The following is a 286951-nucleotide window of genomic DNA, read 5'->3' as shown; positions in this document are numbered from 1 at the left end:
TAATCTATGGTTTTAGAAGTCAGGATACAAAAGTGTCATGAAACAATACTTTTACTGTGTGTGATGTATTCTATTGTTTTCTGTTCTTTCTTTTTTTTTTTTCTTAAGTAGCGGTCACCACCCATTGAATTGACCCAATGAAGGATCAAAACCCACAGTTTGAAAAACATCCTGCTCTAATACCTCCATTAGAAAACGCAAACTAAGTAGCACTCCTTCAACACCACTTTTTCCTCGAGCTACTGCCTCATGGCACACTTCCCCTTCACAAAAGAGCTTCTGCACACACTGCTGTCCCTCCTTCCTCCTTTTTTCTTCAACCCTCACTGGATAATCGTGACGTATCCACTGCACTGAATCCACTCTAATCACCCACAACCTCCATGTTGCCAATCCAGACATCACTTCTCAGCCAGCTTTGACTTTGCTTCTCAGGGGCATTAACCTCCTCCCTTGGCACCTGTGATGGTTAATTTTATGTGTCAACTTCACTGGGCCATAGTGCCCCGATATTTGGCCAGACATTACTCTGGATGTCTCTGAGTTTCTGTATGAAATTTATATCAGTGGGCTTCAAGTAAAGCAGACTGCCTTCTAGAGTGCAGGTGGGCCTCATCCAATCAGTTGAAGTCCTGAATAGAACAAATAGCTGTCCTCTCTGAGCAAGAGGGGATTCTGCCAGCAGGCTGCCTTTGGACCTGCTCTGCAACACTGGCTCTTCCTGGTTTACCAGCCATTGCTTTTGGACTTGGACTACAATTCTTTCCTGAATCTCCAGCTAACTGGCCTTCCCATCAGATTCTGGATTCACCACGGCTCCACAATTGTGTAGGCCAATTCCTTAAAATAAATCTTTCTAGGGCTGGCTGGGTGGCTCAGGAGGTTAGAGCTCCATGCTCCTAACTCGAAAGGCTGCCAGTTCGATTCCCACAAGGGCCAGTGGGCTCTCAACCACAAGGCTGCCAGTTCAATTCCTCGAGTCCCACAAGGGATGGTGGGCTCCGCCCCCTGAAACTAAGATTGAACACAGCACCTTCAACTGAGCTGCCTCCTGGATGGCTCAGTTGGTTGGAGCGCGGGCTCTCAACCAAAAGGTTGCTGGTTCAACTCCTCGAGTCCCTCAAGGGATGGTGGGCTGCACCCCCTGCAACTAGCAACAGCAACTGGACCTGGAGCTGAGCTGCACCCTCCACAACTAAGACTGACAGGACAACTTGACTTGGAAAAAAGTCCTGGGAAGTACGTGCTGTTCCCCAATAAAGTCCTGTGCCCCTTCCCCAATAAAATCTAAAAAAAAAAAAAAAGATAAATCTTTCTATAAATATTCTGTAAATGTTCACAATGTTCTGTTTCTCTAGTGAACCCCAATACAGCATCTAACTGCACCTCCTGGTCTCCTGATTCACTGGCTTCTGAGGAGATTCTTATTTATTTAATAAATATAAATAAGGTTTAATAAATAAACCAATATTTATAAAGTGAATTATTATTATCCTATTTAAAGAACCCATTTCCCCAAAGTACTACCTTCTGACTGCTCAGTAGGGAAGTGCCCCCATCATCAGGCTACTGAATGCCCCCCTTCTGCCCGCAGTGGGTTTACAGGGTAGCTTTCTGAACTCCATTTCCTGCTTCCCACATGTTGACTTGTTAATTAGCTGAATGTCTGTCATTTACTAGCTGTGAGATCCTGAGCAAATTATTTACCACTCTGCCTCAGTTGTCTCATCTGTAGAATGGGGACAACAGAAGTACCTACCTCATAAAGTTGCTGTGAGGATTAAATTAAAATGCTCAGCACACAGTAAGCATTAAAGTGTTCTTTCCTCTAGAACATGGGGGTCATCCCAACAGCTGCTCACCTTGTACCCTCTTTAAAGGCTGTATTAGTTAGCTATTACTGAATAATAAACTTTCCAAAAACTCAGTGGCTTGAAAGAATTGCTCATGAGTCTGTGGGCCAGCTTAGTGGCCAGCTGATCTGAGTAGGCTTGGCTAATCTCTATAGGCCTCCTTCATGTATCTAGTCAGCCAGCAAGTCAACAGGTGCTCGCAGGTCTAGGATGGCCTCAGTCACATGTGTGGCAGTTGGCTGGCTTTGGGTGACTGGGCCATCATGCTCCAGCAGGATAGCCTGGGCTTGTTTTCATGGCAGAGGCGGTGTGCTGAGAGAAAGAGCAGAACATACAAAGCTTCTCGGGGCCTTTGTATGGTAGGCACACCATTATTTCTGCTGCATTTGATTGGCCAAAGCAAGGATGGTCCAGATTGAGGGGTCGGGGAAACAGACGTTTTAGATGGAGAAGCTGCAAAGTCATATTATAAAGGGTGAGGATACAGGGAGGGAATGAGGACATCAGCTTTGATATCAAACTACCACCACAGGACTAGTGGGTAGTTCAGAATATACTTGTCAGTTGAGGAAGTGGGAGTATCACATCTCAGTTTTGAGACCAGATCAAACTGGATTCAAATGCCAGCTCCACCCACTACCTGTGAGGACTCTGGGTAACTTACTCTACTTCTCCAAGCTTCAGTTTCCTCACAAGGTTGTCGCGAGGCTCAATCAAGGTAACGCAGGGAAGGGGCTGAGCACATATAGTATGCCTGGTACACACAGAGGGAATATTCAACAGATAGAGGTCATATTCTTAGAGCACGAGGCCCATTCTAAGCTCTGCTGAATCCTGCCTCTGCTTCCCAAGGCTGAGAAGGAGATGGAAATCAGGCCAAGCAGTGCAGTGATTTCAGATGGGGAATCATGAAATGGCAATTACAGAGTAAGGGCTTAATTATAGTTCTTTGGGAAAAGAAGTGAGGAATGCAATCCGGTGGGTAGAGGGGAGGAGACTGGGGGTGAGAGGGAGGGGGAAAGGGAGAGACAGAAGGAGGCCCAAGAAGGAAAAGTTGAGCCATTGGAAGGGAGTCTCTCCCCTCGTCCCCTAAAAAAACATTAATGACATTTTTATTTGACATTTTTTTGTAGCTCTGGTTACAAAATTACCTTGTGTTCATTTTATGGAGTTTAAGAAATACATAGGCTGAGGGCATTATGCTAAGTGAAGTCAGACAAAGATAATTATATGATTTCACTTATATATGTGTGAATTAAAACAAAAAAACACAACCAAAGTCATAGATACAGAGAATGTAACTAACTCGCCCAGGTTGTCACATCTAGTAAAGAGCAGCGTCTGGATTCAAATTCAAGCTATCTAGTGCCAGAGGCCTCGTATGTCACCAGCGGGTCACAACACCACCTGGGCACAGCTGACACTTGGTATATTTCCATCCATTTTCTTTCACTTAAAGAAAAGTGTACCACTACTTTTTTGCTTTTTTAAAAAGGCTATTTGAAAAATTAGTACTTGTCTTTCTCCAGTTTTATTTTTTACTGCTACTCCCAGAAGAGTGCAAGTGTATGTGTCTGCCTTCCCCTACCTGCCTTTTTTGGTAATTTGCCATTTTGGCATAATTTTAAACTTATGGAAAAGTTGCAAGAATAGTACCAGAAACTCCCAGGTACACTTTACTTATATTAACAAGTTGTTTACCATTGTTTTATCATTTTCTCTCTCCATATAAATATTTAGATGTATTTTTCAGAACAATTTGAGATTAAATTGGAGAAATCATAACCTTTAATCACTAAATACTTCGGTATGTATTTCCTAAAAATAAAGACATTACCCTCCATAACCACAGCACAATTAGCAAATTCAGGGCATTTAATATTGTATCAATGCTATCATCTAACCTATACTCCCTATTTAATCAATCAGTCGTGTGTGTGTGTGTGTGTGTGTGTGTGTGTTTATTTTTGTGTGTACAGAGGGTGCCAAAAAATGTATACACATTTTAAGAAAGGAAAATTGTATTAAAATTGTAATACTCAATATATACCAATAACAAAAGATGAATACAAGTCATGTTTGACTTCTCCAATTATAAGAGGTGCTCAAAGTGTTACCATCAGCGTAATCAGGCAGCTCTGATTACGGCGAATGACTGCCTGAGCAACGTGGCCCAAAGCGTCCGCTTATGTACAGTTTTGGTTCCCCTGGTGTATGTAATTCCCCCAGTCCAGGATCCAAACCAGGATCCTGCATTGCATAGAGTTTTCATATCATTTTCGCCTCCTTTAAACTGGAATAGTGTCTCAGTCTTTCTTTGTCTTTCTTGATCTTGACATTTTTATGATACAATTTTATAAAATGTCCCTCAATTTAGGTTCCTTCCATTTGTCTTTCTATGAAAATGTAGGCATACCTATTTTTTAAATTAGGATCACATAGTAGTGCTGTTTTTAAACTTTTCATTGACGCATAACACAAATATAGAAAAGCAAACAGATCATAAGTACCCACAGCTAAAATAAGGGACAAACATGACCTGGCCCAGAAGCACCCTTGTGCCTCTGCTAGTCCCTAGTCCCCCCACAAGGGTAACCGCTATCTTGACTTTTCAAAGAGAGATTTGCCTAATTTTGTGTTTTACATAAATGGACTTGTACATTGAGTAATACCATTTTTGAACCTGTATTTTTCACTTACAAGGTGAACACTTTTCTGTTATTAAACGTTCCTCCCTAGCCTCATATTTAATGGCTTCAGAGTACTTTATCCAAAAAGTACACCATAATTTATCTGATCAGTGTCCTATTGTTGGGCATGTAGCTTGCATTCGTTTTTCCTTATTACAACCCACAATGTATAACATCCTCCCAAGAAAGAAGCAGCACAAGGTAGAGGTGAAAGCACAGCCTCAAAGCTCACTTGCCTGGATCTGAATCCTGGACCTAACACTTGCTAGCTATGTGACCTCAGGCAAACTGCTTCATGGCTCAGTGCCTCCATTTCCCCATCTGCAAAATGGGGATGATGATGATGATGATAATGGTACCCTGTGGTTGAAGGTCTAAATGTGCTAATCCAAACACAGCACTTAAATCAACGCGTGGCATGAAGAAAATGCTCAATAAATGTTAACCACTATTATCACTCACTCAGAACATTTTCTAGAAGTAAAAAAGAACATATTAAGTTGACTGTAAAAGGTGTTCAATTTTTTCTTTTTATATGGTATTTGTTGATAAAGTCACTGAGTGGGATTTATGTCACAATATGATGAGCTGAGAAAGCCCAGGACTGGAGGGCACAAAAACCAGCCTTGGCTTGTTAGTTAAGGAGTTGCTGTGTAATCTCTGAAGAGTCCCTTGATGTCACTGAGCACCTATTTCCTCATACGAAGAACTGGGATAACTACTGAATATTATACCATGTACCGTTAACTAGGCTGGCTCTGGGGTTGTGCAAAACTGAGTTTCAATTCTGACTCTGTCACTTATTCTCCTAAAACCCTTGGGTAAGTTATTTCAGTTATTTAAACGCACTCACAAGGCTGCTGTGAGAACATAAAGGAGATGGTGCCCGGGAAACCCTGCAGAGGACCAAGTACATGTAGATTCACTACTGCTGTCATCCCTGCTGTCAATCCTCACTCTGAATTACAGCATGAAAATTATAAACTCACGTGCTGGTTGTTATTACTGAAGCTAAGAGCATGAGCTCCTAGATACAGGGAGCTTTGGCAAAGAGTGGTAAGTCAGGATAAAATAGTAAACAACGGAAATTTAAGGGTGTTTTGAGAGGGTATAAATAAGAAGCAAAGTGACTCCAAATTGGACCAGGCCCATTTTCCAAACTTGCCTGATTATAGGAATCAACTGGAGAGTTTTAAAAAATATAGATTCTGGGGCCGGCCGGGTGGCTCAGGCGGTTGGAGCTCCGTGCTCCTAACTCCGAAGGCTGCCGGTTCGATTCCCACATGGGCCAGTGGGCTCTCAACCACAAGGTTGCCAGTTCAATTCCTCGAGTCCCGCAAGGGATGGTGGGCTGCGCCCCCTGCAACTAGCAATGGCAACTGGACCTGGAGCTGAGCTGCACCCTCCACAACTAAGACTGAAAGGACAACAACTTGAAGCTGAATGGCACCCTCCACAACTAAGATCGAAAGGACAACAACTTGACTTGGAAAAAAGGCCTGGAAGTACACACTGTTCCCCAATAAAGTCCTGTTCCCCTTCCCCAATAAAAAAAAAATCTTTAAAAAAAAAATGTAGATTCTGATCAGTGGGTCTGAAATGGGGCCCTGGAATCTGTATTTTTAACAGATGCTCCAGGTCATTGTTATGATCAGGCAAGTTTTAGAAACAGTAGATTCTGAGGAGAGTGGAACAGCACTGGACTTATTCCCTGGGGTGGCGGGGGGGTGTCAGGTAACCCCACATAGAAATAGTCATTATCATTTACTAAGCACATACCAGTCAAGTACCAACTTCAGCATGTTCCTACAATATTCATTTAATTGTCATAACAATCCTAAGAGACAGAGATTATTGCCCCAATTTTACAAATGGGCAAACTGAGGCTCGGAGAGTTAAATGACTTGCCCGAGGCCATATATTGCAAGAAGTCATATATTGTGTCTGTAATTTCGAAAGTCTTAGGAACTTACTATAAACTGACTGATCAGAACATTCTGCTCCTTCCCTGTGAATGTCACTGTGCTCAGCACTACAGTTTTCAGAGCACTTTTATAAAACAGCTTTATTGAGATATAATTTATATCACATAAAATTGATCCATTTAAACATGCAATTCAATGGTTTTTAATATATTCACAGAGTTGTGTAACCATCACCACAATCAATTGTAGAATATTTCCTTTCCCCTGAAAAGAAACCTGTGTCCATTCATAGTCATTCTCTATACCCTCCCAGACCCTGGCAACCACTAACCTGTTTTCTGTCTCTATGGATTTCCCTATTCTGGACACTTCATATAAATGCAATCATAGAATATGTGGCCTTTGATGTCTGGCTTCTCTCACATAACATGTTTTCAGGTTCATGCATATTGTAGCATGTAGCAGTACTTTACTACTTTTTATGACTGAATAATATTCCACTGTATAGACATGCCGCATTTTATTTGTCCATTAGTTGACGGACATTGGGGTTGTTTCTACTCTTTGGCTATTTTGAATAATGTTCCTATGAACATTTGTGTACAAGATTTGGTACAGACACATGTTTTCAGTTCTCTTGAGTATATATACCTACGAGTGGGATCACTGGGTCATATTGTAACTCTACATTTAATCATTTGAGGAACTGCCAGTGTTTTCCAAAGCAGCTGTGCCATTTTGCCTTCCCACCAGCAGTGTTATGAGGGTCCTTTCAGAATCCTTTTACAAACAATCCCCACAACCACCCCGGAGATCAGAGAGGGGACATAACTTCTCAGAAGATACCAACTATGAGGGCTGGGGCTCCAATCCCAATAGCGCCTTCCTTCCTTTAGGAAGCCAGATTTTGGCCAAAACAATAGGTTTTAGGTCTTCAAGAAGTGACGGGGTAATAGGCAGAGAGAAGGAATCTATGGGTACAAAGCCTTAGAATGGAGATGGAAGCTTCCAGTTTTAGGGGCAAAGACATCAAAGCCACTTCTGTTTTTGTTTTATTAGGGGACAGCAGGAGCCAGGTTCTGACTAATTAATGATGATCAAAGTACTTTGACAAGATGGAGTACTCTGCAAACGCTAGCCATGAATTATTCATAGACATTCTTAGCTGGGGTTGAGGGGAGGCCACTCAGGAGTAGAAGAAAGCTAGGCCTTCACTTCACCCTCAGCTTGCATGAGACTGAGTCCTCCTGCAGGACTCAGTCTCTCCATTCAGCAAAACAGGACTAGATATGAGCTCTCATTCCTTTACACTGCCACGTCAGAACCTGGTAGAGAAGGCTGGTGACCTGAGTTCTGTTCCCATCACACCCAGGCTGCTGCCACCAAACAATAATTAATAATAATAATACCAACACATAGTTCAGAGGGCAGGGAACATTTTCTATAAAAGGCCAGATAAGGGGCCGGCCCCATGGCTCAGGTGGTTGGAGCTCCGTGCTCCTAACTCCAAAGGCTGCCAGTTCAATTCCCACACGGGCCAGTGGGCTCTCAACCACAAGGTTGCCAGTTCGATTCCTCCACTCCCGCAAGGGATGGTGGGCTCCAACCCCTGCAACTAGCAATGGCAACTGGACATGGAGCTGAGCTGCACCCTCCACAACTAAGACTGAAAGGACAACTTGAAGCTAAACGGCACCCTCCACAACTAAGATTGAAAAGACAACAACTTGACTTGGAAAAAAAGTCCTGGAAGTACACACTGTTCCCCAATAAAGTCCTGTTCCCCTTCCCCAATAAAATCTTTAAAAAAAAAAAAAAAAAAAAGGCCAGATAGTAAATGTTTTGAGCTTTGCAAAGCCAATTTGGTCTCTGTCCCAAATACTGAACTCATTCATTGTAGTGCAAAAGCACAATAGACAATACATAAAAGAATGAATGCAACCGTCCAGTAAAACTTGACTTGTGGACACTGAAATTTGATTTCTATGTAATTTTCACATGTTACAAAATATTATTCTTCTTTTGATTTTTTTCCCGTAACCACTTAAAAACATAAAACCCATTCTTTGTTCCTGGACTGTATAAAAGCAGGCGTTGCCTCAAAATGTTAAACATATGACCCAGCAATTCTATTCTATATACCCAAAAGAAATGATAATATGTATATCCACACAAAATGTGGACATCAAAGTTTACAGTTACACTATTCATAATAGCCAAAAAATAGAAGAAAAACATAAATGTCCATCAATTGAAGAATGAATAAACAAAATGTGGTATAACCATACAATGGAATATTATTCAGCTATAAATTGGAAGGAAAGTTTTGATACATATGCTACAACTTAGATAAGCCTTAAAAACACTATGCTAATTAAAGGAAGCCAGACAAAAGATGGCATATTATATGATTCCATTGATACAAAGTGCCCAGAATACAACAGTATATAGAGACAGAAAGTAGAGGAGTTGTTGCCTAGGGTTGAGGAGCTGAGGGAACTGGGTCGGGGAGGTTATATAGCTAAAGGGTTTGGGGTTTCTTTGGGGCATGATGAAAACGTTCTAAAATTGTGGTGATGGTTGCACAACTCTGTGACTATATTAAAACCTGCTGAAGTGTACACTTTAAATGGGTGAATTGTGTGGTATGTGAATTATATTCCAATAAAGTTGTTAAAAAGAAACAATAGGAGGTGTACTATAGTTTGCTGACCCTGACATAGCACATAGTTGTTTAGCTATTCAGCAACTTTCCTCATGCTGTCACAACTATTCAGGCATTAACTCTTTAACAGCTGAGAAAACCAAGGCCAGAGAAGGGACTGACTTACTCTAAAACACGGGTAACCAATGGTGAGGTATGAGTGGTATTCAGCTTTCTGGACTCCCTGTCCAGTGCTCACTGCTGCACAGACCTTCCCAGAGTTAGATCTGGAACCTGGGTAGTCACTCCTCAAAGCCTGAGGAGAGAGAGATGACAGGAAGGAACTCCTCCCTGGACCTGTTCCTTCCTGGGGCTCCTTTGCCACTCCCCTCAGCCTTTCCCAATCCCAGCTTCCTCCTCCACTGGTGCTACTTCCTGTCCTCTCTCCTTCCCTTCCCAGCACCATTGAGAAAGGCTATTATTCCTCTCTATGCTTCGCTCAGGGTGCTGGGAAGGGAGGGAGGTTTATCCAGAAATTCAGTCCATGTGACATATCTGGAAAAGGATTCACAAAGGGTGAGGAACTGGTCCAAGGTCATAGAGCTGATATCTGACCTTTGATTTCCTTGATATTTTTGAGAAGGAAGAGAGAGAACGTTTGGGGGCTGGGGTAGTGTTTAGGTAAGCAGAGCTCTATCCCATTCCTAATTCTTTTCCCCATAGCACCGCCCTCCACAGCTTCCTCCCACTTTTATATTTCCAAAGGCACCAACTATTCAAATGAGGATGGGCTGGAGGGTGCTCTTTAAAAGTAATTAATTGTAGAAAAATCAGAAAATATAAATAAAGGAAATAAGGATCACCCTTACTTTTTAGGTACAAACATGGAGGTGACCATGTGAAATATTTTGCAGTGGCTCTGGGCTGAGCCAACTGGGTTCAAATCCTGTTCCATCACTTACCATCTGTGACCAGGGACAGCTCATTTCACCTCTCTGACCTCAGTTTCTTCACCTGTAAAATGAGAATTATAATAGCACCTACTCATAGAGTTGTGTGAGAATTAAAAGGAGACTATGAAGTACTAAAAACAGTGCACATAGTAACCACTCAATACATTTTCCCACTGTTTTTTATCCATATATATTTTTTCCTTTACAAAAATTAGATCATTCTCTATCTACTATTTTATAACATGGATCTCATGTTAAATGAATTATAAGCATCTTTCGAAAGTATTAGAAAGCCTTCTATAGAACATCTTTCTTAAGACAAATACATAGTATTCCATCCCTGCAGTGGGATATTTCAGTGTCATTTTTTTCTCCCACCACCTAACACTTTTCTCCTTATCTGTGACCAATTACCTCTTCAAGACAAATTCCTAGGGAACTTGCTGAGTCAATAGATACACAGGTGCTTAACGTGTTTGGCACGTCATTGTCAAACTGCCCTTCCAAACAGGTTAGAACTAGTTTCACTTCCACTAGCTAGGAAGACAGGGCCCATTCTCTTCAGTGCCTTGCTTGTCTTCTCATTTCCAATTGGACCTATTGCTTTCTGTCTTATCCTGATGTGCAGCCCAAATTCTCCCTAATGGAACCAGTTTCAAGAGCTGCTTAATCCCATGATCCCCCACGGTGGCCCTGGACTGGTAATCAACCTCCTGAACTGGAAGGCTCAGTTACAATCCCCAAGTGAAGCCAGGAGTTCTAAAATGAGCTAAAAACCCCACCCCAAGCCAACTTCTCAGTACTTGAAACACAGCTGTAGGCATTTCAGAAACAGGGGTGGCATCTCAGGAGAGCCCTGTAGGTTACTGTGGTGCACATGGGTAAACTGAGGCCCAAGAAGAGGCAGCCTCCCCAACAAGAAGTCAAAACATCTAGTAGAAAACTGGCTGAAGAACATGAATAGGGAATTTGGAGAGGAAACCTAAATGTGTGCTCATACGCAAGAAATGTTCAAATGCGTGAGTTTTTAGGGAAACACAAGCCAAAACAAAGAGGAGACACCAACTCGCAGATTGGCAAAATTAGGAAGCTGGATAATTGCAAATGTTGGTAGGGTGTGGGGGAAATGGGGCTCTCATGAACCACTGGTGAGTGCAGACTCCTCCTGAGACCCAGCAATTCCACTTCTGGGTAAATGTCCCAGGGACCTTCCTACACCACTGAGGGTATTCACTGCAACTAACGGTAGCTGGGAGTAGGAAATAAACTGGATGTTCTTCATTGGGGGAATAGCTTTGTAAAATATGGTGAAAGCACATTATGGAATAATGCAGCAGTTCAAAACAATGAAATAGACCAGAGGTCAATACACCAAGGCCCATGGGTCAAATTTGACTTGTTGCCGGCTTTTTGCTTTCGTACAGCTTGGCTCATGATCTGAGAATGATTTGTACATTTTTAAATGGTTGGGGGAAAAAATCAAAAGAATATTTTGTGATACATGAAAATTATATGGCATTCAAATTTCAGTGCCCACGAAGTTTTGTGTTTTTAAAAAACTTTTATTATAAGTGTGTTTTTCCATGACCCTTCAGCTCCAAGTCAAGTATCGTGTTTCCCTGAAAATAAGACCTAGCTGGACCATCAGCTCTAATGTGTCTTTTGGAGCAAAAATTAATATAAGATCCAGTCTTTTTTTTTTTTCCAAAGTAATTCTTTTTATTGTTAAAAAAAAGTGTTAAAAAAGTTTTTCCCTCATTAAACCCATTTTAATGCTAACAAATAAATTTGATGTTGTAATAACTTAAAAAGAAAACACCTATGTTGTTTTATCCCAGAGGAAGATCCAGTCTTATTTTACTATAATATAAGACCAGGTCTTATGTAATATAAGACATAATATAATATAATATAATACAATACAATACAATATAATATAACCGGGTCTTATATTAATTTTTGCTCCAAAAGATGCATTACAGCTGATTGTCTGGCTAGGTCTTATTTTTGGGGAAACACAGTAGTTGTTTCAATCTAGTTGTGGACGGTGCAGTTCACACTGGCCCATGTGGGGACTGAACCAGCAACCCTGGTGTTACTAGCAGAGCGCTCTAACCAACGGAGCTAACCGGCCACCCCCACAAAGTTTTATTAGAACACAATCACACTCACTTATTTGTGTATTATCTATGGCTGCTTTTGTGCTACAACAGCAGAGTAGAGTTGTTGCCACAGAGATCATATGGCAAAACCTAAAATATTTACTATCTAGCTCTTTACAGTGAAATTTTCCTGACTCCTGAACTAGACAAACACAAAGAAACTTTAATAGATTTACAAACTCTACAGCTAAATGAAAAAGTATCGGTTATCTGTTGCTGTGTAACAAATTACCCCAAAACATAATGACTTAACACAAAAATAAACATTCACCATCTCACATACTAGTTCCTGTGGACCAGGGATTCAGGAATGGCTTGACTGCGTGGTTCTGGCTTAGGATCTGTCATGAGGTTGTAGTTAAGATGTCACTGGAGGTGCAGTCATCTGAAGGTTTGAGTGGGGCAGGAGAATCATTCAAGGTGATTCACTCACATGGCTGGCGAGTTGGTGCTAATGTTGACAGAACGCCTCAGTTCCTCTTAGACCTCTCCACAGGGCTGGCTTCCCCCTAGGGTGGGGGATCCAAGAGAGAGCAAGGAGTTTGCAATGTCTTTTATCGCCTTGCCTTGGAAATTGCACACTATCATCCTTGCAAAATCCTGTTTGTTGGTTAGGGTCAACTCTATTCAGTGCCAGAGGGGACTGCTCAAAGATGTGAATACCAGGAGACCCACTGCAGCGACACCTTGGAGGCTGGCTACCACAGTAAGAAACAGAACGCAATCTCTAACAGGATAACTTTTCTTTTCTTTTTTTAAGGAGGGTACAGTTCACAGTGGCCCATGCGGGGCAACCTTGGTGTTATTAGCACCACACTCTAACCAACTGAGCTAGTTAGCCACCCCAACAGGATAACTTTTAATTAAAAAATTAAATTACACTCACATGAAACAACACTACATATCTGACAAAACTACATACAAATCCGAAGGTATTTATTAAACAGAGTGGGGGAGAAGAGTAATGGGAGTGGAGGTAGGGATACAAAGAAATGAGTGAGTGAATTAAAAAAAACACAGAGAAACCTTGCATAAACCAACTATTAGAGTGGGCTGGGAATTGAGATGATTAATTCAACTCTCTGCACTCAACTTTCTCCCCTCCCACCCAAAAAAGAGGGCAAGAGACTGAGAAAACAGGTTCCTTGTCCAAGATCACAGGGCTCCCTAACCCGATCCTGCTCTCTCTGCCTGATACACCCTCATTCAATTCATGGTTGACCGGCCTTCAGAGAGCTGTGGTTCCTGGCTAACTATGTACAAAAGGTTTTTGCCTGCAGGAAAGGGTGTGGGGACCAGCAGAACCAGCCTGGGAAGAAAAGACTTAAGTTATTATTGAAATGGAGGTGCTGGTGGATTGCTCACCCCTCCTGCCCAGCGTTTTTCCTTCTCTGGAGACAAAGTGCTCTCAGAGTGCAGAGCCCTGTGAACAGCCCCAGGCCCAGGCTGGCAGTGGTGGGAGAATCGAAACTCATTTCTTTAAAAACATATATCCTGTGACTCTAAGCCTTGTGACTTCTTTTCTTTCTTTTAATCTTCATAAACTCTGTCAGGTAAGAACTATTATTTCAAGATGCCAAGAGAAGTGAGTTGAAGAGATTGTTTTCAACTATTTTACCTCCCTGTGACTTCATTCACTCACAGACTCACTCCCACATTCGCTCATTCAGCAAATACTTAGTGAGCGCCTACTATGTGCCAATAGTGGTGATATAGAAATGAACAAAGCAGGCAAAGCCCCTGTCCTCATGAGTGAGGGGTGGGAGCAGCGGAAACAGATGTTGGACAGTAAACAACAAATAAAATATAAATACTAAAATGAGATAAAGAGATAAAAGTCATTGTGTTATCAGGGAATACTTGCATTTGAACTAAGACCTGAAGGGTGAGAAAGAGCGAGCCTGGAGAAGAGCAACTGGAGTGGTGGAAATGCCCTGAGGTGGGGATAAGCTTGTTTCAGATTAGGGAGGGAGGCAGGCCCCAAATCAGATAAGTCCTTGTAGCCATTAGTCAAGAGAATTTGGAATTTATCCTGAGTGTGGATGGGACTGATTCCGCCATTATTCGCTATATGACCTCAGGCAAGGTACTTTACTCCTGAGCCTCAGTTTACCTGAGCCTCAGTTTACCTACCTACAAAGTGGGGTTACTAATAATTCATTCATTCTGGCAGGCAGCATCTACAGTGCATCCTGGTATTCACACCCTGTGAACGTGGGTTGAATCACTACTTACCACTACAATATGGCAGAAGGGATGGTGTAATCATTTCCTATTCCGGTTGTAACAAATCACCACAAATTTAGTGGTTTAAAACAGCAGAAATTTATTATCTTGCAGTTTTGGAGGTTAGACATTTAAATGGGTCTTACTGGACCAAAATCAAGGTGTTAATAGGGCTGTGTTCCTTCTGGGGACTCCAGGAGAGAATCTGTTTCCTTGTCTTTTCCAAGCTTGTAGAGGCCGCCTGCATTCCTCAGCTTGAGGCCCCTTGTCCACCTTCAAAATGCATTATTGCAACCTCTGCTTCCACTGTCACTTTTTATTTTTATTTATTTACTTTTTTGTTACTGACTGTCCTGACTCCCTCTTTCCCTTATAAGGACTGTTGTGATTACATTGGCCCCTTGTGGACAATCCAAAACAATCTCCTTCATCTCAAAATCTTTAATCATGTCTCCAAAGTCCCTTTGCTGTGTCAGATAATGTATTCGCACGGACATCTTTGGGGGGCGATTATTCTATCTACCACAGATGGTATGTAACTTTTGTGACTAGGTAAGAAAGGGTTGTGGGTTTTGTCTTGAGTTATTTTGTTGTCTCTCTCTCTCTCTCTCATCACTTTGGGGGAAGCCAGCTGCCATGACATGAGGCAGCCCTGTGGAGAGAGGCCCATGTGGCTAGGAAGTGAAGCTCCTGGCCAACAGCCAGGGAGGAACTTAGGTCTACAAAACAACCATGTTTGCGAGGCTGGAAGTGGGTTCTGCAGTCCCAGTCCAGCTGTGAGTTGGCTACAGCTCAGGTCAACAGCTTGACTTCAACTTTATGGGGAGCCTGAGTTGAACCACTGAGCTAAGGATCTCCTAGATTCATGACCCTCAGAAACCATGTGAGAAAATAAATGTTTATGGTTTATGCTAAGTTTTAGGGTAGTTTGTAATGCAGTAATAGAGAACATATTCATTCATTCATTCATTCATTCAACAAATATGTATTAAGTGCCTATACTATGTGCCACGTTGTTTGAGATGTTGGGAACACAGCAGTTAATAAAGCAGAGAAAAAGTCCTGGTCTTACAGAGTTTACATACTACTGACGGAGACAGACAGCAAACATAAGAGTAAGTCAGTAAATTATACGATATGTCAGAAGGTGACAATTGCTACGGTGAAAAAGTAGAGCAGGGTAAGGGAGATAAGCCACACAAGGAAGTCTTTGCTGAAAACGTGGTAGCTGAGCAGACTTGAAGGAGATCAGGGCGGGAACCATGCTTTTCAGGGGAAGAATATTCCAGGTGAAAGGAATAGCAAGTGCAAAGGTCCCGTGGTAGGACTGTGCCCACCTTTTTAAAAAGGCAGCAGGGAGGCTAGTGTGACTGGAATGGAGTATAAAAAGGGCAAAGTGTTGGCAGGTGATTAAAAAAGTGAGGCGAGGATTAAAGTAGAAAACGTATGTTAAGCTTTTGGAATCTAGTAGTTGCTCAATAAATTAAAGCTTTTTTCCTTTAAAAAATTATATTTTAAAATTTTTTGTGAAATAATCTCAAGTATGCACAAAAAAGGAAACTTAACAACATAATGAACACCCGTTTAAGCACAAGCTACCCTAATAAAACTCTAACGGCTATTTGAATCCTATATTTGGCTTTATATTCGGTCCATATTTGTGTATCAATAAACAATCTCTAGCACAGTTTCTCAGAGTTTAAACATACAGAGGGTGTCAAAAAAGTATACACATTTTAAGAAAGGAAAAAACTGTATTAAAATTATATTGATGGTAACCACTTTGAGCACTTCTTGTAACTGCAGAAGTCAAACATGACTTGTATTCATTTTTTTGTTATCAGTATATATTAAGTATTACAATTTTAATATAGTTTTTTCCTTTCTTAAAATGTGCATACATTTTTGGCACCCTCTGTATATATGCAAAAAGCAATCTGTTATGTCATAATATATATTATGTATATCATACCAATAAACATATTGATATACCATATATACCATGGTATATCAATATGTTGGTATATCATATATTGATATACCATGATATACCATATATATCATGGTATCATTGGTATAGCAATCATCTCATTCAATAATTTGCTTTTTTTCACTCAACTGTTAATTTCTGAGGTTTACCCAGTGTAATCTATGAGGCTTTACTTCATTCTTTTTCACTGCTGTGTAATACTCCACTGCATGAACATATTACAATATACTAAAATGTTTAAAAATAATCATGCCATTATTACACCCACCACAGTTATCAGTAATTTCTTAATATCATCTAATACCCAACCCATATTAAAATTTCCCCAATTGTCTCAAAGATGTCTTTTTACAATTAGCTTATTCAAACAAGGATTTAAACAAGGCCCATCCAAAGTATTTGGCTATTACGTCTCTTAAATCTCTCTTAATCTAAAACAGTCTTTTATTTTTACCCTCATACCATAGAATTGTTGGAGAAACTAGGCTATTTGTCTCACATCCTGGATTTAGTTGGTTGCTTCTTGTGGTATCTTGATTGGATTCAGTTTTTGATGGGAAAAGAAAGGAGAGGATAGGAAACTGTCAAATGTAACCCAGTGATCAAACTCAGTGTCACCAATATGGTACAAACCTATACAACAGGCCTCCTGCTATGATGTAATGGGAAATAGATAACATAGCCTATGTAATGTAATATTTTACCCAAAGTGACTTATCTGAATCTAATCATGAAGAATAAATAGGAAATTTCAGGTTGTGGGATCTTCTACAAGATAACTTGCCTGGAATCTTCAAAAAATGTCATGAAAGAAAAAAATAAACAAAATACATTTTTTAAAAATAGAAGAAAAAAGACAAAAAGAAAATATATATGTAAAACAAAATGTCACACAAGAAAAAGTGAGGTGAACTGATCAGATGCTGGATCACAAAACTACAGCTATATAGAATGTAACTGGGAAAAGTGGAGAAATCCAAATATGAAACTGTATGAGATAATATATCATGCTGAGTGACTGTCTCAGGTGTGATAAGGGCACTGTGGTTGTGTGGGGAAATGTCCTTGTCCTTAGGAGATGCAGGCTGAAGTAAATATTTAGGAGTAAAGTATCAGGATGTCTCCAAGTGGTTCAGCCAAAAGATAAAAATATTTAAATGTATCTGTGTATAAATAATCTGGCAAAGTGTATTGACAATTGGTGAATCAAGAAGAAAGGTATAAGGGTGTCTGTTGATTATACAGTTTTTAAAACACTTGGATTAGGGGTCGCGGGTTAGCTCAGTTGGTTAGCGCATGGTGCTGACAACGCCAAGGCTGCCGGTTCGATCACCACATGGGCCACTGTGAGCTGAGCCCCCCCTTAAGAGTTAACTATGCCATTATAGCATGAAGGCAATATGTGACCAATGACCATGGATGTTTCCCAGTAAAACATTAAAAAGGTAAAATAAAGCGTTTCAGTTGATTTAATTTTTTTAAAAATAAAAAGTCACGAAAGGAAAGAATGCTTTGCTCGCGCAGCTGCTGGGGCCCTCCTGCATTACACGGGGCACCTCCATTGCTGACTCCAATCTCCCCTACTGCCGTGTGCTCCACATTTTTTCCCCTGGGGTGCAGGAGCCGTGGATGGAGGCCACTAGAGCCTGGACCTCATCATTTTGATGCTGAGAAATTCCAGCATCATTGAAAGGAGGGAAGGGAAAGAAGGTAAAGGAGGAACGCAGGCAACAGGCTCGCCTTGTGTAGGCTCTGTGGTCAGGCACCGCCCCCTGGTGGCCACCTGCATGCAGGTGGCGTCCTCCCCAGGAGGCGGACGTGGCCCTAGGGCCTTCACGCCAACCAGGGCGCGCCGGGGGGAAAGTCCCTCCCACCCATCGCAGGCCAGCGCTCCCACTATTCCAGCCTGTTCACCATTTTAAAGAACACCACTAGAGCCCAGCACGGTGCAACGTGCTTTACAGATACTAACTCACTTAATCCTCACATCAGCCGTGTAACAGGTGGAACTGTGCATGATAGCCTCCATTTCAAAGACACAAACTGAAACTCAGAGGGGGAGATGAAGTGTCACAGATCGCACAGCTAATGTTACATCCAGTTCCAGTGCTGTGACCACAACAGCCCAGCTCCTTCCAATTTTGATGATGTGATGATAATTAAAAAGAAAAATGTCAAGAAACATTTATTACGTTAAGGGCCATGCACTGTGCAACATATGTTAACAACTCATTCAATCCACAACAGCCCCTACGGGTGTTCTATTAATGTGCCCATTTTACAGTTGAGGAAACTGAGGTACAGAAAGACATCTGCCCCACATTACTCAAAGAGTACTGACTGGGAGAAAGCACTAAGGATCATTGGAATGGTCCGTTTGTTCAGTTCATGTTTATCGAGCACCTTGTAGGTGCAGAACCCTGAACTAAGACATAAATGTGCAGCAAGAAGACAAAAAAGTGTAATTAAGTTGAAAAATGAAAAAATGCAAAGAGCAAATCTAATCTATTTACAAACATGCGTTCCTGAAAATAAGATCCTGGACAAGGAGAACGTAATGGTTTTGAGATCAGTGGGAAATAAAAGTAAATGTGAACTACTGATCTCTTCTGCATAAGAGGCGGAGAGAGAACTTAAGTGAATATAAACATTTTCACTGCAACCTGTCAACAGAAGTACCACACTGGCAAGTCCTAATTTAAAACTTGGTTGAATATTTACTTCCAAGTAAGGGAGGGCACTGCCATTCTCCTGAGAAATTCAGAAAAAGAGTACCATGTTTCCCCGAAAATGAGACCGGGTCTTATATTAACTTTTGCTCCAAAAGACGCATTAGAGCTGATTGTCCAGCTAGGTCTTATTTTCGGGGAAACACAGTATATATTTTGGGGTTTTTTTTTTTTTTTTACCATTCTTCCAGTGTTTAGTCTTTGAAGGTAAAATGTCTGTTTTCTTTAGCTACGTTTAATGCCTTTTAGTACTTTGTTTTTCAATCATTTTACAATGATGTCCCTAGGTATGGTGAACTATTCCTATGGGAGGGACACACAAAATGTTGGGCTTACCTCAGTGAGCTTCCCTTCTCGCCGGTATCTTAGATCCTCAATTCCTGGCTGTCTTGGCAGCTCTCCAATGCCTTTAAATAAACATATTTATATTTTATCCAGCTTTTACAGCTATTTCTAGTAGGAGTATTAGTTTACTAGAAGCAACTTTGTTATAGCTAAAAATGAAAGTATCTCTGCCTCGGGTTTTAATTCCATGTTTAAAGACTTATAACATTGTTTTATACAGTTAATAATTTAATTTACCCACATTTTACCATTTTCTTTGGGCTTTACTCTTTGTGTCTCTAACCCTCCATCTGGGATCGTTTTGTATAATCACTATGTTGTACAGCCTTTAGAATTTCCTTTAGTTAGGGTCTGCTTATGATGAAATTCCTGTCGTTTTAGTTGAATAAAAGGGACTTGTGTCCCCATTCATAAAAGATTTTTGCTATATACAGTTTCATGTTGGCACACATTTTCTTGAAGTACAATGAAGATTTCATTATTCATTCACTTGGCTTCCATTGATGCTACTGGGAAGTCAGATGTTACTTCTTTGAAGTTAGTTGATTTTTTACCCCCTAACTACTTTTAAGACTAACCTTTTATATTCTACTGTTCCATCATGATATATCTAGCTATGGACTTATTATTATTTACCCTCTTTGAGTTTGGGCTTCTTGAATCTGTAGCTTGTTATGTCTTTCATCAGTTCTGGAAAACTCTTAGCCATTAACTCTTCAAATATTTCTTATAGCTTTTCCTTTATTTTTCTTCTGGGTATCTCATTACATTTACATTGGGCTCTTAGCCAGTAGTTTAACGTGTTTTATTTTGACTTCTGTACTTTCCACCTCATTGTTTCTGCTCACTAGTTTCTGAACAATTTATTCTCACGTACAGGCCAGTTCCTTAATTCTCTTATGTTTAATTTGCTTTATTTTATTTATTTATTTAATTAAAGTTTATTGGGGTGACAACTGTTAGGAAAGTTACATAGATTTCAGGTGTACAATTCTGTAATACATTATCTATATCTCACATTGTGTGTTCACCACCCAGAGCCAGTTCTCTTTCCATCAACATATATAGACCCCGTTTGCCCTCTTCTAGAGTTCCGCTCCCCCCCTTTAATTTGCTTTAAACAGTTTTTTAAATTGGTTATTATATATTTATTTATTTATATTATTAGTTTCAAGTGTATTAATTGGCTATTTGAAGAAATTGTTCTATTAGGTTACTTTTTAAAATCTGCTGTTAATTTTTAGCTTTCTTGGTTTTGCAGATATTTTCAAACTTGTCTTTTATCTAGTTAAAAATACAAGAAATGGGGCCGGCCTGGTGGCTCAGGTGGTTAGAGCTCCATGCTCCTAACTCTGAAGGCTGCCACTTCGATTCACACATGGGCCAGTGGGCTCTTAACCACAAGGTTGCCAGTTCGATTCCTCAACTCCCGCAAAGGATAGTGGGCAGCGCCCCCTGCAACTAAAATTGAACAGGGCACCTTGATCTGAGCTGCAGCTGAGCTCCCAGATGGCTCAGCTGATTGGAACTCGTCCTCTCAACCACAACGTTGCGGGTTCAAATCCTGCAAGGGACGGTGGGCTGTGCCCCTGCAACTAGTAACGGCAACTGGATCTGGAGCTGAGCTGTGCCCTCCACAACTAAGACTGACAGGACAACTTGACTTGGGAAAAAGTCCTGGAAGTACACACTGTTCCCCAATAAAGTCCTGTTCCCCTTCCTCCATAAAATCTAAAAAAAAAAAAAAAAAATACTAAGAATTGATATTTTATACTTTTTAATAATATTCAAGTGTATTGGGGTGACAATTGTTAGCAAAGTTACATAGGTTTTAGGTGTACAATTCTGGATATTTTATACTCTTTCTCTGATAATTCCAATATCTGAAGTATTTGTGTCTATATTTGTTGTCTGTTATTTCTGTATGTTCTCTTTCATGTCTCCTTGTATATCTGGTTATCTTTGAGGAATTTACTAAAAAAGAATGTGTGTGTGTGTATGTGTGTGTGTGTGTGTGTGTGTGTGTGTGAATACCTTGATGTCTGAGATACCTTTCTCTGCGGATCATTTTCATTTGCTCCTGTCAGGCACCTGGGCACACTACCAGTCTGGCCAATGTTGTAGATTTTGAAGGCTAAGGTTCCCTGCACCTCCAAGACAACCTGAATTGGGGAGACATGTCTATGCCAGGGTTTGTTCATCTTCAGTTCAACATTTTCTTGAGGGTGTCTTCATTTGAGGTCCCAGTTCAAATGTGGGGTGACTACTCAGACTCCCAGCTTTCAGCACTTTTACACGTGTATCCCTTATACTGCAAGCCCACCAACTTTACAGCTGGGTTTCACCGGTGTCTCCGTCAGTAAATGCCTTTAGGCAAAGGCAGCTTTGAGTGCAAGGATTCTGAACTCAATCTCCTGCTTCTCCAAGAGTTTGATCTCTAATTCTTCCTTCTCTTGTTAGCAATTTGGAATGCTTCTCTTTTTTCAACATTTCATCCAGATTAAGTTATTGTCTATGGAAGAGCTGGCGCTAACTACCTAGAGCACCATTACTGGGAGTGCAACCTTTCATTCAAGACTTCATTATCCTCCCTGCAGCCGGCCTGCCTTCACAGGTCCTCCCGTCCCGAACAAGGGAGCATAAGGAATGGGAGAAGGAGACATGATGTCCCTGTTTTTAGGACCTTGTTTCGGGGGAGTAGAAATTTACACTTCCTCAGGAAAAGCCACAGTTTGTCAAAGAGAGGAGATATGATTACCTGGAGCTTCTCCACCTTCCCTAGATAATTCCATATGGTTTAATTTATCCCCATTATGTCCAGCAGGTCACTTGATAGGAGACAGCGGTATCCAGCCACTGGGCAAAGCACGAGACGGGAGGAGCCCGCCTGAGGTGTTCGGGCCACGGGTCACCAGTGGCTGGTGGAGCCTGGCGCCGACGGCTGGATGCCCGGCCGAGAACGCGCCCTCTCAGGGGGTAGTGAACACACAGTGAGGTGCAGACACCCATGCAGAGCGGAACAAGGCCTGCAAGGCGCCAGAACCTGGCTCCTCACCCACCAGCACCCGCCTTGACGGCGGAAAACGCCAGGCCGGAAGCGGAAGTGCGTCCTGCCGAGGCCTTCCGGCAACATAGTCTCCAGCTGCGCCTCATTCCGGGCACGAGGAAGCCGCTCCTTTAGTGCGTGTGTGTACCGCACCCCGTGGAGCTTGCTGGTAAAATGTCGGGGGAAGAAAGTGGGCTTCCTCTGATACCTCTTTAGAGGTCACACCCAGATCGTCCTGTTATTAATTCTAAATTTGGTGATACGAACCTTTCTAACCGATGTGGTGCCACTATTAAGAGGCCTCACCCCCGCCACGTTGTCCAATCTCCCTTTAGGATCCCATAATCTAAGGAAAAGCAATTTTGTCTTCACTTACGGTTATTTAAAATTTAGTCTAGCCCACTTTAAAACTCCAAACTCATACCTTATTCTTAGAGGCCCATCCCTGGCCTGCTTCTCCGAGTGTCTGTCGGGCCAGGGCGAAGGCGGAAGGTGCCCGTCCGCTGGCTTCGTCCTGTCCCGCCTGGGGCCGGTGGCTGCCCCCACCCGGCGTCCCTCACAGGGAGATGTGCCGCGGTCTAGGGGCTGCGTGCAGCGTCACTCCAGTCCCGTGTGTTCATTCACAGCGGGGTGGCCTCGTTTCCTCTTTGGCCCTATGCAGTCCTCGTCTCAAACCCCTCTCCTGGTGGGTCATCCCCTAGTTTGGCTGAGCATCCATCGGGACACAGCCCTAGGGCCCCTGCCACGTGTCTTCCTTTCTCACTCGCGGGAGCCCCAAGCACAGAGTAAACGTATGTCTCGGTTTTCGAGCACAGTGCCAGCTTCCCGTCTGGTTAGCTCCCTCTTCATTCTTAAGGGTCCAGGTTTACATGATCAATTATGTGGTCGCTCTATCCATGATCCACTGAAATCCTGTCTTGTGATCTCTTAACAGCAAAGAAAGCAGATGGAGTTGTCCTATCCTTTTCTTCCCAGGCACAACACAAATGGGGAGGCTCGGAGGGCTTCCACGCTCTGCTGCTAGGGGCTACTCCAGCACCTCCCTCCTTTCGGAAATCTCCCGTCAGCTCTCGGCATCTGCCTACGTTGCATTCCTCCTCACGCCCTCACCACCGCACACGCAGGCTTCAGGGGGAGAGGGCAAGCGCTCCCAAGAACTCCGGGTGGCAAACCCGTAAGTGGGCCTGTGGTTTCGCTGGGGTAGATACGCCGTCCAGTGATTTCAGATGTGTACAATATCTCGTTATTCTCTTGGTGCCTGAGTCCCCTAGCCCCGTGGAGAGGGGCAGAAGTCTCACCCCAGGACCATAAGGCCCTTCTCCTCTGGATGTGACCCTTGTTGTGGTTACATGTCAATGGGGGCCCAGGATTGAGAGACTGTGCAAGTCTCAGACCGCCCAGTGAGCCCTGTGGGACAGTGTGCCCAGTCCTTGTGTCATCGTTTAGAACATAGGGTACATGTCATTTTGTTTTCACCTTTGGGGCTTTATCAAGAACTCCAAGCCAAAATCCTGTGACATCTCTTAACTTCCGAAAATGAGCATTAAAATTCAAGAACAATTGGTAATCACTAGTTTTTTAAAATAAAATCAGTTATTTGTTTCCCCCCCTTTTTCCACCTCCCCGCACCCACTCTGGTTCAAGCCATTGTTTTTCAGTCTAGTTGTGTTGGTCACCAATTGTCAGTTGTTCACAGCAGCTGCTGGCTGCTCACGGTGGCTGTCAGCCACTCACGCCAACCACTGGCTGCTCAGGGCAGCCCAGCTCCAGGGAAAGCTGTTGTTCACAATCTTAGCTGCAGAGGGCACAGCTCACTGGCCCATGTGGGAATCCACCTCGCGACATCCGCATTAGGAGCACAGCGCTGGAATTACCTAAGCCACCAGGCCTGCCCAATTGCTAGTTTTTTATGCACATAGTAAAACAAAAACCCCATTGGTTATTACAACTAATACTTATCTGGCCATAGCACAATAAAATATCTGTATTTCAGGTCGAAATTTCTTTGTTGCTTTATCCATTAAAGTGTTTGTCCAAAAAAAAAGGTGTTTTTCCACAATTACAGGGTTTTCACTGAAATTTATTAGCAAAAACTAGTTCTCTCCTTCAACCAACTCCTGCAAATAATCACCTATATTCTTATCTACAGGAAGCCCTTTGCTTCCCTGCACTCCCCTTCTTTGTAATTGGTCTCTCAAATGGCCTTCCTAGAGAGTGGGAATGACTTTGCTTGATCTTGACAGTGCCAAGACCTTTCTCTTCTTTCTTGGGCTTGGATCAGCTTCTCACACTTGGGAGCAGGAATGTCTATTTTTCCTTCTCCTAAATCCTCAGGCAGGCTGGATGTATAGGCCAGATGAGCTCATACCCTGAAGGGAACAGAGCAGGTGGCTTTGTGGGTGGAGGGACCAAGTAAGAGCAAGGAGATGGACTTAAAAGACTTTCAGATACCTGTGTATCACACTCTTTTAACACATGTTAATATCTTGCCATGTTTTTTAAGAAATAAAATATGACAGTTTAAGCCTTCTTTTTATTCCTTCCTATCCCTCTTCCCTCTAGCTCCAGAGGAAACCACCACTCTGAAGCCAAAATTTTAATACTTTCCTACTTGTACTTCATGAGTTGATAAAAAATAGATATTATGGATTTTTTAATGTTATATCACACTGTACATAGTCCTCCGTAATTTTATTTTCAATTGTTTGCAATACGTTATGCATGTTAATACATATGCATCCAGTTCAACCACTCATTAAATATTTAAGTATCTTCTGTGCTGGGGACAGGGCACTGAACGAGATACAGAAGTTGCTGCCCTTAATCAAGCTGTTCACTTGCTATTTTGTACTTTTCTGTACACGTTACGCTGCAATAAAATTTACCCCACACACCAAATCCCTAATCTCATGGAGCTTGCCTTCTAGAGTAGGACATAAACAAGTAAAATGTTTAGGATGTCAGGTGGTGGTAGATATTATGGGGGAAAAAATGAAGCTGGGGAGATGGAATGTGCCATGGAGGGGGACTGCTATTGCTGTTTTGATAGGGTGGTCAAGGAAGGGCTTATTGGTTAAGAAAATCTAAACCAAAGATCTGAAGGAGGTGAGGGACCAAGCCATGTGATATCTAGGGGAAGAGGATTCCCAGAAGAGAGAACAGCATATATAAAGGCTCTGGAGTGGAGGTTTGCCATGTGTTACAGGCAGGCCAGTGGGCCCAGAGCAGAGTGATCAAGAAGGAAGAGCAGCGAGCGAGACATAATACAGGGTGGCAGGTGGTAGAAATACTATGTAGGGCTTTTATTTTAGCTTTTACCCAGTGAAATGGAGAGTTATCAGAGGGCTTTGAGCAGATGAGTGGCATGATCTTTGATTTTTACAGTGTCACTCTGGCTGCTGAACTGCGAATATAAAGAGAAGGGTGAAAAGCAGGGAAACCAATTAGGAGGCTATTGCAAATATCTGGGCCACAGATGATGATGGTGACTTGGGTTAGGGTGGGGGAGGCAATAAGAAATGGTCACCCTCATATATTTTGCAAGTTAGCAGATACTGAAGCTTGGAGGTGAGGTGTGAAAAAAAGGACTCAAAAATGGTTCCCCAGTTTGGGGCCTGAGCAACTGGAAGGATGGGGTTGCCTTTTCCCAGATGGGAAGACTGAGGACTGGGAGGGGGAGAACATGAGTTAGTTTATCTTTAGACACATTAGAGATTATCTTATAGACATCAAAGTGGAGATGTCACATAGGAAGTTGGTTATGAGTATGAAATCCTGGACTGGAGATATAAATTTTGAAGTTGACAACAAGTAGGTAGATTTAAAGCAATGAGACAGGATGAGAGCCCAAATGGAGGCTGTAGAAAAGAGATCCAAAGATGGAGCCCTAGAAGAATTCTCATGTTTAGAACAAGGACAAATATGAACCTAGGAGAAGTAGCTGTCAATAAAGTATATGGAAATCTAGGTAATCTAGGATAACCTGGAAGCCAAGTGAAAAAAACGTGTCAAGGGTGAGGAAGTTATCAATGGTACCAAATAATGCTAAAAGGTCAAGTAAGAGGATTGCGAAGGAAAATAAAAAGTTAAATTTAGACACATTGATCAGTGACCTCTGACAAAAGCAGAAACAAAAACCTGACTGGAGTGGGTGCAAGAGAGAATGGAAGGAGAAGAATTGGAGACAATGAGTATTAAGAACTCTACTGTGGAATATTCCTATTAAGTGAAGCAAGAAATGGAGTGGTAGGTGGAGAGGAGTGCAGTCTATATATATTTACATATATTTATAAATATGAGAAAAATTATGTTATGCTGATGGGATTCAATAGACAAGAGAAAAAGAGATGCAGGAAAGAGGACAATTGCAGAAACACTGTTCTCATTTAAGGATGGGATCTAACTCACCAGAGAAGTTGATCTTAGATAAGAGAACAGTATCCATATCAACAGGAAAGGAAGAGCATGGACAAAATCACATGCATGTAGGTGAATAGTTGTCTTCTGATTGCTTTTACTTTTGAACTAGGAAGCCAGGTCCCCAGCTGAGTAAGGACTGGGGTGAAGTGCTGGAGGTTAAGAAGAGAGAAGCTATAAAATAGTACTGGGATAAATGCTTGAGGTCAGGAGTCAGGAATTTAAAGTTGGACTAGTCACCATGGCTGTTTTCCTCCAGCCACACTTAGCCACATGGACAGAGTTGCACAGGCAGAGCTAGAATGCTCTGGTTCCTTCATTTCAGTGCTGTATTGTATTAAATGAGAATATTGTGTTGTGTGCATATTTGCACTATTTCAAACACTGCTGCAATGAGCATCCTGTGCATGTCACAGTGCTCACGTGGGAAAACTTCTTGTGTAAATACATACCGTGTTTCCCCGAAAATAAGACCTCGCCAGACAACCAGTTCCAATGCGTCTTTTGGAGCAAAAATTAATGTAAGACCCGATCTTATATTACATTATATTATATAAGACCCAGTCTTATTTTACTACAAGTAAAATAAGACTGGGTCTTATGTTAATTTTTGCTCCAAAAGACACATTAGAGCTGATTGTCTGGCTAGGTCTTATTTTTGGGGAAACAGGGTATTTAGTCTAGAGTATATATGCTGGATCACAAGGTATGCTTAGTTTAAATTTTACTGGATATTGCCAAATTACTCCCAAAATGATTATACCAATTTACCCTCACCAACACTGTATATAAAAGTTCTCATTTTCCTCCTGCCAGACTTCTAAATTTTTGCCAGCCTAATGGGTACGAAATAGTATCTTTCTTTTGAAATATTCTGATTTCAAGATTGAGCATCTTTTCATTTATACGCCAGTCTTCTCAGTGTTATCAACAAATCTCCATTCCACTGCTCATTTAACAAGATTATATTAAGTAATTACTATATGCCTAGCACTGAGATAAGCAGGGGAACAAAAGTTATAGTAAAATAGATGTGGACCCAGCTGTCCTAGTACTCACAGTGTAGTGTGGGGTGGGGGGAGAACACCAAATAACCACAAATACAAAAGTGATAATGTGAAGCACATTAACAGTAATCTGTGAAAATGTAAGAGGGAGACCTGTTTAGTTGAAGTAGGGCAGTGGCAATAGTGACATGTGCAGTTTTAACAGATGAGTAAGAATGAACTAGTGTAGCAGCTATAAAGAACTGAGCATGGCCATCGTCAACATGCCTACCAACTGCGGAAGTGTTTGCTTACCTTCCCATGCGGGCACACAGGTGGGCTACATGTGCTGGGGAACATCATGCCTGCTGTCTTGGGAAGCTTTTCTCCTGGCTCTGTTTGGCAATTTTGGGACAACTATTCCTGTGCTAAAATCATCTGGTTACATGCTGACCTAGTAATCCCATTTTGGATATTTTATATCCTTCTGGGTATTTCAAGACAAAAAGAAAAATCTCTATAACTGGGCAAAGACATTAGCTACCACAATACCTAGAATGGGGAGTTGTAAGGATTAACTGAAATGATGGCTATAAAATACTTAGCACAATGTCTCACAAGTAGTAAGCATTCAATAAATGGTAGCTATTAACTCATGTGGCTGATGAGTTTAGCAGTTAATCCCTCCTCCTTGATACCCACTCTTTAATTTTAGCCAGTTCTGAAAACTGAAAATGACAAACTGACTCTTATTCAACTAAGGCTATTTATTGAAATAATACAATATTACAAGGCATCTCATGTGGCCTAGAAAGCTGGGTGTTCATAAACGCATGGTGCATGGTTACTGGGACTACAGAATCCTCTGCTCAATCGGGTACACATATACTGGGCTCCCTCCCTGTCAATGGAGATGTGAGATTCAGTGATTGACCGAATCTAGGCCAGGCTCCACACAAATAAGTGGTCTCCTTTGGGTCTTCAGGAACTAAGTCTTTATAAACTTCCATAACAGTAGGGTAGTGCTCAGTTGGTTACAACTCATGCCATTCTTACAAATAGTCCACTATGGGGATTCTCCACACAATCAGCAGCAAAACAAGTTCCTGACAGACATCCTAGCCCATCAGTAGAAGACGGTCTGAGTAGAATTATCCATTGTCACACTATGTATCAGACAACACAAGCATGGCCTTAGCATTGTGTGTATGCTAAGCATGGGACATCATAAACAAAGTATTTTTTGGAATGTTAATGTCTTGGAAAGGCAGATCTTCTAGGGAGTAGCTCATCCTGCTCTACATGTGATAGACTCATTGGGCTAGACATCCCTTTATTTCAGCCCCCAGGCACATTTTTCCTGCAAAGAATTACAAAGAATGTTTGGGAGCGGCCTCATTTTGTCCAGGATGAGACAGGACGATGGATCCTTCTACCTAGCACGGAAGAAAGCCAGTAGGAAAGGTTTATCATCAGCACCACCCATATCACTCCTCCCTGTGATTCATCATTATGGTGGGGCATTTGCTTATCTCAGGAGGAGATGCTCTTGCACGAAAGGAGTCAATTGCAACAAATTTATCTGCACTCCTGGTGCCAATGAACCAACGAAGGTTCTTGAAATTCCTTTAGGACAGCCTCTCAGAGGCATGAGGGGATCTTAAGGATTAGAGTGGGTTACTGAAGCTTAAGCTCAGGCTTTACTGATGGAAAAGCACCACAGAGATTTAAAAAAAAAAGTTAATTTTTTTTATGGTGAAATATCTCCTCAGCACATATACTGATTCTCTAAACTGATGTAAAGACAAATTTTATGGCAATAGGTAATTGGGTTTATACTTCTCTACAGTAAAATTAATCTGGGGAAAAATACTTCTTAGTTTTGTTTTCCCATTGATCCAAGCTTGGGGAAGTGCTTTTTAATGGAAGTGTCATAAAACGCTCAGTAAGAGGACTTAATAGTTCTATGAAATCAACATACGTGATCTGAAAGTATAATTGGGAAAAGGAAAAAAAAATCACCAGTAGTAATTCAACCACTTACTGTTTCTGTTTAACATTATGGTTTGTAAACTTCCAAGAAGTTGCTTCAAATAAGTTTGTGACAAACTTGCATGTCTTGCTGCCTTCATGCTTTTATGTCCCAACATATCCAACTCATGAGTGCTCATTAAATGTTTGTGCATCTGATTTAAAATTTATTTTAAAGCCCTATGAATTTCAAAATACCTTTTCAGTGGCAAGACCCTGGGGCCAAAGACCCAGGAGACCTGCATCCTCCACCCAGCTTTGCCATTATAAGCTGTATCACCCTGTGCAAACCACTTCACATCTTTGGTTTTCAGTTTCTTCATCTGCACAACGAAGTGGTTGGACCAGTTGATATAATTCTTTGAATGGTGAACTCCTGCAGGTGGAATTGGTTTCCACAGTGAATTCAATTGTCAAGCAATTTTAAAAAATGAGTTTTGGTCATTACTGCAGGAATTTTATTTATAAAAAAAGGCTGTAAACAATGAGAGTTACAAGTCAAACTGTTGAAAGTTGATGATCTCCTGCATATATGTTAAAAAGCTTTATAAAGTCCAATATACAGGCATATCATTTCCAACAGGTTATATATATTTGTATTGTTTTCACAAAAGTCTGCATTCAGATCTGAGAATGTAGCTTTTATTTTAAAAAGTGTCTATTAGCAGTTTTCTCTGCACATAACATACAAAGACACACAATTCATTACATTCTCAAGCTTTCTCTCCAGTAAGAATCCTCTGATATTGAGTAAGAATAATATTTTAGCTAAAGCTTTTGTACATTCTTTAATTTCAGGGTTCCTAGAGTTTATTTCGCATGTGAATTCTCTGGTGTTTAGTGAGAGCTGAGCTTCGACTGAAGTTTTTCCCACATTCCTTACAAGTATAGGGTTTTTCTCCAGTATGAATTCTCTGATGATCATGCAGATTGGTTTTCTTTCGGAAGGCTCGCCCACATTCATTACATTCATAGGGTTTTTCTCCAGTATGAGTTCTCTCATGCTGAATGAGGGATGAACTCTGACTGAAGGCTTTCCCACAGTCGATACATTCATAGGGTTTCTCTCCCGTGTGGGTTCTTTCATGTTGAGTAAGTGATGAACGTCGACTGAAGGCTTCTCCACATTCATTACATTCATAGGGTTTTTCTCCAGTATGAATTCTGTGATGCTCTATGAAACTTGTACTCCTTTTGAAAGCTTTTCCACATACATTACATTGATAGGGTTTCTCTCCAGGATGAGAAATAGGTTGTTGACTGAAGGCCTGCTCACAATCATAGGGGTTCTCTCCAGTATGGATCCTCTGATGGTCAGAAAAGTCTGTAATGTGATTGAAGTCTTCCCCACAGTCATTACAATGATAGGATTTCACTTCAGTCAGAGTGTTTTCATCTTGAGTAAGAGATGAGCTGTGCTTGAAATCTATGCTGTAGTTATTGCTTTGGTAAGGTTTGCCTCTCTTATGAATCCTCATATGTTTATAAAGGGATGGGCTCTGACCAAAAGCCCTTCCACATATGCTACATTCAAAAGGTTTTTCTCCCGTATGAGTCCTCTCATGCTGGACAAGGGAAGAACATCGACTGAAGGCTTTCCCACATTCCTTACATTGGAAGGGTTTCTCTCCACTATGTGTGACCTCATGTTGAGTAAGGGATGTACCATGCCTGAAAGACCTTCCACATAAGTTACATCGGTAGGGTTTCTCTCCAGTATGAATTCTCTGATGCTGGACAAGGGAGGAGCTGCGCTGGAAGGCTTTCCCACAGAGACTACACTGATAGGGTTTCTCTCCGGTATGAGCATTCTCATGCTGACCAAGGGATGAGCTATGCCTGAAGGCCTTCCCACACACATTACATTCAAAGGGTTTCTCCCCTGTGTGAATTCTCTGATGCTCAGTAAGTTGTGTCTTCCAGAGGAAGGTTTTTCCACAGTCAGTACATTCGTGATGTTTCTTTCCAGGATAAATTCCCTGATCTGTACCGTTGGGGCAAGCTCCCTCTCCTTTATGAGTTTTCTCATGTTTAGTAAGTGATGATCTATGAATAAAAGCTTTTCTACATTTATTACATTTATAAGGTTTCTTTTTTGCAAGGATATTATTCTGATTAAGTAAATCTGAATTATGTCCCAAATTGATTCCAAGTGTATCACATTCATTAGACCTTGAAGGAATGTTCAGTTGTGTAACCAGGTCTGTGTTCAATCTAGAGTTTTCACCAAATTTATTTTGCTCAAGACTTTCCTCTGGTGTGATTATTTTCTTCTGGGTGGATACATCAGGCCCCAGATATCTCTTCCAGTTTTCCTGGTGCCTCTCTAACCGACTACTCGTATCCCAAGCATCTTCTGATGTGGCATGTGAGAGATCATCTGTGCTAAGGGATACTTCAGATATGTTCTGCTGCAGATTTGATGATTTGGCTTCAGGCCTAGTCTTCCAATCTGAAAGAAATCCAAAGTGCAAAAGACCCCTATTCATTCCCTCTTGTTGAAACAAACTGCTATAGTAGTAATGAGGAAATGGAAGAGATACAAATTATACATGACTCTGTATTAAAATTAGTCCTGTAGCTGGGGGAGAATACCCAAAATAGAGGAAAGGAAGGGTGAAGAGAAGTGATAGTGTGGATTGCAGCTCCAAAGAGAATAGTAAGTGCAGAATGAGGAAGCCCACCTAGGAGGGCTGTTTAGGGAGTAAGGGAATAAGTGAGCATGACAGTGTTAGGCACAGACACAAGTGGAATAGGATTACAGTCCACCTTGCAGGACTATCTGCTCTCCATGAATCCAGTCCATTTTACAAACCATCACAGAATTTATCTTCCTAATACATCCATTTTATAATTTCATTAAAGTCACCTCTGAGGCTCCAGATCTTCAAACCTGGCAGAGAAAATCTGCAGCCAATGATATAATAGAAATGATTCTTTGATATACTTGGAAATCAAGAGCTATACTTTACAAGAGAAAAAGTAGGCAAATCACCCTGCCCTTACAACTGGGGCTGTGGTTTTAGTCTATTTGAGTTCTGGTTCTATATTAATCACCTCTCTTAACCAAAAAGTATTAATTGATCTCTAAAATTTTGTTTGACCTCAGAATACTAAGGGCACAGAATTACTAATTTCTAGGTTCTAAGAATGGTAACCTTTAAAAACTGAGAGGACGATTTCTGGAGTGATGGAAATGTTCCATATTGATAGGAGTTTGGGTTAGATGAGTAAATGCACTTGTCAAAATCAACTGGATGGTACATATAAGACTTATATATTTCCTTTTATGTAATTCTTTCTTAAAAAACAAACAAATATTGAGCTTAGTTAATGATATACACCTGGAAGAAAGTAGAGGTGAAATATACTCCTTCTGCAACTTACTTGGAAATATATCAAAAAGATAAATTGAGTGATGGATAGATGAAGAAATGTGTGATAAAGCAAATATAATAAAATGTTAACAACTATAGAATTTTGGGTGGTAGGTATATGGTGCTCACTGTATAATTTTTTCAACTTATATTTGAAAATTTTTATAATAAAATGTTAGGAAGGAATAAAACAGCAACTATGGGGCTTTAAATCCCAAAATTCCTTATCCTGGAACAAGACTCAATTCTAAATTCCTGAGAACAGAGAATGCTTTGTATTTCTTTTAGACTACTTCTCCAGCCGGCCCGGTGGCTCAGGTGGTTGGAGCGCTGTGCTCCCAAGGTTGCCAGTTGGATTTCCACATGGGCCAGTGAGCTGAACCCTCTAAAGCTAAGACTGTGAACAACAGCTCTCCCTGGAGCTGGGCTGCCATGAGCAGCTGGAGTTTGGCGTAAGCTACCGTGAACTGCCAAGTGCTGCCGCGGGCTGCTGTGTGCTGCCATGAGCGGCTGGCGGTCAGCATGAGTGGCCGGCAACCATCGTGGGCTGCTGTGGTCTACAGAGTACTGCCATGAGCGACCGTGAGCAGCCGAGCAGCGACTGGTGACTGCCTGCCTCAGCTGGGGGAGCGCAAGGCTCCTAATACCAGTAAGGGCCAGGGAGCTGTGTCCTACACAACTAGACTGAGAAACAACGCCTTGAACCGGAGTGGGGTGGGGGAGGAGGCGGAAGAAAGGGGGGGAAAAAAAGAATACTTCTCAGTGGGAAATTCAAAAAATGTTTGTTGAAATAAATGAATGATAAAGTGCTCTCCCCAGCCAGACTCCATAACCATCAATCAAGTTATTTCTGACTGCCTTTTACATGCTTTGCAACACCAATAGAATATATAGAAATAAAATATTCTCCAGGCACTTGAAATCTAAAAATAGAAACAAGACTCAATCTTTTGACAACTTAAAAAAAAAAAAGCTCATCAGATGGTTATCAATTCACATTGTTAAATATGAATTTGTGTGGTAGAGATGATATAAATGGTATTTGTAATCAGGGAAGCAATTAGTAAATATATTAGTATATACTAGGTTTCATGAATTAGACAGAAAGTATTATCTAATTAGGGAAAGTATATGCTACTTACAGAAAACATTAAAAAGAAGTTCAGCCTCAATCGTGATTGCTTTAGAAAGATAATACTGGAAGGTATGATGGCGACTTAAATTAAGGGAGTTTCTGTTTCCTATGATGAGATACAGGTAGTAATGGCAAGGTTTTGTCATGGGTGGGTGGTTTATGAACATAAAGTGTTAAATCCAATATGGTCCATTACGTGATGAATAGATAAACAAAATGTGGTACATGCATGTAATGGAGTATTACTCAGAAATACAAAGGAATGAAGTAATATATGCTACAACATAAATGAACCTAGAAAACATTACGCTAAGTGAAAGACGCCAGTCACAAAGGGCTACATATTATATGATTCCATTTATAGAAAATATCCAAAATAGGCAAATCCATAGAGATAAAAGTAGATTAATGGTTGCCAGAACAGGGGGTAATGGGGAATAAAAAGTGACTGTTAATGGATATGGGGTTTTTTTTTGGGGGGGGGTACTTATGCAATTAGACAGTGGTGATGGTTGTATGTATATATACATATATATATATATATATACATATATATATATATATATATATATATGTACACACACACGTATATATACTCTCTATATATCTGAAAAATCACTGAATTTTACATTTTAAAAGGATGAATTTTATATTTTGTGAATTATATCTCAGTAAAGCTATGATTTAAAAAAATCCAATATGAATTATAAAAAGAAAAGGTAGAGTGAGCAGTTTCAACTAGGAATTATAGTAAATTAAGCCTACGGCTTGGTTTAAGATATCACCAGTGGAAGATAAAAGGCGGAAAAATCTAAGATACTTCTCAAATGAGGAAAGTAACCTGGGTTGAAAGAAAAAGATTAAACTACCTATGGTGTCTGGCTTGAGAGATTAGAAATCCAGTGGTTTATAATAGACAAGGGGAGAAATGGGTAATGGACAAGGTAGCAAAATGTGCTGGCTGGGAATGAAAACTGGTTAATTTAGATTTTACATCTTTAATAAGATCTGCATGGGTCTTCCAAGTGGAGGTGTCCTATGAAAACAAAAAAAGTGACCAGGGTTCAAGTAAGGATGACTTCTGAGTCTACAGCATAAACAAAGAGCTGCAACTACCAGAATGGAGGCACCCTTTAAGGGAGGTAATAGAGAAAGAATGGGGAGGAGGCTGGAGGGCAGACTCCTTGGCAGATCTGCTTAGGAGGAAAGCAAGAAAAGCCAAAGACCTCAAGCCAAAAAGCACTTAATAAGCAGAAAGACCAGGAGAGGATGATACTCTAAGAACTGCGGAGGGAGGCAATGAATCAAATAAGCACGAACACAGGATGAAAGGAAGATCATGTGCTCCCCAGACAGGTGTTAGAGGAGTGTAGTCCGGGAACGAAGTCTGAAAACAAGTTACGAAGGGAAGGACAATCAAAGCTGTGGGTATTTCCTACAAGACTGGGGCATCTGACAGTGAAAGCAGCAAGACAAAAAGGAGGAGAAATGGAAGTTCAATTACATCAGAATGAGTAAGAAAAAGGATCTCTATAAATAATGGTGGGAGACTGAGGACACCAGAGGAGAAAATAATCCAGCAATCAGGGATACAGGATAGGGAGAGATGGGATTTTGAGTCTAGTACAAAGAGGCATCTTCTCCTTTGAGACCTACCCTACAGGAGAGGGGAGACATCCAGAAGTGTCATCCAGAAGATGGTGCAGCCTCCTCTGCCAGTCTAGCTGCTGCCAGAACAGAATTTGAAGGTGCTTCCCCCTCCCTCACCTGTGCCATTGTCTCGACTGATGCCTACATGCTTGATTCTCACTCATTTATTTACCTGGACAAAAAGGTCTTTGGATTTCTCCCTCTGAGAGCCACGGCTCTTGTCCTTGTTCCAATTTGAAGATCACCTCTGGCTTGGAAACTTGATATCCTGCTCATAGGTAAAAACACAAGATTTGATTGTTTGTACAAGTGGACAAAAGAATCCTTGTACAAGTCCATACTAGTCCTTGAACCTCAGGACCTCTGAAGGGAAAAAAAATGGTGCAACTTGAGGAGTCAGGCAATCAAATGGCTTATTTCCAGGTCTGCAAAAGAAAAGAACTTTTACTTAAAGAGCAGGCTCAGAAACCTGTATGGCTGGGTCCCCAAAAGATGAACAATCTCTGCCCCTGAATGCACTGCTCAGTCACCCAAGATATAGTCAGAGCCCCATAACCTTAGCAACTTAGAAAACAAAGACAGTGAGACGTAGTCCTTACCAAGAGAAACCAGGTTGCTGTAGTTCTCCAGCATCACTTCCCTGTACAAGCGCCTCTGAGCAGGGTCCACATGGCGCCACTCTTCCTGCGTGAAGTCCACAGCCACATCCTTGAACGTCACTGATTCCTGTAGGAGCACATTCCTGCTCAAGTAGGACCACCCCACAAATGTTCCCAAGGCAATACTGGGGATACAGTGGAGGGCCTATGAGAAGTAACGATCACACATTTGATAAGCTGAGGGAGCAATGCTGGGTTAAACATACTAGTTGTTCACAGAATTTTATAATCTCATATCCAGGCAGAGAAGTAATGAGGGGCAATATGTCCCTATGTAGCTCTCATCGTTTCCCTTCAAAGCCAAGCCATTTATACAAACACCCAATGCCTCCCTGCCCTTGCACTTCCTTTGTTCCCAAATCCAAACACAGTGGGAAGTAAAAAGTGGCAGCCCTCCTTCACCCCCAGCACCAATGCCGCTTTACTCCCTAGAAATAACCATTGTTTGGTGCATACACTTAAGAGTTCCTTTTCCATGTTTCCAACACACACACAGTGTCTTCTTTTGTGAAATATTGTTTTACAACTCATTATATTTTTACACTTAACTATGTGTCTTAGAGATCTTCCCATAGCAGTCTATATTATTTCACCTTATTCCTTGGAATTGCTTCATAGCACTCCATAGTATAGCTGTTATCATTACATACCCATTACCTAAAACCAATAGTACTCACTGTACTAAGAATAAGATTCCAGGTGGTGGCCAGATGGCTCAGTTGGTTAGAGCGCGAGTTCTGAACACCAGGGTTGCTGGTTTGATTCCCACATGGGCCAGTGAGCTGCGCCCTCCACGACTAGATTGAAGACAAGGAGCTGCCACTGAGCTGCAAGAGGGGCAGCCGGATGGCTCAGTTGGTTAGAGCACGAGCTCTTAACAAGATTGCCAGTTCAATTCCTGTATGGGATGGTGGGCATCGCGCCCTGCAACTAAGATTGAACACGGCACCTTGAGATGAGCTGCCCCCGATGGCTCAGTTGGTTAGAGCACCGGCTCTCAACCACAAGGTGGCCGGTTCAACTCCCGCAAGGGATGGTGGGAAGCGCCCCCTGCAACTAGAAACGGCAACTGGACCTGGAGCTGAGCTGCGCCCTCCACAACTAAGACTGAAAGGACAACTTAACTTGGAAAAAAGGCCTGGAAGTACACACTGTTCCCCAATAAAGTCCTGTACCCCTTCCCCAATAAAATTTAAAAAAAAAAAAAAAGTCTAAAAAAAACTGAAAAAAAAAAAAGATTCCAACTCCCCACCACTCACTGGGCTCTAGCAGTGCTGACCTTGCTGATCCCTGAACACATCACACTATTCCCAGCCTGGGTTTTTAAGCTTGCTACTCCCTCTCCCCCTAGGATCTCCATATGGTTGACAACTAGTTATTCATTATTTAGGGTTCATCTCCAGCATTGCTTCCTCAGAAGAACTGTCTTAGCACCTTCTTCTAATTCACTCTCCTTCATACAGTGTTTCCCTGAAAATAAGACCTAGCCAGACAATCAGCTCTAATGTGTCTTTTGGAGCAAAAATATAAGACCCGGTCTTATTTTATTTATAATCTAAGATGGGGTCTTATATTAATTTTTGCTCCAAAAGACGCATTAGAGCTGATTGTCTGGCTAGGTCTTATTTTCAAGGAAACACTGTATTACTGTTTTCCCTCCTAGCACAGGTATCTCTCACTGTCCAAATTCCTACCACCTGAACTCAGGAACCAAATAGATTCAGATGAAAAGAACACTTGTACTTATAACCAATACCTGAGATTGCTTACTTGTGAGCTTGTCTGTTTCCCCTACCTGGAGCTCTGTGAGAATGGGGACTTTATCTATCTTCATCATAACTATTAATATATGCCTAGTGATGCCCAGCACAAATACCCAGGAGCGAATAAATAGAGCAGGCTCCATTAATAGACATTTGGATTATTTCCAATATTTTGCTACTACAAACATTATGGCCACAAATATTGTTTGTGCAATTATGAATAATTTCTCAAGAATAGCTAGTTAGAATTGTTAGGTCAAAGGTCTTTTCACGTTTTTTACCCCACTCCAATCACTTCTTCCTCATCACCCCACTGAAAGCAGTCTGGCTGAGGCCCCAGTGTTTCTCCTGAGTTCTGATGCTCGTGGGTTTTTTTTTCTTGCCTCACTAGGCCCTGTTAAGCCATGAAACACCTGTCACCATGCCCTATTTGAAGAATCTTCTTTGATCCTGGTTAGATTTCTACCTCAAGAAGGATATAATAAAGTATGGTAAAGACAATTAGTATAAAAAGACATTGAAAGCAGAGCCGTGAGTTTGCTGGAGCAGTGAGGGAAGATTACTTGGGGGCTTCTGTCTTATTTCATGCCCTTCTCCCAAAGTGCTTGGCTAGAGCTAAACTGGACTTCTTTTAGTTTCCTGGTAAGTATCCTCTCCCCACCCTCCCACCTGCCTTTCCCTTGCTAATTCCATTTCATACTTCGGTGTTGGTTAGCAGATTTTCTGTGAAGTCTTCTGATCCCCCACTGGGGGGTCAATCCTCGTATTATACGCGTCCAGCCACCTGGCACACCCACAATTATTCAAATAGACCTAATACCTTATTTAATGCTTGTTTTCCTAGTTAGATGTGAGCATTATGAAGGCAGTGACTATACCTTTTTTTAACTTGGAAACACCAGTGCTCAACAAGTGCCTGACCCACACTAAATATCTGTTTCCTGACTGAGTTGAGACTTAAGATGACTGAGATCTGAATTTTAGAGAAGACAGGTGGGGCCCAACCTGCTGAGTGAGGCGCATGACTGCATTCATACACAACACTGATTCCTCCACATCACACCCCTGCTCAGACCCCACAGGAACAGGGAAGGGTTGAAAGGTGGTAGATTTTTCTGATCGAGGTCAGGGGTCTGTGCCAAGTAAGATGACACTAGATATTTACTAGATGCCTGGCTTTATCATATGCACTGTGGCAGAATAAAAATGCCAGTGAAAAATCACTGCAGTCCTTGAATAGGTTTCAGTTTATTTTAAAATGAAAATTTTATTAGAGCACAATATGAGACAATGCATAAAGTAAGGTGCTATAAGTGTGTAGAGAAGACCGGGAGACAGAGCAGCCTCAGAGTAGGCTATGCACTAGGCCTCTGGATGGGAGAAGAAAAAGTGGGAATACAATCCCGGGACTGAGAAGTTTGAGAAGCAAAGCTAGACTTGGGATGCACATGGCCAGCAGGGCAAAGGGGTTTGGACCAAGGCCGACATTTTAAGTTAGGCTGTGAGAAATGACACCCTCTCCCCATTGCCTCCTCTGTCCTTCAAGCATACAGCCCTTTGGTTTAGTACCAGACAGCGGGTGAGCAACCTGGATTCCTTCCTTCACTGGTTCCGCATACTTAACGCAAGGTCTCCCAACTTTATTCTGCTTCCCCAAATAGGCTGCACTAATGGTAAAGAATGTGCTGACCAGTAAACACATGTCAACTCCAAGCCACTCACCATTTCTTGCTTTGGCGGGGCAACAACTAGCTTCTGTTCTTCTACTCTTGGTCCCACCAACTCTTTCTTATGCACAATCAGTGTCACTTCTCTAAAACACAAATTTTGATCAGGCTGATAAACCTTTTTCTTCCCACTTTCCCCATTCCTACCATCCTCACCCTACTCCATGCCACCATCATTCTTACCTGGACCACTGTTACAACCTCCTAATTTTCTCTCCTTTTCCACTGATGTCCCTCCACCCCCAGTCTGCTTTCCATATAACTAGAGTGACCTTGTTAAAACATGTCCGAGCAAGTCACTTCTTTGCTTTAAATCCTCTGATGGCATCCCAATTCATCCCAAGGAAAATCCCAAGTCTTTATCGTGGCCCACATGGCCCTTCACAATCTGGCCCCTACTATCTCCCTGACTTCACCTTGAACCTCATCCCCAACCTACTGCTCTCTCCCCTTCACTCACCACGCCCTCCCTATGATTCCTAGAATAAGTTACGCCTGCTTCTGTCCTGGAGTCTCTGCTCTGCCTCTTCCTTGACTTGGAAGCCTCTTTCTGCAGATACAGAGGCTCTCCACTCACTGCCTTTAGCTCTTTGCTCAAAAGTCACTTTAGCAGCCTTCCCTGACAAGCCTACATAAAATAGCACCCCCACCCTGCACTGTCACTGTTTTTTCTTTTCCTTTTTCATAGTCCTTACCATCTGACATATATTTTTGTTTACAGTCTGTCTCCCACAGCAGAATGTCAACTCCAACAGAACAGGAATATTATCTATTTTCTTTTTGGTTGAATCTCCATTGTCTAGAACAGGCCTGGCACATAGTGGATGATCCATAAATGTTTAATAGATATGTTTCTTAAGATAAAAATTAGATTCCTTAGTGTGAGCTTCAGAGCCCATCACAACCTAGCCCACCTCACGTCCACAGCCTCAGCTCTCACTTCTCCTCCTCCTACACCATAATTCAACATGCAGAAGAGTTGAGCTCCTTGAAACCAAACGACCTCTTTTGTCTCTGCAAGTCTTGCTTCAAAATGCTCGGGCTTCCCTCCTCTGCCTAGCTAACGCTGATTCTCTCACTAAGACTCGATCACGTTCTCTCTTTAGGGGCTCCTGTCCTATCCCCAGGTCTGGGCTAAGTGCCGCCCCACACCCCCCACGGCTCCCCTCTCTGGGCCTCTCTCCAGCAAAGCTCACAATACACTGCGCTATGGTGTCTGTTACCTATTGTTCACTGTGTTCTAGAGGGTCAAGACCTTGTAGCAGGCACCTTCAGCTCTCCAGAGGGCATAACCATTTTGGTACTTAGACAATCAAGAGTGCGCAAGATTAAGTAAGTAAAATGTACTCGAGATCCTTGCTGTGAGTTAGCCACTCTGAATCAGAGCAACTTCAGGGCATCCCTCGTGCTGCAGGTCACACCTTGGACTGTAGTAAAATGATCCAGTAACATCTTGTAGACACTGCTTACCCTTCTTCCAGATACAACTGGACCTCAACATAAACTCTCTTTAAAAATTAACAAGTATCAATGTTCCCCTTTATCATGCTGACATAAAAGAACTTTGCCCAAATACTGGAGCCCAAATCAAAGAACTGGAAATAGCATATACTAAGTTCAGAAGACTCAATTTCATGGGTCCCTAAAAAGCCCCATAACTAGTAAATGTGTAATATCCTTGATAAATGGCAGACTTCCTAGAGATCCAATGTTCTCATCTATAACATGGGTTCCCTGAACTAAAGAAGAGTTTTAAGAGCAGAAGGGCGGAAAAGGCAGTTCCAGAAAGGACGTGTGCAAATATAAAGAGACACAGTCCTCCAACTCTAATATATACCAATTCTGGAGGAGACATCTGCTCAAATTATAACTCAGTTAATTTCGAAACTTTGCAAAGCTAAAAACCACAGACTGGCAGCTAATGTGTAAAAATAATCCAATTTATAAAAACTACCCCCCATCAAGACCAACTTAGTTTGCCCAATTAGAACCCATTAAATTTCCTGGCATACAATATGGTGTTTTCGCTCAAATACTCGGTGCTCTCTGATACCAGACCAATAATAGTTTGGCAAGCTGAGAGTCAATAGCATACCTAACAACAGAAGAACCATTATGACTGGTAGCCTTTATACATATACACAAATGCCCTACTTAGGCTAATGACATCACCATCTATAGTATCCCAATGGGAAACCTGGACCTCATCCACGACTCTTCAATTTTCCTTTATGCCCTGGAATCACCAAGAGCCTCAAAAATGTCTCCTATATTCAGTCTCTCCCCTTCACCTGTCAAATCCAGCTCAAATCCTCCCTAGCCAAAAAATGGCATTAAGCCAGGCACGAATATTCTAGATCTACACTGTCTGATATGGTAAACCACTAGCCACACATGGTTACTGAGCACTTGCAATGCGATGCAAATCGGATGTGTGATAAGTGTAACACACACACTGGATTTCAGAGACTTAGTACCCCCGCCGCCCAAAAAAGTAAAATATAATACCTCATTAATAATTTTAAAATATTGATTTATGTAGATAGAAATTGATAATATTTTGGCTGTATTGGGCTAAGTAATATTACAAAAATTAATTTTACCTGTTTCTTTCCATTGTGACTACTAGAAAGGATTTTCAGGGTATTTATTCCCCTTTCACCCATCTCTGCTCCCATTTGCCTCCTGCTGCGGGCCACTTCTGGGTATTTGTCTCACCCACCAAGACACCTCAGAGCCCCGACTTTGAAACTTTTTCCTCCCAGGAAAATAAAAGTGATTTATTCCCAACTTTGAAACTCTTGCTCCTATACTTCGTTATTCACAGCAATCTTTAAAACTAAGAAGAAACTATACTAGTTCCCTGCTCAAAATCACTGGCTCAAGCTGTACTGGGCTCCTTGCTGCTCCTTGAACACACCAAACACATATCCTGCTGTTTCCAAAGAATTCTTTCCCAGACCTCCTTCAAATCTCTCAGATGTCACCACTTTGCGGAAGGCTTACCCTGGCCACTCTATTTAAAACTGCACTCCCACCACAAGCCCCTAACTCCCCCACTCAATCCCCTTTACCTTTCTCTAAATTTTTTTTTGAGGTACTGTCACCTTCTGGGATATCATATACTTTGCTTATTTACTAAATTTTTCTGTCTTCTCTTTCTAGGATGTAAGCTCCACAAAAGCAGAGACCTTTATAAGTTTTGTTCATAATGTATCCCTACCATCTAGAAAAGTGTCTTAACACCTCATAGGGGTTTAGTGGCTCTGCTGAATGAATACATGAATCAAAGAACAGGTTACCAAGACCAAAAGAAAGAAGTCCAAACTCCCTCCTATTTTCATCTACCCAATGTCTTCAGCCTACACTCACTGTCACACAGGACAACAGTTTCAGGAAAATGTTCCTCATCTTCTTGCCTCCGAACTCCCCTGTACTCCCATCCCCTTCAAGTTTACCTGCTTAGACTCTGACTTTCCCACAGGCAGAATTTCCTCTCCCCTCTCTGTACTCACAGCAGCCTCACAATCTCTGCAACAACACACCTTTTTTGGGCTATACTTCTGCATGAGACTGTCTTCCCTCCACTAAACCAACTTCCTGGATGAGCAGTCACATGACTCAATTAACTCTTTTGCATCCCCCTGCGGGCCATGTTCAGAGAAAGGGAACCACTGAAAAAAGGAAATTTCTGCCTAAAATAATCCCCATTAGGATGGCTGGTGTGCTTAATGTTTAGAGCGCAGTGCTCATAACACCAAGGTCACCGGTTTGATTCCCACATGGGCCAGTGGGCTGCACCCCCCACAACTAGATTGAAAAAAATGACTTTTCCAGGTCCTGATGGGTCCTGGAAAAACACAGTTCCCCAATATACCCCCCTCAAAAAAAAATAAATAAAAAATAAAAAAGCCCCCATTGTAGGGCCACTATTCTATTTTGCCCTTCAGCCCGTTAGGTAATTCAAGTGGACTACCAGTCTGTTCCATAACAGCATAATTGAACCAGAATGCTTGGGGGACATAACTTTAAAAGTGAAGCTTAAAGCTGTCCATAAAATTCACTGTTCAAAACACTAATCCACTTTCACCATTAAAAAGGCAACCCACCACCCCTGTGGAAAGGATCACCACCCCCCATGAGGTGTTAAGACATCCTAATTCTCACACCCTATTGAAGCTACACTTCGTATAGAAAAGTGCTGATGACAGTGGTTTGCTGTCTCTCCTCAAACCAAATAACTGTCTTGTTCTAGTATTGTTACTTGTCTTACTCCTTAAGGCTCACCCCTGTAAAAAAAACAAAAAACACACACAAGAAATAAAAGATAAAGGCATATCATGTTATATTGTGTTTAATTTACTCTAAACTGCTTTTAAAGAGCATTACTAGTCGGTATCTTTATCTTGGTTGATCTTGTCCCACACACATAGCAACTAAAATCTGTGATTTTTCCTGAATTCTAAAGAGAGTGTGAATTAAAATACCATCTGGATCGTGTTGTACTTTCACCAATACACTTTATGCAAAACCAGTGGATAACTTGAGTTGTGATGCTTCTAGAAAACGCCTCCTCCCTCATGAGAATAAATGGGTTCATAAATCAGCTTCATATTAATTACATTGAAGGATGTACATCTGGGGATGTGCACTGTTATAACTTTGCTAAAGCAGAAAAAGATTAAAAGCTACACCACAAGTCCTCCTTGGTTTTTTTTTTTTTTTTTTTCCCTCCTTGCCCAAGAAAGCCCATCTCCAGCCTCTTCCCAGGCAAATCCAAACCCGACTTCTTAGGTCCCTTAAAGTCCCTCCATGGCCCCTGGATCAGAAGCTTGGCTCCTCTCTCCTTCACTTACTGACAATCACTTCCTCTTGTAGTTTTCTATCCTGTCACACCCCCTCTGCATTCCTTATTTACAGAATTCAAGGAATTGACTTGGCACTCAGGATTCTCAACACTGACACTTCAACACACCCACTCTTAATTCCTCCCAGAAGACCACAAAACCCCATCCCCTCCTCCCACCAGTGCGGCCCCCATTTGGGGAAGCCTGCTCCCCCAGCTCTGGACACCTTGGGTTGCACACGGCCAGGAGGCTGAGGGGGCGACTGAGCCTGGAAAGGGAGTCGCCAGCAAGAGAACAATGACTGCTCCAAACACGCCCCGTAGTAAGGACCACGCTGCTCACCTGGGGCGCGACCGTCGGAGGCCTCGGGGCCATTCCTGCCTCGCCGGGGCCCGGATCCCAGATAGGGACTGGGGAAAGAAGAGAGGGCCCACTCACCCGGTTGCAACCGCCGACCCCACCCCGTCTCGCCGGGCCCGCCTCCGCCCCTCAGACACTTCTCCTGGGGAAAGGAGTGGAGAGGTGCCTGAGCCCTGCGTGGGTCTGCCGCTCCTCATTCCCCATATTAAAGGTTCACCGCGTCCAGGACACAGTCCTCTGGCCACGCCTAGTCCCACCCGCAGGATGATGGGCGCGGCCCCACGGACACCAGCCAAACCCGTGGGAGGTGCTGCCCGGACCCGCGCACTCGGAATCACCGCCTCCTGGGGTCTCCGGATTTTGCGACCTCAGGCCCACCCAGGGCTCTGGCCTGCTCCTCCCGCCCCTGCTGCAGGCTCACTCCTCTCCAATTCTGAGGAACAGAGGGGCGGCCCAAGCGGCCTTAGACGCACCGGGGCCGGACAATGGCCGCAGCGGCGGGGGAGAGCCGGAAGTGCGCCTGCGCACGTGGAGCCCGGCGCCCGCAACCCTGGGGTCGCGGCGAGCGTGCGGACTACACTTCCCAGAGGCCCCCGCGCGTGGGCCCTCAGAGCAGGCCTGGGAGGACGCAGCCCATCCTTCACCGCGCAGCCGTAGGGTGCGCTGTGAAAGCCTAGAGAGTCCGAGAGCCTGGCTTGATTACTCTTACGTCCACTTATTCCAATAATAGTCACGGAGCGTCTCCTCTTGTGCCTGAGGCGTGTTGCTAGGGGCAGGATACAGCAGATCAGACCGGAAAAGACTCAGTTTGGGGGGAGCGAGCTTACACTCCTGTGGAGGAGGGCAACAATAAAAATGTAAACAGATCAACAAAATAATTTCAAGTACTGACTTCAGCTATAGGAATAAGAAGGTGAAGAGAGTTGGGACGACATTGCATCTTCATCGCAAAATGCTATGTCCTTCGCCTCTTCTATGTCACCTTCCCCCATGTTATGCCATCTTACCGAAAGTTTGGACACTGACTCCTCAAATCACACCTGCTACAACTAAGACACTTGATAAAATGTTTAATGGTAATACAGGAGAGAAAAAAAATAAACTTCAGATAAATCCCTGGCCTCTTGAACAGTGTGCAGAAACAAATCATTCTACCATGTTATTTCATTTCTTGGTATCTATCCCATTGCTCAGAATTTTGTGCTTGGGACAAGCTATAAATGATGGAAAATTTCAACACCTAAATAGGTGAAAGCCTCTCTAGGGTACACCGATTAGATTTATATAATTATGTTTTATATATAATAAATAATTAGTCTACATTTCCTAGACTTAGACTTAATTTCTTAACAGAGTATCACATATTCAGTTGGCAGAAAATGATTGCAAGTAAATGTTCCTTTTGTTACACTGCTTTATCAAGAGGATGGATGTTTAAAAAAAATTAATGCTTTCTAACACTGCCACATAAATGTAATGCTCTGGAACAAGCAGAATGTGTAAATCAGAAATATGAATGAGTGGCTTAAGGAGGCCTCTTTGAGGCAGTGACTTAGTAGCTGAGATTTAAAGAGGCAACTGCAGGAACACGAGGGAGAAAAGAATTCCAGGCTGAAGGAACTGAGGGTGCAAAAGCCCTGAGGTGGAAATAAATTTGATGTGTTTTAGGAACAGATGCCTAATGCAGCTGTAGGGAGAGGAGAGTGAGTGGAGTAGAGGCAGGACAGGCTGGGGTGGTTAGAATGCAAAGTTCTGGAGGCTGTGATAAGTAGTGTGGGCTTTACTTTGAGTGTGATGGGAGCCACTGGATTAGGAGCAGCAACAGGGTCACATATTACTATAAGGGGATAAGAGAAACATTTTCTATTGTCACTAAATTGGCAACCAGGACCAAGAACGGATATTAAATTATTCTGCATTCTAAAGACAGACAAAACATTTGGGGCTAGATCCCCTCAGATCTTACAAAGAGGGGCTGGGTGCTGAATTTGCCCTGCTACTATTAATCATTGCCTTATTCCCACCCTTTCCCCCAGGCTATATAGAGATTAGGATGGGAAAGAAAAGGAAGAATTCCTCAGAATAGCAAGACCTCCACCTGGTGGGGAATGTGATTTCCACAGCTCACCCCCAAGATGAATGTGAGAAAGAAAAGCACTCAAACATTGACAGCACCCAGCAGAACGGGAAGATTTATAACTATCCCAATGCCTCCCCAGGCAAGGGTAAGGGGAATTAGAGAACAGGATGAGTGTAAGGAGAGAAACCTCAGTTTTCACTGCTTGTGTAGTTAAGTGGATGCACTGGAAAACAATTGGGCTTCAGCGTTCCCCCCACCCTTGACCCCACCCCTGCCCTCCAGAGTGGGATAGCTGCAACTAAGAACAGTAAGAGGTTGTAAAATTAGCTGGTGGTGAGATGGAGCTGAGGAGGTTGGAAGAGGTTGAAGGCAAGCCAGATCTCCCAAGTCAGGTTTCCGTGGATTTCCTCTATGGAACCCCAAAACGCACTTCTGTTTCTGCCAGTGTGGCTAAACAACTTTCATGGTAGATGAAATATTTTTAAAATATTTAAAAATGCATCGGTGAGCTGGAAAAATTATAAAGAATGCACAGAGGCAAAAAATAAAGCAAAATTGATAACAGAGTGATAGATAAAACACTGAAAGCTAGCTTTCACTTGTAAGTCATTTGCCAAAGAGCTTTGTTTTTCATGGCCCTATAAGCATAGGGGACAGCTAATGAAACTCAAGTGCCATCTTAGACTCAAGACACACACACACACACACACACACCAATGCAAATTGGGATTCCCTCTTGGTGGAGACTGCAAAGTAAATTGCCTGTTTCAAACCTTGGCAATGAGAGGAAGAGGGAGAAAATATCTCCCCCCGAGAATTGATAACCACAAGCTTGTCCCTATATGGATTTGAAGCCAGAATTCACAGTCCGTAGATCCTCTAAAAAACTGCAAGCTGAGAATTTAGTTTATATATCGGTCCCAGGCTAACAGTGCTTCCAGGAATCTGGCAGAAGCAAACACAAATCCTGCCTGGAGGAAATGGCCTTCAGCCCAGGCTTCCCCAAATATGATCCCAAGAAATACGAGTTCAGTCTTGAATTACAAAACACACAGAAAACAAGGACCCATGAATGACAGACAGTAAGAAAAAATAGCATAATCAGATTCATAACAACCTCAAGTATAGGGAGTTCTCAGATCCAGAATTTACAATATTTATGTCTAATGTTTCAAAAGTTATTTTAATAAACTCAAGTAAGGGTTGAGTATATGAGTAGAAAGCAAGAGTATAAAAACATTATCAAACAGAATTGACTAAGAACCAAGTAGAACCTTAACAAATGAAAAATTATAGTAAGTTAACTTCACACACAGCTAACAGCAGATTAGACACAGCTGGAGAGAAAATCAGTGAACAAAAGGTAGACCTGAGGAATTTATGCATAAAAGGACAAAGAGATGGAAATGAAAAAAAAGCAGAGAGCTATAATGTATCTAACTGGGTTCCAGAAATAGAGAAGAAGTGGACTGAGGTAATATTTGAAAAGATAAAAGCTGAGAATTTTCAGAACTGAAAAAAGATACAAACTTAACCGAACCTGGAGTACCAACATACCAAGCCAGAAAAATAAAAAGAAATTTACACTGAAACACATCATAATGAAAGTGATAAACACCAAAGATCTTAAAAGTAGTCAGGGAAAAAAAGACAATACCATTGAAAGAAAGAGGTGTGTATGGAGATGTCACTCATCATAAGGCCCAGGATTCAGAGGGCTATGGAGAGACGGGAGGGAGACTAAAATTGGGCTCTAGAGCTAAATGTGCACAAAGCTTTAGAACCCAAGAGCAATAGACTAGCAAAATGGTGCATAGATACTTTCATTTATTTTTAACATAAGATTTAAAAAGTTTCAATCGTCCATTTCAAGGAATAGTTATAAAACCTGGGGTTGCAATGGGAGAGAGGGCCAATTGGAGTTTGGAAGGCGAAGCCCCTCCATTCACAGTGCTCTAGCGGTTTGCTCGGATTTCTGCAAAGAAAGTCTTTGGTCAGGCGTCCGTGTCTGCCGTTGTGGTCCAGCAGCATGGCGCAGACAGCAGAGCCACCAGCTTCCTCCAGGCGGGTTCACACTTTTGTGTTTACGAACTGGTGGTGCGGGGCGGGGCACAAACAAGCCTCCCAGCTAATCAACAGCCACATTCTTCTCCACACCTTCCTGTCTCCATAACAACTGCCTCAGCATCTGCTCGGGATTCAGAGTTCTGCGTTTGAAAAGACGGCTTCCAGGTCCAGTTGAGGCTCCGGGCGCCAGGAAGATTGGCGAGGCGTGGGGGTGGGGGGTGAGGCCCACTGCCTAAGTGGTTCCCTAAAGCCTCTTCACACACCGGGACCTGGTGGGCAGGAGGCTGACCTGCTAGAAGAGCAAATAATGTGGGACTCAGTGGGACCTTAAACTAGCCACGGCAGAGGCAAAGGGACTATCGTTAACGCTAAATGCCTTCCATGTCTCCTGCTTTATCTTTAACATCCACGTGGACTTGACCTCACTTGGCCTGCCATGGGTTAGGCTGGGGCCTCCCCTATAATACAAGAATATCCAAGTTCCAGTCACTTAAAATGTTCATTAAAAATGTTCCACCCTCCAGTTTCCACAAACACTTGTTAGAGGAGATGGGACCCGGCGAAGGAAGCTCGCCCAGATCCAACAGTTAAGCCAGAGAACCAGTAATTCCAGGAGCAACAAGGAAATAGGTCACCTGTCTTCAGTGCACCCTCTGGCCGGGAGAACATGACTGGGGTGCTGAGTGCGGGCTGCGTAGCTTCAGCCCTCCACTTCGTAGCTCTGAGGCCGAGCTTCGAGTCGGACAGGACCCGGGAGAAGCGAGTCTCAGCGCCATGGTCCTCGTGCTCAAATAAAACTAAGCACATGCTTCAGTTTGGAACTTCCCGGGTGTCAATCCACAAAGCCCTGGGATCGAGCGCCATCTGGCGATCACTACGATTTTCTACCGCTGTAGAATCGTCCGCATAACAATAAAGCAAACTTTTGTCAGTTTCTTTCTTCTACCTGCCAGGACCAGCCTAGGCACTTTACATACATGCTTTATTTTACAAACATACATTATATCAACTGAATTTAAAAATCTATGAGGTAAATATTCTTATCCCAATTTTACATGTGAGTAAACAGGTTCAGAGAATGGAAACTTGCTCAAGTCATTCAGCTACCATGTGTCAGATCTTGGATTCAAGTCTCAGGCGTGCTCTTGACCCCTGTGCACACTGCTCTTGCAAGTTATAGTTGAGTCCCTGGTGATCCTGTCACAGAGAGTCCTGTAGTGGGCCCTCACACCCTGTCTCTGACCTTGTAGGCTTAGCACAGTTTTTCCCCACAGCCCTTGTGCCTGCTGTGGTTCACCCACCCCACTGGGCTTCAGGCCAGAGCCTGGACGGCACTGAGACCAACATTGTGCACACAGGCCACCACACCAGCACCTGAAAGGGTACCACCAACTTGTTTCCTTATTTCCCATAGATTCAGGGGTTAATTTTTCCATTAATTAATATATATGTTTACCCATTTTACATGTTGTAATGGGCACTATTATCCCCCCCCACCCAACATCCTATTCCTTATCTCTCAGTAACAGTACCCACTTTCTTTGGGAGAAGGCCTTCTCCCTCCTCTATGAAGTTCTGGTGAAGCGAACAATCACAACTCCCTATGTGACCCAAATCAGGATAAATACAGAGGGTGTCAAAAAAAATGTATAGACATTTAGCAAAGGAAAACTGTATTAAAATTGTAATACTCAATATATACTGATAACAAAAGATGAATACAAGTCATGTTTGACTTCTGCAATTACAAGAGGTGTTCAAAGTGGTTACAATCGGCATCTAGATACTTCTGATTATGGCTATTTCTTGAGTAACGCTGACCAAAGTGTCCACTTGTATACATTTTTTTGGAACCTCTGGTATATTCCCCTGGGTGTTTCCTGCAGCTGCTGGGAGAAGAAAGCCTTTCCCCTGGATTGTAGAACAGCTGTGAGAGTTTGAGGCCAACACACAGACAGGAGCTCAGACTGGGGGAATGGGACAGGAGGAGGAAATAAGGACTGGGAGAAGGGATAGGAGATGGGGGATTGGAGGACATGGAAAAGAGGGATGAGAGAGGAAAAAGAGAGAGAGGCTTGTCTGTGTCAGACCTGGGTTAGTTGGCCCTGTGTGTAGCTCTAGCCCTGCTGTTCCATAGTTTGATTACATGCACCAATAATTTCCCCCTTTTAGTTTTATGCCAGTTTAAAATGGCTTCTCTGACTCTTTCAACCAGAGTCCTAGATAATACATTACACTAACCACCACCAAACTCAAAAAATATTCAAAACAGGGCGGCCGGTTGGGTCAGTGGTTGGAGCACAGTGCTCGTAACACCAGGATTGCTGGTTCGATTCCCACATGGGCCAGTGAGCTGCACCCGCCACAGCTAGATTGAAAACAATGACTTAACTTGGAGCTGATGGGTCCTGGAAAAACACACTGTTCCCCAATAATCCCCAATATAAAGAAAGAAAGAAAGGAAAGAAGGAAGGAAGGAAGGAAGGAGGGAAGGAAGGAAGGAAGGAAGAAAGATTAAAAAAAAACCAAACCACATAAATATGGACAGATAATTTTTGACAAAGAAGCTAAAAGCATACAGTGGAGGAAAGACAGCCTCTTCAATAAATGGTGCTGGCAGAATTGGATAGCCACGTGCAGAAGAATGAAACTGGACTGCTATCTGTCACCATGTACCAAAATTAATTCAAAATGGATCAAAGACTTAAGCATAAGACCTGACACAATAAACTGCATTGAAGAAAATATAGGTACTAAACTTATGGACCTTGGGTTCAAAGAGCATTTTATGAATTTGACTCCAAAGGCAATGGTAGTAAAAACTAAAATAAACGAATGGGATTATATGAAACTGAAAAGCTTCTGCACAGCAAAAGAAACTATTGACAAAATAATGAGGCAACCAACTGAATGGGAGAAGATTTTTGCAAACAGTGCCTCTGATAAGGGTCTAATATCCAAAATATACAAGGAACTCATGAAACTCAACAACAAAAAAACAAACAACCCAATTGAAAAATGGACAGAGGACCTGAAGAGACATTTCTCCAAAGAGGATATACAAATGGCAAATAGACATATGAAAAAATGCTCAACATCGCTAATCATCAGAGAAATGCAAATGAAAACCACAATGAGATATCACCTCACCCCAGTCAGATTGGCTTTCATCAACAAGACAAATAGTAACAAGTGTTGGAGAGGCTGTGGAGAAAAAGGAACCCTCATACACTGTTGGTGGGAATGCAGACTGGTGCAACCGCTATGAAAGGCAGTGTGGAGGTTCCTCAAGAAATTACGAATAGAATTACCATATGACCCAGCAATCGCTCTCCTGGGTATCTACCCAAAAAATCTGAAAACATTTCTCTATAAAGACACGTGTACTCCAATGTTCATTGCAGCTTTGTTTACGGTGGCCAAGACATGGAAACAACCAAAATGTCCTTCGATAGATGAATGGATAAAGAAGTTGTGGTATATATACACAATGGAATACTATTCGGCGTTAAGGAAAGATGATATAGGAGCATTTGTGACAACATGGATGGATCTTGAGAGTATAATGCTAAGTGAAATAAGTCAGACAGAAAAAGCAGAGAACCCTATGATTTCACTGATATGTGGTATATAAACCAAAAACAACAAAGGAACAAGACAAACAAATGAGAAAGAAAAACTCATAGACACAGACAATAATTTAGTGGTTACCAGAGGGTAAGGGGGTAGGGAGATGAGGGTAAGGGGGATCAAATATATGGTGATGGAAGGAGAACTGACTCTGGGTGGTGAACACACAATGCGATTTATAGATGATGTAATACAGAATTGTACACCTGAAATCTATGTAATTTTACTAACAATTGTCACCCCAATAAATTTAATTTAAAAAAAAAGATATAATCAGTATTTCCAAATGCAAAAAAAAAAAAAATCAAAACAGAACAAAGCCGGCTCACTAGTACGGTTTAAGTTAAAATAGTACAGAAAGATCCTATGTACCCATGACACAGCTTCCATAACTATGATACATCATAAAAACCAGGAAATTGATATTGGTACAATACAGTTAACTAGTCTATGGACCTTATTTGGATTTTCCCTATTTTGCATATACTTAAAAAAATTTCCTTGTGTACAAATCTATGGCACTTTATCACATGTATAGATATATATGACCATCACCACATTCAAGACACAAAACTTCTATGTTCGGACTGGGTCCGAGCTGTTCCAAGATTTGTGCCTGAGAAGCTGCAAGCCCAAAGAACACCCCAGGTGGCTGAGTGAGAGACATAGGTTTATTGAGACTTACTGACTAGAGAGAGTCGCCAGTGGTGCCTGGCCAGAGGGGTAGTGATCTATACCCGGGCAGAGAAGAGCATTCCGGAGGAGACATCATCTGGCAGGCCGGCTCTCATGCACACAGCATCCCGTGGAACCAGGAGACCTTGACTGCCACTAGCTTATCGGCCTGTGGGCCAGGTCCCTATATCCCTCCCGTGTCATAGTGATACCCTTCTGCCCCTTCTCTTATCCATGACAACCACTGGTCTGTTCTCCACTTCTATACTTTTGCCATTTCTATACTGTTATATAAATGGAATCATAGAGTATATGACCTTTTGAGATTGGCTTTCTTTAAAAAAACTCAGAATAATGCCCTTGAAGTCCATCTAAGTCATTGTGTGCATTAATAGTTGATTCCTTTTTATTGCTGAGTACTATTTTATTGTATGGATATACCAGTTTGTCATAGTTCAGTCTAATGAAAGTTCTTTAGTCAGATATTCAGGTGACCCACACATTGAACGGTGAGCATCTGGGACCTTATCACAGACATCCTGTGGTGACATTTGATAAGGTTTGACCTTGGTCAGTTTTCTGATCACTACTGGCCCCACCAGCCCATCCTCAAGCCAAGCACCTGAAGCCTCCACAAACCCCTCAAAATGTTTCTCAATTAAGTAAAAGTTCACTGAGCATCTATGTAGCCCAAGCTTTCTGAGCCCCTGCTCTGGGTTTCATCACAAAACCTCCCTAGTGGTGGTCTGCCACCCTGGGCCGAGCTGAAGGGACTCACAGACTCCCGCTCCATCCCAGCTGTGGTGACTCAGGCCAGAGCCAAGTGGTATCACTTTCGGGGCAATGTAATCTGTACAGGTAACTAGGGCTAGGCGTGAGGAGACCTCACTTTGGCTCTGGTTCAGCCTCCTGTCTCTCCCAAACAGGCCCTCCCCAGGCCAGTCACTTGCCCCGTTGTTTATCAAGTCTCCTCGTTTGTCAGATGATGGGATGGGCCCAGGAGCATCCCATCTTTGCCCTGACCCAGGCTCTCCTCATGCAGCCACAGAAAATGTCTACTCAAAAAAGGCTTTTCCCAGACACCTCTGTGCCCCGAGACAAGGGTGTTCAATGATCCTGGGACATGGTGGGTTGTATAGGGAGAGTCATCCCACCAGCCCCTCCAAGATGCAAGTGCATCTGAGGGCTTTTACAGCCAAACAAGGAACTCTGCTTGGAGACCAAAAGTGGACAAAATGAGCCAAGGACAGGATAGGGAAAGAGGACAGAGAAAGGGTGAGGGACTAGAAACTAAACAAGATCATTCTCACATTATATTTATTGAATTAACTATGTTTGTAGTTGAGGGTTTTCCCCCCCATCATTGTTTTAATGATGAATGTCTAGAGGCTATTTCTTAATGTATTTGAGTTTTTTAATAAACTTCCAAGTTAACTAACTTGCAAATATTCTCATCACACTGGTTTTCGTTCCTGGCTAGTGTTCTCCAACATTGCAACCAGATACATGAACCCAAGGGATCAGGACTAGGTTGCCTTTATTGGCCCAGTTATAGAGCTCTCTGACTGCCAAGCAGGCTCTAGCCCCAAGGGGACCTTACCCACTTGTATACCCACTAAATGTGTGTCCAGTTAACTGGACTGAGTTTATTAAATGAAGGCTATGCTTTATTATAGAGAATAATGGGCTTTGAGATCATCTAGGCCAGCTTCTTCATTTTATTAATGAAATAGAAGCCCAGGAGAGGTAAAGACACTAATTGGATAAGGAAGAAAATGGTATGGGAAGAAAAAGATGAATTCGTGATCAACTGAAGGAGACTCTTAAGTTACATTGTAGCATTATATTTTCTTTTTTTAAAAACTCATCAGGTGAAAACTGGGGTTTATAACAATTTAAATAAAAAAACAGAACACATTGCAAGATTGGTCTTTGGTCATTTGCATGGTTTTCTTCCTTTCTTTTCCATTTTCAGCTCTGTTTCCAGGACTGCTGTTGTGTGGTTTTCAGCAAGTTTGTCTTTCTCTCTCTGGGTTTCTATTTCATCTGTGAAATGAAGGATCTGGTTTGGCTGATCCAAAACCCCATTTTATTTTTCTCTACATCTGCTATGCCTGGCTTAACCTGCGAAGGGATGATCTGAGGGGAGGTGAGAAAACATGAAGGTGAAAGTCAGCTGGCTCCTTAGTCCCTGCCTGGGCCTTTGCCTGGAGCTAATGGCCACACACCCACCAGCACCCACGACGCCGCGCTTGGGGCGTCCTCCGCACCTACATGCCTGCTGTGGACTAAGGATAACGCGGCTTCAGGCTCCACGGTTACCGTGGCGATCTGCCCTCTGGCTTAGCCTCTGTTGTCCCCTAGCGGACATCCAGGATACCTGCAGCCTATCATTTCCTCTTGCCAGCTCTATCCAGGGAGGTGGCTCGTCAACTGGCCCCTCTACTGGGAGACCTTGTCCTGAGCCTTAGCTTTACCTGCCGGTGCCCCGCCCCACCTCTCCAACCATTCCGGCTTCTCTGCCCTGGGGCCAGGTTTCTCTGGCTTTGCTGCCCAGACCCTAACCACCCACCCCTTCTAGCCAGGCTCCTACCCAGGGCATTTCCACAGTCCCTGTAGAGACCGCAAAAGTTCAATGTGATGTGAACTAAAACACACTTCCCTTGGCCACCCCCATGCCCGGCCCCCATCACCCCTTGATTCAGACCTCAGCTCCTGGCTCCGCTTCTCCAGATAGACCGTGTCGACCGTCAGGATGGGAGCTCATAGACAGGATAGCTTGGCCAGGATCATGGGAGGCACGAGGGTGGTGGGGGTGGGGGTGGGGGGGCATCACTGGAGCTGGGCATGGCAGCCTCAGGAGGGAGATGAGCAAGCATCCGGACAAACTAATTCTTGGGGGTGGGGATGGGCAGTGACAAGGCTGGTGACACAGGGTGTCTGGGAGTATGCATGGGGAAGGGGGACCCACCGCAGCCTGAGCCAGAAAGAAAGGCTCCTTGAGGGAAGTGATGCTGCATTGAGGCTCCAAGGATGAATGGGCATCTGGGCTGGAGCCGAGATGTCAGTGATCGTAAGATTTAGGTGCGCTGAGAGCTCTTGTCTTCAGAGTCTGCCTTCCTGAGGCTGTCGTTCCTCATCAGGGGTCCACTGAGCCCGTGTCTTTTCCTTGCCCTTTTCCTCTTCTCATCTTGTCCCCTTTTCCTGTGGAATCTCCTCTCGTCCCATGATTGTAACCAGCACCCCTTTGCTACATGTGATCCACTCTACCATGTCACATGCAGTTCCTTCTACCTGGACTGCTCTTGACTTACTTGCCACATCTACCATGAATTCTTATTCATCCTTCAAAACCCAGCTTGATGTTCATTAACTCCTTTCTGGTGCCTTCCCAGAACCACCCTTTCAATCATGCATTTTCATTCCACAGATTTCTATTGAGCACCAAATGTTAGTCCAGAATGTGGTCCTACCTTGTGACTTCTGTTCACGTGATTATCTCCCCCAGGACTAGGATCTCCAAGGGGTAGAAGCAGGCAGGGCAGTGTCTTTTCTTAATCCTTAGCCTTTAACATTCACTTCCTGAATGAATGGATGGATGCATGGATGGATGAATGAATGAATGAATGAATATAAATACAGCTTCTCCTTGTAAAACAACAAACAAGTAACATCCAAGCTAAAAGGGCTGGCACTCTCTGACTCCCATTTCTGCCCCCTAACACTGTCCCAAAAGAATTTGGCCATATGTTATTAAATTAAAGGGAATTAAAATTTGCTTGAAATAACACTCCCCCGCTTTCTTGCCTGTAATGACCAGATTACATCTCCTCCAGCACAGAAGTTTGACATTTCATTGTGAAGTCATTTTCTTCTCATTTCCTTATGTTGCTAAAATATTCTATTTCTCTTCACTTCCCCTTTGTGTTCCCATTACTCACATTTAGTTAAATTAATCTGCTGCCATTTAGTCATCTGAAATAGGCATGCCAGTGTGGACATTCCTAGGGCACTGCCTGGCCTTCCAGGCCATCTGTCTCTTCCTGGGCCACTCTGAGAACAAGACCTGACCCTTCCCCAGGGCTACTGGGCTGACCCTCAGACCCCAGCTTTCTTCCCAAGGCAACTCTGATTAGGGCCCTCCCTCCCTCATACCCATTACCTTCCTCTCTTTAGCCTTCTCTTCTGCCTCCTGGGGTATGGTTTTCATTCTGCCTCCAGGCCTGGCACTTCTGAAACCCCCTTTGGTCATGCTGAGCAAGGGGCCTCATAATTCTTCTCTCAGTGGGTTCCTTGAGTAAGTCCTTAACAGGACAAAATATCCAGCAGAGTAACTTATGTGGGGGTTGTTTGGCACTTGCTTGGGACATTGCCACCTCTACCACATTTCTGTGGCTTGCTGGAACACCTTTCTACATTTTATCTGCTCACCTTCCTTATAATGCAGGGTGGACATATTCTTCTCCCTGGAGACAGTTGGCAAAGACCAGACAGGCACATTTTGACTTGGAGTGGAACCCCAGTTTGGCTCTCAATAACTGTCACTTAGGGATTGCCTTGGGACTTAGGGGCCTACTCAGGACAGGGGCAGTCAAAGCCCGGTGGTCCCAGTGAGAAGGAGGATCAGAGCCTAGGATGGCGGCCACGTATTGGGCATTTGTAGCATGGTGGGCTCGTGGGCATATTTGGAGAGTTGGGGCTGTGACTCTCCTATTGCCAGGGTGATAGTGAAGGACGCTTGCTCCTCACCTCAAGCTTGGGGAAAAGGGCTTCTGTAAGACACTTAGAAAGCGCAATGTATGCCCTTTGGAGCTTTAGGAGCGCAGAGAACTGGGACGATTCAAGCTGGAGAAATCTCAAGGGCAGGAGAGAGGCTGACTAGATGGCTTCACCAGGCAGCTAGGAGAATAGCCATGTTGAGACTAACCTACATGCCCAGAGTTCATGAGGTCGAAGGCTGAGTGAATGTTTCCAGTGGATGAGAGGTGGCTGCCAATATGAGAGAGCCAGAGTGGGTCCTCTGATCAAGAAAGTCTCCTAGAGGAAGAAAGAGCCAAAAGTTACTGCCAGGCCAAGGGGTGAAGAAAGGGTCATATGGGTATTTAGCTTAAATTTCATCCTGGAGCAAGAAAGAAATTAGTTCTGTAGTATACATTTAAAGGACAAAGGGAGACAAAAAGAAATTGTTTTATAGTTCTATTTTATGAGTCATATTTGTAGGACTAGTGCTCGCTTCGGCAGCACATATACTAAAATATTTTTAGGACTATACATAAATTATCTTATTTTCTTTTCTTCAATGAAATGTATTTCATTCTTGTATTAATTCAAAACATTTATATTTCTAGAACAAGATCATATCTCCATCCCATACTCATCTACATTTTCGATGATCTCCAGTGGCACTGAGGTCAAATAAATTTATTTTTTATTATTTCCCAAATAGTTTATGGTCTCAGACTCATGTTATTTAATTTTCACAACAACCCTGGAAAGGAAGGAAGGACTCTTGTCATCCCTGTTCCACTTCTGAGGATGAGAAATTGAGAAAGGGGCTTGAGAGTACACAGGAGTAAGTGGCAGAGTCAGGCTTAATTGAAAAAGCCAGGCCTGGAGTTGGGGTCGGGGTGCAAGCAATGGTGGTGCCAGTGGTGGGGGGATGACGGGTTTCAGCAGCCTTCTCCAAATCTTCATCCCCACCCCCATTCTTTAGTATTGGCAGCTGTTGTTTAGACAGGTTCCAGATGGGTTCTCTGGACAAATGCCTATAGGACAGTGACCCTGAAGCTTCCCAGGACTTTGACAGGGGTGCATGAGTCACTCTATACCCTGGAGACCTTCATGAAGGGGCCACAGGGGAATCTCGTTGGTTGATGGTGGCTCTTGAACTACTGGGTACAGTGTCATGACCAGATGAACCCAAAGCCATACTTGTATGAGTTTAAGTTTTGTGGGGAGTAGGAACCAAGGGCCAATTTGCAGGGAGGGTGGTGCCCAGAGCCAGGAGACAGGTGAGGACAGGTGAAGAGGCCAGGCCCAGTACCAGGGAGGTGCTGCCTGATACTGGACAGTTTCCAGGAGGACTGGGGCTCTCACATTTAGCTCTGTCTCAGTATTTCCTGAGTCCCGCAGGGACATGTGCCCCCTTAGAACCTTTGCTGTGGATGGTTCTGTTCTCACATCCCTCCCTGATTATGATAGAAACTAAATAACTGGATTTCATGAAAAATTTACAATTCCCTGCATTCACTGGCTCACACCAGATTCTTCCTGTCTTAAAGCCACTTACCTGTTGGTACTATACCTCCAAGAAGGCAACATGCCCCCTACCTTGGGCCCTACCTTGGGCCCTACCCAAGACCATGGGCCCTACCTTGTCCCATAGGCCTCCTTCCTGCCATTTTGTTTCCTTGGAATAGATGGAGAAAACGTGCAGACTGGCCTAAAAGCAACTCCTCATGCAGACATATAGCTGTCACTTGCAATAGGGATAGAATGAAGCGCCAGGGTTTTTCTCATCGTAGCAGCATCTGCCCTACGGTCAGAGAACAGGTCTGCCAACGGCTCAGACACAGCTGATGGCAGACTGGTTCTGAAGAGTGGTGACATTGCCTTTTACTGCGATCTCACAGGTGATTTAATGTGACTCTGGAAGAGGCCACATCAGGAGTGTCCAGTAGGTGTTATTTTGAATCAGAAGCTCCTCTATTATTTTTTCCAGTGAGGGGTTTCCAGCAGGTTTTGAAAAATCTAAGGCAGCAGAGGGTTAGCCGCAATAAGCAGTGTGTGTTTGGCATCTAATTGAATCTGACTTATTTTCCTGGCCATGAGAATTTGGAGCCAGGAATAAAAAGCACAGACTGGAGGACGACAGCTCCCTGCCTCACATCCCTGACTCCCTCCAACCCAAGGGTTCACTCTACAGTCAGAAAGTCAGGTAAAGGGAGATTGCCCAAGGATTCATGTCAGACACACAGAGTGTGGGAGATTATTTCCGATTATGTTTGAAAAGCCCCAGCAAAATCTCTTCCCCAAACTTTCTACAATCAGGCAAGAGGGTGATTTATTAAGCATAACTCCAACTGGGCCAGCTCTCCTAGTTGACTAAAATTGGCTTGAAAAATAAAGTAATTTGTGGTTGTCAGATCTAAATTAAATGATTCAAACACTACTGCGGCTGATTAAAGGACTTTACTCAATTTCCTCTTGACCACATGTTCTGTAAAGGCAGGAGAGATACTGTTTCAGGAAGAAAAGCAATATTCAGAGACCATTGATCTAATCTAATGGATGGTGTTTATTAAATATGGTCGCCCCTCCCTTTTCTGATGAAAGAAAGGTGAGACTAAAGAGGGAAAAGGAAATGACTGTTTGTTTAACTGTGAATGGCACCCCCTCTGCCAGGCATCTGGGTAGGAGCCTCCACGGTGAACCAGGTTGGACGCCTGAGGAATATTTATGGACCCTTAAAAGACCTCTTGGCAACAATAATAAAGGTCAACAAATGAAACTCAAGATGAGTAAACAGAATAAAACATTAATCTGGGAGTGTAGCAGATAGCCTAGTAGTAGTACCCACATGACTCAGGCACTCAGGGAAGGGGCAACCTTGCACAGGCCACTGCCTTAGTGCCCTTCCTTCTTTGCCCTGCTGATTGGACCACGAGGGGACCATGACCCAGAACAGCCAATCCAGAGATATAAGATGTGCCCTGATGTAAAACAGATGAGCTGGCTTGGGAACATGAATAAAGAGCTGCAGTGATGAGAAGGTTAGCTGGTGGTGCAGACACTGAAAGGAGAAAAGGGAGAGATCAGAAGATGTTCCGATCGGCAGTAGCTTCAGATGTGAGAAAGCAGAAATTGTCAGGAAACAGAATGTAGGAGACAGGGAAAGGAAACTCAAGAGTGAAGGGGAAACAAAGGGGCGGCTGATCAGGAGAGAGATGAGAGCAAGCTCAGAGAGTGACCCTGTGACCCTGGGAGAGAGAGCGAGAAACAGCTGGCACGCAGAATGGCCCTTACTCTCAGGTGCCTTCTGTTCCAGGTGCTGTCCCAGTTTTTGCTCATCTTGAAAACAAGTTCACCTCTTCTTAATGGGGTCTAAGCAGACTCAAATGATCCCAGGTGGATGCAAGAATCAACAGAAGTTTTTCAGCACTGAACAACAGCGCAATTCACCATATGAAACATGAGCAGTTTTTAGGAAGTGATTCATCTAACTTCAAAGAGATGTGATGAGGTCAAAACAGAAGAGAAGGGAATGGCTTTTTGGCCACAGCAAGGAGGTGGTAGGCACTGGAAAGGAATGGGGTTCACCTCCTCCATGATTACCCGATATCCCTCTGACCCTACTCTGGGCTTCTGTCTCTGGAGGACAGGAGGCCATGCAGACTACAGTCATGGCCTGGCCCTCCTTCCCCAGGCCAGCAGATAGGGAGCTCCCTGAGGAAGTTCACTGTGAATTTTTGGTGCCTCGAAGATCCAGTGATGCAGAGAGACCACAAAGCCTCAGGCACCCAGGGGCCCGCTGGACCCATCGGTAGGTGCAGATGCACTCATCTGGAATTCCCATGGGCCCCTGTGCAGTCTGGGGCCTGGGGCATGGGTTCGATGCCCCCTCCCATAATCAAAGCTCTCTCGATGCATTTAACAGGCCTGAATTTTGCTGCTGTCCCAGCCCAGAGGCCTGGCATCTGGATCAGTTATCCTAATCCAAATCTTAGTGGGGGCTTTCCCTGCCACTTCCCCAGATCATCCTTTCCTGAGACTCACAGGGGCAGTTGTCACATGGGGCCAGTTGCAGAGAAGTGAGCGAATCCCCAGGGCAAAGGTAGGTGTTATCCCCATTTAATGGTTAGCAGGCAAGTCTGTCCTCCCTGAACATCTGGCATGGCCCTGGGCACAGGCAAAGGACCACCACATCCTGTACTGGTCTCAAGAACTTTGCCCTTTGCCTGGAATGCTCTTCTCACAGGTCACCAAAAGGCTCCATCCCTCTTCCTTTAGGTCCCTCCTTAAACGTCCCCTTCTCAAAGCACTTATCTCACCTGCCATCGAACATGGCTACGTGTTTATCGTCTTGCCTCTCCCCACTGAAATGTAAGTTTCCCGCTTTGTGTGTTCTGGTATCCATTCCCCACACCTTGAATAGGAAGGGCCTGGCTCATAGTAGGCATCTGATAAATACTTGTGGAATAAATTATTGAATGAAATGTTTTAATTTACATTTTGGTTTTTAGCCAAAAGTGTCCATTTTGCATAAGAATCAGCCTAGTGTAGTGAGTCAGGCTATTGCCCTGACACTTACTGGGTGTGCTTGAGCAAGCCACTTAGGCTCCTGTTTACTCATATGTAGAATGGGAATACTCGGCCCCTCCCTAGTAGTGTGGTCAAGAGATTTAAAGTTTATGGGCTTGCAACAGATCCTGCCTATACAACATCAGCGTAACGTTTTATTGGGCATTTGTGTTTCTTTTCGAATGTCTGTTCCTGTCCTTTGTCCATTTTTATAGGGGTTATTTTTCTAGTTATGGGCAGGAAGTTGTTCACGGGAGCCCTGCGCGGCGCGACCTCAGCCCGCAGAGCCGCCAGGGGGCGCCCCCGGCCTGCGCTGCCGACGAGGCGGCCGGCGGGCGTGGAGACCGAGAACTCCTGCCCTCGCCCACCTGGGTCTGTCCGCCTGGTCTCAGATGGCTCCCCACCCCCCCATCCAAGGATGATGAGCGGGAGAGGGGTCCGGCGCGGGAGACTGGACGCGTCATCTGGGGAGCGCAGCCACCTCATCGGTCTCCTCTTTGTCCCTCCCACCCTTGGGTGAGACCTCGAGCTTCCTAATAGATGTGAGATGGTGTCACTGCCTGCCGCGCCCAAGGCGACCCTGTGGAAGCAAGTGGGGCAGTTCGCTGGAGGGTCTCCGAGGACGCCCCGAGCTGGCTGCCCGCAACTCGGGGGGGGGGGGCGGAAGGGGGAATGAAGTCCCGGTTATTTTACTCGGAAGAACTTTGCATATTAACACATCTTCACCAGCATTTGGCTGTGACCCCGGGAACTGGGGACAGTTCAGTTTGGGTGGGAGGAGAGGGAGGCTGTAGGGTCGGCATTCCTGCCGGGACTGGCTAATAGGGTCACCAGGCAGCAGCTCCCCGCCCAGGGAGAGACCTTTGATGGCAGCATGGGGAGGTGAGGGATGGAGATGATGGGGTTCAGGGCCCCTAGAGGGAGGGAGGCAGAGGGATGGCCACGGGGTCCCAGATGGAAATGAGGGGAGCACAAAATCCTTGGGTCTTTGGACCTGAGGCCACCATGGGGGAGAGGATGAGGGAGATACAGAGTGCTCAGGTTTGGGCTGAGGTGTCACTGTACAGGGTCAGGTCTGGACATGGCAGGATGTGGAAGGAGCATCAAGAAAGCTGGTGACCTGGACAGTGGGATGGGTTGTTCACGCCCCGGTAAAGTTACCCCAGATAAAGGGAGGTCTTTGAGGTGAGAAAGGGTGAGCCAGAGCCCAGAGCAAGGGCTGGAAACGGGGGGACAGCACGTAGACGCCTCAAAGGCTGGGGGAGGATGTTCAGGGCACAGGAACTGTGGTGGGGAGTCTGTGAGGAAGTTGCGGTAGGAGGGGACAGGCTCATAGCAGGAGAGGGAAGGAGAGGCCTAGCGTGTGTATCTACAGATGTAGGAGGGCTGCAGAAGGCGGCAGGGCTATGCGACTTCAACGACTTCAAGGGATAGAAGGACAAGCTGGGATGACCAGGGCTATGAGGGGGGGAGGCTGCACAGGCCCCAAGGCCTCTTGGATAGAGCCAGGGCAGCAGGGAGCTCACTATGCCCCAGACCTTTGCTGTTGCTTTGAAAGACCCAGCTCGTATTAAGGACCCCCTGCACCAGGACAGGTCCTCACAGGGGGCCAGTTGGGGCTCTAGTGCATGCGGAGAAGCCCCACACAGCAGAACACTTCCAGAAGCATTAAGTGCTTTCAAAGGCCCACTGCTTGGCATGTCAGCCCCATTAGAGGGAACATTTTATCACAACGGAGGCACAAGTAGGTTGTTTGATGGTAATTGCTTTCCTAACCCATAGAGAAAATGCATCACAAACCCACCACAATTAAGTAAAATGGTCACATTCCTCTTTTGATTTAGAGCTATTTAGAAATATTAGCAACTGACTTTGCTTCCAGGGTTTGTTTTTTTTTTTTTTTCTCAACTGAAACTTCTTTTCTTTTGAATCCCATAAAATATTCTAAGTGCTCCAGGAGGGAGGAATGAAAAGATGTTTGCCTTTCCAAGATCTGCAGCCAACCATTGCTCAAATAATACCCTCAGTGCGTAACCTGGGAGTTTAATATCCTCAAATATTTATAATTACGCAGAGAAAGCCCTAAGAAATGTTCGGCTTACTCACAGCTGGATAATCATCGGCATCCAGCCTTCACAACCTCAGGGCTGCTTCTCAAAGTTCAGTGGCGTCCCTCTGCCACTCAAGGCATGCCGGGTACATGGAATCTGTGGGCAGATCCCTAATGGGCCAGAGATGGACCGTAGAGCTCTCAGCTCTCTTTAGCACACTGCAGCCCCCTCCCCTGCTAGGCGAGACTTCCCTTCGCCTTCCCTAGAGCATGAAAAGTCCAGACGTGAAACGCACATGGTGCCCAGCCCCACTGGTCATGAGGAAGAGCCAGTGTGTTGTACAATCACACTCACACACGCACACACCCACACGGAGGACTCAATCATTCCCAACAAATCCTTTAGTCACCCATGGATGAAGTCTCAAGTCCAGGGGGGTCCCATGGAGTCTTAGACGCTCCCTGAAAAAGGGTGCTGTGGTCCAATAAGTATGCAAAGCACTGCGCACTATCTCCACGCCTCTTTGGACAGGTACAATGCACACCCTCTATTAACACATTTTCCCTCTCCTGTTGTCTCTCCTGCTGCTCCCTCTGCTCCATGAACATTTCCAGAAAAATATCAAGAAAACTACTTTCCCTGCATAATTACCCGCCTCCTCCCCACCTACCTACGCACATCTTTCCTACTTTGAAATGGCAGCTGCTCTGATTTCTTTAAGTGGACCTCTCTCTGCATTTACCAGTCAGGTGGAATAAAATTAAGGGAGCTACGTACCAACTTTCCTAAAAGATGAGGAATCTTGCAAAATTTGGCTTGTGGGAATGTGTATTTGGGTGATTTTTTTTTTCCCCTGGAAAAAAGAGTCCAAAGTCACTCACCAGATTTTTTAAAGGGCCCAGGACCCCATAGAGACTGAAGAGACGGTTTCGTGGTGGCACCACAAAATCTCCCAGTCTGAGCTCACTTCCCTTTACTCTGAAGCTAGAAACATGCTCAAGTGTCAGGTCAGGACTGGGGCCCAATCCCAGGAACACATACCGAAGGTGAGCACTGTGCAGTGCTAGACCGGGTTCTGAGGGGTTGTGAAATCGCCATCCCTGAAAGTGTTTGCAAAGGGGAGCGTCCCTCAAGTAGCTGCCATGATTCAAGCTTGACCTCCACGAGGTTCTGGGGATGTGACCCCTTGAGGACCCCAATTTGGGGAGGCGAGAAGCAGCTTCGGAGCTTTGCCGGCTCAGCAAGACCATTTCCTCTCCTGTCTGCTTTGGTCAGCAACTATCAGGGAGCTTTGGGGTTCCAGTGGGATGGGCTTTTCTAAAATAAGCTAATATTGACTGTGTGCATGTTTACAGTTTGAAGTACTGTGTGATGTGCTTTACCTGAAAGAACTCATTTCATTTCTCACCATAGTCTTATGAGGTAGATACTATTATCAGCCCTGTGTTACAGGATAAACTGAAGCTTAAAGCTGCTAATGGACTTGCCGAGGTCACCCAGCTGGTACGAACAGCCCCTGGGCTTTTTGAAGCCAGGCAGTCTGATGCCAACAACCCCTCTGTCAAACACTTGTCTGCTTGCTTCTTCAGCCATTATGGTCTCCGTGGCTTGGTTGACTATTCCTGCTCCTCCCCTGTCAGGTGGCAAGGTCCCTCCCCCTGCTTGGTGGTACCCTGGCTTCGAGGCTGCTCTGGGACCACTATAACCACCGGCATGGTGACAGGGGTTAACATACCCATGGTAAAAATGGCAAGTGAGAGAAGAGAGAAAGAGAAAAGGCCTCCTCACTCTTTACCCGTGTGCCACTCCCCAGGACAGACCTAGAGAAGACAAGCCTGAGGGGTCCACAGCTACTCAGCCCTGCAGAGAAGCAGGAGGGCTTTGCCTATGGGCAGAGAAGGAAAGCTCTGGCCCTGGAAAGGAAGGGCTCTCAGCCCACCTAGGTCACCTCTGGCCCTCCCTCCTAACTTTGGCTGGGGGAGTTGCCATCCCACACAGCATCCAAATGTAAGCTAGTGGCTTTTCCCCAGCCCCCAGTGTTCCCCTGAGCTCCAGACTTGCACATCCAGGGCTACCATGCAGTTACACACAATAGTTTGTTTACTGCACAAGGGTCATGGCCAAAGGGACTCATGGGGTTGAAGTACAGCTGTGCTCCGTCCAAGCCATGTACCCTGGTAGGCGGCTACATTTGCCTGAAGGAAAGGAAGCCCTTCTCTTTCATTTGCACAAGGCTCCATATGGGCCAATGGAAGCCTTGGATTTATCTATCTGCTTCCTGGAATGTTCTGCTTGGTATCTGACAGGCATCTCAAACACTGCATGACTGAGACGGAGCCTTGCTTCCTGCCCTACAACCGCTCTAGCCCGGACACCCCGCTCAGTGATTGGCACCTCCATTGACCTAGTTACTCGAGCCCAAAACACTGGACTCCTTCTTTCATTGCCCTTCACATCCAAAGCAGCAGCAAGTCCATCAGCTCACCTGGAGCTGGGCCAGCTTCCCTATCCTCCATAGCTCCCATCCGAGGAAAAAACCACCATAATCTTTTGCCCGGACTAGTGCAGTAGACAGCTACACGTCACTCCCCTGCTTCTAACCCTCCAGGGGGTTCCCACACTCTTATAATGCGAACATCCAAACTTCTCTTAGTGGCTTACAGATGCCTACAGACGGTGGTCTTCACACTTACCCCAAACCCCAACAGAAGGGAGCTGGCCTGAGGCCATCATAAAGGGATCCTGCCTAAGAGAACTTCCTCCCAGGTGAGGGAGCAGTGACAGAAGCCTGGGGTGGGTCACAAGCAGCCACTTGAGGAGGTAAACCCCATGCTAGAGAACTGCATTTGGAGGTTCCTAGTGGGGAGAGGATGAGGAGGATCTCTGAGGAACCCATGAAAGTACCCAGTTTAGAAAGATCCAGAAGTTATACTTCTGCCCTGGAGAAGGCCAGGATGTCAGGTCCCAGCTCCACTGTCAAGAAAGCCCTTCTTGGGCCTCATGCTTCTCTCTCCATCTTGCTCCCCAACCCTAGTCCACCCCCAAAGAGATGGACAATATAGTGGCTAGCAAAATGGAGGATGAGCTGGAGCAAGAAAAAGAAAAACCAAACAGGCAACCCACAACGTCCTGTCCCCACTACAGGCTTCCACGTGGAGGTAGGGCATGGTTTAAATAGGGTGGGTATTTGATTAACGTGATGGTGGCTGAAAAAGATTTGGCGCCTGCCTGAGAGTTTTTCCAATAGGTGGAGGTGGGAGTAGGAAGGAGAGGAGGTTTGCAGAGTCCAAATCCAGCTCATTCCATAAAGTGCATAAAGTTGGAGATAGAAAGGGCAGGGTATGTCCAGGGAACAACCACTCTGTGCAGCTCTGGCATAGAATATGCTGGGGCAGTTGTGGGAGCGGTGATAAGTAGCAGGCACGGGCAGATAACATTGGTTTAATGTGATGGGTCAAGTCAAGTAACCTGAACTTTACCCTGAGGACAGCGGGGAGCCATAGGTTGTTGTAAGCAGGAAGCGCCATGCTCTGATTCCTGTGTTCTAAAGTTCATTCTGAGTGTGGGAAATGGACAGGAAGGGTCAGAAAAGAAGTCTAGAAAGGTCTGAACAAGGACAAAGAATGTGGGATAGGCAAGGAGGGGGTGGACTGGTAAGAAACTAAGGACATGAAACTGGCAGGCCACGCTCTATTTGTCCTAGGGTCCCTGCTACCCCAGTGAGTCACTGAGGCCTTGTGGGAGTTGCTGAGCATCTAGGTCACACCACGTCCCCGACAGGGTCTCCCCATTTGTTCTCCCACCCACTCCTCAAATGACCCTTGAGGTGGGAATCATCTCCACTCAGCCAGTGAGGAGACTGGCACAGAGGAGCCCCGGGACTTGCTGGAGGTCACACGTCTGGGTGGTTAAGCAGCTGGAACTGGAATCCAAGTCTGTCCTGGGGCCAGGGCACTGGGCTGCTCAGTCTGCCGCCAGACATACCTGCTGGCAGCTGGGGCAGCACCTCATATGGAGGAGACCATGTGTGTCTCCACTGGCAGCCAGGTACGTCTTCACCAGGGCCATGGAGGGGAAAAGCCAAAGTGCCAGAGGGTCACGGAGAGTCCTGACTGACATGGGAGGGTGGCAGACAGGGTGCCACACACACACTAACACGGACCCGGAGGCCAGGGGTCACGGGAGAGAGCTGAGGACTTGGTTGAGGCCCCTTCCTGAGCAAAGGAAAGTGGGCAGAGAAATCGGGAGAGAGGGGGTCTTGAATCCGCCACGTACCCACCACCCTAACCAAGAGGCTCTGACGCAGCTGGCAGCCAGCCCTGGCCTCACTGCCAGACCTGAGACGGGGATCCTTTCTTTCTTGCCCCTTATGTTGGGGGCGGGGAAGGCACATCACAGGTGACTGAATGTCCTGTCATCTACTCGGAGGGACAGGGCAGGGCTGGACAACAAGGAAACTATAAATTATCAGGCACAGTTCTAATTGTTTCACGCATAACTCCCTTAACCTTCTCAATTCTCCTTGGTATAAGTCACTATTATTATCCCCATTTTACAGATGAGTAAATGGAAGAACAGAGAGGTTCTGTAACTTGACCAAGGTCACACAATACCTGGTAACTGGCCAAGCTGGGGCTTGAACGCAGGTAGTCTGGTTCAAGTCTACCAGCTGTGCACCTACACCCACCCATTCCTCCCGTGTGTTCCTCCTCAGTCCTCCCCGGCCCATGACCCCTTCCCAGCTGTACCACCTCACAAGACGCTCCCACACCCTCTGCCTGAGAACCTGGGTACTGGCCAGGGGAGAGTGACCTTGACCCCGCCACAGCATCTGGACATGATCTTGGCTGCCCTGCTGACCCCTAGCGTCTGCTCTGCCCTGGCCAGGTGCCTCGGGCCTGCCCTGTCCACTTGGCCTGATGGGAGTCAAGCCAGACCTCTGGTGTAGAGACTGGGCACCCCTGTAGGCAAGCTCACCCAGAGGCGTTCGGACGAGGCCTGAGAGCTGAGCCCACCCACACAGCCTCAGCACGTGCACAGACCACAGACCACAGAGACATGCAGCCCTTTGACTGCCCAGCTTAAAATAACTCAGGCCTTGCTCCACAGGAGAATTTCCAGGCCACCCTCCTGAAATGGACTCATGCATAAGGAGACCACTGTGGGTCACAGTGCCCCACGTGACCATGCTAATTCCTGTCTCTCCACGGGGGCTTCAGGGCAGTCCCCATTTCAGAAAAGATTGCTCTTCTTATCTTGGCCTGGTCACGCTAGGTTCCCCCACCTCCCAGGGGAGTGGTCACTGTAAAAGGGGGGAAAGGAGCAGTGGTTCCCTGGGCTCCACAGGCATGGGGTTAGAGGGCTCCTAGGGCAGGCCAGAGCCGGGCCTCAGCCTCTTCTGCTCTAGCTGCTAAGCTAGCGTTCGTCATCTCCAAGGGGACTGTGCATTCCAGCTGACCAGGAAGCTGAGCTGGCCTATTAATCCTCTTTAAAGGTAAGGCAGATGAGGCAGGAGAGGTAGGACCCACCCAAGGACAGGCAGGGAGTGAATGGTAAAGTCAGGATTCAAGTTCCAATCTGTTCCTACAGCCGGAACAGGGCACCCTGCCCCATGAACACCCATAACCACGCCTGGGAAAGGCCATGTCTTGTTCTGATGGCCCAGGACAGCCAGACATGCCACTAAGACAGTGAACACGAAGCCTGCCATTCCCCCGGGCAGTTTTCCCTAACCACAACACTGTGATTTTCCCTTTCATTTATTTTTCCACTCATCCACATGAAGAGAACATAAAGAAAACATAATAAAAGAGCTCCCAAATTAGAGCTGGGCCATAATGGCAGAGCAGTTGAACTATAAATAGAAGAAAGCCAGCCCTTCCAAACTGCCCGAGGGATGGTCTGATTAGGCAGAGGCCTGCACCCTCTTATTAAGCAGCCTAACCATCCCACCTTGGGCCCTGGGAGGCCAGTGGGAGGGGTGTGGGGTGGTCAGCGGGGCTTGGGGGGGTGCTTACTGGGCATGCTACACAAACTTTTGTGGAGGAAGTTTTGGCATCCATCTCTTGTGTGCAGCATTTCCCCTGCTGGGGCGGGAGGCTGGGAGCAGGCCTGGGGGTAGGCTGTACACGGGGGTCTCCTTGGCTGGGACAAGATGCCTGTCCACCCTCTCAGGACACATTCTTAGACATGGACAATGGATGTTCAAGGAGATTTCAGAAACAGCTGGTTCAGTGCCATTGACAGCTGACGCTCCTAAGGTATTTACTGTATACCAGGCCCAGCACCTCCCACAAATGATCTCATTTAATCCTCACAACAACCCTGTGCAGTAATATTATGATTGCCTTTATTTTACAGATGATGCACAGAGAAGTTAAGCAATTTGCCCAGGGTCACACAGCAGGCAAGAGGTGGATACAGGTTTTGAATCCAGGAAATTGTCTCCAATGGCTATAGGTCTAACCATGATACTACACTGCTTCCCTGAGAAGTCTGTGGAAGAGACTTACATCAGCCCTGATGGGGTCTCTGGCAGGGGGCCATTGGGCTCTGGCCTCAGCCCCATCTGGTTTGATAGTCCCTGGATAAACAAAGAGATAAATAATATGCTGGCAGTTTGGGGATGCTGGGAAGCCAAGAGGGAGAGAGGCTGTAGAGAATGATGTTTGGGAGCCTCAGAGCTACTTGGCAGGAGTGACACGTTGTTCGCATTACAAGGTAACATATCGAAGGGAAATGTGGGGAGCTGGGATTAGCTGCCAGAAGCAGGATCCAATGTGGGGGGAAGGCTGTACCTTGTCTTAACAGATACCCATCGAAGTTGTTGGTTACAGGTCCACATACCAGAAGCTGGCCGAGGGTCACAGGCCCCAGGGTCAGCAGGCACTGGAGGCTACGGGTGCCCTGGGTGGAGGACACCTAGGGCCACCCAGCTTAAAATAAGTTCCCTGGGTTGCAGACCCTCAAGTCCCTAAGTTCAAGAGTCACCAGCCCCAGAACTGAGGGCACATAGGCCGCAGATCCCGGCTCCTGGCGGGTACCTCCCTCTGCCTCCCAACGCCCTGGCCAGAGAACCATCCCAGCGGTTAGAAAAGGGTGGGTGTGTGGCCACAGTGACCAAGAGCAAGAAGGCTCTGCCACGTGGGGATGGTTCTGCATGCTATCAAGACACCTGGCATTAACAGGGGCTCCTGAGACTGGTGCGAGGTGCTCTTGGGCGGGTGACCCAAAGAATGATGTGGTCTGAGGCATTATCCCCAAGGACAGTGCCAGAACAAAGGAGGAGAGAGGCTGTGCCACTTGGTCTTGCAGAACCCAGGGTCCTGCTAGGAGGTGCTGGGGGGGGCAGGAAGGAGCTATCATGCAGGAAAGACCCAAGCTAAGGCAAAATGGATGGTTCCATGCCCCCAGGCTGCCCTGGGCAGAAGGCAGAGTCAGTTCTCCGCTTGGGGCTCAAACCTAGGAGGTGCATCAAACACAGAAAGGATGGCCACCTGGGAAAGCAGCGGGTGCTGTCATTGGAGTGCTGAGGTTTGTAGAAAAGGAAATACTCCACCTTCTTTAGGCCTGGAGGGACAATCACCAAGACTGCTGGGGTGTGAGGGATCTGTCTGTTGCTCCCCATGGACCCCCAAAATGAAGGTCTCTGACTGTCTATCAGGAGTCTGGCCACGATGCTCAGGGCGGCTTCCCTGGATTCCCACACTGATCCGGACCACTCAGACCCTAGGAGTGGCCAGGAAAGACAAGGGGACACAAGGGACAGCTTCAGCCTGGCCTGGACTCCCTGGGACCCGCCTCTCTGGGCGCTAAGTCAATGATCAGAAGGCAGGCTTCTTTCTCCTGCGTAATGCGCTGGTACTAATAAGGCCACTGCTGTGCAGATTTACAGAACCTCTGATTTCACAATCACCGAGGGCCTTGCAAGTATTAATTAAGGCTCAAAACCCCTGGAGCCTGGAGCAGATTCTCGTTAACCTCATTCTACAGAGGCTACGATTCTGCTTCCCTCCCAGACTGTGGATGTGGCAATGGCTCCAGCCCTGGGAGCCAGGCTGGCAGGGCTGCCTCCCATGTCACAGGGTGGCAGGGTGGGGAAGTTTTGGGGCTCCTGATGACTCTGTGACTCTTAAGACAGAGCTGGGTTCAGACCAGACAGACCACGGCTTCCACTAGAGTAGCCGACATGGAAAGGATTTCCTGCCGTGTAGCATTTTTTAAAAAAACTAGCCTTATTGAGATATAAGTCACATAACATACACTTCACTGCAAGCATTCAATTCAATGGCTTCTAGTATATTCACAGAGTTGTGCGTCCATGACCACAATCAACTTTAGAACATTTTCATCACCACATTTCTGTTGCCACAAAAAGAAACCCTGCACCCTTCGGCCCTGACCCCCCAATTTTCCTGGCGTCTTCCTCAGTCATAGGCAACCACTGATCTATTTTCTGTCTCTATAGATTTGCCTATTCGGGGTCATTTCTACTTATTTTTATTGTGGTTGACATAACATAAAATTTACCATTTTAACAATCCAGTTCAGTGGCATTACGTATAATTGCATTGCGGTACAACCATCACTGCCATCCAACTCCAGAACTTTTTCATCTTCCCAAACTGAATCTCTACTCATTAGACAACAACTCCTCATCCTCCTTCCCCCAGCCCCTGGCAACCACTGTGCTACTCTTTGTCTCTGAATTTCTACTCTACGGACCTCATATAAGTGGAACCACACAATATTGTCCTTTTCTATCTGGCTTATTTCACTTAGTGTGATGTTTTCAGGTTCATTCTGTCTTGTTTTTAATTACGAAATATTTCAACCGAAAGTACAGGAAACAATATGCAACACAACCCCTTGATGTAGCCTGTACATCTCAGATTTGTTCAATCTGTTTGTTAGCCTTTTGCTATGTTTGCTTTGTTTTGCTCTTTTTGCTTATGTCCTCCCCAGAGCTAATTCAGTTCTGAAGTTAGAATGCATCTTTCTTGTTCATGTTTTAGTATTTTTAAATTTATAACTGTAACGATGTATGGTACTATTTTGTGTCGTTAGAACATTTAGTGTACAACATGATGACTATAATTAACATAGCTGTACGGTTGGTATATGTGAAACTTGTTAAGAGAATAGATCCTAAAAGTTCTCATCACAAGGAAAAAAACATTTCTTTCTCTCTCTCTCTCTCTCTCTCTCTCTCTCTCTCTCTCTCTCTCTCCCTCCGTCCCTCCCTCTCTCCCTCCGTCTCGCCCTCCCTGCTCTCTCTCTCTCTCTCTCTCCCTCTCTTTCCTTCTTTCTTTCTTTCTGTATCTGTACCAGATGATGTTAACTAAACTTATTGTGGTAATTATTTCACAATATATAAGTCATTATGCTGAACACCTTAAACTTATATAATGCTGTGTCAATTATATCTCAATTAAAAAAGAAAAACTGGGCCGGCCCGGTGGCTCAGGCGGTTGGAGCTCCATGCTCCTAACTCCAAAGGCTGCCAGTTCGATTCCCACATGGGCCAGTAGGCTCTCAACCACAAGGTTGCCAGTTCGACTCCTCGACTCCCACAGGGGATGGTGGGCTCCGCCCCCTGCAACTACCTGCAACTAAGATTGAACATGGCACCTTGAGCTGAGCTGCCTTCTGGATGGCTCAGTTAGTTGGAGCACGTCCTCTCAACCATAAGGTTGCTAGTTCGACTCCCGCAAGGGATGGTGGGCAGTGCCCCCTGCAACCAGCAATGGCAACTGGACCTGGAGCTGAGCTGCGCCCTCCATAACTAAGATTGAAAGGATGACAATTTGACTTGGAAAAAGTCCCGGAAGTACACACTGTTCCCCAATAAAGTCCTGTTCCCCTTCCCCAATAAAATCTTAAAAAAAACCACACTAAAGTGTTTTTAAATGTAATTTGATTTTTTTAGATTTTATTATTATTATTAATTAATTTTTTTTTAAAGGAGGGTGCAGCTCACAGTGGCTCGTGTGGGGATCAAACTGGCAACCTTGGTGCTACTAGCATGTAGTGCAGGGGACCATGCTCGCTGCGCCATTTGTCGTGCAAGGTGTCCGGCGGGGTCTCAGCTCCCGCTCCCCACATAAGAACGCAGGACATGGTAAGGCCAAAAAGGAACACCCACGGAGCCATAGATAGGGGAGTCAAACCAATATATTCTTGCTGGTGGCTGGGCTGGAGACACAGGAAGCAGGATCTACATAATCTGCAACCCGCCGTCCTAACAGCAGACCGCGCTTGTCAGCCACCATTTTCTTGCTAGCCCCCATTTTCCTGCTAGCGTAGCCACAGCAGTTATATTAGTGGCCAATGGCTCACTGGTTACAGCTGACGGCCAACTAGCCACAGCTGATGGCCATCTGATTACAGTTGATGGCCATTTACTACCCGAGCCAGCACCTTTCTATGTGAGGCCGAGAGCCTGGAAACTGCTTTTTGGGGCTTTGTCCCCACACAGCACCAGGCTCTAACCAACTGAGCTAACTGGCCACCCCTAATTTGATCTTTTTTGTTGAATCTACGCATATGAATACTATGTGTACTATAACTACGCATAGTATAAAAAATATTTAAATGGAGTCAGGTATTATCCACCTGTCATTTGTTCTCCGCTCCACGTTGTATGTTTGAGATTCATGTTGGTACATGGAGCTCTGGTTTGCTCAGTTTTCCTGTACATGTGTACCCCACTGGGTTTATCCAGAGGGTTCCCACATTTGGATTCTCACCAGAGAAGCCAGGGCCACTCCTGTCTGAGCTGGGCAGACACACACACGTTCCCAAGCAGAGGACCAGCCACGCAGCAAGAAAACTGAACAAAATGGGCCCAGAGCCTCAACCCTCCACCCCAGCCCTGGCTCGGTGCTCAGAGCTGTGAGGGCATGGCCTGTCCCCCGGTCCAGGGCCAGCACCTTAGAGAGGAAGCAAGGGTATCATTCCTTGTTCCATCACCATGGTCTCTTTTTCTGGATTGCAGACTCCCTTGACAGGCTGACAAAGCTAGAAATTCCTTTCCCCACAGACATGCAGCCACAGAGACCCTTCAAGCTCACCTTCAGGCTCCCACGGGTGGGCTCTGGCTACACCTTCCTGTAGGTTTCTCTATACAACTCAGGGAGCCATGTGGCTTGGAGATATTAGGGGGATTAACTGGACATGGTGCTGCAGCTGGTGGAAGCCTCAGTGAATGGTTCTGAGTGAGCGATCAAATGAGTAGATGGAGGAGAAAACACACAGGGCCCCTGGCACAGTGCCTTAGCAGGTGCTCAGAAACAGTGTCTGTGGTTAATGTGTGTTTTTATAAAGTCAGGTTTAAGGAAGTATTTACTTGTACATACAGTAAATCCACCCTTTGTTCTATAAAGTTCTATGAGTTTTAATAAATGCATAGTCATGCGATTGTGCCACAATCAATATATAAAAAAAAGTTCCCTTGTGCCCCTTTGTAGTCAATTCTCCCACCTCCAAGCCCCACCCGTAGGCCCTGGAAACCGCTCATCTATTTTCTGTCCCTATAGCTTTGCTTTTTCCAAAATGTAAATGGAATCAACAGTATAGAGGCTTTTGAGTCTGTTTCTTTCGCTTAGTGTAATACATTTGAGATTGATCCCTGTCGTTGCTCATACCGGTAGCCGATTCCTTATCATTGCTGAGTGGTTCCCCACCGTATGGATGTACCAGTTTGTTTATCCATTTGCCAGTTGAAGATCATTTGGATTGTATCCATTTGGGGACGATTATGAATAAAAGGCCACTATAAATAGTGGCACGCAAGTTTTTGTGTGAACCTTAGTTCATTTCTCTTGAGTAAATATCTAGGAATGGAATTTCTGGGTTGTAAAGTAAGATGCCAAAGTGTTTACTAAGGCGGCTGTGCCATTTTGCATTCCCTCCAGCCATGTCTAAGAGTCCCAGCTGCTTTAAATCCTGACCAACACTTGGTATTGTCAATGTTTTTCTTTCGACCATTTTAATAGCTGTGTGGTGGTATCTCCTTGTGGCTTTTAATCTGCATATCCCCAATGACTGATGATGCTGAACTGATATATTTTATCACCAGTCAATCCTGTGGTGTGCGGTGTGTGGCTGGCTAGGCCTCCAGGTCCAAACACCACTCGCCTGGAGCGTGGGAGCACCCAGCCACCATGAGGCCTGTGCATGGACAGGAGGCAGCTCAGAGCTGTGGCAGGAGTCCCACTTTGCTCAAAATGAATGGGCGCCTGCTGTCTCATGATGTCTGGCTGGCTGGGGTGACGGGCTAAGCTGTGACAGTTGGTGCTGAGCATACCTCCATCCACCCACGGTGGCCCCACTTGGGGCACAAATGTGCTTGTGGGACCAGAAGATGGAGTGGAGCTGCCTACGTCAAAAGCCCATGTCAAGGCCCCACAGTTGCCTACCAGGAGCGCCACTGCAAACTTGTCAGGAAAGAGGTGCTGCCCTACCTAATGGGTTGAGTTCCACAAATGTAGGTGTCTGCTCCTGCACCCAAAATACGCTCGGCAGTGACTCCTGATCAGGTCCTGTCGCCTGCCCCCCCCACCCCCTTGCTCCTGCTGCCTACCGTCCCAAGGGAGGCTGCAGCAGGTAGGGCCACAACCTTTGCCTCACCATCCAGACACCCAGACCCAGGTCTCTGGCCCTTCCCCCATTTTCCTGTCTCTTCCACTGACCCCAGCCCTAACCGGTACCCCCGTGAAGCACCCACCTGTCCCCAGCAGGGCTCCCATTGTTCACCCATCCCTGTGTCTGGCCCCTGCTGGTGCAGGTTCCAGACAGGTGACCATGCCCTCAGTCCTCCATGCTTGGGAGTCCTGGCGGCCTCCAGCCTCCATTCCAGGCTCCTGCTCAGATTGCTGGCCAGGGCCTCAGGCTCCTCCTACCTTCCTTTTCTGGGGTCTCCTACCCCAGCTCCCTAGCCTGCCTGAGACTGGTATAGAGATAGGAGCAGATAAAGATAGAAGATGTGCAGGGGCTGGAGCAGCAGGGAAGGATTCCTGCAGGAGGTGAAAAAAATGAGCTGTGCTGAGCTTTGGCAGAGGAAGGAAATGACATTCAAGGGGCAGGAGCAGGAGTGCTCAGGCACGAGAGGGGAAGGTGGGAGCAGTGTCTGCCCACATCTGAAGAACTCGATGTTTGACTCTGGAAGTGCTTGGTGACCATCAAGAAGGCCAAGGTCAGTGGCTTGATTTCCCCTATCCTCCCCCCACCCAGACATACTGGAGCCCCAGGCCACCCTCCTTCCCATGCTGGGAAACCAGGGGGCTGAGGTGCCATCTGTCTGGCCATTTGCTCCTCCCCGTCCATCATTCATTCAGCAAGCAGCCAGGGACATCTCTGAGCAGGCAGGGCATGGAGGACAAAGAGAAAAGCCCAGGGCTATGCCACCCTGGACTGTGCACTTCATATCTGCAGCTACCAGGTGGCATCAGGAGGCCTAGGGGAGTGTTTGCTGCACAAATGCAGCACAAAGGTCACAGCCTCCCTCCCCAGGGGCATGCCCCACCCAGTTCTTCCGCATTCCTCTTCACTCACCTGAGACAGGTTGGCAGCCACCCCAGGTAGGCCTCCTGGCAGAGTTGCCCAGATTCATAGGGCACCCTTTTGCTCCAAAGTTCCTGAGTCGCAGGCAGAAATTCATGCCCTGGGTCCAGGGATGTCCAACTGTACCACCTGGTCTGGGACCAAACACCTCATTGCCAGGCCTCCTTCCCAGGGTTTCTCAGGCTGGTACCACCATCCAGGACCTGGCTCTGTTCTTTACCCTCAAACCCAGGGCAATGCTCTGGACTGAGAATAAAATGCCAGGCTCCTGCTTCATGTGCCAGGCACCACCCAGCTCATCACAAGCCTTGTCTCCTGGCCCTGGGCCTCTCCCACCCCCACCCTGCCCTTGGGTTCCTCACCCAAAGGTGAGACAATAAATTGTCTGTACCTGCACCGCTCTCCCCACTCTTGCTGCTGCTACCGCTGTGACAGCCTGGTGGACAAGAAAGCCACATTCGCCTACTAGGTCTGACAAGGCAGGCTGTCTTCTCTCAGTTGTTCAATAGACAAGGGCAGCAGGGCCCTGCTGGTGGTGGCCCAGGGCAGGGAACAGGGCCAAGGTGGTTCTGACTCCGTGGACCCTGAGTGCCCCCATACTGCATCCCAGATGCCACACACTGATGCCACACACTGGGAGCCCTTGAAGCCCATGTGGACAAGCTCGGTCATTTCTGGCCAGAGCCTCAGCTGCCCTTCCTCCTTCTCTGGGCCTCAGTTTTATCTCACATCAAACGAAGGGGTGAGTGGATCTCTGTGTGTCCTCCCAACTCTGAAACACTAAAATTTACTCACTATAAATTCGGAATCAACTGGTTGACGAGTTGCAGCCTGAGCAGAAGCAGGAGTGAACACCTTTTTTCTGCCTTCTCAGACCCAGTTCCGAGGGTCTGTGCTCAGCCCTTCCCACTCACAGGGCCCAAACTGGGTAGAAGGGACACATGCGCAAACACCAACGTGTAGCCACTGTGATCAGAGAAGTGAAGTGATTCTCTCCTGTGGTCACCCGTGGAGGTGGCATAGGGGATGGGGACCCAGGACTCCAGTTTTCTTCTGCCTGGCACCACTGCTTTTTCCTCCACACACACACATTCAGCAGCCTCTGCCCACAGCCCTCCTCATCTCTTCTCCCTTGCGCCCTGCCCCACATATTATTTTGAAGGTGAACTCTGGTTATGCTGGATGCCATTCTGAGGTCACCTGTGGATGGAGAGCTCAGTAGGTCAGTCTAAACGACAGAAACGTGCCTGTACCGTGATGTTCTCACCGTGTGTAACCAGAAAACAGTCACATGACGTCAGTGCTCAGTGATCACAGCTGAGACCCAGCTCCTTGGCAGGCATCAAGCTGAGACCTTTGACTTCCCCACCAGATTCTGGAGTCTCCTTCCCTCCCCTCTGGCCCCTGAGGATGGGGTCTCCATGGGAAACTGAGGCCTTCCTACAAGTTCAAAGTTATGGCCGCAGGGAGTCCTTCGCTGCCTTGGGCCTCTGGACAAGAACGGACCGCAGTGCTGTCGTTTTACAGGCGACTAACCTAGCCTCCAGGAGCCAGTCCACGCGGAGAGATGCCACATGTGAGTCAGGGATATCCTGCTGCACCTGCAGTGCCCCCTTCACCTCAGTGAAGGATGGCGGCTCACGCAGGAGGTGATGGATGGGAATGGGGAGATGCGTCGCTTGGCTCACTCCTGAGCCAAACAGCCATCCCTCTATCCCTCCAACCATCCCTGCACTTATTTCTTATTTATGCATTCAGCGTTTGGTGGGAGCCAGGAGACAGCAGTGTCACTGAAGCCGGCAGCTGTGGGTGGTACTAACGCCTTCCTCCCTCACCCTGACATCCCACCCTCCCTGGTCCTCCCACTGCCACCACCTGCTCAGATCCTCCCTTGCTTCTTCCTGCCCGTGATCTGTCCATTCTTGAATCCATCCTCCATGTTGGCTGCCAGAATCCCTTCTAAAACACAAACCTGATCTAATCACCATTTGTGCCCTTCCCATAAATACCATCCAAATCCTGGGACAGGGACTGGAGGGTTTCACAACCTGACTCCAACCTGTCTGAATCCTCTCTGGTTCCAAAGAGGCGCTGATGAATGTTGATGAATGAATGAATCAACGAACGGCATACTTCCCACTCTGGTGGGCTCACACTCCACAGACACCAGGACCCAGAGAGGCCAGGCCCTAGCAGTGGCCAGAGGGACATGGACATTGGCCTTGTCCTCTAGTCCTGGACGCTCTCCAGAGCCCCTGCGTGCGGGGAACGGGCCTGAAGCAGCAGCCTTCACTTAGGATGTCCCAAGGGCTTTGGAGACCTCTGTACTGTGGCTCTTCCAGGGGCAGTCTGGCCACAGGGCCACCTCCCTAGAACGGAACTCTGAGCCAGGGAACAGGGCCAGTCCCTTAACTGGTTGGGGCCCCAACACCAGCTGAAATCATTTATTTACGCAAAAATAAGTTTCTGTGGAAATTGGGCTATCATCTCTTGGACTGTGGCCTCTTTAGGTCCAGCAGGATTTTCTCAAGGGCTGAGCTAGAGAAGCCTTTATTTTATTATCCTCGGGTCCTGTTCAGTTTCTCCAGCCTTGGGGCCCTATCAATGACAAATAAGTCTCCCCAGATGATACCAAGTCTGACACAATCTTCAGAAAGCACTTCCAGGGTCCCCCGCCCTCCCTGTACTGGACCAAAGGAAGGATTCAGCTGCAGTCACCAGCTGGGCAAATCCAATGGAGACTCAGTTCTGAAGATTCACCCTACAGTGTAGCCAGTCAAGAAAGGGCATATGGAAAATTCATACATTGTTGATGGAATGGAAAATGAACCACTTGGAAAACAGTTTGGCAATTCCTTTAAAAGTTAAACATATATCTATCATATGACCCAGCCACTCCATTCCTAGATATTTAACCAAGAAAAATAAAAGCGTATATTCACACAAACAATTGCAAGAGGCTATTCATAGCACCTTATTTGTAGTAGCCCCAAACTAGACACAATCCAAATGTCTATCAACAGGCAGAGAGATAAACAAATTGCGGTATAATCCATACAATGGAATACTACTTAGCAATGAAAAGGAATGAACTATTAATAAAACAGTGACATGGGTGAATCTCAAAACATTTATGCTGAGTGATAAGAACAACAAACAAAAAAATAAGTACTAGATGATTTCACTTAAATAAAATTCAGAAAATACAATCTAATCTGTAGTGACAGAGAGCGGCAGACAGCCTGGAGACAGTGGGGAAGGATCTTTTGGGGGAGATGGATGTGCTCATCATCTGGATTGTAGCGATGGTTTCACAGGTGTATACATATGTTAAAACTCATCAGATTGTACATTTAAGTATGTTCGGTTGGTATATGTCAATTGTACCGTAATAAAGCTCTGGGTTTTTGTTTTTAGTATACGTGCTGCTGAAGTGAGCAATTAATAAAGCTCTTTTTTACAAAAGAAGAAAGGACAAAGTCTTCTTGGACCCTCACTGCAGTCTTCTTCCTTCACCTTCAGGATACAGTTACCACTCAGCTTAGTCTGCAAGATGTTTCTAGCAGCCTGGCCACCCTCTCCAGCCTCTTATCTCATTTCTCTCTTGCATGGCAATCAATCAGTTGTGGCTTCCTGAATGTGCCATACTATTTTATACCTTCATGACTTGTGCACGCTATGCCCTCCCGCCAGGGCTGTCTCCTGCCTCATCCACCCAGAGAACTCCTACTCCATCATCAAGGCCCTGCTAAGTTGTGCCTCCAGAGGGAAGCCTTCCTCATCCTGGCAGGTCTCTGTGAACAGCTCCCTCCTTCTGGTCCACCATTTGCAGTTAGTGCCTGTCTGTCCCCTCAGACTGTGGACCACCTTGAGGCCAGGGATAAATTATGTCCACCCTTGTCTTGCCAGTGCTGGGAACATGGAAATCCATGAAGCTTTACTTAGTGGATTCCATGTGCCCAAGAAATTGGGGTGGGTCAGCATGGGGTGGGGTACAAAAGGTTCAGAAGAACAGGAGCTAAGAGGTAGGAAGAGCTGGGAAGAGCAGAAGGCACAGCCTCCAAGCAGAGGCAGGCTGCTTCCCTGGGAGAAGGAAGACCGCACCGATCAGGGTTAGCCAGGGCCTCAGGTGGGTAGGGGTTGTGTAGGGTGCGCCCCCTTCCTTCCAATTACAGGGGGAACACAAGGAGCCTCGGTAGAGGAGAAGGACTGGCTCTGCCTCCCCTCCAGAGAGGGTGGGAGCCAAGGCGTTGGCCCAGGGTTCACCGAGAGGTTCTAATGTTTGTTCCTCTGCATTCCGCAGGTCTGGTAGAAAACAGCAGGAGAGACTCCATCTGCAGCTAGCAGCTCCAAGGGGTAGAATGGGTGGCAGGCTCTGCGGTGGTACTGAACGCCTCCGGGAAGACAGCTGAATACCTTCCCAGAGGGAGGCTGGAGACACACTGACACTCACTGAACGTGGTTGGGGTCCCAACAACCTTCAAAGCCAGGTCCAGCGAGGGTCCCGGGACTTGGAGAGTGGGAGTGATGGGGGGGTATTCAGCCCTGTTCTCAAGGGGCTCACAACTCAGTGGGGGCACCGAGAGGCCAACACAATTTAGAGTCCTCTGTGAACAGATCAAAGAATGTTCCAGCACAGGTATACCAGGAGGAAGGTGAAAACAGCACCTGTTTTATGTCATTCTCATTCATACCTCACTCTCCAGCAGAATTGGATGAACTGGGGTTTCTATTGGGAGTGTCAGGGTCAGGGCCGGCTTTGTGGGGAAGGGCTGCTTGAATACTCTCTGAGTAATAAACAGAAGTTTGCCAAGCAAATAAAGGGTGGAAGGGCAGTCCAGGCCAAGGAAACAACATGAGCAAACCTCAGAAAAACATCATATGATGTGAGATAAGAAGTGCCTTGAAAGAAGTACAAAGTTTGCTATGGGAGTTTAAAGAATTCCTGAGAAATTCCCAAATTAAAAAAATAAAATTTAAAAAAACGCAGTGATGTTTGCCTCTTGATACAAGAATGTGTGCTTGACTCTGGCACTGGCTTTCTTCTCCTCCCTCCGCCTCTGTGGGGATTTCTTGGAGACGGCTCTTGCTAAAAGCCCTTGGTAATGTTTTCCTCAGAAGACACACCAATTCCCCCCTGGATAATTAGGATGTAGCTGAACCTTCTGAGAATGGCTGCTTTCTCTAAAGGGGATAAACTGCAGAAGCCCAGGGACTAGGGCTCTTTAATTGATATATTTTATCCACATTTGAATCTCATTTTCCATTCTGTAATGGAGTCCACCATTTTTTTTTTAAAAGCTGGATGAGCTTATTTAAAAAAATGTCTATTTTTATATCTGTGTGCAGGTATACAGGTAAAATGGCAAAAAGTGCTGCATTTGATAAGAAATTGGCTTCCTTCTATAATGTATTCTATAATGATTTAGGATCATAGGACTTTTCCTTCTTCCAGACCTGGGCTGCTTTATAGCTAGTGCAATGATTTCCAACCTGCTCCCCATCCCACCTGCCTGAAATCTAGGTCTCTTTGGGCTGGGATCCTGCAATGCATACTGTCAGAATGACATGCCCAGCCTCCCTGGCCAGACCTAACCTCCCAGGGAGCTGACATAAGCGCCATGGGGACAGAAATGACTGAAGTTAAGCTCAGAGAAGGACAGGAGGTTCCCCAACCAACACCAAGTGAGGCTTAGGGAACAGGATACTGCAGTGTCACCTGACCCTGAGTTTTGGGAACCCTCCTTAGGGAGAAAATGCTATCCACAGAAAGCAGTGTTTATGAAAAGTCTGGTGTCAGGGAGAGTTGTGGGGCCTCGGGCTGGCAGGGGTAGCCATGTGGGAGGACTGTCATGGAAGGCAGAGGAGGGGTCAGAATGGACTCTGGGAAGAGCCTGCACTGCCCCTTGTTCCAGCTCCCCAGGGTGGAGAGGGGCACTCCCAGACTCCTGGCCCCAGGAAGCAGTTCCTCTGAGAACGGACACTTCCCAGTGGCCTTCTAAACCCAGGGGGAGAGTTTCTCCCAGAGGCTTAGCTCACAAGCCAAACTGCCTGCAGTCAAACACCTTTGCAGGCCTGACGGTGCCACTTCTGGGAACGCTGCTGAGGCCATGGGTCCAGACTCCCCCAGGGGTCCTTTATGCTCCCCAGCCCTGGAGATGGTGGTCAGGTGCCTCTCCTGTCACTGGCATTCAGCCCAGCTTCGTTGGGTTACAGACTTCAGTCTGTGGAGTCAAACTTTACTTAGCTGGTACCTCAGGAACTGAGGAGGGTGGGGAACTCTGGGCATCAGCCCCTAGGGCCTTCGTGTGCCAAGCACAATGCTATGTACAAAGCGCTGAGCTAGGCCCTTTACCTTCATTTCCTCATTTAATCCTTCCAGTTACCCTAAGAAGTCGGTGAGGCTGAGGCCCAGGGAGGGAAAGGGACTTATTCACATTTACACAGCATGAGATCTGCCAACTTCTGTCTTAGGGAATATAGTTGCTGAGAACAACTAAAAGTGCTGAAAGAAATATGAAAAACACTTTCTTAAAAGCATCAAAGACCTGGCAAGACAGAAAGGAATAAGGTCAATATAGAAGGAAAGGGCAGAACCTAGAGCAGTAGGGAGTACTGAAGTCCTCTTGGCTCTGGGGGTGTTTGTTGATACAAGTATATCTGAACCTCAGTTTTAATGGCCTTGAGGGGTAATGTGAACAAGTGTCAAAACTCAGGGCCTGTCCCAAGTGGGGAATCTACCAGAAGACCCTTCTAGATTAAGCTGGTACCCTAAAAGGCCTCATCCTCAGGAGAATGCAAAAGAAGGGGGGTGGGGCTGTCCCTGAGAAGTAACCACAAGCCAACCTTCACACAGAGGAGCAGCTCAAGTTCCCATGATTTGGGTGGTTCAAAAACTCTCAAGTCATGAATTTAGTTCATAGTATGCCTAGACTGCTAATACCCTGGGGCACACAGCAGAAGGATGTGAAAATCCTCACTGGGGAAGGACATCTTCATTCTAGGCCCCAACAAATACCCATCAATAAATATGCAAGTATGTTGGGCAGGTACACAAGCCCAGAATAACCAAGCACACAAGGAAACAATGAACAAGAACCAGCAGAGACAACAGACAATAGACACAGACCTACAACTTCAGATAATAGGATGATCGATACAGATTATAAAACAATCATGCTTACTCTATTTAATGAAATAAAAGATAAGTTTGAGAATATGTGCAGGAAATAGAAAACTATAAAGATCGACCTGACAGATTTGAGAAAGAAGTGAACAGAACTTCCAGAAATGAAAAATACCATAACTGAAATTTTAAAATGCAGTGGAAGATTAGACTTAGCTAAAGAGACAATTTGTGAATTGGCAGATGGACCAGGAAAAACAGCAACAGAAAACAGCACAGAGAGACCCAAAGATAGGAACTATGGAACAAAGGTTAAGAGACATGGAAAAGAGTAGCCTGTGACTATTAGTAGGAGTTCTAGGAGAGAGAGAATGGAGAGAGGCAATACTTGAAGAGATACTGGCTGAGAATCTTCCAGAACTGATAAAAAAACACTATTCATAGGAATCCCAAGGAATTCCAAGCAGGATTTTTAAAAAGAGGAGAAAAGAGAGAACTGCATGCTTAAACATGTATAGAAATTGCAGAACACACACACACACACACACACACACACACGTGTGCAAAAGAAACCAAAGAAAAAGTCAGGGTACCTTACACTAACAGCCAATTTATCAATGGCAACAATAGAAACTGGGAGAGGAAGGGACCTGACAACCCAGAATTCTTTATCACGTAAAAATATCTTCTATGACTGAGCACAAAACAAACACATTTTCAGACAAACGAAAATAGAGAATGTGTAACCAGAGAACTCTCATTAAAAGGCTACTATAGAGGATAGATGTTAGGCAGAAAGAAAATGATCCCAGATGGAAGATCTGTGAGGCAAGAAGGCATGAAAACCAAAAAAAAAAAAAAAAAAGCAAAAAAAAAAAAGACAAGTATGTGTGGGTAAAGATGTATAATATAGTAATCACCATAAGGTCCTGTGAGGTTACAACAGAACAAGATAGAAGTAAAGTACATAACAATAATGTACTTGTCAGGAGGGGTAAACAGCTTAGATGTTCTAAGATTTTGCATTACTGAAGAGGAAGGTAAAGTAATTGACTAACTGTAGACCTTGATAAGTATGCATGTGGCAATTTCTAGGGTAACCACGAAAATGAAAAAAAAAAAGAAACAAAGTGTGTAACTTCCAATTAGTAGAGGAGAAAAACGACAATAATAAAAAATAATCAAGCCAGAAGAGGAAAAAAAACATGAAAAAGAGGAGGAAAATAGAAAGCATAAAATAGGATAGTGGATTCAAGGTCACCTAGTGTGTGTGTGATAGAGCTGGGTCTCATCCTGGCTCCAAGCAGCTCTGGAAAGTCACCTTCCACCCCCAGAGCACCCCCACTGCGTCCTGACACAGTTCCTGGCACCACTGTCTACTGCACGTGTCTGAGCACTCCCAGGCTTCACACCCCACCCCCTCATCAATGCTGGGCTCCCTGAGGTGAGAGACTCCACATATGGCCTCAGCACTGGTCACCTCTTGAAGCTTAAGGTGTGCCGGCACACCTATGCATACCGCAGCCAGACCTCCCTTTACTCCTCACAGCTACTGCACAAGTTGGTTTTAACATCACCCCAGTTTTACTGCTGAGGAAACTGAGGCTTTGAGAAATGAACTCACTTGCCCAAAGTTGCCCAACTATGAAGCAACAAACCCGGGTCTGCTTATCTGATTCAGAAGTCCTGCTCTTAATCATTAAGCTGCCTTTCAAGGATTTTTTAAAATGGTACACATAATATAAAATTTACCGTCTGAACCAGTGTTAAGTGTCCAATTCAGTGGTATTAAGAACAATAACATTCCTGTGGAATCACCACCACGACAGCCACCTCCAAAACTCTTTTCATCTTACAAAGCTGAAACTCTGGACCCATTAAACAACTCCCTGTCTCCCTCCCTCAGGTTCCTGGCAACCACCATTCTACTTTGTCTCTTGGCTTTCAAGGCTTTGTATAGCTGGGTCCAAGCTCTGGGCTCAGCCTACACTCCAGCCATGCTCACTGTTCTGCCCTCTGAGCACGCCTGCAGGAGGCTAGCTCCTCGCCCTTGCTTACACAGATCTCTCCTCCTGAAATCTCCTCCTTCAGCCCCTACTCTTCTGGAAGTCTCCTCCACCACGTCTCCTCTCCAGGAAAGAGCTCCTGCCCGTAGTGATTGTCAGGGGCTTGCATCACGCTCGAGAGTGCTAATGCGTCACCTGCCCTGCTCGGCAGCGAGTTTCCTGAGAGCACTGGCTCGGCCTGCTTCATCCTTCAGCTCCCTCCCGAGAGGTACACTGTGGTGCACGGCATGCATGTTTTCTGATTTCTTTAAATGCAGTTCAAGCAGATGGGTAGAAGATAATAAAGCAGGTCTTTCCCAGGCAGCACAGCTTGGAGGACAGGGCATGTGCTCCTGGAGCTTGGCACATGGAGCATTCGTTCACGTGCTGTGTAATTATCACAGCCTCATGCCCTCCCTGTGTGTGAAGCAATGGAGAAGTTTCTATGGGCAAGGGCACTCCTGGGTATATGGGCTCATTCTGAACTCAGGACTTACTTCTTTTCCATGGATCCTCATTTCTTTCACTTTCAGATGTGAATACCAGCTTCTATTAACCCCAGGCCTCCAGCCCAGATAGCAGTATGCACCTCTGTGCCACCATTGCCTGTTTTCTTTCCAGAATTCATAGGAAAACTATAAACTGCAGCTGAGAAAACTCAAACTTTCCTGCACAGACCCAGACCCAGGCAAATCCAATCGAAGCGATCCATATAGATTCGGTACTGCATGGACAATGAGGAGAGAAGATGGAATGAGGAAGGATCACACCTATCTGCGCCCACAAGGAGCTTACAGTCTAGGTGTGGAGATAAGACACATGGGAAAGCTATGCACAGAGGGAAATGGGATGAGGCCTAATTACTAGTTTCAAGCCATAGAGGAAGAGGTTTTGCAAGACTGAGCCTCAGAGACAGGCTTAGTAGTGTGAGGGTAGCCAGGATTGAGGGTGCCAGGGCAGGGGCAGGCCTGTCCCGCTGAGAGAAACTGGGCCCCCTTGTGGGGGACCGAGTGTAGGGGCACTTACGCACGCAAAGCTGAGGACAGGGAGAAGGGTATCTATCGGGTACAGGGTGTCCCTGAGGTGACCAGCCTGGCTGGGTGGACAGAGGGTGGATGGAAGGGCCAGGGAGAAGAGGCTGAGGCTGGAAACGGGCCGGACTGAAGACACCAGGCTGAGAAAGCTGGGTCTTGATGGGGTCAGTGAGGCATGGTGGAGGGTCTTCTGCACGCAGGACTGAGGAAGGTACATCAGACCACCCCTGCCTTTTTTCCTCTACAGAGTCAGTGCTGTGAGCTGACCCCTGAACCCTACAGGAGCACTCCCTTTCTGGACCCAGTAAAAGGCAAAAGAAAAAAATAAAGCCTAGATCCATTTGAAAAGGGGAAAACCAGCCTCTCCCAAATCTAGTTCTATGACTTGCACGCAAGACCTTATATATATCCTTTGAAACCTTTCATCCATTGAAGTTGCTTTTTTTTTTTTTAACCATAAAAGAATGTGGGGCTGCAGTTTGTCTTATTGGCAGGAAAATTCCACATGCAACTTGCAGCGTTTACAGGGTGGGAACCACTGGCTTGGGAGTAGGAGGTCCCAGCCTGGGTCCTTTCTGGACCCAGGGGTTAAGGCTTTCTGTGATGAGCCAGTTGGGTGACCCTGGCCGGGTCATCGAATCTTATAAAACCTCAGTTTGCTCACTCCTGATATGAAGACAATAACACCTGGCCTCTCTCAGGAAGGCAGCCTACCTTCCACACACATGGGTTTCTGCAAGTGCCAATAAGAATGTCAGGCTAGTTGAGGCTCCAGTTGGTTTTCAGAACTCTAAAAGTCTGGTTCTCTCTCCCAATGGGGAATTCCAGACCCTTTGGCTGTCACCGCAGGAGATGAATGTCTTGAAAGGCAAACTGTCACCAGAACTAAATAGTCAGGAAGAGTAGAATAACCTCAGAGGGATGCTGTCTGGTCTTTCCCTCCACGACCAATGCCAGATGGTGCTCCAGAGCACCCAGAGAAAGGTCTGGGGAGTGCTTTGTTCCCACCAACTGCTTCAGTGTGCAGCAGTGTCAGAGGCTGAATAGCTTAGAAGACATCAGAGACCGGAACAGGACAGAGGCTCCATGAAGAGGTGGAGACGGAGGTATAGTGGGGAGAAGACAGAATACAGACCCAGAGCACCAATTAAAAAAAAAAGGCTGAACCTAGACCCTTACCTCACACCATATTCAAAAATTAAAATGGATCATTGACCTAAATGTAAGAACTAGAACTATAAAATGACTAGAAGAAAATATAGGAGAAATTCTTTGTGGCCTTGGATTTGGCAAAGATTTCCTAAATGGTACACAAAAACTACAAGCTCTAAAAGATAAAAATCAATGTATTGACCAAATATCTTCAAGATTTAAAACTTTTGTGCTTTAAAATACACTGCTACAAAAATGAAAAGGTAAGTTACAACTAGGAGAAAATATTTGCAAGCTATATATGCACCAAAAGGTCCATGCATGCACGCATACACACACACACACACACACACACACACACACTTATAATCATGTGCTGCACACTAATATAAGGTGTGGAAAAAAATACGTTGAATGTTTTACATAAAAAAAAATTTATTATAGTATATGACACATTGCCATTAATCCCCCTCAGAATACCCTCCCTCGCTTCCAACACACTTATCCCATCATTCTTGCCACTTTCTGAAGCAGTTCTGGAAGTCCTCTTTCATGAGTGTCTTTAGTTGTGCTGTCGTGGCTGCCTTGATGTCCTGAATCGATTCAAAATGTTTTCCTTCCATGGTCATTTTGACTTTGGGGAAGAGCCAGAAGTCACATGGTGCCAGATCCGGTGAATAAGGTGGATGAGGACACACCATAATGTTTTTGACAGAAAATGCCATATACCAGAAGCGATGTGTGACATGGAACATTGTCATGATGGAGGATGAAGTAAAGACACTCATGAAAGAAGACTTCCAGAAATGCTTCTGAAAGTAGTAAGAACGATGGTATAAGTGTGTTTAAAGCGAGGGGGAGTATTTTGAGGGGGATTAATGGCAATGTGTCTTTTACTGTAATAATTTTTTTAAATTAAATTTTAATGGGGTGACAATTGTTAGTAAAGTTACTTAAATTTCAGGTATACAATTCTGTATTACATCCTCTATAAATCACATTGTGTATTCACCACCCAGAGTCAGTTCTCCTTCCATCACATATATTTGATCCCCTTTACCCTCATCTACCACCCTCTCCCCCTTAATAATTTTTTTATGTAAACATTCACCATATCTTTTGATCACACCTCGTATTTTGGTCAATGACGAACCACATCAATGACAGTGACCCCAAAGATGATAATGGAGCTGAAAAATTCCTATTGCCTAGTGACATCATAGCTGTCATAATAATGTCAGAGTGCAGCACTTTACTCATTGTTCATGGTGATGCAGGTGTAAACAAACCTACCCGCTGCCAGTCGTATAAAAGTAGAGCACATACCATTATGTACAGTACATAGTACTTGATAATGATAAACTATGTTACTGGCTTATGTATTTACTATACATGTACTTTACTTTTTATCATTTTAGAGTGTACTCTTTCTACTTATAAAAACAGTTTGGGTAAAACAGTATGTCAAGTTATGTAGCAGCCCTCACACACCGTGTGTTTACTGCAGCTCTGATTGCATCATTTCTCGTAGGATGAATTTAATCTGGTGTTGTTTCATACAGTAACATGCTGCACAGGCTTGTAGCCTAGGAGTAACAGGCTCTACCATATAGCCTAAATGTGTAGCAGGCTATACCATCTATGTTTACGTAAATATACTCTATGATATTTGCGTGATGAAATGGGCTAATAATGCATTTCTCAGAATGTATCCCTATTGTTAAGCTATGCATGACTGTGTGTGTGTGTGTGTGTGTGTGTGTGTGTGTATATATATATATGAACTTTAGTCTCCTTAGTATTTCAACATAGGTGTTACCTTGTGCCAATTCACAAAAGAAATTGTTGTCAATAAATTCCAAGGGGGAATATATTTGAATATATATTTGAAATAAAAACCTTTTGTTGGACATGTATAGTTTACAAATATTTATATATATTATATATGATTTAATATACACAACTCAACTTAAATCTTTTCATGTGTTTACTTGTCAGCCACATATTTTCTTTGGTGAAGTGTCTCTTCAAATCCTTTGCCCATTTTCTAAGTGGGGCTGGTCACTCACTGGGACCAGTGGTGGTCACACCAAAATCCTGAAGGAGTTCCACTCACCGCGGGGCACGTGGACCACTGTCATTCCTGCCTTATTTGTGGAATGTGCAGCAACTCCCTCCGGGAATATTCCCCATATTGCTGCTGAACTGGGTAAGTCAGACGTGAGATGCCGAGCCTCGCTTGGCTCCTGAAGGAACTGAACCACCAGGGCTTACCCTTCAGGTCGGGGCTGTCAGACAAGATGGTCATTACGTAACCTACAGGGAGTCGTGAAATTCTGGAGCCAGGAAGCCAATGCTATGTGCAAGATGCTTCTCCAGCAATTGGCTGAACCCAAATTCCAACCTTTACCACACTGACCTGATTGAAGTCTCTATGGTCCTGTGGTCAAACTGTCATTCTGGCTGAGGCACCCAGAGGCTCATGACCTTGCTAAGCCAAATTCGTAGTGCCCTCCCTTCTAAAGCCAGGCCAGCAATCCTTCATGTCAGCAGGTCTTGACTTTCTGGGGGCCAGACACTCTACATGAAGGAGTTGATTTCCATTGCATTCATGTACCACACGAGCCTTCAGTGGTGAAGGTTCCCATAGATTGGTGTAAACCAAAGTACGGACTTGGCTGAGGACGCAATTCTCCACCCATTGGCAGCCCTGCCAACCTCTATGAGCCACCCTCACCCACTAGGGATTTTCCTTAATAGGATTAACCTCACTAAAGGAAAGCTTGCTTCGAAAATCCAACCTCAAAATGGACATATGTGTTCGGGTTACTACTCACATGACTAAAAGAAAAACGATTTCCTCTACTCACAACACTTCTGACACCAATGTGGGCTTTTCCCTCACATTAAGCAATTCTGATATTAACTACCTGGAATTAAGGTAGTTAACCTACTCAAAGGTTAGGGGCTAAGTCTCACAAGACTGCCCACCTTCAGACACCAAATGCAAGTAGTGGGTCCCTAGGTTACCTACACTTCTGTCTGACTTGGCTACACACTGGGGTTCCCAAGACCCCCTCTTCAGGTTCCATAATTTTCTATATGGCTCACAGAACTCAGGGAAATACTTTACTTACCATTACTGTTTCATTATAAAGGCTACAACTCGGGAACAGTCAAATGGAAGAGACGCATAGAGCAAGGCATGGGGAAGTGGCACAGAGAATCCCATGCCCTCTCCGGGCGTACCACCCTCCCAGCACCTCAGTGTGTTCACCAACTGGAAGCTCTCTGAACCCCTTCATTTAGGTTTTATATGGAAGTTCCCTTACACTGATTAAAGCGTTGACCATGGATGGTCAGCTCAATGCCCAGCCCCTTTCCTCTGCCTGGAGTTGGGTGGGAGGGACTGAAAGTTCCAACCATCTGATCACACAGGAACGTTTCCTCTGGCAACCACCCCCCGTCCACCAAAAGTCATCTCATCAGCACAAACTCATGTATGGTTGGAAGGGGGTTATACGAGTAACCAAAGATGCTCCTCTCACTCAGGAATGCTATCAATCGGGAAGATACAAGAGTTTCAGAAGCTCTGTGACAAAAACTTGGGACAAAGACCAAATACATATTTCTCATTGTATCACAACATCACAATGACAAGGAAATTAGGCAGTCACCTGATGGATAAGTATCCTGGGTGTTCCTTAAAATCACAAACTCTCTCATGGGCATCCACAAAATAATGTGGTTCACAGAAAACTGCCTCTGGGTGGATTTTTAGGTGTGCCTGAGAAGCAGGGTGACTGTTCTAGTAAGAGCTGTCCTCTTCTCTGGGTTCTTTTGTGGCTCCATTTCCTCAGGAAGTTCACCTTGATTTTGAGAAAGGCCAGGCTGCAGTGAAAGGTAGGGGCTGCATCACAGAGTCTGAGCTTCCTCTCTTGGCCACTACGAATGCCCCACAGACCTCTGTGGACACCACAGACCTTTCTCTGCTCTCTGGCCAGCACCTATATTCTCCGCATGGCCCAGTCTCTTTAGGCTCAGAGCATGGGAGCACTCCCCATCCTCCCAGACACTCCTAACTGAGCTCAGTCCCCCAAATGGTGGGAAAGGCCTGCTTTCTAGATCTCTCATCCAGAAGACACCAGGTGACAACTCACTACCTGGCCATGTAGCCCAGCAAACCCTCCTGATGAATTTGAATTGAAATCATGTTCCCAGAATGGCCACCACAGCAAGGCAAAACTGAGTGACCTCTCTCCTGACACAACACCTACACAAGGCTCACATTGGCACAACCCATATTTCCCAAAAGCTCTTGTGTTTTAACAGTCTTTCCTGGAGAGCCCTTGTCCCTGCTGGCATATGGGGAAACGAGGGCACGAACAAGCAGAGCACTGAAGCCAGCTGCCGAGTCTGATGGAGAAGGACGCAGGGTTCTGTAATCCAAGACCTAGCTCAGTGCCCCAGAAACACCGGGTGTTTAATAAGTGCCACTCACACATGGACATCTAAGCAGCACGGGGTAGGAGGCATCAGGGCCCTGACCCTGAGACCACCCACCTCCTACTAAAAACTCAGGCCCCTGCTCACATTATTTCTTGGGTACCTACTATGCACTGGCACTGAGGATTCAGTGGTAAACAAAATGGATAAGGCCCCTGGCCCCACAGTTTTCATAGTCTCAGCCCCGCAACATTAGCCCTGAGAGGTCATGAGGCAAGAACAGGGCTGGCTAGAGTGGGTGCCAAAAGCAGCCCAGCTAGAACTCCATAAAGCAGTCGATACCCCGGCCAAAAGCAAACAGGGGTGTGTGGTGTGTGGTGTGTGGTGTGGTGTGGGGTGTGTGTGTGTGTGTGTGTGTGTGTGTGTGTGTATGTGTGTGCGTACATCCTGGCCAGGTTCAGTAAAAGGAGCAGTTAACCTTCTCTGTTCATCATCCAAAATCTGGAGTGGAGCTGGGATGAGACACGAGGCACATATAACAATCCAAGATCCCGGGATCTCAAACATCAAAGAGTTTATTCAGTTTCAGAAACATATAATCATCTCCTGAGAAGAATGTGGCTCCAAGTCTCCTAATAAACGGGAATGACGCTGAGATGCCAAAACCCAGCAGTCCTACGTCTACAACCACCTGCAGCTGAGTGGCCCATACTGACCAGGGCAAAAGCAGCAAGAAGCTCAGCACTGAGCCAGGTTCTGACTCAGTTTGCTGTAGGATCCTGGGCAGATCACTTCTCTCCTGGCCTCAGGTTCCTGATCTGTAAAACACTCCCTGCCCTGTGTCAGGCTGCATGGGGAGCCTCACCTGCTGAGCACAGCTGACTCTACCTAGACCTACCTCTGCGTAAAGACTTGTCTGGGCCATTTATTTTCCCCTGTCAGAGAAACTGAACTTCCTCTAAACCTCTGTAGCTCGTGGACCACTCAGCCAGCACAAAGCACCTAAGGGCCTGCCTCTGAAAGCAACCGATTCTCTCCGTGTGGCCTTGAGTGACAAAGGAAGCGGAAAGGAGAACAGAGAAAGCAGAACCAGACCAGAGGCATGCATGTCCTCAGAGGGCACTCAGCTTCCTCCCCCAGACCACAGGGCTCAGCACCACCGGCCTCACTGCTGTCCTTGAGAGGGGCAGAGTGATTCGAGCTGGACAGCTTCTGTGGCTTCTCCACTTTGCGGCCTTGGCTAAGTGACTGTCCTGTGCCTCAGTTTCCCCAACTGTCAAGTGGCTCCGGTGAGGGTTAAATAAGGATATGTTAACTAAATAAGTATCACATAATAAACACCTCAGAAATGTAACTTCCCTCCTTACTTTCCTTCTAACCATGCCATCACCTCAACTCCAAGAAGCTGCTCAGTTGTTCTCAGTTTATCGTAAGACAATTTGGAGTCTGACCCCCAGGCTTTGGATAAAATGATTAATGACCAACTGTAAAAATGTATAGCTACATTATGAGTAAACAAAAATGTGGATATTCACTATTGCTTCCTTTACAATCTGTTATTTTTTTCTAGCAAATCCTACCACTAACAGAACCCAGTATTTTGGAACGTTTCAGTGGATAGGAATATCAAAAAATTATGTCAGCCCAAATAATTTTAAAGAAGAAGAAGGAAAAACAAAACTGAAACCAAGCTTATTTTTGGAAATGACTTTTGGGGCGGGGGGCAGATATTTATTTTAAAACACAAGAATATTAACATAAAAACAGGATTTCCCCTACAAAATCTTTAGCTACTAATTCTTGGGAAATTCCAGAACTCTTCAAATTTTCCATTCTGATCCAAATCCAATTTCAGTTCACTTTGAGAGTGCTTTCTACTCACATTGAACAGAGTATGAAATTAATTTTTCTATTCTCAGTATTTGTTGAGAAAATATTCTTATAATTCTTAAAACAAATTCAAACTTGTTCAGATGATTTCTTATCATGCCTTATCAATATTTTGGTTGGAGTATAGTTGTGTTAGTCAAATCACCACTTTTAGTGGTGATTATCACATTGATTTTGTATTTCACTAGATTAGACTAAAAAAAAACACACGTTGGGTTTGCCTAAAAGAGCTACAGCTGGCTTAGTCTCCACAGGGAGTTTCTATACTTTTCCACTGAACAGTTTTAAACATTATCTGGTACCTGAAGCTTTAGTGACATGACTATAACTGTAGCGAACAAAAAATACTGGTACACTACAAAAACAGAGAAACAAGAATTAGATTAAGTGGCTGAAGCCATTGAGGGACAAAAGGAGGAGCGCAAACTCCAAACAGACACAGATTTGACAATCCAGGGATCTTTTCGCAGAAACCATGACATCTGTGCCAATAACACTCCACACACTCACACTGGGTCCTCCGCTAACCCAGAGTGTGGCAGGCGACGGGCTCATGGGCCCCTGGGTCTGAGGGCTGTGGCATGCAGGCTGGCTTCATGGTGAGGGCCCTGCACAGCTGCACTGGGCCCTGCACTCTGGATTTAATGCTCTATGGTCGCCATCTCAAAATCCTTAATAATTCTCCCTTTGACTTTGTGTTTTGTGAGTCTGATGGGACAACAGAGCATGCACCAAAAGTTGGGCGCCTCGATTCACTAGTGGTCATGCCTCCCTGGGACAGGCTCTCTGCTGCCTACCTACCACCTCTACCCAGTAGTTGTACCTGCCTTAGCAAGGGTCTGGGCACAGGCGCAGTGAAGGTCAAGGTTGGGTGGGTGTGCCATGTTGTGACCCCAGGGCCCCCGGCACTGTGAGGGGCTGCATCTGAGCTGTGAGTAACCCTTGGACAGGAAGAAGTATATTATAGATATTAAATAACAAATTTAAAATATTGTTATAGGTTGAGAGAGAAACTTCTGAAAAAAGGAAAAAGTTTGTCCCTGCTTTTTGCACAAGGGGCCCCACTTCCCACAATGATGTAGCTGGCCCCGGCAGCAGTCACTCAGAGAAGAAAGTTCCAATCCTGGAAAAGGGGAAAATAGCCTCACTATGGAGATGGAGACTTCCCCCAGCAGGGCTTAAGCAAGAGGACTGCCAAACAGCATGAGGGCCCACGTGAGGCTGGGACAGACCCTGGGGTCTCCTACAGTAGCCTCACAGCCACGTGGAGTGTTCCAGCAGCAGGGAACCGCCTGGGAGCAAAGCAAAGGATGTGGCTGGTTGGATTGAGACAGGTGGGGCTTTCGTCTTTACCTATGGTTTAAAATGCTGAGATCGGTGATGCATGCTGATGGGAGTGTACCTGGGTACAACTTTTCACATTCACTAGTAAAGGTCAAACTGCACACACAACCTAGAGAAATTCTGCATGAATTCACAAGGAGACAAGTATGAGAGCGTCACAGCAGCATTGTGGGAAATATCAAAAAACTGGGAACAATCTTAATGTTCATCAAGAGAGTGGACATGGTAGTATATCTATGCAGTAGAATACTATACAGCAACGAAGACAAATGAATTAGAATTACATGGGTCAGCATGGAAGACTCTGGAATGTAACATGGAGCAGCCCTGTGGCCACATGGCCTTCCTAACCCACAGTTCTATGTCCCGCAAGTTGGCTGAGTCCTTGAACAAGGAAGGGGATGGCCTCCTGTGGGAGAACATGAGTTACATTCAAGACTTACATGCATCCAATCCACCAAAGGCCCAATGCCCACATTTCCATCATTAGAATTTTACTCCTCTGGGTCAAGGATATGTGCTGTGTTGAAAATGAAAGAGATCCAATGCTTTCCAGGTCTACAGCTCTCCTCTGCTCAGCTACTGGTCACGGTCCAAAGCCCTTCTCACTGAAAAGCGCACAGAAGGAAGCCAAGGCAGGAAGGCTGAGCAGCAGAGTCCAGGACAAAATCTGGGGGCATACCAGTATTTAAGAACTGGTCAGACAAAAAGAGGTCAGAGGAGGCAGCTGAAAAGCATCAGGAGACAAGAAATGCCAACAAAATCACAAGAGTTTCAAGGAGGAGTTACAGAAACTGTTACAGAAACTGATCATATATCACAAAGATAGGTGAGTTCAGGTGAAAAGATGTCACTTAATAGTTTGACAATTAAAAAGCCACTAGTGACGTTAGCAAGGGCAGTTTATGTGGAATGATAGGGGTGGAATTCAGACTTGGTGGGGATTAAAAGAAGCTGAGGAAATGGAGACACAAAATGTGGGCTAATTTCAAGAAGTTTGTTTAGAAAGGGCAGAATGGGAGCTGCCAGGGAAGAGAAAATGAAGGCAAGGTTTTCTAGAATAGGAAAGCACCATACTTGCAGGGTGTAGGAACCAGACACAGGGAAGGATTAGAGGATCAAAGAAAGAGGGTGATTTATTGAACTGGGTCCTGGAAGAGGTGAGAGAAGGTAGGAGGGAGATCCTAGGAGGAAGGCTGGTCTTAGAAATGCCACGTGGATCCTGTTAGAAGCAAGGAAGAGAGGAGCTGAGAACCTGACATGCTTCAGTCTCCTAGGGCGGCAGAAGCTAAGGTCATTGCCGACAGAGATAGTGGAAGATGGATAATTTGAGGAGAGTTGGACAAGCAGGAAACAGCCACCTGGGGAATGGGAGCAGTGTCTGGCCAGGTGGGAATGAAAGGACTGCCAAATTGCTGGCTGAGCTGGAAACTACAGCTCTGTGGTGGTGCTAATTTTCTTTTGTCCCAGTGGATCTTAACAGCTCTGAAGCCCCACAGACCAGAGGAAAGGCTAGATTATTCCAGGCTGGGGTAGACAGAGAGGGTACAGCTGGATATGGGGCTTCAGGCTACAAAGCAGGCTGCTGGTTAGACGGCAGCAGCTCTGGGAACAAAAGAGACTTCTTCCACTACTCTTTTTTTTATAAGAGATAATAGTCTGTTGTAACTTAAAAGATATTAAATTAAAAAGCCACTTGAACGACTGGAGTTGATATTTTCAACATTGAAGTAGCAATCCGCACCTCTACCTTGCTTCTGGGTCACTGACCAAGGTCAAGTACCTTCTGTGGGCACATGACCTTGCCAGCCTAGGTCCCTCAGCCTCATGTCCCCCCCACAAACTCAAAGGTAACAACAGGATAATATTCTTGTTTTTACTTCTCTCTCCCAGGCATATGACTGGTGCCACAGGTGCTTAAAAATAGCAGTTGACAAGTTTCCAAAATGCAGTATCGTGGTCAGTCTGATGACTATTATTGAAAAGATGGCTGGGTTGAAAACTCTTTGGTCCAGTCGTTGCTTTTTGGAAAGAGACCATGCTGCCCAACCCTGCAGCCGTTTATAGCCCTCTTACACATCGTTAGGAAGTGGTCAGTTTCTCAGAATTTAGACGTGGGGTCTACATTTTTTGTGTGTGTGGGGTCTACATTTTTGTGCTTTATAATTTTTAACTAATTTCCAGCCAATGATAGCTGCCATTCACTGTTTATATTCGTAATAAGTCAGAATTACCTAAACACCCAACCATAGGATTTCTTGATAGTTCTCTTTTTTTCTTATTAGAAAAACAATGCATGTTCATGACAGAAAAACTAAAACTGCAGATAGGTCAAAGGAGAACTGACGATGTGTGTACTCCCTGACAGCCACCACTGCTAGGTAACGCCCACGACCATGTCTTCTAGCTCCTTCTCTAAGCCTACATACGGTGGATTCACACCATATCTACTTTTACCAACTACTTACAATGTCCTTAAGGAATTCAGCTTTATCCCTTATCTACTTCATACACACCCGCCAGCCCTGTGCCCCAGGGAAGGAGTTTTGGAAGCAAGACTTGCCGGTGCTGTGAGGCTAACCTATGGAGGACGAGAAAGACCAGGCGCTCCCCTCAGAAGGCGAAATGGCCACATCTGCTTCAGGGACTATAATGCTGTCACTGAATAATTATGTTAACAACCACGCCCAGACATCTGTGAATAATGTGGAACCTCGTACTATGTCCTTTTGAAGAGCGCCGCAAAGCCATGGTGGGTCCCTCCACTGGGGACACTCAGCTCATAGCTGAATAGAGCCAGTAAAGCTTGAGCCATAACAGACTAGGAACAAAGTCCAAAAGATTAAATAAGCCTAAAATGCCAAAAAAAACATCCTGAATGGTTGTGACCCTGAAAAAACACAGCAAGCGGGACCTTTTCCTCACGGAACATCCCTGTGCGTGAGGGACGGGCCACGGAACACTTGGGCCGTTCAGGAACGAGGGCATGTGCTCCAGACCACCAGAGGTGCTGCCTTTCTCTGCCACAGTCAAGTCCTGTGACCCTGCAATTTCAGCCTTCAGTACAGGGAGAAAAAACATGAGGAGTTTCTTTCATGCCCCCCAAGACACAGCAGTGAGCTGCATTCCCCATGTAGTCTCCAAGAAACTGATGGGTAAACTGGCCTCAGGAGGCCCCAGGTGTATGGAGAAAACAGAAGCCCATGCAGATCAGGATTTCCATCTTGGTTCTGCCCCATTCCAGACCTTGAGAAAGTTACCTAATTTCTGTAATTCTCCAATTACTGGCCTATAAAATCGGGATCTTTGTAGGGTTATGAGGATTAAACTGAGGCTACGTAGGTAAAACACCTGGCACCTTACCTGGAATATAGGTGGTGCCCAGAGAGCATTAATTTCTTTACCTCCCAGCCCAGTGGTCCCATCGTGCCCTTTCAGACCTTCCACAAGCTGAACAAGAGCATCCTGAAGACTGGGGCAAACAACATTCATTCATCCAACGAACATTTGCAAACAGTTCCTATACACCTAGCACCCTGGAACGTCAACCTAAAGGTTTTTAGAGACATTATTTTAATAGTAAGACAAATATTATGGAGAAGAATACAAAATTTGCATGAACTTTAAAGAAAACTATGAGTCTTTTGCCCATGACCCAGACTTCCCAGGGATCCCATACAGGGCAGCTTGAAGATGCTAAGCTGCCCAAGGACATGACCTCAAGTCCAATTCGCACCTTTTCCTGCAGAGAGTCAAGAACCAGAAGTGACATGGTCCCTCCCTAGGAAATCAGGGTGGAAGAGGACTGGTCCAGGACAAACCAGCCAATTACACAGTGAGCACGAGGGCTGTCCCCAGAGCACCGCTTGCACATTCTGTCCTGCTGACTTGTTAGTCATCCTGGGAGAGACCCTTCCAAGATGATCTCACCTTCATTTCTCAGGAAAAGACACTCCTATTTCTAGGAAATTTTTTGCAAGTCAAATCTAGGATGGTTAGCCAGGTCAAAGTTGTTTTCCTTACTCACTGCCCATTCTAGCCTCCTGCCATTTCTGGAGTCATTCTCCAAGGTCAGATTCTGAGATGTGAACTGGAGGTGACCACACCCATTTACCTTTGCTTCCTGTGCCTTACCGGACTCAGACCTGTGGGCTCCTCTTAGCACAGGCTGACCTGGGCTGGAAACGAGATCTCCCATATTCACTTTATCATCAGAAAAAAATGTAGCTCCTTCCCTGAAATGACCACGTTAGCTAATTTCAGCATTTGATATAAACAGAACAATGGTAGTGGTGACCATCTCTGAGTGGTGGGAATATAAGTGGTTTCTGCTTTCATCATTGTGCTTATCCGTATTTTCAACAATAAGCATGTATTGCGTATAGAACATGAAAAAAAGTGTAAAGACTAACATTCCTCTCATTTAGCTGTTTCCTGACGATTTTACATTTTGAACTAAAGCTCAGAATTCAAAGCAGAAAGTCACAGAATGTTTTTCCATAGAAGACTAGAAATCCAATAATTCCTTTATCAAGCTGAACCAAATCCCAGTTTATACTTAGGTTTACAAGATCAAATGAAATTGCTTTTGAGGCATAGTTACTTGTCCAATGTACTTGGCATATGGTAAGGTTATCTTTTAATAAATCAAGATCACAATAAAACTAGAAAAACTGGTGGTGGGGTAATAGAAAACAAAGTTCAAAGCCATGACTTTGGAAGATCACATTATTCTCCAAAACACCTTAGTAACCCGAGGAAGTGACACCAGATGTGAAACTGTACTAGTAATTCATTCAACAGATATTTGAATATTTACTGTTCCAGGCACCATTCTAAGCACTGGAATACAACAGTAAATGAAACTAGCAGAAGTTCCTGCCCTCATGAAGCCTGTATTCCAGTTGGGGAGACAGAATATTCCCATGCAGCAATATAATCCTTAGCATAATATTAATACTGTTTCCACTGTTTTGACTGCTTCCCTGTCATTTTTCTTAGAGAAGGAGAACTTTCTACCAAATCCCTTCTAAAGCTAATGACCAGGTCGACTATTTCTTATCATAACCCTACCAGGAGTGGGACAGCCTGGAAGCCAGTCACTTTGGAGAAGGTACTTAGAGAACTGGAGGGCTGACCCGCGGTGACCTTCCTAAGGTGATGATCCTACGGACGTAGCTGGTGCCAAACAGTTCAGATGTTGCGTGGGGAAGAAGCTGAAGAAGCATGAATGGAGTAGAGAACTGAGCTGGAAGACTGGGAGATCAGGAACTGCCACGGTGGGCCGTGGGGATAAGCAGAAACAGCAATGCGACTGACTTAGGGAGGCAGAGATTTTAGCTCCACGTGAGGGAAAACGTTTCAACAGCCAGTGCTGCTCCACAGTGGAATGGGCTGAGGGAAAAACAGTTCTCAGGCTCTGGGTGTGGACGCCATTTACTGGCTGTGTGACCTTGGCTAGTCCCGTAACCTCTATGAGCCTCAGTTCCCCTGCCTGTAAAATGGGAATTATAATGGCACCTAGTTCATGGGATTGTGGTGAATATTAAATAAGAGAAAGCATATGAAGTGTCAAGGTACTACCTGACACAGAGTAACTTAGCCATTGAAAGGCTACTTAGATCAGATGATAAAGTTTAAGAACTTATAATCTATGCTTTTTTTATAGTGGATTTGATTTCATATCAAAACAGTTACATTTGGCAAGAGGATTAAAACTGGTAGCTGTGATCTTACCATCCCCCAAACCCACGGCTATGACAAGGCAAGGACCTGTAGTTCCGTGTGAAGAACCGTCTGAACGATGTTACCACAGTTCTGACAGGACCGTGGTCCAGGCCCCATACATGCCCCTGGTGATGTGCACATATTGCGGTCCTGGTCCTCCGGGAGGTGCACAAGGACACTGGGCAAAGGCAGGGAGCAGGCCCGCACCAGTGTTCAGTGTACACTTGGATCAGGGGATCTCTAAGGCAGGAGCACCCTTCCCCCATACACACACACAGCAGGGCTACTCTGAGGGCGATCTGGGGTTCAAGATAGGAGGTCCCCCGAGAGGCTGTGCTCAATGTCACTACGCTCTCAAGGGCCCATTACTGACCAGGCAGCAACGCCAGTCTCAGCCCTACTCCGGCACAGCCAGGGCTCATAGGCTCGGAGGGCAGCCTGTGAGACAGGATTCTGGAAAAACAGCCAGGCTGGGCTAGAGAGCCAAGCCATAGCTCAGTGGGACGAAGGGCAGCCTGAAGGTAGCACAGGATGGAATCCCAACCTACTCATAATCCCTCTGGTGGTTCCGGAGGCGGGAGGTGGGGGGCAGTGCATATCCAGACAGGTTTCCTCTTCCACCCCAGTGAGGACACCCCAGGGGCAGCTGCAAAGCCCCAGGTGAACTGCTGTACAGCTTAGCCTCACCTCCTGGCCCTGGCTGTTGGTAATGGTCAAAGGGGAGGGAGGGCAAGTGGCCAATCCATTTGTGTGCCCAGGAGGTCCTCTGGCAGCTGCCATTCCCACACCAACTGCCTAGGGTCAGTGGTCAGCCTTTAACTGTCGAGCCAATGGCCAGTGCACAAGTTCCTGCCATCATACTCTCCCACCAGCCAGCTTTCCAGGCCTGCCTCGATCTGATCTGTCTGAACTCTTAGCATGTACAGAGATCAGGCCTATCTGCCCCTACTCCTCTCACGCCCACGTCTTAAGAATCAAAATCCCAAACAATAATATACGTGTGTTAGCACTTTTCGATTCACTTTTTTATCTTGCATGTATTCCTTAGAATTTTCAGTTGTAAGCAAAAGTAACTAACTGTGGCTGATGTGCACAGCAGAGGACATAAATTGAAAGATAGTGAGTAGCTCATAAAACCTCCAGAAAGGTAGAAAATCAGGCTTTGAAGCACACAGTCAACAACTGTGCCCCAAACCCCAACTCAGCGATGGTCTAAGAAGATATCACTGTGACCACTGAGCCTGGCATGCCATCCCTGCCACCTACACCATGGACACACTCATGGGGGACACTGCCCATAAAACTGCTGTCACTGCAAGCTAAGACTGGCCCTATCAAAGCACTAAAAGGGTTGCAAAGCAGACTCTGCTCCTTTGCTGTCACTGGCTTCCAACTGAAAAATGGTGAGGAGTGGGGTGGCCGATTTGTTAGATTGGTGAGCTCTCACCAACAAGGTTGCCAGTTCAATTCCCACATGGGATGGTGGGCTATGCCCCCTGCAACTAAAAACTGAAATCGGCGACTGGACTTGGAGCTGAGCTGAGCCCTCCACAGCTAAATTAAAGGACAACAACTTGGAGCTGATGGGCCCTGGAGAAACACACTATTCCCCAATATCCCCAATAAAATAAAATAAAAAATGGTGAAGAGTGGCTTGTCTGATTGGAGGAGCCTGAGCCTCAGGCCCATGCCCACACCCCTAGTTGCAAAGGAAGATGGTTCCATCTCATGAGGCATGGAATTCCTCAAGCACAGGAAGGAGGCTCAGCTGGCAGGCAACCAAAATGAGTGACAAATGTCCAACTCTTCATCTCATTTGATCATCATACCAACATGTAAAGTTGTCAGGATGACTCTTTTTATCCCCATCTTAGATAGCAAGAGTGGGACCAGGGCAGTTTCTCCACTAACACATTCAAATAAAATAGAGACAAAAGCAAAGTCTTGCTTTCAGGTTTAAAAATATCAACTGCAGGAATGCGGGATGAGAGGAACTAGGTTTGGCTGCAGGTCCACAGAAAGGTCTTAGAATTTCAGCTGACCTTAAGCTTCATACGATCCCAGCTGAAGAGCCTGCTGACGTGGCCACTGCAGAGACTTGTGTGTGGAATAGTGTCTTCCCAGACTTACCTGGGGTTGGCCATTTCTAGTCCGGCCACATATTTGCAGAGATGGGCAGCCAAAGTGGTGAGGTTCCATAACATCTGGTACGTGGACTCTGCTGCTTCAGAGGGCAGAACTGGGGCCACACGGGAGCCACAGGAACCAGAAGCTAGTTCAACACCTATAGAGCAGAGCAAAACCAAGACAAGCTTCCATGAGGTGGTGAGGTCCCCATTGCCAGAGGTACGCAAGCAGAGGCTAGAAAGCCATCTATCAGAAATCTTCATTGAACTAGATGATGAATGCAGTCCCTTTGAACTCTAAGATGCTCTAAGCCTCCAGTGTGTGCTCAACATGGGGCACGATGTACAAAGTAGGATAATGGCCCTTCAAAAGCCTCTTGGGACCTAGTGAACTAACCGGTGACAAAAGAAGAAAACCAAAAATGTGCACTCCTACTAGACATAAACTATATGTAAAAATAAAAGGAAGGATCATTTTATACTTTACATTAGCCAAAACTGAGAGTAATATCCAATGCTGGAAAGGCTGGGATATTCACGCTGGCAATTGGGTAAAATGGATACCATCCTTTTTGAAATCAATGTAGCAGATGGTATAAAAGAAAACCAGAATCACATTTAATCCTTCAACCCGATACACTGTTCATTTGGGAATTTACCTTAACGAATAATTCGTAAAGAATGATTGCTATAAACTTCGGAGTGTTCATTACATCAATTTTAATAATAAACAGAAAGTCTGAAATAGGGGAGAGGCTACGTATAGTATGGTATCTGACGGGATATTAGGCAATCATTACAGATGCTGTTTATAAAGAATGTCTATTCCCTGAGGGCAAGTCCTGTATCCTGTTTACCACTATAGACCCAGCACTGTCTGAACATAGAAATGCCCCATTAAATATTCATTGAATGAATGAGTGAATGAACAACTGAACAGATAAATTCAATTTCAGCAAAGAAAAATGCTCATTACACGTTAGGGGGGAAAAAAGCAGAACTCAAAATGATATCTAAACTATGATTTCCAGAATGCAAAAGATTATATACACGTGTCCTACATGAGGACTGTAACGTGAACAAATAAAAGATAGATGTCAGCGTCACAGACTAGGGACAATAGTTATTCATATTCATTCAACACGTTTTACTGAGTATTCATTATGTATCAGGTGCTATACCATGCTCTGTGAGTACAGCAGTAAACAAAATAGACAAAGTCCCTACCCTAATGGAGAGTTTATTTTAGTGGGTTACTGGAGGAGTGCAAGTGGGGAGAGACAGACTAAACAGATACATAAGAGAGTGGATAATATGTCAGGTGGTAATAAGTGTTATAGAAAAAAGAAAGTAGGATGGGGGCTAGAGAGGGCAGGAGAGGAAAGGCTGCCATTTTGTATGGAATGTCCATGAGGATACCTAGGGAAAGAGCTTCCAAGCAGAGGGAACAGCAAGAGCAAAGGCCCTGAGGCCAGAGTGTCCTTGCTGCAATCAAGGAACAGCATGGAGGTCAACGTGCTGAAGCAGAGGGGACCTAGGGGATGAGGCAGAGAGGCTACAGGAGAGAGTGTATATGACCCTATAAGCCATCGTAAAGACTTCAGGCTTTGCTCTCAATGAGACAAAGAAGCCACCGGAGAGGTCTGAGCAGAGGTATAAAATAATCTGACGTATGAAAAAGAACCACTCCTTTTATAAGAGTATCTTATGAAAGTTTAAGATGAAAGGAAGAATTTTAAACACGGATAGATTATCATCACATTCATGAATTGATTCACAAAATATTTTCTGAGCAGCCACTGTTTCAAGGGGCTGGAAGAGCAGGGCTATTTCGAGATTACAAAGACTTATCAACTACACAAAAATATTTTTAAATAACAGTGGCCTTTTTCTTAAGACAGGGATTGCTCAAAGCAATTAACTGATTTGACCCGTTTTTGTTTAGAAATTATGGGGATCATTTTCCTCAATTAACATTTAGAGGCACATTTCATATCCTACATCAAGTCCCATCATTATAAACTGAGCTGCAGTTTGGGAAATACTAAAGTTGGCTGTTGATTTGACGTGTCTTAAATATCTCACGTACAACACTTCTGCAGCATCACCCACAAGCCAACATTAATGATAGGAGACGCTTGTGGGAAGTCTATACGTGCTGGCAAGATTACCTGAAAAAATAATGAAATCCTTGTCATCTTTTCCAAGGATGCAGAAAGGAAAATGGCTGCATTTCAAATTCATGGCATTTCAAAGGCATGAATTAAGCTCTAAGCTCTACACTGGAAAAAAAATCAACACAATTTCCTAATTTATGTCCTAAACTGAGAAAACAAATCGTTGCTAAGAAATGAAATTTGCAAAATTCTTAAACACATTTTCTTGTTGATGTGCACATTCTTCAATCTATAAACGATACCAAAATATAAATTGCAAAAATCACTACCCTTGAACTTGGTTGATACAACTGTACCATGAAAGCTGAAATTGTTGTGTTTCTGTTCATTTTATTTCTAGATATTCTGCCTTTTAGGCGTGTATAAAACTAACCATGTGTAGATGATGTTGAGACAATACTTCTGTGAAAATGTATGAGAAAGCTCCTTGGTTCTCTTTCTCCTTAACCTTCATGCCTTGGGTCAGAGGGCTTCTTCTCAACTCCCCTACACCTTGATTTTTGTGACACTCATGTGTCAGAGGGCTCTGCACCCAATCCTTCTTCCTTACCATCATCTGTTAACTTCCTACTCACTGTGCAGTTTGGCACAGGGCTCCTAGGGTTCCTTCTCTCCTTTAAAGCAGCCATCTTTCTGGGAGACTTGCCAATGACCCATCCAACAAATGTGCCTTTTAATCCCATGACCTCCTCTGTCCGCTGCAGCACCCTGCCCGTGCCCCTGACCAGAGCTCCTACACCTCTGACCAGCTCTGCCTGCCCTCCCATCTCTCCTCTCCCACCCGTCACATCTACGCTATCGCTCCACTGAGAACCCCACCCCGCCATCTGTGCGCTCCGCCCTAGCGTCACCTCCTTCCTCTCCTGTACCACACTTCCACCTCTTGTCTGCATCAGCACCTTCCTAGCTTTCTTGTCTCCCTTGCCCAACACAGCCCAGCCTTGGATCCGCCTCACCAGGAGCCTTCTCCATGCCTATCTCAGGTCTGATGAGATACTGAAAAATGCCCACAACCACACAGATTCCCTTGGGAGAATGCCTTAATATATGTGCCCCCACAAATCCATGGCCTCCAACCTCCGCAGGCTCTCACCACTGCCCTTCAGTCTTTGTGGTGTCGCTATTAGCTTTCCCTCCTTTTTTTCCAGCAGCTATCTTGAACATATTCCTCTCTCTCCAAGCTTCCCACCGACCTACCGACCTACTGACCTACCTGCATCTCCAACTCCTCCTTCCTTTCCCCCTCCCCATCTTAGAGGAAAAATGGGCCCTCCTCTTGCCTGAGGCTCACTCTGAACCCCACCACCCCCTCATCCTCTTGCTGGTCTCACTCCATCCTTCAATCCCTCCCTTTCCTGTATCCTCAACTGGCCCTCTACTAACTTTTCCCCATCAGCATTTTTAAATGTCCTTACCTCTCCCAACTTAAAACAAAATTTTCTCTCAACTCTACTACATCCTTTCTGGTTTCTCCCTCCTCCCCTTCAAAACCACTCCCAAGAGTTATCTACATGCACGTCCCATGCACTGAGACTTCTGCCCTTGCTACTCCACCGAACCTACTCTCCAACGTTGTCAATAAAGTCTTTGTGGCAAAATTTGGTGTTCACTTGTTCAGACGTTGGCTTACTTGACCATTCTGCACCATGTCACCTCACTTCCTCCATTTGGCTTCTGTGGCATACCACTCTATGGTTTTCCTCCTATCTCTGACTGTTTTTCTCACCTTTCCTTCGGGCTGGTCTTTCTCTACTTGTCCCATAAATGCTGGTATTTTCCAGGGGAGTTTGGTCTTTTCTCTGACCCTCTCTACTGAAGGATTTCATCCACTCCTATGGCTTCAATTACGATGTATATTTTGAAAACGTGATAACTTAAGACTTTCTCCACATCAGATCGATCAAGGATGACAGGCTCCCAGGCCTGGCCTTTTTTATTTCAATTAGGTTCAGGGTAATAATTCCCCTAGTTACTTCTTCTTTGGCCATGAATCAATTATTCCCATATATTAAGGCATTCTCCCAAGATAAGCTCCAAATCACCTAGTGGACCTCTCAGCTGGCTCTCTCCCACTCACCTCATACTCACCTCTTCATTCTCTCCCTGCCTAAAGCTGCTCCTTTACTATTCCACACCTCAGAGGAAAGCACCACCATCCATCCACCGAGTTTCCTAAAGAGGACACCTGGGCATCATCCTTGACTCAGCACTCCTCCACCCCCTCAGCTCATCACTCACAAAGTCCTCTGAATATTTACCTCCTTAATGCATCTCAGATCCACCCCCTCTTTTCCATCTTCATAGATGTTGTGCTAGATCACTGTAGCAGCTTCTGACCTACATCCCAGCCTCATCTGCTCCTTGTCATTCTCCACACAGGCCCTAGACCTTTTCAAAATGCACATCTCCTTAGAAAACTTCGTAATCTTTAGCATAACATTATATTCCTCAGCCTGGTATACTAGGCTTTTTGGGACCCAGCCTTGGTTAATCACTGTAACCCCATGTACAAGATTCAGCATTCTGGTTAATCCCTTCATTACTTAATCAGAAGACCTATGGAATTTCAGAGACCTCTTCCCTGCTCTAGCAAGATAGGAGGCTACCTCAATGTTCCCCTGGAATCCTTCCCAACTCTAGCTTCTAAGCATCTAGAATTCCATTCTCTTAGGGTTCTCTGCTGTAAAGCACCCCTAAAAGATGAAAACACAAATATATTGACCTCATCATAGGACTTACAAGAGAATGGTAATTTGAACCCAGATTACCAGGACATTACCACCTGCCTGTTTTTTCAGAAAGCAATTTCTGATAAACCAAGATGAAAAATGTGGAAACAGAGTAATATCTGTTAAGTGCTTGATATTTATGAAGTGTTTTACATAAGGCATCGCATTTATCCATTATATTTTCAAATAAACTGCAGATCCAAGAAGGTTGTTTGTGCAAGGCAACTCAAATGGCTTTAAATTCCCCTACCTCTACCTTATTAGCTGCTCCCTAATACCAGCAAATAGCATTGTACATCGGAAGAAACAGGACCAGTCCAGAATCACACATCTAAACAGAGGAAAATGAGAATTAGAACCCAGGTTTCCTGACTCTACTTGGCTGAGCGGATGCTGTTTAGGCCCTGATTTCTGGGAGAATCATGGAACTCTGACCGCTTCCCTAATTGGAAAAGTCTCTGAAAACTAGCATTACTCCTGAAGGACCTCCAGGAGTTTCAGCTGTGGTTCCACATTCTCTGTCTATGCTCTGCTGATGCCCACCCTGTAGCATAGTCCTTCCCCTACCCTCTTTTCCAACAGCCTATGCTCTCAATGCATCCAAAGAATTAAGCACTCTGCTTCAGCACAAATCCCATTCTTTCTTGCCTCTTTACAGGTTTCTCATCTTCAGTAATGAGGCCCCATCTGTTCACCCAGTTGCAATGGTCTTCCCTCCTGGTTCAGCCATTACCAAAGCCCCTTTGCCATGCCTCTTTGAAGTCATTAGTTCTTCCCTAAATGCAACCTGTTGTACTCACTCCTCCATCCTAGGCTTCCCTTCCTGGATGTCATCAACTCAAGGATGATGAGGTTGTTTTTGCTCAGACTGTCTTTTTGGTTTGAATCAGGTTCAGGGTAATTGTTCCCCTGGTTACTTCCTTAGCCATGAATTAATTATTCCCATATATTAAGGCATTCTCCCAAGAATGCTTTAGCTGACTACACCCAAAATGTCTGGATAGGGTGACATGTGAAGCATGTGTGGGATAAATTGGACCATCTGGCCAACACCAGAGCCCTGAGTGGGAAAAGCTTCAGAAAAGATGCCACCTAGCAAGATGGGACATTACCACCAGGGCTCTAGGAGCAGAGGGCCAAAAGAAGGGCAGGAATCTCAAACTGTCTTTATTTCAGGAGCAGAAGATCTTTCCCAGAAAGGGAGTGGGAGGTAGGGCATTTAAGCACTGAAAGGAGAAGGGCCAAAAGCTAGAAATAGAGGAACATGAAGAACTGATGACAGGGGAGAATTTGTAGGACTTCCAAAGAATAACAGGCATAAATCTAGAAATCTCTAGAGTCATAGAATTGGAAGGGCCTTTAAAGCATTCGGGCAAAATTCCAATCCACTGTATGAATGACATAAACATTTCTTTTATGGGGTAGCATACCTCTAGTTGAACACTTCCAGCATTGGGAAACGCCCAACCTTAGGAGGTGTGAGTGAAATTCAATTAAAATTCAATTCAACAAATATCTATTGAGTACGCCCTAGTGTCTGGTGCACCAGACTGTAAGTATGAATAATATAGGCATGGCCCCTGCTCTGTGGATGTTATCATCTAATGTGGAAGATGGATACATAAACACGTAAGTAGAATAGGGGAAGTAGACGGTGCTGCTCAAACAGAAGGTGGGGTACCTAATACAAAACTAGGCACCTAGGAAGGCTTCACGCACGAGGTAGTATCTAGGTTGGGGCTTGAAGAGTGTGAGGAGTTAGCTGAATGAAGGGCAGAGGGACCGACAGGAGTGAGAGAAAACGGGTGCTTAAGCTTCTCAGCTTTCACAGAAGTTGAGTGTTGCAAGAAGAAGGTGGAGTTCAGATCCCGAAGGGCTTCTCAAACGATGTTGAGGAGTGTGGGCTTAATTCCTGGGGCAATGGGAAGCCTGTAAAGGGTTTTAAGCAGGAGAAGCGCCCTCTAGCTACGCTGGGGGAGATGCTACGGTATCCAAGGGTAGCGTGGAGACCAGAACCCGGGGGAAAAACAGGATAGGAAGGCCTTCATGGCCCAAAGGTTATGACCAAAAGTAAAGCGCCCTTTTATAACAGCATCGAGACAAAAATAAACGGATAAACTGCAGAATGCGGTGGGACTGTCACCTCCGTCCTCTCTCACCTTTGTTGGGCAAACCAAAGCGGCTCGCCCTCGGTTTGCCCCATCACTGCGGAGTGTGGGCGGGGGAAGGCTCCACGCCCTCTTCTCTGATAGGAAAACCGAGGCTCAGAGTCCCGAGGTGGGGACCCAGGAGGAAATAACATCGAAACAACCTTTCAAGAGGCCACCCGAAGTCACGCAGGATCCTTCGAGGGTCCGGCGGCCTGCCCCTTTCTCCGTCAGCCATCCCCAACCAGCCGCCTTTACTATGGAAACAGTCCTCCCGCCCTCTTCAGTGCCTCCGTTTCTTCAATGCACCCTGGAAAATGCAGTCCATCTCTGGTTACCTTCCCGGAATGAGCCTACTCCACGTCCTTAAGGGACTACAAGTTCCAGAAGGCTGTGCTTTAACGCCGACGGTCTCTGGGGGATTTGGTCTTGACTGAGAGACCCAGGAACCCGCGGGCGGGGCTCGAAGGGTGAGGGGAAGGCGCCCCCCAATGGGCGGCCTCCTGGGCGGGCCCCACGTCGCCATTGGACACGGCAGCGCAGAGGAGGCGGGGTCAGCGGAATGAGGCGCGGAGCTGTTCGCCGCTCCAGGTGCTGAGTCCGAGGGAGGCTCCGGACGCGGGAGCCGCGGTCGCCGCCGCTGCCGCCGCCGTCGCCACCGAGAGAGCTTCCATCGGGAAGCCGGGGTCGTGAGGAGCCCGAAGGAGCTGAGTGTGCTGCCCAGCGCTGACTGCCATCCCGCCTCTCTGAGGTCGGTGCTTCTGAATTTCGCTTTTGTTTGATTGGGGAGGGGATGATCTGAGGGCTGAGAGGACCTGGGGAGTTGATGGGCACTGTCCTCACCGCCCTCAAGACCATCTGTCCCGGAGAACTGCTGACGACTCCTCGCGGGCTTCCCTGGGGCCAGGCGCCTGAGGTCGGAGCAGCGTGGGTTAATTTTGGTTTTATGGTACAGGGGGCGCTTGAGTGTGAGGGGCGAGGGCTGGGGGACGCTCCCCCCACCGCCCCGTCTCTCCTGAGAAGGCGTGGAGAGCCTGGAGCCTCCCTCCCCCGTGCCTGCTTGGATTATTGAGGATCGGAGGGAGTGTTCTGGGATGAAAGGGTCGGAGGCAGGGGGACCGTCCTCCACAATGTCTCCGCTGCTCGTGGTTCCCAAGGGGATCTGCATGTGATGGGCGAGACCGCGGGACTCCTCTGCTCACATCCTCCTGGGGTCATTGAGCAAGGGCTGTTTGGGATTCCAGGACGACCCTTCCCAGTGCCCACCCTCCTCCCGAAGCTTAGGGCTTTGTGAAGTGGGGGGACAGGAGGCAGATGGCACAGGGGACTCTGTCCCCTCCCGTTTGGACCCGCCTAGGTTATTGTGGGGATTGGCATGTGAGAGGCAAAGGCTGGGAGACCCATTCCCACCCTGCTTGCAGTCACCGGTGCAGGAAAGCACTGATGGATTATTGGGGTTCTCTGCGCTCGTGAGCCCCGCGCCTGTCGTAGTGGCCTGGGCGTGGGGGTATGCGGTAAGAGGGATTGAGGAACCCCCCCCCCCGAGGTCTCCCCATCCAGTCCTCGTCTCCTAGGCCTGCCGTACCTGGATCCAGGCCGGGGGCCAGAAGTGGAGACGACCCTCCCCGCCCCGCCCCGCCCCGCCCCGGGCACCTGGGATCCTGCACCGCAGAAGGGAGGCACCTGGGTGGGCACGAGCGGGGCGGGTCCTTTCTCAAGCACCCCGGGACTCTGAGCAGTCGCCGCCGGCGCCCACAGACCCTTGGGGCTGCTCCACTCCACGCGGGGTGCGCCCCAGATCGGGCCACCGAGCCCTGCGTCCGGGGCAAGCGGCGGCAGCTCCAAGCGTGGGGCTTTCGCGCTCCGCCCCGGCATCCGCGGGAGGACAAAGCGGCGGTCGCCGCACTGGCGGGCCTGCGCCAGGGACCGAGCGGGGGGCGCGGCCAGGAGGGGGGGGGCTTCGGGCGCGGCTCCGGGAGCTTCGGCGGAAACGTGCGAGATGCGGGGCGGGAGACAAAGCGTGCTCCCTCCTCTCCGGCCCGCGCAAGCCGGGATGGAAAATCCCAGGAGAGGCGGTGGCTGCACCCAGGCAGGGCACTAAGCCCCACGCTCTTCCCCGTACAACCCCCACCTCCACCCTCGCTGACAGCCCAGCACCCAGGACACCGTGTGTGCGATGGTAACTAGGGTTCCTTCTGGGGGGTGTTCAAGACCTGTGACCACGAGGACGTGGATGGGGGAGAATGCCTGGCGGGGAGCGATCCAGGGTTCAGGAGGCCTGAGTGGGGTGGTATCAGGAGGAGCATCCTGACTGGACCGAGCTTTGAGTGTGTTCGTATGTGTCACAATGTGTTTGTATAGTGATAGTGTTTGCACAGATCAGAGTGTGAGTGTGAATGTATATAAGTGAGTGAATGTGCCAGTGTGTGCTGCAGTGTTTATGTGTGTGTCATGGTGGGCTTGGCTGTGCGTAAGTGTGTGTGTGTGTGTGTGTGTGTGTGTGTGTGTGTGTGTGTGAAGAGGAACTATTTACTGCTGGGCTTGGATATTGGAGGCGGGGCATGGGGGCAGGGTAGTTGCCTCTTCCACTCTCAAGCCACAGTAATGACTTAGGGTCCAAGTAGATGCCCTCAGGGTGGAGGTAACTTCAGGCCACTTTGGGCCTAGCCTGCATGTCTGGGTGTGACCCAGAAAGTGGGACCTCACAACTATATGGAGCCTTCTTCAGCCCTTCTGGCGTCTTGGGTCTGAGCCTAACATCCTCACCAGGGCCTTGCCCTTCCCATCTCTCAGAATATTCTGGCTGCCCCGAGGACCAGAATTCTGTACCCCTCACCACTACCACCACAGGCCGCCAAGTGGAAGTTGGCGGGAGGCCCCATCAGCCTAGTCCCTTATGATGCGAGTGTAAGATGGTGTAGCAAGGCAACTTTTGTCACTGTGGCCCTCATGTCTTGGAGCTGGGGTTGCTGGTTAGTGACAGGTGGCCTCTCAGTAATACCAGGTACACTCACAGAGAAGGCAAGAGTGTGATACAGAGATACCACTATGGGTAGACGCCCCTCTCAGATGAGAACGGCCCTCCAGACCTGCCTACTCCCAGCAAATGACCTCAATTTCATAGCACTTTTATGGCAAAGGTGCTATGTGGCTTTGAGATAACTCCGACCTGAGACTTCCTTCCCAGTGGAACCACAGGAAAAACAGTTACCAGACAGTGGAGCCACCACTCAGCCCAAACCTGCCTGGTCCAGTCTACACAAGTACCCACTGCCAGTATCCACAGCGACCTCTGCTGGGCATAAGTCAAACCAAGCTGAAATTTGGCAACTAAGATTCCTGCATGGTGTGGAGGCTCAGGGTGGGTGTGGGCATTTTTAGGTGAAAACCACAAACCCTTCTATTTGGAGGCTCCCTGTCTGCTTTTGGAGTCTTGAGTTGATGTGCTTGTCTGCAGTTCCTTCAAGCTAGTTCAAGCAGTGGGATTGCCACTGTTCTCACCCATACGGAAATGTTTAAAGAGAGCCTAAAGGCCTTTGTTCAAGTTTTCATCTAGTTGGGGGCAGGCATTTTACGAGGAAAATGCAGGGAAAACATTTATCAAGACCAGGGAGCTTTAAACATCTTTCCTGTTTCTTCCTCTGCCTCTATAATTTCTTTCTCCCTTTTTCCTTATTCCACTTCTTTTCCCTATTCCTCTTCTCTTCTTTATAATTAGTCAATAACGTATTTTTCAAACATAAGCCTTTTTTGCTAGTTGACAGTGTGGCCCATAAAATGCAGCTATCAGAAGGCTATTACGAAGTACAAAGAGCTGGCAAACACTGGCTCTTCCAGGCCTAATGATGGGGGTAAGGGAGATGGATGAGATGAGCTCAATTTTAAATGCCTACCTGGTGACATGTGTCTTTTCTGGAGTTGTTGTGAAGGGATTTCATGCAGCCACAAAATCTTTCAAGCTCCTCAAAGAAAATGAGGTACTTAAATACCTGGTATTGTTCTTACTTTGGCATCCATGTGATTTGCATTGAACTACATGACTCAGTCTCATAAAGTAAAAATAGGACTTAATATTTTCCCTGCCTGTTTAGAAGGTGACTACATATGTATGCTGTGTTCTGTATTGGAGACTGCAAAGCTGAATTGTCTCATAGATTGAACAACTGCTTATTCTGATTACAGAATTGCGTTCAACATCACCTACTGGCAGTAACATTATTTTATGTTTCTTTTAATTCATACCTGAATCTCTTTGTCTTGTAAAATCTTTCTTCATGCTCATACATTATTACTTTCACTTGAAGTTAATCAAGAATGTTTAATCCAAAAAAAAAAAAAAGTTTAATCCTTGTACCAAAGCCAAACAAATTAAACAGCAGATACAGGAAGATGTGGGTGGTGTTTCTGTTCTTCGTAGTCTCAAAAAAAAAAAAAAATCCTTCGAGTTCATAAGGGAGAAGGAAAGGGCCTGAAGATTCAGTTAATCTTATCGGTGGACCTAACCAGTTTCTGAGGAGAGGTTCCTCAGAATTTTCCAGGAAGGCTGGTCATATTGAAGAATCTAAGCATGCACGCTGGGAGAGAGATGGCAGCCCTTGTGATTTCTAAACCCCCATACTAATGCAGCCTTTCTGGGAAAATCCCCCCAAGACCCTCTTGCTCGCCCAGGCAGCCACAGGCTCTAAGGAGTGGAGCTGTCCAAGGTCCTGCAGCGCCGGCCTCGGCCCCAGAGAGAAGGGAGGATTTTAGGGCGTGGAGCAGAAAGGCTCTGAGGACTACAGCCTCTGTGAGGATTTCCCCAAAGCTCCTCACAGAATGGAATAAGAGAAAACAGAGCTGTAGAGGCTTTTACTGCATCACTTTGAATGAACCCATTGGCAATCCCTATTTAAAGAATTATGAGCTAATAATAAGAAGAAACATTTCTGAGTCAGGCTCTTCACATGTAAGACTGTATTTAATCTTCACAGACCTATGAGGTAGATAGTGTTATTCCCACTCTCAAGATAAGGAAATGAAGCTTTGAGAGGAAAGGGGCTTGCCCATGGTCACACAGGTCAGAAGAGACAGAGTTTAAATTCCAGTCTGGATTTCTTTAATTCCAGAAGCTCCCCCTTACCACTATTTTTTTTTCTATCGATATTGTAGAAGCAAAATTGAAGTATTGGACTGTTCTATATGACATTCTAACCAACTTTAGAGGGATGGAATTGGGGACCAACGAAAATTCAGATATAAAACACAAAAAATCCTTTCAAATTCATCAAGGATTTTTTAACCACATACTTTACTTATATCCTGACAAAAGGCTTGTTGCCTGAACTTGATTACCAAAGAAGGGGACAGAATAGTATAATGACTTTCGTGGCCAGTAGCCCAGGGTTTTTTTTCCAGAGTGGAACAATTTCACTGGGAGCCAAGCCATGATGACAACAAAACATATTGTAATAATCTGCAAGAATGGAAAAAACAAAACAAAAAACAAACCATGAGGAGACTGTTATTTGACAGAGTACAGATAGAGCCAAAGAAGGGTGGCTTATCTTTATTTGCTAGCATCCTGCTCTAATTCTGAGGACACTTGGCTATTGTGAAGAGACTTCTTCCACCTATTTCCACTCTCAGATTTTCACCACAAAGCCTCTAACATCAAAATAAAACTTTTCACTGTGTGGAGCCTCAACTAATCTCAGGGAAGCATCCCATTTCTGCCCTCATGTCATCAGTCAATGTTCTGCCTTCATATGTGACTGCAGGCTCCTGAATGTGGGCAGGTTTGGGGCTCAATGGGCTTCAAGCCACACGTCCTCTAGTCCTCCTGGGTGGCGGTGCCAACTGCACCAATTTTGCAGCACACACAAAGGCCCTGTGACCGAGAACTCCCCATTCAGTAGCTGTAGGTTTGGGTGTCTAAAGAGAGAAGAGAGGAAAAGACTCATGCTTTTTTCTTCTCTTCCTAGATCTCAATCTGCCCAACATGTAGATAGGGGGCCTGGCCTTTTAAGAAAATGCCTTATATCAAGCTGGGTCTCCAATCCATTTTGAATAATTCCTTCCCCTTCTAGGTTGGGGATTTGCAGCGCTCTGACGCATGGAGCAAAAGCTGTTGTTGCTTTTCTCGAGGGCAGTTGGAGGCCAAGGACCCAGCTCCCCATCTGGGTCTGCTCTGACTCATATGACCGCAGAGAGATTTGATTGTTTTCTTATTTAGAGCCATTAATTAGCTCTCTTCTGCATCAGAACAGCATGTAATAAGAGGGAGCCATTTGTGGGGGTCTCCAGGCAGCCGTGCCTACAGCTGAGCACCATCTCCTCTCCTTTGCTAACAGGATCAGGAAATGGTTTTTCATCCTGGCTATAACCCTTCAGAAAGCGTAGATTGTCAAGATTTTAGACCAATATAAGAAAGGAAATAAAACTATAATTAATTGTGAAGGCTGCTATAGTTATTCTGGCAAAAATTGGGAGGCCCAGGGGTCCCTCAGAGCACTGGATTTCCGTTTCTTCTAGTGCCTGCAATGCGCCAGGCACAGAGCTGGGCCCAGGAAACAAGCCCATGCCCTGTCATATAGAAATCTTAACTGGAAAGTGGAAATGGATGCTGACGCTCCGAAGAGGGCGTGTGCTGCAAGCTGAGTTTTTCAGAAATGGAAAGCACCTTAATAATAATAAACCATCATCTCTTTTTTTAACATGAAGAAAGAGACTGCAGGAAGCTGAGTGTTTCCACTGGCCACTGCCCCAGTTAGTGGCAAAGATGGGCATTAGAACCCAGGTTTTATACTAAAGCCTGTTCTTTGCACTGTCCTCAAGTGCTTCTCTGTTCATTAAATTATCCAAAGGGCACATTTCCATTAACAAAGACTTCTTTGATACAATACTAATGCAAAACCCAAACTTAAAGTTGAAATAGAAACAAATAATAGATGAAATAGAAAAAAGAGAATGCCCATTTATATCCATGTTACCCAATATAGTAGCTACATGTGGCTATTGAGCACCTATAATGTTGCTATTCTGAATTGAGATGTGCTGTCCGTATAAAATATACAGCAGATTTTGAAAAATTAGTCTGAAAAAAGAATATAAAATGCCTCATTAAAAATATTAATCTTGATTACAGGTTGAAATCATATTTTGGATATATTGGGTCAAATTAAACATTATTAAAATTAATTTCATTTGTTTATTTTTACTTGTTTAATGTGTCTACTAGAAAATTTATTTAAGACAATTATATACTTGTCAATTATACTTCAATAATGGTAAAAAAAGAAAATTTATAATTATGTATATAGTTTTCATTTATAACTCACACTATGTTTCTACTGGGCAGTGGTATTCTAGAGTACTACCATTTAGGAGGAAATTTTCTTTCCAAACTGAGGCATTTAGCAAAGTAGGTTCTATAATCAGTTAGCCTTAGATGAATCCTGGCTCTGTTGTTTGGGCTGTGTGACGTTGGGCAAGTTGATGACTCTCTCTGTGCTTTTGTTTCCTCACCTGTAAAGTGAGGTGAGGATGATAACAGAGCCTACCTGCTCAGTTATAGGTTAAATCACTTAAGACAGTGACTAGTACATAGTAAGCGCTCAATTAATTTTAGTTGTTGTTATTATCAGAAGGGACTTACAGAATCTTAGAAAACAGGAGCAACAGGAAGGAGAACAAGCAAACAATTTTCAGATAAATAAAGCCAAAGATTTACTACTAGTTAAGATGTGATTGAAACCACTTGCTAAGTTTAAGCACCTGAATTTCCTTGACGGTGGTCCCAATTTTCTGACAGATAAAGATACTGAGGAAAGATTACAAGCCCTTTACATTAACATACAACAAATTTGTTTCTTTGTTAGCTAACTGCATTATGCACAGGTCTTGACCTCTGCTAATGAGTGAGGAAGAGGATGACTAGAAAGTGCTTGTAACAGATGACCCAAGAGCTCTGAGTCTCTTGGACTCTAAGATTCCTCAGGGAAATGTGAGCCTTGTGCTGCAGGAGAAAGATCCTGCCAGGATCTGACAGGAGTCGGACACACGAGGTCAAAGTCACTCTGCTACCTGTTGGCCTTGATTAAGACACTGAATCTCAGTCTCCTTTTCTGTAAAATGGAGATAATACCACCTTTCTTAAAGGTTGCGCTGAAGACTAAATTCGGTGATGCAAATAAAATCCATAGTAGGCACTAAAAAAATAGTAGTTTTCACTATATGGATTTCGGGTGTTCTTTAACAGAGAACACTCTTTCTTTAAAAGAGAATTTTCTGTCCAGAATCTCCATTGTCTTTTCTATACTTCCACTGCTTCATTCCCCATCCTCGCTCAGTCTCTGAGGAGAATGAAAAGACAGTTTCATCGGATGAAGTGTGTCTACACCAAAATCTAGGATCTCAGTAACGCTGGGCACACTATACGATCTGTCACGTTCTTCTCTCTGTCCCACTCACACACATGAGGTTCTTTTCCTGGGATGATAAGGCAAGCAACAAAATAGGCATTGTTCTACATCATATTTATCTTGAACTTCTGACATTCTGATCTTGGTGCTTAGAGCACTTTACGTGCAGCTTTGCTTTAAAAATACAGGGACATACATCTGAAAATCATACCCCCAGGAGAACCAGGTTCTCCTGCCTCCTAGAGTAGGCCATGGGTCCATTTACTGCACAGACCTGAGGGCACACGTTGTCGCTGTCCTTGACCTTCTCTGCCTCCCCTGAAAGTTTGCCTTCTGTGCCCAAAAAAACCCACAAAAAACATATATATATATAAAGCTCCGTGAAGACTTCTGTTAGCAGAGCATGTTGGACTCTAGAGAAAACACTCAGACTAGTCTCACAGGAAATGTGGGGGTTCCTGGAAGTGTTTTGGCAGGAGAGGAACATAGATGTCCTAGGTCAAAGTGCGGTGGGTGCTTTGAGGTGGGGAAGTGCCTGGCTTACTCCTGGTTCTGTTGGGAGGTCCCTGACTTCTGGGGACCTAAGTACCACTACTAAGTTCTTTTAGGATGGGGTTTGGTCTTGAAATGCATTTTTCTCATTTTCCCTCTTTTGTTCACTCAACAAATGCTGAATGGTGCATAGCTAGGGTGTGTGGGGGTGTTGAGAAACTTTGCTCTGGAGGATCCCAGGGTCTGGTTGGGGAGAGTAGAGATGCCCATGTGCTGAGAGAACCAAGGAACAAGGGCTGAAACAACCACAGGAAACTGATTAAGGTAGGTGGCAGGGGGAAAGCTGTGGATCCCCACAAGACAGACCTGAGTCTGAATCTCATTTTCACCATCAAATGTGTGGCCTTGGGCAAATGTTCCTCATCTGTGAAAATGTGCCTCATTTTTCTCATCTGGGGCAATAACATCTGCTTTTCCTGGACTCTTATGGCCATTACATGGCAACATATAAGAAAATGTTAGGATAATATGAATCCTCGTTTATCGAGTGCTTACAGTGCATCAGGCTTTGTGCTCAGAACTTTATATGCATAACAGAGCTACCATTATTACCCCTATTCTATAGCTGAGGAGAGCAATGCACAGGATCTTTAAGAAACTTGCCCAAGGTCACACAGGCAGTAAGAAGTGGGACCAGGACCCTAGGCCAGGCAACCTGACTACAGAACCTGCTCTGAACCACTGTGATCACTGCCTCCCGGGTTCATGGTCAGCAGGACCAGCAGCACAACTGTTATTTTGAAGAAGGGGGAGGTGATTTGTGGGTCAGCTTGTACAGTGGTCTTCCGCTTGGTCTTCAAGGGTGGGTCCAAAATGAAGAGGCTCTGAGGGGTGAGTTGGTTGGGGACGGAAGGGAAACACTGTGATCAAATGAACAGGGCTGGGAATGCCAATGGGGGGTTCTGGGGACCCTGAAATGGAAAAGAGGATTTCAGTAGGAAATACATGTTTGGAAAGAAGGGTTTGGAAAGCCTTGATTGTCAGGCTAGTAAGTGTTAGAGAAACAAAAAAGTTCATAGGCAAAGGAAGGGATGTGAAATTGGAAACCACCAGTTTAAGGCATCTCACTAAATTTGGGCATCTTGTTGCAGTGTGGAACGTGCTCACCGAGCATGCCCAAAGCCCAAGCTTGTGGAGGGCATGGCCGTACAGCACCACAGTCTAGCATTCCTACCAGTGCTCTTCACTTTTCAAAGAACGTGCATGGCCTTTTCTTTCATTTGGGCTTTACAAACATCCCAGGCAGTAGAAGGGTGGGAGGTTTGCTACAAGGATTGCTATCTATGTCAAGTGGCAGGCAGCAGGGGATGGCAGGAAGTACAGATGCCAAGCACAGCTGCAGTGCCCAAATCCAGGCAAAAAGCTTAGGAGGGCTTTTTCTGCAAGGGAGGAGGCAGAAGGCTTGCCCCCTAGGTTGAGGCCTTTTCGCTGTGCTTCGGGAGGCAGGCATTATTATCCTTTGGTTCATGATTCCCCGGTGACACTCCTGAGTGCCTACTGCCCAGGGTGGTTGCTGTGAGGGTCTGATCTGGAAGCATTGCAAATCCCACAGACCTTTCTGTATGCAGCACCTATCAGTCAGTGCCCCCTTCCATGCAGAACTTGTTTCACAAAAGGAGATTTTTCTGGACTTGCCATCTTGAATTCATCCTGCTTTTTTCTCAGCCTACTGTAGGGACTGGAAACCAAACTCTTCTACTTAGGCTGGTTAGAAGAAAAAGATACCTTTTCTAATGGCTGTAGTCGCTGCTGACCACCAGATTTCTCTCAGTAGCTATGCTTCTCATAACAATAGAAAACAAAGGCAGGAAGGAGGGTCACACAGAGGTGGCACCTCTTCCAAGAGGCACCTGCAGTTCTGTGAAAAATGTGAGGCAGACAGGAGGTAACTTTCACAGATATGAGACAGTCCCTTGACAAATAAAGGAGGTGTTTTGATGTACAAGATGATAGAAGATGAAAGAGATCATGGCACCACCCTGTTTTCTCTGGAAAGTTCCAGATACCCTCCACAGTTCTGGAAGGATAAACATACAGGTTGGCAAGGCAACACAGGTTTTGACAAGTTGTCCAGCAATAAGTTCCTAGTGATTATAAATCTACCATTAATGAGGAATGACAAATAGTCCTAATGGAATGTTAAGGGCTCGTCTGGCCATTGCCCCCTCTTATGATTCATGTGTGACAGCACACACTGAAAAGGAAAGGCCTGCCTGGCCTGTGGCTCTCTAGAAACCTTTTTGGGCCCTCACCAGCTGTCCTCCCCAGGTGCCAGCCCCACCTGGCCTTTCCAGCCCTCCCCTGTCTGTGAGGGTGGCAGCGCCCTCCCAAGAACTGGCACCTCTGTGTTAGCGGATACAAAGGAGCAACTGTCTAGCATAAATGAAAAAAAAAGCCAGTGTTTAGATTTCAGCAAGTCATTTAAGGCTTTTAATTGCCCCAGAGAGAGTGTTTTAATATACAATGCATTAGAGCAGTACCTGGTTAAGAGAGTAGACAAATGGAAGTACTAAATTAGCCTTCACTGAAATTCCATTTACAAGTCTTATAAAGCATATTTTAAAATAATTCATGCACCCAGAAATTTCACACCTGAGACTGACAGGCCCTGAACCACCTGTCTAGGTGAGAGCTAGGACTTGGCCAACTTGGGTCTATCACCTCCCACCCCCTCACTCTGGTTCCTCAGCCCTGGGATGCTCTCTCTGCAGAGAGCTCATCCCTGCCAGCTGGGACCAGTCTGCTCAGGCTGCTTTTCTCAGCCAGGGCCAGCAGGCACCTCTCCCTGGGGCTTCCACAGGCGGTGGTGATGACACCTCCTGCGTTGTCCCCTCACCATCGCCAAACACACACCCACTGTAGCTAGGGCCTGGATGGTCCCTTCAATCTCACAGGAAGCAGTCCCCCCTGGGAGTAGCCCTCAGCTCTCCTGCTCCAGCTATGTAGAACTCCCCAGATGAGCAAACAAAGAAAAATCAACATAGGGCCTTTAAAATCGGTCTGCAGAGGATGTTGCCTCCACTAAAGGAGATGAGAAGGGCTGAGCTGAGATAAGGAGAGCTGCTTAGAAACCGAACACAGAGACAAAACATGCATTAGAGGCAATAGAATGCAGATCAGTGGAGTGAGAAACAAGATGTCTCCCTTCCAACTCACTGAAGAAGATAAAAGAAATCATCAGCTATGGCTCAAAAGTCAGGAAAGAAAGAAAATGCAGAAAACATAAAACAAGATGGTAGGAAGCCACCCAAAATGCTTATGACAATACATGTAAGCACTTAACATTCCCTTGTCAGCAGACAGTTTTCCAGATTAAATTAATACAAGAGACTCACCTAAAATAAAACAACTGGAGGGGAGGCAAAACTATACCAGGTAAACGCAAACAATAGAAAAAGCGTGAGTGGCTACATCAGACAAAGCCCAATTTAAGGCAATGAGCAGGATAATAAGGGTAATTTCATATTCATAGGAGCAATTGTGAAAGCATAACTGTTCTGAACATTTGTACACTCAGTATTTTAGCCTCAAAATACTTGAGGCAAAACCTGTTACCTTAGAAATACAAGATGAAGACAGTAAATGCGCATACTACTCTCAGAACCTGACATTAAGTAAGCCAGAACAAATATAGCAGAAATGAGTAATACAATGAAGATGGAATTAGAAGGTGGGTGCTGAACTTTGTACCAGGCTGAACGATGTCTGCCATCTTTTAAAAGACCATCATAAACTGGTGCTGGTGATATAAATGTTAAATTGAGCACAAACTTATATATACAGTATAATTATCATTTTTAAACCCTAAACCACTAAAAACCTATGGAAAGCCACTGAAAGAAAACAGACCAAAAAGTTAACATTTGGTGTGTTTAAAAAGGTTGGAATTTAAGTATTTAAATTTTTCCTTTCAAATGTTCTTTAATGAGTATATATTATTCTAAGGACTTTAAAGAAATGAATTTTTAAACACTGAGTAAAACTCATCCCCATAGCATCGGATTTATTATTTTCAAGATTTGGGTAAAATTTAATGAACAGGACCGGCAGACAGGAATCCTTGCAGGCCTTCCTGGCCACTTCCTCCTAGAAGCCCTCTGCAGCCCACCCCCCCCACCCCCACTCCCCTTCCGGGACACTGTTTTTCCCAACTCAACTCCCATCTCTTCTGCTGTGCCTTCTGGACCCTTCCATCCTCCACTGGCAGCTCAAATGTCGTTGCCTCATGACAGACTCCAGGCCCCTTGCTTTCCCCCTTTGCCACGCCCCTGGTGACCTCACCTACTCTTGTAAAGGGACATAGTTCCCCTCTATATGGCAAGGACTTCCGAATTCATCTCTAGCTCCAAACTCATCACAGAGTTTCAAGGGTATACATCAGCCTGCAGACTAGCTGTCACCTCACAGATGTGGGACAGGCATGGTGGACATGCCTGCAGAGGACACCATCAGCGAAGCCCCTCTTAGCACTGGATGGTGGGGCACAGGGATTGAGTGCCCCAGAGGGTGGTGATGAGACTGATGAGGCAATCCCTGATGTAGAAGAAGGTTCCTATGAAAGAATCAGAATAAATCAGCACCTTGAGCATGGCTCTCTATTTGAAAACAAAACCTATGGTCTGACTTACGGGACTATGAATTATGGTTGTGGCAGTAATCAAGAAAAACAACAAAGTTAAATTTAAAATCCAGGCCCAGGCTGCCCTGGCCCTTGGAATGCTCATCCTGGGTCCTTCAAAGCCTCCTCTGCCCACCACACACATCCAGCCACCAGTTCAGTGGACAGACCCTGCTCTACTGCCGAGACTTGCCGGTCAGTGGTTTCGGGTCTGGCCTCCTGACTTTTCAGGGCAGAGCAGAAAGTCTGTAAATACCCTGAAGTCTTTAATCTACCAGCAAAAAGAGTGAGGATGAGTTCAGGTTTTAGCCTACTGATGTGGTATGTTAATTTAAAGGTACAGTTTCTTATGAAAATGACAAAAATAAACTTAAGTACTAATTCTAAACATATATTCTTATCAATTTCAGCTCTAAGTAATACTCTCATTTGAAAGTAAATTATTGTAAGAGAGCTTTCTAAAATTATCGCATGTAATTTCTCTTGCATTTCTGGGTCCGGATTGCTATCCAGTTACCATTTTATTTTGAAAGGCAAACATGTATGAGAGCACTGTGGTAAAAGGGTTTCATGAAATCCTATGCAGCTATCTGGTTTTGGAGAAGAGGTATTGCTAAGTAACCACCAGCAAGTCACTTAACTTTTCTCATTCACAACCTCCTTTTCTTATAAGTGAAGACAATAACACCTGCCATAAAACAGTGTTGCAAAGAAAATTGTTTTCTTACATGAAGCGCCTACTACAGTGTCTGTCATGCAGCAGGAGCTCAGTGAACAGTTATTATTATTCTCAGATCAAACCGCGTTTTTTGGCCTCCCTGCCGCTGCCCATGCCCATGATGGAGGAGAGTCCATGTGGGAAATACTCCCAGTTTTCCACAATTCCCAGCAGTACAGTTCTAACTCCACGTCTTTTCTTCTCCCACTCAGGAAACATGAGAAGATAGATGACTGAAATTGAAGTGATTATAGGAAAAGCCCCTGGAATCTGTTTGTTAGGTAAATGAGTCCCCAACTTGATTATTTTATCATCAGTAACAAATAAATGGGGATGCACCAACATTTAAAAGACAAGTCCCAGGTGGCCAGTTAGCTCAGTCGGTTAGAGCATGGTGCTGATAACATCAAGGTTGCTGGTTCGATCCCTATATGGGCCACTGTGAGCTGCGCCCTCCTTAAAATAAATAAATAAATAAATAAATAAATAAATAAATAAATAAATAAATAAATAAATAAATAAATGACAAGTCCCAATTATTTGAGAACCTAGTTTCGCAGAACCAGGCATAAGTTCCGGGGCAGAAGTCCTAACATCCCCTCACATCATGTGAGACCAGGGGGCCTGTCTCCTGGCCCCAATCAGACTCTCAAGCAACTGGGGACCTCAGCCACATTTTCTTATTCCCCCAGATCCCATCCTTTCCCTGGTGCGATTTCTTGCCTGTAGCTGACAGTTAATAAATGTTTCATGAATAAACGCATCTGAATTCTGGCTCCAATTCTGCACGTCTCTGCACTGGGACTGGCAAATGTGCATTATGAGCCAAAATCAGGTCAGGTGACCCGACTTCCAGCAATAATGTGCACAGAAGGCAAATGATTAAATAATGTACATCTAGCCACTTGACACGACATTCTGCAGCCACTGGAAATGATGCTCTCGAAGACTCAAAGGCCACATGGAGATGCATCTAACATTAATTGAATAAATAAATAGAGTGTCCTGGTCCAGCTGTCACACATATGGCCCCAGATCAAAGGGGAAAACCAAACAGAATTTGTTGCTACAAGAGGGGCGTGATTCTGCCTCCAGTGTGTTTGGAAACACACTTTGGACGTGTTTCCAAATTCTCTTCTATATTGTTTGGTTACAACGAGCAGTGGGGTAATTGGAGGGAAGAGACCCCCAGGATTGGAAATTAATCCAAGGCTTCTGCATAGACATGTGGCCAAACTCAGTGCGCTGAGCTCCAAATGAAGACTGAGGAGCTGGACCAGGGAAAGGATAGGTAAGCCAGAGTCCATTCAGAAATGAAATGTGGACTTGACCCAAAATGGCTATCATGCTCAGAGTCTAAATTAATCCTCTTTTTAGTTTATTGACATCTATGAAATTGATTCTCACCACAGAATCCCAACCCATGGCCCAGGCATTGCAGTCGATAAATAGTGTGATGGGGGAGGAAGCAGAAAGCATCTACAACAAATATTCACAGAGGGACACCATGGTGGGCTTGGCTGAGGCCCGGTGTTACCTCTAGAAAAATGTTCCTATGCATTCCTAGAAAGAAAGAGAGGGACAGAGAGGGAAGAGGGAAAGGGACAGGTGGGGAGCCTGGGAGGAAAGGAGGGCAGCTTCTGCTGCTGTCAGGACAAAGCTGATCGCAAGTGTCACCTCCTCTACATTAACGCTGGAAGCCTGGCCCCACTTTAAGTTCCTTTCCTCGCTGCAGACCCAGACTTCACTCCCCTCTCCTAAGAGTGGACCCACTGCTTGGTCCTGGGGACAGTTTTCTCCCTTGGTCCTCAAGTCTTTCATTTGGAAAAGAACCTGGAAGGACACAGCCCAAAGGGCCTATAGAGACACATTGCTGACGAGGATAAGTAGGACAGCCCTGGGTGCCACAGGCCCGCTCCACCCCAGCCAGGCTCCAAGTCATCATGCTCCAGTGCAGGCCAATGAGGAAAGGCTCGTGATGCCCATCGCATATGCCCCAAGCTCCTCTCTCCTAACCCAAGCTCTTGCTGAGAGGAGAAACAATAGTTCTCCTGGAATCAGTGTTGTAGAGCTTGAGGCCCACTGCCCCCCAACCCACCAGATCCTTCTCAGGAAATCCAGCTCAGCCCCAGGGTTTCCAGAGCAGTCAGATTTCCCTGGTCACCAGAAACAAAGGCTTACTGAGTTTTTCAGAACAATCCTGCTCAAGCACAGAGCACTAACCAGCCTTCACGCAGCCGTGACTGGTGCCTGGCTCTGGCAGCCTGTTACATGGACCCTTACCCCAAATGCAGGGTCTGGCAGGTGGATTGACTGGACTCAGCCCACTCTATCCAGCAGGAAAGCAGACAGGCCTTGGCTTTTTCCATGTTGGAGCCCATCACCAGTAATACAGCCCTGGGGTTTCCATACACCCTACCTCAGGGTACCTGGTAGGCCAGGACCAACTCCAGGTCATAACCCTGCAGTGACCTAGACCCTCACCCCTGTCTGCCTCTCCTCCAGGCAGGAACCCAATCTGACCCTCTCCGACCCCTAGTCCACGCTAAGGCACAGATGAAGGTCTCTATGCTATAGGGACCTCAGAGACTGTCTTTTGCAAACCTCACACGGTCACTGTTTCTTCTCCTTCCGTAATCAGAACAAAAGGGTCAGACGTTCCACTTCTCAGCATGACTTCCTGAGAAGGCCCTGGGCCAGTTCTGCTATTGGCCTCCTCCCTTTTAGTCCAGACTCAAGACCCTATGAGGATAAGAGGGTAAACCCACCGCTGCCAAGGCAAGGATCTCCTCTGGAGCAAGTGGTCTAGGCCCTTCTGCTACTGCACTTGCTCCCCCCAAATCTGCAGGGTGGGGTGGGAGTGGGCTGAGGAGCGCATTCAATTACAAACCAGTGCCAGAGTGGCTGAGGCAGCCTGTGCAGCGATCCTGTTGTCTCCAAAGCCCCGGTCAGGGATTTGTCTTTCATCTTTCCGACCATAGTTTATTGCCCTCAGCTCCCAGATCATGTCTTTTTTCCATGGCCAGATCTTCTCGGGAGATGCTCACAGAAGCGAAAGGGCCTTTGAGCTGGAAAATCATGGGCCGATAGTCACTGTCAGTGGAGTCAAGTGAGTTTGTCTCCACGGTGATGTTGATGTCCCAGGATGAGGCACTGGCTGCTCAGATGCTCCAAAGCAAACAGAGAAATGGAAAGCAGGCAGAGGTGGACAGACGCTCCCAGGAAGTCTAGGGCACCTGGCAGAGGAAGAGGAAGGTGCTGCCCTTTGGGGCAGACCTGTTAACTGGCATTGAGCCCTCCTCGCTCTCTGAAAACTTTCTTTTGCATTTCTGGGGCTTTAGCACAGGGAACAAGGGACTAGGTCCTCAGGTGAACCTGTTTCGTACCTGCCCCTGCTTTCTAACCCCCCTCTCCCCTCTGCCCTGCCTCCTCCCTCCTTTTCTCTGAAGTAATGTCGCAGCTCCCACATCCAGAGATAACTGCAGAGGCCTCACTCACTGAGGCCTGAGCTCACAGTGCGTCAAGGCCCCCTGCGCCAGTCATTTTCAACCTCCTGTCCTGTTCTTGTGACCCAAATGCAAGAGTTACACAGATCCTGACCCAGAATCATCCTGTTGGTTTCTGCCTGTAGTGCTAGGACAGTAGCCTGTAGCCATATGTGGCTTTTTAAATTTAAATTAAAATTTCAGTTTCTCAGTCACACTGGCCACATTTCAAGTTCTCTCCAGTGATGTGTGGCTAGGGGCTACCATACTGGACAGTACAGATACAGAACACTTCCATTGCTGCAGAAAGTTCTATCAGGCAGTGCTACTCAGGGCCTCAGATATCGTAGGGTCCTCCTCCTTTCACTGAATGCATTCACTATTCTTCCCAGTTCTTCCCTGACAGCTCAAGTTTTATGATCACAGGGAAGCAGGAAGACCATCTTTGTGTGAATCTGATAGATGAATTTAAATCTGATTAAAGCTTGGGAGCTGAGTGACCCTAGGAAGCATCACCTTCCTCATTGGTAAAATGAGAATGATCACATTGACCTAAGTGGATTGATGGGAGGATTAAACGAGCAAGTGTAAAGTATCTGGCAGAGAGAAGCAGCCCATAAATGTAGTTTAGGATTTGTTATTGATAAACTGTCCAACAGCTCAGGGTTGAGGCCTGAGTCTGTATGAGGATCTCAATGCAAGCATGTGGTCGGGATTGGAAAACGAGGGCAGTGACAGAAACAGCAGTGACGAGTGTAGATCTGTCCCGTGGCTTCTCAGGGATATTTCTATTTTGGGTGCTATTTCCTCACCATATTGATTTTAAATCAATTGTTAAGAGCTTTTCATTGTTTCACAGTTTTCTGAAGCATGTCTCTCCCTCTGGTCTTCAGGAGTTACCCCTGGAAAGTCACATCAATAGGTCACTTCTATAGGAGCGAAGCAGAAGTGAGCTCCTAGGCCAGCTGGGGTCAGCTCAAGGTCACATAGGGAGACCCACAAGATCTTCTTGGTATGGCCATGAACTGGATATCAGTGTGCCTTTGGCCAGCCAGCTCACTACTCTTTGTTTCCTCTTCTTCCAGTGCCCAGCCCCAGTAATGACATAATGAATGGGGTTGTGAAAGATCAAAAGAGGTTATTGACTCAACATTCGTTTCCTTGTATGTACACTTGTGTCTGGCACCCATGGGGCCTGGTTCTACATTAAACCTTAGTGGATATTTAGCAAACATGTTGACTGCATGGCTGATTCTATACAGACCCTGCTTAGAACTATGCTATGCACTTTGGAAAAGTGGGGCAGGGTTATTAATAGTGTACAAGATAGTCTCAGATGGAGCCTCCATTTTATTTCCACCTTCTTTCTACTCTCTGAAGTCTGAAGTTTATTTTTCTTGAGGAAAATCTGGCTCATGGTCAGTATCAGGCGTCCCTTTTTGGTCAAACCCCCTTGCTCAGTGCCCCTCTGAACCCCCTTCAAAGCCAGGCTATGCTGAGGGCATGTCATCAACCTCAGGGAAATGCATGTCATTGACTTCCTCGAAGCGTACCACAAGAGAGGAAAGCAGGCAAACCCAGGTGCCATCCCTGCTGGGTAGTGTACGTCTGTCTGTCTCTCTCAGCAGGACTGCTTGTTCTCCGGATCCCCACCACTCACACCAGCCTGGGCTCAATCTAACAGCTTGTTGAGTCAAACAGCTTGTTGAGTATCCACCCGCCTCCCAACCTGTAGGTTACCCATCCTCATCTCTTCGCAGCTCTAACAACAATCCAAAGGGCTTAGGATTTGTTGTTTCCCATGGGGCCTCCACCTTTCTCCCTCTGTCCTCACAGCCCCATGGTTTGTATTGTTCCTTCTTCCCATCCTGGATCTGCTCCAATGGTCAGTGACACCACTCCGGCTCCTTAGGGGCCTCTCCTTGTCCTCGTGGCATCCAGTGGAGTTTGCCCCTCTCTCCTGCCATGTGTCCCGGGAACCAAGCACTCTCTTGAAGAGCTGAGGTAGCTGGGCCCCTGGGGTATCCCCAGCCACTGACTCTCACGTGGAATCTTTGAACCTTCCAACTGGAGGAGACCCTCTTGGCACGCAGGGTTCCTGCCACACAACCTCCACCCCAGACAGCCTATTTCTTTTGAACAGGGAATGTCCTCCCTCATCAGTTCCAGCCCTAATTACAGGGCATCTCCAGCAATGTCCACGAGGTTCACTTTTTATTCCTCATGTGCTAAGAGTTAACAACTAAAGATCCAAAGCCAGGGGTTCTGATTCTGGCCCTTGTAAGCCCCACTGTCTCATGATGAGTGGGGTGGGTGCCATCCCATCAGCTGAGGCCCAGGCTTCTCTTCCACACCTTCCTATCAGGTTTCCGCATGTTTTGTTAGGGACCATTTCCTTAAGAATGTTCTTCTGGTTTATAATAGCTTTGAAGAACAACATAGCACCCATTGAGCATTCTGGTGCCCAGCACAGCGCTGAAACTTTCTGCGTGGGTTTTCTCATTTCTTCCTCTCAACCATCTTATGATGTGGCTGCTGCGATCACTTCCATTTTACAGATGAAGCATTGGGGCTCAGAAGTGAAGTTACTTTGTCCAGATCATGGTAGAGTTGGGCTCAACTTGACGTAAGGGTCTGACAGTTTAACCAGGATGCCAAATGCCCCTGGCACACAGCACCAATGCTCCACAGGAGTCACCAGGCTCTTTGGAGATGCTGATCCTCCCGGGGCCCCTGTGACGCCATGTGGAGGGGTGAGTGCAGCGGGCAGAAGCGCAGAGTTAATGACCCAGAGGAGGCCTCAGGAGTCAAAGCCCTGAGGTAACATCCGCAGGGTAATTACATTCTGTCATGTACACACAGAGACTCTAGTGAAGTAGGACGTGGCAGGACTCCAGGCCAAAGAGGAATCAGAAGAGACAATGGTCCCAACGGCCAGGACAGGGAGGGCTATCGTCACCCCTCGGCACCAACATGCTTTGCTCCTGTATCTGTGGCCCAGCAGCCAGAACGCTGAAAGGCTCACTGGTGTCTCATGATGACGCAAAGAGAAGGGCTACTGAGGAAGACCACGCCCAGAAAATGCAGAGCCAGCTCCTCTGGCTTTGTACAGGAAGAGCCTGGCCTGAGCAGGAGACCTCTGTAGCCCAAGCCAGAGGTCACCTCCACTTCTTACCCTCTCACTTTGGGCTATGTCACCCCTCAGTGTGGGCTGCCTAACCCCTACTGAGGCCTCTAGAGGTTCCCTCTCCCTAGCGCTGCTCTGCTGGACAGCACCCCAGTGGCTTCTGCAGCACTCCCTCAGGCACTGCTGGGCTCCAGAACCACCCCTATCAGCCTCCATGTCTTGCTTCTTCTGTGTCAGTCTGTTCCTCCATGCTCAGAGCTCCCCACGGAGCCTGGAATAGTGCCAAATTTATTTGTTAGTGGGGCAAGAATGGGGTGGGCCGAAGCCCCTTGTCTGGCCCTGAAGCAAAGGTGTAGGGTGCAGGAATAAGACCCCTAGGAAGAAAGACCCAACCCAGTTTGCTGGTAACTCCCTGTGGAACCCCAGGAAAAGTCACAGAGCACATCACAGGAGAGGGGTGAATAGGACACCCTTCTGTGCCATAAAGGAGGCAAGGAGGGCAGAATTCTAGCTCTGACACCCAACCTGAACAAATCACACCATCTCTGCGAGCCTCAGTTTCCTCAACTAAAAAATGAGATGATACCAGTACGCCTCTCACGGGTCGTTGTGAAGATCAATGACCTAATATCTTTGAAAATGACTGCGAAGCCCCACAGAGTATATGAATGTTAATGATCATATAAAATCCTATAAACTGGGGAAGTACTGCATACATGTACAATGGTTGCCGAAACTGTTTCTTTTCAAGGAGAAGCCAACGTTTTGAGCTGAAAGGGGCCCAGAGATCCTAACTTGAACTCCTTCAGTTTAGTGAGGGGACCGGAACAGCTCCGCCCAGGCTCTCCCAGCTCACCTCTCCATGGCAGATATGTCTACGGGAGGCAGAGATTCCTCCCTGTTCCCTGGAAGTTAAAAGGAGTCATCTCAGGTGTGTGGCTAAGGAGAAAGTTCCCTTCCCTTCTCCCCCAAACCCTGGAATCATGAGACTACAACAGAAACCCTCAGGAGCGGGCAGAATGCCTCACCACCAGTTCTTCCCTCACGGAGGGCCTCAAACAGCCGGAGCCCATGCCTTTGTGACAACAGCTAAGTGCTTGTTTTTCTCCTCCGAACACACTCCTACCCTCTGCCCTCCACACATTCTTCCAGCCCCTTTTCAGGGGTTTGTCTCTGTCTTACCCAAACCCCTGGCCCAGGTCATAGTGCAACTGAGGGCCAGGCCCAGCATCTATGGCTGTCCTAGTTCTGGGCAGGGAGAGATTTTGTGAGAGCCTCTGCAGAATCAAAACAAACCTTTTCCCTCACCCAGAATAAATCGCAGCTCCTACGGAGGGTTTCTGTTGTAGCTGGATCATCCTGAGGAATTTATTATCTTACAGTTTGGGAGGTCAGAAGTCCAAAATTAATTTCACTGGCTTAAAATCAAAGAGTCAGCAGGCTGGTGTTTCTCCTGGGAGCTTCAGGGGAGAATCCATTTTCCTGCTTTTTGTAGCTTCTAGAGGCTGCCTGTATTCCTCAGCTTGTGGCTCCTTCCTCCATCTTCAAAGCACATTGCTTCTATTACCATCACCTTTTCCCACCTTCGCTGTTCTGGCCTCCCTCTTATGTGGACCCCTGTAATTACACTGGGCCCACCTGGATAACCTCCGCTCAAGAGCATTAACGTAATCACACCTGCAGAGTTCCTTTTGCCATATGAGGTAACATTGTCACAGGTTCCAGGGATGGCTATCTCTCAGGGGCTACTATTTAGCCTACAACAGGCAGGTCACTTAACCCTTGAGCCTGGGTTTTGTCCATCAAATGGAGAGCAAATGTCCACCACCAGACTCGTGTGTGGGTCTAATTCCGTGGTGCTCGAGAAAGTCCACCACCCAGGAATGGAGGCTGAGCTCTGAATGTCGGGTCTCATTCCCTGGCCCAGCTGGAAGGGTGGTGTTGCCTGGAAGACGACAGTCACGGGAGTGGGGTTTGGACCCGGCAGTTCTACCTGACATGGCTTCTCCGAGCTGGTTTGCACTAACATGGCCAAGTGTGTCACATGTTTACGAAGCCTTGTGCCGCACACACAGGGCACAAATGCCCAGTGGAGTGGTTCTGTCTAGTGGCCAGGAGGTCCATCTAGGCCTCCTCCGTCTCCCTCTTGCCTGCCTCTAGGTAGTCACCAAATCCTGTCGATCCCTTTTTTAAATGCCCCTCAAACCCCTTCTCTCCATCCACTGACACAGCCAACAGGAGTCCCGTCTGCTCCCCTGGCCTCCCCAACCCTCACCACAGATATGTCTCCCCAAAGCACAAATCTGATCACATCCCTCCCTTTTGTGGTTCCCCCTTATCCTTGGGTGGAAGCCCAAGCTCTTTACTGAGTGATGCAGTCTCTGCCTGCCTCCCCACAAGCTCCAGGATGTCACAGCTGCAGCGAGCAGGTGGCAGATGTGTGAGGGCAGAGCTGGGGATAAGGGTGAAACCGGTGAGGGACAGAGGGTGGGGTTACTGTGCAGATAGTGTTGCAGGGACAGGCCTGCCCCTAAGACCCCAGGCACATGTGTGGCAGGCTCTGATAAGTTGGCAGGTGCAGGCCGTGAGCTACATTAGACCCTAGGTAACCCAGGTGGGCCAGTGGGTGGGCACCAGGTAGGACCCAGCCATGGAGCTGTTGGCCTGGGCCTATCTCAAATGGGAGATGGCCTCTGCGTGCTAGTTATTATTTTGAAGTCTGGAAAAACAGTGAGGGAGTCTTTTCTCTGCAAATGATTTTGGCCAGATTCCAGGGACAGGGAATGCCCACTGGGGCCTGGCCAGCTAAAGGCCATGGCTTGCTGGGGGAGTGATCTGGTCTCTTTCTGCTTTAGCTGAAGACATGTAAGGTGGATCCAGGGACCCCACCTACCTGAGCCACCACCGTGAAGCTTAATTAGTGCTTGCAAAATGCTCTGAGGCCTCGGCTGAGAGGCTTCACGTGAGCACAAAATATCCTCATTAATCACTGCCACACGCCAAGTGGGGTGGCCTGTGGGGCAGCTGCCTCCATGCACACAACAATGGAGGCAGCCGAGTAGTTAAAATGTGATTTTGAAGAGCGGTCCTGTTCAGCTGGCTCAAAGGCAGCTTAGCTGGAGGCAAGCCTGTGCAGGAGCCACTTAACTCACTTGGCCATTATCTACCTGCATTAAGTAGAGGTGATAAAACCTCCCATCCCGCTGGGCAAGGATAATGGGAGGTCTGTCAGGTAGTGGTGAAGCTTTCCTGTTCACCCTGTGTAACCAGGCTGTTCAGCCTCGCCAGGTTTAGCCGGCCGACGAACACACAGGCTCCATATCAGGCTGGGTGTCTTTGAGCAAGTCTCTGAGTCTCAGTTTCCTCGTCTGCAGAGTGAGATAATAATAATCCTACCTTCCCCCTTGAGGAGTGTGAGATTGAAATGGCACAGTACATGAAAAGGCCTCACACCTACCATAACGGTATCACTAGTGAGAACAGTGATGATTATAAGGTACGGCCACAGGCCAGGCCCCCTTCTAAACACGTTCCATCATTAGCTACACGGAGTCCCATTTCACAGATGAGGGAGCATGGCACGAAGAGGGCAAGTGGCCTCCAGATTCCCGCAGCTAATGAGAGCTGTGCAGTGCTGTGGGCACAGGCCGTCTGGCTCCAGAGTCCGTTCTCTCCTCCACTCCCTGGTGCTGCCTTTATCATGATTGTCCTTATACTCATTTTAGGAATAAGGATGTGTTCTTCACCATCACCATCGTCACGTGGGGAAACGTACCAGCCAGTGCTCAGAAACTGGACCCGGAGGCTTCCATGCGGTGTTGGGCAGGGGGCGGGCTCCTTAGTCTTCTCTGACCCTCTGTCTTCCATAGGAAGGGACGAAGCTTCTTGTTATAGAGAGGAAGGTCACGCACATGGGTTTTCTCACTCATCAAAACTCTGGAGGTGCAAGGAAATGTGTAGGTAACAGGTTTTTAAAAACAGTCATTAGATGCTGAGAGACTGAAAATGCAGCCCCGTGCTGCCTCCTTCCTCAGGCTGTGCATTGAGGGGGACATTGTCCCCATATGTGGTAGACAAGGGGCTACTTGTGGATGAGAGAGCAGGGGGTCCCTGGTCCCCCAGACATCGACTGTCCGTCTTACACTGACTGATGCCTCACAGGAAGGCTCCTGCAGCCTGAGCCCAACTCCTGAGGCTGGTGAATATGCTCGGTCCATGTCTCAGAACTGCAGTCAGTCCCGGCAAGGCACCGAATCCAGGGCTCCTCCCCATCTCAGTGGTGATCACACCAGCTCCGAGGCAACTTCCCGCGAGACCCACCTGGCCCCTCCTCCAGCAGCCAGGACTCAATGGCCCACCCAGACACTTGCTCTGCCCCCAGCCTGCCCCTATTTCCTCCCCCCACCCCCTTTCCTGAGGCCCACTCCTACAAATAGACCATCCAGGGCCTGCTCTGTGCCCAGCTTTGCCCTCATGCCATCCACTCTCCATCCTGCCCTTCAGCCCCTCTTCAGCATCCTGCCCTTACACCGTCACCGTGTCTTCCCAAGGAAGATGCACCCAGGAGGCCTGTCCTAGATCTGGCTCAGGGATGGTTCCCTGCTTCAGACTCCTCATTTCCAAGAAAGACAAGGAACTCCACTTTCACACTCATCTCTGATGAGCCCCAGACTATGGTGCAGCCCATGTATGTGGCATTTCTGAGGAGACAGAGCCAGGCGCCGCAGATGACTTTAGTAATGAACAAAAGGAAGACTTTCTTTCCCAAGCCACTTCCCCCTTGAAATAAGCTTTTCTGTTCCAATATGGGTTCCAAATGGGTTTGCACGGTAACATGTGGCATATGGGGTGCTAGAGTAGACTACAAATGCATAGAATCCTCCTAAGCTGCCTGGAGTGGGTGTGGTGCCAACATGGAGGTTATTGTTGCCTTCCCCACTTGCCTTTTGGGGAACATGTCCCCATCAGGAAAGTGAGTCTCTCACCCTAGGAAAGATCTCAGCTTTAAAATATTTAGTGCAATTCTTTTTATATCAGATGGCTATATTTAAAGTATTCAAAGGCCTACATTTACATCGTCTTGGTTAAATTACTCATCACCAGTCTCTCATCTACAACCCTTTTTTCATTTTACGAAGGCTCAGTTTACATAGAGAGTTTTATTTTTAGTGTTTCTCCAGCCAAGTAGGTGCTCGTTTATATTGTGGGCGTTTTAATTGTGTACCCACCTGCCTGGATTAACAATCAGTGAACATCTGTACTGTCTCTTCGGCTGGTCCACACAGTCCGCTGAGAGCTGTGGGTGCCTGGCTGGGCATCTTTCTCCCACAACAAAGCAAAACCCCACAAGCTAGAAATGCATCTTGGCCGACAGCCAACACGACCGGAAAGAGGGAGAAAGATCCAACCCCATGGAAGGGCAGGTTCTTGAGAGCAACACGAATTTATAAAAAAGTGTCATTAAGGCCTACCATTTAGTGAGCACTTGATATGGACCAGGCATGTGCTTATTGTACGTATCTTCAAACTAATTCTGTGATTCAGGCATCAGTCCTACTCCTTGACTGAAGAAACTGTGGTGTAGAGAAACTGTGACTTAGCAAATAGCCCAGAGCTGGGACGCAGCATCCAGGGCCATCTGACAAGACAACCCGATGGCTGTCTATATGTGTTTATTTGTTTATACCCCACCTCCTGACTTTGAGGCAGCTCAGAGAGAGCTGTATGATACAACAAAACAACACAAACAATAATCGTGAGGAAGGTGTGTTAAGGGAACTCAGAAGACGCCAGGCTGTCTTGCAACATATGGGCCTCAGGCTGGGCTCTGAGATTCCTAGCAGCCAAAGCAAAGAAAACACAAGCTCTTCCCCAACTGTTGGTGTTAGTAGCATAAACACAAATCAAACACAGACCAAAGGCCCAAAGAAGCACAATTTTTTCCTAAGTTCAAGTCCAAAAACAACTGTTTCCCAAGTGACCTCTTAGGGAGGCCAGAACGTAACAGAACAATTGCAGCATGTCAGCAGCCCCAGCGCACATGGCCAGGGTGGGTCTGAAGGAGATTGAGGGGCTGAGAGTCAGCCCAGCGTCCTTCTTAGCTAAGCCATGGCAGCTGTGTTAGACTGGGTGCCGCGGGTTGTGTGCAGATTGGATGATGAGTGCATGGAAGTAAAGAAGACAGGATCAGGCAGAGGGAGAAACTGACCCAGAATGTGACTGCACCTGAGGCCTTAGTGATCTGGAGGGAACGCAGGAGCTGAGATGCTCCCTCAGAGTTGTCCCAAATGGAGGCTAGGGGGCCTGGCCCTAGTGCCCCCTCCCCAGCAGCCAGTCATTGGCCACAGGCCCAACTCCAGGTGGGGCCTAAACCTTGAGCAACACTGTTCACCTCTGCTGAGGGCAATTCCCAGGGAAGGACATGGCTGTGAGATAGGCCCAGCCTCTAGCAGATGGGTGTGCAGGCCCTGAAGTGGGGTCTGGGCAGAAACGACAGCAGCCACAACAAAGAGCCTTTGGGGACAGCGTCTGTGAATGAGTGCCCCTGCAATCCATGAGAAGCTTCCCAGCCACGGAGCTCTTGTGGGGACAGAAGCGTCTTCCCAGGACACAGGCCTCCCACCTGGGCTTGGACAAGGCAGACCCTAGGAGCAGCCAAGGTGCCCCCAGAATATAGCATTGCCTGTGTTCTGACACACTGGTCGACAGGGCCTGAAGCCCCACGGGCTGCTCCTTTTAGCACGGGACGCAATAACTTCAGCCTGGAAACTTAAACACCCACCTAAGGTACACCTACCTACACACACACAGCTTCAGAAATAAAAGGTCCATCAAGCGCCTGGCTTTAGCATTGTTATTGCTTCCTGTTGAACCTGCCAAGATAAACTGTTTGCTAAGCATACAAAGAGGAGGCAGAATGAGGGGATGAGATGGGTGGTGCCATTCAGAGGAAACCTGCCAGGGTTAGGAGGTGACAGTGGGTTTAGGCTTAGACTTTGCAGTTTCTCAGTGATATGCTGGATGAGGTCAGCAAGGCTTGGGGGCAAACCCTGCTGGGGCAGCGACAATGACCTGTGGAGGGAAGGGGGGATGAGGAGTGTACGCCTGGGACAGCGCAGAATCTGAGGCCCTGGGGAGGGGGAGATGGGGAGGGACTGCAGGGGTCAAGGGCAGATAAGAAGGGAGGCACCTAGCAGGGAAAAGGGCGCGGCTTTGAGCCCTGCCCCATGAGAGCTTTCACTCACAGCAAGGTCCCCTCTGATGGCCCAGCAGGAAGCAACTGGCACATGCCTGATCACCAGGGACAGTGGGGACGCATCCTTATTACTTCTCTAAATGCAGGTCTGGTCTCGGGGCCGCCCCAAGGCAGAATCCACAGCTCCATTCAGGTTCCATTTGGTTCAGCCTGGGCTCGCCTAGCAGCCCTTGCCCTGCATGATTGTCAGTTGGAGTCTGATGAACTCTAAATAGCTGCCCAATGAATAATCAATCATTTCAGAGCTAAATCAGGCTGTTGAACACATTTGGGGGCAAAGCTGCTATATCTGAGCCAAAAGCTCCCCTTTCTCTCCTGCTTTGCAAAGCAGAGCATGTCACATTAAACACGTAATGGTCTAAGACAGATTTCTGTGACCTAAAAGAGAAAAAAATGCTGAAGAGGTACACTCTCCAAGAGTCTACAAATTACATATCTAATTTATAGAGCTTTTAAAATTAGGCTTTTCATCCGAAGAGTATAAAAGACAGTAAAGTAGAACTTCATTTACTGTTTAAAATAAGCATCTGTTATATTTTTTAAAGTCAAGATTAAAATAATATAAACACAGTAGCCGTGGTTACGCTTTTCAGATTACCTAAATTTAAAAAGTCCTAGCAGACAGAAAATTTAAGATTTAAGATAGCTTTCATAGACAGATTTCCTGGAACCCCCCAGAAGCCCACTTTGAAACTTCTATCCAGAAAAACGGTTGGCTGAAACCACAGCACGAACGTCAGCATCGCTGATCGGGTGGAATTCTTCTCGACCACCCACAGGCTAACCTAGCTGTGAGCCCAGCCTCTAAGGCAACCTGCTGCCCCCATCCCCGCAGACTTCATCTTGGGGTCCCGCTGACCCCATGCTTGTCCAGCCACCTCTCAACCAGTTCCTTAGGCTTCTCCACAGAGTGTTTCCTCGAACTCGAACTCGAATGTCAGTGATTTCTGGAGCTTCTTCCTGGCCCTCTTTGGGTCTCACCGTGCACGCTCCCCGGGCAGCTTGTTCACTCTTCGGCCTACCAGCCACCTGTATGCCAGCCTCGTTCACTTTTCTACCTCTGACTTGATTCTCTCCCTAACTGTGCACTTTTATGTCCCCTGCTCTCATGGGCACGTCCAGCTAGAAGCCCCTCAGGCACCTCAGTTGGTACCTGCCTCACCCGGACCCACCAGAGACACCCCAATGCATAGCAGTCCTCCCCATCTCATCTCATATGGAGGCCTCACCATCCACCCGGTGCCCAGGCCAGGGGCCTGAGCCTTCCTCCAGGCCAGCGTCTCCCTTACCCTCCACGGTGCCCACTCACTAGTGCATCATCCCCCAGATTCACGGTCTCCTATCCCCACTACCACGTCCCTGGGTGACCAAGGCAACCTTCTGCCTGGCCTTGCTGTCTCTGAGCCTTCCCCACCTGCAGCCAGTGTGACCTTCCGGGACACAAATGAGACCTGGCACTCTCCATCTCATATCTGCAGTATCTGGCTGCTGCAGCCTCCCTCATATCCTCTCTGTTGACCAGACCCAAGAGCCAGGGATCTCCCCTACAGATTTTTGCATATGCCATTCTGTTCCTACTTGATTTCCTGACACAGATCAGGAAACAAAAGCCAGCTCCCATTTGTGGGGCTTGGCTCCCAGGCCAAGGGACTGCCGCCACGAAACCTGATTCCCAAATCCCAAATCCCCTCCTCTTCCCACCAGTGGGAGAGAGATAGGCTGGGCCTACACCACAGGCAGGGCTGCACAAAATTGAGCGACGGAGACTTGATTTGATAAAGAGGGGACACAGCTGTTCCTTATCTCCCCAAGGACACTCTTAAAGATTTTCTCCAAGTTCTTAAATAATAAAGAGGAAAGCGAGGATTTTACTGTCCAGGCTGTGTTTTCAAAATACTCTATCATTCCCCCATCACTTGCTTGGCTTCACAAAAGCAGTTCAATGACCAAGTGCCCCCTTTAAACACCCTCGTGATGGGGCTCTCGCAGCTCCTTGTTTATCTTCCAGCTGCCAGGACTGCACAGCTCACCTACGTCAACGCATAGCACAGCCTATCAGTCCGAGGATGTCCGGTAGCCAGAGGCGGGGAAAGCGGCCAGAACAGGGGTCTGTCTCTGGGTCGAGGTCCAGCAGTGTCCTCCTCAGAGTCCGTATTGCCAGCAGGCCACGCCAGGCCTCAGCTGTGCTCCTCTAGTGGGGAAGTCACAGATGGGATGGTGGGGAAGGTTCTCAGCGTGGGAGACCGGGGTTCTTCCCCGTTTCGCAGACAAGGGAACTGAGGCTCAGGACAGTGAGGATACTTGCTCTGGGGTTCACACTTGATGTGCAGTAGCTGCTCAGAGATTCTGATCCAGGACCCCAGTCTGTACAGCCCACGCTCTACCCATTGAAAAGTTGCTTACTTCATGTCCTTGAACCTAAAATCTAGAATTTAACACACACTGGGGAGAGAGTAGAGAGGGGATTATTACGAGCTGTTTCCAAAAAGAGGAATAAATCCTTTATTTGGGATCCATTTTAATACACTGCCACATTTTCATGACTAGCCTGGATTTCTCTGAATCCACTTATCTTTTTATAGTTTGACCTTTACACAGGAAAAACTTCAATGATTTTCCACTGTTTTGAATAAACTGAAATGGGTGTATTTTTCTTAATGATTAAAGAATGAAAAAACAGAGCCTGTCACCATCAAAGACCTTCAAGAGTAATTTCCCCTGGAAGATGGGGTTCACAAAACTACCCCTTGTGATGGGGCTTTCGCAGCTCTCTGCTTATCTTCCAGCTGCAAGGACTCTACCATTTGAGGTCTACCCACAAGGGGAGGGAGCTTCGTCCTGGATTCAGAGGCAGGAGTGGGGCTGGTACTCCCCCCACCTCCCCAGCCTGCAGCATGGCCAAAACTGTGAAGGCTGAGGCAAGATCATGAGGCCTCCACAGTGAGCTGATGGGACAGTGAGAGCATCAGCACCATCCATCCCCTGAGCGCAGGCCCAGTAGGTCCATTTGATGTCAGAGCAAGCATTACACCAGCACTCTGCCGAGAACCGGAGGCAAGCAGAGGATGACAGGAAAAAAGCATTCACAGTGTGAGCTGGGACAAACCACTTCAGCTCTTAAAATCTGTATTGTTTTCTATAAATGGTAAAGATAATAGTTACTTGTAAGATTATTAGGAGGTTTATATACCTATGATGGTGAGTACATAGGGTGCTCGATAAATGGGGTTCCATTCCCTCTTCAACAGCCAAAACTTTTCAAAGCACAACTTCCTGGCAGGTACCATACATGGCCCTGCCTTCTTTTTTCCCCCCCTTCTTCCGCCTTCTCCCCCCCACTCCCCCTTCAAGCCACTGATTCTCAGTCTAGTTGTGTAGGACACAGCTCCCTGGCCCATGCTGCTAGTATGAGCCTTGCACTCCCTCCGGCTGAGGTAGTTGGTCACCGATCGTCCACTCACGGTAGCTCTCACTGGCCACTCACACTGTCCACCTGCCGCTCCTGGCAGCACATGGCAGCCCACAGCAGCACATGCCCACGCCAACCTCCTGCTGCTCACGGCAGCCCAGCTCCAAGGAAAGCCATTGTTCACAACTTAGCTGTAGAGGGTGCAGCTCCCTGGCCCATGTGGGAATTGAACCGGTGACCTCAGCTTTAGGAGCACAGCACTCCAACCACCTGAGCCACCGGGCCGGCCCACGGCCCTGCCTTCTGAAGCAACGGAGATGGAATATTATTCTTCCAGGTCTTATAACTGGGGGACCCTATTTACAAAAATATGGGAATCGCAGAATATTAGTCTTGAGTGGGAATTGAGAGCCTTCCTAGGCCAATTCCTCACGGTGATGATTTTACACATTTGAGATTTGCAGAGCTACTTACCTTGTGCTTTATCTTTTGGGTGTGATTTTTTAAAAATTGAAACCAAATTACAATGTTTGTCAGAACTGTGTGTTAAGTAAAAGCAGGTTGGCTCTGAGTGAGGGCTTTAGGGTCTCTCCTTACGAAGCAAAGCACGCTACTATTGGAGGTGCTGTGGCAGTTATTTTGTTCACAGGAGCATTCTGTTTACTTTTGGATTCCAGCTACATTTTGGGAGGTAGATGTGGCTGGAAATCTGTTGAATTTTCTGATCTTGACCTTTTACGCATGTTTGGTGTTAGGTGGTTTGATCACTTGTAGGACTTGGCAGGTGTCATCCTGGCTTCCTCCCTGCCCACTCTGGCAGTCAGGAATGGCAGTATATCTTGGCTCTGGGCACTGGGCCAAGGGCACTCACGGTTCTTAATGGGCTGCTGTGAGGGTACCTGGACAGTTAGCAAAATTTTCTTCCACGTTCTCGTCATCCATTCATCCCTTGTAATGTGCAGCTCACACCCTCCCCTCCTTATTCCTTTCCCAGAAAGGTGCCCCAGCTCTCCTCCAGTCTCATCTGGCTGGGCCCAGCTCTGACCAGCAACTGCTCCTGCCTGCTTGGCCTCCAGTGCAGTGCACTTTCCCAGCATCTTCCTACCTCCTCGTTCCCTATCTCCTGTCTCCTCACTGGTTCCACATGCAGACCCTCCCCACAGCGCCATCTTTGGCTCATTTCTCTTCTCAGCAAATGTCCCTTGGCTGCTCAAACTCATTGGTCACAAAACACATTTACTTCTCCCACACCCTCATTTCTGCTCAAGGCACACTGGCCAACCAGCCACCCTGTTTCAAAACCTGATGAGCCAGACCCAAGCCTAGGAATTCTTCATGTCTATCGTTTCCATTCCTAGCCCCCAACTCCCACCCTCCTTCTAGCCCTCAGCATTCCTTGATGGCCGTCCCACGGCCCTGGGTTCCCCAGGCGATCACAGTCACTTCCCCTAGGTGCCACCGGGGCAAAGCAGAGAAGGCATTAGAAGCTCCATTTTCCAGAGTTAAAAACCGAGGTAAAGCATGGGACTTGCTTTAGCGGCCCGGTTAGTTTTATAACGATGCCGTACACGTCGGCTGTGTGTTCCTCATTGCTGGGCATGGGCTTCACCTTCTCTGATTACTCATCATCACTGCTACCTACCGGCCCTGCCTCGATTCCTGTGGGCAGCCTAGCTGGCCAGCAGCTCAGCCTCAGTCCCTTCCCTCTCCCTTGCCCTCCCACCCCTCACTTCCCATCTCTCCACCTGTGCCTGTAAGGGGAGGAGAAGAGGGGCCCTAAGCAGGGAATCCGGACAAGGGCTGGTCTGGGCCACACAAGCCCAGGCCTCCAGCCTAAACTGTAGTGGTCACTGTGACAGGGGATAGTGGAGGGTGTCAGGGAGTGGCCCTCAGACCCCAGCTCTGGGCCCCTATCTGGCCAGGCAGCATGAACCCCATAACTAGAGCACCCTACCCCAACCCCACAGCAGAAGTACCAGGAGCTTAAGGAGTTTGTGCCCATCTATGATAACTGGACTGAGGTGGTCCTGGCAGGAAGATGGGCCTAGGCCTTGGGGTGGGGTGGGGAGGGGCGCTGTATTGACCTTCCCTGCAGGTCTGACCCCCTAAGGGCTAAACACAGGCCTGCTTTGCCTGGGCACTGCCCTCCTCCATGCCCACAGGGGCATTCTGGCGTAGAGCAGTACAACAACATGGTCTCTTCTTGCTGGTCTTCTTCAACTTGTTTCATTCTCTCTCTTCACACCTGAATGCTGACCAGCAGCCACCCCCACCCTCCCATAGAGGCAGCCAGTGATGCCCAGCCGATTCCCCACTGGGGCAGAACTCGCTGGCATCTGCTGCAAAGTCTGAGCGATTCCTGACCTGACTCTTCAGATGCCATAGTCCTGCCCTTAGGAGTCTTCATTCTGCCCAACTTTCTCCATTGATCAGAGGATCAGGGCCTGTCAATATCGCAGGTATCTCTATTACTCTTTATTTTACCTAAAGTACTCTAGATACTTTAGGTAAAAGAGTGTAAGGCCCTTCAACTGGCTTGTAAGTCCTTCTCTGTGCCTGAGAAACTTTTGAATTAAGAAGCAAAAAACAAACAAACCAAAAACCCAGGCTCTACTTTAGAATTTCCATCCAGAGTGGTGTAGAAACAAAATGACTCTCAGCCAAGCCCCACAGCAAAGTGAGGATTAGTCGTCCGAATGCTTATGTTCTCACAGCTTTTCATGAGTCTTAGGGTCCAGAGTCAGGGTGATTTAAATCCAGTAGCTATTTATTCTTAACCCCTTTGCTTAGGGTTGCCAGGTTTAGCGTATAAAACCACAGGACAATCCTATCCCTCAGGCTGGGGGTGGCAGTGGTGAGGCCCACAGGGGCAGGGGCAGGCATGGCGTGTGGGGTGGAGCAGTGGAGGCACCTGATGCGTCGTGTGGGCCTGAACCTCAGCACGGCATCTGCCGTGTTCAGGTTGGTGGGGCCGTCCCAGGCCGTCCCAGGCCGCCCCGCAGCCCTGCCTTCCCCCTCCCCTGCAGCATCTGCTCTGAGCCCTGGGCTTCCTGACTCCCACACAGTAACCAGTTTGTAATACTAACACCAGCACTCACTGAGCACTGGTGTGTGTGGAAGCTGCGCTGGGGGTCCTCTGAGGACGAAGTCTTCAGTCATTGGGAAGCAAAGTTGGGGGGCCAGAGGCCTCCTCAGGGTCTTCACAGCACTTGAGTCTCACAGGCCTCAGGGGACAGGCAGGACTTGTGTGGACGCCCCAGTTCTCACATGGGTTGGAGCATGAGGCTTGCTTAAGTGGGTGACTGAGCTCAGCCTCCTCTCTGGTGGATGTAAAACCTGTGTCAGGGCGGGAGAGGGATGTGGTGGACCCGTCAGCCTCCGGGGCACAATGTTAACCACAATCATCAGGACCACAGCAGACTCAGCTCTGAGCCAGGCTCTGTGACAGGACTGTGCATTTTACCCTCAGGACACCTTGATCCCGTGTTACTAAGGAGCTATTCAAACCCCCACTTCAGAGGTGAAAAACCTGAGGCCCAGAGAGGAAACCAGACTTATGCAAAGCCTCCCATCAGGCATTAGACCTATTGCCAGCTGCTGCCATGCGCTGAGGCAGACTCTGTGCTCCTCACTTCAGACAACTGCCCCCCCCACCCTGCACCAGACCCAGCAACAGACCCAGCGTGGGTCAGACATGAGGCCCTGCCTCGCCACAGGTGATGTTTTGTTTGCAGACGCCTCCCTCCTGCTGGGGGCTTGATGTCCAGCCCCTGACCTCAGGTGCCTCCAGGAGACCCGGCCCACATGAGCCCAGGGCTCTGTTTCTCAGGAAAGGCATTCTCTGCCACAGTCAAAATGAGCCCTCTAGGGAGAGTTCAAAAAAATGGTGAATGAAACACAAAGGATCTTTAGAGCAGCACAGGAACCTGCACTGAGTAATTGAGGATAAAAGGCAACTGCACACCAGCTGGGAAAACGCAGTGTGTGCTCAGACCCCACCCTAAGGCCTTCTGGGAGGACAGCTAGAGACAAGCCAGTCTTCTCATTAAGGGTCCCTCTCCTGCTGCCATCTCTCCCCTCCACCCTGCCAATACCACCTAGCACCCACAGGGCCCTATGATACCTAAGCAGAGCCTCTGGATAAGCGCTTCCTCAGAAGGGCCATGACAGGTCCTTCTACAAAGAAGTCCGACATCACAACTGCACTCACCCATCCAACGCTTCATAACCGCCCCCTGCCCCTGGGCAGATCCATCCAGGTCTCCATCGCAAAAGCTGGCAGGTGTGATTGTTGTCACCAAGAGCTCTGAAAATGCTCCCACTAAGTTGTAAATGGTATTTCATTTTATGGAGACTCTTTCCATTGTTAGTTTGTGAGCCGTTGTCATCCAACCCTCACTGAGTGGCTACTAGTAGCAGGCGGACAGCTGGGGATGTGTCCTTTACGCTCCTCAGTTCTCAACTAGGGGAGACAGGGCCATGGTTGAGTTTTTTATGTGCAAAGTGTAGGGCGCCGTTGGGCAGAGCAGAGAACTAGAAGAGCGGGGTCCTGGGCCCTGGCTTGCTCACCACAGGAAGCGATTCATTCAGCAACAATCTGAGGGAATCAGAGTGACCCTAGGGTCTCCCCGATCTTAGAGGGTGTGCCTCTTGTTGTTGCCCAAACTCTGCCTCTCAAATGCACACAAAAATTTCAAAATCCATTTTTTTCTTTCTAAATGGTTTTGAAATCCCTCCCCCATTTCCCCAGGAGTTTCCTCTGCCTCCCTTGCTTTTATAAATTCACACATAATTAAATGCTCAAAAATTGATACACTTTGTCAATTTTAGTAGCTGACCCTATGTAATTACGTTTTCATTTTCACCTTGGATTACAGGAAGCTCAAAACTCGTTCAGAGCTTGTTCACAGGAGTAACGTTAGCCAGTGTGATTAGAAAATTGGTATTCTCTTTTCGGACTGGGTTCTAATTTCTCATTTCTCTTTTAACAACCTCACTGTCCTATCTTTTGTTATAAACCTTCACAAATCTTTTTTCAATAAGAGGAGGAGAACAAATGAAGTCAATTTAAAAAAAGGAATACTCTTAGAGTATGTTTTCAAAAGAGATTATTGGTCATTTAAATTATCCTTTCCCAAGGAAGAGAGCTTTAATCTATGCCTACGAGCAGGGTTCTCCACACTTCCATGATGCTGAGTCAGACACGAATTTGGTAAATTGATGGGGACAGTTTTCATTGCCGATGTTTTATTTTTCCCTTAAATGCCCTTAGCAACCTGTGTGTGAATCAATGCATCTTGCCAAGTTACATTTATGGCTAAGCAATAGTTATAACATGCCTGGACCTGCACCTCAAATGTTCACCTCAAGCAAGATATGTGTCCCCTTTAATCTTTCCTCATCCCTGTCTGGCCCCCATACACCAATGTCACTGAGAATTAATCTGAAGACCACATTAATGAGCAAACAGCCTAGAACACCCATCTGATTTTATAGAAGCTTTCCTCAGGCAAGCATCAAACCCTCAGTCTCCACTCCACCCCCACCCACTGCCCCGCTGTGCTGCCGTGAGGGCCTTCATTCTTACCAGCTGATTATGTTCAGCAAACGTTTGTAAACGGTGGACGTGTCTCCTCTATGCTCCGGTGAGTTTCCGCCCCCTGGAACTGTGTTTTCTCAGTCTTTTGTGTCCCCTAATGGTGCCTGGAACATTTTGCACATGATAAGGAACTCAAATAAAATGAACAATAAGCATCCCCAACCAGCTAGAGCTTTTTACGAAGCTCTCAATGAAAACACTGAACCACATCAATGTCGACACAGGCAAACATGTGGAGATGCGGATGGCAGATGCCCAATTATGCTGAAACTGGTGAATGAGCACAGGTTATTTGGGGCTGGTGAGCATCTCTCAGCTGGGCCTGGGCTATGGTGGTGACAGGCTTCCTCCTCCCTGGGGCACAGTCCTGGCTGGGAGAGGGCTGGGCAAGGTTTGCTCATCCACCCACCAGCCCAAGCCATCGCAGCCGACTGCCACTGCGGGTCTGTTGCCCTGTCCCCAAGGAAGAAGAGGGCGGGTTAGATTTATTTTCTCATTCGCTTTTCCATTTCACAGAAATATCATATTTTCTAGACGAAAGTGTTAATTATACCAGAGGCACCATCAACCGGCACTCAGTGATAACTAGATATTCAGGAGGTTGACATGTATATTGTTTCAAGCAGCTCCGTGATTTATTATCTAATTTAGATAAATGGCAAATAGTGATATCATAATAGCCCCCTTTTATTCTGGTTTACGCCTCATTGTCTCTGGGTAGAGAATAAGAAATGAATCATCCAAGAGGCCCCAGGAAGAATGGCAGGCTGGCTGAGAGCATAGACTTGAGCGTCAGATCCATGGGGCTTCAAATCCCAGCCTGCTGCTGACCAAGAGCAACAGCTGTGACCATTGGGGGCTTCTCAGACGGGGCCGGGTTGAGGAGTAAGTGAGGCAAAACACTCGGCACTGCATCCAGCATAAAGGGTGTGCTCCCCCTGTGTTAGTTGTTGTTAAGTCCTGGGTTGTGGGCAGAGGACGACTAGATTGCCACTCTGAGGGGGTGAGGCCCAGCTGGCAGAGGGGGAGGTGTCCACATCAGTGTCTGCATTGTCCCCCTAGAAGCAGGTGGGGAAGCGATGCAAGGGTTTTACTGTGAAAGGGCCAGGCCTGGGGCTGCCATCGTGTAGCTGAGCTGGCATTTCTCCAGGGGCCATGCCATGTTTACTTACATTTCTGAAAGAGGAGAAAGACTTGCAGACGACACGTTTTACTCCAACTCACCATTTCCATGTGAGTGTAGCTAGGTTCACGATGCGAGAGGAACGGAAAGCCTCCAGACAGCATGATTCTGTGCACCGCCTTTCCTGATGCCTGGCCAGGCAGCCAGCAGGGTCTTGGGAACCAACCACACGGTCCCGGCCAGCAGGACAGAAGATGCTGGGGCAGCCGTGTGTGACCCCAAACCTCATCCAAACACCTGCAGTGGGGGAAGAAACCCTGCTGCCACCACCCCCTCAGAGTGCCTTAGAAATAGGTCTCCACCCAAATGCTATACATTCCACAAAGAATAAAACCCCAAAGTTAAAAATCAAATCAGCAGAAGAGGAAAATCCCACTCTCTGAGAGTCATCAGCTGTCAGGATAAGAGCCAGCTTCTACCCCAGCTTGGCCCATGGGGCCCAGCAAGTCTGGACACGTGAGCGGGGTAACAGGAAACCCAGAGCTGCCCCACTTCTGGTGTTGCCAGGAATGACGTCTCCCACAGTGTTCCAAGGCACTGGAGTGGCCCCGTCAAGCACTAGAACCTTTTCATTGCTAACTCCTGTGGAAAGCTTGCTTTTCTATGTTATATTCTTTGAAACAGCATTTCAGGCTGTCGTGACACCCCAGATTCTGTACTGGCTGGGCTGCAAACACAACAGCCTCTAGGGGCTAGTGCCTCAGTGGCAGGAGGGCTGGGGCACAGGTGACTCCCCACCTCTTCCCTGAGGGACCCCAACTTGTCCCTGCAGTCCTGCTACTACAGATTCCTTGACAGACACGTCTTGTGCCCCACCCCCTGCACGTTCACCCTTGTGTTTGCTGAGCTGTGGTCACGGGGATTCCAGGATTAAACTGAGCAACCAGCCAGGGGTAGTATGCTGCCCACCATGCCGGCCACGCTGTGGGCTCCCCAGGAAGGCTTGGTGCTCCCTGCAGGATAAAGGGGGTGGGCTTCCAAGAGCTCTTCTCAAGAGCCATGGCCCCTCTGACTCCTGTGTCACTCCTCTAGTCACAGGCACTCAGGAAGTGCTGTCACGAGAGAATGGGGACCTTCTCTCCTCCATTACAGGACAACCCACCCAGTGGAGCATTCTTCGGGGCATGATGACCAGCCCTGGTTTTGAAAGGTAAATTATCATGCAAGCAATCAAACATCAGCAAATCCATTCATTTAGAACACTTGTTTTCTATAAAGGATTAGACTAGGAAAGAAATTAATCACACCAAATCCACTTCCAAAATGGTTACAGAACTCATGATTACGAATAATGATTAGAAGAAAAGACTAAAAACCCTGGATGTTGAGAACTCATGTTTGATACTTAGCTAATCAAACCAGTCTCCCCGACACCAAGCAGCAGCTCTCCTCCAGGCTAGGGGCGCTGTCTTCGGTATTTTCAGGCATGAATGAAGACACAGGTCATGGTGAGGCCAGGGCACTTTTCTTTACACAGAGGTCAGTTCCGACCTACAACAGATTTCTAGTGGTGTCTGCCAGGTGCTATTCTGGGTGTCACGGATCCCAAAGTGAACAAAACAGACATAGTCCCTGCCTTGGTGGGGCTTTGCCCTCTAGTAGAGGCAGAAAGACAATACAGAAATGCATATTCATTGGTGACATTTTAGAAAGAAAAATGGCGCAGGTTAAGGGGAGAGGGTGATGGAAGGGGGTGTTATTTTGTACCCGGTGGTGTAGGCTATTCCAAGGAGGTGACACCGGAGTGGGGACCTGAATACAGTGAAGAAGTGAACCCTGTAGACCTCCGAGGGCAGAATGTTACAACAGAAGCAAGGCCTTGGGGTTGGAGGGGCATGGAGCTTGAGGTGCTGCACCCAAATCCCTCTCCAGCCTCAGAAGGCAAGACTAACTCATCATCATTACAGAACAAACCTTCTCACCAGCAAGTCAGCAGAGTTTGTCCCAGTCCTGCTGAGCCCTTCTCGCCCTTCTCAGCATCTTCCTGGAAGCCTCCTAATTCAGCACACAGGGGAATTCCGTTCCAGCTGGGGGTTGCATTCCTGACTGAGATATCAGCATCCAATCAGGAAAGGCTCTGACCAGCCATCGCCTTAAACACAGTCACAGCCCCCACAGGACTATATAACCAGTCAGGCCACCGGAAGGACGCCCCACACCTACCACCATCAGCAAACACACGTTCACTGACTTCATGTGGGCCTTGCCCTGTGGGGCTCCAACAGCTGGTGCCAAGATGAAAAGCCTGAATGAGTCATGATTCTGGCCTAAAGCTTGTCCTCAGATTATGACAAATGTGCATGCCAGAAACATCTTAGCACCTGGATGCAGCCCCCTTTCTGGGGCTGGTATGTCTCACACCATCGCCATTTCATAGGGGAGAGAAACTGAGGCTTGGAGAGGTGGGGTGCTGTCACTCAGGATTCAATCGGGGAGGCGTAAGGATGGACTATGGAATCTGTTCTAGGAATTAGACCTTACCGATTGGGAGAGGTGCTGGGGGAGCAAGGGTCCAACGGGGGACTTGATGGGTCAGAAGAAGGTTGCTAGCCAGCCCTGTTATGAGTGAAGGGACATCAAAACTTGCAGGGAGGTCTGGAAGGCAGGCCCTGCAGCCAGGCGAGTGGGAGGAGTCTGTGGAAAGTTGTTGGCTCCTGTGGCCGCTGCGTTGGTGAGTTTGCAGAGAAGGGTCGGGTGTGGGTCTGGGATCACTATGGGTGAAGTGGGCTGGCAGTGGGAAGGAGGTGGGGACAGAAAGTTGAATCCAATCCAAAAGTAACAGATCCAATCATAATGAACCAATAATCAGATTATCATTTGGCCTATGTGACGCCCAAACCACGAGTCAGAAGAGAAGTTCTTTCCCACTGGGACTTGGTCATGCACAGGAGCTTAGTAGCTGAGAATTACCATCCTCAGGCACAGAAGGGGCAGGAATGGCCAGCTCTGAATCTCTCAGGTGCGGTTTGCACAGGGCAGTGTTCCAGGTGTCCTGGCACCTTTGTCAGGATTTGAAGGATGTGACCACGGCAGGATGAGGCTGCAGGTGGGCACTCAGCCCCCATCTGTGTTTGAAACAAAAGAGTGTGTGTACCGACAGTGGATGGTACGGAAACAGTTTGCCCCTTCCACTCATTTTTTTTTAATTGGGGAAGGGGTACAGGACTTTATTGGGGAACAGTGTGTACTTCCAGGACTTTTTCCAAGTCAAGTTGTTGTTCTTTCAGTCTTAGTTGTGGAGGGTGCAGTTCAGCTCCAGGGCCAGTTGCCGTTGCTAGTTGCAGGGGGCGCAGCCCACCATCCTCTGCAGGAGTCGAGGAGTCGAACTGGCAACCTTGTGGTTGAGAGCCCACTGGCCCATGTGGGAATCGAACTGGCAGCCTTCGGAGTTAGGAGCACGGAGCTCCAACCACCTGAGCCACCGGACCGGCCCTCTTTTTTTTTTTAAACTTGCAGCAAGTGGAGGTTGATTCTTGTCGGAGTCTAATCTGACCCCCACTGTTGTCTAACTCATTGGATCAGCTTCTACATCTTGATGAATGTTGCTCAGAGACACCCTATTGCATTAGGAGCTGATTATATCTGATTGACCATGTAACAGGCTTACATCCACTTCCTGGGATGCAGCAGAAGGGCCTGATGGCCACCAGGCTGACCCCTAATTATCTCTTAAACTGGAGCCCAAATTGGTCCTGCCAGCGAGGCCCCACCACTAGGGGGCCACCCCAGCAGAGCTATGCAGGACTCAGTAAGAAGCCCCACGCAGCTGGTACCTCTCCAGAGCCCTTGAACCTTGACCCTTACCCAGGGCCACATCACCCCAGACGCATGTATCTGAGGGCGGCCCCTTCCAGATGCCACTTGCCAAAGGAGGGAAGTCGGACCAGGAGGCTCTGTGGGAGGGTGGATTGAGAAGACCTCTAGTTTCAGAGTCAGATGGACCCTGTGCAAGTCCCAGCTCCTACACTGTGATCTTGGGCTCCATGCTTTATTTCTCTGGGCCTCAGTTTCCTCATGTGTAAAATGGTGACCAGTAGCTGCCTGCTGTGGTACAGTGTGATGACATCAAGAACTTGGGCCCAGCCATGTGGACCCAGGGGTTCTGGGGCATCATGGATATCACTGACACGCCCCATTTATAACAATGTGCACCGCTCTGGACATGGTCACTGCAGATGCCATGTCCATACCTGGTCACTGGCTGAGTCTTCCAATCAGTGAGGACAGGGATCCTGGCAGTCTTGACAAGCAGCGGCTGATTGGGCTCCAGAGCCCTCCAGAAGGAATGGGGACCATCACCTTCCCCCTATATTGCCGTCGGCTACCTCTGGGGGCACATGGGCCTGGAAGGTCCCTCTGTGTCGGTATACCCAAGATGGGATGGATGACACTTACCTCTCTGGATCCCATGGGACTAGAAAGGATCCCCTCCAGTCTCACTCCCCTCCATCCCAGGCAGCCGCTGTACTGGGGAGTAGGCAGGAAGACACCAGTGTTGTCCGGTTTACATCCAAAGCCTGGGGGACAAGGGACTGACATTCACAAATGAGCAAGGTGGTGACCGCATGTACAGTGGGGCTTCAGGCAGTGGGGCAGTGGCCCCTCCTGCCTCACCCCCAAACCTCCACCCTAAACCCAGCATAGGAGGCCGGGTAGTAGGAGAGGCCAGCTGTCCCTTCTGGGGAGAGCAGGGCCTCACCCTGCAGCCTAGCCAGGCCTGATTTTGAATCCTGAAGTGACCTCCCCCACCCCCACCCAGAGTTTATTCCTTCGTATTTGAGTTGCAGGGAGCAGTTCTGCGGGCCTGAGGAGCCGGAGGGTCTGTTCTCTTTGTTCAGAGCCAATAACTACAGGTTCAGTGTTTAAAAACGTTTGAATCAACAGAGGGACTATTTATCAATATTTAAAAAAAGAAGTGTAATTAGAGGTTGGTGAACCAGCAGAGCTTCTGGCCACGGATGTCAAAGGCTTCCTTGACCTGGAGCAGGGAACGGAATGGAAAGCGACCACAAACACGGGCTGCCATGGTGTGCTCTGCCACAAATCCCACTTGACAGGCGCTCCCCACTGAGGCTCATAAAAGATTCTGTGGCTAATGGAATGGCATTTCACATGTGTCCACATTTTTTCATTCCTAGGTGGTTTTACTTTCTAAACTTGGGAATATGGACATTCTATTTTAAGAACATTAATTACTGTCCAATTTTAATGTAACTAATGTGAACAAAAAAACCAACTTTGAACTGAGGAAAGGAAACAGAAATAATTTATGGGGTAATTTTGTGTTCACATCCCTCAAGATTGCCTGAGAACATTTATCTAATGCATTTATTTCTGGTCAAGAGAAGTGAATAACCAGCTTTTTGGTGGTTTCTGGAGAACGAGTTGAGGGCTGGCTCCATCTGCCTCAGAGACGCCAGTTCAGGCCACCTCAGGCCACCTCAGGCTAGATTCCCTCCTCGGGGCTCAAAGAGGTAGTGTCAGGAAGGTAAAAATAGAGTGAGGGATTCAGCAACGGCTTTGACACATGGTTTTCTCATCCCAGGGACTGCCATGTAGGGCCCTTCCTTTTCCAGCTATTAAAAGTGAAAAAGAAAAAAAGTAAGATTATCTGAGAACAAATAAAAACAGTGCTATATTTTAGCCACCTTTCTGCATTCTTCCACATTCTCCCAAGTGCTCTTTTCATTTTCTCTTTCCTCACCAAAAATGGGATGAGTCCCAAGGTTCTGTCCTTGACCCCCTATTTTCCTCCGCCTGCCCTCCTTGACAACGGACATCTACAACTGTGGCTTCAGCACGGGATCCACGTGGCCACAGCCCCGGCAGGTTCCAGGGACCTGCCCACCTCTGGACAGGCCGCTCCCCCTAGGAGGTCCCCAACATCCCACAATCAGATTCGGCATCTTCCTTTGAAGGGGTCACATTTGGGGCATATTCCTTCCCCCACTTGTGATTCTGCATAACCTCGTCTGTATGCTGGTGGCCAGGACTGTTTGACATGTGACCCTGGTCCCAGCCCCTCCAAGCTCACCTCTGAGGCAGGGCTGGGAACAGTGGGTGCTCACTGAAGGAGGCCCTAATACTAAATGGAAGTGGAGATGGGGAACACTTCCCAGAGAAAGACTTTTCAGCTGAGGACTCAAGGTGAGGAGCAGCCAGTCCGGCAAGGTGGTGGTGGCGGGGGTTCCAGTGGGAGGGAGGACAGCGTGAGGAAAGGCCCACCCTGGGAAAGACTGGGGACCATGGGGAAACAGCGGGGCTCTGGTGGCATGAGCAGGGGAGGATAAGATTGGCAAAGAGTGAGACAAGATGGTGGGCTCAGGGATGGATTTTCATGCTGGGAGCAATGAAAATGTCTTAAGCTGGGAAGGGGTGCTCAGATTTGTAGGTAGACAGATGATAATCCTGGCTTCGGTGTGGAGAATGTATGGTGGAGGCAAGGCTGAAGGACCCAGTGAGAGACAATGGGGCTCAACTATGGTGTCTCCCCAAACCCCTGGCCCTCCAACAACAGCTCTCCCTGGCTCCTGCTGGTTCATACCTCCCAAGCCTCACCAGCTCTCTGTCCGAGACAACAGTTGTGGACCAATTCACACGGTTCACTCGGGGGTTTGTAATTCACAAACAGTGGCAGCATCCACCTCAGATCCCTCTGGGCAGCAAAGGGGGTGGGGGTGGGGTACTCCTCCCTTGCCTGTGGGTGCCTCCTGAGCAGTAGGGAACGCTGTGGGATCGAAACCCTAGCCAGAATGGAGCCATGGATAAGTCTCACGCAGAGTCTCTAGCTGTGTGCCACTCTCTAGCTGTGTGACTGTGGAGAAGTCACTTAACTGCCCTGAGCCGCAGCTTTCTTCTCTGAGTATCAGAATAATAGAACCGAACCTGCCAGGCTGTTCCTATGAGAGGATTAAATGGGTGCCAGAGGATTAAATAAGAGACTATGATGTGACACTCTTAGCACAGTGCCTACACACAGTGGGTCCCCAAAAACGTTGAAGAAAATGACGATGATCTCAGCAAGCTATGGGTGCTAATGCCACAATGTGAGTCTACACAAGTCTTTTAACCCTTCAGTTTACATTTTTGCATATTTCCCTTTACACAGGCAGCCTAATTGATGCACCAGTTCAAACCACTGGGAGCAATTTTTTCATAGCTCTTGCCTGGTGTGTACAGAAGGAATTGAACCTTTTGGTGATGGACATTCTGACCTGGCGAGAAAGCATTATATTAATTCAACCAAGGTTCCTGAGTACCTCTCAGGGACGGGGCTCTGTGCTTGGTGCTCAGGGGCTCTGAGCTGCAAGTACAAAGCCCGGTGGGTATGCGATAGAGGGGAGGTGGTGATAGCTGGAGAACTGAGCTCTAGAGGATGGGGGCCCGGTGGACCGAGCAGGGAGGTGTTCCAGCCTCGGGACAGCATGTGCAAAGGCATGGAGGCGTGAGAGAGCATGGCACGTTCCAGGAAAGATGAGAGCCAGAGGTCAGGGCCATGAGAACAAGTGAGCGGGAGGAGGGGAAGGCAGAAGTGAGGACGAGGAGGCCTGGGCCCCAACTTCAAGGGCCCCCATGCCAGGTTAGACAGAGGGGTTGGTTCTGTGTGTGGAGGGAGATCTGGACAAAGGCAGAAGGAACTCAGGGCTGCTCGGGTGGGAGTCACAGGCTTGGAGGTGGAACATGATGGAAGGGCTCAAATGCAGGCTTGGTGACCCTGCAACCATTCAGGCAAGAAATGACGCTTGAGGGGAGGTGCTGGCCAGAGAAGAGGGGGAACAGGGGCTGGCAACGGACTGCAGAGCTGAGAGTGATTGGCCTTAACTCTGAGGGTGAGGGAGGGGCCAAAGACAGAGCCTCTGTGGCAGCTGGGAAGGAGGCTGAGCGCCCAGGGCCCGCCGCTGGTCAGCTCAGGGGTCCAGGGCACAGGACTCCGCCTCCCGCCTTCCCGGCACTGCTTGCTATCTCCCCATCTTTCACTCTTCTTTAACTGCCACCAATAGAAGACCAAATACTTTTTAATACTTAAAAGAATGAGGAACTGGAATGTTTTCTATTTCCTCCTCAAACAGAAAAGCAAAGTTACCCATACACGGTAGGAATGTCTAGGTTTTTATTTTCCCTTGATGCATTTAAAAAAAAAAGACCATTCAGACCCTAGGATGATGTTTGGTGACCCCTCTTTGGTGCCCTGCTGCCCCTCAGTGGCCTCCCCCGACACCGAGGGACCTAAGGCTGCGCAGACACATCTCAGTCTCATTATAATCCAAGGGCTGGGATGAGACCCTGACATGACAGCTCTTACCTGTGGGATCTGCAGATCTTCTGCAAAGCCAGAGGACGTGTTCTTAAACCCTGGGACGATGACATTTTAATAAAGTTTCAAAAGATGATTTCACTTTGCAAGACAAACAGCTAATAAAATAGATTCTTTTTTGGTAACCACCCATACAGCAATCAATCTGTCACTTGCAAAACTGCTTCATGAGAGGTGTGAAATGAGGCCGCTCTGGAGTTCTGTGGGAACAGAGAGCCCCGAGAAGGCTTCCTCTCACCCAAATTACACTTGCCACCACAAAACAGGGAAACTATATGATTCAGAACACAGGAAATACCCAGCTGATTCGTTTCTCAATCAATACTCTTTTTTGGAAGATAAGCCGGCCCACACCTACTGTCATCACGTGTTTCTCTGGCCTTTGTTTCTTTTCAATTCCATCCCTATAGGGAGAAAAAAAAATAAGTGTTTCCCACACAGGCTCCTTTCAGAAAAAAAGTCATACCATGGGGGCTTCTTCTGTGCAGCAGCCATTCAAGTAATAACTTGAAACAAAGGGTCATTTCGACACCACCAACAAAAATCAAAAGGAGGAGCCTGGGTCATAAAATACCACCTGAGGCCACTGTCAGCATAAAGTGGCTCTCCCCTCACTCACTTTATCTTCAGATCTGCTCGGCTGCCTTGTGCTTTTTCTACCTTTACTTCCCTTACCCTTAATTCTCTCACTGCTTAAAAAAAAACAGTCTCATTATATTGTACATAGAATACAATCAGTCATCTTAAATCTTTTTTGGAACAAGACGAACTAGATTTCAGTTACTCAGAACCTTCCTCAAAGCAGCTCTAACTGAAGAATTCTGCCACACTAAACTTAGAAGGGAAACAGGTTGCAGTAAGTGGTAAATACTTGTACAGCAGTGTCTGTACACAGTAGGCGCTCAATAAATGTCAATTAACTTTTTTAATGATGGAATCTGAAAAGCTTCAGGAACAAAAAAGATGAACTGGGTAATAACTATGACTTTGAAAGAAATACATGACCAAAATATCACTAACAGGAACAGATCAGAACAACCAATGGCTGTAATTCCATGGTGAAAACTATAAAAGAATTGAAAAACATCTGGAAGTAGCAGTTGGCATAACTAAAACAATAGAACAAACAAATCAGTGATGTTGAGGATAAAATAAAGCATCAAACCAGAAATGTAGACAAAGAAAACAAAACAAACAGAGGTACAAATAACTGATTGGGAAAATGGGAAATGGTATCATAGCTCTAAAATAGGAGAGAGAGATTAATGAGATGAGGCATTTGATGAGGGAAAATTCAGAAAAAGAAATAACACAAGAAAAATTTCACGAGATTAAAAGCAGCTTGGCCTAGAATGAAAGTAAACACACTGTACCTTTCAAATTTAACTCTAAGGGAAAGAAATAAGCATTTGCTAGCAACAATTTCAAATGATAAATTATCTGACAAGCTGAAGTGAAGGGAGATATGTTCTTTTGAAATTGGATAACATGACAAGAGAACTGACATCACAAATAATGAAGATAAAATGAACCTCTGGAAAAAATATTCAATTTTAACCACACATGTATCTTCTAACCACATATCAGTTATACTCCTAAACAAGACTTGTAGGAGAAAACAAAGTCATTTAAAAACTGGGGAGAATTTATGCACAATTATATTTTTTAAAAGCAAAGGAGAATGTCTGACTTTTTATAAAAATGTAAAAGACAAAAGCTGATATAACAAGACAATGGAATGAAAATGGACCAATTGAAAAAGAAAGAATAAGTGATCTGAAATGTAATCACTTCTAAGACTCACCTACACTCTAATAATTCCCAAATCCCAATCCAGCCCAGGCCTCTCCTCTGAGTTCTAGGCCTGAATATCCCACTGCCACATGGTCACATCCAAGCAAATACCCCTCAATACCACAACCCTGCCTTCACTCACCTCATCCCTAGCCAGAGAGCGACCTCAATGCCTGCATAGTTGCTTGAGCTGGAAACTTCTGAATTCATTCCTGGTCCTTTCCATGATCGTCGACCACCCTTCGACCCATCCATTTGTATTAGTCAGCTAGGGCTGCCATAACAAAATATCACAGACTGAATGCCTTAAACAAAAGAAATTTATTTTCGGGGGTGGCCAGTTGGCTCAGCTGGTTAGAGCGTGGTGCTCTTAACAACAAGGTCACCGGTTCGATACCCACATGGGCCATTGTGAGCTGCGCCCTCCACAACTGGATTGAAACAACTACTTGAGTTAGAGCTGATAGGTCCTGGAAACACATACTTAAACAAAACAAAACAAGTTTAAAAAATTTATTTTCTCACTTCTGGAGGCTAGAAGTCCAAGCTCAAGGTTCTGGCTGATTCGGTTTCTGGTGAGATCTTTCCTCCTAGCTTGCAGTCCTTGAGTGCCCTTCCCTTTATGCAAGTGCGAGGACGAGGGAGCTCTCTGAGGTCTTTCTTATAAGGACACTAATCCTATCGGATCAGGGACCCAACCTTATGACTCCATTTAACGTTAATTACTTCTTTTAGGGTCCCATCTCCAGATACAGCCACACTGGAGGTTAGGGCTTCAACATAGAAATCAGAGGCGGGGCAGCTCATCTCACCAACCATCCCTAGAAGTTACTCTGAGGTACTTCTGCACCCTCCCTAAGGTGGCAACCAAATGCACAGACAGGCCATCTGCACATGCCTGTCCAGCCACGCCTCTAAACTTGCCTTGGTGTTAGGGGTCTAGGGATTACTCTTTCACCAGAGTTCAGTCATGACCTTTCCCCAAGGCCAAAAGCTGCTCCACACCCTATCCTCAAGGAGTTTCTGCTACCCCAACCTCGTTTCAGGTCTGCATGAAGTCTGACCCTGATACTCAGCTAGAGGGCTGTGTGACTTTGTGGTGTTACTGAACCTCTCTGGGCTTGAACCATGTGGAAGGTACCTGGCCCAAGCCAGTATCACCATGTGGATAAACAAATCAACCTCCTAGGTGCCAGGCCCTTTGCAAACACTGACCCATAAAGTCAGTGTTATTTCCTCATTTCCAGAAAATAGAAACTGAGGCTTGGAGAGATTCCTGGCCTGAAGCCACTACTTACTGGTCTAGGGAGGTCCGTCCAACTCCACAACGATTTCAGCTGCCCAGGCTGTGTCTCAGGAGAGGCAGAAGCATCCAGGAACCTGGACCAAGCTTTGTGCACCCAGAGACATGGTCTCACTTGGAGCTGCATGTCCGTCAGGGGTCACCCCAGGTGCTGGTCTGTGGTCTAGGGCCCTGAGGGCTTGAGGTTCCTGGTGGACAAGCAAGCAGGCATGTGCTTAGGACCATGGCTGGCTCCACAGACACTGCCTTGCTGTACTGGGTAACTGTCCCACTTTCCGTGCCCGCCCCCCAGACCCGCCCTGCCCACTCCCAATGCCTATTTAAGCAAGAGGCCCTGACTCCACTGGGTCCAGGCACCACCGGCTTCCGGAGCTAGGAGAGCAGTGTTGCAGGACTCACTCATTCAGGATGAAAGGTCCTTCTGTTTCACCATTTCCTACCGGTGCGTTTTGAATGATGCTGCTGAGCTGGGCTGTAGTGGGAGCTGATTCTGCTTGCCTGGGAGTGTATAGATGTGTAGCTGGCAGAGGGAGGCTCTGATTGAATTTTTCCCATTTTTAATCCTTGACTTGATGTGATCTAATTTTCGAAGTGGGAAAAAGGCTGTAGTTTGTGAAAGGACAGAGGAGACCAAAACAAGGTCTGGCTCAGAATATCAACGATCTGACATGTTTTTCTTTTCTTTTCTTTTGAGAAAAGAAAAGGTCCTGTAATTTCAAGGTTGTAGAGATTCCATTTCCCCTCAGGAACCTCTCCCTAAATAGTTAGTTCCTGTCATTTAATTCTATTTTGAAAAAAAGTACATAGGGGATTTTTTCAGAAGAGTGTGGTTGGGGAGAGAGGATGTGCAGCTTGTAGGGGACAGTTTAGGAAACATCTGAGGACCAAGACCCTTCCTGACTGAAAACTTCTCATTGAGAGACGAGAGTGAACTCTTCGGTTCTCGGAGAGAGGGAGGTGAGGCTGAGTCGCACACGCGGGAAGGCTCAGGAGAGGCCTGCCTCTTTCATGTCCACTTCCAGATGCTTGTCAGCCTGTGGTCTAGGGTTAGGTCAGCCCAGCAAGAGGGTGAAGGACAGAGATTCACGTAGGTGGTCACCCTGGCAGGTGTCCCAGGTATAGGGGACAGAGCCTCTCCTGGAGGCCAGGCCAGAAGGCCACCCTCTGACCTCTCATCAGGTTGGACGCCCCAGGCTATGGATGGAGAGAGATGCCTACCAGGTGATTAACTCAGAGGAAATAAGCCAAGGTGCCCATATAGAAATAAGGGCCTTTAGGGGATCGCGAGTTACCTCATGTAGAGTAAGGACCTAGGAGCTCTGGCTTCGTTCTTCCCACCCTGGTCTGGCAACATCGAGGACCCATGCCTACTTGGTCTTGGCCATGATCATTCCAGACCCTACGTTACAGAGGAGGGGGCATCGGAGACTCACAGGTTAAATGACCTGCCCAAGACCCTTTAGCTGACTAGAACTCATGTATTACTGGAGCTTTTCTATGTGGATTCCTAATCAGGAGGGCACCAACTGTGTGTCACATGAGGAGACACTCCTGTTAGCCCTTCTGCAAACAGCTTTAGTTTGGGGGCAGAGGGACTGGGCCTCAAATTTCAGATTCTTCTGAAACCGTTTGGCTGATTGGCAAAATAAGTGTATATAAAGGGTGGGAGCTGGTCCAGTGGGGCCCTGGGGAGTAACAGTTGCTCCGCTCAGGATGTGGGAATGGGAAGAGGTCTGTGGACAACAGAACTGGCTGGAGAAGGTGGAGGGCCAGGGAGCGCTGCTTGGGACGGGCCGGGGCGGGGCTGAACTCCCTGGGCCTGAGTCCAGGGGGCGGGGCCAGGAGCCTAGGATTTGGCTGGAAAGTCGGGGCGGGACTTGGGACTGGAAAGCAGGACAGAAAAGCCAGGACTTCGCCTGAGGCTGGAGGGCGAGCTCAGAGAGCTACCTGGGGCCAGGAATCGGAGCGGGATCAGAAATCCGGGGATGTGGCCTGCACCTGAGGTCAGGGGCGGAGTAGAAGGGCGGGGCCAGGGAGAACAGAATCCCGCCTGCGAACCCCCGACTGGCACCAGTGTCTTGGGCAGTGATCCTCGCACTGGGTCTGCGAGGGACGTGGGAAGCCGGTGGCATCGTGTCCAACGGCCTCCGCTCACCCGAGTGCCCATCTTACGGTCCCCTCCGGAGACCCCACTGGGTTCACGCAGTGTCTCTGCTGGGTCTCTTCTCCACTGCCTTGTCTACCTGTCCCCTCCTTATCTGCTGCGAACCCCTGTAGTTCTTCCTCTCCTCTGCTTCCTGCTCCATACCACCCACACAGCTTGCTGGCCACTGTGCGTCTTCCTGGGCCTGGGTTCCCCTAACCCAACGTATCTTTGCAAGACAGAGATTACAGAAAGCTCCTGGGGAGAGCTCTGATTGTTCTAGATTCCCCTATCAGATCAAACCCAGGCCCATGGCTGGAGCTCTGAATTTGCCTCCCCCCGTCCCCCAGCCTGAACATTCCAGGCCTGTCTGGGTCCAACTGTTCCGGTGGAGGTCTCATCCCTCTCACGCGTGGAATCCTCCCCGTCTGTCCTCCCCCACCTTGCCCACCCCAGCCTGTCCAAGTCAGTCATACAAACCTTCACCCCCTGACTGCACTTCGTCCTCAGGGATAGCCGGGCCCACACCCTCTCCATGGCGACAATAAGGGTGCGGCAGTGCCTCTGACCTGACCGGCACGGGTGGGGCCCCTGGGTCATTGAACGTGGCTCACCTGTGCTGGGCTGTTCTGCTGGGGGTTGAGTTCCAGGCACCTCTGTGAACCGCTCATCATCTCCTTTCAGGCCCTTGACGCCACAGTGACGCCCCCCTCTTAAGACAGAAGGAGAAGACAGTCCCAACGGCTCCTCCTCAGGTAAGACAGGGGCTTCTGGAAGTGGGGGTGGTGCTCCAGGCCTCCCTTCATAGGCTATTAATGTTTCATTATATATAAAGAGGCGCTGTGGAGATTAAGAAAAGGTTCTGCTGCTTGGTTAAAAAGTTTGAAAACACAGCTCTGGGGTAAGCAACCAGTCTTCCTGTGGAGGGAGTATGTCTGATACACACAAATCAATGGAGAAAATACAAACTCCTTTGATATGTAGGAAAAGGACTGAGGCAGCACTTCACAAAAAAATGAGGGAATACAATTAAATATCCTGGCAAATGGAACCAGATATCATTACCCAATAAACTTATTTTTTTTAGTTGGGGAAGGGGAACAGGACTTTATCGGGGAACTTCCAGGATTTTTATTCCAAGTCGTTTTTGTCCTTTCGATCTTAGTTGTGGAGGGTGCTGTTCAGCTTCAAGTTGTTGTCCTTTCAGTCTTAGTTGTGGAGGGCGCAGCTCAGCTCCAAGTCCAGTTGCCATTGCTAGTTACAGGGGGCACTGCCCACCATCCCTTGTGGGAACCGGCAACCTTATGGTTGAGAGGACGTGCTCCAACCAACTGAGCCATCCAGGAGCTCAGCGGTAGCTTAGCTCAAGGTGCCGTGTTCAATCTTAGTTGCAGGGGGCAGAGCCCACCATCCCTTGCGGGACTCGAGGAGTTGAACTGGCAACCTGGTGGTTGAGAGCCCGCTGGCCCATGTGGGAATCGAACCAGCAGCCTTCACAGTTAGGAGCATGGAGCTCCAACCACCTGAGCCACCGGGCCGTCCCCCCAATAAACTTTTTAAAAACACTTTCATGCTAAAGCCCAGAGCTGGTAAGGATGCTATGAAATAGGGACTCTCAAATAACTTGGGTGGAAAGCTGTTTGACAATATATATCAGAAGCTTTAAAGTTTACCTAGTAATTCTACTCTTGAGTACATCCTAAAGAAATAATTCAAACTACTAGGCCATTCTCAGGAATAAAAGCAGAAACCAGCAATACGGTGAACCCCTACAGTCAGGAACCTCAGCGGGACCATTATAAGAACCCACTCCCTCCCAAAGGTTGGCAAATAAATGTTTTCAGGGTTGCCAGGGAGATCACCAGGCTCGAGGTAGGAGATTTGGGGGTCCAAGGTGATGGTTACTGGGTAGAAGAACAAAAGAGAAGGTGGATAAGGCTGGCAATCCACAGGAGGAAGCTTATTGGGGTAGGGGAGAAAAGTAACCTTCAGGGGATTGGAAAAAAGGGATGAGGATCTTGTGGGAGTTATAAGAGGAAGAACAAGCAAGACGGGGCGGGGGGGGTGAGTAAGATGGGGGGGTGTAACAAACATGGGGACTTTGTTACTCTTCCCAGCAACTTGTCTCGGAGGTGGGGAGGGGGCAGTCTTGGACAGCGCTCATTTCTGGATTTTCAATATGTTTGCATGTCATTTGTATTCAGCTTTAGTGAGAAAGGTAGAGAGGAAAGGGAAATTGGAGTTAGATAACCTGGCTGCACCTCTCGGGGACTGTCATTCCCTTCCCTGAGTCTCGGTTTTCTCGTCGGTAAATGGGACCAGTAGTACGCACTGGGGGTGGTTGTACAGCAGAGATGCACCATCGGTGTGAAGAGCACACGGTGTGAGCTGTGTCCGTGCGACGTCTGCTCAGATACCCCCAAGAAGCGGAGCTGTTAGCTCTGCTTGTGTGGTGCTCATTCCTCGTCTCCCCCAGGTCTTTGCCACGGACTCACTTGTAGCTGTGGCCCCACCTTACAGGGAGAGAAAGGAAAGGAGGAAGGGAAGGAGTCTGAGGGCCTGAGCAGGCTGCTGGGGGCCCCAGACGAGCTGGACTGTGAAGCCACCCTGGCTGGACACCAGGTCTGTGTGGGCAGGGCTGACACTGCTCAGTTAGTCATCAGGGGTTCCTGTGATCTGCCTACTATGTGCCCAACACACAGCTAGCCTCAGGTGATGGCATAAGATACTACAGGTCTGCGAAGGGACACAGGCCTCAGAGTTAGAACGCAGAACTCACATTCCCCAGGACCGGAAGTTGAAGTGGGTGGGTGAGCACCTCATCCCCCGCCCCCGAGTTCCAAGGCTGCTGGTGTCTGCCATGTGGGCAGGGTCGCTGGTCACGCAGAGGCCCCATAGGGCCCCACACACAAGGTCCTCCCTCCTTCTGTTTCGAGGGAAGGAATTTGCAGACATTGCTTTAGTCTTCTCTCCTCAGTCCTGTTCCCAACTGGGTAGATCTGAAGATGTGAGGGGCTGGCCACCTTTCTGGTGTGCAGACTGCAAACATACAGTAAGTAAATGCACAAAATTGGCAGGTGTCGCGCAAGGAATGGCCTGTTTAAGCCAAAGGTCTCTAGTTATTCCCGGGGCCACAGAGTAGGGGACTGCCTGGGGTTTGGTGAAGAAACCATTACTGTGACTTCCAAACCCCAAACCCCTCTGCTGAGGCTTCATCCCTTCGCACAGATAAGGGCTACAAGGGAACAGCCCCAGCAAAGGCACGGGGGTCTAGAACGGTACGGTGGGGAATTGTGTGGGTCAGGGCCCTTAGGATTCCAGAATGTGGGGGACAGAGACATCAGGCTGCTGGACCTTGCCTGCCCTTCCCTGCCAGGTGTATCTTCCGGGGGGCAGCTAGGGCCATGGAAGAGTTTAACAGGGGAGCTTGGGAGACAGAGCTGGCTTTGGGGAAGAAGTGGAGGAAGAGGAATGATGAGCTTTTAGGAGAAGATGGAGAACTGTCAATCAAATTCATGGGGTCAGAGATGAGGGAGACATCTGGGCTAGCTGTCACCTGGGAACAGGTGACCAGCAAGGCATCAACCAAGAGAAGAGAGAAGAGGCAAGGAAGGCCCAGCTCCTACGGGGTGGGCAGGGAAGGAAGGGACAACAAAGGGCTCTGAGAAGGAGCAGTCCCAAGTGCAGGAGGGGAACAAAAAGGAGGATAGCCCCAGACCAAGGGGCAGAGAGCGAAGCGACAAGATAAGGATGGAGCAGGCTGAAGCTGCCTCTTGAGCCTATTTCTTAAAGCAATTCTGGCAGAAACTACACAGACTGTTTTCTCCTTGGTGCTGACCTCTGTTCACCATTGTCTTTCCAAAACTTTACCAGAAAGCCTGGTAAGACAGCCTCCTGTCTAGCAGTGGGGGTGGTACAGGTAGCCTCCAGCTGGGTGGCTGCCCAAACCCCCAGCCAGCCAAAGGGTCACGCAGCCCTCCCAGAGCATGGGACAGACCCAGACAGCACACTAGGTCCTCACGGCTCTGAGCCGAAGGACGGCTGAAGGCTCGCTGGGTCAGTGCAGTGCAGGTGGGACGTTACCCAGACATTCTAATCACTTAAGTCGAACAAGCCCAACTGAGCATGAAATATAAGTGCATGCATCTGCATCAGCTCTTCCTCTCAGGCCCATTTCCACAGCTCACCCCCAAACGCCCCCCCACCACACACCAATCCTCTCCTGGCCTGCAGTCTGGGACCTGGCAGTCACTGTGGCCAGCCTGTCAGGACTTCCTAAGTGACTCCACCTCCTTCATGCCTGCTCTCAGCTCTCTGATCTCCCTCCTTCGCTCACTAGTGGCTCCACCCACCACCCACCACTCTCCTGTCTCCATACCCTCTAGGAGGACACCCCCACACTCAAATATATTCACCTAGAAAGCAAAGACTCTGCCCCCAGAGATTTGGGGGCCCTTGCTGTGAAATACCCCAAGCAGTCACAGTGCTGCATCTGACTCATAGGAAATGCATCCTGACGCCCCCAGACTACCAGCTTAACAGCTGCTGCCCTGCCCGGCCCGTCACCAGCCCTGGTAGGCACTTGTCCACCAGCACAACCTGGCAGTGTCTGACCATGCCCAGCCTCTCAGCTCCAACCCCCAAGCATCAAGCATAGTCTGCTGGCTCCATCTCAAGTCGCTGTCCACTTCAGTGGCCCCTGGGACCAAGCCGTATTCTGATCCCTGGCAGAAGTTTCTAGTGGATTTACTTCTCCATGTCTACAGATTTACTTTGCTACCTATATCACCAGCCATAGCCTCTTCTCTGAGCAGAAACAGTTTCCACTAAAAATTAAAAGATTAAGGTTCAGCTCCCCTGATGCCTCATGGCCCCAAGGACCATGGACACAAAGCAGGAATTGACTTTTCAGCCAACACACTAACAGGGCAGGACGAGGGAGCCTCCCACCTGGTCTGGATTCAGAGCAGAGGAACATCATTCTCAGCATGTAAAATGAAGATCTTTCTTGAAGAGAGTCAGGTCTGGAGGGTAGTTCTGTCTATATTCCTGGGAAACCAAGGGCTGTTGATCAATGAGGCTTATTTTTGGTAAATGGGCTGATTAAATACCAAATCAGAAGCCTTCCTCTATTGGTCGGGATCGGACAGGTTATGCTGTGACTAATAATCAAAGGTTTTCGTCTCACTACAACTACACACGGGTTAGCTGGGGCCCTCCTCCGTGTCTCCTCACCCTGCGGCCCAGGCTGACCAAGTAACCACCATTTCAAACTCTGCAGGTTGATGTGGTAGAGAGAGAACCCTGGGAGGTCTCACACCTGCTGTTACAAGTACCCTGGCCCAGCAGTGACACAAAGCACTTTCACTCACAGCTCACCGGTCACATGACCCACCCAACCACAAGGGGACTGGAAAGCAGGCTCCAGTTGCTCCAGGGACCAGAGAAAGTGAGGCAAGAGTCCCGTCCGAGAAGGGGAGGCAGAGGTGAACAAAAAGGGAAAAGTCTACCAGGATCTTCACAAAGGCAAAGCGCGCTTATCTTTTTAGGTTACTCAGTCCTGAATGAAGATGTGTCACTGTCTCCACCAGGGTGTCTACACCAGCAATTTGGGGACACACAGCCTCCGTGGCCAGAGCCAGGAGTTCTTGTCACCCTTTTCAAAAGTGTAGGATTCAACACCCAAGAGCAGGTATAGACAGGGCTATCACTACCGGAGGGGCCGGGGTGAATTAAAACCCAGAGCCACAGAAGAACCTTGAAAGGCAGATTTAGTGGCAGCAATTAGAGAGAACTTGGGGGGCCACAGACCCCCATGATCTCTTCCCCACTGGTCTTTGATGTGGACAAATGACTAATTCACAGTCTTATGCAAATGAAGCTCTAAGTCTCACCCCGCTGGGCAGCAGCCCCCAGCAGCCTCCAGTCCCCTCCCAGTTATGCATTCTGGAGCAGGCCCTGGACAGCCTCACAGGCAGGTGGGGAGGCCTCCCCAAGCAAGCAGCCCATGCTTCCGCCTGAGCTGGACCATCCTCTCTCAGGGGCAGTGGTCTTCTAGTTGGTTCTCTCAGAGCCAAGGGCTCCTGTGGTACCGTGTGCAGAGGGAGGGAGAGGGGACCTAAGTATAGCAGTGGCCCAAGGTCCAAGGTCTCTGAAAAGTCCCAGGAATAGGGCCTCAGCCCTCAGTGGTAAGATCCCGCCTTGGACCAGAAATCCAGGCTTCAGCCCGGCTTCCCAAGGCTGCTGGGAAGGTTGCTGAGATGCTGACACCTGATTTTACTTACTCATTCACACTGATTTGCTTTTTAAATCTCTGCACAAATGCTCCTCTAGGACTCAGTTTGTTAAATGTTCTTTGCACAGAAAACTTTAGGCTGAATGTGAAATGATTCCCTTCAGAAGAATGTTAGCAGGTCTGCTCTGTTTTAGGAGGGTTGATTGTCTTCGTCTGTGTTCTCTGGTGCCTTGAAATGCCTACACAGCACTCAGTCGGCCCTTCGGTTCCAGGAGAAATGCTGCACTTGAAATGCAGCTGAACGCTGGGTCTGCATGCATCCTACATTTGTGTGGACTTGTATTTAAAGTTCTACTCCCACAGAAAGTACGCTGTCATTTCTTCTTAAGCAAAGTACATTCCCGGCCTTGCTCGGCTCATGAAGCATTACCTCAGCCCTTGGTTCAGGGAAGCGAGAACTCTGCTGGGACAGAAGCCGCAACCGCAGAGCCGGAGAGAAGCGAGATCCCTCCCTTCCTGGTCTCCAGCCGAGGAGGGTCTCTCCTGGGGTGGCAGTGGCACTGGCCAGCTGGGAGGGTGCTGGGGCCGGCATTCTGTCGGTCGTGCAGAGATACCACAGAGCTCACCTGAGGGAGGTGACGTGACCTGCTGGGGAGCTCCAGGGCCCCGCTTACAGCTGTCTGCAAGGACCCAGCGCCTGGGCAGGCATAGAGCACTTGAGGTAAAAGGCCCACGCCCATCTAGAGGCCCGGCTGCTGTCATGTGGCCTCCGGATTTGGGCCACCCTTGCGGGAGTCGCAGCCTCCGCTCCTGTAGTCACCACCACCTGCTACAGTCCTGCCCTGGAGCCGCCCTGTCAGTGCCTGTATGGAGAAGACCCTGTGAACAGAGTGTGCTCAGACCGGACTTCCTTCATGGAGGAAGCCCTCACCCCCCAGCCTCCCGCCCTCCCTACGGGCACAGCTTCCCTGAGGGCACAGGAGTGGGGGCAGTCCTGTGGGCTTCAGCTTCCAGCAGGCTTGAGGCTAACAGGTCTGGCTGCAGGCAGGTCCCTGAGTATAATACAAGGGTCCATGGGAATGAGAGATGCTGCTCAGGATGGCTCAGGTGTGGACACAGGTGCCAGCCATCATCCAGCCTGCTCTGTAATGGCCCCCCTTTTCAGTCACCAATAGATGATTCTAGAATGGCAGGCAATAGAGTGACCAGATCGTCAAACTCAGTTCCTTCCTGGGATGGAGCCCATGGTGCTGCTATTTTAAACATTAGGTTGGTCCGGGCACCGCTGGCACTTACACCTCTAACCAGGCTTAAGATTTGCTTTCCAGTCTCGCAAGAACCAGCTTAATCTGGGCTTTCTCTGTTCGGACACGGAACTGCCGAGGCGGCTGACTGAGGAGTGCCCCAGAGCTGCTTGCAGCCTGTTCCTATTCTCAGAAACCACATGATGCACTAATAGCTCCCGGGGAAAGTTTCTTTAAAAATTGTATGGCCCCTTTGCCTGTACCTGGATTCTGCAGAGGCCTGTGACTTGGGCTTGCACAAACAGCCCAGAAGACAGTCTGTCAGGAGATGGAGGCCTCAACACCCCTGGTACCATCCTCACCCCCCAACTGGGAGAGCAGGGCGCCCCCTTTGTCAAGCAACCAACTACATGAGGAGGAGACTTTGAAAGGCTCTGGCTGTATCTTGAAGGTCTTTGCAGCAGGAGACTAACAGCAGTAGTAGTAACACAAATATTGCTAGAGATGTGGCAGGTACCGTGTTAGGTGCTGCCCGAGTATCACCTCCAGCGACCCTGAGACAGTGTCACTGTGCATGTTTAACAGACGAGAAGAGTACCGGTCAGAGTCAGTGATGCAGCGTATCCGATATCCAGCAGGAGGACGTGACCCTGGCAGGCGTGACACCAGAGTTTGGGCTCATAACACCTGCACTGCTGTCTCCTGAAACGTGCTCACTGGGCACAAATCATAGGCACCAGGAGGGAGGCAACACTGAGGCCAAGGGGGCTTTCACAGGAGAGGAACTGATAAGAACTGAGTTTTAGAAAGATCGCGTAGCTGGTAAATAGTAGACAGGATCCCTTTGGTAGCAAGTGACAGAAACCCAACTCAGTGACTAGAGCAAAGAAAAAGGGAATTTGCTGACTCATTAGCTAGAAAGTCTAGGAGCTGTGTTCATGCCAGGCCCCAGATCCCAGGGGAAGTGGAGCTCAAAGATGGCGCCATGACTTGGTCTCTCTTCTTCCGGCCCTAACGTGTTTTCCTCTGAATTGGATTCAGAGGAAATCCAAGGCTCCAGAAGTTTCAGGCTCTTCGTGCTTCCATCTCAGAGAAAATGCATGCCTCTTTGCTGAGGGGTCCAGTAAGAGCTCCAAGGAGAACTTGGGTCATGTGACCATTCAGCTTGGGGTCAAGGGGCTGTGGTGCCGATTGGCCTGGTGTGGCTCACTGCCCTCCCCTGGGATTGGAGCAGGGCAGACACAACTGGGTCTGCCACTGCCAGAGAGGTGAAACAGGCTAGGACTCAGGCCTGCGTTGGTGCTTGAGACTCCCCAGAGAGCTCCCAGGCTGCTGGGGGTTAGGGTTGCCTGATGGGCAAACAGACATATCCTGATTAGAAGGACAGTGGGGGCTGTGCAGGGCGGGGAGAGCCAAGGAGGGGCAGGGAGGCTGGCGAGGGCGGCAAGGAAGGGGAGGCAGGTGCTTTGGGTCTAGAAGGCTGAGTAGGCATTTCCTGGCACAGCTGTTTTGGTGGGAGTCGCCCCTATGGCACCCTGTTCATGCCAGGCCCCAGACCCCATGCCTCATTCTGCCTCTGGGATGTGGCTTTCAGGGTTAGTCTGGATTTGTCTGGCCTGCATCATTCAGAAAGGTATTCTCTTCAGTCATTCTTTCTGTCCTCCCAGCTACGAGTTGACTCCAAGTTTCAGCACTCAGAGCTCACGTTGCCATGCCAACCCCTCCCCGGCAGGCATCCAGACAGAAATGGGCTGGCCTGCTCTCGGGGCTGCGGGCGGATGCAAGCACATTCTGGTAATTGGATTGGAGCAATCCTCTCGGCCTTTCCTGCGGAAACCTGGGGCTTGGCCCAGCTCCTGCTAGACATGAGCCTGTGGACACAAGATGGGAGGAGGTCCGCTCCTCCTCACTCACAGCCCTGCTGCTGGACGGAAGGCTCAGCAGGCATGAGGACCAGACAGAAGGGCCATGAAGGAGGGACAGGACCCATCCTAGCGTCACCTGGGGCAACTCCTGACCCTCATCAACGTCCCAGAGGTTCCCCAAGGCTGGCTCAGAGATCCCAAAAGACGCTGCAGGCTTCCTCAGAGGGACCAGCGCTTGCCTCTGCCTACAGAACTTACCTGGCTTGCTCACTTTCCTACTGTAGGAGAAATTCAAAGTTGGCACCCACCTGGGACCCTTTGAGCCTCTGTGCAGCAGGTCTTATGTACCAGCACATGTACCAGGTCCATTCCCAGGGAGATGGGCAATGGAATGGCTGTCTTGGTGGCAGTATTATTCGGCACACAGTAGCAGAGGTGCTATCCATTACAGGTGGCCCATGAAAGGTGTTGGGGACCCACCATACCCTCCATTTTCAACACCTAAACAGGACCAGGCTGGCCAGGCCCCATTCCTGAGGAGGCCCTCCCCAGAGGATGGCAGACCAGCTGGCCTCAGAACCCTCAGGACAGTGTATGGGGTGGGGTGGGGACTTTGGTTTAGGTCTCTGAGCAATCCAAGTCCCCCCTTCCCATGTTTGGTGGTGGCAGGCCACAGATTAGCAATTAGGTATCTCGGTGCTGACAGGTCACTGCAGGTCAGCAGTAACCTGGGGGAGCAACTGCTGTGGGCCGCTGCTTGTTGTCAACGCCCCAAGCCTGCCCAAGAGTGGGTCCTGCCCAGGACCTGACCGAGCACCTTTCCCATCTAGACTTAGAATCACGGGCTCCCAACCTTCCCAGGCAAGTTGCCCTCCTACCTGGGTCGACCTGCAGCCCACAGCACTCTTTGCCCCATCTGTCTGTCCTGGCCCCATGGCCCAGCCTCCTGGTCACAATCAGACCCAGTCAGTCTCTGCTGCAGAGAGAAGAACAAATGAGTGAAGGGCCGGGGCTCCAACCTAAACAGATGACAGCATCTCATCCTTTGGGTTAGTCAGGGGCCTGGAGGTTCAGCCGGTGGGCTTAGGCTGCCCCCAGCTGGTGGGCTCAGGCTGCCCCCAGAGCAGTGCATAGACCAGCTTGTCCCACTTTCAAACTCCATTGAATTCACAGGCTGGGAGAGCAAGTGAGGTACATAGGGGCCAACCTCACGGGAGGAGAGGTCAGGGAGGCCCCACCAGGATTGGGAGGTAGGGGAGGAAACGGCCAGCCATGTTAGTAGCCTCACTCCGTTTAATCCTCATGGTAGCATGACAGCCCTGGGAGACTGGGATTGCCACCCCTGTCACAGGTGACGAAACAGATGCTCAACGGGCCAGACTCCAGTACCAGGCGACCCTAACCCCCAGCAGGTTCATTCAGGTGAGCCTGAGCCCCCAGCCCAAGCTGAGCATGGAGCAACGCGGTGGGGGTCAGGGGCCGAGTCCGGGGTCTCCACTTCTAGGACAGAGAAGCTGCCCTCCCTTGGGGAACTGTGTAGCCTCCCAAATTGACTCCAGGGCTCAGGAGTGACCATGAGGAGCTGAGGGCATCTGGGACTGCAGCCCAACTCTGGAGACCATGGTGTTGGGGCCGAGGGTCTCCCAGGCAATCCTGGGAGCCAGGGGCCATTGTCGGCTTTAAGACAGCAACCTGAAAGAGCAACCCCGCCTGCGGGGGTGAGAGGCGACAGCTCAGCACACATGGCCTTCAAAGGACCTGTCCGCCCCGTCAGATAACATGGAGGACTTCCCGGAAAAGGTGCCAGACCCAGGACAGGGAAGCAGAGATCTGGGGCAGGAAGGAGAGGAAGGCGGAGTCTGGGCCAGGCCACCCACAAGGTCCCACCAGGCCAAGGGGTGCAGCAAGTGGAAGGGCCCAGATGGCCTGCATCCTGCCCCACCACTTCTGACAGGCCTCTGGGGCTCCTCCAGTGTTTAGAGGAGTTGCCACCCTCCAATATTTAACTCTCGCTCTCCTCTTTCATGGGGAAAGTATAGATCAGACTAATTAATGTGTTATTTGTTTACCCTCCTTTCATTTCACTGAGACAAAATAATTAACCACAGAGCTTTAGAAACCAGCCCCATTGGTGGCAGTTCCTTTTGTGTCGACTGCATCAGCAGCTCCTGTGCACAGATACAGGGACTGCAGGGGGGAGTGGGGCAGGGGGGCAGCACCTGGAGGCTGCTTCCGGCCGGGGCAACTGCCGAAGGGGGCAGGGAAGGGGCTGTGGACAGGGGGACCCAGGGCAGCTGCGAAGGCCTAGGATGGCAGGCAGGAAGCGTCGGATGCTCGGATCTACCACACCTTAGAGGACCCTTGTGGTGCCTACCGCTGCCTGTTGGCCCCCTGGGCCACCTCAAACCCCATTGCCTGAATGGGGAACAGAAACATTCCCATGACCAGTCCAGGGGAGGCATAGAGATCAGGCCTGGCCACTCAACACCACCGCAGGCAGGAAGGGAACTCGACCAGAAGGGTTTCTGGGGCCATAACAGGAGTGAGGAGCACACGGGGCAGCTGAATAGGGAGCTGCCCCCTCCAGTCTGGTCCCAGCTAACAGCAGACCCCAGCCCGAATCGGCCAGTGTTGGGGACGAGCCACAGAGGAGGACAGGTTAGGGACTTTCTCTCAGGAAGCCTTTTCTGAAGCATTCACCTCTGACCCATAACGCTGCTCTGGCCATCCCAAAGGCCACAGGCTAGTTTTGCTCGGAGGGCAGCACGGGGTGGACAGAGCAGAGCCTCTCCTCCCAAATTCTTTCTGTACTCACAACCAGAGCTCAGCCAAGTCTGGGTCTGACACAGCGTGACAGTGCCCCTCAGGGCAGACATGCCTGCCTGTGCCACCTTCCCAGCTTCTCACCCTTGAGGCAAGCAGGGCCCCTTCATTCCCCCATCAGTCGTTTCTTCATTTGTTCTCTCCCTCCAACACACTCCGCCAGGCCCACACCCTGGGCTCAGCCATGCACAGACACGGTCCGAATGGAGTCCCAGCCTGCTTGTGGGACCCAGATACTAAGCAGCTCCAAGCTGTTTTCTCAAAGAGAACAAAAGCCACACAGGCCAATGGCGTGTGCTGGGACCAGCTCCTGGCCCCAGACACCCCAGATGAGCCTGCTAGCTCCGGCCCGGTCCTTGGAAGAGTCCTTCTCATGTCAGAGGAAGTAGGAGTGGGGTGAGCGGGGACAACAGCCCCAGCACCCAATCTGCTCCCCTAAAGATGAATAAAAGCCCCCTTACCTTCTGTCTCGCAGGTTTTCCAGGCCTTGGTGGCCCAGCATGGCCCACTGAGGTGAACCATGACTGGCGGGCCAACACTCACCACTGACCATCCAGAGTCACATCTCGCCAGGAGGTGACCCCTCCTCCAGCCGCCCACCGCTCACCCACCCGCCAGGAAAGTGCCCGGGCTGCCACGACACCATGTAGTAGGGCCGGCTGCGGCGCCCAGTGAGCTGCAATGGTTTTGTACACGACCCCCTTTCCCAATAGCTGTCTGTCCGCCCTGCACACCGTGTCCTGGGCCCTCATCTTCCCATGCTACTGGCTGCTGGACCGGCTTTTGGCCTTGTTCATACCCGACCCCTGCCAGAAGTACCAGCTGCTCTGCATCGTGCTCTTCACGCCCGTCTACCTGGGCTTCCTCGTCACCTCACTGCCCTTGGCGTTTCTCGGGTTCCTCCTCTGGTCCCCCCTGCAGTCTGCTCGCAGGCCCTACATCTACTCGCGGCGGGAGGACAAGAGCCCGGCTGGCGGGGCAGCCCTGCTGAGTGAATGGAAGGGTGCGGGGCCTGGCAAAAGCTTCTGCTTTGCCACCGCCAACGTCTGCCTCCTCCCAGACTCACTGGCCAGGCACAACAACGTTTTTAACACCCAAGCACGGGCCAAAGAGATCGGGCACAGAATCCGCAACGGGGCCAGCCGGCCTCAGATCAAAATCTACATCGATTCGCCCACCAATACCTCCATCAGCGCAGCCAGCTTCAGCAGCCTGGTGTCACCGCAGGGCAGCGATGGCATGGCCCGGGCCATCCCTGGGAGCATTAAGAGGACAGCCTCTGTGGAATACAAGGGCAATGGTGGGCGTCAGCCCAGTGACGAGGCGGCCAACGGCCCGGCCTCTGGGGACCCGGCTGACTGTGGCAGCCTGGAGAATGCCTGCATCGTGCGTATCAGTGGCGACGAGGGGGGCCGGCTCCCTGAAGCTGATGACTCTGCCGCTGGGGGCCAGGCCAGGAATGGGGCTGGCGGGGGCCCACGAGGCCAGATGCCCAACCACAGTCAGCGGGATGGGGACTCAGGAAGCCTGGGCAGCCCCTCTGCCTCCAGGGAGTCCCTGGTGAAGGCCAAAGCAGGGCTGGATGGCAGCAGCGGGGAGCCAGGTGCCGCCTACAGCAAAGCCCCGCACAAGGCCTCGGTGGTGAAGAAGCCAGCTGCGCGCAAGAGGCGGCACCCAGACGAGGCCTTTGACCACGAGATCTCGGCCTTCTTCCCTGCCAACCTGGACTTCCTGTGTCTGCAGGAGGTGTTTGACAAGCGGGCGGCCACCAAGTTGAAAGATCAGCTGCATGGCTACTTCGAGTACATCCTGTATGATGTCGGGGTCTATGGCTGCCAAGGCTGCTGCTGCTTCAAGTGTTTCAACAGCGGCCTCTTCTTTGCCAGCCGCTACCCTATCATGGACGTGGCCTATCACTGTTACACCAATGGGAAGGGCTCCGACAGCCTGGCCTCGAAGGGAGCACTGTTTCTCAAGGTAGGAGGCCTGGGTCCCACCTGAGGACACACACACCAGCTGGTCCCACAGCCGTGGGGGAGGTGGGCTTCAGCCTGGGGGTCCTCACTCTCTGGGAGGGCTGGAGATAGATGGGGCCTTCCGTGGAGCTGAAACTGAAGGCCCCCAGCTCAAGGACAAGGGGGATAAGAATTCAGGAACAAGAGCTGAGGCGCTGGGGTCAGGCAGACCTGGCTGGGTGATCTTGGGCAAGTTTCAGATCTCAGCCACCGTTTCCCCATCTGTAAAGCAGGCAATGTGGAGCCTCCTCACAGGGTGGGAATGACCATGAGTGAGCAGGAGATGATGCTAGTGCTGGTGGGGAAGGTGGCCAGGCCATGATGGCACAGTGGTGATAAGTGGGGAGGAAGGTGCCAGGGCCCACTCTCTGTAACTGAGCAGACATTCACAAGAGGGGAGACCAACGAAGACCAATGGTTGCAGGTCCTGGGCCCATTACCACACTTGCTCGCTCAGGCCACCAGGCTCACTGGCCGGGATGCCCTCTCCCTCCTGGCTGTCATGCAGCTGTCATGCCAGGCAATCTGCCCACCAGCCCAAGGTTTCGCTTCCATAGTCACTAATTAAAGTGAATCATAATTATTTCTGCTAATTTGGATGCAATTGGAGGAATTTTTAGACCATGGTAATTTGGTCATTACACATTATCTTCTACTGAGCCTGACATGCTCAAGTGCCGACTTTTTGTTCTCTATCCAAAAGCCGCTCTAGGTGCTTCCAGAGTTCTCTGAAGCATCGTTTGGCCAGCTGATACAGAACAAGGCTTTCTGCCCCCAGAGGCAGCAGCTGCTGTGGGTGTGAGTTCGCTCCATATTTCCCTCAAGACTTCTCAGTTCCCCCTAGACGGGGGTCCATGGAATGGAGACAGTGGTATCCAGTGGGGCTGAATGCGGAAGCCCCGCGTGGCGAGGCTCTCGTTCCCCAGGGCTCAGCTCTGACTGGCGTAGCCTATCCAGGAAAGTGCTACGTGTCAGCCAAGCACCTGTCAGAAGTGAGGGCCGGGCTGATTGCGTGGAGGCTGCTGGAGCCAGGCCTGCACCCCAGGAGCCGGCTCCCCACTCCAGCTGTTCAGTGGCTGTCATGGGGCTCAGCAGGCCGAATTGGAGTCTCCACTCTCCATTCACAGCCTGAGACTGAGATTGTATGCACTCCTCTTACAGGAGAGCCAACCTTTTTGGGCATATGATTCGTCAGTGTTCTGTTCTACAGACGTATTTTCATCTCAGCAGCTGGAGCGACTTTCTGGGGAAGGAGAGGACATGTTGTCAGGCTCAGGGGAAGAGGAGAGTACACTCTCTCCCTCCTGCCTGCCCTACTGGATGGCTCAGAGGACAGGGACTCCCCTCAAGCCTGCCCCTAGCTACACATCCCCTTTTTATCTCCATTCTTGGTCTAGCACCCCTACCACCATTCCCACCAGGATCACACAGGCTCCTTGAGACAGCTACTCCACTGAGGGCTTTCCTCCCCGCTCGCTGGCCATTCTTTCCGGGCCCCTGGCTGCCTGCCCATCCTTTAATGCTGATGCTCCCTCTGCTACTTGGGTCTAAAACTTACCTGCAGATGCTTAATTTGGTTCACACCATTAAAAAATGTCTTGTGTTTGCCAACATTTAAAAATCAAGCTATTTCACATAAAACTCAGTTTGCAACTTCTCTCCCCACCTCGGCAGATCTGGCAGCACCAGGCCTGCTGCATTCTGCCCAGCTCTCAGCCCAAGAAGAGGGCTGGTAGCCCCCACAGCAGGGTGACTCCACTTGGCTAGTCCTCTTCATTTCCAAGGAGTTATCATGGCTGGAGTCCAGCCACACAGGAAATGACTCCACAGCCTCCATTTCCTCACTTGCTGAGGGGTCTCAGGTTTGTCCCAGCCCCAATCTCTCCTCTGTGGCCCCAGCTGTGTGTCTGGCTGCCCCCTGGACATAGTAATTCCTGAACAGAACTTATCATCTTCCCTGGTCCCGCTCCTCCCCCAGGTTCCACCATCCCTCAGCCAGAAGGGCCCACCTTGACTCCTCTCTGTGCCCTGAGCACATCCAATCCATCCAGACTCCTAATTTCACTCCCCAAATACCTCTGGGCGCCCCCCCCCCGCCATGTCTCCAGCTGCACTATCATGGCTACTGTCCTCTGCATCTACCCTACCGTGTTTTTCGATGTACTCTGTCTTCCAACCCACCTGCTTCCCATCCCAGGTCTGATTCCTGTTACCCGCTTCCCGTGGCCTCGGGGAGAAGCTCAGGCTTCACTGGGCCCTTCCACTCTCCCCTGGCTCTGCTCCAGCTGCACCACACCCCCTCCATGTGCCCGGCTCCCCTTGTCACAGTCCTGCCCCAGTTGGATCTCACCATCTTTGTGGCGCTTTCCTCAGTAGCTATCCGCACAAGCCAGCTTTCCCCTTGTGGACTCCTCAGCCCTTGTTCCCAGGTGTCTTGTCACCTGTCCCTCCCATCAGAACTCAAGAACAGAGCCGGTTGTGCCCGACACACAGCCGGTTGTGCCTGACACACAGCAGACTCAGCTGGACTTTGCTGGCAAAAGTGAGCCTATTTCTCCTGCATGGAGGAGTGAAACAAATGGGGTTTCAGGAGCCAGGCCGACCCAGGAAGGGCCCGGGGCTGGAAAGAGGCTGCCCTGGCTGCACATGGAAGCCAGTGCTCCCTTCATTGGCAGGGCTCCCTGTCCAGCCCTGCCCTCCAATTCACCCTGTGGCACTTCCAGTCCTCAAGGAAAATGTGCTCTCCTGCTACCGTGCCAGGGCCTGGAGTCTCTTCCGCCTCACATATGAGACAGCCTGCCTCTGGGCCCCTCTTTATTGACAGTCTTTGCCTACCAGGACTGAGAGGCCCAACCTCAGTGATTGTTTGTTTTTGCAAGAGAAACACAAGCCTCTGCAGCTCCCGAGGATTTGAGGACTCGAGCCAGGAATCAATAAGTCCCAGCACATAATCAAGTGGCGTTCAGCGAGTTCACAGGCTGACTGAGCAGGGAAGTGGGTGAGGGGCTGAGACACTGGGTAGAAAAGCTGAAGGGAAGCAGGTAGCCCTGCCCTGTGTCCTCTCCGGATGGGTTCTCAGCAGCAGCAGGGCCGAGTGGTGCCTCACTGCACCTGTCCAGGACTCGGCACAGGCAGGTGACTCTAGGCGTTGAGGGAGTGGGGGGCTGATGCCATAAGACCATCAAAGGGGCAGCCTGTGAAAAGCTTAAGTCATCATCGGGAACCCGGGAGGCAGCAAACATCTAACTTGAACCAGCCTCAGCCATCGGAGACTCATGACCCTGGCCAATTCTGGGATAATTTTAGCATAACCCTCACAGTTGTTGAAAGGCTCTAGCAAGGCCGCATGTGTGAAGCACTAAGCACGATTATTACAGAGGAGGGACGAGGCATTCATTGCCTGAGGCACATGGGGAAGCAGCACCATCGTGTGGCCTTGGGGGTATGGTGGCTTTAAAACTGTTGTGTTTTTGCAACAGGGTACACCAATGGTATATGATTTCCAGAGCCGTGCCAGGGGTGGGGGCAGTATTAGACCAAGGTTTGAATCTGGAATATGAGTAAGAAGTGAAAGGTGAACATGCAAGTTTATAAACAGCCCCAAATCCAGGCTGTAGAGCCCATTATCAAGTAACCAGACATGCATCACCACCCCCCACCCAAAAGGAGAGATCTGCAAACATCCATCTGCGAAAGGAGATAAGAGCGTTTAATGACACAGAAGTCCAAATGGGGGAGGGTAATGCCAACCTGACTTCGGCAGCAGAAAGAAAGATGGAAGCCTCCATGGCCTTCAGAGAGGAGGGCCCGTGACACAGCAGCAGCAAGTCCAGACCACCCTTAGCTGGAGGACAAGCAGGGTCATGCTCAGATGCCAGGTACACCCACCCTACTGTTGCAGGACTTGTAGACCTGGCCTCTGCAGTCACCTTCCTCGGAGAGTTCCCAGGGCCCAGGGCGTCGTTACCATAGAAACCCAGTCTGGAATGGATTAGCTAGCGTTGGGGAAGACAGCTGAGGCTCAGGAGGCAGGAAAGCCCAGAGAGGAAGAGGATGAGGAGCCAACCAGGAGCCTCTGGGGAAAGGTGCTCACAGACGGTCCCAGGGAGCACGCCCGGGAGGGACTCTCCTATCTTGGCCTCCAACAACTGTGCCGTGGCCAGAGGGCCTGGGAGAGACAGCAGGCTGGGTGGCCATCCGTCGCCTCCCCATCCACAACCCTGACAAGGGCTCAGGCGTGCATCGGGCTGTTTCGAGTTGTACGGAACAGTGATGTACGATTGAGCTGCTTGTTTTCACGACACTAACCTGTGTTGACAGCCTGTCCGGGTCATCTGGAGTTGGGCAAGGAGTTGGGCAAGTGCCCTCAGCCCCACACTACCCCCTGGGTACTCTGTGTCCAGGGCACGGGTGAGCAGGAGGCGAGGACTAACGTCTGGGGAGAGTGGAGAGGCCACCGGAGGAAGGAGGACTGGGTTTGGGATGGAGGCCGTGGGACACCTGGGGCCAGTCCATGACACAGGTGCCACAGAGACACAGCCACAACTGTTATCCTAAATCAGGGGACTAACGGACAACAGCCAAAAGCAGATGATGTGACTTCTCATGAAGCCAGAGGGGCAGAGACTGGGGGCGGTGAGCAGAGGGCAGGGTCCCAGGCCTCTCACAGTGAAGAGGGTGGCGAGTGTGTAGCTGGGCCAAATCCCCAAGAAAGCCCAGCTTAGACTTCAGAGGGATGGGCTCTGGGGTGCGATCAGGTCTCAGGTGTGACTGAGGGAAGGAGGAAAGAGCTACCAGACAGGACAGGACAGGGAACTGAGGGGCTGGCACACTCTGGCCACCACGCGATGGCAGGGGTTGGGGGCAGAAATGTAAGATGATTTCTGCCTTTGTCCTCCTATAAAGCCAGATGGCACTCACCATGCTATATGCTGGAATTCCTTTATACATCTGCCTCCTGCACTGGACCAGAAGCTCCTAGAAGCTGGATACGTGCTGTTCCTACCGGGGCCCGAGTTTAGCCAGGAGCGGACAGAGCTGGGCTTGTGAGGGCTTGACCTGGTGTGGGGTGGGCGTCCCCAGTGTCCCTTTGTACTCAGCACAGGCTTTATCACCAACCCCTCACCTCCTACCCACCCCACAGGTGCAGGTGGGAAGCACACTTCAGGACCAAAGAATCGTCGGGTACATCACCTGCACACACCTGCACGCCCTGGAAGGTAGGGTCCGGCGGCCCGAGCTTTGCACAGGGTGGGGAATCTTCCGCAGGCGGCTGGGATCTGCAGGGGCCTGGTGAGGCCTGGCTGCAGCTTCATCGGCTCTCTGTGGTTCTGCCCCACAGACGACAGTGCCATCCGCTGTGAGCAGCTGGACATGCTTCTGGACTGGCTGGCTGATTTCCGAAAATCTACCTCCTCGTCCAGCACAGCCAACCCCGAGGAGCTGGTGGCGTTTGACATCGTCTGTGGAGATTTGAACTTTGACAACTGCTCCTCTGGTGAGGCTGGTTCCTGCCTATTCGGGTCAGCTACTGGGAAAGGGTGGGGGCTCCAGTCACAGCTGGCAAGACTTGCGTTAGGCAGCTTAAAGAACTTCCTGCGTCTTGTGAGCATGTGGGTGGGATATTAGCAGACTGATTTCTCTGCCCCCTGGAAATTCTAAACTGAGAAGCGCCCACGCTCTGCCTAGAAAGCTCAGAGGCCTCCTTGCTGGAGACAAAGAGGTGCCCTAAAAATGAACCTCTGACAGGGAAGACTTGGAGCCTCTGAAACTCAGAGTAAGGGCAAGTCAGCCAATGTCACTCACCAAGCTTTATTCAGCTCTTACTTTGCACCAGGCGCAACTCTAATGGCTGTTCACGGGCCAACTGTGTCATTAGTCTCATAACAACCCTGAGTGGACACTGCATTTATCCACATGGTGTGGAAGGGGAAGCTGAGACCCAGAGAGGTGGAGTAACTAGTCCAAGGTCACATAGCCAGAAATGGTAGAACTGGGATTTGAACCCAGCAAATCATGCCTCAAACCACTAGGCTAAAAGGCTGAAAGTTCATCATGGGTGAAATTTCAAATAACTGACTTAAGTATCTGATCTGTGAATCAGATGACCAAGCTCATCCCAGGTACCTCCTGCGAGTTTGGGCTGCTCTGAGCCTCCCCTGGTTCGAGGAGATGGGCTCAAGGAAAACCCCCCAGCCCATGGCTCCTGGGCTTCTTCTACTCTGGCCAGAGCCCAAGGAGAAACTGAGGCGGGGTGGGCAACATGGGGTCTGTGAGCTTGAGCCCTAGCCCTCAGGGAAGGCAGGAACCTGAAGGTCCCACCTGGAGTTCAGGGTGGTGCCCTCATCTGACGGCAGCTGTTTGTGCCGAGGGAGGCATCCCTTGACAACAGTGGCGACTGCAGGCTGAGTGGCGAGGAGGTGCCCCCCATGGGACACACAGCCCCTGCACTGCAGCTGTGGGCCCGTCCTGTGCCTGATGCTAGATCCAGATGCTGGGTGCTGAGTTAGGGTGGGGACCCAGCACATACAGGAAGAGGCTGTCGGTGGGGGCTCCGCCCACTCAGTGCCCTGTTCTTCCTCCCTGGGGTCTCAGAAAGGCCCTTCTGGCTTCCTGAGTTGGCAGGACACACTGGAACCCAGGACAGGTCACGTGTCTCTGAGCCTAGGTAATCCTTCAGTCAGCCTGGACACCCCGGTCTGTGCAGGCCAGGAGTCCCGCTCGGGCAGCGTCAGCCAGCCCTCCACAGGGTTTGTCACAGGATCGGGGAAGGCCTTGAGATGACTGTCCCCTGCAGCCCAAGAGGGACAGTGACTACTGTCCTCAGACCAAAGGAAAGCTAAGCTGAACACTAGAGGGGGGCTTCTCAAGGACACAGAAAACCAGTGACAGATGAACCACAAAGGGATACTTGAGGGACAGGGACCTAGTGGCATCTGAAGCAGGACCAGAGGCAGATGACCCTCCAGCATAGGGCAGACACCCTGAGACCCACAGCATTTCCTCCCTCCCTCCCTGCACAGACGACAAGCTGGAGCAGCAGCACTCCCTGTTTACACGCTTCAAGGACCCCTGCCGCCTGGGGCCTGGGGAGGAGAAGCCATGGGCAATCGGTGAGCTGAGGGTAGGGCTGCGGGGTGCCAAGGGGACCTGAAGCAAGGGAGGGACACTGCCAATTTCTGAGCCCACCATGCTGAGACCTGACACTACACCAAGGCTGGGCTCCCCAGAGCTTCCCAGAGAGGCCTCCAAGACCTGCCCCCAAGACTCCACTTCTGGGGGGGTTGGGACACCCATGCCAGAAGATGCCCTCACCTGCCCCTCCTGCCCCAGGGACATGGCCCTCCTCGAGGCTGGCTGTGCCCTACCTGTAGTGACCACTCTCACTCCCTGTCCCCAGGTACCATGCTGGACCAGGATGGCCTCAATGATGAGGACGTGAGCACCCCTGACAATCTGCAAAAGTAAGCACCCAGCTAGCTGCAGTGGGGCGGCAGCTCCTGGTTCTGGGCTGAGCACCCAGCCCTGACTCAGCTATAGAGAGATGGCTGTGTGGGGCAGAAGAGAGAGCAGGGCTCCGTGAGACGGAAGTCTGTGAGAGCCTGGGCACAGAAGCTGGGGACAGGTAGTTGTGGTGGCCCTCTCGCCCCAGGGACTGACCTTACTGAGAAGCTCCCAAGAAGGGTTGGTGTCCTGAAGTGGCCTTTCCCACACCAGCACCTGGAGTCCTGGCTCACTTTACCAGAGCCTGCCTTGGGGCCTGGCTGGGACCAGAATCTCCCAGGGCAAGGCTGAGGGCTGTTGAGACCCTTGTCAAAGAGCCCTGGGGATGGCATTTGTTCCAGTGAGCCTGTCGGTTGGTGGCCACCAACTATGCAAATAAAAATAACAGCAGAGCTAACGTAAGCTGGCCATTTTCAAAGTAGAGACAGCTCCATCCCAACCAAACTTCATTCTTGAACGTGATGACACTTCCATAAAGGACACATTTAAGTGGCCAGCAGCAGAACCAATTTATAATTCATAGCCCGAGACTGCAGAGTCACGGCAATGGCTCCTTGCAGCTAATTTGAGCCAATTAATTAGATTACAGACTAAATTTGAAACATCATCCTATGCTGAGAAAATTATCTTTTTATGAGATGATTAAAAAATGACTATCAGTAACTGTCAGATCACTGATGCTGGAATCAATTATCAAAGGCAAAGGACAGTAATGGATTAGATTTCTGAGATGTACTGATGTTCTGTATGTCTTAGTATATTTATCTCAAGGCGGTTAAGACCTTGTAGAAACCCATGTTTGCTGGCGGTGCCTGTCCAGTGCCCCTTCCATCTAGCCAGGCTTTAGCTGGCCTGGCAGGCGTGTGGTGTCTCTCGGTGGCTGCTACTCTGCCCTTGACTTGGGCCTGCACCTGCCCTCTGCGACAGTCTCCCACGGTGCTTGGACCCCGGGGAAGCCTGGCAGGAAGGAGACGGCAGACAGGAAGTTAGAAGAGCCAGATTCAGGGTGTAACAGCCCACCTGAACATCCTGCCCTCCTACAGAACCTTGGCCAGGACTTACGCACCCAAGTCCATTTTCTTCCTCTGAGAAATAAGACAACAGCCACATCCCACATTGTTCCTTTCTTGGAGTGCCTGGTCCCTAAAATGTTCTAGGGACAATCAGAGGAGGAAATGGAGGCTCACAGGTTTGGTAACATAGCTGTTCAAGGACAGACTGATATGAGTCCAGTCCTGGGATGGGACCTGGGTGCTCTCCTAGCTCCTCCAACCCGTGCTGACCTGAAACAAGAGTTATGGGGTGTTGGGGCTTCCAGAAGAGAAGGGTCTCTGAGGTTCACTGCAAAAACCAAGTTTCCTCTGAACAGGCCCCTACTGGCTCAGAGCAAAAACCCATTCAGCCGAGGGAGTGGGCAGTTCTGTCCCCGATTTGGCCACAGACCCTGGGCAACACTGGATCTAAGCTGTAGCCACAGCCAACAACCTAGTTCAAAGGAAAAGCGCTGGCCAGCCCAAGGTGGACATGGGACATTCCTGGACAGACTCTGGTGTGGCCCAGTTCAGCCAGGACCCTGCAGCCTCAGACTCAGTTTCTCTCCATCCCAGTCCCTTTTGGGGCCCCCAGGGAAGATCTATATTAAACGCAAGGGTTTGGTCTAACATGCTCCTCTCACTCGGGGATGAGAACATGGCTCCACCCTCAGGACCTGGGACCTGGGGGCTGGGGTAGGGGCTCACCTTGCCTTCCTGTGCCTTCCTGTCTGTGTGAGCAGGGTCTTGGAGAGCGAGGAAGGCCGCAGGGAGTACCTCGCCTTCCCTACCAGCAAGAGCCCAGGGGCATACCAGAAGGGACGCAAGGATGCACTAAAGGGCAATGGCAGGCGCCTCGACTACATGCTGTACGGAGAGGAGGGGCTGTGCCCAGACTGGAAGGCCGTGAGTCTGGGGCTGGGGAGGGCAGCCAGGCTCTGCCTATAGGGAGGGGACCCCGTACCCTGTCCCCCTCAGCAGCAATGAGCTCGCCTCTGAAAATGAGACCCACCACTCCTAAGGACCGTGGGGGCCCTCAGGATCCTCCCAAGCCCTCTGCCCTCAGGAATACTAGGCCACCCCGGCCCTCCAGGCCCCCTCTGCAGAGTGCCCTTTGGCTCTAATCAGGACGCTTCTCTTCCCCACAACCTCAGGAGGTGGAAGAATTCAGTTTTATCACCCAGCTGTCCGGCCTGACCGACCACCTCCCTGTGGCCATGAGGCTGATGGTGTCCACCGGGGAGGAAGAGGCGTAGACCAGCCGTCACCACCGCAGCCGGGCCTCTGCCAGCCCTTTGAGCCTCCTTGGCCATGTCCCCTCCTGCAGCGGTGCCAGGGAGGAGGGCAGGAGCCGAGGGGGAGCCAAGGCCATCCCTGGGTGAGCTGGAACCAACACTGCCCTGTACCTCTGGGCACTCACCACGGACAGAGTCGTCAGGCCAGCCCGGGGAGCCCCAGCTGCCCAACCAGTGCCATTCTTTCAAACCGTGATTTTCTACAAATCTACAGCACAACCTAGTTTGTAACCCGTGGGTTAGTATGAGAACCGGGTTTCTGTACTCTTTGTATCTCTTCTCAAGCTTCATCCAGGGTTCATTTTTGTCTGCTGCCATATTGTCTCGCACGCCTGCACCCTCGCATGCACGCTGCCCGCATGCCACGTGCCACGCTGTAGCCACACAGACCCCCTCGCTCGGGCCTCACCCAAGGCCAAACTCCAAACACAATCAGAACCAGCCAAAGAAGCATTCCTGGGCACAGGGCCGCCAGCTCACCGCCTCCAACGGGACGGCTCACGAGCAGGGGCCGGAGGACTGTGTCCAGTCACCGCGAGCCCGGGCTCTGCCCAGGGTCTTGCGTTAAAGGGCGATTACATTTTAAGAACAGAAACAACCCTTCACTTTAGAGGATCTGCAAGCGGCGAGGAACAATGCTGCTGCTCCTGAGGCAGGCTCCCTTCCAGGCACCCAGGGCCCCAGAGACTCCTAAGTGGGTTGTGGAGCCAGAGCCAGGAAGCTGAGAGAGCATCACCTTTCTATAGGAAGAAGGGAACTCACAACACACGGGACAAGGGGTACTGCTGGTTTTGAAAATGATAGATTTGTACCTTTTCTTCTGTCAAAACCAACACCCTCTTTCTGCCTGGTCCTGTCTCCCCTTCAGACACCTCTCTGGTTCCGGACCAGTCTTTCCCTGGGGACTGTCCCCATCCACATGCTGGCTGAGCTCAGGAACTATCTGCCTGCCTTCGGGTGAAGTTGCAGCTCTGTCCTCCCAGTTCCATCTTCAAAAGTGATAGGGAGGTGAAGGGGGGTTTGTGGCTGGCGGAAGGAGCAGAGGCCAAAGCGCAGAGAGCGGCCTATCCCCTCACCCTCACCCGTGTGCATACAGGCTGGGGTGACAAGGCCAAGGGCCACCGCTTGCACAGGGCAGGGAGTGATACTGATTAGCATCCAGGCGCAAAGACACCCGCTCTGCCACCACGTGACCAGGGCCAGTCCCGGGCACCCAGGCACAGGGTAGCAGAGCCTGCAGGTGAGGCCTACAGCTCCTCACCCCATGTCGGGACTGCCTCTGCCCACCTGCCTTTTAAAAAACACCTGGGGATGCTCCCCACAGTCACACCGGGAGGGTTGTGTCTGTTTCCAGGTGCGAGGCTCCCCCAACTTGGGGGACTGTTCTTGACAAACCCCACAGATCTCCCCTCCTCGCAGCACCCTAACTTGTGCCCACCTTGGAGCCAGCTTCGCCCAGTGAGACTGGGGAGCATACCAGGACGCTTCTGGTGCGGTGCGCTGACACTGTGCCTTGTCACCAACTGAGCTCAAGAAGGACCAAGAGGGGGCTGGCCAAGCAGCCAGCCAGAAGCCAGGTCCTCTGCTGGGAGAGGACACTCCTGAGTCACAGCCACAGTGGCACTAGTTTGTCTGAACCCACCTGGCCGGGGCAGTCAGTGGCAAAGCTGAGGGCTTCACTGCCAGGAGCGCCTCCCTGGCCGGGCCCCAGCCCCACGCCTCAGGCCCAGATCCAGGAGGGGCTACTCACCGATGAGGGCAGTCCCACCTGGGCTCTCTGCTGTGCCCCTCCTTCAAGGACCTGGCCTTCAGGGTCTTAGTGAGGCTTTGTGGAGTCAGCGGGTCCCCACTCCCAGGAACAGCCAGGAATCTCTGCTCAAACAGGCAGGGCCCAGCGGGGCAGGCGCGATGCCTAGATAACCAAGTCTGCGCTGACCCCAGGCTGCAGGTGGGCTGTGTGCCCAGGAGAGCAGTGGAGACAGAGGCCAGAGCTCCTGAAGCAGAGAAACCACACAGCTTTCAGCCCTCCAAGGGGCTGCCCCCACTCCCAGGGCAGCTGGGTGGGAGCCAGGGCACAGGGGCACGTGCTTCTCTCCCTACTCACAGGGCGGCCTTAGGCAAGTCCTACCTCCCTGTGCCTCGGTCACTTCCTGTCCTACCAAGGTAGCCTCTGCCCAGCCTGGCCCTGGAGCACCACCTCCGAGCCCCCCTAGGACCTCCCTCCGGCACAGCCTCAGCACCGAGGCCGCTATCGCCCAATCACATTTCATGAAGCCTGGGACTCCCGGGGCCGTGCACAAGCCAGACTTTTCCACTTTAATTTTTAAAAAAGAATGAAAAGAAACTGCCAGGATCTCAGATTCTGGGGTGTTTGGCCTGAGAGGGGTGAACACAGGGGTCACCCAAATCCCCAACCAAGGTCCCATACCTGCCCTGCGCCAGGCCTCCTTCAGAGAAGCCAGGAGGCCAGGTCAGCTTCAGAAGGAAGTGGTCATTTTCATTTGTCCAAACCACCTTGAGTTTTAAGTATGAATATTAATCTTAATGCTTTTTAACTATTGTATTAACTTGCTGAGATTTAGAAATACTGTTTTAAAAAAAAACTTTTTTAATTTCTGTATTTTTTCTGTATTATATCCTCACGGGACATCAGGGGTTTTCTATGGTAAGCACACCCAAGGTTTTGGTAAAACGTTATCCAATATATGTCAAGACGATTCTTCCCGAGAAGAAAAACAATCTTTCACCTGATAAAATACTTTGAAAAGAGAGGTTTTTCTCCTTTACTGGTGCTGAGAGGAAGGATGGATCATGAGGAGAAAATAAAACTGTGAGGCTCAAGGCTGGCGATCTCCACTTATTTGAGCAACCAGATGGGGCCAGGCCCTTCTCCAGCTCCAGCTCCAACCCCAGGGCTGGGCAGCCAGGCGGGGCTTTGGGGGAGCAAGGCTAGGACCTCCTCGGGACTCTGGCCTTTCCTGGCAAGGCCAAGGCTGGGGAAGCTGCACTGTCCCCATCTTCCCCTGACTTCTGAGGTGGTGGGAGGTCCCTCAGCTAGCAGGGGGCACATGGGAAAAGGCTGTACCTCCTGGCTCCCTCTCTTGATGGCTGGTTTCCTGGGTCTGCATCTCAGAAACTGCCTCAGGACGGCTTCCTCCCTGCCTTCTGAACAGGAGCCTGGTGTCTGGTTGTCTGGTCTTGGTCACCTGCTGGTGCTACAGAGGCCAGATACTTACGAATGTGGCTTGGTGACATTACCCAGCAAGTGAAAGGGCAAGAACCCCATCCTCGGCCTGGGCCTCGTCAGGTTTCTAAGGCCCAGGGCCCACCCGAGTGAGCATCTCCACCCCTTAGAGCCCCTCCTAGCTGGAGCCAGGCAGAAGTTCCCAGTGCACAAGCCGGGCCAGCGACCACAATGGCCTGGCACCAGGCAGTCCAGAGCAGTGGTTCTGAAGCTTTAGGGCTTTCTGAGCACTTCAGAACCCCTGCTCCCTGGCCCCTCCTAGGCTCCAAATTCAGCCAGCAGCCCATGTTGTCCACCACACCTGGAGCAAGGAGCTGACAGTGCAAAAATGCAAAGGAAGAGGTCTCTGTATCCAGAGGCCAAGCCCGGCCCTGAAAAGAGAGGTGCCTTCACCTTCCTTCCCAGAAAGTCACACCATTCAGAGCCCGGAGCCTCTCGGGCCACTTTATTTCTCAACAAGTGAGGGTCAGTGCCCATTGCCCAGGGCATCTGAGAGCGTGAAATCCATGGTGACATCTCCAGTGCGGGGATGGAAGTCCACAACATAGCTGACTGTCTGAGGGCTGCCCAGCGACGCTCTGGGGTCCAGCGTGGTGCTGAAGAAGTACACGGCCTGCTTGCAGTGTGGGTTCCAGCAACAGTCCTCCTGCAGGAGGAGCAGCAGAAAGCAGTGAGGGCTCCTGGAAGCCAAGACCCCTCCTGGTCAGCCTCCCTCCAAGGCATCTCAAAGCGGGAAGCAGCTGCTCAGGGCCAGGTTCCCAGGGCCACTGAGGGGTTACCATCTGGCTGAACGCGCACTGGGAATAGCCAGAGCATATCAGGTAACATGGCCTCCCCCAGCAGCACCTACTCAGGGCCAAGCAGCCCGGGGTCCATGCCCACAGCACTACCTTGTCATCTGCAGGCTTCAGGAGGCCGGTGCTGACCGTGCTATCTGGGGTCAGGTGGTATTCCATCCACAGAACGGCCCCGTGGCTCCTTCCTGGCCTGTGGAAGTGTGTGTGAGGGGGAATGTTGGGACAACAGCATCATGAGAGACGGGCAGGCACAGCCATGGCTCCCCTTCCACTCTCCAGAAAATTCTGGTCTTCCCCACTTCCATCCTGCCCAGTCAGGACGTTCCTAACACTCTATCTGACTAAAGGCCACTTGGTATTAGGTTGGTGCAACAGTAATTGCAGCTTAAAAGGTTAAAAATAATTGCAAAAACCACAATTACTTTTGTACCAACCTAATAAAATGCAGAGCAAGAAGAGCCACAACCCAAAGCCCCACTGGCTCCTCACAGCCTGGCCAAGCACTCAAGAGTAACCATGGGGCAGCACCAACTCAGCCATAGGACCTGCCTCCTCGACCTAAAGTAGCGGAAGGCTTGGTCCAGGAGGCTCAGAGCATAGCCCTGGCTCCAAAGGCTGGAAGCCCCCTCCCAGATTCTTTGAATGGCAGGCAGATGGGTATCTGCCCTGCCTCCCCCTTGTCAAAGGAGGAGCTCTGGGCTCAGGGCCTCCACCCAGTTAGAAGGCACTCTTTCTTCAGGAAGCAGCAGCTCTTCCCCATGAAGGGAGTTGGAGCTGGATGGGCCTGACCTTGTCTCGCCAATTCCTAGCCTGCTTTAATTCCCAAGAGCTCAAGAAAATGGGCCAATGGGTAACTATAGCAACCAAATTCACATTTCTCCGCAGCTGTGATCCAACATGCTGCTTAGCTCAAAGGGAGCCTCAGCTGGGGGGGGGGAGAGCAAAGCCCACTCTGGCTCTGCCCCGCACCGACACACACCCAGAGGCTGTGGGGACCCACTATACAGTCACGACCACTTCAGACCAGGAAGGGCAAAGTTGAGACAAGGCTGGCCACCCTACCCATGTGAAAGTGGCCAACATAAGTGGCTAGCCCCTTGGGCAGCAACAACTAGACAGAAAGCAGGGTCCCCGACCACTTCCTTCCTCCATGGCCCTGCCCACCACCCCCCACCATGAAGCACCACTCACCTCCTAAGCTTAATTGAGCCCTCAGCATGGAGAAGCTGTGGGGGAACGGGCTGCTGAAAATCAAAGGTCAGGATCTGCTGGGGTTCAGAGAGGCTGCGGCATGGGTACTCCCATAGTGGGTGGGGCTCAGCTTCCTTGCTCTCCCTGAAGTCCAGGGCATGCTGAGAAAGGAAGGGGATTCAGGGGCGTGCACGGACTGAACTGGGAGGCCCAGGGGACAGGGGCTCATGTCCCCATCTCCAGGGTCTATGCCAGTGGCCCCTCATCTCCACTGCCCAGGTCCCTCAGGGTAAGTGCCACAGTCACATGGGGCAGTGGGTCCTTACAGAAAGACCACAGATGCCTGGGTCAGAGCAGCCGACATCTCTGTTTTCTGCTGCCACTCACAAGCCATCTCCCCGGCAAATCACTTCACCTCTCTAAACTTCATCCCCCGCTTTCTAAAATGAGATGACACTGCCCATCTCACGAACTACTGTGAGGACACCTGGTGCTTGGAGACTTGCCCACTGGGTGATCCTTGCTGAGTACTACTGCTGCCAGATCACCACCACACAAGGCTCCCAGTCTAGAGGGAGACAACGCAGAGACGAGCAACCTCGGTGCCCCAGGAGCACGGACCTCCTGCAGGCATGGGGCTGGGCGAGAAAGCTGTCTGGAGGGGTAACCTCTGGGCTGCCCCCTGACGGTTTCACAGGAGTCGGCAGCAAGGACAATGGACAAAGCTGAGCAGGGAGAGGGCACAGAAAGCAGCCCAGGGAGGGCTGAGTGGCAGGGGCCAGTGACTGCAGGGGTGGCTCGGCAGAGGGAGGTGGGCAGGAAGCCTCACAGGATTTTCCCGAAAGCAACAGAGAGCTAGACTCAGAATCTGCAGGTTTACTTGGGCTCCCTGTGGAGCATGGCTAAGCAGGAGAGGTAGGAGGCTGGATGGTCACAGGCCAGAGACGAAGAGACCCAGACCGGAAGAGCAGCAGCAGCGGGAGAAAGCTGATGACATGATGGTTCTAGAACCTGATGAGCAACTGCCAGTGAAGGTGAGGACTTGCCTGGGGGGACACTCCGGCCCTGGGCATTTGGGGATGACATGGTGGCAGGCCTGGGGCAGGAACACTGGAAGACGCCAGGCCAGGGTGAGGGAAGAGCACATAGACTTTGGAAGCATCAAAGTCAGAGCGCCTGGGACATCTCAGTGGAGTGTGCACCACTCTTAGTTATTTGGTTTGAGCTCAGGACAGATGCAGACATTGCCCAGCAACAGAGAGGGGACAGTAAGGGCAGGGGCCTGCGGGAGACCTAGAACACATGACACCTTAGGGGATGGGAAGGATAGGAGAGTCCAAGAAGGAGCCTGAGGAGCGCGGCCAGAGGGAGCTAGGGTGGTGACTCAGCAAAAAGGAGATTTCTAGAAGCATGGAATAGTCAGAGGTCAGCTGTGCAGGGCAGGTAAGATGAGAACTGAAAATATCCATTGGATTTATTTACTTTAAAAAATGTTTACACAGGCAATCCACAATCACTGTAGAAAAATGGGAACAGAAAGATAAGCAAAAGGAGAAAAGTTAACTGCTTCCTAATCATACAACATTCTGGTGACCGCTATTCCACCCCTTTTCCCTGTGCGTCTATGTGAATTTTCTTAACACAGAGGACGGGGTCCTGTTCCTTGCCTGGCCCTTTCACAGGGACGTATCATGACTCTACTGCAATCCTCACCGACCAAAACATCACTGGCACTTTCATGACATCCCGTGGTTCTGGGGAATGCAGACCCTCACAGCTGACTCAATCCTCTACTGATGTACAAACAGCCCTGCAGGACCCTCCTTCCACATCCCTCCCCGTGCTCTAGCATGGGGACTCCCTCCCCAGGAGTCTCCAAAACGAAAATGGCTGCCTCAGAAGGTTACCAAACTGCCTTCTAGAAAGGCTGCTGACACTGGCAGGAGTAGTTCCAGTGGCATGGTGACAGACAGGCCCCAGCCTGAGACTCTGATTTCAGGGGTTACAGGTCAGAGTCAAGAACAGCCTAGTACAGACTTTGAGACACAATGGTTCTCAAACTCAAGCTCATGGTAAACCAAGTAGAACAGATACACCAGCTCTTGCTGCCCCCAACAGAAGAGCTCTCCGCATGCTGCTCGCACAACCCAACCCAAGTCTCTCCACGGAAGCCAGAGGTCTCTGTCATAGGTCTGTGGCCATGTGGAGAAGGTGGGTGGGACACCATGGGTGGGAACTGTGGCCCCACCTACCTTGATCATGTCATCCATGATGTGTACGTCAAAGCCTTCACAGTCACCACAGGGGCTCCGGACCCGCCACAGGTCCTGTGAGGAAGACACAGACCCTGTCCACACCCACCCACCAGGGCACACTGATGTCCACACCCACCCGGGGCCACAGGGAAATGTGGCAACAAGATCAAGAAGGGTCAGTGGGGTCAAGCTGGAGTGGACCCAGCCCCAGATCTGAGGACTATCTCATTGTTCCCAAATGCCTAGAAGAGACCCCCAAGGTTGAAGGGACTCAGAGATACCAAAAATTCAGGACAGTTGTGTGACTCTGCCAAGTCACACATGACCCCCACGTCCTCTCCTACAAGGAGACAAAAGCTACCAGGCTGGGATTCTCACTTCCTGTCCAACCTAACACCATTTTCTTTAGGAAGAATCTATAACCCAGTTCTCAATGCTGTGCCTATTAACAGAGAGTAGGGTGATGGGAGGGAGGGGACCAGAAGCACTCAGGCCAGTCAACTTGGCATCCTGCCTCCTGGACATGTGCTTGGAAACAAGTGTGCTTCTCCATGGTCCCTCTTTGGCCACGAAAACCAGAATAAATGTGGAAATCTCATCAGGTAAATAAACAGCAGAAGAAATGGCCAGAAAATAAGTGATGGGGCCACTACGGTACCAACGGACAGGGCCAGTCAGATCAAAATAATATCAAATGAGGTTCACTCTACATTTCAGTAGAGTGAAAGCATTTCAAAATCCTTTTAATGAAAAACTGCCTTTCTCAAAATGACTTTGTGACTGTGGTTCTGCTTTGATGAGAAAATGAAAATGAAGCTTTTCAATTTTTTCTTGCGTAAAGAAGCTGACTCTCCCATCTCAAAATGCTTTTAACAACTGGAGCCTTGGCTCTTAATGAGAGCAGAGCAAGCTGCACAGCATGTCTTCTGAAACTCTTAATTTATATATTTTAATTATTCTGATAAGCCATATTGTAAAATGACAACACACAGCCAATTCCATTTCATGTGTCAAATTTAAAAGATAAGCCTCTTCTATTCAACCCTGTGGTGTGCTAATACATAAAACCAGAAACCCAAATCACAAAGACCTGATTTGCTCCATCTGTACCCAAGGTTTCTGCAAGAAAACAAGGTCCGCCCCCCGCCCCTTCTGTGAAAATCTCTGGGTGGCCTACCCTGAACTCCACGACCACAGCGTGCAGCGAGGCAGCCTGGGGCATCACCACAGCACCAGGCCCGAGGTGCTGGTCCACAGCAGTCCGCACATACCAGAAGTACAAGTTGTGCCATGGCAACAGGCTGGTGGTGAAGAATGGTTCACCCAGGAGGACAGAGACCTGGCGATCAGAGCAAGAAGCAGAACCAAGGCATCAGAAGAATTTTTCTAAAGAGTAAAGGACAAGTCACAAGTTTCACGGGTACAAGGAAGTTAAGAGGCCACTCACGCACTCACTCAGTCGGTCAACAAACAAGAATGCCAGGTCTGCACCTGCGCGAGGATATAAAGATGAGAAAAAGACACCAGTCCTGCCCTCAGGAGTGCAAAGTGAAAGAGGGAGCAGATGAGGCTGGGTGCTGTCCTTGCAGAGAGCAATGAACTTTGACAGAAGCAAGGAGGGGCCTGTGGAAGACCCCGGAGGGAACAGCATCAAGAAGGGCTTCCAGGATGGCCCTCTGAATCCCCCCTCAAAGCTTCTCGTGACAAGTTATTCTCATGCTCATCTAACTGTCTCCCACACGAGGCTCTGAGCACCACAGAAGTGGGGACGCTGGCAGCACAGTATCCGCAGCAGCCAGCAAAGAGCCTGGCCCAGCGCAGATGGTCAGTAAACGTGTGCTGAGTCAATGAACAGATACGTGAATAGGAGTCCAAAAAGCAGGAGAGAGGGGGTTCCAGACAAAGGGATGGGCAGAGGCACGAGCGTGGGTGGGACAGCAAGGCTCTCTCAGGAGCTCGGCAGACGAGCACGCAGGGCAGGATGGTAAAGGGTGAGGCCAGAGAAGAGGAGAGGAGCCAGGTTATCCAAAGGCAACTGATGCCAGCCTAAGGGGACTGGACTCTGCCTGGAGGCAGGTGGGGTCGCTAAAAGTTTTAAATAGTGACACATGTGTTTTACAAAGAGCCCTCTGATGACCTTGAAGTACGTGAGGACACCACCTGCAGGTGGAGAGGGGACAGGAGGTGACTGGTTGAGTACTATAAGGAGCAGGGAGTGTGCAAAAGGGAGGAGACCAAGACATGGCAGATGCTGAGCAGACAGCACGCAGGGCCAGACGCAAGCAGATGGGCATCACAAAGGGTCCAGGCCGAGGTGATGCCTAGGTTTTTGGCTGAAGTGACAGAGACACAGAAGGAAGACACTGAAGACAGAAAAGAGTTGGTCTTGCGTATTCCCCACCCCTCAACATCGGAAACAAAGCCAAGAATGCCCACTCTCACCACTTCTATTCACTACCCGGACATCTGGAATCTAGCCAGTGCCCCTTATCAATGGTTTACAGAATTTAAGTATCTTTTTAATCCTCATTTAAGAGGGAAATAAAGAGCAACTTGTACGCGAATGTTCACAGCAGTATCATTCATAGCAGCCGAAAAATAGAAATAACACGAATGTCCATCAACTGATAAAGAACGAAATACAATGTGGTATTCCCCATACCATACAACAGATTATTCAGCAGTAAAAAGAAATGAAGTATTGATTTATGCTACAGGGACCACAGATTGCATGATTCCATTTATATGAAATGTCCAGAATTGGCAAATCCATACAGACAAAAAGTAGATTAGTGGTCACCGAGGGCTGGAAGGATTGGCGGCAAATGGGGAATAACTGCTAATGGGTATGGGGTTTCTTTTCAGGTGATTAAAAGGTCCTAAAATTGACTGGCGTGAAGGTTGTACAACCTTATGAATAAAATAAATCACTGAATTGTACATTTGAATGGGTGAATTATGTGGAATATAAATTAACTCTCAAAAAATCTGTTCTTAAAAAAAGGCATGGGGTGGGGAACAGGCGAAAGACTTGAATAATATTTCACTAAATAAGACACAGAATAGCTAATGAGCACCTGACAAGGTGTTCAACATCATTAGTCGGTAGGCAAATACAAATTAAAACTAGGAGACATCACTACACACCCGCCAATGGCTATAATAAAAGGACAGACAATAACCAGTATTGGTAAAGACACAGAGATGTCTGTGGAGTATAAAATAGTACAGCCACTTTGGACAAGTTTAGAAGTTTCTTCAAGAGTTAAACAAAAATACCACACAACCCAGCGATTCTGAGCCTAAGCAGGTACCTCAGAGACTGAAAATATATTCTCACAAAGACTGAGACACAGTGTTCACAGCAGCGTTATTCATAAAAGCCCCAAACTGGAAACAATCCAAATATTCACCAATGGTGAATGGATACACAAATTATGGCATAGTCGTACAATGAAATACCAGTCAGCATTAAAAAGGAACAAAATACTGACACGTTCTACAACATGGATGAACCTCAAAGACATGCCCACTGAAAGAAGCCCCACACAAAAGACCATACACTGTAATAGTCCACTTATATGAAATGCCGGAAAAGACAAATTCAGTAGTTACCTAGCGATGGGGACCTTGGTGATGGAAATGTTACAAAACTAGATTGTGTGATGGTTGTACAACTCTATACATTTACTAAAAAAATCATTGAATTGTATGCTTAAAATGGGTTAATTTTATGGAACATCGATTATATCTCAATAAAACTTTAAAAAAGTTGACAAGATGACAGGTTGGAGCTTGAAGGGCCTATGGGATGGATATGTGAGGAAAGATGTCCAGTTGGCAGTTGGTCACATGCGATTTGCAGACACAGCTTTGCTGGGCATGGATTCCCATATGAGAAGGGATGTGACAACTGGAGAAGAGACACAACGGGAGAGGAGAGGATGGACGAGGCGGCTCCAAGAACCACCCCTAGGGACCAAGTGAAGAAGAACCCATGAAGGACTGAGGAGGAGCAGCCAGAAAAGTCAGAGGAAACCTAGAAAAGGCAGTCTCTTAAAAACCTAAAAAGAAGCTAAGGAGAGAGGGGGCCCCTGGGTCATAAGGGCCCCGGGGCAGCTGAGATGAAGCCTGCAGGGAGGGAGGCTGTAGTGAGTAACCACGAGATTACTAAGAGGTGGGAGCAGCTGCCAAGGTGCGCACCGGGGACTGAAGACCAACTGCGGCAGGAGGAAGTGGACAGGAAGGTGAAGCGATGACAGGAGTGCTTGAAGGGGAGACGGGACACAATATGCTGCTAATAGCAGAGCTGTCCTGCCCTCACTTGAAGGAGCAGAGATTCGCCCGAGTTCAGAGTCATGCAAGTATGTGCTCATCAGGCATCTCTGCAAACCCTCACCCCAGGCAAGTTCTCAGCTGGTGAGTTCCGAATGGGACCCGCAGTGACACCCAGAGAAGAGAGGGGGAGCTCCGCCATCACCGTGCTGTACTGCGCAGTGCAAATACAGACAAGAGCTTGAGCTACTCACCTTTTTACCCTCCAAGTCTGCAGATGTTAACAATTCAGGCCGTTTCTCTACTACATTAATTTTATCTTCCAAGTGGTTAGCCTTGAAAATCTTAGAGAGACAACAATAAGTATTACTTTTGTCAAGAAAAAAACATCTCAAAGTTGCTTTATCTGTCTGTAGCTTTCTGGCTGTCCTGCAGGGTCTCAGCTCCCGCTCCCCGCACAAGAACGCAGGATATGGTGAGGCCAAAAAGGAACACCCACGGAGCCATGGATAGGGGTTCTTACCACTATATTTTCACTGGCGGCTGGTCGAGACACAGGAAGTAGGATCCACATGATCCGCAATCCGCCATCCACACTTGCTAAACCCACTTGCTAGCCGCAATCTGGCGTCTTTTTCTCTGCCAACCAACCAACCAACCCCCTAGCGTAACCATGGCAGTTATATTAGTGGCTAATGGCTAACTGGTAACGGCTGATGGCCACCCAGCCACAGCAGATGGCCATATGATTACAGCTGGTGGCCATCTAATAACGGAGCCAGCACCTTTCCACGTGAGGCAAGAGCCTGGAAACTACTCTCTGGGACTGTCCCCACACTGGCCAAACAGTTCTAGAGCACCACTTTTATTTGCTTTGTGGAAATTCTCCGCTCCAAGGGCATCCGATACACCAAGGGTGAAATCACTAGCAAAATGTTGTTAACAGAAACAGAAACTTCTCTTGTAGGCTGTGGGGACAGAGCCAGGAGAGCAGTTTCCAGGCTTTTGACTTCACGTAGAAAGGTGCTGGCTCAGGTAGATGGCCGTCGACTGTAACCAGTTAGCTACTGGCCACTAATATAACTGCCATGGCTACGCTGGCAAAGGGGTGGGTTGGGTGGTTGGTTGGCAAAGAAGCGGACAACGGATTGCGGCCAGCAAGTGCGGTTAGCAAGCGGATTGTGGATTGCGGGTCATGTTGATCCTGCTTCCTGTGTCTCACCCAGCCGCCAGAGAGACTGGGGTGCAGGTAGACCCTGCGTTGGGGTACTGGCAGATGTTTGCTTTTGTGTCTCGACCAGCCGCCATCGAGAATATAGTGGTATGAACCCCTATCCATGGCTCCGTGGGTGTTCCTTTTTGGCCTCACCATATCCTGCGTTCTTGTGTGGGGAGCGGGAGCTGAGACCCTGCATGACATAGGCACATCGACAGGCTTGTAGTTCTCGGGGTGGGGGGTCATCCTTCAGAGAGGAAATCAAAATGAATCATTGGCCAGGAAGAAATACCGTCACAGAACCACCAGGCAGGCGAGCCTGTGAGTAATGACTCCTTGGGCCCAGAAAACAAATCATACACTCAGATGTATCACTGCAAAGAATTTTTTTAGTTTCGTGTGAAGTGAAAAGAAAAGCCTACACTTCTTCAGCTAAAAAACAAAGTGGAGTCTAAACATCTGCTTTTATTCAATGACAGCCCTAGAAGACCTCCAGGCCAGCTCTCAAGGCGACAGCCCTCACTAGCAGCTGCTACTTGTCCCAGTCCCCTTGGTACTGACACTGCTTCTAAGCGCTAAGTCCTAGACTCCGGAAGGCAGGCCCCCCAGATTCTCTCATTATTTCAGTAACAACAATTATCACTTACTTTTTTCATCAGTCTGTGAGAAGCTGCTGAACTCTCTATTGTAAATACCTAGAGAGAATACCATGCTATTAGTTGTAGAACATTCACTTACCAAAGAAAGAAATTAAAGGGTAAAATACAACTAGATCACTCCAAGGCAGAGGGCAACACCTAACCACCTCCACCCCTACTTACTACCCACCGGGACAGCACCCACTCTGCACGGACCCCAGCAAGGTGGCCGGCTCAGACACCAGAGTTGCAGCTCCAGGGCAATGCTACAGTAGCCTGACTCCTGCTTGCACATGCAAGCAATAAACCCCTAAACCTCTAAACCAAGCACATCACATACATGGCAGCCACACTTGCAAAGAGATTTAGTGACAGAACTGTGTACCCAGACCACATGACACCCTAGCTCAAGAGCTGCCCTCAGGAAGCTGGCAGAAGGGCACGTGTCCAATACCTGCTCTGCCCCAAGGTGATGAACCAGCATGCAGAGCAGACTGCCGTCACTGACACATAGGCACACACTGTCTGGCTTCAGCACCTGCCAGAAAAAAGCAAGTTCAGCACAAGTTTTCTTACAGTGTATCAAGAAATTCTTGTTGGCAAGTGGACAGAATTGCTTCCCTTCTGATGACGCTACTCCGTGATCATTCAGTCTGATCTCCTCCTCACCCCATCCTCCCGCACCAGTCACGCTGGCCCCCAGGCCCAGGCGGTAGCCAGCCCCCATCCTCCACCATGCCCACCCACTCAGACACCACTGTCAGGAAAGCCCCTTCTCAAGCTGTCCTAGAAGGCCCTGATGGCCTGTCCCACTTGCCACTGGCCACCTCACAGTCCATGCAGACAGCGGTGGGCCTGCTGAGTGACTCACCAAAAGCAGGGATGTCTTTATGGGGCACAGATCCCTCTGAGAGAAACTGAGGATGGTTGGGATCCTCCCTCCCCCCAAAATGCATGACGTGCACACACATTTCTGCACACAACTCCAAGTGGTTCAAGAGACCCCCCCCGCTTGAAACCCTGTGTGTGGTGCCCAGGCTGAGAGACCCCTGCTATAGGCAGCAGGGAGCAAAGGTTTTCAAGCAGGAAAGTTACACGACTAGATTTACATTCTAGAAAATTTTAGAAAGGAGGCAGCAGATGAAAGGAAGAATGGGGTGGCTGGATCCACTGGGATCACCCACATGAATTGCTGGGGATCACAAAGGCAAAGAAAAGGGTCCAGCAGGACAAGGGAAGGGACTGCGGGGAGGCTTCCAGCTGGAGGATCTCACGGGCGAACAGAGAATTAGCCCCCAGGAAGTCCAGTAACAGGCCCCCAGACGCTGCCTGAGCATCCAGTCAGAAGGAGCTGGCTAAAGCCCCTCACACAGACCAGGGAGCATAGAAAACAAAAGCATATCAAAAGTGAGCAATGAGCTGGGGTTAGAGGACAATCTCCTTCTTACCTACAAGTATCCACAGGCTGGAGACTTACCGTCCTCAGTGCCTGGACATACTGATCAGTTCTTTCCTGATCATTGATTTCTCCAAACCGAGGCCGGTTCCAGAGCAGGTGAGCCTGGCAGTCACACACAGGGCGCAGTGTGTGGACTCTCCCATTCTTTTCAGGGCTGGGCCAGAAAATGAACAAACAGCGTGATGAGTGTGACCTGCTAGACTCAGGCGAGCATGAAAACATGGCACCGGGACCTCCCCAGTGAAATCAAGATGGGCTCCAAAGAACATTCCCATAATCCTCCACAGAGTATGAGTCTAGGCATTGGCTCTTCAGTGGGCATAAGACATTGGAGGCCCTCCAATTTCAGATTCTCATATATGTCTGTTCCAGATGGGGCCCCACAACTGGGGCAGCCTCTTCTGAGAACACACAAGAGGTGCTGACACATCCAGTCACAAACTTTTGCTCCTATTTTACTCTGTTCAAATACAAATGTGCCCACTCATGCCTCTATTTATAAATTTATGAATGCTACATAAATGGGGAATTTCTATAAGTGCACAGTGTCACCGGCCCAGTGCCCACCTGGTCTGCTGAAGGCTGTACCACACACAGTAGTCATCATGGTGGGCTACCAGGCAGACAGCTGAGCCCTGGGTGACGGGCTCCTCTTGTGGCAGGAAGTACACACACTGCATCCAGTGGTCCCGCCACTGAAGTGGGAAACAGAGAATCAGCAGTCACCAAGCTGCAACAGGAACGCTTCTAATCCAGGAGCTAAAAACCCAAGTCAAAAATCAGTTTGCAGGGAGACCACGGTGTGGACTACAGATCGCCACTGTGGCCAAAGAGATAAAGAAGAAAATTGTGAAGTCAGAGAGGCTAATAGCTTGCCTGAAAGCTTGCTGGAACACTGCTGGCTTTAGGAAGACACAATTTGGCCTAGGACAGCAGTCTTCAAGAGGGACTCGGGGGAGGGTACTCCAGCCCTTGTCCAATGTGTGTGGGGCAGGGAGTGGGGGTAGGGAATGGAAGGAAGGAGGCAGAGAGGAAAGGAGAGAAAGCAAATGTGAAGTGTTAAAAATCGGTAGATTTAAGTAAAGGGCATATCCTATCCTACCCAGCCTTGAATTTAACTAAAAGGTGGGTGAATGACATTCCCTGGATGTAAAATGTCTATGTGAACATGAAAGCTACAGAATTAAAATCAACCAGATACATTCTGGAAAAAATAAACAGTAACAAAGAGGAAAAAATAGGTTCTCTAAAATCTGTTGTTTATTCTTTACTATACAAACTGATCCTAAGAGAAGCCTTTCCCATGACCCTTCAGTGCTCCCCGGGGCTTCCCTGTCATCATGTCCTTCCCACACAACAGCAACCCAGGTCCTAATGCTAAAGAGCTGCTAACAAAACCCACTGTCTGAGGTGAGACAGGCTGAAGAGATTTCAGATCAAGAGAAGTTTAGTGAAGTCATGAGGGAGCTTCATTAGCAGCATTTCAAATTCCTAACAGTCTAAAAGTCACTGCTGGTAGAGGAAGGACGGACACAAGTCCCCCAGTCAGGAGACCTGGGAAGGCGCTCCCACCACTACTGCCTAGACAAGCATTGGGCCAGGCCAAGTCTCAGTTTGGGCATTACGTGGTTACCTAACATGTCTTACATGAGGATCCAAGGAGAAAATACACATGGTGGCACTATGAAGCCAGGCAAATGTAAAGTATTAACATTTTTATGATACACTTCTGCTAATTTTGCAACCATCACACTCCTGGAGAAGAACAGAGCAGACCAGTGTCAACCTGAACTCTGGAGAAGAACTCTCCCACCACCACCCACCCCCACACACACCTTCAGCTTGCAGAGGACCAAGGCTGCACAGAGGGAGTTCACACCCACTGCTTGAATGTATGCCCTCCCGCCTGGGCCAGCGGACTGGAAGGTAAAGTGGGGATGGGGGTGCTCACAGGCCCAGGGGAACTGACCACAATCCTGCAGCAGTCATGATCCTTTGGCCTAAGCAGTAACTCAGGGAGTAGGGGAGCTGCCAGGGCCTTCTGAAAGTCACCTGTGTACACCTAGAACCAATCAAAACAAGGCCAGTGCCCAGCAAGTGGCAACAGGATGACAGGACACAGAGGCAGGTGCCCAAGACCTCCCAGGTAGAGGGAAGGTTTGATTTCTCAGCCCTGAAGCACCTTCCCCACTTTTTCCCTGAGTGTGTGTGTAGAGGGGTTAACATATACACATGAAAGAAAATTCAAGATGAGTCATAAGTGAAAAAAGTTTCTTTTCCACCCTAACCTTCAGCCCCCTTCCCAGAAGCAACTGTTTTTCTGTGAATTCTTCCGAAGATACCCTTACACACACACTACACATATATATACATCATCCACATGTATTCTGATTTAGTAACACCAACGTTGGCGTACCACATACTGTTCTGCACCTCTATTTTTGTTTCATTTAATGATACATCCTGGACATTGTTCCACCATCAGTGCACGGAGCTGACTCATTCACTGAAGGTAGGTTAATGGACTTAGCCTAGTGGTGCCCTGTAGGGTGTTCTAGTCTTTTCTATTAAATCAAGGATGTAATGAATATCCTGGCACACGTCATTCTACACATATGCAAAACTCTCCAGAGCCTAACTGTCTAAAAGTGGTATCATTTCCCATCATGACACATTAGGCCTTGCTGAGCTCCACAGATGCTCTGAGATCACTTCCGGCTCTTCCCCACAGCTCCACCAACAGCGTGTTACCTAACTTCCTGAACTTTATTCATTAATATGCGTATGTGAAAAATGGTATCTCACTACAGTTTAAATCTATTGCTCTTATGAGTGAGGCTGAACAACTTTTCACATGTTAAGGAGGATTCTGTATTTTCTTTTCAAAGTTCATGTCCTCTGCCCACTTTCAATTGAGCTGGCCGGGGAAGGTAGATTTTTGACACCACAGAAAATGAGGCTGTAGATAGGCTGTAGTTCTCTATTTCAAACTGATCTGAGGCCCCCTGGGATTACTCGGGGAGGACAGGGGTGTGGAATCTAACCATGGCTATGCCAGGACACAGGAGAGCCAGCATACCAAAACTTCCCTATGGTTCACTGTGTCCACTGGCACTGACCATGAACTTGGCCTGAGAGGTCTATCTTACATCTTATTATAGCTAGCCTTGGTTTTTTTATTATTAGTGTCCAGTGTTGTTGTTGTTGTTGTTGTTTTAACTCTTCTTTGATGTTGATTCTAACATAGTACCTTCTGGCTCTAAATTCTTCAACATGCTACTTTCCCACAACAAAAAGTGGATGACAAGTTTCTTGATTTACATGAGAATGTGTTCAGCTCCTGCCTCTTACCTGGAGCTCCTGTGGGTCTGTGTGTGCCCAGAAGGGGGCCATGGAGCACTTGATCTTCCCCTCAGGGTCCATTTCAATGTCCCACCAGGAGAGAACCACCTGAGCTTGACCAGATGCCAGAGGGTCAAACTGCCTGCTATGACAGGCTGCTGAGCTACTGACTTGCTTGCTGAAGTCCACACTGTGGAAGAATATTCAGGAACTTAAGTATATTTTAAGCTCACACACCCCATTTTTAAGCTTTTATGGTGATCTCACCAGCAGTGAGACTAGGTTGCAATGGACTCCTGCCTTCAGTGGCAGGTGACATCACTGGCTTCCTTTCCACTCAAAAAGAACTTCCAAAGACCCCAATGCCACCAAATGTCTCAAAGCACCATCTCCCAGCTTGCTCCTTGGTACCTGAACATAGGCAGCACGTTGCTCAGGACAGTGAAGTCAGTGGGTGAGACCTGGTTCAGCTGAATGTCACAGACAGAGGGTGCGCCAGGACACCTCTCTAGTTCCGAGGGGGGCACGATGACCTGCTCTCCAAGTCTGGTCTGAACACGAATGGGAAACAGCTTGTTCCATGACCACATCTTTTTGGACTCCACCAGCTGGGCGTAGACAGTTGCTCTGTGAGGCACCGCCTCACAATTTTCCTACGTTTACATTAAAAATAAACAAACAAACAAACAAACCAGGTACCTGGACCCACAGTAATTCCAATTGCTCAAATGAGGTTTATTCCTTAATATTAGGCCAGTTTAGTAACATCGAACACCTTACCACTATTAGTATAGTCAACTGTTTTTGGCCCAAGGCCCTTGAGAAAGAAAAAAGGAACTTGATTTGAAAAAGGAATACATATTATGTCTAAAATGATTTATGTCAGATTAAGTTCCTAGCTACGTAACACTCTTAAATACTGCAAAAATACACCTTAACTGTCATCATGATGAGTAACTCCCACACTGATTTTGAAGAAAGAGTCCAAGTCCTCCTGCTAAGCACTAATTCTGGCACTGGGCTCAGAGCTTCCCTTCAGTGCAGCTGTTGCCCGGACACCAGAACCTTCTTACGGCCCAAAGGACAAGTGTCCACCTTCAACGAACCTGACCTCCTGGCCTCACCGGCACTGCCAACCACTGCTCCCTTGGCGTTGGCAGTAGTCCCTTACCCAGTTTTCCTCTTACCTCATTCATTCATTGATACCCTCTATACACTAGGCACTGGGGGCCGAGCTGTGAAGAGGACACACAGCTGCTACCACGGAGAAATGACAAGCACAGGGTTTCTCTACCTCAGAAGATCTTTGTTGCGGGGGCTGTTCTGTGCATTGTAGAGTGTTTAGCAACATCCCTGGCCTCTACCTACAAGATGACAGTAGCACCCCCTCTCAGGTACGGCACAAAAAATGTCTCCAGACACAGCTCAGAATGAGAAGCACTGTCGTAGTAGGACTCTCACTCCCCTGCCCACCCCTCACAGAGGGGACTCGCCAGACACCTGGTCTGGATCACCTTCTTTCTCCCTCCACATGAGTGACCTCAACCATTCCATCTTCATTTACCAAAGACCACGTGTCCAAAGGCCTCTGGGTCCTCTCTCCTTGGCTGACCCTCCGACGACTCAAACTCTCTCTGTCTAAACTAGACAAATAGCCTTCACCCCTCCCCAGCTGCCCCCATCCTCCTTCCATCGTCCCAGTGGACGGCAAGCACCGCCGTCCAATCCAGTAGCCCACGCCCCAAACCCTGGCATTGCTAGTCGCTCCACATCTAAGTCACCAGCAAGTCCTTGACCACCTTCCTCCTCCCCGAGGCTACCTCTCCGAGGCTACAGCCTTGCCTGAGACCCACCTTAGCCAAACACCTGGATGGCTCCAACCACCTTCTCACCACTCTCTGCCTCCTGTCGTTCTCCCCAAGTGCTCTTCACAGGCCTGCCTACATAAAGCAATCCCCTGCTTACAATTCTTCTGCGGTGCTGCCCTGCCTTCTGGAGCATGGCAGCCCTCCTCGGTCTAGACCTGCCCAGCAACCTGGTCTTATCTCTAACCTCCCTCCCACACCCCCATAAACTGAACACCGTGCAGGGCCTGGGAGCCACCACACCCGTTCGCCGCCATGTCCTTGCCTCTGCCACGAATACCCCCGCTCACCAGGCCAGCAGCTGATCACTCAAGACTGACTCAGCTCGAGCTTCGTCTTCCTTCCTCCACCTTCCCCCAACCAGAGTGGGCAGAATCTCACCCACTGCCCACCATCAGTGCATACCTCAAACTGTCCTAAGATGACCTGCTCACCTACCTGCCTCCCCAGCTCACGTTCATATTCTTGGTACCCAAAAAAGGGCCTGGCAAAATGAAGGCACTCAATAAATGCGTCTTCTGAGACCACTCCCTGGGTCACCACCACACGAACTCTGTCAGACACACTAGCATCCCAGCTCCATGACCTCCGATAAGGCAGGCAGAGGGGCAGGGCAGGGGGAAGGCTTTGTATGCCAGCCCGAATTCCTTCCAGCTCAGACACAGGGGGGCAGACGGGGACAGTGATTAGAGTGGACAATGCATACCTAGCTGCTATACGCCAGCTGAGAGGAACCTGAGGACAGCTATCTGCCCACCTCTTTGACAAGATGAATTAGAGAAAGATAAACGGGCAACATGAACATAATTCTAAATATCCTTGTTCTCTCTTGCAAGGATACATCTAGTTGGTGGTTTTAACGTGGAAAACTAGAAATTCTTCCTACTGAAGTTCCTAGTAAAGGATTTTGCACTTTGGCAAAGGTGAGACATCTCAGAAAGCGTCAGTCCCCATCACAGGCTGACTGTGTGAGTGATGTGGACTCTGGTCCTGCCTGCCTTGGAAGGAGCCCCCTCCTCACTCCGGGGGACCGAGCACCCCCAAAGAGGGTCCCTGGCTGGGACAGCTGCAGGCTCACCTGGATGGTGCCCACAGGGCAGGTGCCGGCAGAAGCAGCAGACACTCACACCTCCCCAGCTGGCCTCTGTCTCTGGGTCTCCACCTCCAGTTTATGTCCATACAAAAGCAAGATCAATGTCTCCAAGGTAGTATTTATAGCATATCTCTCTTTTCAAAAAAACTGTCAAAGATCGCCACCACCCAAACTCCTTCACCTGGAATGATCTGGCCTTCAAGGCCTTCTACCCTCTCCCCCATTATCTGCCATTAGCTTACAAGCGCCCCAGGATGAGTCCTCAGTGACGTCCCAAACAGGTGCTCTACCTGGAATGCCTCTCTGTCTCCTTAGTGCCTTCCAAATTCCAACTTCTCCACATGCCTTCATCTCCTTCCTCACTCCTGACCTTTTCTATCTGTCCTACGTCAAATGTCTGTGGTGCTTCTGTCTGCCTCTCCATTCAGCCTACCCAGTCCTCACCATCGCTGACTAGTGCGGGTTAGAAGCAATAAGGATGTCTCATACTTCTCCATGGATACTAGAATACCTTCCACACAGGTGACACTCAAAGAATGTTTGCTGAATTGAACTGAATTTGAAGACAGTTTCCTGCCTTTTGACTCTAACCTACCAAGACTTGGCATTTGAGAGGCACAGAAGTGATAATTAAGAATTGGAATCCTGCAGGAATAAAGGGGTGCCCTAGCATACATGGAGAGGTACTGAGGGCTCGGGCTGTGAAGAGCAGGGAGAGCCATGTGAGATAGCTCAGGTCACAGCCACATGCCTGGGGGAGGCCCTCGGTCCCCTACCTGCACGAGATGTCTGTGGGCGTGCTCATAGGAGGGCAGCGCTCCCTCCCCAATCAGTTCTGTGTCAAACAGCTCCGTAATCAGGATGTTGGCACGGCATGGCATGTCACCATCTGAGAAACACAAGGAAACAGAGTCAAAAGCAAGCAACAGACTGGAAAAAATATTTACCGCAAATAGGTGCAAGATAAAAGATTACTAAGTCATTAAATTGAAAGTACATGTAGATGCTGAAGTATTTAAAGTGTCATGTCATGTCTTTGACTGACTTTCCAAAGTTTCAGCAACAAAACAAAAAAATCTGTATGTACATAGAGGGTGCCAAAAAAAAGTATACACATTTTAAGAAAGGAAAAAAACTATTAAAATTGTAATACTCAATATAGATCGCTAACAAAAAATGAATACAAGTCACGTTTAACTTCTGCAATGACAAGAGGTACCCAAAGTGGTTACCGTCAGCGTAATTTCAATAGTTTTTTCCTTTCTTAAAATGTGAATACTTTTTTTGGCACACTCTGTATATCTCAAAATGCTAACAATTGGTAAGTCTTGGTTAAGAGAATATAGTTGTTCACTGTACTACTCTTTCAACTTTTCTGTATACAAATTAACAAACTACTAATTATTAAATTAGCAAAAATGATTTGAAAAAGCAAACATTGAATGCTGGTACTTTAAATATTTCTAGGCTACAGAGAGGGCGATAAAATCAAAGCAAGAAAGAGAGGCTGATTGATTCCGCTGACACCTAGGGTTCAGAATCCCGTTTTTTACACTAAATCCTTCTGAATTAAGTATTTCTTGCTACCAAACAATCCCCCAAATAACAGTTGTTTTGGGATAGAATGTTATGATCTTTTTGTTTACCCCATTTTCTAAACCTCTATAATGTAATGTTGCTTCTACTGTTATGACTTTTAATGAGCCAAGAGACAAAATAGACTTTGGAAGCAACCATTCATCATGAAAATTAACTAAACATTCCTAATGGCTCATGAATTACAATTTGACAAAGCCCACTCATCTTCCCTACAGAGAAGACAAGTCTCATGCAAGAAAAGAGAAGCATTAAAGTGGTTTAAAGAAGGTTGTAGCAGAAAGAGCCTGAATCTTGAGTCATGGAGACCTGGGTCCTGAGCCTGCTTTCTAGCCTTGAACCCTTACAGTCACCTCGTCTATAAAATGGGGATAACAAGATCTGCTCCATGTGGTGGTGGTTAGGATAGCAAAGGTAAAAACTGTCCACTTCCTATGAAGTACACTTGGGCTCCATGGCAGTAGGATACGAAAGGAGGCTGAGAAGAAACTTGTCTTCCAGCACAGAGACAACCCTCCCGAGTGGCCCTGTCCATCCCCTCTCATATCATGCCACGCTCCCACTGAAATATACTCTCCCAAACTGAGCCAACCACACCCCACCCCCACGTACCTGCTTCTCCCTCTGATGTTTCCGCCTCAATGAAGAGCACCACCAGTCACACAGTCTAGAAACCTAGGCATCATCTACTAGCCCCCGAAGAGGAGGGACACTGATTGGTCTGTTCACCATTGTACCTCAGTGCCAAGAACAACGCTTAGCATCCAATAACAGTCAGCAAACATTAGCTGAATTCTTGAGTCTTCCTTCTCTGCCACCCTACATCTAATCAATCATCAAGCCCTGCCAATTGTAGCTATTGAATAACTTTTAAGCCAGTTATGTAACTTAAAATGAGTTATTGTTCAAATTTACTTCTAATAAATCTTTATGACCCAGTGAATTTCAAAACTCTTGAGAGCCTGGTGTCTAGAATGCAAGTGCTAATGCAGAAGGTGCAGAGGGTGCAGCAAGAGCCCGAGAAGGGGCAGCTACCCCACATGCCTCATTCGTCTTCACCAAACGACTGGATGCATGAACAAATTCTGCCCCTAGTCACTGCTGTACATGCTTCAGGATGCAATCCATCCATCTCTGAGAAATGGGCAACAAATTTAGGTGCCATTTTTAGAAAAGGGCAGAGGACAGAACCTCGGAAAACATGCATTTGGGAGAGAAAGAAAGCTGAAAAGGAAAACCAATGCTGGGAGATGTCACTGAAGCCTGGGACGAGAGTTGCCAGAAAGAATGAATGGTAGAAGTACCAAAGCTGGGGCCGGCCCGGTAGCTCAGGTGGTTGGAGCGACGGTGCTCCTAACACCAAGATCGCCGGTTCCATTCCCAAATGGGTCAGTGAGCTGCGCCCTCTACAGCTAAGACTGTGAAAAACGGCTCTCCCTGGAGCTGAGCTGCCGTGAGCTGCCATGCACTGCCTTGGGCAGCTGGTGGCCAGCATAAGTGGCTAGCAGCTATCATGAGTGGCCGTGTGCTGCCATGGGCTACCGTGAGTGGCCGGTGGCCAGCGTGAGTGGCTGGCAGCCAGCATGAGTGACCAGCAGACGGACGACCAGCAACCGACTGCCACAATGGGCGGGGGGGTGGGGTGGGAGAAGGGGAGAGCGTAAGGCTCATAATACCAGCATGGGCCAGGGAGCTGTGTCCTAAGAAACACAGCTAGCTAGACTGAGAAACAACAGCTTGAACCAGAGTTGGAAGGGAGACGGAAGAAGGGGGGAAAAAAAAGAAGTACCAAAGCTGCAGTGTTTGAGAGGAAAAGCAGAGGGAAGACCATCAGCCTTGGCAATGAGAAAGCCACCTGTCGAGTTGGGGGTATGGAAACAAAGTCCCATTTACAAGGGTTAAGGACCAAGCAAAGTTGAAAATCTACCCACTAAACAAATATTACTGAATTCTTTTATGCCAGGCATGTGCAAGCTATGGAATGGAATAATTAATAAGCCCACACAGTTCATGACCTCAGGCTGCTTCAGCTGTGTGGGGATGCAGACCTTAAGTACATAATTACATAATTATTTCATTACTGCAGTGATGAGCACTACAAAGGAAAAGTATTAAGAAAGCATATGAGGGGTCTGGCCTAGTGCAGGGTGTGTTTGAACAACACACAGCCTGGAGGAAGGCACAAGGCACAGAGTCACAGAGAGTGTGACATGGTAAAGGCTGCGGGTGGGTCAGTCTCTCTGCTGTCATGAAGGACAAACTTTCAAAAATAAATGATCTCCACCTCTGGCCAAAACGAAGTAACTAGGATCAGACTTATCCACCCATTGTAATCAACTAGAAAACTAGACAAAATACATAAAACAAGTGTTTTCAGATGTTGAACAAGAGACAAACCAGTTTGTTCCCCAAGAAGGGAAACTAAATGACCCCTTCTACTCCTCCCCTGGCTTTCAGCCAGCAGACACTTTCCAGACCGCAATACAGGTAGTGAGAAATGAGAACACAGCAATCTGACTGAGTTAGGGAGACAGCAATTGGAGTTCAGGGAAGTGGAAACAATTGGGACTTGCAGGAGAGAGAACCAGAGAGGAAGTTACACAGAATGGAAACAGGTCTTCAGAAGTTTGCACGGGGCTCCCCTTAGGTCTCTCATTGAGTATATGAGGTGTGATCAAAAAATATGGTGTGTTTAAATTAAAAAAAAAATTATTACAGTAAAAGACATATTGGCATTAATCCCCCTCAAAATACTTCCCCTCATTTCAAACACTTATCCCATCATTCTTGCCACTTTCTGAAGTAGTTCTGCAAGTTCTCTTTTAATGAGTGTCTTTACTTGTGCTGTCATGGCTGCCTCGATGTCCTGAATCGATTCAAAATGTTTACCTTTCATGGTCATTTCGACTTTGGCGAAGAGCCAGAGTCACACAGTATCAGATCCGATGAGTAAGGTAGATGTGGACACACCATAATGTTTTTATTAGACAGAAATGCCATACCAGAAGCGATGTGTGACACGGAGCATTGTCATGATGGAGGAAGAAGTAAAGACCCTCATGAAAGAGGACTTCCAGAACTGCTTCAGAAAGTGGTAAGGAACAATGGGACAAGTGTGTTCGAAGTGAGGAGGAATATTTGCAGAGGGATTAACAGCAATGTGTCTTTACTGTAATTTTGTTTTTATTATTTAAACATTCACTGTATCTTTTAATCACACCTTGTATTCATGCACATAAGACTAAAAGACCAAGCAAAGAATGACCATGTAGCGACAAACCAAACAATTTCCAGAGCTCACAGAGGACTGGGTAACATTCCAGATCTGATCAGCCAGCACGCAGGCAATCACTCAGCAGAGACCCCAGAAAGGTCACGTCCTACTACTAGTATGGCTAAAGTAGCCTTAGAGCAGTGGTTCTCAACAGGGAGCGATGTTGCCCCCATCCTTCACCCTAGGGCATTTGGCAATGTCTGGAAACATTTTGGGTTGGCACAAATAGTGAGGGGGAGGAAGGTGCTACTGGGTTCTATCGGTTCGAGGCCAGGGGTAAACATCCTACAATGAACAGGGTAGCTTCTTCCCCCAACAAAGAATTATTAGGCCCAAAACGTCGACAGTGCTGCTGTTAAGAAACCCTGACTTAAAGATACTCTAACCCTATTTCAACAAAGCTTAAAAATAAGCCTTGAAAGGACCAAACTGATTTGCAAGTAACCCAACTGCATGCCAGACAAAGCTTTTAAAGGAAGACAACAAAGTCCAGCACTCAGCAATGCAAAATTCCCAATATACACAAGCATCTAAATAAAAATTACTAGACATGCCAAGAAGGAAAATGCAACCCAAGACAAGGATTAAGAATTAGTTAATAGAACAAACCCCGAACAGATAGATGATGGAAAAGACAGATAAGGATGTTAAAACAGTTCATGTAAATATGAACAAAATGAGGAGAAAAATGAGTTATAAAAAGAATCAAATGAAACTTTAGAGATGAAAAATGTAATGCCAGAAATGAAAAGGTCACTAGATGTACTTAACAGATAAGACACTGCAAAAGGTCAGTGAACCTAAAGACCTATCTGAGAAACCATCAGTGCCCATCAATAGGTGAAGGGATAAACAAATTAACGTATGTCCACACATGGAGTGCTGCTCAGCAACAGAACAGAATAAACTCTTGATATACAGAACAATGTGGACAAATCTCAAAAGCAATATGCTACGGAAAAGAAAGCAGGCACAAAGAGTACACACTGTACGGTCCTACTTACTCAAAATTCTAGAAAAGACAGAGCTAATCTATATTGAGGAAAGATTCAGTGGGTGACTAGGGCCAGAGCTATGGGAGGGATTGATGTAAATGATCGTAAAGAATCTCTTTGGGTATGAAGGAGATATTCTATTATCTTGATTTTGGTGGTGGTTCCAAGTGTGTTTAAATTGTCCAAACTCATCAAACCATACACTTAAAATGGGTGCATTCATTTTATGTAAACGACACCTCAATAATGTTGATTAAAAATGGGATAATGAGGCAGCAGCTCCTCCTCCTGCTGCAGGGTTAATAACTAATATTTATGTAAGACAGAAGAGGAAGATATCATTCCACAAAGTAAACAGCGTCATCCTGGTCCTGCTGCTCTCTTCTTACTGGTTTTACACCATAACTTCCTTGGTCTGAGCAGTTTACTAAGGGATGAGGTTTCAGATTCAGGAATTGTTGGGCTTCAGCCCACAGACTTTGTCCCAAATGCGCCGCAATAGGCGGTAGATGGGAGACAAGAGGAGATTCCTGTGGCCATTGCTGCATCTGAAGATAGGCTCAGGGGGACCACTGCGGCCATAAACAGCATTCGGCACAACACTCGCTCCAATGTGATTTTCCACATTATTACGTTCAATGGTAGAGTAGACCATCTCTGGTCCTGGCTCAGCAGCAATACACTGAAAAGCATCAGGTACAAAACTGTGATTTTTGACATTCAGTTTTTCGAAGGGAAAGTAAAGGAGGATCCTGACCAGAAAGAATCCTTAAAACCATAAACCTGAAAAGTTCTACTTGCCAATTCTGGTTCCCAGTGCAAAGAAGGCCATACGAGAATGATGATGTAATTCGTGTTTCCCCCAAAAATAAGACCCAGCCAGACCATCAACTCTAATGCATCTTTTGGAGCAAAAATTAATATAAGACCTGGTCTTATTTTACTATAAGATAAGATAGATATGACATGATATATGATATAATACCGGGTCTTATATTAATTTTTGCTCCAAAAGACGCATTAGAGCTGATGGGCTGGTTAGGTCTTATTTTTGGGGAAACATGGTTGTACAAGGTGATATTCTTGCCCTCAACAACAAACCACTGAAGCCAGGACACGCAGTTGCATTTTCAGAAGATTGTGATTCAGCCTCTACTAAAGTTGTCATCCGTGGAACAGGGAACTAGTACGATTACATTGGGTATCGTGACTATAAAAAGGAAAGAATTTGTAAGCTTTCCATGAAAGCCAGCACCTGGCTTTCATAAAACTCATTTAATTCTGGAGTTTTTGCAGCAAACTTGACAGAATGGAAAAGACAGAATATAACTAAGCAAGTAGAAAAATGGATAAAATTCACTGTAAAAGAGGGACTGTACAGCAGAACCCAAGCTGGCAGCATCACAACACCTCCTCTGCTGACTGTATTTTAGCAACAGCATTCCACCACTGACCCCATGTGGAATGTCTGCCACCTTGGCTCCAGCGCTGGGAAACGATATTCACCCCAGTTTGTAAAAGCTGCCAAGTTACTCCATTGAAATGGGCATTTTAAGCCATGGGGAAGAACTGCTTCATATACCGATATCTGGGGAAATGGTACATTCCGGACCCAAAAGGCAAATTCAGCCTAATCCGAAGACATATGGAGATCTCAAATATAAAGTAAAATATAATTTATATTTCTCAGGAAATCCTGGAAGATAAGTACTGTGTTTCCCCGAAAAGAAGACCTAGCCAGACAATCAGCTCTAATGCATCTTTTGGAGCAAAAATTAATATAAGACCTGGTCTTATTTTACTATATTTTAATATACCGGGTCTTATATTAATTTTTGCTCCAAAACATGCATTAGAGCTGATGGTCCGGCCAAGTCTTATTTTTGGGGAAACACAGTATGTGTGGAAAGTAATAGTTACAGCAACTCATGGAAAAAGGGACATTGCAGCTGGGTAAAGAGGTCCAACTGCACTATCTGGCAGTCAGCTTCCCAGATAGACTGCACGTGTCTCCGTCTGCCTTACCAAGTGTTTGCCTACTAGTGCTGAGTGACCAGAGATGAATGGACTGAAACGGCTGGTAAAGCTAGTTCAACACTGCTGCTTGGTTTTAATTTTGTAACCTATGGCTCGATCTATAAATAAAATGAAACCTACATTTTTCCAAAAAAAGAAATGGGATAATTATTTGTGCACTCTTTTGTACGTATGTTATGTTTTAAAATAAAGGGAACACCAATCCCTACTTTTGTGCATGTTTCAGATTCTCCATTAAAAAATATTTTTTTTAAATGGGAGGAAAATGTTGACCTTAGGTAGATGCTTCATTCTAAAATACTGCATTTAAAAAAATGGAGTGTGGACCAGCCCGGTGGCTCAGGTGGTTAGAGCTCCGTGCTCCTAACTCTGAAGGCTGCCGATTCGATTCCTACAAGGGATGGGGGGCTGCGCCCCCTGCAACAATCGAAGGCTGCCGGTTTGATTCCCACATGGGCCAGTGGGCTCTCAATCACAAGGTTGCCGGTTCAAAGTCCTGCAAGGGATGGTGGGCTCTGCCCCCTGCAACTAAGATTGAACAGGGCACCTTGAGCTGAGATGCCGCTGAGCTCCCAGATGGCTCAGTTGGTTGGAGCACGATCTTTCAACCACAAGGTTGCCGGTTCGACTCCCACAGGGATGGGGGGCTGCGCCCCCTGCAACTAGCAACGGCAACTGGACCTGGTGCTGAGCTGCACCCTCCACAACTAAGACTGAAAGGACAACAACTTGAAGCTGAACGGCACCCTCCACAACTAAGACTGAAAGGACAACAACTTGACTTGGAAAAAAAAAAAAGTCCTGGAAGTACATACTGTTCCCGAATAAAGTCCTGTTCCCCTTCCCCAATAAAAAAAAATGGGGTGATATTCATAACTTCACCCTAGAAGCTTCTTTTCCTAATCTTTCCATTGTGCTCTCCAGATATCAGTGGTATGTGAAATTTTAGAAGTCTGGTTCAAACTCTTAGACTATAAAAATATTCTGGAAATGTGGAGATTGTGCTACTCAAGCAACTCTTTCATGCTGAATGCTGAAGTAGGATGTGGGAACCAAGCAAAACTCTTTCTGCTGTCTACTTAGTTTCACTTCTGTCTGATAAAACTCGAAACTCAGAGAGCTGAACCACACAAGAATTCCAACTTACTCAAAGAAAAAGGAGGTTTTGTTTGCATCACAGCTGTTACTCTTGATTAGCTCTGGTTTACTCACTGCTGATTTGCTTTAGCTTGGAGAGAAATAAACTAGAAGAGAAGCAAAGTGCTTATCTTCAGACCACCACATGGAGAAGCCCCGTATCTCTGCAATTACCTGGACACATTTATGCCGGATAACTTAAATAAGCCTTTTCCTCTCTTACAAAAGCAAGTAAAGCTTTCAAAGGATGTGTTACTCTTACCTAGCCCTACGGTCACCTCTGTGGAATGCTTGTTAATAACCTTAATCTTATCACTGAAGCCATTTTTCTCTACAATCTTCACAGCAGCATCAGCCATAGGCTTGAAAACCTAGAAATTAGAGCCAAAACCCAAGAAAAATTAGCAATCAATGTAATAACATACTGACACCCAAGATTAGCAAGATGTTCCTTGATTCTGGTTCTAAGATTTGAAGTAAAAGAAGCCTCCACTGCAGAATTTCCTCCTGAATACATAAAATGTACCTGTTACCATTCGAGACATAGGAAATATTTCTTCGGGCTGATTTAATCTAAATAAACAAGACTTCATTGTGTAACAAATAACTTTATTCTCCAAATGTGTGTCATGAAAATGAATACACAGGGATGAGATTCCACTGGCTTTAACTTGCAGCTAGGAGTTCCCATTACACACACCAGGCACAGTGGGATTCAGGGAATCCCAGGGACGTTGCACTACTGCCTAATGACAGCAGGTGTCAGTGCCACACGAAAGGGAACCAGGAAGAAGAGTTGTCTCACAAAACTATGATCTGTGACAGGGACAGGATGTGTCCAGTGCTCTTTATATGAGACTGTTATTGTGTTGGACTTAAGTGTGAGCAGGTCACCCTACTGCTCAAAACTGCCCCAAATGCCCACTGCTGGCAGAACACCGCCTATATTTTCTTACGGCACTCGAGGCCTCCCATAATAAGGACCACTTGCTTCCCCCACTGCTATTCCTTCCATCCCCATTCCCCCAACTGATGCTCCAGCCACATTCACTGTTCTGAGGCAAACCTCAGCCTTCCTGCCCTTGCCCCGTCTACCAAAGCAAACCCAACTCTCCAGGGCAGCACAAACCCTTGAAAGAATATACACCAAAATGATAACAATGGTTAACTTTGAGTTAGCACACTCTTTTTATTTTATATTTACCAAATTTCCTATAAAGATATGTATTACTTACATTACCAAAAAACAACATGTGTTTAATGTTTTATTACAGGAAAAAGTGGCATATGCCAGACTCCTGGTAAACGTAGTAAGATGGCTGGCTCTGTCGGGACGTTTAAAGTAATGGATCTCAACTTTGGTGCACATTCAAAAATCTCAACACCGCGGCCATATCCCAGAATAATTAAATCAAAATCTGGAGAGAGGTATGGAGGGGCTAGGCAGCAGTACTTTGTAAAGCTCCACCGTGATCCTGACATGCAGCCAACAATGAGAATCACTGTTTTCAGAGGAGAAAACATGCTCCTAGAGGAACAAATTGTGTCTGATTCAGCTCTGTAGCCTCAGAACTTAGCCCTGTCCTTGGTTGCACAGGGTGAGCACTCCATGAATGTCTGTGAACAAACGCATGCATGGGCCAAGTTCAAGGGGTACGTGGGGCTTCCCACCCAAGCAGCAGGACACGCCTGCAGAGCACGGCTCACCTCGACTGCATAGCAGAAGTCGGCGCCTGCCGTGACCGCCATCATCGACAAGAGCCCTGTGCCGGTGCCTATGTCGAGAACCAAGGCCTTCTGTCCTCTGTCCTTCACCCTGCTCACAGCAGCCCGGATACCCTGGTAGTATTTTATATTCTAAGAGAAAGGGAGAAATAGCTGTCACTTTAGACCAGTTATCATAAACAAGCAGAAAGGTGCTTTGTGAGATTCTGGATTCACCATTGGCAAATCAACGAAAGTCACGACGTCGAGGCCTTGGTGGTCCCTCGACACTGACTAGCTGAGTTGGGCGGGCCTTGCAGGACGGCAAGAGCATGAGGTCTGCCTCTTGCCCTTTATTAGACGACTCTCTCGCCCCTCCACATCCACTCTTCTACACTCTGCTCAGTGATGCTTCCGTCAGGGCTCTGGAAACACCTTCTTTTTCCAGCTACGAGGTACAGACCCAGGGGAAACTAGAGGGTGATGGAAGGCAGGAGGAGGGAGAAAGCTTGTTCCTTTCTGTATGGCTGTTGCTATCACCAGTGTCCACCAAGGAGCGGTGGCTGGTTCCAGATGACAGATCCTGCCAGGAATCTTCTAACCAGCCTCCCCGGACCCCTCTGAGGTAGCAACAGCACTCAGCAGAGATCCCCTTGGAGACTTGAGTACCAGCCCACAGGACCTCTCCTCTGAGCTTCTAGGTTCTGAAAACCCCAATCTTCTCCCTTGTTTCCCCAGCGCTAGGAGGTAACTGCTCCCTGCTCTTCCGCCCACTAGTTTAGTTCAGTGCTCTCATTTGCCTCCCAGCCCTCCCACACCTGTATAACCAATTCCCTCTGTTGAAATACGTAATTTGGCTTTTGGTTTCCTTACTGGACTCTATTTTATACAGCTTCCTTGTTTAAAACATATTTTCCCCCTCAGGAGATGATTTCTTTGTAACATGAAGGGTTTTAGTTCAAGTTTTTAGTAACTTAGATATATTTTCCATCTTTTAGACTTTGGCTGAGTAAGTACCCTGACGCTTCTGTTGAAAATAACTAATAATCATGGGAAGATATTTGTAAATCTTTTAAATGTACTGATGACCTGGCAAGTTAGTAAGGAATATCAGGAGGTCAAACAATTGGAAGTGGATCCACCCTCAAGTGAGCCTTAAGAAGACTATCCTACCAGCTGACACCTTGATCACAGCCTACAAGAGACCCAGAGCCAGGGGACCTAGCTAAGTGGACCTACACAAATGGTGAGATAATAAACTTTGGGAGAATTTGTTATACAGCAATAGATAACTAATACAACATATGTTTAATGTTTTACTACAGGAAAGAAATGGCAGATTGTCAGACTATTGGTAAACGTAGCAAGATGGCTGGCTCTGTAGGAACATTTAAAGTAGTGGACCTCAACCTTGGTGCACATTCAAAAATCTCAATGCCCACGCCACATCCCAGAATAATTAAATCCAAATCTGGAGGGAGGTATGGTCTCAAAAGGGCCATATTCTCTGACCACAGTGCAATCAAGTTAGAACTCTCAATAACAAAAACATAAAGAAGAAAAGATTTTTGAACATTAAGTTCAAAATTCACAGGTAAAAGACTAAATAAAAGGGAATTAGAAACTATTTAGAACTGAATTTAAAAATTACATATCAAAACTCATGGGATGCCTAAAGCAGTATTAGGAGAGAAATGTATTTAAAAAGACAAAAGATGAGGTAAGCATCTACCTCAAAAAATTAGAAAGAAGACTGCTAATAGCAACACCAAATAAGTGGATGGATAAGAATAAAGAAAAAAAATTAACGACCTAGGAAACAAATATAGAGATCAACAAGGATAAAAGTTAGTTATTTCAAAAGACTAATAAAATCAATTAACCTCTGGTGAGATTAATCCCCCCAAAAAAAGTAGATGGAGAGAAAGAAGTATGAGTAAGCAAAAACTGGGACTGAAGGGCAGCAGTGGTGGTGAGGGAGGGTGACAGCACATGTGCTACAGATATTAAAGAGTGTAAAGGATACCATAAACAACTTTTAGCAAATATATTTATTTTTAAATCAGATGAAGTGGACAACATTATATTGGAGATTCTACCCAATACACCAGAGCAAGAAGAAATGAAATAAGCTCTAGAAAAAAAAAACAAAATTGTCATTCTTCACAGATGGGATGAATGCCTATTTTAAAAAAACCCCAAAGTACCTACAGATAATTATTAGAATTAAGAGAACTTAGAAAGATTATAAGATTCCAAATCAATAAATAAAAATCGATTGAAATTTTATGTATCAGCAACAGCCTTTAAATCCTTGGCAAAAGGAAGGATTTCTTAAAGAAGAGACAAAAAGCACCAACTGATAAAGGAAATTTAAGATAAATTTGACATTAAATTTAAGAACTTGTGTTTATTGGATAAAAAGACAACGCACAAACTAAGAGACGACACTTGCAACATGTTAATATATAACTGATAAGTTTAGTACCCAGAATACATATAGAAATTTATAGGAATAAATTACTAAGTGATAAAAGAGGAAATATGAATAGCCAATAAACAAAAAGAGCTTATACCCAGTAGTAATCGGGAATGCAAGTCAAAACTATAATGAGATTAGTTCAAATCTACCAGATTGTCAAATATGTAAAAATTGGTTAATACCTAATACAGGTAAGGATGTGGACCCACAAGAACTATTATAAACATGCAGTGAGAATGTAAACTGGCATGATCCCTTTGGAAAAGAATTTGGCATTACCTGGTAGAGCTGAACACATCCAGTGGCCAGCAATTCCAAACCTAAGTATATACAATCTATAGAAAAACGTGCATGTGCACCAGAGAACATGTACTGGAATGTTCCAGCAGAACTACTTAAACAGCAAGAAGTTGGAAACACCCCCAAGTCTATCACTAGAAGAAAGGGTAAGTAATGAGACATTCACACAATGGAAAGCATACAGCAGTGAAAATGAATAAACTGACTACAGCTACATGCAAAATGGATTGAATCTCAAAAACAATGCTGAGCAAAAAGACAAGTCATAAAGAATATGGCTCCATTACATAAAGTTCAAAAACAGCAAAATGAAGAGTTTATTTTTTTATTTTTTTAGAGTGGTAAGACAGTAGTTTATTAGAAAAGATGATACACTCCAAAGAATTAGGAGGGGGCTGAGCACAAAGAAAAGCAGCTCAAGGAAGGCTTCAAGGCTCAAGGTTCAAGGCTTGAGGTGGCACTATTAGGAGAAAAAGTATACTCCAAAGAGTTTGGAGCAGGCCCCGAGCAAAGGCAAGGCTCAAAAGGCCAAGAGTTTATTTTTCAAGGATACATATTAGGCGATAAAACTAAAGAAAATCCAGGGACTGGCTGATACAGAATACAAGATAGTGGAAAATTCTGGAGGCAGGGACAGAAACGTAATCAAGAAGCACACGGGGAAATTCTGAGTAAGGGTAATGTTCTATTTCCTAAGCTGAGTGGTGAGTCTATGAGCATTAATTTTATTATTATTCTTCAAATTGTACATATGTATCTTACACTCTTTCGTATTTATACTCTTCTGAATTATATATTTAAAATGTTTTGTAAAGAATAAAAATGGTACCAGACCTCAAAATAGCAACACCAAACTCTGTAAGAAAATGGAATGATAATGTCAAAATTCTAAAGAGAAGTGATTTCCAAACTAGAATCCATATTCAGCCTAAGTCGCAAGTGTAAGGATAGAAAAAAAAAGTTTTTAGATAAGCAAAGACTGAAAAAACCTCCCACGCACACTCACAGGAAACAAGAGGAAGGATGTGCTTCACCAAAAAGAGAGTTAACTGCACGGGAAGACATGGGATCCAGGAAATGGAAGGCCCACTATAAAAAGAGAAGTGAAGGAAATCTGCACCAGGACAATAAACGAGAATCCCAGGCTGACAAGATACACAGCAGATCTATAGAGCACCGGGTTCAGACTGGAGCAGGTCAAAATGATCCCGGGTTCAGACTGGAGCAGGTCAAAATGATCCCAGAGACATTTGCCAAGAAGATAAACTGACAGAAATAGCTGATTGTTTGACCTTTTCTTTTGCAAGGTCATTTAGACAATTAGGGGAAAGTTTGGGCATAAAAGAATGATGTGTAAATAGAAACAAGGCCAAAATAAGACAATTATTAACAAAGCATTATGCAAGAAAGTAAAAGTAATCAGAATATCTCACATAGTTCAACTGTGAATAGTGTTTGTATAGTTCTAATAAAGTAAACACGATTTTAACTAACACACAAGCTTATATAGTGCTTATCTCAACAACCCTTGAAAAGGAGGTACTATTGTTATCTCTATTTTACAGGTAAGAAAACAGAGGAACAAAGAATTTAAGTCACTTGCCTCCTGAAAGACTGAATACTGATTTAGCAAAAATTAATTGGGAGGAAAGGGGAACAAATTGAAAAGAAGTGAATGAAAACCAAATTCTCAGCTCTCACAGTGGGGATTCAACAGACAATAGCTATTTAGATATGAAGGTAAATACGAAACAAACAGCTCAAGGAAAAGAAATGAGGTTGCCTCTGAGGTGAAGCAAGAAAAGGTTTTGTCTGGGGGAAATGACATACCAGTGGACCTCTATTTTCACAATAAGCTTTATACAACTATTTGATCCTTAAAATAAGTGCATGTATGCCTTGGATAAAGTCAGTATGGCATTTTATGTTATGTGCTTTTTAACACACACACACACACACACACACACACACACACCTTTAAAAATAAACATTGTATGGCAACTGTTAGAATTTGTGGAACTAGGAAAATGACCATTAAATACATTATATCCCATTATAACCAAATACAGTGTATCCCCCCAAAGCAGGAGGACACTGTTTTCTCTGAGCAGCTGTGGCTGTGAGGTAACAAAAGTAGGATTGGGAACTGGCCTGGGAGTTTCAGTCCCGCCATGAGTTGATCATCTGAGAACCATGATAACCAGCTTCTGGAACAGTAAACCAAGGTTGGCATACCCTTCAAATTAATGACACCCGCACAGTAAATTAGCTGTACTTTTTAATTACTCAATTTTGAAGACACTACAGTGAAATCAGAGCCCTCTTGAAAGGCAATTTGGCAGTGGTAGTGTCTATCAAGGATCATACCTATGTTCATAATTCTAGACAACAGCAAAGAAGATATACAGATGGCAAATAAGCACAAGATGTTCGAAATCATTAGTCATTAGAAAAATGAAAATTCAAATTACTAAGTTAAACCTACACTTAACGCACAGGTCCAGCAATTCTACTTTTATATGTTTACCAGAAAGAAATAAAAATGTGTTCAAAGACTTGTATGTGAATGTTTACAACAGTACTATTCAAAATTCAAAATAGCCAAAAACTGAAAACAATCCAAATGTCCATCAACTGTAAATGGGTAAACAAAATATAGTATATCCATATAATAGAATATTACTCACCAATAAAAAGGAATGAATACTCATACATACTCAACATGAATGAACCTCAAAAACACGATGAAGGAAGGAAAACAAACATATAAAATACATATAGTATGATTTCATTTATATGAAACTCATAGAACAGGCAAAACTATAGAGACAGAAAGCAGATCAGTGGCTGCCTGGGGCTGGGGTGGCACCAGGATTGACTTCAAACAAGCATGAGGTAATTTTATGGAATAACGGAAGTGTTCTAAATCAACAACAAAATATAAGGCACCACACAAAAGTATAGAGAAATATGTTTACCTTGGTTTTGCCATTAACCAGCAAGTTCTGATCCCATTTCCTCATGTGTAGAATGGGGGAGGAGAAATTAAAGAGTTAAATAATGAAAAGTTATGAATGTTCTGCCAGGGAGCTTAGATTTTACCTTGAAAGCAGGGAGAGGCACTGAAGGGTTTTAAGCAGAAGACTAACATGGTCAGATTGGCATTTCAGAAAGATCCCGTGGGCGGCTACGCAGAGGATGGCAAAGAGAGGCCGACACCAGTAAATGAGGGCTGAGGAGGCAGTGGGGTTGAAAGACCCACAAAATTTGATGACAGGTTGTAGGTTCAGTTGAAGAAAAACATGCCATCTTTCTGGCTTGGTTGCCTGGATGGGTGGCAATGCCATTTGTCCAAATCCCCTGGAAGCTAGAGCAAAAAGCTAGAGTCATCTCTTTATAGATGACTCTAAAACCAGAGAGGCTCACAGCCCCAAGAGTCCAATAAGGAGCCAAACCAGTAAGCTAGAGAGGAGTAGTCAAAAGCCAAGAACAATATTCATTCCACATTCTGTGATTCCCCAACAGTTCATCAAAGGTCCTCAGACATTTGACAAAAATTCGGGAGGCACGTAGGGCCTTCAGTGTAGCCTACACACAAATGATATTGAAGTTCATTCTATCACAGTGTTTCCAAGAAGTCGGTAAGCCGAGCAGTTACCCAGGGCTGGGTGAAGGAGACGACAACACAGCCTCATGACCACCCCTGTTCCCTCTCCTGCCCTGCACTGCTCAGTTTTTAAGCTTGGCCCTACATCTTTTCCTTCAAGCCTCTAGCTTACAAACCATCTGGCTGAGATGGTCAAGCACTCTGGTAGACCAGGAAGTTCTGGGTTGTCAACATCATAAGACCAGAACTGCACTGGTCCATAACTCAGATAAAAGAAAATTCAAAGAGGAAAGCTGAAATGTAATTCTGCAATGAAAGCCAAATCTGCTTTACCAAATACAGTCTGCATGACCTTTAGAGATTATTTTGAATTACAAACTGACTATACAATGGGCAACATCACAGTAATTAGAGAATTTTTATCTAGAGAGATCATGGAGATCAGCTAGTACATCCTGCTCATTTTAAATCCTAATAAAAGAGAACCACAGAAGTCCCATGTGTTCTCCAAGGTCACACTCAGGTCAAGAGCAGAGCCAGAAGTAGGACCCAACCTCCTGGCTGATTTCCCAACCACTATGCCAACTGGCCCTCAGCATCATTCTAATATCACGCCTCCAGGGGGCGTTTTTAACCTTCTTATAATCCAAGGTTTCAAAACCCTACATCAGAGATAACAGTTTCCTTTTACACTTACTCTGTCTTTGTCATGTAGCATATCAGCATAAGAAGATCTAAAACAAAAAACAAAAAACAAACAGGTCAGAAATTTCTGCGATAATGACATACATCAACCTATGAGCGCATTCTTAAATCAGAGGGAACAAATATGCAGGCCAATTTTAAACTATTTTAAGAGTTATATGCAGTCATTCTCCAGTACTGCAGAAAAAATCTCGGATAGATGTTCATTTTCAGCCAAGTACCTCAGACCCAAGAATGCTGCAAGCCCTGTCACAGTAATTCCAAAGCCACGAGCACACGGACCATGTTATACATCACACAGTTGTTCCCTTAGAACCACTGTCCTCAATTTGTCTAATACTTTACATAATCTTGCATACATTTGTACCTTGGGATAATCACAGATGTAATACTAGGGAGAGGAAGCAGGGAAAGGGAAAGTATATACCTGCTGTATGTGTGAGGGGTTTCAGGCCCTGCACTTTCCCTCAGGGCATCAGGAAAACTAAAAGTTCACCAAATTACAATGTTAAACTAGGAGAGTTCTTTATGCGTATTTTCTACCACAGCAATTTACAAATTTGAAAATCTCTGGCAGGATCAAGATGAGCCCACAGAACTCAGCCCAAAGATGCTTTCTGAGAGTTCCAAGCACTCTAAATAGACTTCCACCTTTGGATTAACATCAGAATCACTGCAGAACTTATTTTAAATGCAGATTCTCAGGATACACACAGAGATTCTGATCCAGGTATCTGGCTGGAAGTCTAGAAATCTGCACTTTAACTGGTGCTCCAAGCAACTGTGACACAGACGATCCATCGTCCTCTATGCTTAGAGGAGCACTGCACTAAAAGAATAGGGGTCTTTTATGGCACAGCAGTTTTTAGAGTTGAACCCACCTATAAATGTTTAGTTGAAATTTGGTCCTTTTTATCTTCCTCCATTTTTTGAAGAGGCTTTTTCATTCTCCATGTTCCCTGCCTCATCACCTATTCACTCCCCATCACACTCCCTAAATACCACCAGCTCACTCCAATTGTTAACAGCCAGGACTTCTCCGACCCGGCTGGACACTCCAAAAAGAATGTCCATAATTTTTAGAAAGAAAGTAGTACTTTTGAGCTCTTATTCTGTACCAGACATTGTATTTCATTCAATCATCAAACAATCCTAAGATAAGGGTGTTACGATGAGATGTATATTATATTCAGGATTATTATAATGAGGCTCAGAGAAGTATGTTGGCCAATGTCACAGAGGGAAGAAGTGGCAGAGCCTGGACATATACTCACATTCCTCTTCCTGTATTTTGCTATCACCCTTTACAACCTGACCTCTGCCTACCTTTTCAGCATCCTCTCTCACCATAGCCCCACTTTTGTAGCATACTCCACCACATCCAACTTCCAGCCACTCCTCAGATTAGCTCATCTGGAAGTTTACATGTAATCCGTGCTGCTCAGAAAGCAATTTCCCTCCATTCATATTTGGGAAATCACTGAAATATCACCCCTCAGCACAGCTGGTACTTGCTGTTTCCATGAACTTTTGTGCCCATTTCCATTGGCACTTTGTATCACTGTACTGTAAATTTTTTTTCTTTTTAACTTTTATTTATTTTAAGTGTGTTTTTTCAGAACCCATCAGCTCCAAGTCAAGAATCTGTTTCAGTCTAGTTGTGGAGGGCACAGCTCACAGTGGCCCATGTGAGGATCAAACCGGCACACCGCGCTCTAACCGAGCTAACAGGCCACCCTGTGCTGTAACTTTTTATGTGTCTGTCTTTTCCACAAAACTGCCTGCTTTTTAAGGATGAGAACTCTGTCTTCTTCATTTTGGTATTCACAGCCCTAGCATCGTGTTGGCATGTTGCATGCATGTAATGGACGCTAAATAACAGTAACTCACATACTTTTAAACATCCCTTTATAGAAAAAAACCAAAAGCAAATGCATTTTTCATTTTTTTTCCAGAGAATTTAACCATATTGAGGAATGGTCACCATTTCAGTGACACAAGTAAACGATTAAGTTTCATAAATTCTACCCCTACTGCTGAACCTTGGGTCCTCTTTGCTCCATTAGACAGATCCTCTGGTAAGGCTGCTACTTGATGTCTGACTCTTTACACAGGCCTCAGTCAGCCTCACTCACACACAAACCCACCTAGCTGAGCACACTTGATTGTGGCCAACAGCTGTCCTGATCAGAAGCACTGCATGATGGCCTATTCCATTCTGACTGGATCCTGAGGCATCAGCTTTGAGATGAGAGCTGCCCCAGCCAGTGTCAGCCGCCTGTGAACAAACCTGTGTTACCTGGCAATCTCCTGCTGGTAATCATAATGCTCATCCTCCTCCAGCCACTCCACAGATCCCGTGACCGGATTGGCCCGTCCACAGAAGACCTTCATGGTGCCAACCAGCTCCTCAGTTTTAGCACAGAAAATCAGCCTTGCCAGCTCACTTCTCCTGGACAGGTCAGAAATCTATTCACATCATATGCCCAAGAATGTAAAGGAAAAACATGTTAAAAGGAAAAAAAAATTAACATAAATGTCAAAGCCACTGAAAATAGTTGGTTAATCAGTATTTTAATCTTTCCAGCAAGAGTTATTTGGTTTTATAGTCCTCATATAACATCAAAAATTAGAATACGTAAGTTCATAAAGCTATCTGGAAACTTCAGCAGTCTTCAGTAATTCCAACAGGGTCAAATGAGCCTCACAGGTGCAGCCTCAGGTAAGGGCAAGTGGGAAAGGAAATAAAGCAGAGGAAAGGGCTCGTAGGAAAGGAGAACAAAGAGAGATTGAGATGGTGGTAAACCAATACTGCCTCAGGATACTAAACAGTTTAAGGAAAAATACAAAGATAGAGCAATTCCAATTAGGAAAACCTGTATCTATACAAATAATTCATACCTATACCAAACATGGATAATCTCAGAAATACGTTGAGCTGAAAAAAGCAAATCACACAATACATATAAGATTACATTTATATAAAATTTATAATTATACAAAGCAGAACATACATAGGCTTCAGGGATCATACTAAAAAGCATAGCCAGGGAATAAGTGGTTACCCTTAAGGGGGAAGGGAAAAGGATGGGATTGAGATGGGCCACACAGGGGACTTCAAAGTGATACTGTTCTTTTTCTAAAACTGGGTGGTGGGAATACAGGTGTTCATGATATTGTCATTCTTTATGCCTCAGTATTCTTTATAATTACTTATCTACTCGATATTTGATTTTAAAAGTTTTTTAAACCTTTCTTCATCTAAAAAAGTTTGCTTCAAATAAATATCACCAGATAGATAAAATGTCTTGTATGGGCTTTCCTCCCAAAGAAATCTATTTCTGAGAGACAGAGGAACGGCACAGCTCAAAGTTTGAAGGCATGTCTCAGCAGGTATGGGCTGTCCCAACGCCCTCCCTCTTACCATTGAGAAAAGAGCAAGTGTCTCAACTCTTCTTCATTTCTTCTTAAATACTGATCCATCTTCAGGAAACCTGCGTATTTTTTGTGGAGGTCCCCTAAACATTCCTGAGGCATTTTACTGACCAGAGTTTTTGACTTTCTTTGGAAATTATCTAGACTAAGTAAACGCTGAATTCTTGTATAAGAGGATGGGAAACAATCTTTTCTGAAAAGACTCGGGCATCTCTGGCCTTGTTCAAAGCAGTCAATTTGTCTTTTGGTAAAACACTACTTCTAAAATCCCAGCATATCTATCCTCCAATCAAGTGGCTCTCAAACTTTCTGACAACCCCAGTAAGAAACATACTTTACACAGAGACGCAATGCACACACACACACACACACACACACGTTAATAATTTCAAGTTTTTCAAAACAACACTTATTTAGCATTCCTATGGGCAAGGCCCTCTAATATATTTTATTCTATTTCAATTTTATTTTTTAATTGCTGATCATGACCCACTAAACTGATGTTATAACTCACCACTGGGTTGCAACCTACTTTGAAAAGCATTGCTAGAATCAGCTCTGTACATCTCATAGGCTAATATTTCTTCTAAAAAACAGAGTATCTAGAACTACCAGAATCTGTAAAGTGCTTTAGAAAACTGTGTCTCACAAATGCTGTAGTAGAAAAAAATGACCACATCTTGCTGAACATTCAGAGAAGGCCTAAAAAATGGGTAGGATTTAGGTGGGCATGGGGAGAAGGCACTTCATCAGATTAGAAAGGTTTAGACAGTCATGCGCAGTGAATAAATTAGTTTAGCTGAAGGGAGACTGAAGAAGTCAAACATGTTGGTAGGGTCCATATCGTGCAGGGTCCCGAAACTCTTACCATGTGGTCCATGTGGAATCAATTCTGAAGTCATTTAAAGGTTAAGAATGTAATAAAGAACTTTCATCTGTGGAATTTTTTTTGTCTGTGACGTTGCTGAGGCTTTAGGATCAGTGACTTTTCAGAACTGTATTGAAGTCATTGGTTTCCTACAAATCTAAATGAATGCGTGAGGATGGGAACCATGTCCTGTAACCTCTCTTGATGAATACGACAGGCTCTGTGGGTAAATCCCTTCATCTATTATTATAACTTGTGGTTTTTCAGAAGGAGCCCACACTCCAGAATCAGGAGATATTCTGACCTTTTCCTCATGGTCCAAGAGCTGTGAAATTGGTCTCCAGAATGGAAACCACCCTGCCAAGCTCTAACTGCGTTAGTAGTCAGATTACAAGGAAGATGTTTCATTCAAAATGTACTAAGTACCTTCTATATGCCAGGTACTGTGTTACCGGCTGGAGAACAACCATAAACAAGACAGAGGAGGTCCTTGGCCTCCTAGATATTAGTATCTAATGAGGGAGAGAGTCCACGTATAAACAACTACAGATTATAGTGCAAGAAAGGACACACGTAAGATGACTACGAAAGAGAATAACAAGGTTAATGAAAGACTCTGAGGAAGGCGACATTTAAATTGAGACCTGCAAGATAAGTCAGGTTAGAAGTTGGGGAAGAGTAATACTTGTGTTTCAGGAATCCTTACGCCAACTCTTCCAAGAAAAAGTGGACACAACCAGCTGCAGAAACAAAAATAAACTTTGACAAAAGCCTGAGTGACTGAAGCAGTTTGAGCAAAAGAAATGACAGGAGAATAAGGGTCGGCTACTGCAAATCACACTGGGCTATGATGGCTTTGGAAAGGAATTTGGATTTTGTTCTAAATGCACTGGGAGGCACCGAAGGGTTTTAAACGGAAGGATCTCCACGGCAGGTGTACGCTTTGACAGGGCCGCTCTAGCTAGTGTGGTGAATGACCTGGTTTCCAACTACGCATTCAGCCCACAGTGGCTGGGAAAGGCGAGCCCATCAGCAGCTCCCTCAATCAGAGAACCGTGGCGAAGTTAGGGGAGCGATATCTGGAGCTCCTAATGACGGGGTGCAGGTCTCTGTAGCTGAGGGGAGACTCCAGCTACGCCCTATGACCCACCTGACCGCGGAGGTGTTCCCCCACCGGCCCAGCAATCGGCAACCCCCTGACAGGACGGCAGAGCCGGGGCCCGCCTGGAACCCCGGTTCTCCCGCCGGCCCAGGCACTCCGAGCCGCCCCAAGTGTACTCCAAAAAGGTCGTCGAGAGTCCCGAAGAGATGCGTGCCCTGGCGCCCGAGTACACCCACGCCAGGCCACGCTGCCGGAGCCCTGGGGATGACAGGCAGCTGGCTGCACGCGGGACTCCAACCGCGACCCCACCTTTCCAACTCGCCCTGAGCCTCACCCGCCGCGGGAACCGCTCTCGTCACTTCTGCCGCCACCGCCACATTGCAGCGGCTGGCGTGAAGGGGCCGGACCTCCTGCGCCGGCTGAGCGTGCCGGGGGCGGGGCCCGGAAGCGGAACTTAGAAGCTCTCCCATGGCACCCCACGCGTCCCCCACAGTGCTCCGCGACAGCTGCTATGGAGGCCGGTAGGGCAGCTGTCCTCCGCGTGAAGCGGAAGCGCAGCGCAGAGCCTGCCGAAGCTCTTGTCCTCGCTTGTAAACGCCTCCGAAACGACACAGTCGAATCGGTGGCCCAAACGACGCCCCCCGAGGGTCCGGAGAGAGCAGCAGAGAATAATGTCTTCCAGTTGGTGGCCACCGTGCGCTCCCAGGTATTGGGCGGGAATGGAGCCGATCTGGAGGGGATCTTAGGGCGCAGCCGGCATGAAACTGTATCCCTGACCCCACACGAACCCTTGCTTACGCCGGCATCCTTTCCCTACTGCCCTCCAGGAGGAGCCGGTCCAGCCGCTCGTGCGGGCCGTCTTGCGCCCGTCCCGGGGCAGCCAGCAGCGTATCCGCCGCGATCTCCGCGCGTCGGCTCGGGAGATCCGGCAGGAGGGCCGCTACAGGGTTGTCTCTAGCCACCGATCCTCGGGGATTCCTTCGGGTGCCCTAGAGTCCGAGGACGCGCAGGGAAACCCAGAAGCCGCCGACGACGCAGACTTCCAGCTGTTCGACCTGGTTCACGAAGAAGGAGACCCAGAGGCCGCTGCCGCTGGCTCCTGCAAAGTGAGTACAAGCCTGAAGTAGAGCTGGGCTCCTCCGGACAGATTAGAAGTGTGGGCCCTAAGTCAGTACACAGTTAAGAAGATGCAGACGGCATCCCCTTTTATTGATGGATGATCCAGCCTGCTTGATAGCCTCATTTTTACAGATTAGGTTATCCATTCAACAGGTAGTTACTGAGCTCCCACTGTGTGCCAGGCATTGTTCTTAAATTCTGTGGATATAACAGTGAGGACCTAACATTCAGATATAATGGAGATAAACAGTAAGCAAGTAAACTCAGTGTCAGGTGGTGATATGGACTGTAAGGGGGGAAAAACAAAGCAGGAAAAAAGTGGTTCCATTTCATAGGTCTCACTGAAACAATAAGTGAAGAGCTGAAGGAGGGGAATGGCAGGGCATCGTGGACATCTTGGGTAGAGGCGTTCCAATTGGAGGACCCGCAAGCCGAAGGCTCTCAAGCTGTTTGTCTGGTGTTTTTCAAGGTCACTGTGCCTGGAACCCAGTGAGCTGGGTGACAATAGTAACGGAATTTGGGGGAAGGATGTCTGCTGGACCCTGTAGGTACTTCTACAGACACACTGCCTTTTCATCCTGAGATGGGGAATTACTGGAGGATTTTGAGCAAGGTAAAGATAGAGCAGATGGGAAAACTCCTTAAAAGGAGTTTAAAGGTGTAATCCTGGGTAGCATATCAAGTTTGAGGCAGATTTAGGTCTAGAACGCACACTGAATCCAGTGTTCTTCCCACTACACTACATTTAATAAGTTTGTTTTGTACCTCAGTTCCAAAAAACAAAGTCTGCATGCAGTAAGCTCATAGAAATAGAAAATTCTGAGCCTAAGGCATGCCCCCTCTTGAGAAACATTAAAAATTTTTTCACTCCTTATAATGGTTTTTTAAATTAAAAAAATGAAGTTTTACTTCAAAATACATCAGGCAAAACATATTTAATCATAGTACCAGTACACCTGGATAGCAATTTGAGTATGATGTCTATAGCCACATCATTTACCAAAACTAATTCGAGACTGATGTGTGAGTTACCAATCAAATAATTTTTTAAAAAATTAAACCAGTGTTCAGTGGAATTGAATCAATTAAACAGCTCAATTTTATAAGAAAAACTAGTAAATAAACTAAGGATGTGAACACAGATTTTCCCAACAACACAATACAAATTATAAACATCAAAAATGTTTACAGAATAATCATTTTAAAAACATGACCTTAAGTTGAAAGCAAACTTGAGGCTTTATGCCTACTAAGACTAGCAGAGGACTAGCAGTGTTGGTAACACTGCTGGCGAGGCTGTGATTAAAACGGTATGTAACTGGAATCGAAAGAGTAGAATAAATGAACAAACTAATCAGAAACAGTCTCAGAAATATAGAGAAAAACTGAGTGTTGCCTCTGGGGATGAGGGAGAAGGTGAGGGGATTAGAAAGCACAAATTGGTAATTACAAGATGGCCACAGGGATATGAAAGACAGTTTGGGGAATGTAATAATGTTGTAAAGATTTTGTAGGGTGTTCAGATGGGCACTTGTCTTATTAGGGAGACCACTACAGGGACGGTATAGATGCCTGACCACTGCCCTGTACACCTGAGGCTGAAGCTGAATAATAATGATCTCCCTATAGGAGGCCTCACAAAATGCAGATCCCCATGGGGAGAACATCATACCAGAGGAGCTCAGGAGGACCTAGGAGAAGACTCACCAGCTCTGCTGGCCCTCCCCTCTCCTCAGGCCAGTCTTCACACGTGCTCTTGCATCAGCCAAGCACAAAAGAGTTGGAGGCTATCTTTTTCTATCTCAAAGGAGGAACTATACATTCCTTTTATAATAGATACTTTTTTTTTTTAATCTCATAGCTAACTGAGACTAGTAGGCCATGGGGATAAGAAGATTGAATCGAACATAGAGAACTATAGGGACGTTTCCTTCCGCCAACTCTAAGGTTCCTTTTCTTAGAACATCCAAGTTTTATCACATACATGTTATCATCTGCTGTTTTCTTTATAGGCATCTGACCCAGATGTGATCCTCTGCAATTCTGTGGAGTTGATCCGTGAGCGGTTGACTATATCTGAGGATGGAGCAAGAGTCAAGCGCCGGGAGGAACAGCAGGACGACTACGTGTATGACATTTACTACTTGGAGATGGCCACTCCTGGATGGATTGAGAACATCCTCTCTGTGCAGCCCTACAGCCAGGAGTGGGAGCTGGTAAGGGGACCCACGAGGCTGAGGGGCAGCAGGGAGCCTAAGTGATTCTCTAGTCATGCTACTCTGCCATCCTGGGGTTCCAATCCTGATAAATCAACATTGTTCTTAGTTCATCTTGTCCTTCTTAAAAGGAAAAATTTATTCTAAATGGCTTCTAGGAACCTGGGTTTAGTGCAGGGAATTCTGGGAAAGAGGATCTAGATTGATCATTTTTGCTCTTAATGAATCCTTTACAAGGTTTGCAACATCATCTTTCTTTTTATACCTACCCACTCTCTGGGGAGAAAACATTGATGGGGCTTATAACAAAATAAAGACATAAAACCTGAAATTAACATGAATGAGAACAAAACCTTTTTTAAATTGTATCTTATAAGAGAGAAAACCTTGAATTAAGAAAGCTAACTTCCTAACATCATTATTCTTAAAACAAAATTTAAAATGATTCATGAAAAGTTAAGGTGGTACCTGTCACACTCTTACGAGAGAAGCGTCTTAGTCCACACCTGCACGACAGCAATCTCAGGCACCCACCTTGCACCGTTGCATAGCCCCTCCTCCTGCCTTACCTGGACCCTCACAATGGAATTTTGGTTCTGATCTTTGGCATCACTCATAATGTTATAACCCCTCTCATACCTGGCTGCCCTTCGAGAGTTTGAAGGTCACTGCCATCAGAGCTGTCTCTCCTTCCCACTCTGGTGCAGGCCCTTCTGGTGGAGTTGTCTGTCCCATCAGGGATGTGGTGCCCAGAGCTGGACTTGTGAGTGGAATCGGGCCAGTATCTCCCTCTTGTGTCCTCAGTGCAGCCTTTTAATGCAGCAGAGTCTAACTACCAGGCTGCCTCCTTTTCACCTGGCACCTTAAATGACATCTCCAAGGTGGTCGGTCTGCTGATAGTTTCCCCCAGACCATAACCTTAGACGTTTTGACTTATACTCGTGTTTGTGTTGAGATGTGCAGGTGAATGACGACCAGCAACCAGAGGACATTTATGAAGATGAAGATGACGAAAACAGTGAGAATAACTGGCGCAATGAGTACCCAGAGGAGGAGAGCAGTGATGGAGATGAAGATTCCAGAGGTAGGTGGATGGCAGCCTTGGATGGGGAAGTACTGGTGGAATCTAAGACTGAGGCACAGTTGACAGGTCCATCTTAACTGTCTCTCTTCCTCTGCCATTGAGCTTCATCAGCTCAAACACAAGCTGTTGGAGCTGTAAGAGACCCGTGGACCAGTTTTTCCAGGGGAGCTACTAGAGGTGTAATGTCAGTCAGGTGTGGGTTCAAAACATCTAGCTCAGTGTCCCTTTCTTTCCTGGCTTCAGTGTAAGAGTATTGGAGAGGTTCCAAGTGCCAAAACAAAAATAATTTTTTGGTGTTTGTTAATGGAGGAACAATTAACCTATGGAATATTCTATTGGGGAAGTGTCTGTAATATGTTATGTAATATGATAATATATTCCTATTATCTCATTCTAGGCTCTGATGAATACAACAGCCTCAGTGACGAGGAAAGAGGCAGCAGCAGACCACAGGTGTGGAGCAAATACCCTCTGGATGTGCAGAAGGAGTTTGGCTATGACAGCCCCCATGACCTGGATTCAGACTGATAACCCTGTGATACCCATGAGATTCTCTAACAGGCCCTTGAGGGCTCTGACTGCAGCGTCAGCTGTCCTGGTAATGGGTTTCCTACCTTAACACATGGAAGGAAAGGCATGTCCAACAGCACCACCCTGCCAGTGAAGACTTGTCCTGAAGGAGTTGTCTTTTCCACTAATAGCAGGGCCCCTTTACCTCAATCAAAAGTGACCCTACAGTCTGAGGTTGAAAAATGCCGTAAAAATGAAGCTTCCTGGCCCAGGCATTTTCCTGTTCTCCTATTCTGAAGTCAGTAAGTGGAGAGTCTCCTATTTTGTCACCACTAAGATTCAGCTTTCCCATACCATCAGGCCACCTGCCTCCAGTAAAAGCCTGTTTCTTTTGATAGAGGGAATCTAGAAGGGCTACAGTGGGTCCCTTGTAGCACCACAAACTAGACAGTAATGGCCATTAGGGTAGGAAGTGGGATCTGCCTGAGCTGTGAGGGGTTTTAATTAACAGCTGTCTCTACTTCCCTGCTTCCTGACTCTGATGATATTTATCAGGATTGCTGTCTTCCTTTGGTATTGTGCCAAGGAACGGGGTCTATGTGGCTGTGATATTCTGCGTTTAGTAAAAACTAACTTTAAATATGGGAGCAAATAATTCCTTTAAAATTTTTTAAGTCTGAATATATTACGTGTTTTCCCACTGTGCTCCCTCTTTCTCTTTCCCTTCCCCACTTCCCACCAAAAATGGGAAGTTAGCAAGACAGAAGTTTCAGAATTGACCTTAAACACTAAGGACTTAGGCAAGTGAGGAATGTTTATTCACAGCACTCACCAAAAAAGTACTATCAATAAAAACTATTACCACCAGGACTGATTTTGTTACCAGAATTTGTATCTTATAAGCAAACTGTCTGTCCCTACCTCTTTCCAAACCACAGATGCCTTGTCTGACTGAGTTGGCAATTTATGCTTTTTGTGTCACATTGTCCAGTAGAACTTTCTGCAAAGATGAATATGGTCTATGTCTGTGCTGTGCAATAGTAGCCCCTAGCCACGTGTAGCTAAGGACTTGAAATGTGATCAGTGCATCTGAGGAATTGAATTTTTAATTTAGTTTTAACTAGCTACATGTGGCTACTGTTAAAACTAAATTAAAGCTACATAAAGCTACTGTTACAGTAGCTACTGTAACAGACAGAGCAGGTCTAGGAAAATAATACACAGAACCTTCTATTCAAGATGTGCCCTCTTGCCCTGAGTGAGTCTGGCACAGACTCACTATCATGTGGGAAGATGAATTCCACAGGGATATGTCTTCCCACTTTTAAGATTTCACATGCATCTACTTTTCCATCCTGCCTTCACTCTCTTTCACTATATGTTCATTCTGTTAAGTCTTTACCTACGTTAATTCCTGTCTACATGGAATAAACCTGCCAGAATGATTCTCTGTGTACATTAACTCAGGCTCTCTTGTGGCTCTAAAACCAACACTGTTGGGGTCCCATCCTAACTATCCACAAGAGTGTACTTCAGCATTGCAAGTCACAGGCAGCACTTAATGTCCAACACCATCATCTTAGTCTCCTGTGGGCGTAGAAACGAAGGGTTAAAAACCACTGGGTACCGTTGTAATGCACTCACTGTTGTTTATGTACGCATTAAGGTTTGCCGACATTAAAGAGCTGACAACTTCATGAACTGTACCCACTACAAAAGGGATTAGCACACTAGGAGTGGGATTGAAGGAGACAACAAAAAGCTCAGAAATTAATTCCACAACAAAGCTTGAGTGCTGTAAGGAGTCTCTGGCTTCCGTCCCACAGAGGGTTCCTGGGAATAGTCTGCATCCAGCAGAGGGCAAAAATGCAGTCACCATCGAGTCATGAGAGGAGGGTGACACGGGTCACTAAACAAGTATTAGGGTACCTGGGCTGTGAGGCCCTTGCTTCCCCCAGGAGCCACTGGGAAACAGCAAGTTCCTGGGATTAGCCGGTCATTTACTTGAGTGAAGAAAGCTAAAGCCTCGCTCAGGGATCCTCAAGACAAGTGCACTCTGCCTAAGGGATTAGCTCTAGAGGATCCCTGAGACAGGCGCCAGCTTGGCTCCGACAGGAGTCACGTTTACAGAGTCTAGGCACAGGACTCCTTGCACAGGACTCCTTTGCCAGGTAGGAATTTGCTGTGTAAATCTTGAGCCCATGATAGTAGGAATGTCCCTTCATGTTCTCCCAGATGCATGCCCTGAATCCAAAGCAAATGAGCGTGCTCCCCTGAATTGTCTTTATTGAGCAAGTATGACCAAGGTTACTCCCATGTCTGAGACTGGGCCAGTTTGGTGGAGAGAAAAAGTCATAAAGGCAGATTGTCTTTACCATTGATCAATTCTGAAACCGAAGGCCAAGAAGCCCCACGGAGCGTACCAAGCCAGCAGGTTCTTCTGGGCCCAGAATGACAGGGTCTCAGAATGACAGTTGTGTCATCCAGTGCAGCCATGCTACCCATGCAGGAACACCCACTAGGCCAAACCTACTGCTCTGTACTGACCTGGTGCTAAAGAGCAGCCTGGGTACCAGAATTACTTGCTTCCAATTATACTGACGAGCCACATTGAGGTTGAAACAGCTTTTTCCCAGAGTCTTCCCTGATTTCCACAGGGAGAAAAGAGAAGTCCCCACAAGTACCAAGCCTTTCCTGAGACTGCAGCCCCACCAGACCTCGGACAAAGAGGGAGGTGGGAGAGGTGCGCTATCCTGATAATCCACACCAAGGCGGCTCAGTGTAAACGAAAGCCTGGTGTTGGAGCAAGGAGGAGGTTGCAGCCTGGTTTGAGGTTTTCAGAAAAAGAAAATGACCACTTCTAGCACCAAGGAGGGCTTGTGTGGGGCTGCGTAACACTCCCTCACACCAACCCTTACAGAGAGGAGCAAGCCATTTGGTGGGTTGGGTCCATGAGTCACTGCCAGCGGAAAGAATTCAAGTGATCCACCCAAACTTGAGAATTTTCTGTCCTCTTAAAGCTCATACCAGAAACCCAGAGATTTACTTTCTATCAACCAAATAAAGACCTAAGGTCTCAAGTAAAATAAAGGATTATCCTTCAAAATAGCAGTATTGCCAGACTTCTGACTCATAAATTTGTTCATCTGTCCTAAAGTGTAACATGTATACGAATAAAAAAATCTTTAAAGTTCATCTTTGTATGTAAGACTTAACAGAAGATTGTGGTAAAACCAAGCAAAAAATCTGGTTGGAGTCTGACCCACTGCCACACAGAGACACCTCTAAGGACAAAGTGACTTGGCTTTGGGTACTTTGAATTTTTTAAACAGCCAATTGCATCCTGTAGATGAATGAATATCAATGCTTTGCTAGAATTGGTGTTCTGGATTAAATAATACCAATAAGTAATGGACTGTAACCCTCTCCTCAGGGAACCAGAGGAAGAAATGGCAGCATTTCAGGCCTCTAAAGCCAGGTGGTTGGACCTGGTCAGAGGAAAATTTTCCCTAAAGAGCTCCTTTATAGAGACTCCTGGTTCAAACCTCAAGTACCAAAAATTTAGAAACCACCAGTCACAGCTATTAACCAATCTAACACTACCTCTTCCCCCAGTGCAACTCACCAAGAAAGTGTAAGGACTGTACCCATCCACCAAGAACAAAACTCAATAACCATTCCCCCGTTCCCCAAGCCCCACCATTACCACCACCCTCTGATGTCCCCACCTTTAGGCTAGCCCGGGACCCTGAGTCTCCTCCCACAGCTTACCAATGAGAGTGACCACCGAGCAGGCCATCAGCCCTGAACCCCCTTACACAATGTGGGCCAAGAGGCTCTTTTAGAACAGGACTGGGCCCTTACAGTCTTGTCATCTGGACTTTGGTGGCTGTGGCCACAGGGAGCCAGACTTCCAGGCCTCGGGAGACTTCACCTCTGGCCTCTAGTCAGTTTTCCTCTCAACATTTCTCTCTTCAGCGACATCTAGCTCAGTCAGGACACAAAAGCAAATCTGCTGGGTGACTTTGGTGATAGCAGCTAAATGAAAATAGAGAAGAGAGTTTAGCAAACTGACATTCAGCTACAGCCCCAACCTGAATACAAGGCTGATTAAAGCATATTTCTGGCTCCCTCCCTCGGGTACCCTGTGCCAGGCTTTGCCCTTCACCCCCAACAAACCTCAATGTCCCCAGTCCCATGCGCAACCAGAGTCTGATGCATGACTCCTTCCTATGTGAATTGCACTTTCAAGAGATAGTGTTTTAATCCCAAAATAGGACTCTAAAGATAGAACTAAAGTGATCATGTCAAGATCAAACGGGAAGAAGTCATGTGGGGCAGCCAGGTCTAATGCCTCCAGCATATCACGAGTATGGGGGAAGCTGTTAGCCACCACCCCACCTCTACATCGCACACACACACACACACACACACACAGAGCCAGTGACACACACGCAGACACAGCCAGTGACACACACACACACATACACAGCCAGTGAGTGATGGATAAAGAGAAGCTTACCAAGGACATTCCGAACAAAGGGTGGCCTCCGGGACTCTGGCAAATAAACACCCAGGAAGTAGATGGGGACCCCGGAAAAGGCAATCCCAATGCCAATGAGGGAATTGATGGTGTCACCGTAGAGGGGCACAATCACCAAAAACAAGGAGCATATGCAGAACACGATGGGAAAAAACAGGCTCAGCTGAAATGGAGGGAAGTGAGATTGGTAAAGTGGATAGTGGATGGGGAGCAGGGTATGGGGAAGAAGGCACCTTGCGGGGATGGCCCACCCCTCCTAGTCTGCCCAGAGCCACTGACCTTCAGAGGCCGCGGCCGTTTGGGCTCCTTCCAGCGAAGGTAGAGCTGTCCAGCAACAGACAGGCCCACAAAGAACCAGTAACTGAAGCTGAAGTAGTTGATGAGCAGGAAAACATCCTCCACAGTGAGGTAGATGAGAGCCATGGAGCACTGGAGGGGGTGGGGGAAGCAGGAGTGAGCAGTGTCACCACCATCAGGGACCCCAGAAGACGCCACCATCCAGCCATCAGCACCAGTCTGCCAACTGTTGACTCAACTTCACCGGATCACCTCCGGTTCTCTTCAGCCACCCCTTGGTATCAGAAAGCTCCATTCTCCACCTTAACGTTCAAGGTGGCATCTCTCCCTCTTCTGTTGGGGGTCCTTCCTCCACTCAATGCCTCCCTTCTTTTTGCAATTGCTTCAGTCACAAGCCAGACTCCTTTCTCCTTCTGATGGCAGACGGTGAGGCCCTCCTCACTTCAATGCACCAACCTCAACATGTGTAACACCATGCCCTCCAGACCTTTACACTGGGTCCCAACTACCTGGCATACAAATGGGCAAATTCCTCCAGAACCACCTCACTTGTCCTGGTGCCTTAGAAATGTAGATTAGCAAAATGGATCCATACCCCTGGGGAGAGAGGTATAACAGAGACTGCCCTCTGGAACAAAAGAGCCCTGGAAGACAGGGGTCGGATTCCTGGAACAAGGTCAGATTGGCTTAGACTTCAAGAATATGGAGTTCTCCCTACCTATCTTATCACCCCAGATTATCAACAAAGGATTTAAAACAAAAAGAGCCCATTTGGGGGACAGAAGTGGGACCCAGTATTGAGAGGAGAAAACTGGAGTGGAATGTGATTACTTTAAAAGACAAGATGTCAGATCTCCCCTAAATATATATATTCAATGCTATCCCAATCAAAATATTGAGGGTTTTTTTGTTATTTTGACAAAACAATACCAAAATTCATCAAGACAAATGAACATACAAAATTGCCAAGAAAACTCCAGAGGGAGAAAAAAACTAAAGTATCCTCATTGTTTTCAGATATTCAATATAAAGCCAAATAATAAAGTTTGGTGCTGGAGGGGAGCATTAGTTGAGATGATGACACATTTAAGGGATATATCATTATACTTGGCACATATGAAGTATCCTAAAAATTAGCTAATTTTTTTATATGATAAAAATTTGAAAACTGTGGAAAAATGGATTATTCAACAAATTATATTGGTATAAGCTGGCTAGCCACCTGAGAAAAAAATTAAGTGAACCCCCACCTCACTCCACACACCAAAATAGAAATAAATCCAAAATTTAAACTTAGTTAATGAAACCATGTAAGACCTAATGACGAGAAAAATGAACTGTTTTTCAAATTTTGGAGTAAGCCCTTTCTCAGGGTCTCTGTTTGTGTGTGTGTGTGTGTGTGTGTGTGTGTGTGTGTGTGTGTGTGTATATATATATATATATATATATATATGTATATATATATATATATATATATATATATATATATAAAACCTTATATTGCAAATTAGAAAATGGTGGTCCTCTTTCAGGACTCTCATCTGTCAGAATATTTTCATAATTACCAATTTTGTTGGAATAAAACACTCTACTGCCATCTACTATATATAAATCTATGATGTCCATGATATGAATAGAGGCCCCTAGGATAGATGTACAACTTGTCTGTCTTCTTTTCTAAATATAATTTAATAATTTTTTAAAAATGAAAAGCGAGAAGGACAAGAAGCCATTGACTTCAAAGAAAAGATAGAAAAATCTTACAAATTCTTTCTTTTTTCTTTCTTTTTTTTTTTTAAGATTTTATTGGGGAAGGGGAGCAGGACTTTATCGGGGAACAGTGTGTACTTCCAGGTCTTTTTCCAAGTCAAGTTGTTGTCCTTTCAGTCTTAGTTGTGGAGGGCGCAGCTCAGCTCTAGGTCCAGTTGCTGTTGTTAGTTGCAGGGGGCACAGCCCACCATCCCTTGCGGGAATCAAGGAATCAAACCAGCAACCTTGTGGTTGAGAGCCCACTGGCCCATGGGAATTGAACCAGCAGGCTTCTGAGTTAGGAGCATGGAGCTCCAACCGCCTGAGCCACCGGGCTGCCCCAACAAATTCATTTTTATATTCTTTTGTAGCAGTTGCCTTGTCTCATATGACTAAGTTTTACTTTTGTATTTTCGAATAATTTTAAGAAAAAGGAAGAAACAGAGGTTCAGGAAGTATCCCAAGAAGATAGTATACCTCCCAGCCAACAGTCTTCTCGTCAAGTCAGGAGAAGGAGTACTACACAGATACATCCCCACTGTCCCCCAGTGGAACTTACATTGAACAATAAAGCAGGGATGGGTGTAAAACGCTCAATGTGGATCATGGACAGAAGGTCTGGGAGGTGGCCCTCACGGGAGCCCACGAAAAACAACCTGGAGGGATAACAGATGTGTCAGCAAGATCCTCAGCCATGCAGCCATACTCCTCACTCAGACAGAGTAGGCTCAGCGCCCCAGGAAAACGCAGACAGGAGTCTTTCAGGAGCATCCCATGTTTGTGCATGTCCAGCCCAACTGACCCCCTCTACCCATAGATGTCTCCACCCTCTTCAACCATGGGCACCTCACCATTGTCTATGAATGGCCAACCCCGTTACCCACTGACACCCCCAGCCCTTAGCTATGGAACCCACCATCACCACAGAAACTCCAGTTCTCTCAATTACAGATACCTCACCATCGCCCAATAGATGCCTCAACCTGCCATCAGCCCTGGCACCCAATCCATCCCACCAGGGGGCCACCCCACAAATTTCATATTAACACAATGGCTTTTTAAAGAAGGGAAGCCAGACTTCTGTCATGTCGTCCATATATCTTCCCTGAGCTCTCGATATGTGATAGGCCAGGATGAGCCTGGAACTCAGACAGACAACCCAGGCGTCCTCTCTGTACCTAAAGAGCCCCACTGACTGGGAAACAGAGCAGCAGACAAACGCACGCCACGTAGGGCGGTCAGCGTCATCACGGAGCACACACCACTCACCAGGCTGGGGGGTGGGTGGAGGGAACAAAGAGCTTCACAAGAGATGACCACATCTGGGCTGGGAAGAAGAGCTGGAATTTGTCAGAGGTGAGTGGGTGGTGAGGAAACAGCACAGGCAAAGGCTAGAGAGAGGCAGGAGAGTGTAGCCTCTTTAAAGGCTGGTGCTAGAATGCTTGCAGTCCAAGGCTGAGGTGTGTGAGGAGAGTGCTGGGAACAACCTGCATACAGGCGATGCTGTGGAGTGTAACAAGCACGAGAGCCAGCGTGGCTCCGAAGTAAGGGCCTGACAGGATTTAACCCAGAGACCTTCGCAGCATCATGGAGGCCAACCAGAACTGGGAGAGCCAGGGTAGAGGACAAGGCCAGACAAGAGCATCCTCAGTCCCATAGGAGGACTGACAACTGTCCTATAAGAGAGGAGGCCTGAATGAGGACAGACGCCCGGACTGAGGAGAGACCAGGACAGATGTGATAACCTCAGTCAAATCTGGTGAGTTGAGTGTGTGTGTGTGTGTGTGTGTGTGTGTGTGTGTACACAAAGATAAAACCAAGAGGCCAAGCAAGGAAGACTGACAGTCCACAACATCCCAGCTGGACACGAAGCACATGTGGGTGCATATTCAGTCTGAGACACTTAGAGGCCATCCAGGTAGAGCCCAGGAGCTGAGGATATCACCTGGAGAGGTATCATAGGGCAAGATGTTGGGGTTGGCCCATTGAAGTTCATAATTTATACTAGGGAGAGAAGAAATGTGATAGAGGATTCTGGAAGGGCACGATTTGTAGGTGAGGCAAAGGTGTCTAACACAAAGCCGAAGACAGCTAAGCCACCACATGGGTAATAAAGAGAAACATCAGAATGTAAGCCAGGCAGAAATGCCTATGCATTATCTGGGTATCACCACAGTTCCCTTTACATGCAGGTCAAGAGCCTTACTCTCGAGTCCGCTCCACCCCCATCTGGTCAATGGCACAGAAAGCTAAGTGAGGTTAGAAGGCATCTGCCACCCAGGTACTTGAAGACGACTGGCAAGGCCAGTAGGGATGCTTGGGCATCAATAAGGGCGAGGCTATGGGAAACACCTTGTTTGGGTAGGGCAGCTTGTAAAGAGCCATTAGGTGCAATCTTGGCCACAGCAGGCTGAGGTGAGGGAAGAGAACACCATATTCTTTTAGAAGGCTTTGGTCTCTCTGTTACTCTGGGTGCCCCAGGTACATGAACTGGAGTGTTAAACTAGTCAGAAGAATGAGTAGGGCAAAACTTTCTTTTGTTGATTCATCCTCCTATCTGTTCATGTGGCAAATAGTTATTGAATGCCTATTACACTCCTGGCCTTGGGGATAGCAACATTTATAGGGTGAGTGGAAGACAAATCAGGAAAGAAGCCTTCTTCTACACGACCAGAATGTCACAGAGCCACAGGAATCATTTGAGAAGCAGTGTGGAAGGCTGTCAGCATCACTTGCTTCATGGGTCCAGCAGGATAAGGACGGAAAGCAGACTAAGAAGGAGGTCACTGATATCCTTAATAAGACTATTTTTTAGCTGGGAGAAGCCAAAGAGTAATAGGTAAATAAATGAATGACAGCTGAAATGCAAACTACTCCCTCAAGAAATGTGTCCAGTAAGGAAGAGGGGAGATGGCAAAAGCTGTTTTGTGACTTCTATAAGTGGAGATGGGAGAAGCTTATGTAGCGATGGCTCCAACCAAACACCCACCAAATAAAAGGGCCAACTGAGGAAGCAAAGTTCTGAAGAAGAAGGGAAGCGCGGAACCTTGCGACCAGGTAGCAGCATCAGCCTGGCAAGGCAGACCGCTCCTTTCTCTAAAACAACAGGAAGGTTGGTGCTCTTATAGGTAAGTCTGCACCGAGAGGAGAGCAGGAGCCTACCTATAGGCCTCAGTGTGAGGTGAGGGGCAGAGTCATCCTGTACCTAGTACACGTAAGTGCTCAATAATCATTTACTGAAGGAATGACTCCTGGGGCTGGCTCATAACCCACAGGGAGCCTAGAGTCTGGTCCCTGAGTGACAGGGTCCCTGCTCCAAGCTACTGCCTTCCTCCCTTCTACCTCCTACCAATCTGTCCTCGCCTCAGGTGGAAACATGAGCTACCAGCACACAAACGTCTGCATAAAGGCAAGCATATGCGCCTGTGCGAGCGCGCGCGCACGCGCACGCACACACACACACACACACACACACACACACACACACACACACACCCTGTATTTCTGAGAGGAAGAGGGGAAAGAAGAGCTCTTACGGGCTCACCTAAGGCCTCAGAGAATTAAACAGTGGAGTCTGTTATCACTGAAACAGAGACACAGTACCTTGATGAGGCAAAGATGGATGCGTTGAGGCCCCCAAAGCAGGATAGGGCAACCGCAATGGGAATGGTCCAGCTGAACATGCCAAATGTCTGGTCAGCAAATGTCTGGGGGCAGAGCACAGAGGGGCACTCAGCATAGCACAGCGTTTCATAAGCCTCCTGCATCTAGGCTGTTGGGACAAACAGTCACTGCTGAGCAGTCCGTCCCTCTGGCCTAGCCCCACCACCTCGCCCTGCAGAGCTGGAGTGGCTGCAGAAAGAGACTGGACCATTCAGTACCATAAAATGATGAACAAATGGGGATCCCCAGAGACTCACCACAGCCACGGCATCACTGCCAAGGACATCTGAAATGCTCAGCACTGTGTAATAGGCCACGTTGGTCAGAATGTAGATGAGCGTCACAATTGGCATAGAAATCCCAATGGCCAGGGGCAAATTTCTGTCAGGACAAGTGAGACAGGACTGCCTCGTACCAACCTCTCCTTGGGGTCAAAGTTCACCCACGGATCTTTCTGACATTTATAGTTCCCTGGCCTCTGAGTCTTTGAGGCACCTCTTCCCCATGTGGCCTAGGGTGGGGCTGTATCCCACGCCCCTGAGGGTTGGGGGGAGCGATTGAGAGAGAGAAACCCTTCTCTGTGAAGATAGCTCATGATCAGTATTTGATGCTCCCCACACTAGGACCAATGGGTCCCACTGAAGAAGGAGCAGTGTACTCCAGGACTAGAGGCCAGGCTAGGGACCTGGTTGCCCAGAATAAACTTCTGGCTCCCCAGGCCTCAGGGTCAGTACCAGAGGGCAAGGTCCTCACACCTTAGCCCAGCTGGGTCTGCTGCTACCCACTGAAGGACTTCTCCTTGAGGAAGGGCCCTGGGAGCCTCCAGTGTGAATAGGAGGACCAGGAGGCAGGGGCTTTCACCTTCACTCATTCCCATCCTAACCCCTAATCCCTCTGAGTTGCAGAGGGAGTAGGGAAGGATGAGAGACGGAGGGAGAAGGGAGGGAAGAGGGCAAGCATGCCCTCTACAGGCAGGAATGAGAGCTGGGGAGTGAGGGGGAGAGCCCACCTTTACCTTTCTGGGTTTTTGATTTCTTCTGTTACAAAATTAAGGGTGTCCCAACCTGAGTAAGAGAAGAGGGCAGAGTAGAGGGCGAGAGAGAGGTTTCCTGCGTCCCAGGAGGAACCCTTAAAGGCATCCTGAAAGTGCTCAGAGTGTCCTATGGGGGCAAAGGTGGGTGAGGGTTCAGGGAGCAGGAAGAGAAAAAAGAAGAACAGGGAAGGAGAGACAGAAGGTGTGAGAAGGGGAGGATGGGGAGGAGAAGTAAGGAAGAGGAAGAGATGATGGAAAAAAAGGAGAAAGGACGAGGGTCAAGAAAAGAATGGAAAAGCAAGAAGAAAGAGAGAAGTGGGAAAAAACACATAATTTAAAACCAAAAGAACAGCAACCACCAGCTCTTTGCATTTTACCACCCCCACCCCCACTCCCTCCGGAAAGTTCATATACCTTTAGTAAAACTAGAAAATGTCAGAAAGGCAGGGGCATTCCTGTTTACCCTCTGATGTGACTCCTGATGAGACACCTTTTCCAAAGCCCTAGTGAATTTCCAGTTCCTGAAAGTGACCTGACAGCAGGCCACAGCTCTTCCTACTTTTAGAAAGAATCCTGTTTATCGTCAAGGAGTCATGTTTCCACTTCCTGTGGAACTACTTCTCCTGGCTCAGACCACACTATTTGTACTCTGGTCAAACGGGCTCCTCAGTCTCACAGAGAGAACTCTGCTCTGCTTGCAGTGCTGTGGTGGAGTGGGGCAGGAGATCACAGGCTATTCAGGAACTGGGCTCTCATCTCTCACTGGGGCTGGGGTAGATCTGGGTCAGCCACATTCTTGCAGAGCCAGCCTAGGCACTTGTTCTTCTTGTTATTGTTCCAGAGACTACAGACTTGAAAGCTGAGGAAGCAGCAGCTCTCCTGAGCTGCCCAGGAGAGAGAACTGTTGGACACACTGCAGGTGTTTAACAAGACCCAAACTTCTAAGGAAGCCTGCTGTCACTCCCTGCAGAAAGCCTAGATCCATCCCTCAATGTGCAAAAAGGGCTAGGTGTACAGCAAGAGAAGGGAGAATAGAAATACCCATGCCCCAGGGGTGTCAGTCATCACACACAGAAGTGGGTCCCTAAGGCACAGATTTTGGGGAGAGGATTACTCAACTACCCAATTGGATCCCAAGATGTTTCTGAGGCTCCAAAGAATATCCAGACAGCTAGCTGCACTAACTTGAGACATGTGCTCAAAGGTGCTAAACCAGCTGCCTAAGAATCACCCAGCGTACTTCTGTTGTTTTTTAAGGAGGGCACAGCTCACCGTGGCCCATGCGGGGATCGAACCAGCCACCTTGGTTTTATCAGCACCACACTCCAACCAACTGAGCTAACTGGCCACTCTACCCAGGGTACTTCTTAAAAACATGCCTTTTTCAACTCCAAACCAACCAGTCTGATCCAATAGGTCTGAGATGGGGATCTCAGCGCCCTGAAGACACCTCAGGATTTCTGTAAGGGCTCAGGAGATCTTGGGAGGCCTGTTATCCTCACTGCCAATTTGCTCCAATACAGGAATAAGAAAGCTTCCTAAAGTCAAACTGCAGAAAAGACAGTGCCAACCTCACAGTATTTTAATATTTTTCTGAGGGCTGACTTTGGGAGGGAATGCTGAATAAGAGCAAGTCCAGATGAAAAGTAAAGGCTGAAAGTAACAACTCATTTCCATAGCCCATCTCCTCCCCCACACACCCTCCAACCCTCTCAAGGAGGGTTAAGGCATCCTACTCACTGCCTGGCAATCACAGACCAAAACAGGAGGCAGAGCAGGGCTCACTCTATCCCTGCTGATCATTTGTATGACCTAATGATGACCCACATTTCAAAAGCTCTAGGTCCTTGGCTGGCTTATTACAGTGCTCCCAGCCTCTACCAAGGGAAAGCAGCTCTGAGGGAAGGGCTCACTCATGTCCATTTGGCCACGTCAGCCTGGCCCAAGGGGCCCAGGAACAGATCTCTTGCTCTCACTGACACAGTTTAGCATGTACGTGAAAGAGCTGAGCAGTAAAGCTAACAGATTCCCGCATCCTCCTCAGAGAACCCCAGGGAACTCCTGGAATCAGCCTCCCGCCTTCCCCCCTCAGGCCCTTCTTACCCTGGCACAGTTGGATGAGACCCATGACAATGATGGCAATGAGCGCGAGGACTTTGGCGTAAGTGAACACGTCCTGCACACGTGTGCCCCACTTGACATAGGCACAGTTCACAAATGTCAGCAGACCTAGAAGGAAAACCATCACGTCACTGGCAGGCTTGAGCTGAGGGCACAGAAGCCCAGCCTTTCTTTAGAATGTATCACTTCTGCCCTATTTGCCGAAGGCAAAGGGGCCAAGGGACTAGTCAGAACCAGAACAGGCAAACGGAGGGGCATGCCCCATGTGCCCCAGCTGAGAGCGCCCATGAAGATCTCATCACTGTTGCCAAGACATAGAGGCATGCATGAACACATCTTCATAAATTCTGACAACCAGAACCATTTTTGGAAATCCCTCCCAGGCCTGGGAAGGGTAGACGTCACTCACTCTTCCCCACTCAGACTCCCAAGATCCCAAGCCACCCAGGGCACAAAACCGCTCCATGACCACATTAGAGAGTGGGGACAAGAGGCCCATTAATAAGTGAGGCGAATTTGAATGGAGGTGGCAGGTCACCTAGGAATTAGAAGAACAATGTTTTTCATGTAAGTGTTCAAAGAAAAAAAAATAAGCCTGACATATGCCTGACAATTTCACATACACCTTCTCAATTAATTGTTACAACCCCAAAATATGGACATTCCTACTTCCATTTTACAGACGACAAAACTGAGACTGAGAGAGGCTAACCTAAGCTCACATGGACCCCACTGATCTTCCCCACCCCCATTTCTATCCAAACCTCCCAATTCTCCGTGGGGTCCATGGGGTCCTGAGCTGACTTGTGTGTTCCCTAGGCTCCCGTCAGCACTGCAGGATTTCCATTCCAGGTCTTCACACGTCAGTGATTCTGGGCCCTGTGTCGGGGATCCCAGCACCTCACCCCAGCTGAATAGGACTGTTCTGATCCATCGGGAAGATACAAGGGGTTCCAAGCGACACCTCTAATTACTGCCCCTCGCCTCCAAAAAGAGTGTTTATGTGAACCTCAAATGTTACTACAAAATATTTTGGGCTCATCCTCCAGACCACCTCTACCTACTCCTACCCGTTTTGCACACTCTCCTTCAGCCAGACTTTCTTTACTGGTGCCACATTACACACAAAGGAAATGGCCTCCCCTCCTCCTCCTGCCATAACCAACAAGAACTCTCACCTTCAAGGTCTAGCTCTACCCCCACTTCCTCTGTAAGACTTTCCCCAAATATAGCAGCGACCACTCACTGAGCTCTCTCCCCACTTAACTGCACAGCGTTCCTACTTCCCAGTGCAGCTCAGGTCTCATGCTTTGGTCATGTGAAGCTCTCTCCCTCAGGTATTTGGGTGGTGTTTCCCCAAGGAGATAACTCTTAGGGGGAAACAAAAGCATATCGTTTTCTTAAGCTTATTGCCAAGCAAAGACAGGAACTAATGAACCCTGGTTAGAATCAAGGTGGTGATGATTTTCACCTAACCACCAATTCCCTGACAGAGCAAGGCAACTGTCAGAAAGTTGGACATTCCCCAACTCAAATGGAGAGGAACGCCTAGGACCAGCCTGTGGACATAAACATGGGTGACTGAACAGCCTTGAAGATTCTTTAAGAGCTTTCAGTCAGTACTCTGGAAAGTGACACAGGTACTAGGAAGTCCTATAAGGTAGGGGTTGGGGAGGCTGGGGGGCAATGGTCAGTGGAAGGGGAGAAGACCAAGGGAATGCATGCTGCTGACAGAACTTCCCAGGGACCTGCCCTGCTAATCAAAGGAATCTGTGGGGCTAATCCTAGATCAGCTAACAAAAGGATTCTCTAGTTAATAGCCACCAGTAAGCCACAGACCCCTGTGCAATACAGTAAACATATTTTGAGGTACCTGCCTACCTGCCGGGCCCCTTCTTGGGAATTAATGGGAATTAATTGCTCTCCCTCCTCTATCATGGCTGACCAAGCCAGATGCTGGACCCAAGCTGAGCCGATGTGATTGTCTCTCCCAGGAACACAGAGTTGGGATGCCGAGAGACTGAATCTAACAGCAGCAGTCAGGGCCACAGCAAGTCAAGGTCACATACAAACCCTTGTAATAGAAGAACAACGACAACAACAAACTCCAGAAAGCACAGCAAGGAAGGAATATTACAGAAAGAAGTGAGGTGTGTGCAGCCTGTGAGGGAAAGACTGACAGAGAAAGACACACAAATCCACAGAAGACAGAGACAGAGGAGAAAGACAAGAGGCAAAGACAAGGAGGATGAGACAAAGAGAAGGGACGGAAAAGAGAGAACAGATGGGCACACACACGGAGAAAGAGACGGTGTCCCAATGCCATGGCTGTGCTCACTGGGGGCCTGGTTTGTAGCACCGAGATGCGGCTACGAGATAGGCGAGAAGCTGACATCCTCCTCGGGCTGTTGCTCCTCCTTCCCTCCACTCTGTTACAAATGTCCTCTCTGTGCACAGTGGGAGCTCAATACTTTGTGCTGAAGGAATGAGTGAAGGCAGCCCCTCCTGGACGTCCCTGCAGAGCCCTTCTGAAAGACCAGCTGGCAGCGTACAGAAGAGCCTGGGCACAGGAGCTGCCCTTGGGGAGGAAGACTACAGTTTGGCGAGGGAGGGACTTTCCCTTTTATACACTGACTTATTTACCACGCACTTGGGCTTCTTTCTCAATTAAAATAAAAGGGAGCAAGGCCAGGAGTCGGGTGGGTGAGTAAGACACGTAGAGCACCAAAGTTAAGGAGGCATTCACTGTCAGAGGGCCACGTGCCAAATCACCCTTAAAAGCTGGCCCCAGGTGCCTTGCTTGCTTCACCCAACTCTCAGCCCTGCCAGAGAACAGAGCTCTGAAAACAGTCTACCGAGCAGAAGCCAAGTCCTCTGAATGTTTTCCTGATTCTGATTACACACGATTTCCCCATCTGATCCCCACTCCTCCATGCCTCCCAGAACTGCCCCCATCTAGCACCACAGGCCGTTAGAGCTCAAACACAAGACAACAGGGCTGGATTCAATGCACACACGTAAAATGTCCAAGCCTGCCCTCTTCTCCTGATCTCACTTCCTTGCTAGAAAGCCTGCCCCAATTAGTGTGGGTCCCATATGAGGGTCTTCAAAGCTCTCCAGGGGCTTGCTGCTAAGAAAAGAGTCCTCAAATAGCAGTTCTAGGCCCAACCCCAAAGCAGAAACAAATCCTCAAGTCTCTCTGTGGCAAAGACTACTAGTTATCTTCTAAGATCTGTTCTTCCATTTTTCCTTAGTACTAGAAATTTTAGCTGGAGTCACTGCTGCCCCAATTAGTGTGGGACCCATATGAGGGTCTTCAAGTCTCTCTGGGGGCTCTCTGCTACATTTCCCAGCCTCTCTCACAGCAAGTATGGCCAGGTAACTAAGTTCTTGCCTCAGGGACACAAGCAAAGTTTTATATAAATAAGACCTCAGGAAGTATCTTTGAAGGGTAGGGTGTGCCTTTCTTTGTCCTTCCTGTCAGGTACAATGCAAAGAAGACAGCTAGAGCTCGAGTAGCTATCTTGTCCCAGCATCTAGAAGTCACATGCTGAGGATGGCAGAGCCACAGGGCAGAAGGAAGGAATCTGCTTCCTGAAGAATTATGGAGCCATCCTACGAGCCCCCCACTGCCTACTTTTAACATGTGAGACAAATGAATTTCAATATGCTTGAACCATGTTGCTTTCGGTTTTCAATCGCCTGAAACACAAACTAACCCTGAATATACATGAATAATACCCTGAATGCACCTTTAGGAATGCCCTCAGACAGACCTGCGCCTCTCATACTCTCTGATGAGGAGCTGGCCTGGCAAGCTGAAGCTGTCGTCCTAGTTCTGACGGTCACAGCTCCCTTTCCCCACAGGCAACAGGTAGGAGTAGGAACCCTCCCAGATCCTCCCACATATAGGCTGGGTGTTACTAAGGGACATCCAGGACAGAAAATTGTAATCCTTAACAACAACTACAAGGTGGGGAAAAAAAAAATCGGGGGAAAACCATCTGCAAATCTATTAGGAGAGAAATGTTCTACAACAGTCCAGGAGAGGCAAACCCTTTCAAAAGGAGATCTCGGAATCAGGAGCTACCTGTGGGCATGTGTATGGATATGTAATGTACATGCCTTTTTAAAAATCTTCCTTATTGTTAATTACACAAATATACACATTTAATCTTAGCATCAAGATTCTCAAAATACATATAGAGTTAGACTCTAGGGTTTTTGAGCAACTATGGTCAAGAAACAGTCCTCCCAGGGGAGAGGAATTATCACTTTGTGAGGGGTGTTCATGTCTATTACATTGTTCTGTACACTTGAAACTAATTTTAAAAAAAAGGGGGAAAAGTCCTCCTTTGGCTTGTCATTATCAGAACAGGAAAGCCATCTATCCATATCAATGACTAACCAAAACAGGGAAGAGGGAAGAGGACTTCCTACCCAGAACCCTGCGCAGGCCACAGTTCAATACACCAGGAAACAACAGAAAGCTGTTCAGGCTCCACAGTGTTTCATCACCCCAGTCTCACCCTTGGCAGTATTCTTCCCCTTCCTCCTCTTTTTCTTCCTCCTCCTCACTGTTGGCCTTGCCAAACAAACCCTCAGGGGCACTGGAGTCTCAGCTGTGAGCAGGCCTCTGCTTTGATGCCTCCTGTCCGTGCTGAACTGACTTCCATGTTGAAACCTTCACAACAAATACTCACCAATGATGTACGTGAGGCTACATAACCAATAGGGTCCCACAAAGATAAATGGACTGACAATACCTAAGCCAGAAGCATACACTTCTACAATCACATCGAGTACTGTTACAGCGCTGGGCACCTGGCTAGAGAGGGGAGACTATGGGCCTTGAGAACTGCCCTTTCCCTCTACAGTCCCATCGGTGAGGAAGGGCCCCTAAGCAGACGGAGTTCAGCCCGTAGCCTGAGGCCCGATCATCAGGAGAGTCCAAGCCCCAGAGCACAGTATGAGCAGAATGCACCTTTAGGACAGTTGCTCAACTTCAACACTCTGACATTTTGAGCCAGGGAAGTCTTTGTCGTGCGGGGCTGTCCTGTGCATTACAGGATGTTCAGCGCACCCCTGGCCTCTGCCTTCTACCCCCATGGGAGGGGGCCAGGAGTGCCCCCTCCCAGCAGTTGTGACAACCAAAAATGACTCCAGACCTTGCCAGACCAACTTAACTCCAGCTGAGAACCACTGCTCTAGGATAACGTGTAGCTGAGACAGCCTAAAATCCAAAACAAGCTGTTTGGATCTCCCTGCCAAGTGTAACCTAGGATTGGGGTGCGGGAGGGCTGCTGGAAAGCCAGCATCTGAAACAGCAAGGCCTTCAGGGGCCAAGAAGGTAATACAAATGAGCAACGGCAAGAATGTTTGGGTGTAAAACAGGAGGGAGCAGAGGACTATAACGGACTGGAAACTATACACTCCATTTAAAGGGAGCCACCACTACGCACATGCAGCTGTGTCAGGCAGGAATTTGGGTCCGAAGCTGCCAGAAATGTTGACTTTTCAAGAGAAAGGGCAAGTCCTCATTTTCAAATGTTGGCAAGTAATTCAAGGTTATTTAGAACACTGTGTAGGCCCAACAAATATATCTGTTGGGCCAAGTCTGGCCCATGGGCCACCAGCTTGCAGCTCTGCCCTGGAGTTGGTACTATGGAGACCGCCTGGGCCCTTTCCTCTAGAATGGAACATTAATTGTATAGCCTGTCATGGTTATAACTTCTTTAGGTAATCTCCCAAACAACAACCTGCCCCCGCTTATGTCTGAGTTTCAAGACTAATTTGATTCTCCTATCCTACCCAAGCCCCTGGATTCAGTGCCGACCTTTGGTTCGCCCCTAATTATTACCTAATTGCTTTCTTCCAGTTTGTGTCTCTCAAGCCCAGGCTGCTCTCACTGACATCTCTACCCAAGGAGACTCCCTCCAGCACAGCACAGTTTTGCTGGATGAACCATCAGCCTGATTCTACATCATAAGTTCCAAGAAGAGAAATAAGCTGAACCCTAAAGCCTAGTCGGTTAGGATGGGACATGGTTTTATGATTTGGTCCCACCTCGGACAAGCTCCTGGCGTCAGGCATGCATTATGGAAAAGCCTGGGCCTCTGGGACAGGGGCCTTGCAGGAATTCAGAGCCTGAGAAATCTGGGTATAAGTACATTTGAATGAAAGAAGCTATGAAATACCATGAGTTAGGATTTCTAAGAGGTGAGATCTGTCCTCCAATCAAAAGATGAGTTCCTGGTGTGGGGGTGGGCTTCCTAGACACAAAAACAATGAGAAAAATCATAAAGGAAAAAACGTTTAAGAAAAATCTTCTGTATATGAAAAATTATAGACGGAGGTGCCCTTTGACTTGGTTACTCTTGGAATTCACCAATGCACAGGCACTCGGGTGCTCAGAAAAAGAGTACCAACCTACAAAACCTTCCAGAAAGCAACTGGGTAACACGTGAAAAACCTTAAAATAGTTTATTTCTTTAGACACAGGGATTTCTCTTAATTAATTCTATCCTAAGACAATATGCAGAAACTGTGAAACTGATTTACACACAACGACCCCCACAGCAGCATTATTTACAGTGTTATACAGCACTCACTATACGCCCAGCAGAGACGTGCTATACATGTATCAATTCATTTATCCCTCACAACAATCTCTTCAGACAGGTACAGCCAATAATCCCATTTTACACGTGAGAAAACCGAGGCAATAGTCAACTAGCTCCTCCAAGGTCAGCAGCTCCTCAGTGGGAAAGCCGAAATCAAACCCAGTCTGGCATGGGAGCCTGTGGCCTTAAACACTGTACCACACTGTCGGGAACTACTTATGTGTCCCCAAACCATGTTTTCTAAGGATATTTGATGAAAGGGATTAAATATCAAATTTTTTAAAAAGCAGTATACAAACCACAAAGAGTATAATCTCCAGAGTACTTTTTTTAAATGATACATATGCACAGAAAAAAATGCTGGAAGGTATTTTACCTAAATAGAACAATAGTTCTCTGGAAGGTAAAACCATGGGTGACCTTAATTTTCTTTTCTCTATCGTTTTGCATTTTTCAAATTGTCAAGTCTATGTATTACTTTTTAATTTAAAAAAAGAGACACTATTTTTAAAAAATGTTTCTTTTGAAGAACATTCTACAAAAAGGGGGAAAAAACCCATGATACACTAAGTTTAAAAAGCAGACTATGAAGTTATATACAAAGTATGATGCCAATTCTACAAAAGAAAAAAATGAAGACACGATTGAACTATTAAAAGTGCTCGTCTCTTGGTGGTAGATTAAAGGTGATATAAGGCTGTTTATTTTCTCCTTACTAAGCATGTTTTATAATCAGAAAATGATTCCCTTTTTTGGAGAACTCAGTCAGGCCAGAGACCCCAGGCCAAACACTACCAGATACACAGCTAAGCAGCCCCCTTCGCTCTGTCAGGAGTACCTGTGGGAGGGGTTGCTTGGACATTTGTCTTGAAGAAATTCCTTCCAGTTCGGAGGCACAATGTACTGGATAATCCTTTGCTGCTAACTCCATGGCGCTCTCAGTCTATTTTTAACACTGTAGATAAACTACATATACTGCCAAGGATTTTGCAAGCAGAGATATGGAAAGAACAGGGTATAATTAAGTGCCTCCGGCAACACAGTGCTAAGAAACAGGGGACTTCTCAGCTAAAACACTAGCTCTACACTCGGTAAGTTCACAGCAATCTTCTCTCCCTTTCAGGGACTTCACACAGACTCGCTCCTTACCACCTAGTGAGAGAAGAAAACAAAATAAAGAGGGATCCACTGAGACCTCTTAGGTTCTGTTCTCAGAAACCTGAATATGGGGTAGAAGCCACCCACTTTCCTCTCGCTGGCCCTAGGCAGATCTTGTTTACAAAGTCAGTGTAAAGAAATCTAAAACACCACAGGGAAAAAGCCGTTTTGGTGTGGTGCCGGCTGCTCAGAACTGGCTACAGAGCATGGCAGTGGCGGGAAGGAGTGGCCCTTGGGCCTGTGAGCCTGGCGAATAATGCCTTGGGACCCCCACAATCTGGAGAAGCCAATTTCCTCACTGACACCTTTAAACTGGTTTAAGATAAAAGGCTAGGAGGCAAAATAACTTTTTTTCTTTTTTTCTTTTTTTTTGAGTAGCAGAATAAAGGCCTAAGCACTTAGGGTTTTTTTCTGGGTTAAGTTACAACTAGCGATGTTGACTCCAATCAGAACACCTGACAAGACAAATATAAGACAGGCACCAACCTGTCACATACACTGGAGAACAGAACTCAGGGACAGTCAAGAGTGGAAGGAACGTGAGGCACCAAAAGCTACAGATTCCCACTTCTCCCGCCCCTATCTTTTACCCTTCCTTCTCTCAGGACCGAATGAATGACTGGTTAAAGTACTTCTTCAAAAGGTGTGATACCTCTCTTCCCTCCAAAACAGCAAAGATGCTGTTCATTTATGTAAGGTAGCATTAGCATTATTAAAGTAATGCACACCCCCACTCCTACGCCCTCCACTGAGCCCCCAGACTTACATATGCAAGCAGCAGCGATGAGACGGCAGGCCACGTACGGGGGATCGCACGTGGGGAAGGAGGGCTGGATGATGTAGTTGGCGAAGGTGATGGCAATGATAGCCTGACTGGTGGGCTCAACGATGAGCAGGGAGGCCCACAGACGGATGAAGGCAATGAAGCCCCCGAAGGCCTCTAGAATATAGGCATAGCTGGCCCCAGACTTGGTGATGGTGGTCCCCAGTTCCGCATAGCAAAGGGCACCCACGACAGAGAAAAGTCCGCCAATGACCCAGATGACCAGTGACAACCCATAGGAGGCCGTGTACACCAGCACGCCCTTGGGGGAAACGAAGATTCCTGACCCGATCATGTTGCCCACCACCAGGCTGACTCCATTCAGCAGGGAGATCTCCTTCTTCAGCTGCATAGATTCTGTGGTCCTGTGAGGGGACACACTGCCATCAACCTCCCCGGGCTGGCCAGCCTCAGGAATGAAATGATATGTGGGCGTAGCTCTCTCCATCTCCTTGGCTTCCATGGCAAACGGTTCCTTCACACCGGTGTTTCCTCCGGCCTGGCAAAGAATATAAGTATGTCAGTCGAGGGCAGGAGCTGGTGAGGCTCTGCTTTAGACCCGCGAGACAGGCAGCTTTCCCTGCCCTCCTTCCGTGCAGAAAGAACAGGCCTCACACACAGACCTTAAATACTCTGAGCCTGGCTCAGAATTCACCACAGGATCAGGGAAATGGAGGTAAGCAAACCTCTACTGCTCCCAAGAAAGACACCAGGAGAGCTCAGGCACGAGATGATGGCGACTTCCAAGACGTATCTGGCTTGATGCTCAAGGCAGGCTGGCATTAGTTTTACCCATAGCATGGATTCTCCCTGAGATGTAATTTTTGCTCTATGATTAGCATCTTAAAACCTGCAAACCTATCCTGCAGAGAAGACCAGAGTCCCAGCACCGGTTCACAGCCCTAGCCAGGCAGACAGCCTTCTCACTGTCCATACCCAGGTAATCGTGCCCACTCATCTCCATTCAGACATAAACGGGGACTTCTGCAGTGTGCAGCCACGTGCAGAGAGGTCTGCAGCTACTCTCGGGCCGGCAAAGCCCGTGAGCAGGTCGTGGGAAGGGCTAGGAAGAGGCTAAGACGAGGGCAGATTGCTATTGCAGAGACGGGACCAAGCCCAGGAACTTCAGGAAAATCACACCCACATGTTGCTGTGTCCACAACACCCACTTTCCTTCCTACATTGCTGCTTGCCCATTCAACACCTTTCTTCTTCCAAAGTGCCCAGGAGAGAGGAATAGCATAAGACCAGAAAGAGAAAGAACATCCAGAGGGCACCCTAATGTGGGGCTCATCTGTTATTGGCTTATTTGCTTTCCTCCTTGACATGCCCCTCACTACCATCTGGGGTTGCAAAAAGATTCTCCCAGAACAGGACCCAGGCGTCTTGACACCCAGTCAAAGCTATAAGGCTTCTCTTCTCCACACTAGCATTGGAAGACATCCTGTAAAGAGATGGATGTGCATACACATTCTCTCTCTCTCTCTCTCTCTCTCTCTCTCTCTCTCTCTCTCTCTCTCTCTCTCTCTCCTATCTTTGAATCAGAGTTGGGTCAGTCCAGAAACCACAAAGAACTTGGATTCCTACCTACGAAAGACCCAGAATCTGTCAAAGGAAGACAAGTACTTTCATGACCTACCACTCAGCATGGCCTTCATCCTCCCTCATTCCTGTGCCCCAGGAGTCAAATATTCAGATCCCCTACTCCTAACTCATCTCTGGAGAAAGGAATCTGGTGGGCCATTTGATTCCCAGATTGGGCGTAGGGCTCAAATGACAACTAACAGGAGTTAGTCCTTTAAGGTCACAGAGATAACTTCCATGGATAAGAATGGGCTTAGTACATCGTCTTCCCAGAAGCCTCTCATCGATTCAACAAAGGTGGATGGATGTGCCAGAACTTTGCCTCACTGAGCTCAGAGCAAAGGAACCACGGCCACTCAACAGTAGTTTTCAGGGAAAACACCAATCTCCACAAGCCCCACCCACAACTCCTACCTTACCTGTCCCGGTCCCTTCCTAGAGTCTAGACCTGAACACAAGTGTAAAAGCTCCTCTGGGGCACTAGTACGCTTTCCTTCACTCCCAGAGTTGAGCCAACCTACCTCTGTTTAGATGAGGCCTGGCTTTAAGGTGGCACCATTTTTCCTTTCACTCCTGGCACCAGGCCAACCAGGTTTCATTACGTAGGCACATGGAAAATTATTTGTTTCCACATGTCTGTCGGGTGCAAAGAGACCCTAGGCTGTCCTTTTTTACCCAACTGAACACAGAGGCAAGCAGAAAAACTGGCCCCTGTGACCACTCCGGCCTCCCCCTACCCACCTATTCCATCAGACCTAACTGGAGGGTGAGGTGGGGGTGAGAGAGGGAAGCACCAGGTATTTTTTTTTTTTGGACTTCTGACAGCAGATATGTGGGTTTTCTACACATCAGGCAATTCTACGACACCAGCTGAGTGTCCCACAATTTAACTCAATCTGACACTATCCATCTTTTTTATTATTTTTTTTTTAATTAATTAGATTTATTGGGGTGACAATTGTTAGTAAATTTACATAGATTTCAGGTGTACAATTCTGTATTACATCATCTATAAATCCCATTGTGTGTTCACCACCCAGAGTCAGTTCTCCTTCCATCACCATATATTTGATCCCCCTTACCCTCATCTCCCACCCCCCACCCCCTTACCCTCTGGTAACCACTAAACTATTGTCTGTGACACTATCCATCTTGAGACAGCATCAGGTCCCACAGGGTAAGGGCTCAGCCCTACCAAACCGCCCCCGCCCCCCACTTCAGATGCTAAGCGCAAGTCCAGGCTGTTACCAGTGCTTCTGACTGACTGGCTATAAATCAGAGGTTCCCACTGTCCTCCTTGGCTTCAATTAATTTGTTAGATCAGCTCCCAGAATTCAGGAAAACTTACTAGATTACCAGTTTATTATAAAAGGATATAAACCCGGAAAAGCCAGAAGGAAGAGATGCTTAAGGCAAAGTACGTGAGAAGGGGTATGGAGTTTCCATGCTCTCTCTGGGGGCACCTCTCTCCCACATATTCACCAACCGGGATGCTCTCCTAACCCCACTCTTTTGTAATTTCTATGGAGGCTTCATCACAAAGGCATGACGGATTGAATCGTTGATCACTGGTGGTTGATTTAACCTTCAGCTCCTCTCCCCTCCCCAAAGGTCGAGACTGGTCTGAAAGATCACAAGGTTGGCAATTAACTCCCATCCTTAGAGGATATAGATGCTTTCTAAAAATCATCAGATTAACATAAACTTGGGTGTGTTGAAAGGGGTTTGTATTATAATATAAATAACAAAAGACATCCATTTCATCGTTATTGCTCTGGAGCTATTTCAGGGGCAAAACTAAATTTATAACAAAAAAAATAACCCATGGCTCTTATATAGGAAATTACAGGGGCTGTATGCCAGAAACAGTGGACAAGACCAAATACATATGTTTAATCACAGCATCACAGAGAAGGGAAAAAGAGACATAAGCTTCTTTAGCTGGAAAATAAAATCTCATATAAAATGGCAATTGCGTCAACTTCAAACTTCCATTTAGGACATAGAAAGCGGGGAAAGCATTACTCCTACTCCGATAACATGAAAAAGTCAGATAATCTACCAATCAATAACTTTTCTTAAAGCCATCAGGGAACTGAGATTACAGGACAACCAATAGGACTGAAATTTAAGGGAAAACAGGCACTTCCTGGAGAGATACAATTTCTGGCTCATCTATGGCAGAGGGAGAATGATGGGACCAAAATCAAGGAAGAAAAGAAGAAGTCAGGTACAGTTTTTAATGAATTACTAAAGGTCAAGTGTGGGTTCGCAAGTGCCACGGACACTCAAAGGTTTTTCTCCACGGACCTCAGTGAACGCTCAGAAGAAACAGAAGGCAGGAGACTGGAGAAAGCCTCTCAGTACCGCTAGCCTAGAGAAAGCAGTCACTACTCTGGGAAAAATGCAAAGGTCTACCTGGTCGCCTCTCTAAAGAATAAAAAATCTTAACCCCCTGGGGAAAGGGCAGCAAACGCGGGTCACTCCCAGGGCAGCTGGGACAGGGTGAAAGAAAAATAAAACCACCCTTTAAGTCTGGGGGAGGGGTAGGATCATCCAGAAAGATCCACACACCCTCAGACCCTCATCCAGAAAGATTCACACACCCTCAGACCCAGGGAAATGGCCTGCCTAAGACTAAGGCTGAACCAAGACAGTAGAGAACCGCTCTGCTCCCCACCACCAGGTTAGCAAGTTCGCAGCAACAAGACTATTGTGGTAGAATATGCCTTGTGGCATAGGTGCAGAAAGAAGCTGAGGAAGGAGCATAAACACTGAGGAAATACTGTCCTTCCAGCAAACTAACCCTAAGCTGCAAAGAAATGCCAAAGGAATTTGAAGCCCTTGGTAAGCCTAAGGTAACCATAACAACACTAATCACCTCCTAACTGACTCGAATTCCCACACTAACAGCCTAGCAAAAGAAGAGGTGTACACTTTTTCCAGAATAAATGCTATGTACCTCAGTCTCTACTGTTCCATATACATCTGGCAATCAATAACAAATCACAAGCAACACAAAAAAGCATGAAAAGCTACCCACTATCAATAGGCAAAGTAATCAATAGGACAAACTTCAGATGGCCCAGATATTTAAATTAGCAGACAGGGAATTTAAAATAACTATGATTATGTGAAAAATGATATAAATGGATCCACTTTAACATGGAGTAGGAGCTGCCATCCCAGAGGAAGTGCCTTCCAAGTCTTACCCCTCAAACCTTGGGAATGTTAAAACTGGGCAAAAAAACCTTTGGACTGGGCCTAAAGCAGCATTGTATTCCAAACAATTGTTTGCAAAGATAACAGGAAAGCAGATGAAATTTAAAGATCTTCTTTAGAATTAGCACCACTATGTTAGCTTATCTACACCAATAGAAATTCCTTCCTTAGCTTATTAACACTCACAGAAATTCCTTTCTTCTATTTAAGCACTTATTGTTCTTCCCTTTCTTACAAATACCCCTTGTCATCACCTCCGAATTGTAACACTATCTGGGTCTCCACCTGAATCAGGGCTATTCTTTTGGGTCTCAAATGCTTGTTGCCTCTCGTATTGGCCTTTTATTTTTAGGTTATGTATTAAACATTCTAATGGGAAAGTTGGGCAGCAGGCAGGAATAGATATGGAATTTTAGCAGAGAAATGAAAACTGTAAGAATCAAAATGGGAAAAAGTAAAAAAATAAAAACAGAATAGAGCCTCCAAGAGTTGTAGGACAATATCAAATGGTCTGAGGTAAATATTTTTTAAAATATGGGAGTGTTCTGCTTACTTTTAATTGCTTTAGAATATAATTGATTGCCTAAAGAAAAAATAGCAGCAATGCATTGTGGATTTATAGCATTTATAAAAGTAAAATGTATGACAACAATAGCACAAAGATAGAAAGGAAGAATTGGGAGTTATATTGTTGTAAGGTTATTACATGTAAAATGATGTGTTATTACTTAAAGCGGACTGTGATTAAAGATGTACATTGTAAAACGAGGGCAATCACTAAAAAAAATAAAAGAAGAGGTATAAATAGTAAGCCAACAGTGGAGATAAAACACCATAAAACATACTCAATCCAAAGCAGGCAGAAAAAACAATCAAAGAACATATGGCACAAATAGAAAACAGAAAACAACTGGCAAGAGGGCAGATTTTAATCCAACCATATCAATAATAACATGAAATGTAAATGGTCTAAATATACCAATTAAAAGACAGACATTGACAGATTACCTAAAAATGTAAAACCCAAAATTCAGTCTACAAGAAACCCACTTTAAAGATAAAAATAAATAAGTTATAGATCAAGAATGGGAAAAAATAAATCGTGTAAACACTTATCAAAAGAAAGATGGACTGGCTATATTAACACGAGACAAAATAGACTTCAGAATAAGAAATATTGCTAGGGATAAAGAGAGACATTACCTAACGATAAAGAGGTCAATTCACCAAAAGACAATTCTAAATGTATATTTCCTCCAACAATATAGCTTCAAATACATGAAGCAAAAACTGATATATCTGAAAGGAGAAATAGACAAATCCACAATTACAGTTGGGGATTTCAACACGTCTCTCTCAGTCACCAGCAGAACAAGTAGACAGACATAAAATCAGCAAGGATCTAGAAGACCTGAAAATGGAATTCCCTAACATAGTTCTTGTCTAAGGAAATGTGTGAATTCTGAGAAAAGAAAATTGGCACCTGCAATAAGACGTACCTCCAAGCAGGAGAAGGGAGCAGGTCAGGGGTGGAAGGCAGACTTCCAACAGGAGAAAAAAAGGCTTTGGCTCCTCAAGTTTCACAAGACAGTATCAGCCCTACTATCTACTGTCAGTATCAGAGCTCAGGTTAGGAACCCTCCCTCAGGTGCTGCCTGAGGCCTTTAGGACCAATTCCAACCTTCTTAGCAGCTAGGTCCCTTGCTGAATAGAGTCCCACCCACTGTCCAGTCACAATGAATTACTTGCAGTTTCCTAAACCCTGGAGACTATCAGAAAAACACACCTTTGCTCATGCTGAGCCCTATGCTTCTAACACCCCTCTCCCAAATTCTTGGCTGCCATCTTTCTTTCCTTGTGCCACTAAGGTTTCTAATACATACTTCTGCCTTAGCAGCCACCTCACTCTGTTGCACTTACTTACCTTCAGTCTGTCCCAACAAGTTTGTGGGCTCCTTGTCTGTTTTAGCAGTTCCCCGTACAAGGCCAAGGACAGAATCTGTACTCAGTCCATGATCGTTGAAAAAATATATACGGATAGAAAATACCTAGAACAGAAAATACACAATAAACCCTATGAAAGTCTAACACTTTGAGCCACCTGCTCCCTAAACCGACAGCAGAAAAGGCTTCACAAAAGTGATCATTATCAAACTTGAAAGCTTCTTCACAGCAAAAGAAACCATTGACAAAATAAAGAGGAAACCAACTGAATGAGGGAAGATTTTTGCAAATAGTGCCTCCAATAAGGGTCTAATATCCAAAATATACAAGGAACTTATGAAACTCAACAACAACAAAACAAACAACCCAATTAAAAAATGGGCAGAGGACCTGACATTTCTCCAAAAGACATTTCTCCAAAGAGGACATACAAATGGCAAATAGACATATGAAAAATGCTCAACATCACTAAGCATCAGAGAAATGCAAATAAAAACCACAATGAGATATCACCTCACCCCAGTCAGAATAGCTTTCACCAACAAGACAAATAGTAACAAGTATTGGAGAGGCTGTGGAGAAAAAGGAACCCTCCTACACTGTTGGTGGGAATGCAGACTGGTACAGCCGTTATGGATGGCAGTGTGGAGGATCCTCAAAAAATTACAAATAGAATTACCACATGACCAGCAATCTCTCTCCTGGATATCTACCCAAAAAATCTGAAAACATTTACACATAAAGACAAGTGTACTCCAATGTTCATTGCAGCTTTGTTTACTGTGGCCAAGACATGGAAACAACCAAAATGTCCTTTGGTAGATGAATGGATAAAGAAGTTGTGGTATATATACACAATGGAATACTACTCGGCAGTAAGAAAAGATGAAATAGGACCATTTGTGACAACATGGATGGATCTTGACATTAAAACGCTAAGCGAAATAAGTCAGATGAAAAAAGCAGAGAAACATATGATTTCACTGATATGTGGTATATAAACCAAAAACAACAAAAGAACAAGACAAACAAATGAGAAACAAAAACTCACAGACACAGACAATAGTTTAGTGGTTACCAGAGGGTAAGGGGGAAGGAGGGTGGGAGATGAGGGTAAGGGGGATCAAATATATGGTGATGGAAGGTGAACTGACTCTGGGTGGTGAACACACAATGGGATTCATAAATGATGTAATACAGAATTGTACACCTGAAATCTATGTAACTTTACTAACAATTGTCACCCCAATAAACTTTAATTTAAAAAAAAAAAAAGAAAACAGGAATGCCTATGTTTGTGAAAAGATTGGCCAAATAATGTGAGTATGGCCAATAGAAATTTGTGAATTAAAATAAATTTTACTGAAAAAAAAAAAAGTGATCAAAAAAAAAGAGAGAGAGAAGCCAGTCTGAGACAGTGGTTTCCATCATTTTGTCACAGTATTTGTTCTTTAGGTAACAGGTGATAAAGGAGAAAAAGTTACAAAAAGCTACTATGACTATAATAATGGTTTTTAATTCATTTGCCTTTAATTAGTCACAACAGTACCTACACACATTCTCAAAAAAAAGCAGTGGATTCTGTGTGAGATGCATTCTTTATACTCTTCCCACAGAGTAGATTTGCAGACCTTCTATAACAATGGGATGAAAATCACTGATACAAAGAGTTCATAATTAGCCTACTATCTCTAGCTAGGTAGCCTGATATTTGTGGGGAGGAAGGATGCAACAAAATTCTACCAGAGTACTCTCTTTGAATTGGCCATCATTCAATTAGCTATTATTAAATTGATAAAAGAAATGATATGTGAAGATCACACACAGTTACCAGTCTTTCAGTCTGTCTTTCTCTAACACACAGTCTTTGAAATCACTGTTGAAGAAAATTTCCATTAAATCAGTCAGTACCCTATAAAGTCCTGTCTTAAAAAATTAGTATTAAACCCTGCTTGTAAGAACACAATGCAGCTTTCTAACAGGTTTTCATCCTATTTTCCAAGCTCCTGCAGCAAATATTAAAGGAATTCAGAAGACCACTAAAATTTCCTTATGAAAATTTAACAATGAAACTATTACATGTAATTTGGGGGGGGAGAAGGTTTCAAAGTTCAATTACAAAGACGATTTTACAAGCTGCAGCTAAAAACTCTTATAATTGATGACTATGGAAAAAAAAAATTCTGTTGAGAAATACTCCAAAATCTTAACTGTGGTGAAAACACAGAGAACTTTTTCTTTTTTACACTTTTCTGTGTCTTATAAATTTTCCACAATGAATATGCATTGATTTTTTTTAATGCTTAAAGTTTAAAATATATATATTTATTGTACATGAATCAAATAACAAAAATTATGTGACTCATTACGTCTGTCTTTTTATGTGAGATACTAGAAAACTCAAGATCAAATTCAGCTCCCAATCTCTGAATAAATACCCTCACTTTTCAGAGTTATTTGCTATCTAGTCTTTTCAATAACTTTGGATTTCTATTTCTTTTTAACAACCTCACTGCATCTTTCATTATAAACCACCACAATTACTATTTAGAAAGAGATATGATGTAATAAATACTTTATTTATATAATAAACAGTCCTTTTACTAGTATCATGTTCATATGGTACACAAATAACTAAAACTCTTTACAAAGATCCAAAAAGGCTAACAGAGAAAAGAGAAGTAATACTCACCGGGGAGGAAATATGCAAACATCACAGTTTCATTAGCCACCTCATCATAAATGGCCAGGGACTGAGTAGAAAATGAAGTCTCCACAGCAAGGCCTAATTCCACTTGTCTGTTTTGGCCATTTAATCTCTGCAACAAAGATTAAGAGGCAACTTATCAAAAAACGAATCTAGTAAGCAGCAGGACAACATTTCACTTTGTGAAGAAAAAAAATCTAAGTTTTGCATGCCCAGCAGAGTCAGCACTGATTAGTGAGAAGTTCCATCACACCCACAGCAGGGGTGTAACTGAAGCAACCAGCCCAAACATGTGTCAGAGCACGAGCCGGTCATCTCAAACTTTCATGTCTAGACAGATGCTACTTCCTGAGTCCCAGGTCGCCACAACACCGTTCGCACCACTTTCATAGAAACATATCCACATCCTGGAGAGGCTGTAGCAGAAAGCACAGACGACAGAGATCGGGAAATTTCCTGTATCAAGAAGTGCCAGGGAGGGCAGTCATATCCAGTGGTATTTATTTTTGGTCTGCAGTAAAAAAATATGTCCACAGCCAAACGGGGAAGGAGGAAGACAGGAAAAAAACACACTTGTGGTTTTTCAAATATTTATCAAGAAATGAAAATCAAATTTAAGAACATGAATGACAATATGAGACCAAAGTCAGGAAGTTTAGGCATCAGCACACCACGGGCCCTGAGCAATGTGGGCAGTCTGGGCAGTTTCCTAAGCGTCACAGCAAGCAGATGTGAAAATGATCTCAGAAAGCACTCACAGGCTTTCAAAAGTCTGCTCCTCCCAGATCTTCAAATCAGGGAGCCACTTTCAGAGATAAGCCCCAGATGGCTCAGCAGTCTGCTACTGGCGGGCGCAAGATTCCATCTCTGCTACCGTATTTCCCCCAAAATAAGACCTAGCCAGACAATCAGCTCTAATGCATCTTTTGGAGCAAAAATTAATATAGGACCCGGTATTATATATTATATTATATTATATTATATTATATTATATTATATTATATTATATTATATTATACCCGGTCTGTATAGTAAAATAATACCGGGTCTTATATTAATTTTTGCTCCAAAAGACACATTAGAGCTGATTGTCCAGCTAGGTCTCATTTTTGGGGAAACACAGTAGTTGCTAGCAGTACTCTCCCCCTTCCCCGCCCCATCCAGGGCAGAGACCAAATATTTTAACTGTGTTACCAAGCAAAAACAGCCCAGTGCACACAACAGGTACTCAAAAACATCTGTTAAATTAAACATTGATTCCTACTTATACTGACCATTACATAGCGTGGTTCCCAGACTGTTTGCTTAGTGCTTAGTGAAGAATTCTCAGAGTTTCACAAACATCTCCTTCCATTTATGACATGAGATGATCAAACAAGACGACAGGATGTGGAAACACTAGAAAAAGCCCTAATAACAGGAGCACCCCTTCACTAGCTCCAATAGGCCAGCACTCCAAGCCCAACACTAGGCAGTCCCACATCATCCCCAAGAAGCTCTGGTCCTGCCTTCCCATCCTCAAAGTCTTGCACCCCAATATTTCTCTGAGTCTCACAGACAGCACAGGTCCTCTTACCATTAGACTCACACTTAAATACCTCACAGTCTCTCTCACAGTCACAGTCTCTCTCTCACCCATGGAGTCACGCTCACACTCGGGGTCTCAACCACTCAGTCACCCTCACACCGATTCTCCTTCCTACGAACAGCATCTAGTTCACACTCAGGGTCTTACACACTCACAGTCACTCTCAGACTCAGTTTCACAGTCTTCTAGTCCAGGGTGGCTCTCTCTGTCTCTTACACACACACACACACACACACACACGGAGCCTTTCTCACACGCTCAGTCTTACACTCAGAGGCTCCCCCACTCCAGGAGTCACCCTTCCGCTTGAGGTCCCCATTACACGTCATGCTTTGGGACGCTCTCAGCTGTAGCGTCTCGTGTGCCCGGCTGGTCCACCCCGCGCCCTTTCCCGGGCCCACATCCCGCACGCGGCGGCGCGGGCGGGGGCCGTGTGGAGAGTTCGGCCCACAGAACGCGGCCCTGCCCGCTAACCCCACGCGCACGCCCGAGGCCCGTTACCTCGCGGGGGTCAGGCGCTGCCAGGATGCCGGGTCTTGCCGCAGCCACTCTCCCCGCGCCTGCTCAGGCCCCGCCCCCACCACGTCACCCGCCGCCGGATCGGGACAGCGCGCGTCGCCTCGGGACAGGGCCTCCTGCTCCGCGTTCGGCGGCAGGCCTGGCAGAGCCTCCTTTCGGCCCCAGCGATGTGGCGGGCCGCGCTGAGACATCCTTGTGTGCCGTCCAGATCTCTGCGTGCACTTGGCGGCCGGGCCCACGAGGGCTGTGACCTGGGCCCAGCCACCTTCGCCAACTGGAGTGACACTCCCTGACCCTGCACGGAGGTACTCGGGCCTCCGAGGTACTCAGTACTCAATACGGGATGCTGCCCCGGGAGCTCTAATGTGACCTTTGTCCTGGGCCCCACTCCCAGGGGAACCCCGTACAGCTCACACCGGGAGTTCTACACAGCCTCCTTACTCGCTTCACAGCCAACTGCCTAAGGACCCTAGGGAGACAGACGCAGGACTTGTCCTCCAGACCACCACACATCCATTGAGGCCCCACAGACACGTGGGCACTGCTGGGCTTCCATAGCCAATCCTGAGCCTTCCTGAGGCTCGGGCTGGAGGACATTTTTCAGTCCTCTTTTTGCCTTACCTGGCTGACACCCCTCAGGGGGCTGCACCCTCCTGCCTCTTTAGGTCCCTCTGGTTGTTCCTCTTCCATGTCTTAGGGCTCTTCCTCTGGTGGCTATGGGGCTCTGCCTAGGGCCTTCTGACTTCACCGACTTCGCCGGCAGCTGAGCCTTAGCTTCCTGTCCATACTTCAAGCATGACTCTCTTGAGCCATGGACTCATTTCACCCGGACATGTGTTCACACCTGTATATACTCTGCTTCCAGACTGACCATACCCAAATACTTGCTCCCCGCCAAACAGTGACCCAGCCAGAGATGGACAGCACCCTGAACCCCTCCTCCTTCAGCCCCCTAGACGCTGCGTCTCATGGTTTTCTTCTCCCCAGCCTTAATAGCCTCCCAATCCCTATCCTGCTTCCTCCAACCCATCCCCACAGGGTAGGGGGTGCTCCAAAAATACAGATTGGAATGACTTCATAACTCCCCTACCTAAAACCCTTCCATCTTCCTCCCTATAGACCTGAGATGAAAAGCCCTTGTGCTCTCTGCTTCGAACACTTTCTTTAGGTGTCGATGACAGTTTGTATATATTTGGAGTCATTAGTCTGATCCTTTGCCCCCTGGATCAGTTCCTCCTGCCTCCCTGGAGGCTCTGGACACTTGTGTCATACAGTGGCAGCCAGTTCACTTGTCCTTGCAATAACTACACATACAACCTTCCAGCTCCCAGACCTCTGGCTTTGCTGTCTCAAACCCAGTTACAGCAGCCCACCAGCTGAAAGGCCAGCATGCACCAAGCACTGAATTGGATGTTCTCCAACACCACCAGTGTTCCTCAGGACTATCCTGCAGGGTATATTTATTCATCCCCATTCTTCAAAGGAGCAAACTAAGGGTCAGGGAAGTCAGGAGACTCCCCAGGCTATTCGACGAGCTCATAGAACTCAGATTTGAAACCCGGTCTGCTGGTCCTGAAGCCTGCTCTGACTCTATGCCCTCTCTGCAGCTATGAAACCAAGGGTGACAGTTCAGCTGAAATGGGTCAAGGGTGAATGAGTGGCTGAAAGGCCACCATATGGCTGTGTGGGTGTCTGCAGAGTTGGGAGTCAGGCTGCGTACAGGGCCTGGGGGTAAGGGTTTGCTCACTTTCGTGCTGTCATCCTTTTACCAAGGCCGGTGATGCAGTGTATCCCTAGTCATCCTCACCCTCTCTGGGCCACCCCAGGTTTGGCCAATAGTAACTGGTGTAGTGAGAGGTTTCAGAGTGCCCTCTAGTGGCTCAGAGTGTTTCAAAGCCTGAAGCCCAGGCTGGCTCTGCCCCATGGAGGCAGGAACTGGGGCTACCACCTCAACTGGCCCTGGCTCGTGGCTCTTGCACCACAGATTTCAGGCCTGGGTCCCATTCCTATGCATGTTTCCCTCTCTCAGACTCTCTGTTTCTGTCTTTATCCATCTCCACTTGGTCCCCAGTCTCTTAGTCCTTGTCTCTGTCCCTCTTGGCCTCTGTCCATACCGGTCCCAGTCTAGTGTCTCTTCCTCCCTCAGTCGTATTCTGTCCCCAAAGCAGGACAGATAGTGGGCAGATGAGGTGAAACAAAGTAGAGGGGTGGTGTCTGGAGTTCTAGGTTCAAAGGATGCTGAGACCGGCGAGCTGAGAGAAAAGACTGGGGAGTCCAGCCAGGGTGACCTGCAGGATTGTCCTTGGTACTCAGATCTGAGGTGGCATGTGAGGCCTGCTGACTAGACAAAAACAGGAGCTACATTCCAACAGGGATGTTTCAGGTCCCAGGAGGGGAAACAGATTCCAAGGAGGGGGCAGGAGGATGAAGCTTAAAGAGGTGCACAGGAGCTACGCTTTGGTGCTGAGCGCCCATCAAGGCTCCAGGAAAAGTCTAATCCCAGATTACCTACCTCTCTAGCCCTCTCACCCGTCCACTACCTCCCTCCTCTCATGCTCAGAGCAGAGCCTAGGCCAGGGTACTTTACAGCATCCAGAATACTTTTATTGCCAGAATCGAGGTACAGCCTGCTCTGAGTCCCGTGCAGGACCCACCACTCAGGAACGAAGGGAGAGAAAGATGCTGGGTATGTACACAACAGAGAAAATCCGGCTCCACAGAAACCTTGTGGGAGAGCAGCAGTCTAGTCTCACCGTGGCTTTGGGGCCCCGCTCTAGAGGCTAGACCCATGTCTTGGCCTTTGGCTGTTGCCGACTTGGAAACCAAGCCCACCACGGCAGATCCAGATTCTCCAGCCCTGCTATCACAGGGAGATCCATGCAGCACCTCTGAGACAGACAGAAAACCCCCAAGGGGCCTCCAAGGCACCTGGCTCTCACAGGGGCCCACTCAAGTGTCGGAGCTAATCCCTGCACACTAAACACCACTGAGCTGCCTGGTGGAGGTAGGTGCTGGGCAGTGTAGGCAGCAGCCCTGTCTCCTTTCAGCCCTGTGCCAGCCCACTTGGGTGCTAGAGAAACCCTAGGGCAGAGTGGCAACATGGTGGGGTTAGCAAGAGGGCAGTTCAGGGAAGCTCTGAGTCACCTTGGCTGCTTCCTTGAATTCTTTTTTCATGACGATCTAAAAGGCCAGAGCACGGGGCCTTGCTCTTCCTTGAACCACAGTCCCAGGGCAAAGGGAGCCAGCATCAATACTGTGGGAAACAGCCCAACCAAGGGGATCAGAGCTCCTGGGACACAGCCCTCAGAACTGGCTCGAGGGTGAGGGCGGCGTCTGCTGTCCAATCCTGAGCTAGGCTGTTTTTGGAAGTGAGGGAGGTAGGAGTAAATACCCAGGGCCTGGGAACCACAGAGCACACAACCCACCCCTGCCCGCAGGGGGAACTGGGCTGCCCCATAAAAACCAGTCAGACTGTGGAGCAGCTAGGCCACAGAGAAGCCAGCAGCTCCAGCCACCCATGGCCAGTAAAAGGTTTACCTGTGGCCAGCGTGTGGGAAGGATCACCTCAGGGACCAGGAGCCCATCCTTGGGACTTTTGGGAATAGGGACCACAGTTCAGCCATATCCCTCATGGAAGGCTAAGGGGCCAGGGCCTGGTGCGTGAATGTGAAAAGGCCACAGGGGTAGGAGGAACACATGGCCCCTGAGTTGGGGATTGGATCCAGGTGCTAGCCAATCCAGCCGTGGAGCCAGTCCTGAGGTCACAATTCCATCAGCAGCAGCAGTCTTTCCATTAAGGGTCCCTCAAGTGAGTCCAGACTATTTCTTCTTTCCTCATTCCCAGAGAAAGGATAAGAAACAGTATTCCCCATGGCAGACGTTTCAAACTCCAAGTCCCAGGGCCATGGATGGTCAGTCACAAACTGCTAAACTCATGGGCTATGGCAGCCCTGGAGGCCAAGAGAAGCAGCTGTAGCTGAGCTATCGCACAGCCCTGCCTAACCCAAGAATCAGGGCTCAAGGAGCACGCGTTTCAGATAGGCCAGGGTAGTGGCATTGGCTAACATCTCAATGTGCTCGCTGCCTGGCAGTGCCTGCAATGATACTTGGTGCTCCTGGCGGCTGCGCCAGGTCTGGCACTGCAGGGCACTCTGCAAGTTCACAGTGCCATCGCCATCACCAAAGCAGATTTTAGGGTCGCTGTCCGGGAAGCTCTCATAGTAGAAGGAGTCTGGCGTGGGGACACCAGTGCCATAGAGGCAGTGCAGCTGCACGCCAGGTGGCACCATGGCTTCAACCAGCCCCTCCGTGTCCTGCCGCATGAGCCAGCCATCTTCAAAGCCAATGTCCTGGAAGAAGCGGTGATAGTCGCGCAGCGTGTAGTTGGTCGTGGGTGTGCGCACAAACACCTTCTCAGGGGACCAGGTATAGTTGTAGGGCAGCAGCCAGCTGGTAGAGACTGCAGACCGCTGCTGCTCCCGGATCTTCAGGGGACTAATGACCGGGATCCGGTTGTTGTCCCCTGCAGGGAGAGGGCTCCAGTGAGTGTGCTCAGGAATGCAATCTGGCGGGGCATCATGTTCACCACCAGGGACCCTGCTGGACCCCAGCCAGTGGCCCAGTCAGCGCACCAACTTCTCTCCACTGTTACCATTATAACTCCCATGCCTGCACCGGCTTTTACTGTTTCCCTTTATTTTTGATACATCCGGGAAGCACCCAACCAAGACTTGTTTCTTTCCTTTTGCATTCTGTCACCTGGGATTTAGGCAACACAAACCCACATGGTGTGTGACTTATCACTGGGCCTGTGGACACTGACCTTATGGAAGGTGAATCAGCAAATGGTCAGCTCACAGGCACGTTCCTCTTTCTTTTTTATTTATTTTTTTATTACATTGGGCTATGTAAACATTCTTCCTAAGCTTAGGCCTGCTGCCAGCCAGCCCTGGTCTCATACCAGTCACCTACCTGTCACGGACCTGGACAGGGCAGGAGAGGAGGCTGCAGACAGAGTGAGAGTCCTTCTCACATAGGAATGCCAATAACACAGACACACCCACCAGCAGGTGAGACCTCCAGAGATTGAGCTAGAACTTGGGAACAGGAACCTCTGACCCTGTTCAGGACCCATGGCCACCCATCATCACTCTACCTCTCTGACTGACCGTAGTAAAACAGCTCTGCCTGGTGGGGCCTGGCTCTAGGACCTCCAAAGAAAGGGAACCCCTTAGCTAAGGGTCCATGACTACCACCCCTCCCCCACCCCTGCTCCTGGACTGCCAGGGCCTAAGAGAACAACTTCCCAGCATCTGAGGCAAAGCTCTAAGAGAACTCACAGGGAAGCTGCCCAGCCAACCCAGGGTCACTACTGGGATGAGCACTGGTCTGACCTGATCACAATAATCAGTTCACCAACAAGCAGGTCAGGCATTGCCAGTGACTTGAGGAAGAAAGCTCATCAGATACTTGGCACAGCTCTGCCTCATGGCTCCTAAAGTGAGGGGCCATGGGACTCACACCTAATCCTAGCAGAGGGAGGCAAGCCCTATGGCTGCAGCTGGCAGGTTCTGACAGTTGTGGAAAGGCAGGTGGACTGGGGAAGAACGGGGAAGGAGATGGCTTTCCCAACTGCCTAGCAAGCAGGCCCAAACAGATCTGCACCTGCTTCCTCCCTGTGTTGCCCACAGGGGTTCCCCGCTGCTACACATGGAGTTGTAATTCATAAACAGGAAACTGTAGTCTAGGCTTCCTTCTCTGGGGCAAAGGTGGAATGAAGTGAGGATGGGGGTAAGAGAGAGGGAGAAGACTCCCCAAAGAACTCTGGGTCAAAGCAAGTTAGGCCACCCAGGCCTGAGAACAGTGTGTGTACACATGTGCACAAGCAGCTGTATGACCAACAGTTCTGCCACTCCATGTTCACGCAGTAAGAGAGTTACACAGACAATAAGGGTCAACTAGAGAGAGACAACATTAGGAGCAGTATTGGATTCTCTTTAGCAAAAAGAGGTATTTCGAAAAGAATACCATTCTGGAGAAAGAAGGGTTCAGACCCAAGAGAAGAGACGTGAGGATGCTGTAGAGGGAACGAGAAAATGCCACCCCCAACACATCCCCCCATGCTGGGCCAGGCAGGGGCTTACCTGAGGCCAGGACGCGCAGGGTCTTGGCCACGCCCCCCCAGGGTGCACCCAATGCCACGAAGGCACGAATATACTTGTCCTTCCAGGCCTGTGGCTGCCGCTGCAGAAAGTAGAGCGTGTACATGTTGCCCATACTGTGGGCCACCAGCACCACAGGGCCCCCATACAGCTGGTACATCGCCTCGATCATCTCCTGGAGGGCCAGGAAGTAGGGCCCGTTTTCATCTGCAGGCCAGAGCCAGGCAGGGGTCAGGCAAGAAGGGTCCTGGCACCTGAAATCACTGACTGTTTCTCAGGCCAGACCCAGGACTAGTGGGGAAAGTGCTAAAATCCCAGTGGGAATGGGCTGGTTTTCCCTCAGGTGCCATGAAGATAGGAGACAAAGGGGTTCCTTTTTCCCTCCTCAGACTCACTATCTTTCCGCAGGGCTCAGAGGCCCAGAAAGCCTGGGGAGAAGGGTGGGGAAGGACAGGACAGATTGACCAGGGGTGGTAACTGTCACCACTGGGCGAGGCACCAGAGGTCCAGGTGTAGGGGAGAGCCCAGGTCCTGTGGTGGGTGTGACCTCCCTGTCCCCACCTCCTAAGATCTCAGGTAGGAAACAAGGGTGACCACTTACTTGGGGCTCGGCGCCAGTCGTAGGGGGCTCCCCGGACATCCTCACCCCGTGTGTAGCCCCAGCCCACAAGGCTTTCCACCATGGTGTGAAAATAGGAACCTGTAGACAGAACTGCATAGGATTACAGAGGCTGCAGCCAGTGTCATCACCTACACCACCCTTGCCAAGGAGACTGTGACATCTATTGCAGGAAGGTCCCTGAAGGAGTGCTCTGTGCCCACATCAATCAGAGACAGGTCACAGGTTACCCCTTCAAACAAACAGGGTTCCTCCTACTCTAGGAGTCCAGCAAAACCTCCATCCGGCCCCGTTCCTGGAAAGCATGAGAAGGGCTACATACCGACACTGCTTTTGCTGGGGTCCAGGAACTCCAGTGAGAAGGTCTGCCCAAAGCCAGGGACATGCACGTCCACACCATCAGGAAACTGGGTGGCCCGGGACGTTCTGTTATACACGAGCCTGTCAGGAGGGGATATTGAGCTGGTGACACAGAGGTGGCACTGAACTTGGGTGTCTCTCAAGACTGCCCTGTGTCCTGAGCTGTACTCCCTTCCCATCCTCAGGTTTGGTCAGATGTATAGGGGAGACCAGAAAGTAACTGTGAGGGTTCAGAGCTAGTCACCGGAGATGTGCTTCCACGGCGTACAGATTATTTTGAGCTAAGGGCAATTTTAGCTTGAGTCCGGCTCAAGAGAAACTTCTGCCCCTCCCTTTAACTACCTAGAAGTATTTGAATTAGGAGGCTTGCCCATAATAAGAGATTATCAGCGATCTCTTTTTGACCCACCTATATAGGCAGGGCAAACTTCTATTTATTAAACATCTGCTCTTCTTATCATTCTGCAATGACCCTTTGAAGCCCCCAGGGCATCTTACCTCATTCCTTTCTGTCTCTGAACCTCTCGTGCATGGGGGGCTCTCTGATTCTCTCATGTACGTGGGATTTCCACACATGTATAATAAGTTTGGTTATCTTCTCTTGCTAATCTATCTCACATCTATTTGATTATTAGACCAGCCAAAAGAACCTTGAGGGTCAATGAAAGTTTGTTCCTGCCCCACATAACAAAGCAAGTTTATAAAGCACAGATCAGAGTGAGGACTCCCACCAAGGCTCACTCCAAAAATCGACCCCAGGACTCCCACTGAGACCATATTCCCTTCTTCTCAATGTCACCCACCCTGAATGCAGGTCTTGGTTCTGGCTGAGAGAGGGAAGTACCAGGCCTAGGTCTGCCACGAACCTCACACTTGACACCAAAAGGCAGGGAGGCTAACCTCACAGGCGCCTACCGCTCATCCCTACAGACCCAGGTCCTGTCACTACCGCAACACATCACAGGGCAAAGGAGACAATGAGGGCAGCACACGACAGAACCAGACCAAGAGACAGCCAGCTCCTTGGCTGCTACGTGGGTGGACAGGCAAGGCCGGGGTAGTGGGAGCAGGAGGAAAGCCTTATGCCAGACCTGGAACCTGCTCTGGCCTCCCCTGATACCAAGGAGGTAAATGTGCCTGAGAGAACATAGGCTCGACCTGGTGGGCCTTGGTTCCACCCCCCTTAAAGATCAGCCACAGAAAGCTGATAGGCTCCCCCACATTGACCCAAATAATAGGTCCTGGTGGCCTACTATCTCTAGGGCAATCTGTAGATTATCCGAATGGCCACTCAGCAAAGTGCAGAAAATAGTTCTGGAAAGCAATGCAGCTCTGTGTTGGATGAAAGTCTAAATAGGTCACAGGAGCAATAAAGGTAGATGAGCCCCTCTTGGTATCAGCCCACACCTTCAATTGGCAGTACCTGAGACCATGTCTCTGGTACAAAAATAGAAATACAGATCAACAGCCCAGAAATAACTCTGAACACACACAGAGGGGAAAGAGTCAACAATGTGGGCCTCTTTTAAGATTACAACTGGGAAAGTAAAGCTCCAGGAAAAAATTTTAATTTGTTAAGATTACATACGGCTCACACCTTTATTGAGCACCAGTTGTGTTCTAGGTTCTACTGCTATAAAGATAAAGGAGATACAGTCCTTGCCTTCAGGGAGCTCAGTCTGGGAGGGAAACAGCTCAGGGTCACACAATTCTAGGTTTGAATCCTGGTTCTCCCCCTTATGAGCTGAGTGACCCTAGGCAATTTTGTAACGGATTTCAGCTTCCAGATTTCCTCCACTGCAAAACAGGTTTGAAAACAGCACCTATTTCATAGGGTTGCCATAAGACTAAATGAAAGAAAGTATGTAAAATGCACGGTGTATATATTCAGTAAACAGTAATTCTTAATATATGGAAACATCCTTGGAAACAAAGTTTGCGGAGGATTAGAGGAAACAGGCAGGTTGCATGGGGGAAGGAGAGGTTAACAGCTCGGGAGTGGCAGGGACCTAGCTTAGGTTTTAAAGGGTGAACGGGAGGGAATTTATCAGGCAAAGGGTGTAGAAGTAGATTCCAGGTTGAAAGAACAGCATCTGCAAAGGCATGGAAACATGGCATGTCCCAGGAAGAACAAGAAGCTGAAGGGGCAAGTGTGGCCAAGCCAGAGGCAAGGGAAGGGGTTGGGGCCGCATTGAGGCTATGAACAGGGGCTAAAGCGTAGAAACCAGGGTTAGGGCTTGAGGCACAAGGCGTGGAAAGGAGAGGGTACGGTCAAGAGCAGTGGGAGAGGGAAGAAAGTTCTGTCTGAGATTGCAAAAGGTGGTGCCTACCAGACCGAGGAAATAGGAAGGGAAAAAGGTCAGTGACCTCGCAGTCTCTTGAGGTGGGGGTGAGATGGAAATGGACTCTGGAGGCCTCTTTAGGTTGAGTTGTTGAACAGCACCCCGTCTGCGCCCCAGCTCCCACCTGATATTGTCGATCCAGCAGTCAATGATGACAGGCAGCAGCAGTTCAAGGTTCAGCCAAAGTGTGAAGTAGCTGTCCGTTTTTTTGGAGCAGAGGTAGTGCACAACCTTCGGCTTGTCCAGCTTTGCCTCCAGCTGGTTGCCCAAATCACCAGGCACTGTAGCAAAGCATACAGCATTCATGAGACCCTGGGTCCGGGAGGCTGGCACCTTCAAGACTTGAACCCAAAGGCTTTCCACCCACAGCCACCCCACGCAACGGAGTTGTTGGCAGGGGCTTGTTCACTCTGACCAAAGGAATGAGAAACAGGACAGAGCACTGGGCCACTTAACCCATCAAAATTGAACCAGACAAAGCACTCCAAGACAGGCTTGTGGAAGGAGCCCATGAACAGAAACACAGTTGAAAGAAGCTCATATTGGCACCTGCTGACCTACCAACGTCCCCAGGACTTGCTAAAGGCCACAGTCCAGTAAGGTTTCACAGGGCTGATCATCTAGAGGGCCCTAGCATCTCAGTACCCTTGGACCAAGTGTTGGAGATGGCTAACCTGAACCAACACACCATTCTGGCCATAGCCCATTGGTGGGTGGGGGTGAATAGAGAGGGCCTCAAGGATGACTTCTCTCTACCCAAGCTGGCCTATCGAGTCTACACAGAGCCCTGGGGGGCCTGTGACACTCAAACCTATACCCGTTGCTTCACTGCCCAACATTCAAGGCACTTTAGGATCTATTTACTCTCAGTGACCTTTCAGGCTTCACCTGCTCCCACATGCCATGCTCCCGACACCTCCCAAATTCGTACTCATTTAGGATCCATGATCACAGAATGAACAACCAGAGCTTGGCTCTCCTAGGCATTCACTGGGCTCAGACTGTGAATCCAGCCCAGCAGAGGGCACGCCCATCCTGCGCACCATTTCAGTGTCCATTTCAGGTCAGCCACAGCAGGCAGGCATAGCAATTGCCTTCACCTCCTTTCATGATGTAGGTGCAGAAGTGAGGAGTCCCCAACATGACAGGCTCTGGCTGACATGCCTGTGGACCGGGCAGGGGAGTGCAGAGACCTTGGTCATTATCTCCACCAAAGGAAATGGCTGAAAGAGGAAGTCACCAGATCTGCTTTGCCTGGATGTCTTTTACCCTGGTCAGGCTGCGTGACCTCTAAAAATAGTATGGTCACTTCCTGAGCCCCCTTGTGCCTAGAACTAGGACAAGAGCCATCCATGTGCCTTTCACCTCAAATAACACTGAAAGAGAACTTCATTATTATGCTCACTTTACAGCTGAAGAGACTAAGGCTGGGAGAGGTAGAGATGGCTTACTGTAGACCCTTCCCCCTGCCCACGGTCTTCTTCTTGTGTCACTTCTCTGGCCTCTGCTTCCTCTACCACCAATTTGAGTCCCACCCATAGAGGCTGGTCACCCTTGGATGCTGATCCTTTGGTGCCCAAGGGCAGGTCCCTGCTCTGTGCCCAGGAATAGCTTGTCCACTGCCCACCATGGGGTTTCCTAGGATTAATGCCAACAGCTTCACTCTCTGAGAAGCTGGGCAAGTCAGGATTTCAGTTGCTCTGTGACTGGGTTGGGCGTGACGCTCCTCTGCTGTGACCTAGGATAACCAAGAACTCAGTATATTAATGAGTGCAGTTAGCGCCAATCCAGGAGAAAAGGCTGCATGTCTTTCAAGGACCACACACTTCCCAAGGCCACACCCTTTATACCCAGAACTCCTTAGGCCCACCCATGGCTCCCTGAGGGCCCCCAGGATAAAGTCCAGATGACACAACCAGTCACGAGCTTACATAAACCACTCCTCCCCGCACAACTCCACTCTAGAGAGCCTGGACTGCCTCCTTCCCTCTGATATGTAGTTCCCTCTGCCAGGAACTCTCTCCTCACCACAGCTCCAGCTGCTTACTCCAGGAAGCCTTCCCTGACTGGGTCAGTGGATTCTCTGTGCTTGCCCAGCACAGACCTCATCTCTGTGGATTATTCTGCAAGTTTAGGGAAAGCAGGGCCAAGTCTGCCTAATTCCCATAGTGAACTTGGGCCCAGCATCCTCCTGGAGCATTTCCTGGCCCCGAGCTCACGGTGGGGATTCTTTAGGACCAAACTGCCTGCCAATCCTACCCGTCTGTGATCTGCATCATCCCCTTTAAAATATTCCCAGCAGAAACAGCATAGGGGTCATACTGCAGCAGACCCAGTATGTAACATATACCTCAGCATGCCTCTGCCTTCAGGAGTCCTGGCTGCTCACCGACACACTACCTTTGGGTGAGAACGACAGCCTGCATTAGGCATTCAAGGCTCTCAAGACAGAGATCTCATCTCTGCCCACCACCACAAGGAAACACTGTGACTCCTGAACAGTTACTGGGGCCAGGATCAAGGAGCAGGTAACAGGAGAGGTCTCCTAATCCCAACACTTAGTTCAAGGAGGTCTGGAAGGGTAAAAGTACAGGCATGCTTTCTGACATCTGTTCATAGCCACTGTCCCAACTCTTACCTGTCTTTAGTCATCCTCAGATTCCCAAGGGCCTTCTACCTCAGGCACAATATCACCCATTTGATAAGTTTGAGGGGAGCCCTCTCTCCTCAAAGGAGAGCAATCCTTCTCCAAAGAGATTCCTTCCAGCCATGCCCTCTGTGTGAGGCTGGAAGGGCTGAGGGAGGCAGCCTCCTAGCCAAGCCCAAGTTAAAGCTAAGTCTCCTGCGGGCCAAGTCTGAGGCCACCTTTCCCCAGCACTGGCCCTCAGGAGTGGGGCAAAAGGACCTGTTTTTTGCAAGTAAAAAATGGGGATAAGGCGAGGCAAGATTTGGGCCTTTTGTGGATAGGCGAACAGATGGAAAACTGCACGGTAACCTTCCCTCTTAGCCCCATATTCTACAGGGAATGTGACAGAGAGGTTGACCACACCCGCGCCGAGTATGGCGGGAGGTGGACGGACCGACCCAGGTGACACGACAGTCACACGCTCCCCAACTCCGTGCTTAGAATAGATGCAAACTGGGAAGACAGCCCTCCCTCTCGCTCCCTGTCCTGCCCGACGCACGAGCGAACAGACCCACGACTGGACGCGAGCCTCACCCAGGACCACCGGAGGGGGACGTCCAGCGGGGAACGCCGGGTCTGCGAGCAGCAGGAGAAACAGGAGGCCACCGGGGAGCAGGGCTGCGCCGTAGGGGCAGAGGAAGAGACCCATGGCGTGAGAAGGTAGGTCCAGGTCCGAGGTGCGGATTCAGCGCTCCGGGCTCGCGCCTAGGCCGGGCGCGGCGACGCGCTTAACCCCGCCGCCCGCCACCACCCACAGCGATCGGGCCAATCACGATACACCTCTCTCAAACGGCCTGCCAATAGGGACTCACCGCCAGGCGCGTCCCGCCCAGGCTAGCTTGCCGCCCCGCCCCCGCTCATCCCGGGCCAGCTCCCTTGACCATGCTGCGCGCCGAGCTCATCGATCGGTCGTGGCTCAGCTTGGCTTCTACGCTCTCCGCCACCTACCCGGCACACCCAGCCAACCACTGCTGGGTACCCGACCCAGTCCTCGGTACTCGAAGTTTACGCTCCACAGCGCCTCGGTGATCTGGGATCTGGAACAGGTCGGGCTGAGCGGCAATTTAGTGCTCGCCGCTGCTGAGCGACCCGGGTCAAAGCAAGGGGAAAGGGGGAAGAAGTGAGTCCCAGGCAGTTCTAGGGACTTAGGGGACCAGAGCTGACCAGGACCTTTGCGCAGCCCCCATACTGGTTCTTCGCACCCGACCCCAGAGCACCTGGGTTGTTCAGACAATCCCGGCCCAGGCAACCCCCTGCCGCCTGCCTCCCGCTCCCGCCACCGGCGGAGGATTAGGAATGCGGATTGGAGAGGCCAGGTTAGAATGTTTCGTTTTTGAGTGAGATGTATGTCCTCCCTTTTTAGGGGCCCGGAGTGTGGAGTTACCCTGCCCAATCAAGCAGTTCGCACGCAGTGTTGAGTACTCGAGGCTTGAGCCTAGAGCCTGCGCCATGACTCACCGGCAAGTCCCCCCGCAGAGCGGGAGGGATGTTAGGACCTCGTGGTCCCCCCACTACTCCCACCCCAAGCAAACCTGGGGATCCAGAGAGGATACAGACTCCTTGAGTGAGGAATTGGGGGTGAACAGAGGGGAAAGAGACTTGAGAGCCGGTAATATGCCAGCACCATGCATCGCTCTGGGAAAGGGGGGCCATGGGTTTGGAGACTGGAAATCTTGATCCCACACTCCCTCCTGAGGGCCAGTCACACCCTGGTCAGCTGGTCTCAAGACCTCTATTCTTCCCCTTCCTTCCTTTCTGCCTCTCACTCAGTAATTGACCCTTTCCGGACTCTCAGAGTGCCCCTCAATGAATCTACTCACTGTCTTGGCCTGCCTCTCCTGTGTTCTTACACTGAAACACACTGGTGGAGGAGGTGGCCTCCTCTGTTGAGGTCCAACTATGTCCCACCTCAGGCCCTGGCCTAGTGACACTCCTCCCCACCAAAAAGTTTAGCACACCTGCCTCACCTCCATCCCAGGCCCCAGCAGAGGGGTTACTGAGGACCAATCTAGCAGGGACAGGCAGGAGACCAGAGCCAAGGGTTAAGTGAGGAGAGGGTAGGGGACAAGACAGTGCTTTGCCACTCTACACTCTGGCACAGTCTGAATGTCTTGTCAGCCCAACAGCCTCAGGTGACGCTGAGGGCCATCACAGGATGGCCCTGTCCTCAGGAGCAGTTCCTGAGGTGCTCACTCCCACAGCCCTGCAGGTAATAGAAACCATGGCCATTAGGGGAGGGGTTTCCAAGGCTTGGTCAGTAATGATCCATGCTGGCATTGTGAAGAAGGGTCAGAAGGTAAGGGTCCCCCCATTTCACATGATCCCACTATCCACATGATAGCTGCAGACCTGGGGTCACCCTGGACTCTAAATACCTCCCTGACTTTCAGGCCCACAATCAGATGGTCACCAAGTCTTGCCAGCTCTACCCTCCCCAAACCAGACTACCCTAATCCCCATAGTAGCCTCCTCACTGATGTCCCACTTTGTCCCTTATTCCTGTGGGTTGTTCTCCACATACCAGGTTGAAATCATTAAACATTAAGGCAGGCCCTGTCTGCCTAACCCCACTCGTGACCCTCCCATTGCATTCATCATATGCATTTCACTGATAGTGAGTGAGGACCCTGCAGGGTACTCTGACCATCTCCCCGGATTTCTACTCCCCCCTTTCTCCAGCTCTCTAATTTCCAGCCTCCATGGCTTCCTTGCTACCTGGAGCAAGACAACCTCATTCTCCCTCAGGACTTCTATACTTATTCCACTAGGATCACTCTGACGCCCCAACTTTTGGGAACTCAACTGAGCTCTGCATTTAGGCCTCAGTCCAACATGACCATTGGCTTTGAAGCAGCCCCTGCCTGGCTCCCATTAAAATACAATCACTGGAAGAGCAAATCCTTCACATGTCCTATTACTGTTGCCTCCTG

General features: G+C 47.6%; 6 protein-coding genes, 2 long non-coding RNA genes and 1 pseudogene across 35 annotated transcripts; 3 read left to right on the top strand and 6 right to left on the bottom strand.

Moving 5' to 3' along the window:
- Positions 1 to 12635: 12635 nt before the first annotated feature.
- Positions 12636 to 46347, bottom strand: ZFP90 (ZFP90 zinc finger protein). 8 transcript variants are annotated; one of them, XM_081032695.1, is made up of 6 exons: positions 45988 to 46044; positions 45497 to 45564; positions 37495 to 37614; positions 36758 to 36884; positions 36331 to 36426; positions 12636 to 12736 (listed from the first exon to the last, which is right to left on the bottom strand). In XM_081032695.1, the coding sequence occupies exons 2-6, from the start codon at positions 45527 to 45529 to the stop codon at positions 12708 to 12710; spliced, it is 405 nt and encodes a 134-aa protein (XP_080888821.1). In that variant the 5' UTR covers positions 45530 to 45564; positions 45988 to 46044; the 3' UTR covers positions 12636 to 12707. The 8 variants fall into 8 exon arrangements, with proteins under 8 accessions (XP_080888821.1, XP_080888820.1, XP_080888814.1 ...); XM_081032694.1 differs by lacking the exon at positions 12636 to 12736 and adding an exon at positions 24434 to 24932; XM_081032688.1 differs by lacking the exon at positions 12636 to 12736 and adding an exon at positions 28726 to 32448.
- Positions 46348 to 58197: 11850 nt separating this feature from the next.
- On the bottom strand, positions 58198 to 113050 carry LOC308489736. The gene is made up of 3 exons (XR_013992139.1): positions 112836 to 113050; positions 105775 to 105928; positions 58198 to 59003 (listed from the first exon to the last, which is right to left on the bottom strand). It is a non-coding gene; the product is annotated as an uncharacterized lncRNA (long non-coding RNA).
- A 366-nt stretch (positions 113051 to 113416) lies between these two features.
- On the top strand, positions 113417 to 191574 carry SMPD3 (sphingomyelin phosphodiesterase 3). 3 transcript variants are annotated; one of them, XM_081032676.1, is made up of 9 exons: positions 113417 to 113574; positions 165407 to 165477; positions 177365 to 178866; positions 184048 to 184123; positions 184246 to 184401; positions 185927 to 186016; positions 186304 to 186367; positions 188182 to 188344; positions 188593 to 191574. In XM_081032676.1, exons 3-9 carry the CDS (start codon positions 177571 to 177573, stop codon positions 188692 to 188694), a joined length of 1947 nt encoding a protein of 648 aa, XP_080888802.1. In that variant the 5' UTR covers positions 113417 to 113574; positions 165407 to 165477; positions 177365 to 177570; the 3' UTR covers positions 188695 to 191574. The 3 variants fall into 3 exon arrangements, with proteins under 3 accessions (XP_080888802.1, XP_080888804.1, XP_080888803.1); XM_081032678.1 differs by lacking the exon at positions 113417 to 113574 and adding an exon at positions 114901 to 115002; XM_081032677.1 differs by lacking the exon at positions 113417 to 113574 and adding an exon at positions 162961 to 163021.
- On the bottom strand, positions 142846 to 153149 carry LOC308489403. The gene is made up of 4 exons (XR_013992092.1): positions 153091 to 153149; positions 151210 to 152577; positions 149974 to 150089; positions 142846 to 143419 (listed from the first exon to the last, which is right to left on the bottom strand). It is a non-coding gene; the product is annotated as an uncharacterized lncRNA (long non-coding RNA).
- Positions 191321 to 233793, bottom strand: PRMT7 (protein arginine methyltransferase 7). Of its 9 annotated transcripts, none has more exons than XM_081032669.1 (19): positions 233685 to 233784; positions 230245 to 230397; positions 227938 to 227974; positions 226612 to 226651; positions 220855 to 221004; positions 219410 to 219518; positions 210885 to 210997; positions 207562 to 207803; positions 207160 to 207340; positions 204376 to 204503; positions 203827 to 203962; positions 202804 to 202887; positions 202359 to 202406; positions 200750 to 200839; positions 197398 to 197559; positions 196218 to 196292; positions 193966 to 194126; positions 192868 to 192964; positions 191321 to 192623 (listed from the first exon to the last, which is right to left on the bottom strand). In XM_081032669.1, exons 2-19 carry the CDS (start codon positions 230276 to 230278, stop codon positions 192444 to 192446), a joined length of 2067 nt encoding a protein of 688 aa, XP_080888795.1. In that variant the 5' UTR covers positions 230279 to 230397; positions 233685 to 233784; the 3' UTR covers positions 191321 to 192443. The 9 variants fall into 9 exon arrangements, with proteins under 9 accessions (XP_080888795.1, XP_080888796.1, XP_080888793.1 ...); XM_081032670.1 differs by having other exon boundaries at positions 230245 to 230414; positions 233685 to 233744; XM_081032667.1 differs by lacking the exon at positions 226612 to 226651 and having other exon boundaries at positions 230245 to 230414; positions 233685 to 233793.
- Positions 213238 to 217426, top strand: LOC308489570 (glycosyltransferase 8 domain-containing protein 1-like; annotated as a pseudogene). The gene is made up of 3 exons: positions 213238 to 213247; positions 216300 to 216819; positions 217035 to 217426. The product of its transcript is annotated as a glycosyltransferase 8 domain-containing protein 1-like (transcript).
- A 57-nt stretch (positions 233794 to 233850) lies between the features above and the next one.
- On the top strand, positions 233851 to 239724 carry SLC7A6OS (solute carrier family 7 member 6 opposite strand). The gene is made up of 5 exons (XM_081032687.1): positions 233851 to 234056; positions 234178 to 234456; positions 236482 to 236685; positions 237649 to 237769; positions 238167 to 239724. Exons 1-5 carry the CDS (start codon positions 233862 to 233864, stop codon positions 238295 to 238297), a joined length of 930 nt encoding a protein of 309 aa, XP_080888813.1. The 5' UTR covers positions 233851 to 233861; the 3' UTR covers positions 238298 to 239724.
- Positions 239725 to 239913: 189 nt separating this feature from the next.
- Positions 239914 to 272052, bottom strand: SLC7A6 (solute carrier family 7 member 6). 8 transcript variants are annotated; one of them, XM_081032679.1, is made up of 12 exons: positions 271836 to 272052; positions 269732 to 269858; positions 267020 to 267143; positions 260233 to 260788; positions 251668 to 251793; positions 249547 to 249691; positions 248789 to 248912; positions 248472 to 248575; positions 245428 to 245524; positions 243102 to 243251; positions 242802 to 242985; positions 239914 to 242317 (listed from the first exon to the last, which is right to left on the bottom strand). In XM_081032679.1, exons 4-12 carry the CDS (start codon positions 260750 to 260752, stop codon positions 242223 to 242225), a joined length of 1545 nt encoding a protein of 514 aa, XP_080888805.1. In that variant the 5' UTR covers positions 260753 to 260788; positions 267020 to 267143; positions 269732 to 269858; positions 271836 to 272052; the 3' UTR covers positions 239914 to 242222. The 8 variants fall into 8 exon arrangements, with proteins under 8 accessions (XP_080888805.1, XP_080888810.1, XP_080888806.1 ...); XM_081032684.1 differs by having other exon boundaries at positions 249547 to 249595; positions 271836 to 271948; XM_081032680.1 differs by having other exon boundaries at positions 271021 to 271840.
- Positions 272053 to 274435: 2383 nt separating this feature from the next.
- On the bottom strand, positions 274436 to 285017 carry PLA2G15 (phospholipase A2 group XV). 3 transcript variants are annotated; one of them, XM_081032664.1, is made up of 6 exons: positions 284556 to 285017; positions 281460 to 281616; positions 278956 to 279074; positions 278616 to 278714; positions 277997 to 278221; positions 274436 to 276375 (listed from the first exon to the last, which is right to left on the bottom strand). In XM_081032664.1, exons 1-6 carry the CDS (start codon positions 284668 to 284670, stop codon positions 275864 to 275866), a joined length of 1227 nt encoding a protein of 408 aa, XP_080888790.1. In that variant the 5' UTR covers positions 284671 to 285017; the 3' UTR covers positions 274436 to 275863. The 3 variants fall into 3 exon arrangements, with proteins under 3 accessions (XP_080888790.1, XP_080888791.1, XP_080888789.1); XM_081032665.1 differs by having other exon boundaries at positions 277997 to 278096; positions 284556 to 284779; XM_081032663.1 differs by having other exon boundaries at positions 278616 to 278726; positions 284556 to 284770.
- Between the last annotated feature and the right edge of the window lie 1934 nt (positions 285018 to 286951).

This window comes from Rhinolophus hipposideros, assembly GCF_964194185.1.
Source record: "Rhinolophus hipposideros genome assembly, chromosome: 21".
NCBI classification, from domain to species: Eukaryota; Metazoa; Chordata; class Mammalia; order Chiroptera; family Rhinolophidae; genus Rhinolophus; species Rhinolophus hipposideros.
Note: the sequence above shows the minus strand (reverse complement) of the source record. Positions and strands in the feature narration are given on the sequence as shown.

Excerpts from the sequence above, each read along its gene's own strand:
- SMPD3 (XM_081032676.1), top strand. The coding sequence starts at position 177,571 with ATGGTTTTGTACACGACCCCCTTTCCCAATAGCTGTCTGTCCGCCCTG. Across the intron at positions 178,867-184,047 it reads AGGGAGCACTGTTTCTCAAG|GTGCAGGTGGGAAGCACACT; the intron begins GTAGGAGGCCTG and ends CCCACCCCACAG. Across the intron at positions 184,402-185,926 it reads CTTTGACAACTGCTCCTCTG|ACGACAAGCTGGAGCAGCAG; the intron begins GTGAGGCTGGTT and ends CTCCCTGCACAG.
- PLA2G15 (XM_081032663.1), bottom strand. The coding sequence starts at position 284,670 with ATGGGTCTCTTCCTCTGCCCCTACGGCGCAGCCCTGCTCCCCGGTGGC. Across the intron at positions 278,222-278,615 it reads CGACTGGCGCCGAGCCCCAA|ATGAAAACGGGCCCTACTTC; the intron begins GTAAGTGGTCAC and ends TCTGGCCTGCAG. Across the intron at positions 276,376-277,996 it reads CCTGCGCGTCCTGGCCTCAG|GGGACAACAACCGGATCCCG; the intron begins GTAAGCCCCTGC and ends CTCTCCCTGCAG.
- SLC7A6OS (XM_081032687.1), top strand. The coding sequence starts at position 233,862 with ATGGAGGCCGGTAGGGCAGCTGTCCTCCGCGTGAAGCGGAAGCGCAGC. Across the intron at positions 234,057-234,177 it reads TGGCCACCGTGCGCTCCCAG|GAGGAGCCGGTCCAGCCGCT; the intron begins GTATTGGGCGGG and ends ACTGCCCTCCAG. Across the intron at positions 237,770-238,166 it reads TGGAGATGAAGATTCCAGAG|GCTCTGATGAATACAACAGC; the intron begins GTAGGTGGATGG and ends ATCTCATTCTAG.
- PRMT7 (XM_081032667.1), bottom strand. The coding sequence starts at position 230,339 with ATGAAGGTCTTCTGTGGACGGGCCAATCCGGTCACGGGATCTGTGGAG. Across the intron at positions 227,975-230,244 it reads TACCAGCAGGAGATTGCCAG|ATCTTCTTATGCTGATATGC; the intron begins GTAACACAGGTT and ends TTTTTGTTTTAG. Across the intron at positions 192,965-193,965 it reads GGCTCAATTAAGCTTAGGAG|GCCAGGAAGGAGCCACGGGG; the intron begins GTGAGTGGTGCT and ends ACACTTCCACAG.
- ZFP90 (XM_081032688.1), bottom strand. The coding sequence starts at position 45,529 with ATGGCCCCGAGGCCTCCGACGGTCGCGCCCCAG. Across the intron at positions 36,885-37,494 it reads GGAATCTTATTCTTAGTACA|GAATCAGTGACGTTCAAGGA; the intron begins GTGAGTACTATT and ends GTGCTCCTACAG. Across the intron at positions 36,427-36,757 it reads CAGCAACCTGGTTTCTCTTG|GATATCAAGTTTCCAAGCCA; the intron begins GTAAGGACTACG and ends ACCTATGAGCAG.
- SLC7A6 (XM_081032679.1), bottom strand. The coding sequence starts at position 260,752 with ATGGAAGCCAAGGAGATGGAGAGAGCTACGCCCACATATCATTTCATT. Across the intron at positions 251,794-260,232 it reads CATCGCTGCTGCTTGCATAT|GTCTGCTGACATTTGTGAAC; the intron begins GTAAGTCTGGGG and ends TTTTCCTTCTAG. Across the intron at positions 248,576-248,788 it reads GCAGTGATGCCGTGGCTGTG|ACATTTGCTGACCAGACATT; the intron begins GTGAGTCTCTGG and ends CTCTGCCCCCAG.